The sequence below is a fragment of the Trachurus trachurus genome, assembly GCF_905171665.1.
Source record: "Trachurus trachurus genome assembly, chromosome: 1".
Lineage (NCBI taxonomy): Eukaryota > Metazoa > Chordata > Actinopteri > Carangiformes > Carangidae > Trachurus > Trachurus trachurus.
In genome coordinates this window covers 14388327-14676684 of record NC_139891.1, presented here as the reverse complement: position 1 = coordinate 14676684, position 288358 = coordinate 14388327, and the positions used below count along the sequence as shown (strand labels likewise).

The window sequence follows — 288358 nt, the reverse complement described above, 5'->3', positions numbered from 1 at the left end:
CTCACCACAAGCCAGAGGGAGGACCGCAAGAATGCTTAAATCAGCATAATTAGGCCTGTGTGTACTTTAAACACACACGTTTCCCCCGAGCCTGGACCCCTGCCACCCGTACAACACTGTGTACGCAGCCACGGCCCGTCTCTTTGAGTCAATAAACACAAACATATCAGCAGTCAGCCTCACACACGTTCACACAGTATGCACACAAATATATACATATATATATATAAATATATGCAGCACATGAGGTGAAAAATGATGCTGTATTCCTCTCTACTGGGAGCTACCTCCCTCATGCAGCTGCCACACCCCCAACCCAAACCGCCACCATCACCACACTAAACACACTTTGACCCTTTACACTGTGTAGCTGTAGGGGGAGGGAAGTAAATGAGTTTAATATGGGGCGGCTTTGTACTGAAAAGTTGCACGTTCGTTGAAAAAATTTCCATAAGCAAGCCAGTAAAAATTAAGCACGAGCATGCACTAAAACAATGGCCTGGATCTCAATTGGGTTTGTGGTTTTGTCCCACACACATCTGTATGTGTTTTAGGGTGCAGTGGTGCATTAACAAACAACTGCCTCCCAGCGAATCCAGGGTGCATATGGGGATTATCAGTAGTCATTACAGACCATTTAATAATAATCACCGCCATCAAAAACGAATCAGTCCAAGCATGTGATATTCGGATGGCCAATATCACCGGCTGAGTGGATCATTTTACCGAAGATGTGAGCCGATTAGACATTTCATTTCATTTCAGTTATCACAAAGGGATCGGCACGCTTTATGAACACAACAGCCGCTTATTATTGTCTTTATCTGCCCTTTTTTTGTGGGGCAAAGTGCTGCCCGTCATGTGTGCATCAGTGTATCTGTGTGTGAGATAAGGGCCATAACAGAAATTACACCCTTGAACTTACGGGATCACAACACTAGTTTGAAAGTCTGTGACAAAGGCCTGCTATAAAGGCGTCCAATAAAAACACAACACTCCCTCCCCCTCAGAAGCTCAAACGCTCTCAGCTCCAGAAGAAGCTTCAGGTGCAGATGGACACTATACTCTCGCACTGATGCGGCCCCCAAAAACACATCAAAACCTCGACCTCGTAAATCTGTGAAAAAGAAGAAGTGCGCTGAACATGAAAGGCCTGGTAGCTGCTCAGCCTGCAGCCTTTTACATTTATTTCCATTCTAAAGTTATGCATGAAGGACAAGTAACTCCAGCAGAGCATATGACTATGGCCACGAGCGATGGAAGTACAGTGGAGTTGCCATGGAGTTCATATGTCATTAAAGAAAAACATTGACTTAATTTGATTTCCATTTTTAACATCATCCACCTCAAAAACAGATAAATTTTCTATGGCCTCAGTTTACTCTCCCTGTGGCTTAACACTCCGGAAAGTGATCAGAACGCCACGCTCAGTCGGCGAAAAACATTTTGTCAACAGCATTTGATCAAAATGGTGTGATACTGTTTATATGAGGGTACACACTGAAAAATAGCCACAAAGAAGTCACTCTGTCTATCTGTCTGTCTGTCCATTTCTCTCTCTCTCTCTCTCTCTCTCTCACACACACACACACACACAGACACGGGAGCATGAACACACTCATTTCTCTGTTTGTGTGCTCGCACAGCTGTGGATCTTGTGCAGGGTTCAACCAAGGTAAAGATATGGTATATTACGCAATGGCTTATAGATTTTTCCACCCCTGGCGAGCTGCCAGCGCTCTCAATGGGAGAGAGAGTGAGTGAGAGAGAAAGAGATAGAAAGAGAGAGAGAGAGAGGGAGAGGGAGAGAGAGAGAGAGAGGATCAGAGAGCAGCACACTTTGTTCCATAAAGTCTGACTCACTAACTGGATTCACTGGCTGCTTTGCTGGGACTGCAGGCCTCTATGACCAGTAGTTACACTGAGGAAATAGGGCTGAACAGCAGTGTGTGTGTGTGTGTGTGTGTGTGTGTGTGTGTGTGTGTGTGTGTGTGTGTGTGTGTGTGTGTGTGTGTGTGTGTGTGTGTGTGTGTGTGTGTGTGTTTGAGAGAGTATGTGAGCCACTTAATCACAGTGGGAGTTAAGGCTGTTGGTGAGTGGTGATTGGAAGACTGTAACTGCATTTGCGTCAAGTATCAGATGTATTTGTTATTTGTTAGGTCTGGTGGATATTTCAGCTTTCGCTCCCTGAGGCAATGTGAACTGCTGCTGCTGCTGCTGCTGCTGCTCCACACTGGTCCGTCTCTGCCACACACACACACTCAAACACATGCGCACGCACACATACACACACACACGCACACACATCGTGCAGGCAATAAATAAATGACCTTAGGTAGTCATTCAACACAGCAGGGTGTCACGGCTATGCAAGTCTGACCTATGTATTTCCATCAACTACAATTCGAAGCTACAGTCAACATGTTGACACAAGTTAAGGCTTTAGATGCCGAGAAGCAATTAGTTTTTGCTTCTGCTGTTTTTACTCCAAGAGGTCAATACTTCACTTTTTTTTATGTTTTATGGTTCTGGAAGCATGCAAACTTACTTGACAAAAACAGAACAGTCATCAGACTCCAATGTTGTTCTGTGAAATTGCACAAATAAATGGCTTTGACGTGAACAACAAAAACTCTAATGTGCATGCATGACAGACATTTCGCTGAAGACTACTTCCAAAATGAGTCTTGGAAGAGTCAGCAAGAGCGGTCCAATCTGTTTTGAATCAGACGTTCGCCTGTCAGGATGATCAATCCCACTGTTTTCTTGATTTACTTACCGAGTACGTGACATGCATATGTTAATGAAACTTGCGCATTTCTCATATCAGTCTTGTCCATATTCTCCCGCCTGGATTAAGAAGGCAGACATACTGTTCACACACAAGGCAGAGAAATGCATTCACAGAGCTGATTTGGTCTAGATCTTGCGCACCGAGGTTTCCCCAACTCTTTTAATTGGGCTCTTGATGCTCGACATAGGGTGTACTTCCTCTAATTAGCTATATCTATAGCGTATGGGAGAGTGTATGAATGCATGCATGTGTAAAATCCTCTTTTGAGCAACTCCAAACTAACTAAGAGCTTTAATTTCACGCTAGGCTGCATTGTCCCATTCAGTGGGGTTACCCCCACAAAAAAAGCCCCTGAGAAAATCAAAAAGAACGAAAAACACACCAAGGGGTGACGGAGGAGGGGTGGTGGTGGAGAAAGACAGAGCGAGAGGGAGCGAGAGGGAGAGACAAACAACAACAACAACAACATACTGAAGCTCATCCTTGGAACAATGCAGATCTCTCCCTAACCGTTACTTCTCTTTTAAAGGGAGCTAATTGAGGAGGCGGTGGGGGTGGAGGAAGAGGAGCAGGATGAAGGTGAAGGGGGAGTCTGTCCCAGTGCAGCTGCCTGAAGAGAGCGGCACATCGACTCTCGTACCTTCTCGTGTCTCGATTCTCTCCGGGTTCCTCGCCGCGTTCCCGCTCTCTGATGATTTCATCACTCGGTGACAAACTAAAGCGTCTTCACTTGAAATGACTGTGAACTGCTTGTTGCACCTTTTGATTCTCGAACATGACAACAAATAATAACAGTGTTGCACAGGGAGGGGAACGTGCAATTATCAGACAATCACACATTTATGTTAAGCGTCTTATTCTTATCCCCTGCCAGAAATGAAATTATATGGAGTTTTGAGCACTGCAACTGCGAAACGCGTTGCAGGATAATTGACTGTCGTTGGTTTGGAGGTTCGTTCTTCTCTCATGAGAGCGATCTTCCCTGTATCAGCGCACTGACATGATTACGACCCCGCTGCTCCTCCTGCCACACGTCCATCTATCTGTCTACAACATACATGAGTGTGCTGTCTGATTTCAGATGTGTGTGCCTCTGTGTGGATGTGTGTTTCTATGTGTGTTTCTGTGTGTGGTTTGGTAAACACAACTATATCACAGACCAACATGAGAGCGCTATAGGGGCCGCCTGCTTCCACTGGCCACAGATCAGCCTAAACCTAATCCACACTAGGAGGCAGAAGAGGACAAGGGGGAGGCTATATGTATTCACACACACACACACACACACACACACACACACGGGCCCATCCATCCAGGGAACAGCCACCTATTACCCTGTTGTGCCAATTGCCTCAGTTAAGCATGATAAATCCATTTTCTATGGGCGGTCAGGAAGACTGCACAGATAAGGGATGAGCAGAGCAACACAGTGCAGGATTTAACCCACCTCCAAGACAGATTCACACACATCCGCACTGAAACACAAACGCACAGCCGGACTGTCCACAGCAAAGCTGCCTCTGGGTGTTGCTCAGGCCTCGCTGGCTCTTCCACATCGAGTCGGAAAACCAAACTTTTTTATCGCGTACACACCATCTTACTCACATCATAAGCCGTCATGTGTGCTTTCAAATATTTGATCTGAAGATTAAGAGTATTTTAAAAACCTTAGGTCAATACATCCCCACACACACGAATCAAGTACTTTTTTTTTCTCCTTCCATGTAATTAGAATTTATTCAGACACTGTTTAACTGACGTGGACATGTTGTGCCATTTGTCACTTCCCCGCACGCTTTCCTCCGTCCCAGCTCTCTGTCCCTGCCTACCAGCTCCCACTCTGGGCCAAGCAGTGTAAGGTGGACCTGGTCTGCCTCCAGCAGAAGGATGAATAAGTAAAAGGAACACAATGTACCCCTGGGTTCTGCCTGCAACCCACTGCCTGCCTGCCATCCTGGCACAGTTGGCAGGCCACTTTCTACCCTGCCTACCGTCCACTAGAGCAAACCTATTCTCTGCTGCCTGTGCTGTGCCTACCAACTAACTCAGTGTGAGCAGGATTAGTGTGTGTCTGTATGCGTGTGTGTATGTGCTCGGGTGCGTGTGTGTGTGTGGGGTACAAAGTGACACCAGTAAGGCTTGGTATGTTACCAGATCATGCAGGCCCACCTCGGCTTACACCTGCACCTCAGCCGTCACCGTCGGATCCCAGTGAAACCAGAACCGAGGGCTGACGTAGGAGAGCCAGTAGCCCAAAACAGGGTAGGAGAAGGAAACACACACATATGCACACAAAGCACAGCAACGATAGCCTGATGTGGACTTTGATCTTGAAAATGTAACTTATAATGAATCAATACTGGTGACTGAGTCAAAAATAAAACAGTTTGATCTAAAAAAAGAAAAAAAAAGAGGTGTTTCATTTAAAGGATATTTAAGACAATAACCTATGCGACTTGAGTGTGGCCTGCACACACTACTGCCACCGACTGTATGTGCACCTACCCCACAGTCTCTGTTATGTTTAGATGATAAGTGCTTTCATCTCCATCACTGAAGATACTGAATAAAAAAATCTCCACAGTTTGTGTCCTACTGCTGCTGTGGCTATATGGCAGGCATGGCTACAGCATGTATAGCTTTCACTCCATGCTTTCAAGTGCTTTGCCAGTCTGCACGGCCGAGTGAGTTTCAAGGACTCATTTGATCTCCAAATCTAAAAACACGTTAGAAGTGCAAATAATCGGGCGCAATGAGCGGGAATCGAGCAAAGCATATAAAACTTTTTTTTTTCTTTTTTTGCGTGTGAACTGTGCGGGAAACAGTTAAACAATCTCAAGCGCAGTGTTAAACATCTCTCTGCAGTTTGCAGCAAAGCTTGCAAGCGTTGGCACTGTTTGTGAGACGCGCTGTATAGGCTATTAGCAGCCCACATCTCATTTGGATAAGCGGGATTTAACTGGAGTCTGAAATAATTGATTTCAAAACGCAGCACATAAAAGTTTTAATTAACGACGCCTCCACGACCTTCAAAGCACATTAAAACTTTATGCAAATGCATTTCCGTCACAGGCACGTGAAACAATGCCACGTAGCCCATAAAATATATTTTTTAAAGGAAAGAAAGAAAGAAATAACATAGCACATAACGGCGCTGTTTGGCAAATGCCTGAACTCCACTCCGTCGCCCACCAGGTCATTCCAGCAAAGCTTTTATCAGCATTAATAATACATTGTAGATTGTTAACAGCAGTTTTGCGTGTTTTCTGTGATTTGTGAATTATTCAGGATCTCTAAGATCAATCCTAACGGAGTCACAGGGTGGCAATGCAGCGCAGGCCTGTGGGTTTCGAGCAGGTTTACGCACGCCTAAGTAATCCATCCATGTGTGCCTGCGTGGGCATACTACATTAAAAACAACAATAAGCAATCCCGCCTTCCACGGCGTCCAACCACAGAGCATTCAAACAATCCATTAACACAAATTAAAAAGGCGGACGTTCAAGTCGAGCTTTAATTACAGGTGCTAAACACAGAGGTGTCACTCTGACGTCCATAAGCAGGAAGCATGGGCGTTTTACAAGTTAATTTTTGACTGGTGTTATCTTAATATCCTCTAAATACAAACACACGCGTTCTCGAGGAGATATGAGAGCACAAACAAACCAGCCCTGCTTGATATCCATCAGTAGGAGCCGGGGAGACGCACGAACAGCAGCCCTAAGCAGATCAATATGTATCGCGCATATGGGGAGCACGCGTCCATGCGGCGCTCGTGTGAGAGGATCTGCTGCCAATTAATTTTAATTAATGGAAAAGAAAGAGGAAACTCGATGCGGACCTCTGCCTCATACCACCAGGCTTGGAAAATTATCTGTACTAAATATGCAGTAGGGCTGTTGGACTTATTTTACGCTGCAAATCAAATGGACTATTGATTAGAAAAATGTCTCCCTCAGTGTTTCTGCAGTCCACGGCGGCAGAGAGAGGTCAGGAGGGGGGAGGGAGAGAGAGAGAGAGAGAGAGAGAGAGAGAGAGAGAGGAGAACAGTAAGTGGTGTAGATGGTTCTGCTGCGGTCTGTTCTGCAGCCGTGTACGGCCTCTGGCTTTGCTGCTGTAGCAAGTAATACAAATGAAAAACCTGGAATATTAGTCATGATGATAATAACAATAACAATAAAGATGTGATGAAGTACAGTTTTGCCTGTGAGCAGACTGCCCCTCTGTGTGTCTAAACAGTCAGAAAAAACATAGTGAGTCTGGTCAGAAGGCCTGAAATAACACTGAGGAGGAATCCTGCATGTTTTCCACGGAGCTCGTCAAATGAAGACTGTTCTGTTTAAGGAAAGGAATGATTACAATTTCCCTGCTACATCACATGTGGTGCATGGCTCAAGTGTGATCTCAAATATAATTTTGGAAAATATATAGGCTACATATAATGGGTTATTATAAACGGCAATGCCGCCAGGAGGGCAGGATAAGGCCGTGACCTCCCTGCATCCATTGAAAATCTGAACCAGAAAGTCTAACGCAGAACAGCTGGGAGTTTATCATGAAAAGTGATTTCACATTGTAAATGAATGTGTTAAATTTATTGTCTACTGCCTGATAAGTATACATGTCATGCACGATGACTTCTGACTTACTGGAGCTCCTCGCCTCAGACAAAAATAAAGAAATAATAATCATAATAAAAATAAAAAAAATAAAAATAAAAAACTACACTGTCTATAGTGATCAATAGTCATGTTAAAAAGATCACACCCAGCACAGTTTGTAAAGAGGCAAAAATATTGACAGAGAAAAGTATCTTGGATCCCGGCGTGTGGCGGCAGAGAGAAACGCGGACACGCGGCGGCCTGAAGCTGCTGCAGCTCTCATCTGTTAACTCTGCGGTGGCTGCAGCAAATCTCTGAAGAAGCTGTCATCTCATTTAGAAAGATAACTTTATCTATATGTGTAGGTGACATATAACGATCAGAGACGAGCTGCAAACAAAAAAAAAGGTCATTTACAGTTTGACCTTTGCTGCTGTGAGCTGCTGGTTTAATCTACAGATACCTGCATATTCAACACACTAGGAAAATACACAGAGAACCCACTGAGAAGAAAAGGCATGAAAAAAGCAAAAAAAATAAAGAAAAAACAGACTGAGTGTGGGCTATATCAAAACGGCTTAACTTGGCCCATATACTCAACGTGTAGACAATCAATCAAAGATTATTTTTTAGTAGGCTACATATTTTTTGAACATATATCTAAATATAAAATAAGCATATCTAAAGTGAAGAGCACAGGTCTGTGAGCTGATAAGATATATCTCTAGACTTTTTGTTGATAGTGTCTGAGGTGCGTGTATAGCCGAGAGGTCAAAACTGAGTCTGTAACATACATTTGATGACAAAAATATGAGCTGAATATTCAGAGTGGGTTTCTAAATTATATAATATAAATTATCACTTTGGTGTCAAGACAAATAAAATGAAAACAGCACTTTCTCCAAAGCCATTACTCCAAAAAGGCCTTCAAAAGAACGGACCGGATAAAGCGAGTTTGTTTTTCTTTTCTTTTTTCTTTTTCTTTTTTTAATTAACACGCACAAGCTCTATCCTCTGCTGCATTTATTGTAATGAATATATAAAGAAGATGTGGTACACTATTCAACAGAGCTATAGTGTCACTATCGCTCTGTTGCTTCGATAAAGGTCAACTGTATTTTGTCAACTATCAAACTGAAACCACGCAGCTCGGACACTCGCTCATCATCATTACTCCACTTTCTCCTCTCGGTTGCCGGGAAAAAAATACTCCCTTTTATTTGACAATAAAGGCCGAAGTAGGAGAAAATAAGAGAGGGAGGGCTGTGAGCGTGTCCACCGTGACCCTAAAGGCCCCCGGCACCGACCGTGGCTTAAGACCGGCAGACCTCCGTAACAGCCGCAACTCAGAATCCCTCCTTCATATAACAACACAAAGTGTCCTGCAGCTCATGAAGCCGCGATACAAGTCGATATGTGGCTTTATTATATGTGGAGACAAAGCCGATTAATGCCTCGGGGTGGTTGTAATTAGTCGCCAACCGTCAGGGAACCGGGCCCTCCTTCCCCTTTCTCCAACCTCCGTTTTATATAAAATAGATTTGGGAGAAGCGCCATTTTCTCTCCAAACCATGCGCAATGAGACGCACAAGAAAGCCCGTTGGAGGAGTGCCATTAAAAAAGAAAGGGAGAGAGAGAGGGAGAGAGCGAGAAAGAGAGGGAGGTTAAGCACTATCGGGGGGAAGAGAGTAGAGCAGAAAAAAAGGTCCTTAAAACGCAACAAATGACAAGCAGCGGCGGCGGCGGCGGCGGCAGCAGCAGCGCGACACACAACACAACACTGTAACCACATACAGTAGAAACAAACCGGAGGCGCACTACACCGGAAAAATGGCAAGCGAGGCGGAACATGAAAACGGCGATATGGATAGAAAGAAATATATACACACACATAATGTTCATACCTGTGTCAAGCAGTATGGGGAGTACATGGTTGTGTCTAGAGATGAAAATTGGAGTTGTTGATAATAAAGTTGGATGGAGGTTCGCTGCGGTGCCGCATTGCAAAGCCGCTGTGGCTCAGTCCAGGCTGTAACCCCGCCTCACTCACAGTGAAAGCTCCGCACTAACTTTAGAGGAAAGTTTTTGCAGCTCTCCCTCCCTCCCTCCCTCCCACCCTCTCTCTCTCTCTCTCTCTCTCTCTCTCTCTCTCGCTCTCTCTCTCACTCACTCTCTCGCCGCTCCTCTTCCAAATCGACAAAAAACTTGACTGTGTATTAAAACAAATCTTTTTTTTTTCTTTTTACAATATTTGATATATACTTTTTTTTAAAGATTCCGTGATTCGCTAAAACCCCAAACAGGAGTCGCTTGAGCAACAGTATTTTGCAGTCACGTCATTATATTTCAAGTTATTTATTTATGACATCTGTAATTCCTGTTTCTATCTATCTATCTATCTATCTATCTATCTATCTATCTATCTATCTATCTGTCTATCTATCTATCTATCTATCTATCTATCTATCTATCTATCTATCTATCTATCTATCTATCATGACTTTATAATATTATGTTATAGCACTTGTATATACTTTTTTTTCAAAGAGACCTTGTTGTACTGTTATGTTCATGTAGAGAACCAGCATATTTTTGACTTTGTCTTATAAATATGCCTTTACGGTAATATACAAATATGGCTTTGCCACATGAATACAGAGAGAAAACAAACGATTGAGAAAAGGGGGGTTGGTGGTGGTGGGGGCAGAATTCCTCAAAATGATCTTTTCTCAACTTTCATATCCTCTGCTTTGGAGCAAAATGCAGAAGCAGTGCCTGAGCGTGACCAAAATAGAAACACAGATTTGAAATTTACAACTCCAGATTTTGCTGTGGAGTTCTGTCGGCAAAGCCGCAGGAAGGTGACACACAGCTTTCCCCACACACAGACAGTAAACTAACTCAAGTGTCTTTAAGTGGCCGAGGCCCCTGTGTCCTTAACTTGACCATTTGTTAATGTAACTCCAAAGTGCGGCCGTGAACGAGAAGTATCTGATGCAGCTGAGACTTCAGCTCAAATTTGTGTTGAATTCACTCTACAGTGTGTCGCGCCTGGATTCGAAGCTCGACTCTGTCAGTTTCACTTTGGCTGAGGACGCTCAGTGCTGTTAGTTTTGGGACAAGGAGCCCCTCATTTGAAAGTTATAACCAGTCATATAAAATATTTACAATAGAGGACAAGAGCATTCAGATATTCTGCATTTTTCTGGCGACCTCTGTCATTGCCTTCAGGGAAATAAACAAGTCCAAAGTTATTACAACAAGTTGTAAATGCACTGTGTGTCAGGCTGTAATTTATTCAGCAGCGATACCTTTTGGATTCCTGTTACTCTCCTTTTTGAGCCAAGTCCAAGTCATATTCTAGTGAACTGTACGTGTATATGGAAACAAAAGATACCTGAACTTGGGCAAAGTGGTCTAAACCAGTCTCATTGTGACTCCTATTGTATGGAAGCGATACACTCTGTTTCTAATCAGGCTTGGCTTTATCCTCGCCCGCTGCCTGCTCCTCAGCCTAATCAAACTCATATATGCAGGCAGAGTGCCTGCAATTATACATAAGCCCCTGCCTTGTGTGAGTGTGCGTCTGCAAGAGCCTTAGGAGGGGGTTTGCAAGTGTGTGTACAATCCTGTGCGTGCATATGTCTGAGAGTGTGTGTTTGAGTCTGACAAAGCGTGTGTGTGAGTGTATGTGCACATGTATATATATATATATATAAATATATATATGTGTGTGTATGTGTGTGCAAGGGTGCGGTTTTCAGGGGTTGAAGTCACCCCAGTACTTGAATGCCAAGTTTTCCAGGGGAATATGAAGCTGCGCAGCTTTACGAGACCTCAGCCTATGTAGGATACTTAGACACTCACACCACAGACACACATGCATATAATGTGCAGAATGTATACACACACACACACACACATACCCATGCATATACATACACAACCCCAAATGTCTTGTGGTCAAAGATACGCTGGCACAAGCAACTAGAAAAAGAATTAGATTGAGAGAAAGAAGGAACAGACTAAATAAAAGTGAAAGAAAAGTGAAGCATATTGAGGTGTAGTCTGTTCCTTTCCCAAAGTCTCTCCTCTTTCCAAACCACACCCCACCACGGCACAGGCCCAAACCCCAAAGCCTTTGTGTGCTCCCTCGCTTTCCCTCCTTCTCTTTTTGTCTGCCCCTTTTTTTCTATTTCTCACTGGTTCTCTTTAGTGACTTTTTTCTCTTTTTCTATCTATAATCTTCTGCTGTTCTTCCTCGCTTTCCGCTGTCTTAATCACAGACACCGTCCCTTTTTCATCTTTACTGGTTTTCTTTGTCTCTGGCTGCAGCCTGGCCTGAGACGTCCATCTCAGTATTCAACACTGACGCTTGGCTGTAACAAACAAACTATAGCAACCACGAGAGTTACAAAACACTGACGCTCAGGTTTTCTTTCCAAACTCTCTCTCCCGCCTCTCACTCTCTCTTTCTCTCTCTCTCTGTCTCTCTCCCGCTCTCTCTCTGATCAAACAGTCCAGGCTGACCATCACCTATGAAAGCCCCTCGAGCGCGCCGGGTTCTCGTGGTTTCTGAGTCTATGTTTGCCATTATGAAGCACATGAGAAAACCATATGGTGCGTCTAAAGTTAGCATGTTGTGGTCTTCCATTGACACACAGCACTACCCATATACTTGCTGTTTACCATCGCCTGTGGCTAGGCCATTAAATATTGAAAGTGATGTAGCATACTGACACTGCCATTAGCATGCTAAATGTGCGAGACAGGTGGTTGAGGCTGCCTTTTAAAAGGCTGAAAACACGTGAAGGAAAATGTGTGTGTAACTGTACCGTTTACTACACCGTACAGTGTAAATATTGTTTGAGTAAGCTGTTTATGTGTGCTCTGGGAGGGAGCACGCCAGTCAAATGCATACAGGCATATGCAGTCAGAAAGAAATGGCTGACTGGCCGTTATGGCTAACAAGCATATCATACACAGTGTGGATCCCAGAGACTCTATGGATCTGTTTGCAATCTGAGGAGTGTGCGCAGAGCAATGTGTTGCGCCTGCTGCTTTTTATGTGTTTACTGTGAGCAACGGCTCCTCGAACAGTACGTTTCCCTCCGACTGGTTTGGATTACTGCGTTTCTACCGTGTTTGTATTCACCGCGAAAGAAAACGTATAGATTTATTTTTCTCGTCTGATGTCATCGCTCCTTAATCTAAGCGTAAAATGCAGCATGTCATATCACAGCGCTCAGGCCAAAAGAGCCATTTTTACAGGCAGTCCAACAGCTATCTATAAACTCAGCCTGTAAGATAATATCTTCATGAAGATAGGAAAGTGACCGCATGCAACAACACGTCACACATAGGAAGCATCATGCCAAAAAAAGCAAAAAAAAAAACAATGATAATAATTGAAATAAAACATCAGTTTGGTAATGTTTTGTATTGTGTTGTAACTGGCTGCTAACTGGTGTGAAGAGCCAGACTTCTGACAAGCATAAATAATAACCTTGTAAAAATGCATGTCACAGAAAAGTGGAGATTATAAGGAAATGTGCAGTGTTTTCACAGGTCACTGTTGCCACACATCAGCACAGTCAGACAGAAGAAGATCAGGGCATACATGATGACATGTGGGATATTTTGTTTTTTGTATGCAGGAAATGGAAATAAAAGCATGCTAACAGCAAAGTGTCAACACTTAAAATGTGTGGATGTGTTTCCTGGACACATTAACCCCAGCACTTCCAATTCAAGATCTGAAGAATGAAGATAATATAGTGGTTAACATTCCCATGGTGAAGTGTGACCGTGTAAAAATGATTCTACAGCACGCTCTGCTGAGTCTTTTGTACTCTAAACGCCCTCCTCCTCTCAACTGCAGTAAATCTTTACAGAGGAAAAAGGAGATTATTCTTAATGAACCAGGCTTGTTTGTGTGTCCAGGAAATAAATCTTGAGACATCAATACAGTCACACAGACAGATGTAGAGAGGTTGTGTGTGTGTGTGTGTGTGTGTGTGTGTGTGTGTGTGTGTGTGTGTGTGTGTGTGTGTGTGTGTGTGTGTGTGTGTGTGTGTGTGTGTATATACCCTATATGTATCAGACACGAGGAAACACTCAGGCATCCCGGGGCCTCTAGCAGGATCGTCGTTTACCAGGTAGGTGTCAGTAGCCTAAAAAAACAGAGAAATGGTTATTTAGTTACAGTATATGTTATTCACACAGCACAGTGATTTTATCATAGTATTAGTGAATCCTTCACAGAACACATTTGGCACTAAGTCACCAGAAATCCTCACATTTCTCATTATTTAGTGGCTGCTTGAACCTGTTACTTTGTTCCAGTGAGAAGAATAGTGAATATTTTAACATTTTAATCACAGAATTTCTGTCGTTGTTTACAAAAGACAATGGTATATCTGACTGTTGCTGTTCAAACAAGAGATAAGATAATAATGCATTCATAATAAAACAAAACAATAACTTCTGTTATACACACATGTGAACATTCATGTCCTGAAATCACCCTGATCAAACAGGTTTTCTTGCTTCCTAATACCTGTGCATGGGTGAGAGTCTCATAACCCCTGTTTGTCTCATTCCTCCCCAGAAAGCAGAGCGCCTGTTAACAACTCTTACACTATACATCCACAGCCAGACTGCCTGTAAGTACCAGTGTGTATGCATGCGTGTGTGTAAGTGTGCATTCATGGAGCTTCATTTGTATTCTAAGTCAAGCAGGCAGGCAGGCAGGGTTCTGGCAGGGCCCGGAGCTGTGAAATGGGCTCTCCTTGCAGTTCTGCCGTTGATTGGATCAACCTATCCCACTCTACTTAGCCGAGGGGAGCCCAAATCCCACAGCCGCTGCGCCGTTCTGTGAAATCCTATTTCATTTCACAACTTTAACGGATAAAAAAGCATGCACACACACTTGTGCCAGCCCAAGACCCCATTCCACATTTATTTAGCTGAACAGGAGCAGAAAGAGAAAACAGTGTATCTGGTTGTGTGGAAACATTTAAATGCACACGCAGCCTCGCTCTCTTTAAAATATAATCACCTGCATGTATATACATTTTTTCCACGCCCCTGTGCTCTCTGCCTTGCACACACAAACACACAGCAACACACACCAGCGCACGCAAACACCAATGCACACGTGCATGCCACTTACGCAGACGCACAGACACAAACCCCATAATAAGAGCCAGACGTTGGCAGACCACACAGCCCTGAGTTGTGGTGAAAACAAAGGCTATTCATATCCTTCGCAATGAGAGGTCTGTACAGCTAACTCTCTTTCTCCCGCTCTCCCCCGTCTCTCCCCTCGGCTTTTTATTACAGATAATCTGCACTCGCAAACCTTCCATTTTTCTGCAATTGTGCGATTTCTAATCATCTTTATTAGTCCATAAACATGTTTTTTTATTTTTAGTCGCTTTTTATTGCCGAGGCCCTCGGCTCCTAAGAGGGCAACACAGCGCCCATTGTTGAGTCTCAAGAAGAGGATGAAGCCAGGAACGGAGTGAGAGAGGCCTGCTGATAAGACAGCAAAGCATTGTGGGAATGGGGTAGCAGAGTTCCTCAGATGCACACACACATTAGCATGCTGATGCACACACGCAGGCATAGACACACACACACAAAACAAAATGCAAACACCCAAAGTCTGCCAGGCCACATGTGTCTGATAACGAGTCGATGCATCTGATTGGCCGGCGGTCAGAATAATGGCCAGGATCCACGGCACCTGTGTGGGGATCCGCACCAGGGCGAGACTGCAGACTACCAGCAAGCAGACCACAATGCATCAGGTGTGCTGGAGTCTTTCTGATTGGCTGTCCCCAGCCAGAAACAGGGTCAGGTGCACTAGCAAGCCTCCCCTGATTGGTTGAGCCGGACCCAAAAAGCTGCGGGTGGGAAAGGGCTGTTTTCATTGGCTGCCGCTGCCTCATTCTGCTGGTGAATGGGTGTTTGGGTGGATGGCACTGGGACAACTGGTTCAACTGAGAGTGTGTAAGATAACATACTGGCTATTTGAGAAGATCTTTTACGCAAATGTAGCACTTCACATACACAGAATCTCAATGTTAATACATTTTTTTTAAACTTGACTTGTGAAGCTCTTTAATACGGCGTAAAACACGCGCACAAAAAAAAATTGTTTTCCAACAACAGACAATTTGCTCTCAACAAGCCAGCAAAGACAGATATAATGTCCTCTTTATGGTGTCAGCTACAGAAACAGGTGGTGATGAACCACAATCCCATTGTGCAACAGCGAATAACATGAACTAATGAATAGGCTAAGCTCTGTACCTGCCACTGGGGAGGCCATACTGACTCCCTTTGTAGTAATCCCCCCCCCCTCCCAAAAAAAAAAAAAAAACTCCAGGCCTCGAAACGCTCTCTCCTGCAGCAGTGTATGAATTATATATTGTACTATATATATAGAACATATGCCCAGCCCATATGGCCAGCCCTGAGCAAAAAAATCTCAAAGCCCTTCTTAATTAACATTTTAGAGGGAAGATTCGGAGGCGGGAGATTGAGTCAGTGACCTATTTGGAGTCCATCATCGCCCAATGCAAATGTGTTAATTGAGACAGATTTTCCCACTCCACAAATATGTGGAGTAGGGGATGTGATGGAGATTTTTTTTTCTCTTTTTGTCTGAGCCATCTGATCTAAGGTAAGGGTATAGGATCCTTTTAAAATCGCTTTTCCTGCTCCCTTCACTGACAAAAGAAAAGACACTTCTCTTTCACTTTCTCCCTCTCACACATTCTCTCCTTGGCTCACTCTCTATCTGTCTCTGTCTGTGTCTCTCTCTCTCACTGGGTATATGTGTTGACGACCATATGGCCAAATTCTTTGGAGGTGAGATCTCCAAAACCTGCTCACACACTTGCGTGCGCACACACACACACACACACACACACACACACACACACACACACACCTCCACAGAGCTTTGTGTATGAAAGGCCCTGATGGTGGAATTTGTTCTCAGATGGCTCCATTTTAAAGCACATGAATGGCAACATATCAATGATCCGCCTCTCTATCTTTCTGTCTCTCTGCATCTCATATTAGCAGTCGCACACAAGCGCACACACTTACACACTAACTCCCCACCTACACACAAAAACTTGCACCGCTCACACACCTGGTGGGTGCAGTGCGCTCTCTCTCACTCTCTCTCTTGTTTCCAGAAGCAGTTTATTCTGGCCGCTGCACAGCCATCAACCACATCCACCATCACCGCTGTCAGTCCATCTTCGATTGCCATAATTATTATCACGGCCATTGTGTCTTAAACGTGGTTTTATCATCACGATTTGGTGGCTGAAAATAATGTTGCCAAGTTTAAGGCACAGGATGAAAATGAGGGGGGAGGAGGAGGGGGAGAGCGAGAGAGAAAGAGAGAGTCCAGCCAACCTGCGTGAGATGGCAACCACTTCAAAGACGCCGGGCCGCACCGGCGATCTGTTCCACGGCGTGTGAGGGGTGTATGAAAGGCAGAAATGGCCGCCGTGTGAGTCCCTGCCAAAGCTACCTCGGGGAGAAATGTTGGAAAAATACGATTTTTCACACAGCCATCTCAGGGGGTGAAGGGAAAACGGGGAGAATAAGAAAGAAGATGAGAAACTGAGGGGCTGCATTAAAAAAAGAAGGATAGATGGATGGCTGAGCAGAGTGGGGCTAATTATTTCACTCCACTTGTGGGTCCTGAAGGTTTTGTTGGGTCAGAAGTACAGCCAAGATGCAGTGCTGAAGATTGCATTTGGCTAAATTGTGCAGTTGTGTTTAACACAATAGTAAACGGTGGGATTCTGGAGAAGGCATGAGGCACATGGTGTAACAGTTTCTGTTAAGCAGGCCTGACTGCAGGAGGCAGGAGTATAAAATCATTTCAGATGACTTAAGCAAAAAAACATTCCACTTTCGCCGGAAGTTAAACTAAGTGTGTTTTGTGTTTTTGGTTGTGTGTGGTTCAAATTAAAGGTGCAGTGTATGCAAATCAGCTGGAGGGTGAGGCGAAACTTCAGATCGTTTGAGATGTGAAACTCTTCGTGCCCAAACAATAGCCATCTTGATTCCATGTTTAAAAAAAACAAAAAAGAAAAAAGGAAAAGGCAAATAGAAAAAAAAGCAAAAAATAATACATCATTCATCACAACTGTTATGGTGAAACAAGTTTGAACAGAGTGCATATTGTGACACACCCCAAGATTCGCTTGGCCTGGCACGTCGCCTGTCAACTACCGATCTTGCTCGACAGGCTCGGCTATGGACTGTGGCCTTCAGATAATACAGTGCCAATTGTAACACTGAACTTTGCGGGCTGCAACATTTCACTGCCACACTGCTTGCACCACACGCAGCCACTATACACTAGGTAACCCAATGCCACTGGCACCCCTCTTCCTACATGGATCCTTACCCTTTCTCCTTTTTTTTTGTAAATGGCCAAACCACATTCAGTTAAGGCCCAGCCACACTGGCTAAGTGCATTTAACAATGAGGTTTCTGCTGGTACAATCAGCCCATTGTGTCACACAAGGACTGATCCATGGGGAGATTTTCTTGTGGTTATGGTTCTAATACGGTGGAGTTTACCACAAAGACCAGGAAGCATAGAGTTACATTACAACACACACACACACACACACACACTTAGGATGACTCAATAAGGCAGCATGTTGAGCCCATTTCAAACGTCTCACCCACTTCCAACTCAACTGAAATGATACTCTAAAAATTTATTTAATAATATGGTGAGGTTCACGCCCACTTCCCTGCTTGGCACCAATAACAGCCTTGGCTTTTATTTGACTGACAGGTTCTGTGGTTGGCAGGTTTTCTCTACAACAACCACAGTGCAACCAACTGTGAAATTATAGGCCCACTATCAAAACAAAGTGAGGATTGTAAGATCACTGCCAATGATGAAACATTATCTAATGGTGCATTTACCTTGAGAAGTATAGACTGATAATCGAGTAGCCAGCATCATAAATCACGTGTTACCTGCTGTTTGGCACCCTGAGCCATTCGAGGCCTGTCTGTGTTGTTACAGGTATGACCGTGTGTCTCATCTCGGAGGGTTTTGACTAACAACACCTCCACTGCCACCAGCAGCCTGACCCCTGACCCCCTGATAAAGTAAAACACTTCAAAATGGGTTGATGTGCGTGGACAACATGTCATTCATCTGAGGGATGGAAACAGCTGCTCCTCTAAAGTTAGTTGATGAGATTAAATGACTAATTTAACCCCTTAAAGTCTAAAAACTATCAAATAATTGAGTCTAACACTGGAGTGTTTATTGGACATTCTGACAAACAATTTGGAATAAAAAAAATAGCAATTGGCATATTTTTTTTAATTTTCATTTGTATCATATTTGATACAGCTGGCATTTTTAAATGTATTGCTCACTGTTGAAGTATTTAAATTTTATATTGTATCCAGAAGATGCTTTAAGAAAAAGTATGACACTGATGACGTAGGTCTCAAAAGGTATCAAATATGATACACTTGGAATTAAAGGGTTAAAGCTTGTCACTAATATTGCTATGATAATAAAAAAAATAATAATAATAATAATAACAATAAAGCATACAGACATTTTCTTATTGTTAGTGACTTCACTTTCCCTCCAGAATGACATCATACAACACCACTGGCAAAATGAAAATGCATCCTCTGGTCATCTTGTGTAATCATCACAATAAATAAACTACAATTTTCAATAACGTGTTTTTAATCAGCTTTTGGACATATTTTTTTGCTTTATTGCTTTGCTTTTCCTTTTTTTTATTGGGCAATGTATATTGTTTTTATTGGCAAGACAATGCCAGGGCCACACTCTGCCATTTCAAAATTACTTCCAGGTATAGTCTTTAGGTTTATATTAAATATTTCATTTAATTTTTAGGGTCCAACATGCTGTGTGGGGCTTCACCTTAGACTTGCCAGAGGGCTGTCGACATGCTCTTTTTGTGTTTATTTAAACATTATTAGTGCAATATGTGCACCATGTTGTGTTGTTAATAAAACACAGAATAATTTCTGATCTTGTGTGTAATGCATTACTTGCGTTATTGTTTCTATGTTACAACAACACTGTCTGTCTTTTGTCAAGTTCAAAATATCTAAACAGGTTTGACAAAAAACAAAACTGAGCACATCGACACTATGAGCTGTGCCACATTACAAAACACACGGACATGCACACAGCCACAGTGTGCTACATTTACTGTATAGGCCTAATCTCTTGGGTTAATAATCAAAGATCAATTATAATGTAGGTCACGATTTTAGCCCATTGAGATTTTAATTTTGGGCCACTGTAAGTCAAGGGCTTTGAAGAGGAGGGTGACTGATGTTTCAGAATTCAGCTGATACACCGAGAAAAGGCAATAAAAAGCGTTATGTTTAAGAGTTTTTAAAAAGTGGATTATAATATCTTAGAAAAAAATGAGTACAACCGAGCGCAGATTGTTCCCTCTGATATCACACATCAACATTAAATAGTGCGGAGCAGCTATTTATCCACGCTGCCGTGCGCTATAAGCACTCTCAGCATTTATTCTGGGGGCACAAAGACGGCCTGTGTGTCACATCACCTCCCCACCCCCTTGTAGTCGCTATAAAGTGTCATCAACTACGCAAATGAAGTGCCCATTGATTAAAAAAGAACACACACACAGGCGCAGAGAGAGGGAGAGAGAGGGAGAGAGAGGGAGCAGCCGCCTCAGACAGACAAGACAAGGAGCCGGTGCAAGGTGGAGAGCGGTGCAGCAGCAGCAGCAGCAGCAGCTCCGGGAGCCACGCGGACTCATGAGATGCTTACAGACTGTCATCATCATTATCACCCTAAAAATTACAATAATAAATACCGCCCACATGCGGTTTCCATATACTGGCCTTTCAGATCTCCTCCTGTGTGTTTTATTCTATTTGATCAAAGCAGCGGGAAGGTCCCTGCACTTTTGAAACGCCTCTGCAAACAATTCAGCCCGCACGTTGTTAACCCATCACAGAGGACACGGTGATTTATGTTAGGAGACATCCTTTCTCATAATAAAGCAGAGGCATGATCGTGTCTTAAAGGGGGATGTAAGGAAAAATATAATAAAAGAGAGAGAGAGAGAGAGAGAGAGAGAGAGAGAGAGAGAGAGAGAGAGAGAGAGAGAGAGAGAGAGAGAGAGAGAGAGAGAGACCCTTTTTTTCACTTTAAAAACATACAGTTTCGTAAAATATATTGTTGTAGGCTACAGCAGAAATCATGTCTATGGTAAAAATCAGCCTGTCAAATGATTTTCATAATGTGGTAAGTCAGTGAGTTTACGTTGTTCATAATTATCCAATTTGGCGGGTGAGCAAGGTGCTTACTTTACTCTCATAACACACACATACACCCTTGTCTCTCTCTCTCTCTCTCTCTCACACACACACACACACACAACACACACACTACACACACAAACAGGTGCGTTGTATCGTCATCTGTGGCCTCAGACTCCCACAGCCAAGTCTAGTTCACTTGAATAAAAACGCAGATCTTTTACAAAGAAAAACCTGAAGCTGAAAGCAGCCACGGGGATGCGGTTAAACAACATGCAGTGTTTAGTTTATTTCCAGTCCTATAGACTTTACCCTATAGACCAAACAGAGGAGAACTATTGAGTTACACAGCACGTACCATTATAGCGTGGGGAGATCTGCCAACCCTCTCAATGCCCCATTTTCCTTTAAAAGTTCGGCTTCCAAAAAAAGTGAGAGAGGGAGTGAGGGCTGAGGGAGGAAGACTTGGTCTCTTCGCTGTTGCCGGAAGCAAAAAAAAAAAAAAAAAAGGACCTTTAAACAAGTCGGCCTTAGGCCCAGATAGAAAAAACAGGCTCTTTCAAAAGTGGGTCCACTCTGCAAGAGATAGGAGGAAAAGAGGACAGCAGCTCCGACCCTCCGTCTACGGCTGTTTGGCCTCAGATGCGCCCATGTCCAGCGGCAAGAAGTCAGGGAGACGTCTGCGTCAAAGTCCCGAGGTGCGTCCTTCAGCGGCCAAACTTGTCCAGCAGATTGGGAGACGCTTTATAAAAAAAAAAATTAAAAAAAACTTCCCCCGAAAAACGATCAATAAGGCGATAAAAAATAATGGATGGGAGAGTTGACGCAAAGTAAGTTTTGTTTATTTTTAATTTTCCGTGTGCAGCCTTTGCAGTCGGGCAGCTTCTGTCTCCAAAACGTGTCCAAAAGCGGCTGTCTCCTGCGCCGCGCGTCCGATCTGTTTTACCCTTGTATCTCTCTCTCCCTCTCTCTCTCTCTCTCCTCTCTCTCCCGTTCCAAACGCGCGCGCGCACACACACACACACTGACACACGCGCGTACCCACACACACACACACACACACGGAGTTACACACACAAACGGGGGGACACCCCGGGTCCCTCGCCGCCGCCTCCTCCTCCTCAAAGCTGACGAGATGAAAGAGCAGCTTGCGTTTTCCGCTCCTTCAAACCGCTGCAGCCTCCGCCGGCAGCTGAATGCCTGCACAGCGACACGTCGCCGTCGTCAGTCGGTCGGTCGGTCGGTCCCGGTTGCTCCGCGCGGGCTCGGTGCGTAAAAATGGGTGCTCTCCAGTGCGCTCCGGCAGCGGCGACAGATAGCCTGTACACTTCACTCCCCCCAACCTCCAACCCCCCGCCAAAAAAAAAAAAAAAAAAAAAAAAAATTAGCTACCCAACAGCTCACCTCAGCAAGCAGCATGTGCCCCGTTTGCACAGACAGACACGGGGAGAAAGACGGGGGAATTGGGGCAGTTGTTTACAGTGACGGTGGCGGTGAGGGCCGGTGCTTCAGCCGGCAGCGTTGAACTGGTGAATTATTAATAACGCGAGCGGTGTGCAGTCTGTCGCGGAGAGAGCGGAGCGGCCAGGGGAGCAGCTGGGGCTTTAGGAGCATTAGGAGGACCAGGGGCTAAATCACGGATGGCGGGGATTATAGGGCTGCACTGGCTCCTACCTACCGCCTGCATGTACTGAAGGTTTCAGAGTGGCACCGCGAGTGGGCACGGCTGCACGGGCACGACCCGAGCCCCCTTGTCTCCGGTGTGTTTAATAGCTGTTAAAACAGTGCGACACAGATCAAACTTTGAGAGGGGGAAGAAACTCACTCGGTGACCCCTTCGTTGCCACCTTCGGAGTTGATCTCGTACAGTTAAAAAACATAAAAAAGTCACTGGGCATGTGGTTGAGCAGCTTCACGGGGTTTATTATGAGGCCAGGACTTCACCATTCTTTAGGTTTGATAGAGGTGTTTGACACGTGTGAGGTGAAATGTAATGTAATGGCAAACAGAGGAACTTTGCGAGCTTTAACTTGAAGGTTTCAGCCTGTTAAAAGCTTCGCTAACACAGATTTACAGTCACGGTGTTTCCCAACAGAGTGACGCAGTGAAGCAACAGGATTAAACGTGACTGAGACGCTACACAGCACTGCAGATATGTTGTAAGACTGAGATCTGACTTTGGGGAAATTTCTCCAAAGGAAGAAAAAAAAAGGAAAACAAACACAGAGAGACACACACGTTTGTCAGTGTTGTGCCCATTTGATTGAGGGAGCGGAGGCATGCAGCAGATCAGAGCGAGAGACAACAGGTGGACAAGAGTCAAACACATGTGGACATGCTCTCATTCTCAAAGGAAAATCGCCAAAGCGAAGTAAAAAATAAAAAATAAAAAAGCCAGTGGTGTTTCCCTATAATTCACATGAACATGAATGTGAGGAGTTCAAGGGCAGGGCAGGACTTAAAGGCCTACAGGAGCAGCAACCTGCAACCATCACATCATGGCACAAAGGCAACAGCCAAAGACAAAATAAAACAAAGGCCAGGTTAAAGTGGTTCATTAAACCTGAAGGAAACAATATAAAAGTTCTTTAAAACACGTTAAAATGCTCGCGCGGCTCTTGGCTCTGCTCCTAACATGACCCCTGAATGTACAAATCCACCTCTTGATCACTTTGCTTCTGATTTACAAGTTGAACTTCTACAGTTTCGACTGAGCCAACAACGTGGACAATTTCTTTGAACGCGCCACAGCTGATCGTCTCTCTGACACTCCGGAGAAACAAGCGCTCAGTTTGTTTCTGCGCCTCAAATCCGCCTCCTTTCACTGCGTGTGTCGTTATCTCTCCCTCTCTCCCTCTCATTTTTTTTAATCAGACGTCTAATGACATTCCTCCAACATGATGGCTCATTAATAATTAAATGTTGACCTCCCCACACATTTGGCTGCATCAATTATTCATCTGTAATTGAATTTGTGATTTAAGTTTTCGTTTCAGCCTAATTTGGATGATTCAGTTGAACAGGGCAGCGTGTCTGTGCTGAGACTTTAAAAAAAAAATCTTTCTTGGTGTGACAGAGGCCTAATGTCTTCTTCACTCCACAGCAGTGAGATCAGATTCATGGTTTTTCTTGGTGCCACAGTTTGGATGTTGCTTAAGACAGAAGCCAACAAAGACCCTTTTATTAGAAACTTATTCCGTTATTTAGACTGTGGCAAAAATACAAATAATATCAGCCAGCAGTTAACTAAATCAACCACCTGTCCATTCAGAGCCAGGCCTACAGGCCACTCTCTGTACTGAAGTCATGAAGACGTTTTGTCTTAGATTTCATTGTTATTAAGCTTCCATTTTATTTCTACACCAATTTCATTAATTAATTTAAGACATTGACTATGTAGAAAATTCATTTAAAAAAAATATATTCTGTATGTTTCAAACTTTGTTTATTTTTTATTTTTAACTTAATATATTATTACTGTTATATTATATCACAGTTATTATATTACAATTTTTAAAATGAACAAAGGTCGTTAGCTGAGGCATGACACTGACTATAAACTGCTGCAGTAACACCTGAACAAGTTCAGTCAGGTGTAATAAAGACCAAATACAATAGTAACAAAAAAAAATGATATATTATAATACATGGCCTCCACCGAGAAGGCTAAATGAAATGAAAATAAATATCAACTTTCCCACACAAAAATGCAACAGCAAAAGCATTGATAATAATATTCTAGCTAAAATAATAATAATAACCAAAAGATAACAACTTCCTAAACTTAATAATAATAGTAATAATAGCAAAAATACAGTATAATTTATAATTCTACTGGGTCTAATGATTATGGGCATGCCTGCCTCAAGCTGCAGCGGTGTGATTTTCATATCTTATCCCATGACCTTTTTTTATTGTGTTTTTTCCGTTTTGTTTGAATATTAATAATGGTGTTTTTTTTTTGTTTTTTTTCTATATACAGATGCTGCGGACTGGGAGATTCACACATGGCCGTCGGCCTTTTTGGAGAATGACCAGTTGATTGGAAAACCACCAGAAAAAATGCCTCTAAACCCCAAATAATCCCACGACACGATTTGTTTCTTAACCCTTAATTAATGTACAAATACGAGTCCGTGGAGGGAGAGAGAGACATACAGACAGACAGAGACAAAGAGAGAGAAAGAGGGAGAGAGAGAGGGAGGGAGATAGACAGAGAGAGAGAGAGCTTGGCCTGACCAGCTCCAGCCCGTAGCTGCAAGAGGCCACACACAAAATCCAGCGACTGTGATTCTGCAACTTTAGTCCGTGTAAACGTGAAGTCAGCGCGCGGGACAATCAGACAGGTGTTTGTCAGACAGCAGCTCGTCTCTTCACCAAACTTCCGGCTGTTACTCTGATGAGCGGTGCAAAGTTTCAAGTCCAGAACATTTTGAAAAATGGGCAAAAACATATCTTAAAAAAAAAAAAAAACACGAAAAAGGGACCACGAAGTCAAGTTATTTAAAAATACAAAAAACATTACAATTCGGCGTAGGTTAAATTAATCTTTATGACAAACTTTTAAAAAATAGCCCTTGACTGCATTTCTACATGACAATGAGCGATCAAATATTTCATATACAAAAAAAGTGCGACAGTAGTGTTAAAAAAAATTAAGTGCTACAGAAGAAAAACTGTGAAGTCGTTTAATAAAACAATCCTATAACCTGTGTAAATTGTCACTTTTAAATATGCTCATTAAAAATGTGCAATGTGATGCTTCACAGAGGCTGAACTAAAACCTCTCCTGCTGATGCACTATGTGCTTGACCTCCTTTAAAATAGGCAACAATTCTCATGTTTTTCCTAAAATAAAGTTGGTGAAAATGTGGACAGCTTGTCCAAGTCAAACCTGATTCTCCCAAAATTATTTTGTTTGTGAAACCAAAAACCATCACAACCGCAGGATTTGATGTATTTTGTGGGGAAACAACATTAAAATAACTCAAATCATTTTGTTATAAACCATTGACCTTTATTATTAAAACTAAATAAAAAGAAATGTGTGCAGACGCTGACAGAAAAACTTATGTGTTGTCTTTCTTTTCAGTGTTTCTTGGACAGAAACAGGCATTAAATCTAAAAGAAAATTAAAAAAAATAAAATACAGATAAATTCAGTCAATATGTTTCAAAAGTTGCACAACAAACTGTAGGAAATTTTCTGGCATGCGCTAGCCCTAAACATGTAAGGCAAACTATAAGCGTCAATTAGGCTGAGCTTTGGGTTAATGAAAGCCCTGAGCGGTGTGTCTCACCACAGCCCCCTTAACCAGTCATTACTGCAGACCACAATGGCTCTGATACCACGCTGTTTTAAGACCCAGCATTATGTGGGCAATAAGTTCCCTAAACCTCACTGTGAGAAGAGAAGGGCACATTGTGGCTCAGGCAGGCAGAGTTCAGACAACATGGAAGGACTTTCTCTAAAGTCCTAAATTCTTGTCTGTAAACCCCCAAAAATGAATCAGAGGAATTTTTTCACTCCAAAATTACACGTTTCAGATCACAGGCTGGAGAATAAGTGCAAACCATGATTGACACGTTGAAGCTAATGATCAGATAATAATGCTACAAATTGCTGGTCAGCGGATCGCCCTGAGGGGATCTGCTGCAGATAAATCTTCACTCTAAGATGGACTTGGCTCCCACACACGTTTTGCAAGTTTAGTGGCGCAAGAAGAAAAAGCTGCAAAGCCAGAGAGTCCTGAGACGAGGCGATCACACTCCTCAATCAACAGGTACACAATAGAAACACGCACATATACGGGTGTTCAATGAAGCCAACAATAGAGGGAAATATGTGAAGTTAGTGCGAGAGAAAAATCTGTCTGGAAAGAAATCTGTTAGAAATGAGTCGAACAGATGTGATTCACATCTGTCAAGGGAGCAGTAATACAACATAAAAGTTATCAACACTAATTTGTGTTAATCAAGTGATTCATAAAAAAGAATGAAGCACAAGTATAACCCAGTGTAAACTATAATGACAAACAGAAGAATAATAAATATCATTTAAATTGTTTTGGTGAAACGAGCAAAAAGAGAAAACCAGAGGAAAATTGAGCCAAAGAAAAAAAAAAGCAGCTCACTGCTACAACTGTAGATTTTTTTTCCATTTACATATTCACAAAGATACTCCGAGTCAAACTACGAGCTTTCAGATCACACACACACTGGCAATGAGCTAAGTCCCCCAAACAAAACAAAAAAAATCAAATGGATGTTAAGAAGTAGAGAAAGGCAAAAAAAATAGCAGAGCTACATCTCAGAAACAAGTCTGCACAGCTGCAAAGTACAGCAGACAACACAAATAAAACTCAAAGGCCTCAGTCCTGCTGCCACTCTCCCAGTAAAGCGCCTCACTCTGACTCTTGGCTGAAGCACTACACTGACTTCCATTCCCAGTCTGCTCTCCCTGGCCTTCTGCTGCAGTGTAGTCAGGGGAGAGTGAAATACTGTCTTGGCCTTATACAAAATATACTCTATGACAAGACTATATATCATTGGATCTATTTTCTTTTCCTCTCTACAATCTTCATTCCTCTTCCAGCTGAAAGAAATGGCCCGGAGAATTCTGCGTCTCCATGCGAGAAGTGCAATAAGCGGTGGAAAGGAAAGGGAAAAAACACAAGGCTCTTTTTGTCTGCGGCGGCCGAGGTTTTATCCCCGCATTGCCGAGTGTTGTCTAGCATTACAAATCTCAGCCCTGGCCTGGATGGACACAGGAGGGCTCTGCTGGCCCTGCTCGCTCTGTCTGCATCCTTTACGCTCTGCCATGCAAATAAACCCAAATGAGAGAGCAGCTGAGGGAGAGAGAGAGAGAGACAGAGAGAGAAAGCAGTGGAGATGGAGGGTTGTTGAAGGGGGAAAAATGATGGTAGGAAGGAAGGGAAATGGAGGAAGAATGAAGGACGGAATGGCTGCGAAGAGGAAATGAAGGAACGTATGCGGCAAGTATAAGGGAGGAAGGAAATAGTTGGTCTGAAGTAGCCACATGGAACAAAAAGAGTGAAGTCTGTGTGTGGTTGTGTGCAAGAAGGAAAGAGAAAAAGAGTGGGTACTAACCGGCCTTTGGAGGGGTGAGGAATGCCCGGCCCTGGCACAAGAGAATGGGATGGAGGGTGGAGTATGTTCACATTGCTGCTGCCAGCTGAGCACATTCCCTCGACAGAGTCATGGAGACTTTTTAACCTACACATTTTGAAGCAGCAGCAGTTTCCTTTAGTGGAGTTTTCCCACCGGGTCTTAAATTCTTTTTTGTTTTTTCTCTCTTGGTAGTAAGGGGCCTCTACACTGTCCCTAGGTAATACTGAAATAATCTGCTGAGGCCTACTTTTTTTTTTTTTTAATAGATTATTTTTGGGGCATTTTTGTATTTTTATTCTGTAGCTAACAGATAGCAAACGAGGGAGGCGGTGGCGAGCAACAACGCTCCGCAGGCTAAACCAGGGATCACTGTGATTATGGTCTGTGACTTTGACCACTAAGGCTGAGGGACGCCCTGAACAATATGGCTTTGATATGAGCTGTACCGTCCTCCTTCTGGAGGGGTGACAACCCCCATCACACAAACACATGTCCTGATGAGTAAGAACGCACTGGAACTCTCATTTAATTAATAATAAAAAAGGTGTATTAAATTAAAAAAAATATATATCTAGATTTATCTACTGTACTTTCAGTGGAAGGAAATTAAAATGTTAGTTTTTTTAATATTTTATCCAAAAGCACTGATTATGTGTATATGAAGAACGTTTATGTGGTTGTGTTTACTTCCAAATACTTTATTTGCCGCTCAAGGGAGGAAATTTGAATGCAAATACATGTAACCAATTCATATGCACCTTTAAAAAACCCATCTCTAAACGGATAATATGATAATTCTGACAATATTATCACAACCTCTAATGCTACAAAAGTCACATTACTTAAAAAATAAAATAAACCTATAAGCGCAACTGTTCACAAGTCTTATGGAATAAAACCAAACCTACTTTTTTGGTTGTGAATCTGAAATTGATTCCTGCTGAAAGTACTAACAGACGATGTACTGTAAGGTACTTTTCATGAAGTATATTTTTTTGCTGCTTTGCATCACTTAATGTTTTCTTGTAGCCCAATTGTTCAATCCACCCACTGCAACATTATGATGCTACTTCAACATGAATGCCTTAGTAATAATGATTGAGTAATACAATATACAATTAGGTAACAGTTATGTGTCATTAATCTGCTCGATCATTTGGACATGTCAGTTAATTTTTCTAATAGTAGGACAAGGGAGATATTAAATGACTAATATTGTCCTATCGCTTCAGTTACAGTGTGTGCGCATGTGAGGTCAGCGGCAGAGGTTGTGGTTGATCACCATCAGCAGAATGTGGTGTGGCCGTTTGTCTTTCTGAAGACACATCTCAGCTTTCCAAGAATTCTGCTGTGACGAGTGTGATGTGCGTGTGTGAGCTTCTGTGAGCCAGTGCAGTGGTTTATCAATGGCTGACACTAGTTTCAGCTTTGATAACACACACACACAGAGTGTAACTGGTAAAGTGTGAGCTCATTTGTGAATCAGATATTTTGTAAAAAAAACACAAAGCTGCAATGATCAGTTAATGAATGAATGAATGTGTAATTATTATGATTAATTGTTTCAGCAAATTTTCAAGCGGGGATGCTGAATTTTTTGCAGTTCCAGTGTCTGAGGCTGCGCTTTCTTTTTTGTCTTTTGTAACAGTAAATTGAAGGTGTTTGGATTTTGGACTATAATAAGAAAAAAACAAGAAATTTGATGACGCTAAGTAGGAATCCAAAAAAGCAGTTGTAGGTTGTAGATTTATCATATTTTTTGGACATTTGGCTAAATTAATAATTGACAAAACTGAAATAATAGTAAAATCTATAATTATTATACACCAACATTATGCGTTGTAGGCCTATTATTATTATTATGATTATTTATTATTACTTCTCTCCATAGAAAACAGCCTCCGCTGGAGGACACACTGACACACACACACACACACTGTGGTTTGTATCTGTATGAATGTGTGTTTGTGTTGCCTCTGAAGCAGGCAGATACTCCCTCACATCATTCCTCTTTGTGTCATAAACAGTTAGCAAACGTGACCTGATGTGAGGTCACCTAAACACCAGCACACACTGCCTGTCATTGTGTCTCCGTGTCTCCGCCCACTCAGCGAGCGGGGACGGCCTCAGCAGCCAGTGGATTTGTTCTGGGCTGGGCAGGTCAGCGACGGGTGCAGTGTAAAAGTTAGTTAGTTTTATGTTTGTGTGAAGAAGGGGGAGGTTGGTTGAATGGAGGTTGTGTGTGAATGTGTGTGATTGTGTGTGTGTGTGTGTGTGTGTGTGTGTGTGTGTGTGTGTGTGTGTGTGTGTGCTCCCCCAGGAGAAAAGAGGACTCCTAATCTGTTTTCCTGGCTCTTCTTTAAAGGGAGAGCAAGACACACTAGAGGCTCCCTCTGATCTGCTGCCCCATCCATCCCTCACTTTCTCTCTCTCCTCCATCTCTCCTTTCCTCGCTTCCATCATCTGTCTCTCGTTCCCTCTGCTTTTAGCCCTCGTTTTCTCGGCCCCCCGTCCCTATGCTCTCTCATCTGTTGTGTTGGCCCACTCTGGTCTTTGTATGGCGACAGCTCCCATCTCCAGATACTGCCTAAGAGCTCTGATTCCACTTAATCACTCAGTTTTTTATTAGTTTTCTCTCGCAGGGTATTTTGTGTTCTGAATTGCGTTTATCTATTATGCTGTTTCAGATTTATTGCTTTAGGAGGCAGACTGTGTGGCACACTACCCACCAGTACGGTACACGATGCTGTGATCTCTCTACGTCTGCCCCTCTTTATGCCTGTCTGCTTTCATCCCTTCAAAATTAAATGAACAAATACACACTCACACACAACTCCTCTCGTACTTTGTTGTATTCTTTTTTTCATTAGTTTTGTTTTATTGGACGTCTCAAGATACTCAAATGCATTTATTTAGAATAAAGACCACAGGGGAAGCGTGTGAGGCATCAGTTTCTCAGATGGTACTCTATCCATCTGTCCTGGCATCTTTTATACCTCATTACTTTACTTTACCCCGTTTCAAAATAAAAATGAAAGTCACAGGTATGGCTCTCTTTACACACACAGATGTCTATCTTTGAATTAATTGCTTTAGTAATTTGGAGGATATTTAGAGAAGCTTAGTAGTGACTTTGGCGCCCTTAAATCACATTGTGTTCTATAAAGGCAGAAATACAGACTGTACATTCATTCATTATTTGAGCACTAGTGGAACAATTTCGCACACCAACACGAGCGCTCAGGGTTATTTTGTTTCTGCGGCTTTGCACTAAAGTCTTATTTCTACCCAATTAGGAGACATGGCATGCATACTCAAAATATTTTGCCCCAAAATGGCGGCACACCATCGCGGCCCTCCATTTTGTTCTGTCACTGGATTGAGTCTGGATCCTGCACCTGACTTGTTGGACCAGTGTTTGCATTTGAAAATACCCTCTCTCCATGCCCCGCTGTTACTATGCGTCTCTCTCGTGGTTACTGGTCACTGCAAGTGTCGTTAACCCGCCGCACCAATCGGAGGGCGCCTACTGATTGACGTTCCCTCCTTCCTCTTTCTGCTTCCAGGGGCTTCCTGTGAACGGGAGGGAAACATGGGCGCTGGCCATCACCTCGACTGAGTCCAGAACCAAAATGAGGAGGGGGGAGGTAGGGGGGGTCACAGAGACAGACAGAGAGAGTGAGACAGACGCTGAAACAATGAGTGAGTGAGAAAGCAATAAAGAATTGTGATTACATATTGATTATCAAGACAAACCGGGAATCATGGCCGCCATAGAAACCACGGAAACTCCATTTTAGGATTAGAAAAAAAAGAAAGAAAGAAAAAAAATGAATATTCATGACCCCGTCCCTCCCATCCAAATTCAGCACCCTCCCTCCCTCCCTCCCTTCCCACCCAAATCCTCCCTCCTCCTCCTCCTCCTCCTCCTCACTTCCTCTCCCCTCCATTGGGTGGCAACACTTGGTAGGGCACATGGTGAGACAGCTGTTGCAGGGCAACATGGGCATCTGTGGTGCTACGTAGTGGAGAGGAGAGTGCGGGGGGGGTGTGGGGAGTGTTTCTAGGAGGTGCAGACGGCACCAAGAGATGGAGATGGTATCCTGCCTCTGCCCTGTGCGCATATGTGCTTGTGTTTGAGTCCAAAAGTTTCAGGCTCCAAAAGTTTCACCTTTCCCCATGAATCTGTTTCAGGGAACGGATTCATGGGGAAAAGGTGAAGACGTATTTTAGGGTTCAGACGAGGGAGGAAAAGAGAGAAGCGTGAAGAAAGACGATGAGGATGTATTGCTTTTCTTCTCCTTCTATGTAAAGCCGTGAATAAAAAGTAACACCTGTCCTCCAAGCTATGACAGAAATGACATTAGTATGAGAAGTCTAGGATGGACTGCGTTAGTCAACATCCTCTCACACACAACCACACTACACCCCACCTCCCCCCTCTGCACCTTTCTCTTCAGAGGGAATGGGCATTTTCCCAGGGTTATTATCACATGCCAGGTGCCCCCCCCCCCCCCCCCCCCCACACACACACACACACACCTCCCACCCCCTTACACACAACCTCCCCACCCCCCATTCATATATACACACTCAAAAACACACATACATCTCACCCCCTCCCCTCCCCTCCCCCCTCCTTCTCTCTCCCTCTCTCTCGCTCTCCCCCAGCACCTACCACACACTCTTGCCATTTCTCTCCCCCAACGCGCCAGCGCAGCCCCACCTCGCGGTGCCAAAGTGGGCAGCCTCTGCCTTGGCGTTGCCTGGGCCTTCTGGTGCCCTAGATAGCTGCATGAGTGTGTGTGCGTGCATGTGTGTTTGTGAGCACTGGCCCGGCTCCGTACGGACACAGCCAGCCCTTTAAACTGTGTCAGGGCTCCAGATGCTGGGAGAGACTCGGATTAACACAGGCGTTTGTATGCAGACACATACGCACAGACACACACACACACACACACAGAAAACAGTCTGTTGGCCCATATATTCCATCATACTTCAAATGCTTGGGTGTTACATGTTTTGACCAAAGGCTGAGTGTCTTTTTTAATAGTTTATTTTTCTAAGACTCAAAGGCCTCATACCTGCCTCCGTGTAAATCAAAACAAACTCACTTTTAAAGCGGCGCAGTGTCAGCTGCCCTCTGAACCTGTGAACTCTTCATGACGTTAATAAAATACTGGCTCATCACACGCTGAAATGTATGAGATGGGATACAAAGGTATCACAGATCCTATGGCGAACCAACAGAACCTGGCAGCGCTGTGAGATGATGCACCGATGCCAACGCAGCACCTCAGAGAGTGGATTTGGATTAGGCAGACAGAGAAAAGGACCTCGGAGACCTGACATACACACACACCCCAGTGTCCGTACACTAGCCCTTTAGCAGCATGCCACAACCCTGAGGGCATGAACGCACACGCACACATGCACACGAATATGCAAAGACACACACGAATACCAACCAAGTGTCCACCTACTGTTTCTTTAGTGGCGTGCCACTGCCCTTAGGGTACACAGAGCTACACAAACACACACACACACAAAATACATCCGCACAAACACACACACCACGATGCACATTCCACTGGTGATTCTGACATCATTGCAACTGAACCACAGTGAATAGGACTAAAGTGATGTGAATGATAGCGAATTACCGAGACAGTCCCCCGCAAACTAGCAAAAGCTACAGACTGCTAATTACAAGTATGCAAGCATGTGTGTCCAAGTGTGTGAAAAAGAGAGTGAGTGAGTGTTTTCTTCCAGTGTTCAGCATCTCTCTCTCTCTCTCTCTCCCTGGGTGTGTGTGTCTTGCTGAGCAGTAGTTATGGTGCCAGTTATGGAGTGTTTGCCATAGCAGGGAGCTGCCTTGGCACCGTGCCCTAATTTAGGGGAATTAAAAAGCACTAGACAGGCCCCTTTGTGGCACCGTGCGCCCGCTTTAATCTCCCCACGCCTCAGCGGGCACCCACAGCACCAGGAGTGGGCACTGTGCCCACATGACCCCAGGCAATATGGAAATCGCCACCAAAAAATCCTAACTAAGCGCTGAGCCCTGCCCCTGGTGCACAGTGTACACAGCACACACAGACATGCGCAAAGCGATGCTATCACACGCACAGAGAAACACACACACACACACACACACACACACACACACACACACACACACATACACAAGAGGGACAACACCCAGATCACAATGGTAAATTGCCCACCGTACTCACTCACACACACTTACACATGTGATTAAAAGACATGAAACAGTCCTTCCAGGCTGTTCCCATGCGCGCACAATTACACCACTGAAATACACACATGCAAAAACACATAGGTGTTTGAGAAGGTCACAGGGGCATGAAATGAAATACTCCTGCTGTTGTCCCTGTTGGCACACATGCCAGGTTGTCCACACAGACACATATGCACACTCACTTTTCCACTCATCCAAAGTTGGTGTGTGCTCTCTTTGAAGTGTAGGTGTGTGTAATGCTTGTCATGAGGTCATCCATCAGGGCTAATGAAACTGGCAGACCCTGACACTGTCTCACTGGGCAGCACCGCTGGCGCCGCGAGCTAACTCAAGGAGAAATGGACTGATTTAATTACACAGCGAGGGCACATGAGCACACACGCACATGCACACGCTCACACACCTGCACACTCGCGCACTGAGAGAAAAAGACATACATGTAGTATGCACATACACGCACTTACTTTGTATGCAGGTACACAATCATGAGGAAATATGCAATCACACACACGCACACAGCTCAAAACACTCAAAAACAATCAAATATTGCCACTTCTTGCCAACAATGTGTAATGCCAGGTAGTACGGTGGTGCGACCTTTTAAAGTAGATACATGATGGATTGTTAACCTTTTCTGATGAGCAGAACTCGGTGCAAAATCATAGCAAACAAAAAGTAAAAAGTAACTTAAGGCGGACTGGTCATCTTTACAGAACAACTCAGTGAAGGCAGCATTAGCGGGCTAGCCGCCCCCGCCTCACCGCAGGTTCACAATGTTCCCTTCCCTAAAACAAAGACCCACTTTGGCCCTGGAACAGGACGCACTTGCATCCCTCTCTCCCTCTCTCCCTCTCTCTCTTTCTCTCTCTCTTCATTTGTGCCCCTACTGGTTTCACTTAATAAGCTTCAAAGGTTTCTGGGCAACGTGGCTTTCAAAAAAAAAAAAAAAAAAAAATTACCATGGCATTTTTTTGGCACACAGCGTCCTCCCTCTTGCTGAGGATATGGGGTTGCCATGACATCAGTGGGCACCTTATAAAGCATACAATTGTGTATGTGTGTGTGTGTTCGATGGACATCTTGTGTCAATCTCGACACTGGTAGGAAACCCAGGACATGCTCTCAATTGCATCCCCAGGCAGCACACATACACACACTGCAAAGTGACTGTTTAACTGTTTTCTATTCTACTGATGATTAAGATATATAGATTGAAATGTTGTGCTTGAGAGTTTGAAAACTTTAAAACTTACTATATAAGACATGACATAAAAACATGAAATAAGATGTTTTTGGCTTTGACATATTATTAATTAATAAACTCCACAACAAAAGAACTGGCTGAGTAAACAGCATACATGCAGTCTCTGCAAGTACATTCTGTGTTTGTTTTAGTTAAACTTACCCCGGAGAGTCTCAAATCCAAGAGCTAACTTTAAAATTGGCTCTGGGTTTCCACTGATGGTTAATGTTTTCATACTGGCATCTCTCTTTGATTCTGCTAATGTTTGTGTGTACTTGTGTGTGTGTGTGTGTGTGTGTGCATTTTTCTTTTCATGCACTTCCATCCAAAATAATTAGGAGTGAGTGCAGAAGTAACCTGCAATTCTCAATCAGAAATATACACAACTGACAGTGATGAATTCAATAGAGAGAAGTACAAAAGGTCAGAGCCACAGCAACTATGATAATAGTAATCTGAGCATGTGAGCATGATTGTATGTTGTTTTGTGTGTGTGTGTGTTTGTGTGTGCAAGTAAAATACATAACTAGTTCTTTTTTGTGATAGCCAAATGGTTCCTTGACCTTGTCGTTGCATTTGCTCAAAGTGAAACTACAATTTTGTGGTCTGGCTTTTCCAGTCTCTGCACACTACAGCTGTGAGCAACTGCAGCACATCTCTAATTTTGGCCAAATCTTTTCTCACATAGAGCACGGTAGGTTTGAATTAAGGCTGATTAAAAGATTAAACAGCTCTTTCCTCCCTCAAACCTGTGACAACTATCAGTTCTCCCTGTAATTTAAGTGTTTAAAAAACAAAAAAGTGCTTTGGTCAATCCTTTCTTTGTTTCAACCTGCTAGTTCTTCGGAAAATGAAAGACTTCATCTATTTAATGCAGCATAATACTCCACATGTCCTCATACATACATCCATGCAATCCTATGGATAGGGCCTCTAGTGGCCTCTAGTGGTTTATATATGATGTTACTGTGAAGTTACATTTCATCAGTAGATTCTTGACATTGTGCACAGCTGCGTCCCAAATTCATACTCATTTTATTCATACTAATGATTATAATATATTGATTTAGTGGTTTGTACAAAAAATATCAGAAAGAATTAAAAAAAAAAAATCAAAGTGCAACTTTAGAGAGAAACTGCTCATTACACATCACAAAGCAATATCAAAATGTTGCTCCTGATATAATTTTTTTCTACAATCTATCTGGATTAATTTCACTACCATCCACAGACAATTTAACTTTTGTCTGCTGCGAGCAGCAACTCGGTTTCTCTTGCTCAACGCGCAGGGGGAAAGGGACCATCAACAGTACTTCACTTTGTCTCAGTTTTCTAAAAACTTATAAGAATTGATTGTTAAATAATGAGGTTGATGCAAGATTAGGTACACATCCCTCCTGACCTTTTAGATATGGATCTATACACTCATTTAGATGGTTTATTATATTATTTATCATAATATACACATTTTTTCTTCATATAGATGTGCTGCCCCTACATGATTTTAGTATGGACGGTAAATGCTCTTGCTACTGTGCTGAAATTGAACTTGAATTTCTCTTGAATCACATAACAACCACAGCCTTCTGAACAACTACACCTGCCGACAGAGAAATCAGAGACTCCTGGCTATTTGTGTGTTTTTAAGTTATGTTTTTAAACAAATATCATCTTAAATCCAGAAAAACAAATTCAAGCTAATGTTTTTCAGGACAAAAGCTCCAAACGCTGTATTACAGCAATTGTCATATAATGAAAATTCATATCAAGAAAAAAAAAATGATGCTCCCTGTTAACACTGAAGTGCCTACCAGGGATTTAACAAATCAGTTTTTGAAATATTAAAGAAAAAAACGCACCTTCATTAATTTTTTAGCAAATGTTCATATAATGAGTTTTCCTCAGAATTAGTGCCATCTGTCCTGTGTCCATTGAGCTTACTGTCCCTCTTGTCTGCTCTTTCAAAGCTTTGTGTGACCTTTTCTAAGCTACCAGGAATGTGGATCAACTCGGGCTTTGCCAAAGTTTGCCTCAGTTCCCAAAAAGATAAAACAAAAAACCCCACTGCTTTACATAAAGAAGCCAAGACAAAACAGTCCTATATATAATAATTACCAGACGACAGAATGCGGGTTTAATTTAAAACTTTCCCAAAATGAGACAAATTGTGTTTTCTGGGTGAGATGTGAGCATAGATCAGGCCAATGAGAGGAAGGATTGCGAGGGCTTTGGAAATAAGCCTCCGACAAGTTCTGCAGTTGCAGTGGATATGTGCAGTACTAATCTCTGTTCAGATTTGGTTCACCCCAGCATTATAAAACACCCTACAGAGCTCAGGTCATATAACTTCCCTTCTCCCTTCTACCCCATGAAAAAAATCCCTCCCCAGGCCCCAGAACACAAGTTTAATAGTTATTCTTATTAGACCATACAACTGCTGGGAGCCCGCAAAATAAAATAGCTGTTTTTCTGTTGATCTGTTTACGCTCGCCTGAGGAACTTTACCGCCGAAGGAGCCAAGACTCTAGAGCAAAAAAAAAAAAAGAGAGGGAGAAAAAGAAAAACCTTTCTCTCTCCCTCACAGCCAAAGTGGACTTATTATGTTACTGATGGCAGAATTCCCAGTGTGGAATTAGGACTTTGAGCTCCGATAACGTTCCTGAATCCCAGCACGGCGCTGCTTTTACTGGTGGTGGTCACACACTGCTTTCTGTCTTGCCCTGAGCCAAACCAGCCAAGGAATTAGTCACTAATAGGGGGACAACTTTAGGCTGCTACTGTTTCCCATACTGATGAAGAAAGAATATAATTGTGCAATGATCTTTGTGATGTTGCAGGGGGTTCAGAAGTGTTTCAACGGCAGTTGAACGTATTTTGAATTCCCAACTATACCTCTCTCTGCTCCGGTTCATTTCTGGATTCGTACATTGGCGCCCTCAGCTCTGACACACGCAGTCCAAACCTGAGATATAACCTGCTTTAGCTTTCAGAAACCTGCTCATCCATATCAAGCCTCTCTGTGTAGTGTACCTCTTGCTCCTCATCATTAGCAGTATAGCCTCTGTGCCCCTGTGTTGCCATAGTAAAACAATAGAGTGCAAATCTTCCAATCTCCTTAATGTTCACTAATCTAATGAGTGCGGCGGGGATATTAAGCAGATTGCTGAGCATTACATTTTACCATTAGAGACACAGCCACCAGCTATTTCAGCACTTCTGGGCTCTTTTCCTCGAAAGCCTCCCCCTCCCTTCCTTAAAAAAAAAAAAATCTGATTTTACCATTATTTCTCCAGTCTGATCCTATCGGCCTGCTGCGTCTTGGGTAGATTATGATTTGGCATGAGGAAGAGAAGTAATCAAATCATGCTGCTACTGCTAAGTGTGGTTACTGCTGAGTGTGGGAGAAAGTGAGTGGGAGTATGTGTGACCGCGTGTATGTGCGTGTGTGTGTGTGTGTGTGTGTGTTTGAAAGTGAGATAGAAAGAAAAAAAATGGCATGATAACAAGCCAAGTTAATAAAGGGAAACAATTAGGACATAAAAGATTGATATGGCTCACAGATTTTAATGCTCTTGTCTGTCTTAATGAAATCCCTTCGACTATATCTGCTTCACGCACACACAGAACATGTGCACAAATATAGGCATGTACACACTCATTATAGTGGTCTCATTGCTTCCCTCAGGCTCTCCTGACAGGTGTGGCTCCCACACACAGACACTCATAGATAAACATTCACAAACACATAAACGTTCTCTCACATTCACACATACGCACACGTACACACAAACACACACAGTAGGCCCTACAGGGCATTTTCCCTATCCTGGGACTGCACAATGGGCACTTTGTACACCCTCCCACCTCCCCACCCCACCCCTTACCATCAACCCCCCACCAGCTTCCAGCACATCCCTCTTTAAATGGGAGATTATGCAAATGAGTTTACACCATCGCGGCACCCCACATATAAGTGATGTGCATTCAGTGAAATCTGTAGTCTGCCTATGGGAGCATGTATGGGAGTCAGCACATGAATGTTTCTACTCACTGAGAGACGGATGTGGCCTAAATACATAGCAGACGTCCCAGGTGTTGGATCCACACACTAAAATACTTCTCCCTATCACTCACGAGCCGCAATGTTTTATTGTTGCTTTTCATGTTTGGCCTCCCCCCACCCAAAAAAAAAAAAAAAAATGATTTCACCTCAAATATGTTTTGAAATTTTTAGCTTACAGCAGCAAAAATGTTTCCTGTGCTTGCAGGCAGATCGCTGGACGGCTGAGAAAATAAAAGATTATCTGATCTGTAGCAGCTGTGATTGGACTGATGGAAGAGCACTTACAATATGGTGCTTGGAACTAATTCACTGAACAAGTACAGTCAAAAAATGTGCACCATATCAGAGGGACTATTATTTCCAGCAGGGGAAGAAGCATTCAATAGGACTCTACTTAGGTCAAAGAAGCTAAAGTGAACATATGTTGGGTGTTGGGTGACTATATGAATCTATATCACATAAAGTTACGTGATAAAGTGATTGGTGCACAGTTTGTATGTAAAATTCAAATATAACATAGCTGCATAACAGTCGCTAAAAAATATATATATATATACATATATATATATAATAATATAATTTATAAAATAAATAAGTACCCTTGGAATACTGTAGAATAGAACTATGCCATTCATCTGTTTACGACCAGGCTAGACATACCTCTTCATGACAGTAGCTGGAGCAAGGGTCTCGTGATTTCCTGCTGCCTCCTTCTGCTCCCTCTTGCTGCTCTCTGTCGAGTCGACATCTTCACCTTCTTCACTTGGGACTGCTCCTTCAAAATGACAGTGTTGTCCACTCTGGGCCTGAATCCTGTATTGTAGTTGGGAAGCACAGAGGAGATGCGGAAACTTGGCCTTGAGGAGTTGTAGCTGTTTTTATAGTTGTGGCACTGTACATTCAGAGCTATTATCTGGCTATATGATGCTGTGTTAACTAGCTAGCTAACTCTATGCTATGGTCGCTAGCTTCACGCTGTCTCCCCCTCTCTTTCTCTCTCTCTGTCGCCGGCTACGAGCACAACTTCGTCCCGACCTGTTCCGGGATGAAGCTACACTACACCTCTAACAATACCCTGTCTCAACAGTCTCAAACTTACAGCAGAGTCTGCACAAAGATGATATATCGGTGTATTGTGACCACAGTTAGTGCTGCCAGCATTACCTCTCTTGACCATGTTCGGTTTTTAAACTCGTCTGCGCGCGCATGCGTACGCAACAGGAGCGCGCCTCGTGTCACAGGAAACTGAGCCAGGTAAACGTTTTGTAGGCGTGTTCACTTTAAAAGATATATTAGCATATCTTATTATTATGCAGGAACTTTGAATGGAAAAGAGTTAAACTGATGATACAGTTACTGAAAATAGCACCAGAAGACATATACAATGTGCAGACAGTTAGGCCTAAAGCTTTTCTCTCTTTTTCCCAGTGCTGTTTTTTTTTTTTTTTTTTTTTTAAGGATGTCTGGATATTGGAAATGGATATTGGACTGGAGCGGATATTGAGGGAGAGTAAAAAGTAAACTGTGGGTGGCAGTACGGCAACATTTTGGATGCCAACTGCTGTAAAACATCAAAGCAGACAAAGACAATTAGAAGATGATGAAGTTGAAGGCTGTGGCCCAGTCCCGCTGCAGGCCCACCTGAGAACCTGGTAAGTGACTGAGTGTGAGAAGCTGCAAGATCCCACAATGGTACAAAGAGGAATGGGACAGCACTTAACACATTGCGGGTTTTGGACTTCCTCTCCAGTCTTTTAATTCCTGTCTGTACACAAAATAATAATGTGGGTCAGATATAGCCTAATGAAAGCAGATTTGGATTTAATAATTATCAATCAACAGTGAGCTCTGCATGTATGTCCTTTTTTCTTGTAATGCTATGTTAGGGTCTATATTCATGCTTATTTTTACAATTATTTTTGTATATATTTTTCATTTTTTATATATATATTTTTTTCTCCAGTTAGGTTAACTAAGTATTAAAACATGTAATTATTAGGCTGCTATTGGATCAGCATGCAGTGTTTCATGGTACAGACAGAGCTTATTTGAACTGTGCTATTGATCAGGTCATCTGAAAAGAAATGCACTATTTAGGCTATGGAAAACTAATGGGGTTTGCATATTAAATCTGCAACATTTGGAAATACAAATAAAAATGCAAAAACTTAACTAAACAAAACTCAAAACTGCACTTAAGTAATTATTTGAATAATATATTCACATTTTTTAATATTTCATGATTTTTAACATCGCAGGGAAGCATTATGAGCATCGCGTCTCTCTGGTGAAGCAAGGCCTCCAGATTGGCAGGTGATTCCAAATATGAGGACATTTCTCTAAGTAAAATACGAGATGGATGCAGTGCAACATGTAATTGTGGCTTCTCAGTACTGAGACTGCTGATGCTCCCTTCCATAGGGTGCCGATTAAGTGAGTGTAGACAGAGATGTACTAGAGATGAACATGTCCACGCAAACACACACCACAGGCTTGTTACATACAGCAGTTAGGTTCAGGGTCAGGCTGGGACACAGGTTACCACAGGGTTAAAGCCTCGTGCACATGAGAAAAACAGCAGTAACAGATTTAAGAGAGAGGTGGATGCCAAGAGTGCCATCTGTTTTAGTTACCCCCCTTTCCAGTTTCCTCTCTCTCTTCTGCTCTCCCATTCCTCCCTGGTTTTCTCTATCTTTGTCTCTCTGCACATTCCCCCATTCCCAACTCCCTCTAAAGCCACATACATATTTTGTCAACAGCTAAATATTACCATTCATTATTTGTTTTCCACACTGCTCAAGCACTGATAATAAACTAAGATGGTATAGATACAAGGACGGGTGTGGGGGTGCTGAGGGAGGGGTAAGATAAGTCCAAATCTGGCAACCGTCTCAAGTGTAATGACACCTCCATCTCTATGGAAAACCATCCCCTTTTGTCTTCACTTGCATGGGAGCTCTTTCTTTTTACTGTTTTGTTCCCAGAAAACCCATGGAACATTTGCCAACATTTTTAAGAGCTGCGAAAAGCAGGATTTTTTTTTTCTGCTGGTTTTTTAAGTCTTCCACCTCGCAGGTGTTTCTTTTTAAGGCATGCTCGACAATGCCAAGCTCGTCTTGGCTCGTCTTGAATGCCGCGGGCCTCGGGGGGGAGAGAAGGGAGAAAAAAAAGCGAGGTTGGAGAAATCTTATTGATTAGCAGTTGTCGCTTCCCTTTTCTTTATCTCACTATGGCTCTCCTTTGCTGCTTCACTCTCTCTATCTCCACTCACTTTTTAAGTGTTGATAGAGGGATGAAAAACCTTTTTAGGACAGGCCAAGAATAAAAAATAAAAAAGACACCTAAATAAATCTTAACTATAACTTAGAACCCTCTGCTCTCTCTCACAGGAAGTGACTGAACTTGAGATGTCAAAAAACAAAGCTGCAGCTTTAAGTGAGACTTTTTAAATATTGCATAAAAAGCATTCATGTATTTGAGTGTTTTTCTTTTGTGAGCGTGTGAAGTTCACATGTCAGAGACTCTCAAAAAGTCCAACCAGCTTCAGGACTTAATATGGGGCTTTTATTAAGTGGTGTCTAATTTCCCTCAGACCTTAAGGCCATACAGGCCGGCTTCATAGATGCCTTCAAAACTGATTTATGATGCACGCCCACTTGTATTACAGAAAATGAAAAAGAATAATCAATCTTATCTCATTCTGATGTGCTTGTATTTGTCTGATTAGTATTCTATGGGTAATTGACACAATTGCAGCCAAAGCTCGGTTCATTAATGTGAAGACAGATTGCTGCTCGTTAGAGCCACCATGTGGTGCAAACACAAACAGCAGCCATCTTGCAAAAAGTGGAGTTGATAACTGTGTAAGCCATGTTTAGTTTTAACAAAATGTCATGTAAAAGTAATAACTGCAATAAGTAATAATAAAACCATGTTATTGCCCTTGAGAGGCAGAAAAAAAAGATTCAAGCTTTTAAATTAGAGAGAGGGGGGAGAATAAACAGGTGGACTGCCAGTTAGGATCAGTGATACACCGGCTGGATGGAAAGAAACACAGGACGAGAGGGAGGGAGGGGGAGAGCTCAGAGAGAGGGATGAAAAGAGGGAGCCGGGAAAGAAGTACCATCTGTTTTTTAGGGACAAGGAAGATAAAAATGTGAGTAGCGCTCTGAGGCAGAATGTTAGTATAGACTGAGGGAGTACAGGGGGAGGGAACTACAAGGGGCATGGAGAGGTAAGGGAGAGAGGACAGATAAGAGGGAGGTGGACAGATGGAAGACAGGAAGATGAGAGAGGGAGAAAGAGTGAGAGAGAGTGAGGAGGAGAGGGGACCAGAGATTGGGTCTGGCAGTGGTGTGAGCGCACTGGGCACGCTCACATCAGGAGGGGACATGACTCGACATGCCGGCTCAGCCCAGCTGGGTCAACGCTCTGCACTGCCATGTTGTTTTGGCTTAGCGCTCACTTCTCCTACAAACACACACGCATACATGCTCAAGTGCACAAACCGACAAACAAATCCAGTTACCCCGAGCCCGCTCCCTCATTCTCCCTCTCCCTATTTCATATCTAGACGCACACTCACTCACAGGCAAACACACAAGCTCACACCCAAAATGCCATGGTTTTGGCTAGCACCGGCCGGGCAGGCGAGGGCCCTGGACTAATGGAAACGCCAAACTCGTTACTCTAACGCTGGGTGACAAGGGCACCTTGGGCTGCAGATGTTCCTGCTGATGACAGATGGAGCCTGGCACTGCCAGGGGACAGTGGGCCAGGCCTGCGCCAGCTCTATGCCACCTGCACCCCTCCTCTGTACCCCTCCACACAAACTCAAACACACACACACACACACTCGCTTTCTCAATTGGCCTATCTCTCTTGAACACTGGCGCGCCGCTTCCCCCCTTTTGCCCCCACCTCCTATGTGCATGTCTGTCTCTCTCTCTCAATCACTCTTCCTTTTTCTCTCTCTCTCACACACACACGTACACATTGGCATGCCACTCTTCCTCCTCTACCCACTGTGAGGATGACTGTTTGTGGACAGATATCCATGACACTGGCAGAATGAGTTGGATAAATTGCATCTGTGTTGGTATTGATCCTATTAACAGACAGAACAGAAATTAGTGTGTCACGATCATAATTCAAGAAGAGGAAATTCACAAACTGTTTTGTCATGGATTGTCAGCTACAGCATCCTGGTGAGCGGTATGACAAAATGACTTAGCAATGTTTTGTCGCACATTCATGTCAGGATTTTCTGATGACTGAGTGCAATCCACAGCCATTTCCACTTTTGAGCAGAAAGTGGATTCCAGATCAGCTAATGCATGATGGAGACTGTGTAATGATACCATTTATCTTCATGGAAGTGGTGACAGGATCCTGGAGGTGATTCGCCGGCCTGGCTCAAAGACACAGTCCACCAGGATAATTCGCTTGACGCTGTTAGTCGCCAGATTATCAAAGTGTGCTCAGCTGTAATTTTGATGATGGTAGAAATCTGCTTTCAACTCACCGTGAAAATTTGTCTTGAATGTCACCAGTGTTTTATCTTACTGTGTCACTATGTCGGGGTGGGAGGTGGGAGGAGGGTATGACAAGATCAGTGCAGCTTATGAAGGGAAAGAAGCACTGTTATGTTTTGCACACAATACATATTTCTCACTATTAACGTCTGGTCAAATTTTACAGACAAATAAAAAGGAATTGAGCGAATAGGGATAGATGTATGAGGAGAACAAGGGGAGGTGAATCCAGGGTTCAAAGTTTTTTTTTCTCACAGAAAATATGATGAGATTCTGGAAAAGTGTTTGTTCTTCAATGCCAGCTATAAATCCAGGCACATCGTCTGTCAGTCTGGGATTCCAAGTGTTGAAAGAACACCAAGACACCAGAGATTCATATGTTTGCCGTTTCATGAATTTTGATAAATCTGACCAGGCCCGGTGGCCAAAGCTGTGTCTCCAGCTTGGCCCAGTGTGGTCTTTCCCACTGTTGGAATTTGTGGGCTGTGATATTGAGCTACTCGGTGATTAATGCGTATTTTGACATTGAAATCTTCTAGAAGTCCTGCGAGTGGAAGGCAACAATGTGCACGATCGTAATCAAAGTTTCCTGAGAGCTTGTGAACATGTCAGCACAGAAAACACTTAGCAGATTCCTATGTTTCGTTTGTGGCTGCAGCTTCTCGGAGACCCCTCCTATGCTACGTGTGCTTCGTATATGAAGGCATTTTTTCTACGCCATAACGTTTTCACCACTCTTGCATCAAGTCACCCCTCCCCTTGCCCACTTCATCCAAAAACCATGTGTGGCATGTCATTTTCAACTCCCACCACGCCGAAGAAGGGCCCCTAACAAAACAAAACAATTATCTCTTCCCTCGTTAGGACCTGGCTTGCATCCCCTCTCCCTCTCTAACTCCCCTCTTTCTCCTGCTGGACCCGGCCTCCTGCTCTCCCCTTCCGTAGCTGTGTCTGTGACAGTAAGTTGGACTGAGGGTCTCTTAAGTGTTTCTTGAGTGGAGCGTTTAGCAGATTTTTAGACTTCATGTTTCTTTTAAAGGCATGAGGAGGAGCAGAGGCACAGGATGGCATAAAGAGGAGGGTGAGGTGCCCACGAGAGACAGATGAAGGGAAGGCAGGAGAGCAGAAGTAGTGCAGCAGATGATGGCATGTAGTGGTGCGAGGTGTGCGGTGATGTGTGCTGGTGAAGAGGAAGGCAAATGGATGGGTTGGCAGAGGGAGGGTGAGCAGGTTTCAGCGTGCCAGCTCTTAATTACTTTAATTGGAGTCATTAGCTAAGTGAGCATGAGAGACATCACCTGCATGGTATGCAGGACCGCACCTGCCACAGCGACATTGCTATCATCATCACACTCCAGCAGAGGGTTTTCTGACAGCTCAACACTCAGGAACACTAAAGCTGCCACACTGAGGCAACAATGAAGACAAACAAATACGTGCACACAAATATCATATACGTATGCAATCAGGATCAAGAATCAGTCAGGAAAATGTTTGTGATGGATGGAAAGAGGGAAAAAAATACACATTACACAATACTGTCATTTTTGTGGATGCATCAGGTAAAACCCTAGTTGGCACCATGCAGTTGATGCTCACATTATATGCATTTAGCGAGTGTTTGGGTTTGATTTGGCTCTCTGACAGCATTTAAATCTATTATCGAATGGATTCTCTCTTGGATTAGAAAAAAAGGTGATTTCCCTCAACACAACGCAAATAACAGTGGCACTGACCACTTACTGATCACCACATAGGGATTTTTCAGAAGTATGAAAACCTGATTGATTCATGTCTTGTCAAATCAAAGTGTGATTTAAGGCTCAGCTTGTTGTCATTTATTTCTACAAAGAGGATAAAAAACACCCTCAACTGATTTATCACCTGATTTTTGTCGCACAGAAAGTGCATGATCGCTGTGCAAGAGTATGATCCAGGAGGACATTGAGCAACATCTAGGAGCCTATAAACTTGTGGAACATCTAGCAGTAGCAGTAGCAGTAGTGGTGCGGTACCAGATACCAAAACCACAGTAGGATCTTACCCAGCGACAAACTTTCATGTTGTTTAGATCTGCAGCCTACACCTTTCTCTGTGCTTCTCAGCACCCAACAGACAGGCTGGCAGCCGGGCATGGTGGCAGTAGGCTGGCAGGCTTAGCCCGGGGCACCGTCTCCAGCAGAGCCAGCTCTGACCAGCTGGTCCAGACTAACACCATGGAGTGAGCGTGTACCACTGTATCAGTGGGGAGGTAAATGTTAGCTGTGGTCCAGATACCCTGGCACCTAGAGCCTGACACCTACAGCAGTAAGTCTGTACTGCTGGGATTTAGGTGAGAAAACTCTGTCTGGCCTTTGACTTAACAGGTCATCACGTTATTTCAGAATAGTCCTCCTGGCTCACCCTGTCACCACGCTGATTTATTTCCACAGAGTGCATGATGGACCCCTATTCTTTCTCACTTGCTGATGCCAGATTAAGGAGCCTGATCTGCAGTCCAGTCTGGTCCATTCTACCATGATGGCAGAGCCCCAAGTAGACGAGGACAGCCCTGTGGAGCTTCTCCTTCCAGCACCATTCAGCCAGATAGCGAGCACTGTTTGGTCTACCAAGCCACAGCGCGCAAGAGAGGAACACACAAGGAATACAGAGGTAAGATGCAAAGTAATGGTCCAATGTGGGGAATATTTGTTTTCTATCCAATTACCACAAGACACATAGAACCACACTAAGCACCTCACGTGGTTAATTAACTGCATCTGTTAGTCCAGGAAAACATTTTTCAAAGTAAAATGAAAAATAGGCCTCAAATTCTCCATGTATAATTTAGTTTCCCCTTGATACACCTTGATTGAACTGACATCGTTTGATTCCCCCCCCCCTCCATAACGCACACCTCCCAACCATTTCCACGTCTGACAGTTAAAAGGCCTACACACACAGAGAAAGAGCAGGCAGCTCATTGTGCGTTTTAAAGCGCTAACTAGGCCACTTAGCACCCCGTGACGCTGATCTGATCCCCGAGGCGCTGAACTTGGCAGCAGGCCCTCCTCCTTTCGCTCCTTCCTTTCCCCTCGCCATGGGAACCAGGCCATCCTTAATGACGCAGGAGTGCTCCGCCGGATCCCACAATGCAAAGGGGGCTGACATCTGTCTTGCTAAGTGGTGCACTCTCTTGTGCACCTTGTTTGTTCAATCAACAACTGCCCCCTCCTCCTCCTCCTCCTCCTCCTGTCCCTCCCCCTCCCTCCGCTATCCCCATCTTCTTCTTTTTTTATCTCTTTTTTTTTCAGAAAAAGGACAAAGGATTGGATGAAGAAGACTGGCACAGAGTTTAGAAAGAATAGACAGTGAGGTAGTGAGATCATGACTCTCCCTTCTCCACCATCACAACCACACATCAGTGCAGTGGGTATTATTACAGACAGCGTGACAGTGCACTGTTATAAAATGATGGAAATGGATGACGAAACAAGGTTTAGTTATTAATTACTCAGATCCTGGCATTTTACAGACAGCTTTCTTTGTGGGATGAGAGTTGAACAAGCAGGATATGATCACTGAGAGCGTGGTTGCATGAGCCTCCCACCCTCTCCACTATCTGCATATTTTGAAAAAAACAAGTGCCTAATTAAAAGTGGCCTATAATTCCTCATAGTTAAGACCTGGGCAAATATTTGTCCCATCAATCTTGGAAAATATAGCCATCAACCCAAGTTGTTAATCACATGCTAATGGAATCCAAGGGACTCAATGCACCCCCGTAGTGCAATGAACGCTTTCACTTTTTCCAAAAGCCCACGTGAATGCAAATGGCCATCTAAGCAGTCATTTTGACAGCATGCCAAGGCAACGTAAAGAGCCCCCTTCTTTATGTTCCTCTGGGAATGTATGTAAGGATGTGTGGGATGAGTTCACTTTACCAGGCCCAGGTGCCAGGATATAAATGAATAATAGGTTTTATGGGCCCTAACTGAAAAAAAAGCACATGCACACATAATCACACATGCCCACTCGCTCAAGTGCATCTGTAGTGAATGATGTTCAAATTCCCACAACTACTCTGAAAAGAGATTGGGCATGAGAATAGGTGGTTCCTATACATAATTCAGGGGTCCATGCTGAAACAATTATGTTTGCTTACTGCTAAGTACCCGTGCTCAATAGCTCGCTTGCTCTCTAGTTTGGTGCTTTCAGATGTAAGTGGTATGTGCTAAAAGTCGGCGGGAACACAGCTTTTTAATAAAATATAGGAACTGACACTTGAACGCTTGAATACGAGAGTGGGTGGAAAAAACAACAAATGCTCTTCATGTTTTTACTTGAGCTTTGCATGCAAAGTAAATTGCACTTGTAAATCTAACACGGTTGGCAGAAAACTAATTAGCAATGCCAGGCAAAAGGAATGTGGACAAATAGGACATTTTAATGACAATATTACACATCACAATATTTCAGTTTAGATTAATCTAAACACAGGTTTGAAGATTTACACAAAGTCCAGTGTGGACGGCTTCATCTGTTGCAACAGAAAAGTGCATGACCAGAGTACAGGTCATTTTGTCAACAATCAGCGGTGGAATAAACCACCAGAGTATTTTACTCTGAATATCACATTCAGACTCCGATACAAATAGAAATACACATTTACACAAAATGGTGACAACTAAATTATGGTTAGGCAGAATAAAGGTGTCAGTCTAAATGCAAAACTTAACTGGCTCCTATTCCTCAATTTTAACTGCAAAGGAATAATTACAGCATTAAAAAAACAAACATTGTATATTTTTTGTTAAAACAGCTGTAAAACAGTTACAACTGCATGGAAGCTGCAGTCTCGACACCCCTTTCCTCAGTGCTCGTCTCACACTTGCACTCCTCCACCATCATCACTCGTCTCTCTCGGACCTCGGCTCCACATCGCAGGGGCACAGTGACGGTGTGAGCTTTGGATGGGGCGCAGCGTGAGCAGGGGGCCCGGCGGCGGAGAGCCCACGTCCCAGTACCCAAAGCAGCAAACTCCCCTTCAGATGGTACAAACAGAGAGCTGCACTGACCGAAGCAAAGCTTGTTGTGCACTGTCACCGTTTCACATCCGTCTGCTGTCACACGCTGGGAGGAGATTACAAAGAAGGATGAGATTAGACTAAACATCACAGTGTTAATTTACCTCTTATGGTTTCAAAAACAACACTGTGTATATGTAAGTCCACACCATCACAGCTAATCCAACTCCAGAGATATAATCAGCTTTACGAGTGAACAGACACCTCTCTAATTGCCACTTACTGTAGAAATCAAATTCTTTTAACATTGCTGTTTTCTGTGTAAAGAAATCATCATCTTAATGCACTTGCTTATGGATTTTATTTTTATGAGTGCACAGGGTTAGGGTTAGAGTTAGGTAAGTCTTTACATAAAAATCTTTGCTTCTTACCTGAGTGAAAGATACAGCAGTGCAGGTCTGTTTGGTATCCTTCAGGCTGACTGGCAGGGACATGGTCTTGTCTCCTTTATTCATGGCTCTTTGCCACATCTGCAGGCCTTGTCTTTTCTTTAAGTCAATTTCAGTAGAGCTTTGAGGGTGCAGGTGGTGTAGCGGGCTTGCAGAGGCCTTGGAGGCTCGGGCCGGACCTGGACGCCCCTGAGACAAGAAGGCAGGGAAGGACAACCTGGAACTGAGGGAGGGGGCTCGTCTCTGAGTCAGTCCCCTTCGGAAGAACCCTGACTGGGCCAGGCTGTGAGGGTCCAGCTGCACCACCTTGACAATTCCTCGAGAAGGTTCATCGGGTCCACTGCCAGATGATTCAAATTCAACCCTCGACCCTTTTACAGTGTTGACAAAAGTGTTGCGAGGAAATGTAAAAGCGAGAGCTGTCCAGCTTGATAACAAGATAAGGCTGATGAGGAAGGCCATACTTTGACACAAAAAGATGCTTTTTGAGAACGACGCAAAAAAAAAACCTGACAAAAACAAAACAAAAAAGTTACAGCAACAGTTGTCTGGTAATTTGGTCCAAGGTTCCAAAAGGCAACCTTGTCGTCAGTGCTTTGTCAGTGTGTTGGAGGGAGTCTTTTATATAGGCAGTTGCCAATTCTCACCTGTTTTTCAATGCAAAGAAGGTGTCGCAATTCCCACAGCAGGCCGGACATCACACCAAGCTTAAAACTCCAGGTCGTGGATGGTTGCCAGACTGAGAGGATTTCAGTTTCAAGGTGAGCGTTAAAACTCGGTCATAAAAAAAAAAAAAAAAAAATCTGAAGGGTTCTCTCTGATCTCCGAGTCTCAAAATAATGTAATCCGAAGGTTGATGCCAGGTGAGTTTTCAGTTATTGAGATAGTGAAAAATCTAATTTGGAAACTTAATCTACAGTTAGGTGGAAAGTAAGAAGAGCAACCATAAGCCACCAGAACAGCTTCAGCGCTGTTTGACAAAGGCTTAACAAGTATGTGGACACCAGGGAAAGTGTGAAATCCATTCTTCCAAAGGAGGTTTCTTCATTTTCATGGCTGTGGTGGATAGGGTTGCCAAACACATAAAAAACCCCACAATGAACAAGCAAATATTATTTTTTATTGTTGTCATTTTTGACAAAGTTGGAATTGCTATATACCCTTATACTCAATTTGTGAACAGATTAAAAAAAACACACACAAAAAAAAAACTGTGCTTGGGAAACACACCCTGCTCACTGCTACACTGCTAGTTAAAAATGTAATCAGCAATAAAAGCCCTTGTTTTTAAGTAGGTGTTCCTGTAACCTTTGGCTATAAAGCAATAATGAGTTTATGTTCTCGGTGTAAACAAGCCGCCTCCTGGACGTTTATTCCCATGAGCAGCTTTCCAGCCTCTCCCTTGACGTCCCATCATTACACCATTAGACTTCAGTGTGCTCCGTCACCCGTGACCTGATCACACACTGGCTGTTGATGGCCTGACTTGCTGACAATGTTGTATTGGAAAAGGTGTTTGACTTTCTCATAGACACATGGGTATTAAGAGGCACTTTAACCTATTGCCCCCCTTTCCACGTCTGCTTCCCTTCCACCCATTAAACATCATGGTCCAGACAGATGCAAGAAAGGGAAGGCTAAATAACGCAGTGTTTTAATCTGAAGTCTCTCACACTGACACTAACCTGGAACGTTCACTCACTGGTTGGTTTGGTCTATGGTACCAGCTTTACTGAGCATTTACAACATTAATAGGTTGTGTAGAAGGTGTGAGGACATGTTCAGTATTGTTGTTGTAAAAATCCCACTATCCTGCAATTGCAGGATAAACTTCATCCACAAGAGGGCACCGTTTACAAAGCACTGTCTCTTCTCGCATCACTGCTGTCTCACTGTAAAAAGGCCTGTTCTCAGTGAGCGATGAACTGTGGGCAACGATTTAAAAACTGTTTTGTAGTGTACTGTTGCGCTGCCTTGTTTTTCACACTTAGCATACAGGATGGGCTCACTGTTTCTCAACAAGATGTTTTAAATAATTCATGGCACAGCCTTAGTGACAGGTTTTGATAAACTAATGGCTGCTGCAGCCTCTAACTGGGGTTAAACCGAGTTTAATGCGGCAGTTGTCGAGGCGCTGAAAATGATGATGAATCATATTTCCAGAGAGGAAAACTCAGTTTAGGAAAGCTTTAGTCATTCATGTCCTCTGTGATAAAATGAAAACACAGCAAATAGCTACTCTCCCTACTGACTTTATTTTTGCAACAACTTCCTGCCTCTTTGGCAGCCATAAAGTCCAATGTCAATAAAACCAAATAAATGCAATGTAGGTTAGTATATGAGTAACTGATCAGGAAACTGTTGCAATGAATCCTGACTCTTGGATCACCTGAAGGTAGTGAGACATAAATGTGCAACTTTCAAAAAGATCTCAACTCTGGCTGAACCCGTGCCTCTGCCCCAAAGGAGATGATCCACTCTTTCAGTCTTTTGTGTGTGTGTGTGTGTCCTATAATACTAAAAAAAAAAAAAAAAAAGCACCTGGCAACTGCTGTGCTCTGCCCTTTTCTATAAAACTGAAAAATACTCTTTGAAAACACTTTTGATAAAACGTAAATTGTTCTTCCATAACTTGGTAATAAATAAAGACTACAAGAATGAGGGAATTCTATTTTATGGTAAATTCAGTGTGTCATGATAAATGACTCACAACGAGAGCACTTTGAACATGTAGAGGACACCATGGAGAAGGGTCATCAGGTAGATTCAGCATGTGATGAGACATCCTGCATCTTTAGCGGTTAGCACACATCGTACGTCAGTAGGGTTGCAAAATTCTGGGAATTTTCGAAGTTGGAAACTTTCCATGGGAATTAACGGGAATATATGGGAATAAACAGGAATAAATCAGAAATTGGGGGGGGGGGGGGGGGGGGGGGGGGCAGTCACCAATACTCCATCAAGACACACACTGTAACATTCACTGTAACCAGTCCTGTCTGATCTAACCAATCTTGACATGTAATGTACCAGCAGCCTGTTGAACTGCCATCTACTCCCATGGATATTGTAAAGGAAATCAGCTGCAACCATAAACCACCTATCGTAAACCTTTCCATTCCCCCAAGTGATTAAATAGATGTTCATTGACAGCATTTATCACTGAGGTCCATTGCCGGCTGCAATCCACTATGCCAAAACACAGACACACACAGGCTGTTAGGGGATTTGATGGAGGTAAAATGAGGTAGAAAAATTACACCACTACACTCTGCTTGCGATGCTTATGAGAGTGTTTATATGAGAAACTGATGAACTATGTGAGGCATTTAAAACCACAAATGTGTTTTCATCCTCGTAATAAAAATCACGCCCACCCTCAACCAGTGTGGAGAAAAGTCCCTGTAATTCCTTTTTAAAAACTTGAAACTGTAGGCGAACCAAGAAAAAAACTTGAAACTTTAAAATTCACTTTCAACTTTAAATACTTATTCCCCATTTAAACCTGTATTGACTGATGTTTTGGTGCTGTGTGTTTACTTGCAAGCAGCAGATGTAACCTGTAAAAACTGAAGTGACAACCCATTAACATTTCTATTTGCATATACCACCTGAAGAATGTCTGTTCTCTGTTCACTCCCCCTTGTATCTTTGGTTGTGGTCTCACAAGATTTCTGCTTGGATATTTGTGTTCATGTAATTAATTGTCAGTACAAATAAAGAATACATTTAACAGCTCTGCAAAACAATAATCATATTTATTATAATTTTAATATGGTATTTGGCAAAGTAAAGATCTTTTTTAAATGTATTTATTTGTTCTAAATAGTTTGGGTCCCAGAGGAGAAATATATATAATTCAGTACAAAAAAATGTATAGGCCTAGCTACTTAGCCTACTTAGCAGGTGAGTTTTGAAGGCCACCTGGGTTTTGTAGTTAAATGTAGCGTGAAGGGAAAAATTTAATGTAAAACCGATATGAAAGAGTTAAAGACTTTATTTATTATTTTCCAGTGGTGTCATAACAGTTGATTGTTATCCTCAGTAATAATAGCAGCTGCTCCTGTGTGATCAGATAAAACCAGAAGCACTTATGAGAAATCCCTGACATACATGAAATTATATGTTTGTTTGTTTGTTTTTTAAAATGCCAATTCTGTTGTGTATTTACTCACTGGCACAGTTTACATTCTTGTCATTTTTGCTTAGTCTAGATTTAATTATATGTGGACGATACAAGAACTAAAAAAGAAAAGCACAGTAAATTTGGTTATAATTATAAAAGTCAAGATTGAGACATTTATTATTTATACATGATCAAACATACAAAAATAAATTTATCATATTATTGCAGTGAATGTGTCGGACAGAAACAACAGAAACAACTTATAAAGATCCTTCTCAGCATTGTGCATCATTACATATTATCACGTATCACGTATATTATCACATGTTTCAGCACAAACAATATCATCTGTCGACAGCCCTTCTTAAAACATAAATAAGTCACAGTTTAAGTGCTTTCAGATACAGAAACAAAGAACACTGCAGAGAAAATCTATGGTAGGTTCTCCATTTTGAATCAAAGAAAAAGAAAACAAACTTTACACATAGTGAAAATTTCCCGACCAATTACAATGTTGTCATATAATCTCAGATGCGATGCATCACTTAATGTCCTTGTAGAGAACCATCGAAACCACCATGGCAGCAATCTGCGGAGACAACAGGACATCACCGTTACATCTAACATGCTATAGACTGCACATTATTAAAGTATATAATAAATATGTAAAAAAGCCAAAAAATGTTTTCACAGTGACAAGTGTTGTGAATTGGCGCAAAACAAATATTACTTGACATCAGCACAGTTACAATATTGGCTCTGTTATTATGTATTGTCTCTTCTACTGTAATGCAACAGAAATACGCAAAACTGGAGGTGTACTATTAGGGCTCCCAAGGGGAAAAGGGTCCCCACTGGCCCCATTAAACCCCATATAACTGCCGTTGTGTGGCCCTTGATGTTGCGTGCCGAAGCTTTTGTCTACCAAATGCCTGCATGTTGGCATCCAGGGAACATCTGTAAATTCGACTGTCAATACTCTGCATAATTAATAAGTACATTATATGAAAATGGGGACCTTTATTTAAAGACAATGTGAGGGAGATGATAAAACAAGTGGCATTCTTAAAATATATTCCACCGGATGATTTATGTAAATAATCTGGGATGATTTCTGTACCTCAAGAGCAGCGATTCCAAGAGCCACTGCTGCAACAATCGTTGCATTGTCCTCTATCAGCTGCACGAGTGTCTCATAGCAGCCTTCAACTTTCTGGAAAAGAAACAGCAAGTTTTAGCAGAGGTAAAGTAGGGACTGACGAGTACACTTCACAGCTATCAATTGTTACATTGTAAACATATATGAAGTTAAAGTAAAGAGTTTTCTTACTGAAAGTTCTGCATTCACTGATGAACATTTATTATCAGGGATGTGGGTCGCATTACAACACTTGACTGGATAAAACCCTTTTGTTGTGTCAAAAAAGGGGGAGTCGTCGAAGTCTGTGTAGTTCTTGTATCCACAGCATTTTAACTAGGAGGAAACCACAAAATGCAATTGTGTTATATGCAGAAACAGGTGTGAGCAGCTCAATGATGGGAATGAAAAAGATATATATATTTCAAGATGAAAGAGTTGCAGTACATCCTCCATGGTGCTGTCCCAGATGTTGGTCACACCCTCAGTCTTCCCATAGTGATCTCGAATGTTTTCTCTGACTTCAGCCTCCAGTTCATTGAATAGCTTATCAACCTGAGAAGGAGGGATTGAAAACAAATCAATCTTTTTTTTCTTCTTTTTTTTCACAGCTTAATAAGGTTCAATGTTTTTTCTGCTGGTAGTTGTTGCCAGACACTGTAAGACACTTACCACACCTTTGAAGACAAACAGCACCACGGCTCCAGCAATCTCGATAATGAATATGATCAGCACAATACTGAAGAACTGAGGGGAGAGGGGATCATAAATAATGTTGCAAAACTCTCATTGCCAGATATCTGATCAGTAGCAGCATTACAGTAGGTATCAATAAAATCAGTTGGGCAAAGAGCGCTAATGCAGATGTGATGTCAGTGGAAAGACACTGCAGGGATCAAACTTACAGCTAAACAGCTTCTCCTCTGAATTTATCTAGGCTGTTTGAGGGAGCATTGACTTCTAAGGTCAATCAATAATCAAACATTTCAACATTCACCATCAGTTTACTATTTCTGCTTGGCTCAGATGTAGTTTTCTGTGCTCATGAATTAGAAATTAAAATCCAGGAGGAGATTTATGTTCCTTTGATCAGAGTCTTTAGTTGTGACCTCTACCTCTAACATCACTCACCGTCAGCAGCATGCACTTGCTCTCCTTCATCGCTCCACAGCATCCCAGGAAGCCGATAACCAGCAGCACACCACCCACCGCCATGAGAACGTAGCTGACATAAATTATCTGCGATAACTCAGATCCATTGTCCAGATTCTCCAGTATACCCAGTAGAGAGTCACTGTCCACCTTCACCCATATTCCCACACCCAGGATGGCTGCACCTGCCAACTGCATGATGGGAGTGGGGAAAGAAGAGAAAAGAGTGAAGAAAAATACATAGTATTGCGTCAATATTATATCAAGTCATCCAGACTAATCATTTTTCACATATCAAGTTCTAAACTATTTCTTGGTGAGTATTAGATGATGCCATTCATGTATAAATGGTGAATATGAGACTTCAGTCACTCAAAGTCTCATCTCTCATTTCTAAAACGGAAATGACTACACACCCTGCTTAGGAACAGAGACACGCTTCTCAACAGTATGTTGTGCGGTTATTAACTAATTTTAGACTATGAGTGTGACTTCATGACTTTAACTCCATTGCAGCTGAAAGAGATACTGTACATTTCTGTTGTGAAGTATTTGTGAAGTGTAATAACTGTGTTGATCACTGAAGAAACAAATCAACTCCTACACTGTCAGTCACTTTGATGTTAACGCTTCCAGTCCACGTTTAAGATGTTTTAATTAAATAGAGATTCCCTTTGTTTTAGATGTTTGCCGTGTTTAATGCAACCAAATTTCACCACTATCAACACACATTTGTCTTCCAAGCAAGCAAGTTGTGAGGTATTAAATGTTTGTGATTGTCCTCTTGTAGTTACATGTAGCTGCGGTTCTCTTGATTCAGTTTGTTTTCATGGTCATTTCTATCATCTTCTAACAGGCTTTTCATTCTGCAGGTTTTCCAGTGAGTCACTTCATTCAGTCAGACATTTCAGAGTCAGTGTGGAACAAATCAACATTGACATACTTTTGAATATTTCAATATTTTTTAAATCAAGTATTCCAGTACTTAAATTCATGTAAAACTTTGACTGACTAACCTTTATAACTTTTAGAAATTGAGTCATATCTGTCCAACACTGACCTGCACTTTGACTTAAGTAATGCAGCTGTGTACTTTGTCACCTCTGGTTAAATGTCACAGCCAGACAACAGGTCAGACACGTGATAATGTAATGTAATAACATGCAATAACAGCAGGACAGTGTGCTGTATGGACTTTACAACTAAGAGCTGAAAATAACTACAAATGAGTGCGTTGGTTTCATGGATACATACAGCCAAGTCATGACAATGCAGATGTTCTGGGAAATGTAGTTCTCTGCATTCTCACAATGTAATCTATTTAACAGATAACCTGGGGGTTAGGCTGGTTGCTTCCGGTCTCTACGCTAATTTAAACTAAACTAAGGTAAGTTCCTGGCTCTATGAAAGTGGTAATAAAACCTCTCGTCTGGCTTGCAGCATGAAAGTAAACAAGTGTATTTCCCAAAATGTCTACCTCTTCCTTTCTCTCCATGGCTACATTGCTCCAGATTGAGCTGTAAAACAATATTGCATGAAGCACAAGGAACTAGCTTTTGCACTGAGTTTGTTTTGTGTGAAACAGGAATTAGAGCTTGAGAGCAGAAGCTGAAGATTTTCTTTTTGAACTTACAAAGATGCCACCGTTGAAGATAAACATCATCATTTTGAGAAAGCCTTTGCAACACATCTTTGCTTTTTTTCTTCTTTCTTCTTCACACTGTTTTCAAAAAAAGAGAAGAAGACGTTTGTTAGTTTACCTGCAAACAAATCAAGTGCATACTTAGCCACATTACCCTCATTTATAGCTTAGGAGATTTGGATAGACAACTTTACATTTTACCTCTTGTAGGAAAATCAATTGTAGGGAGCTGACTTACAACACTAGCGAGCACCAACGCAGATCAAATGGCATTTGCTTTGGTTACACATTAACCACAGTAACTGGCAGGATAACAGATGGGGTCTTAATCTTCCTCACGTCAGTTTTCATACGGCCGTGTTCAGTTGAAAAGTGTAATTGTCACTTCATTTTAGATTTCACTTGCCTGCGTGTTATTAAAAGCATCAGCGGGCACACACTTGTATCACATGATGTTTGTAGGTTCCTCTTTAACCCTATACAGGCTACACGTGCAAGAGAAAGATTCACTTCTTCTCACTCTGAACTTTTGTCCCCTTCATTGTTAAAGTGTACAAACAGTTTTATCAGAGTGTGGTACCCTTTATCAGTGTCACCTGAATAACTGTAACCCATATATATGTCAGCAGAGCATAAAAGTGTCTTTCCTGCGTCATGTCATTATTTGAAGTGTGTCATTAAAGCTATGATAAACAGTAATCTAACTAACCTTAATGATGGGTTCATGATTAATGGCGAAGATATCTTATGAGCCAGCTGATTATCACCATAAAACACACACACTTGTTCCCAACCTTGCTCAACTTTGTTTCCTTCTGCTCTGTATCAGTGAGATCAGCGTTATAGCCTAGTTATTGATCTTTTTCCCCTTCCTTATTGCAGCTTTGACGCTAACAGACAGTAGGAGCCTCCTTGGCAACAGTTGCCTTGTTTCTAAAAGGCAATAAACTTTTTCCAATAACACCTAATCATATGGTTTTCATTTGAATATGCCTGATTGAGGCGGTAAAACAGGACAAATAACAGTTCTTTGATGCAACATCACGGAAGTAAGAGAAAAACTAAAGCTACCTTCATGAGCTATAAAAACTAATTATCTCTGCTGTGTATAGTTAGTTTTTTGTTTGTTTAAATACAATATATACTGTTAAAATGAACTGAAGAAGACAGAACAATACTTTGACTTCTTCAGTTCGTTAGTACCAATTTTATTGTGTTATGATCACAAGTGTGGTTCATTATGACTCACTGCTCATATTAAGATGAGCATAACCACACATTGAAAGATGCATCTTTAGATTTCAAAGAAAATATGAAAACGTAATTTGTGAAATACAAAGTAGAATTCCTCCGTTCCAGACTTTTAAAAAAAGGGGGGAAAAAGTGCATACACCACTCAGACAAGTCACAAAGGCATTAAATAATCAAAATTAAAATAGGTTTTTAAATCATATTACAGGCAGTTTAAAATGAACCATCACATATACACACTGATCAGTTACAATAAAACCTGTTCCTTGTTTTAATGTTGTGGATAAAGAGCTTTGTCTGCTACAAATATCCTGGATCATTGGTCATATTATATGTTAATTTGCTATACATCAGATTAGAATGAAAATTGTTTTTTTAGTAATTAATTATACAGTTGGATATTATAATTAAAAAGTGTGAAAAGTCATAAAGCTCGTACCTGTAATGAACTGAAGGCCGTCTGCCCGCTGAGGTCTGATCAATGAGGAGTGTGCTCAACGAGGCTTTCACATGCCCCTTTATCTTCTCACAGGTATCTCTCTCACACACACACACACACACACACACACACGGAAGAAGGGGAGTTCATAACCTACACGTCACTGACTTTGCTTTCAGTGTAGGCAAAAACATTTCCTGGTCCAAAGTCCCTTCAAAAATAGAACCATTTATCTCCTAAAATTTTACACCCAACTGGAGGTGAAAAAGTATTGATGTTCATTTGTGATATTAATGCATGGCATCATTTCAAAAGAGAACAACAAAGAGCTAATCAAAGGAATTATACAACTCATTGTGAGGTGTAAAGACAAACCTGATAAATGTTTTATTTTCTAATAAATGGAACAACACTTTGGAGTAAAATTTATGATATGATTGATCCCATTTTAAGAAGATGAATTACTGCGTGGAAACCTCTGGACTCTTCTCACACTATTCATAAGTGTTGTTTGACACACTTTAACAAGGGAAAATAAAAACCAGCAGTTATACAGTGTTGTATTAATATCCATATATTTTAATCTCAGTTTTTAGAGGGATGCATGAAACCTGGTAAATGAAACATTTGACTGACATTAACCAATAAAAGTACAAAAAAAGGAAAATATAAATTAAAAGAAAACAAGAGTATCCCTTCAAAACTCCCTAGATTACAAACGTACACCTGAAGTGACACAGCACGTTTCAGGTACTGTATGTCTGACTTTGTACTGAACAAGCGGGCCTTCATTCTTAGCAGGAGTGAACTGAATCGATACAATAAAAAGGTGTAGGTCAGTGATCACACTGATGCATTTTCACAAGACACCCACAAGGGGGCAGCATGGCACAAGTAAATCACAGTGATCCCACCTCGCCACTTGCGTCGGGCTCGATTTGGTTCATGCCTTTTGTTCACATCCTCACCTCCAACAGGTGCTGCTCAGCCATTAAACAAGGAAATAATGAAGCACAGGCATCGGGCAGAAGGCACAGCTGCTCCAGCAGCTCTTTGGCATTTCAGTGTAACAGTCCCATTCAAATTATGAAGGAAGATAACAGGAAAAACAAGGGAGCATAGCATCCATGATAGTATTGCAGTAACATATGGTAAAGTACATTCACAATGGCAGATTTTTTTTGGCAATTCAATTAATCTATTTGTGTGTGTGTGTGTGAGAGAGTGAATGTGAAACCCACACTCAGTGTATTTCAGCTATCAGCATGCACAGCCACCCTGGCTGCCGCGGGGCGTGTCCTTCAGACTATCCCCCTTGTGAGCGGCTGACGGGCTGGCATCGCCGTTGACGCTCTCGTTCATCTTCTCGCAGATGACGTCCACCAGCTTGTCAAACACCTGCTTCACATTTATGTTGTCTTTGGCACTGGCCTCGAAGAACTGGAAGCCTGGAGAGTGAGAAAGAGGAACAGAGAGAGAAAAGATAACACTATGAGTTATGATTAGTGAGGAATGTTTGGTTTGTGTGTGTCATTTTGAGTGTGTGTGTGTGTGTTTGTGCCTGCTGACCGAGCTCTGTGGATAGTCTCTGGGCATCCTCAGTGGGAACCTGCCTGTCTTCCTCCAGGTCCAGCTTGTTGCCCACCAGCACTACCTGTGCGTTGTCCCATGAGTACGTCTTGATCTGGGTTGCCCTGGGAAACACCAACACAGTATTTTCTCAACCACCTGTCCTGCAGCGACCATCTGTCCCCTCACAACACTGAGCAAGAGCCGCGATTTAATCCCTACATGCATGCATTTCTGACACTGAAAAAACACATTCACCTTCAGTACAATATTTATGTGAATTACTTGTAACAACATTTACATTTTATTCTTCATGTGAAAGGCTCAGTCATTAGTTTGAAAATTATAATTTTCCATATAAAACGTGATCAATTTACATAATGTTTTACACAGATTACACACTACCCACAGTGTAAAAAGAAGTTGAATTCTCAACACCGTGAATCTTTGAATAGTCTGATTTCCTGTTATCTATTTACTAATCCTGCTACTGCTGTTATTTTGCAGGATTTCCCATGCAGCCTCTTACTACAGTAAATACTGTCCAGTGACTGGAGTGAAACCATGAGATGTGTGTATTAAATTGTTTTTTTGTTGCCAATTTACAGCAGCAATGGGAACATTTGCCTGAGTTTCATCTTATGTATTTAACACACAACAAAATGGTTAGGATGTCTCTAAATAAAACAAAACAAAACAAACTTGAAACAACACATCCCTTTACAAATGCCTTCACACACACTGATCTCTGTAGCAGACAGAGTACTATGATGCATCATAATAGTTGTACCCACCAGTCCTGAACAGCGTAGAACGACTCCTGGCTGGTGATGTCGTACATGAGCAGGAACCCCATGGCTCCTCTGTAGTAGGCTGTGGTGATGGTGCGGTAACGCTCCTGCCCCGCTGTGTCCTGTACACACACGGTTCATCTTATCCACTTTGCCATGTTTTGGGGGATCTGATTTTTCTTACTGTTTAAAACACCACAATCTGAAGAAACTGGAAATTCACAGTAGTCACATGCTGCCTGTGTAACAAGGAAGCAAACATTACTACTGAAAACTTGACCGACATGAAATTCAAACACAAAAAACATCACCTCAACCTCATCATTAAATTAGAGACAGACTACTCACAATTAACCCTGAAATAAAAGAAAACAACTTAACTGAGAAGAAGACAAATAGTTAAACTGTCCTGAGAAGGAAAGATGAATCATTACGCAACTCAGAAGTTAATCCCTCCCGTCATGTGCTGATGTTGCCACACCCTGTAAATACACCAGGATGTGCTCTCTGCCTTTTGGCAATACCTCAAGGGACAAAAATACTGTAAGTTCTCAAGAGGTTATTTGTCTTCTTTATGAATTTGTCTGATTATGGGAAACCTGTTAAACCATTAAATTAAATTGTTGCTGTTGACACATTGCATCAATAAATAAGAGTGATTATTCTGACTGAAAGGTAATATCAAGTTTTCTAAAGATTGGGAAATTTAGGGCTCGTCAGTAAACTGTAGAATATGACAAAGGAACCACGCTGAGGCAGTCACAGTTTAAGATGTTACCACTGTCTCAAACCCTTGGATGCCCGACTTTAGTGCAGTATTACAAAATGAGTTGAGCTTGTTTTAATGCCCCCATGAAACCCATTCAAGTTGCTCAGCAGACAATAACTTTTTACTTGTACTTGGCACCTTACTTGTGTAAAATTATGCAACTGTATCATTGTTAAGCTGAGCAGAGCAGCAACGCTACTCTGAATCCATTACGCTGGAAAAAAAGAAAGAAAAGAAAAGATGTATTACTTTCATCTAACACGAGTACTGTGGGTAAGTCCTCGCCTTCCACTAACATTCAGTAATAGATCTGTCCTGGGTGTCAGTCTGCGCAGTAAGCACATTCAGCTCAGGCAGCTCCAACCCATGCATCTTTCATGAACCCTGCCGTCTGGGGACGATGTTAAACATCAACTGTCATTAACTCCAGACTGTGAGAAATTAGTTTATGCCACATCCATGACAGGCAGCGTCGTGTACGAGGGCAATCTAGGGAATGGGGTGAGGATAAACAGTCTGTGTTGTGTAACGATGCTTTCAAAAGCACCATTCACTCTGGCACTGGTCGAAGCTGCGTTTTAGATCCTCTCAAGCCCCAGGTAAATGCCTTTAATTACTTTAAGTAAATTGCAGCTCTGACATTACAGACACTGCAGCATTTTAGTCTCAGTGTTGCTGATTTGCTCTTGGACATTTCTGCTCTGTCCAGCATATTATGAATATATATCTTTTATTTATCACAGGAAAAAAAACCCTGTCAGAAATTATTAAGAGTATGTCAGACCTCAGAGATATGAGCGTCACAGCTCTCTGTAATATGACTAACTGTAAAAGCCTTAATCCTGTGAAACCATCTTAACTACCATGTTTTTGTCCAGAGGTGGCCAGCTGTTTCTTTATCTTTGTTCAACGGAACGTTATGATACATACACACGAGTGTGTTGGGTTTTTAGGGTTTGATGCCCAGCAGTCTTTCTTTGTGAAGACAGAGGGAAGAGGAACAATCTACTTGAACCTGTGAGTGTGTGTGGTTCATATAAATCTTATCTGACATAGCCGTCCGGTGCTGATCATTTGATCAATGGGGAATTTATTTTCTACCTAAACAGTTACATAAAATGTGTGGAAAAACCTGCAATTACATTATATTTATATAAATCTAATTGTTATATAATATATTTTATAAGTCTGTTTAGTTAAAAAAAAAAACAATAAACCTGCCAAATAACTCCCTTGTAAATCAGTGGGAGAGATGGCTAATTTACCAATCCACCCACATCAATTAAATTAATCTGGATGTTAAAACTGAGTTTTTATCCATCATGGTTTCTGTGTTGTTGTCAGTTCTGCAAAGAGAACTACAGAAATAGCAGGAGTCATTTGTAATAGTCAAATATACAGTAAAGGTTTACACATATCAACATCTTTGATGCAAATATGTTGGTGTTCACATCAGTCCTGTTTGCTGATACTTGGCTTTGGTCCAGCAGAACCAAGGTGAATATTTCAATTTTTTCAAGGCTGTTTGCTGTTAAGGGCGTCAGTTGAAAAACAAGGCAAGTGCCACATTAGTGGCAAAATATGACAGATGGGCTAAAACAGCTAAATTAGATTAATTAGAATAAAATCTGGTCAAACTGTAACACTGTCTGCAAGATTTTAGTTCCCAACTTCTGCACTGAACAAACATCTTTCCCTGAGTCAATGAGAGTCGTGGTGTGCTCTGACCCTTATCTGCCCGACTAGGACACTTTCTTCCTGCTGCAAAGGAGAAACTCAACTGTGTGTGTGTGTAATGGTAAACAGTTTCAGTGCCTGGAGGTGAAGGAAAACCTGAATAATGAATGAAGATGGCAAAGTTGGAGGCAACTTTTGTTCTTGGACATCTCTCTTCTTTCTTTGGGTTCCCAGTTTAGTTTGCTCCATGGACAGAAAACACAACTGGGAAATGTATGTGGCTCTATTTAACATAAGAACAGCTCATTGTCATTATGAAGAAAGACTGACAACTGCATTTAGATGTGAATTCATGTTTTGAGGGACTTGTTTGTGTCAAAACAGAATTATTGCATTTAGTCCATGTTACATCATCTACATACAGACATCAGTTGTCCTTTTTGTTTGTGTATTATTTAATGTTGCATTTTATTCTTCCAACTCACCCAGATCTGTAGTTTTACCCTCTTGTCATTCCTGTAGATGGTTTTAACTTTGAAATCAATGCCCACTGTGCTGACAAAGGCGGAGGTGAAGGAGTCGTCTGCATAGCGGAACAGGAAGGAGGTCTTCCCCACGCTGCTGTTGCCGATGATCAGCAGCTTGAACATGTAGTCAAAGTTTTGGTCGGCTGCATCCCTCTGCTCTGGGCCGTCCCCTGGATCTCTGGCCAGTGCCATCTATCAAATGAACAACAACAAGAGGACAGGAGCTTTTCAGATTCATGAAGAGACTGTGACCAAAAAGAGAAGTGTGCAAAACTACTGCAGAGCGCTGAAAGGATTAGCAGAAATTAATCCGCAGCAATTTTGATAACGTTTTTGATTAAACTGCTGAACTATTCAACTAATTCATCAGTAACAATGCAAAAGATTCTGCAGTTACAGCTTCTCCAATGTGAGGATTTACTGCTTCTCAGCTTTCCATCATTTTTAACTTCAATCTCTTCTGGTAGTGTTGGTCAGAATTTGTATTGTTTTTTAACTGACTCAACAATTAGTTGTACAATGTACAGGGACAATATAATAACCTTAAGTTCAACATGCAGTGGGGCTAACAGTCAAGTAAATGTATCCTGTTACATGGTTCTGCATGACATCCTGAATGCTAAAAAGAATGGTCATTTATTCAACCCACACGGAAAGAACCTATAGGTTTTATATACAGTATACGCATATATGCTAATGGTGCATATATATGCTGCATAAACTGCATATATGTTTCATATATATCCTCATGAGGATATATGCGCATATGAAACCTATATGCAGTATATCTGTGCATATATGCACCATGTAGTATATTAGCATATATGCGTATATATGAAAACGGCCAATTTTATGTATGTCACATATATTCAAACCTACAGTATATTAAAACCCATAGGTTCTTTCCGTGTGGCAAAACACAAAGTTAGAAATCCTTCCCTGCCACTGACAACATTTTACTGTGTGGTTCTAATGTTTTGAGGTAAATAGAAGATGCCCCCTGTTACAATAGTCCAAAATAAATTTGATTTAACAGAACATTTTGATTCAACAGAGAACATTTTCTAGGTGGGCCACAGTTCTGTTTACTAAAAATTAATCAATTATTAACAACAAAACACACTAAAATTCATGAGGGTAATCACATCACCAAGCACTTTATCAGGGCACCTGTACACCAGGTGACAGTAGTTCAGTGCATAAAATCCTGCAGAAAGGGTTCACTTAATGTTAATATGAAACATCAGACTGGAGGAAAAGAAATGATCTCAGTGATTGTGACATCGTTGTTGGTACATAATGAGATGGTTTGAGTATTTCTGAAACCGCTGATCTCCTCTCCAAGATTTACAACAGCAGCAGGAATGAGCTGAGATCTGAGGCTTCTGTGGACACACACTGCTCTGATGGTTCTGGATATTTACTGGTGTGTATCTACCTAAGCTGCCTTTTATCAAGAGTACAGGTCGGTGGTATACTGTAACAGTGTGGGAAGTGTTTTCTTGGCACAATTTTGGCCCCATTATACTAATCAATTGTGGTCTAGATGTCACTGCCTATGAGTCTTGCTGCTGACCAAGTGCAGGTCTCTTTAGCCACAATCTACCATCTCCTGATGTCTACTTCCAACATGATAATGCACCATGGCACAAAGTAAAAGTCAAACTGGCTTCAGGAACATGACAGAGACTTCAGTGAACCTCGGTGGCCTCCTCAGACACCAGAAGTGAGTCCAGTAGAACTGCCAACAGGAGACTGCAGCTGGAAAACCTGCAAACATTATGTAATGCTGTCACATCAAGATGGAGAAGAACCTCAGAGCATCATGTGGAGTCAACTTCATGAAAAACCGAGGCTGTTTGAAGAGCAAAGACAATCCTGACCAAGTGTTACTGTAACATGGAGTTCCTAGTGATGTGATCATTCAGGGCAAATGAAAGTTATAATGTTCAGTTTTAGCTGAAACTGTCATTTTGGCAGTGGCAGTCTCGAATTTTATTACATTAGTGGTAACTGAGTAAGTTATGAATGTTGATGATGAAAGAAAGAAGGATAAAAAATAAACATATAGTATACTATGTTGCTTAGACCAGTGGTCCATCTTGCAAAAGGGTCATGTCTACAGCATGGCAGTTTTTATCACAGAACTAAATATGCAACAAGTATGTCAACAATTTACACAGCTGATAAATCATATATCCTGCAAGAGCATTTAATGAAAGAGTTCAACAATTATTTGCCTAGACCCTATAGAGTTAGGGTTTTATACGAGTGATGAGAATCATTTGGCTCTATCACAAGCCTCCCTTTGCTGAGTTGGATGTCTGGGATAAGACAGTACTTTGAATTGCAGAGTGAGGAATCTCTGCTATTTGAGAATTTAGTTCAACACTCACCAGCCTGAAATTAATCCAGACTAACAGCCTAGCAAATTTTGAGGTTGGTAAATGGAAGTGCTATTATAAAAATGCTCTGTCTTCCTTTCTCATCGTTCTTAGCTCTCATCTCTGTGCCATGAATCACGGCCGGCCAGGACACTCTCCTTCCACTGTTTCTTCTCCCTCTATCAGTCATCCACTGCTCACTCTGTCCATTTGTCACATGGACTCATGTTATAAAACTTATGGGGTCAGTGGACGCTGAGCGGTGGGCGAGGGGCAATAGATTCTCACCCCCTCCCTGTATATTTAATCCATCATGCGTCTGACCATTCATCCACCCACTGACACTCCCACTTAAACACACACACAAACACACTTGCACACCCATTTATCTTCCTTTACTTTCTCCCATATTCATCCATCTCCACATCCCTCCTGTTGTCATCCATTCATATCTTCCTCTCTCCCACTCACTCCACTCTCTCTCCTTCCTCCAGCCCTCTGCATCATAAAGAAGCTGAGCCATCCATTCACCCCCCCCCCCCCCCCTTTTCAGAGAGGCTGAGCCGAGTCCTACTCCTCCCTGATTGCTGAGATCTCTCTGGAGACCAGCTCAGCATTACCACTTCCAAGACCATAAAGAGGAGCTGGCAGGCATGCCGCTGAACACGCTCAGCAAAACACCAGTAACCACGCATGCGCCCCCACATCAAGTGTGGAAACACCTTAAAACTAATGCACCTTAAAACGTTGGATGCGATGCATTTACTACAACAGAAGACAATCCATGTTTACTTTAACGAAAGTGACCACCACATGATTCAAAATGTGCCTGAAACTATAGGAGAGGTGAAACTTCAGAGAAAGCTGCTTAGCTATATGAGGACACATGGTGGTACTTGTTGACACTTTTTATACCGCAATTAATTCAATTATAAATGTGCAAATCGGCCGAATATGCAACAAGACAAAGGTAAAAGTTTATATTGTGAGCTGTGTGCTGACTGTGTAGAAACAGTTCACCTAATTTGCCTACACCGCCCCACCATACGGTAACTCACCTACGACCAGATGACAGTTTTACAACACGGCTGTGCCTTTCCAGAAAATATATTCCTCACCTTGGCTGATGTCTGTCTTCTCTGTCGGTTCCTCCCCTGGTCTTCCTCTCTCTGGAGGGCGATGGGTGTGCGGCGTGCGCTGGTGTCGCTTTCCGATCCCGGATTTCCAGACTGTGCATGTGCCTGTCACTGGGATATCCACTGTTTAACAAGAGTCAAGCAAGCCATAGGATGTACAGCACACTTCCGGTAGCAGCTTTCAAAATAAAATCTCCATCGCTCGAGAAGACTCATTTCAGATAGCTCACACATGTTCTTGTTTTTATCTCGCGCAGTTTGTTGATGTATCTAATTTACCTAAGAATCTGTATTTGTTTAATGACATTACACAAAACTGCAACATGTAATTGTTTTTTTTTTTAATTTTCAAGTAGCCTAAATAAGGTGAGTGATCTGTTTAATCGCATTCCCTTGAGCAAACAGTGTTTTACAATGGCATGTTTTGTCAGATAAAATATCCAAAGCACCACTTTTCTTTACAACACCAGAAGATGTTTAGGTCTACATGAACAAGTAGTATCAGAATAATTGAGGTCGAAGGTCTAAATAACATACAACTGCATCGCAGAATAATAAATGAATCTATACAGACATTTAAAAATATAAATAAAAAAGGTCACATTTCCGGTATTATCCTGTCCGTCGCTGGCTGCTTGACACAGTTTCAGTAGTAAACTTTAGTCGGCCCTGCTGTAGTGTGTGTTGAATGGCGCAGGCATTACGCAGTGGTTACGCATCCTAACTCATGACCTCTTAGTCAAATTGGTCACTTTGTATGCCGTGGATAAAATACAGCAGCTGATTCGCAAACTCTAAAATTCCCATTGGATACGCCTCATTTCGAGATGTGACGGCTGAAATATAACGAGTCATAAGTCAGACGGAGCAGTTCTGGGCTTCAACAACTTTCATCAACAAGCATCAGCCTGACTGTGAGCAAGGCAAGAGTCATGCAACCAGCCACATTCATCATGTCCCAACCAGGTCAACTCTTGTTGGGTTTGTAAACCACAAAAAGAGGTATTGTTGAAACACTGAGCATACCTCTGTGCTGTGAGACACCTCTGTGAATATGAAACAGAGTAAATCATGTTGCAGCAGGAGAGAGACTACAGCTGTGGGGCAATGATGCAACAGACCTGCCCAAACTGCAGCCTGAGAGGCGGTTTTTATTGGTGCTTGGCAACATATAGTCCCCGAGACCACAGAAGCACACCCTAAACAATACACTGGATTTTTTACAGCCAGTGTAATTTGGAGTTATACTGTACACAAGGTGAACTGTGCAGAGGCATTAAACTCAAGCTTCTGACGAGCCAACATACTCTCATTTGTTTGAAGAGGGAAATCACACAACAGATTATTCATCATGTAATGACCATGAAGAAACAAGATCAATTTGATCACCAGTGGAAATCCCCCCCCCCCCCCCCCCAAAAAAAAACCTACTATAATAACAACCTGTCAACTTGTGACAGTATATAAAAACACAAATTCCCGACTAACAGAAACAGAAGATTTCTCCTTTACGCCAACAAACAAAACTCTGCATATTGTAGATATTATCCTCATCTAAGAAATACAAAAATGAAACACATGAACCAGATTCATCCAGATAAATAAGTCTCTTTCAAAAGCAGAGCAGTTTTCTGATGAATATTTAAAAGAACATTCCTTATAACTTCTATCATCTTCTACATTGATATCTTAATTTTTACATGAAGAGAAAAGAAAAGATGGAGGCAGCTTCTGGTCAAGCTACTGTACCTCTACTGATTCCACACACACACCTTCTACCTCAAAGCTATCTCTGGAGCTCTGGCTGAGCAGGTATTTGAGGAGCTAAAGGGCGGTATCGAGCTGGATCGCTGAGCACCCATAACCTGTGGAACTCCTGGATGAAGGGTTGCACCAGGCGTGGCTCGTCAGTGACAAGCAGGTTCTCCATGTTGCTCTGCACTGCACCCAGCGTCCAGTTGAGGGAGCCGGTGATGAGCAGCCGACGGTCCACCACTACAAACTTGTGATGCATGTACACAGGACACACACCGTACCGCACACAGATCCCTAGGGAGCAGAGGGTTGACACAGAGGACGGTGAAGAATGAGGGGGGAATTCTTCAATGCCTCATGCAGTGTGTGTGTGTTGATCTCCTCAACTGTCTACTGTGGGTGGCGCACAAGGAATATCAATGAGTGTCTCTGCAGCTTAAACAACATGTGAGGTGCTTTGAGTTGAATGGAGTAAATTACATAAGGGAAAACAGTGGTGTCAAATTATTATCTAAGGGTGAGGGATGAATATTCCTGAGTCTCAGGACTAAATGCACTTTAAGATTTACACGAGAATTTCTTAATGGATGATATTGACACACATATGGCCTGAGGAGTTATGAAGTAGAAAGGTGATACTGGTAGAATAAATTGAAACCATTGCACTTTCACAACATACACTATTCAACATAAGTGCAACATCACTGATGTCAAAAGCTTACAACACTCAGCACTTAACATTAAAGGTCACATGAGTGTTTTCATACTCGTTATACGATCACAAGACAATTGTTTCCCATAGCCAGTCTGAACAGAGGGAATCATTTGGATGCTAAAAACTATCTATATTAATCAATCAAAAACTGTTCCTATGAATTGATTGTGTAACAAAAATAAAAGCTATAAGTCAAAGTCATTCAGCTGTTGTAGCTATTTTACAACCAAGTATAGAAATTAAAAATAATGGTACCATTACTTTCGTATTAATTACTTTTGTATTATATCTGATTTCAGTTTGCATAGATCAGTGGTTTGGACTACAGAGCAAACCAAACAGAAAGATTAGATATGCAAGTTATCTCTTAAAAGGTTAAGTGCATGCTCATTAAAGAAAAAAGTGTAAAAACAATTATGAGCTACGCATTAGATGTTCTCAGCATTTATCTTCCAAGAAACATGACCCCTAAAAAGAACTAATTGCTCTGTGTAAATGCTTTTTGGGCTATTTGGAATATTGTTATTCGGCAGCTCAAAGTGAAGACAGCCAGAAATGATGGGAAAGAATAAATACAACTGGCAATAAAACGATAAAGTCATTCCAGTTTTGACCTCAGGACACAGACTGTATGAGTCTGGTCTGTCAGAAGAAGATGTCCCTTTATGATCATTTTTAGAGCCTATGCACAAATCTGGATCCTGGACCTATGGACAACCCCCAGCAGTGTGGTTAAGTGCCAGTCACACTCAGCTATTTGATTATAAGATGTTCCTGCAGAACCGTGAGTAAATACAAAAGAGACAGGAGAGGAGCTGATTGTCCCTTGTGTCAAAGAGGCTAGTCGTCAACATGCACGCACACACGCACACGCTTAGAGAAACACTTTGCCTAATGACAGTTGTTGCCTGGTTGCCAATTTCTTACTTACTTAATTCTTACTTAACAACATACACCGAAAGTAATTTATTAAATGCAGAGAGGGCTGAGGGAGAAAGTGAGGCAGTGTGAGCCAGACACGTGACACCAAATCTTTCAGTGCTTTCAGAGCATGACTACTCTGACTCATAGGAGGGCTTGTGGTGGTAACATCCATTCACGCAGACACTTCCGATCACCACTCTATCCACTACGAAGGAACCCTCTGAGACGTAATGACAGCGACACTGGTAGTCCGAGAACACACAGTGAGCACCTTTTGTTGAGTGAGAGCCGAGTCATCCTTCCCGTATTTTAACGGATATTTGTTTATAATAATCCCTCATAGGTCGGTGTGAGGTCTTGTTTTGATAAATATCTCTATACGGGTTAACATGAAGAGATATACTTCATAAAGATTCAAAAAATAAATATATCTGTGCTGTTACTCTTACCTGATCTGCGGAGGAACCCTATCTGGGAGCCAGTGATAGCAGCGTAGTCCTTATCAGTGAGGACCTGGATGATAATGCCCTTGGTATGAAGGGCTAGTATAGCCCTGCACAGATCCATGTTTGAAAAGGCAAAAACACACAAATCCACAGAGGATGTAGCAGAGAGGAGGTGGTGGAGAAGACGTGTGAAAGAGGTCTCTACACCATGAGGCAATGGGCACAAACAGGAACTAGAAGACAAGAAGTAAGAAAGAAAACAAAATTTTGTTATCTCAAGGGTCTTAACTTAATATCCTTAATGCTGCCATTGTTGTATATTTCATCTTTTACCAAGTATCTCTAGAAAGCAACTCAAGTTGAAAAAAAAATGTTGTGTAGTACCATTCATGATTTTAATTGAATCAAGGTTTGTTTTTTAGGTTTAATTTTATCTGGAGAAATAACTTCGGAAGACTTGTACCTGCTGAGTAAGAAGCAGCGAGGATTAAGAATGGTAAGTGCACTGACTAAATCCACTTACTCAAAGTATCTAGGGGCTAAGAATTTATTTTTGCATTAGTGGCCATTATGACAAAACTGTACAGTGATACAGAGGTAATACATTCCCCTTTCTTCCCTCGACTTAATACAGTGGTTATGTTTCACCTACTTAGTTGAGGAGGGACTGAAGATGTGCTCAACACAGGCCACCTCTGAAGGGAAGAAGAGGACCTCATTCAGGGTTCTTTCACGCCTGCGGCGATGCAGAAACCGAAGAAGCAGCTCCAGACTGAGGGAGAGGGCTATCACCCCCAGGCCGACCACCTTCACTCTCCACATCACTGATGTTCCACAGAAAAAATAAAATACATTTTAAGAGCCAATTTCTTTTTTAACTTTATCTAGGATAACTAAGTGCTTTTGACAGTTTTGTCTGTGTGTATTTTACGTCTCAGGCCAAATTATGATTACACAGTTTTGTTTGTGTAATCTATGCTGCTTAAAGTAATATATTCATTTATTAGTCAAGCTTCTCAATTTTAAGAATACCCTTCTTTTCTTGCATTTTACGCTATAATGTCATGTATAGCTGTACACTGAGCACTACACCTGTATGATCCACCATTTTGCAATTCAATAATTAATTCTACTTTTTTATGTTCTTTTTTTAATAAGAAAAAAACACTGCAAATTTTGTTTAGTTCTTTTGTCCTTCTCACAATAGTAGAACCACTATAATGCAGGTCAAGTGTACCACCAGCACTGGATATGATCTCAGTGATCACAAGTTAATTGACATAACTATTAATATAAATGAATTAACTTAAAGCTCATTTTATTGGGGGACAGATTTTTGCATTACAAACAATTACCAATACTTCATCACAACTAACCCCTAACCCCATTATCAGTTCCAACACAGTTTATACATTTTGTCTTCAACATATGATTAATTTTCTGTTCCTATTAGCCAAAGGACGTCAGCACACCACAGATACAGTAACTTACATCCAGGTTAGTGTGGTGTTCACTTTGGACTTCACGGACGTAAGTTAGCTACTGGTTTAACTGTTGACTTAACCAGCTCACTTTTGTTAACCAAGTTAAGCTAGCATGAATCCTATGTGTTCTTTTGGGGGGGTGACTTGTGAGTTAAAACCAATATAAACTCATGAGAGAAGACAAACTGCAACACAAAGCCGTGTGGAAAAACACGAACCTGCCGGTCTCTGTACAGCGTTGACTCCTGAACATCTCCTGTGAGAGGAAGCGGTGGGCAAAAACAACAAACTTTGGGGTATTTTTTAGTGACACCACTCTTTATTACCTGTGATTGCTTCTGTCGCCACCACGCGGGAATATGCTGCGTCAGTCACATAGGTCAAACGCTGTATCGTCACTGCCAATCATTTTGACTGACAGGTCAGTCAGCCAATGGTGGACCAGAGCCCGAACTCTCTCGACCAATCATTTAACGAGAACAGTTGTCGGTGCCGGGACTTGAGAAACCCTTTTCCTCATTACTGCAACGTGTGTCTTCTACAACCAAAGGTAAACAAGATTAAACTTTTTGTATACGACACGCACGATGTATTTCACAATTAAAGCTAGTTGACGCAGAATCAAAGTCGCTTTTATAGCCAAGTCCATTAAAGTCAGTTTTAGCTCCGTTTCTCTCTGTTGTGTGGCGATTTAGGTCCTACTGGGGATCAACAACAAACATGCTAACATTAGCATGCTAACTAACCAACAATATGGGGCAGCAGACTAGAGTTGTTTTCTGCCAAAGTATTCACACTGATCTTCACTTTAGTGGCAGCCACCCATCGCCCTAGCTCTCCTCGATTAAGTTCCACGACTTTGTGTCTTTCATACACAGACTTTTGATTCAGTTCGTGTGCAATGGGTCGCCGCAAGTCCAAAAGAAAGCCTCCCCCTAAGAAGAAGATGACAGGGGATCTGGACAGTCAGTTCACCTGCCCGTTCTGCAACCACGAGAAGTCGTGTGATGTAAAAATGTAAGTAGCTCAATATTACACACATACAGAAACACACATATTTACATGTGTGTATATATAATTTTAAGTTTTAATAGTTGATTTCTGATATTTTTTTACCCTTTGTGTGTCTTGTGACAGGGAGAGGAGCAGAAATACTGGCATAATATCATGCACAGTCTGCTTGGAGGAGTTCCAGACCCCCATTACCTGTATCCTTATTCACGATCTTTCTCATAATGCAATAAAATATCAGCAAGAGAATGGTATAACATTTTGAACACCTTATCTCAACAAATGACTTTTATTAGGTCTGTGCACGCAAGATGATTCTTAATCTTGGAAACACGTAGTCTGACAAAATAATCTCAGCTCAAGGTCCACTCACCAGGTTTGTTTCACATGATCTCATAGATTCTATTAGTGATTAAAGGTCCTTGAGTTGTCAAGTAGGTGGGTCAGTTATTGTGTGATTTTTAAATGGCTTGGTCACATTATAAGTCTGCTACACAACCATTTCTCCCATTCACAACTCCAGAAAACTCCCCTATGTGTGTGAGATGTTCAGTGAGCTCTGGCAGATTCACAGGTCATAGTTCACCTGCATTCGGCCTTAACCAAGATGATGAACTGGAGTGCTGAATAGAATATAGGGGAGGAGTTATTTTTCTAGTGTTTATCATTATGTTCAGTGCACTGTCACACTGACAGAACAAAAATTTTTAGAATTGCTCTCAAACAGCATCCACTGTCTGTGATCGCTGAGATCAGTCTTTATTACTGGCATCAGAATTGTGAAATTGTTTCCTTTTCAGAGCTGAGTGCTGTTAAATTTTGTCAAACAGAAATGTAGTACAACCACACTTTTAGGATTTGGCGTCAGATACAGTATGAATGGCCTTTTTCAGCTCTCTCACCCCCAAATCCTTGTGACTTTTAAGTTGAAGGCGTGACTAGTTTCTGGGCTGGTGTCTTGGGGTTCACTGATTCTCTGTGTTACACTTATGATCACTATATGTTCAGCCTTGGGAGACTGTGCAGCAAAATCCAGGCAGAAGAAAGATCAAGGACGCCATTCATATTGGATACTACTAAATACCATCTTTGTTCAGAGACCAGAGTTACATACATAACATAGTATTCATATACAAACTCCATTAAGTATTGAAAGGAATGTCAGGAAAATTAGGCTTTATTTTTATCTTGTCATTTTCTAAGACCTGTTGGCAATGTCACTGTTAACAAAATAATTGTTTTGTCTTCAAATTTTATTAGTTTCAGCATTTGGAGAAAGATTAAAGAAAAATGTTTTTCAGGGCTGAGTGCAATAGAAATTAGATTTGAAAGGGAGTGCGACTGAAAATGGTAACCCCTAATTGAACTTCTGATAAATGATATTGATTCAGAGTGTCATTAGTTCTAGGGATCACTGCTCATCTTCACTGTAATAACAAACAACAGCTTTCCTAAGAAGTGGTCGCTTTTCTCTTCTGTATCAATTTTTAATCATGCATTATCTATTCTTCAGCAGGAATTTTTTTTTTATCCTTAATTCACTGCTCCTCAGATCTGTCGGAGCCAGTTGATGTGTACAGTGACTGGATAGATGCTTGTGAAGCAGCCAATCAGTAGCCCCCGTGTGCAGCTGGATGCCTCTCAGGAACAGGCTGAGGATGGGGCTGGTGGGTCTGCGGCCCGGTAGGATCAAGCTGGTCGGAGGATTTTTTCCCCAAACTTTTATTTTTCACAAGTTTCTGTATGGTCAATTGAAATTTACAGCTGTGTGGATCATCACAAACGGGCTCTGGATTGTTCCTGATGAGTTTCCCCTTTGTGAGTAAAGTTTCAGCTCACGACTGTAGTCTTTACTCTTGAGATTTATTTCAATATTTGTTACATGCAGTGTATCCTGATTTGTCCTCACACATTGAGCAGGCCTTTCTGTTTTTGATTATTTTGGATAGGTCTCAAGACCCTTTAGATCCCGTGTAGACAAGCCTTTAAATAATGTTTGATGTTGAAGATTGCAAAATAATGTGTTGTGTTTTTTTTTTATTTTGTTTTTAATTCTAGCTTGGTTATGTTGGTTTTAATCTGAACACAGTTTAGACCAACAGCAACACAGTGATAAACTTGTTTTTAGCATCTCATCTGAACATAGCATAGTTGATAGTTGAAATATGTTTAATCAACAATTTTCATCCTCAATTAGCCTAGATGTCCTGGGTCTTGTTCAGTCGTAACTATCCACACATATCCACATCCTCGTGAAGACAGTTGTGTCACAGCATTAGGTCATTCCACTGGAGAGGAGCGGGAAAGATGTATGCTTTGCTGCTAAGTTCACAAGTCATGAATTGTTCTTAATCCATTCAGTGTCTCAGGTGATAGTATCATTTTGGCGGACATGTTTGAGAAATAAAAGCAAATCACAAAGTAGAATTTTCTTTGTTATTAAGTGCATGTGTAGAAAATATTGTGTTCTCATCCTGAAATTGAGCTGTAATATGGATATTTTCCTATGCAATGGCCAAAAAGAAGAATAAAATGTTTTTTTAATACAACAATTTTGAAAAGTGTGATCTTGGAAATAAAGGAGCAATAAGACACAATACCAGTTAGTGTTGTTTTCTCCTTTTATTGTGTAATGAAGTAAATGTACTGTATTTTGATAACATAATAGAGTAGATGTCTCATTATACACAAAGACATGCAGTTGCATTGAACAAAAGATGACACACTTCAGATTTCTGTGTTCTTTGTGATCGAGCCATGGTTGTCTGTCCTTGAGTCTGTGCTGAATGTAATAGTCCTAGGTTTTTCTTCTTTTTAAAATGAGGAAACTAAAGGTAGTGATTATATCTTTACGTGACATAAATGTCCCATATAGCACTGTGCACAACCAACCGGTGACGAATGGAGAGACAACCTCAAGGTAGAGATATTACAGCTGGGATTTAGATGACCTGACAAAAAATCTTGAGGTTTAATAAAGAAAAAGGCAGAACATTCATATTCACAGATACCTTACACGTCTTAAGTTCTGGAACAGGCTTAAATTATGAACTCTGTTGAGTGTAGTATAGATTTAATAATAAAAGTTGAATGAGGTGAAAGAACAGACTCAATTTTCAAACGTGGGCTGTTATTTGACTCCATCCTAATGGCATCAACAATAAAAGCTATTGTTATTTGTACTGTTCCACTGTTCCAGTTTTGATTTATCACTATACAGAGGTATAGTCAGCGATGAACATGCTTTTTGATTAAATCCTTCTACACTGCGATACCCTCAGACAGTGAATCTATAGAAAGCCACAAAGCCACATTTATTTTTTTTAATTACAGCACTTAAACACCAAGATGTCAAAGACACTGGCACTGCCTATTAAAAAAAAAAGTCTCTGGCCACAGCTTCTGAGCTACTCTCCTGTGGCATCTGTGACCGTGACACATTTTTAGGAGTCCAGTATCCATTCATCCCCACAGAGCACAGGATGTAGCAGACCACAAATGAAAGAAGACACAGTGTAGCGAGGCTGTGCACCAGGCAGCGCTGAGTGATAATAGATGAGATGTGGAGTGCCTGCCTGGGCTCTCCACCCAGGAAGAGTGTGTCCGTGCATGCGCGCACTGCACTGTGTATTGTGTTTGATGATGGACCCCAGCTGGAGAGGTATTGACGACGCCTTATGAAACATGCTGGAGGATGATTACAATGGAGAATGATTATCACTTAGTCTCTCCTCTGTCTCTGCACGTCCCCTCCCACGCCCTCCCCCTCTCTTCTATTTCTCGCTCCTTCTTTCTCCTCTCCCATTCAGCACGCGAGGTCAAGTGTCACTCCGTCTCCGTTGTCAAGGCTGCCAATCACCCACACAGTGAGTGCAAGGCAACTGTTACCAAGGAAACAGAGCGATTCGGTTGCTAGGCACCTGGAGCTGTGCTCACAATAGTCATTTTGTTGCTTAGAAGCACACGCATGCATACACAAATACACACAAAACCACAGAAATGGCTTTGCCCAATCAACAAGTTTACACAGCGTCAGAAATAAATTCATATACATTATAATCATACACTGCTAATAAATAAGAGATTTGCTTACACAGTTGTAAGAAATCATGGAATAATAAATGATAGGAGCGTAATTCATCATGGGCACATTTGCAAACAGATGCTAATATAATGCTGAATTTGCACTGAAATGTTGATTCTCTAATTTATAATACTTAGCAATAATGCTAATGTACCAAAAATGTAATTCAGGATGTTTTATTCTAACACCTTTGCTGCCTGATTAATCAGCATGCCCTGACGTCCAAGAATTCTTCAAGCCTGCACCACAACTTGATCAATAAAAGACATAAACATCCATCATTCTGACTAAAAATAGTTACCCATAAAATCAATCAGTCCCTTAGTTCCCCACTGGCAGACGGACCCAGTGAACCTAGTTAAAATGTGGGTGTTTTATATATGGGGATCTATCTGTATGCTTGTTTTCATAAAACCCATCAATCCCTGATCCCTACTGATGTTTAGATCATTCGAACCCTCATGCAGTTTGTGTGTATGTGTGTGTGTGTGTGTGTGTGTGTGTGTGTGTGTGTGTGTGTGTGTGTGTGTGTGTGTGTGTGTGTGTGTGTGTGTGTGTGTGTGTGTGTGTTAGGTCCTGAGTCTCCATCTTGACAGCCAGTCCGCTAAGCCGAATACTGAGATCCCAGCCATGGGTGCAAGCCTTGACATGTCCTCATATGTTACTGTCTCCTGTTGCTGCTACAGGCGTCAAACTCTCACACATTTTTAGCATGAGCCAGGGAGTCAAAAATAGGAGTGCAATACTAGTTTGTAGTGCAGTGGGATGATGGTTATGCACGGTTATGATGCCTACCATGTCAAGGTATTGCAGCCGTTTACGTCTGAGGGCTTGCAAAAAGCCATTTCTGCCACCAATTTTGCCAAGATCAAATTTCTGTTCACTCTGAGGAAAATGTTGGGTGCAGAGTGTGATGGACTGGGAAAGACACTCATCAACTGATAAGATTACAGGCTCACTTGTGTGCACAACTGACTGACAAGGGTATGTAATCAAGAAGGCTTGGAATTAACGTCTGAGTCAGGAGACTTTTGTGTTAAGCTCCCTGAACTAATGCCAGGGGGGTTTAGCTTAGTGGCACGGGGCGAGTCTTCCCCACCAGCGCCTCTGCAGGGAGAGACTGAAACTGGCCAGCGACACAAACTCATTTCCTCCACAGGTGTAAAGAGTGACATGGTTGATAAACCTACGATGATAAAACCTTTTCAGTGGCTGGATTTGATTTGGGCACCTGGCTGGCCCTGATTGCGTTCTATTTTAAAACCTTTCTGATTGAACAAAATAAGCCTTTTTCCCCCCATAAAACGTCACCTCTGGGTGCTTAATTAAAATCCATCCCGTGTCTGTGTCACCACCTCAGCTTGGCGATACATAGTGTATGTGTCTGCCTGGTCTCTGCCATTGTAGTCTACTGAATAATGCTCTGCTTTTGGTCCACTGTAGATGATTAAGCTTCCACTCGACTACGCGTATTCTCAAGCAATAACATCCACATCTGTATTATCAACCCAAGAATACCCGTGGTCGAGACCGGAGCAAAGAGGCCCACCTCCTCCCCTCCATTCCCTTCTCTCGCCTCTCAGCTCTGGAGCTCATTCTCCTTTTCTGTGTGCATCCCTTCAGTTCCTGCACTCTGAATAAGATTGCAGCGTGGAAGGAGGGGGGGTCTGTGTGGAAGCAAATCTTTAAGGACAGCACCTAGGATAAGAGAGACAAAAGAGATCATATTTATCCTTGAATAACAATGCAGCAGCATTGCTCAGAGGTTATAATACACATTTCACGCACGCTTCAAGTCACATTTTGTGCACATTGTCAGACTAATAACCCGATTGTAAGCTTTACGCAATTGCCACACACCCACACGTACGCACACAGACTTGCACAAGCGGACTGCTATGCATCTTTACCTGAGCTGCACCAAGTAAACAGATTACACTGCCAACAGCTAGTCCCTTTGCTCTCCTCGGTATCAAGCAACCATTTAGCCAAGCGCTGAGGGAGAGGGCAAGCTCACCAATTATCAAATAGGTGTCAGTGTGTGTTACACTGCACTGAGGGGAGAGACTGATTACCAAACAGATGTTCAGCCCTCACCTCCATCCCCTCCTCCTCACCTCCCCCCTTCTTCCATTCCATTTTCCACTCCTTCCCCCAATCTATCTGTCCTCTCCTCTCCTCTCCTCTTGGAAGACTCCCCCCATCATCCCCTCAACACACACACATACACTCCTTCTCTTTTCCTTGGTCTGTCCCATGGAGAATAAGCCTGGCTCTTTCCTATCCACACTTGCCAATTAGAGACACAGTAGTTGTCAATCAGCGGCTGAGGAGGAGAGAAGGAGAGTCATTGGGAAAAGGGTGGTGATGGTGGGTGGGGGTTGCATCAGCACCACATACGACCCCCCCCCCCCTGGAAGATTCAGGCGAGTCTACAAACATGACTTGACTGTCTCTCTCTTTCTCTCTTTTTCTTTCTCTTCGTCTCACTTTTTCCTGTAACCTTTCCTCTCTAATCATTGTGATCCCACCCTTGTTGTCTTCCCCGCTCTCGCCCTGTGTTTAGCCTCCTACCCCCTCTCTCCTACTTTCTCATCCTCAGATCAGCTTGTTTATCCATTCAGGCACACACACTTTAAACCAGACATCGTTTTCTGTAACCATTCACCGATCAAAGCAGCCCACCATGTGAAACCTGACACTCCCGGAAAAAGTCCCCATTTGCCACTGACAGTTCTCCCTCTCGCCTCACTCACGCCCGTGCTAGTCTACTTCATCGTGAGGGAAGTGCCAAAACTAGCCGAGGCCATCATCACGCCTATGAGATCGTGGCACTCGTTTCTCTCATTATCTACACTCCTCTAGCCCTCTGTCCTCATCCCTCTCCTCCTCCTGCTTCTTGTCTCTTCCTCCTTCTACCCAACTGTCCATGTCTGATGGGGCTGCTGATGATGACAACTCAACTGGACGTGTCTTCTGTTCTCACCACGAGCTGTGAAGAGATGTACGTAGGTGTCAGAGATCTGGTGTAAAAATACACCCTGCTGCTGCCCTCTTCACTTCACAGGACTGGTCTGTGTCTGCTCGGTGTCACTGGGATGTCTCTGTCTAATTTGAAGACATGCCTCAGTGTGGTTTTGGCTGTGTACGAGGGAGCTAAGCTATGATAGCATGTCACTCACATGGGTGTGCCTGCAGCTGCAGATTTTGAATGTATGGACCAGCAGGCCTTTCTTCTTCTGTCACCTCAGTTTTACTTTTTTTTTTCATCCATGTAAACTGTCATACATCCACAGGTTTAAGATCAAAGCTTCATCCCCAATCATTTCTTTCTTTTCTTTTTTTTTGCACTGGATAAGAACTTTATTTTGTGGCGGAAGACATCTGGTTCGCATTTATAAGAAAATCCATTTCCTGAATTGAGTAGATTGAAAGTGAACTGGCTCCAGCTGGACAGCCTAATGAAAGAAAATCGGTCTGTGTTTCATATTTATGTCTGACGCATCAGACTTATCAATTCTTGAATGTACCTGGTGTGTCAGATAGGAAACAGAATTGCAAGTGGCTGTGCCAGAGGCAAAGACAAGACAGGCTTGAGATGGAGACAGAGACTGAGCGGACGCTGGGCTGCTGCTTGCACATTACTGCTTAATTGCTTGGAACTAAAGGCGCTGTTATGAGGATGTTTATGCTTATGCCTGCAACAGCAAATCTTTCCAGTCATTTTGGCTACACTGTGGAGTCTAATAGTCACTACCCAGACAAAAAATAAATGACCCAGTGATGGCTATTGCAACAAATTCAGCCTAGAGTGCAGAATAAAAATAAAGAATGTAAAAACACACACACACACACACCCTTTCTCTACCTTTGGCCAAACTTTTAGTGACAAACTTAACAGAGCCACTTTGGGTTTTCTTAATCTTACTGGGGGTTTTCAATGCATAGAGGCTCCAGGTGGCCTACTAGCCCAGATAACCAGACAACCACATACCACTGTAAAATTGCAGATAGCCAGCACCTGTCCTCTACGTGACAGGCTTGGATATTAAGCTTTCTTTGTTTGTAAATACATCCGCTTCCACTGACAAGGAGAACCCAGTTCAGAGTGGGAAGCGTGGATTGAATCCTTAACCCTTTACAGGGAGTGCGAGAGATTTAAAACATCTTTGTCTCTCTGTTTTTTTGTTTTTTGTTGTTGTTGTTGCTTTTTTTCTAACAGGCTACAAAGGAGGAAGGCACGCTGTCATGCTGCTGGTAAAATATAAGGCGACGTGCAGGTGCAGTTCTCATCAAGTAATTTGATAGGCACTTGGGAGTGATGCTGATGGGACCAACCTGTTTAGTTATCAAACCATAAAGCGTGCCAACGAGAAATTGATCGGGCGTGAATCCCGTGCCATGCAGTGCTACAAACCGACTCCTGGAGCTTCAACCCGCAAGTCTTGTTTTCTCCACTTCAGGGATTATCAACAAATATCTGGAAATATCAGGACAGTCTAAAGTGATGGGACCCGGAGCAACGCCGCGTTGTCAACTGTGTCCAATTCGTTTTTTTGTTTTTTGTTTTTCCTTCATGGTAAATAATTGCGGGGTGAAAAAAAATTCAACTTACCGCCATGTCCACCTTTTTTTGTCATCTCCCCCTGAAGAAGCCGCTCTATATGCCATTCATCGTATCCATGCTGAAGTGTGAGAATAGGCTATACTGTGCAGGGAAACGCCCCCCCACCCCAACCCTCCCTGCTATTCCTTTCTCTCCCGTGCGCTTCTCCTCCTGCTTGTGGGGAATCACATAACCACTCCTTGTTTTTTCCATTCTCTCCGAGGGAGGGATGGAGCGATGGAGCCTATGCAGCAGCAGCATCAGCATCCCATGCAACTCAGCGGCAACCTCTCACCTCTCCTCCTCCTCCCCCTCCTCCTCCTCCTGCCCTCCTCTCTTGTCCATGACTCCATCCAGGCTTGCCGCCGAGGAGCATGCCCTATAGTGCGTCGGTTCCCAACATGGGGTCCGGGGACATAAAGGGGGGCCATGATGGAGCTACAGCAGTCCTTGGCAAAATAATTTAAAAAAAATACAAAATACAAATAAAAAACCATTGGGGAATATGTATGTGTAAAAGTGAGTGACTGTTTTTGAGCCTCACTGATATCACTGCACCCTAAATGCTTTGTACTATTAAACTGTAATCTTTGAGTTTACAGGAAAAATGTTGTCAGTTGGGGGCCTTGAGATAATCTTGAGTTTTTAACAGAGTCTATCATGGGATGGTTTGTGAATTATAGTGTGCTTGTGTTCCTAATTGGACCTTTTTATTTTCTGATGTGCCATAACATTGGAAAATATTCAGATATTGTGCTTTAGATCACATCTTACTGTATAATGAGACTCCTTCAGTCTCTCTCTTCTTCATAATGGGGGTGGACAGACCTGTACAATATAATGCAATCTTGTGCAATGGCCATGCAATAAATAACCAATCCCTGTTTTCTTTGCATGGCTCACAGTGTCATATGGTCATTTTAGGGATTCTTAGGTTGTGTTGCGGTTGAATTGTCATTTGCACCACAGTGTCTCTGGACAAAACAGGTATGGTGTATCGCAATACAATACAACTCAACATTATAGCTAGTTGTTGTGTGACAATGATGCTTCTTTTATTTGGTTCAAGAGCTGGTAACAACAATAGGAGTACAATATGGCAGACTGCAGTTTAGATTTTTTAACACAATTAAGTTGTAAATAATAACATACATGACTTATATTAATAACTATCTGTTACAGCTTTAAGGATTTATTGCCGGGCTGTTGTATTAGAATTCACAGAATTTTACAGGGAATAATGTTCTGTGGGTATTTATATATTAATATAGGTTTGAAATCAATGGGAGGGGATGTTGTGGCAGAAATAGATTAACGTCATTTTAGATGAAGCCACTGCTCAGTCAGTCATTACTGCTGAAATCATAATAGACTGAAGTAGGACTCAGCCTGTGTGTTTTGAATGGTGTTCCCTGCAGGGTTTCAACAGAGGTTTCAACAAGGTCTGTGGTGAGTGGGTGTGCGATCGTGTGTATGTGTGTGTGTGCATGTGTCTGTGTGTTCCAACTCCTAATCCAGTCTCCTGGGACCTCTGTATCCAGTTGATGGTCTTCCTTAGCAGACATGCTGGATGGGATTGGTGGTAAGGCCTTTTATAATCCTCTCCTCATCTGGTGGCCTGTAAAGGAGCTGCCCACTCTAAACCCGAAACGTGTGTGTGTGTGTGTGTGTGTGTTATTTTGTGTAACATCCTCTGTAATGATACACACAAGCGCCACATAAGAGCTAAACAGGCTTTTGTCAACATTCTTTGTAATACAGTTACTCATCTTCATTTTTCCCTCATTTAGTCTCTTCCCCCTGTCTTTGCTGTCTTTATTTTGGCCAGAGACATCAGAGACAGAAGAGCAGACACACAGCAAACATGTAAATTTGATGTTTGAGAGCCCACAAGGCTGACGCTGTGAGGCACTGGAGCCTTCAAGGCCATAAAAAACCGATAACATATTTCCTCAAATAAGCAGCCATAGAGTCTCTCTCTGTCTCTCTCGCTCACACACACACACACACACACACACACACACACACACACACACACACACACACACACACGCACACACATACACAGTGTTAATGGCTTCATAATTGTCAGAGGCAGACCATTGAGCATAATCAGGAGACTGCAGCAAGGCGAAGACCAATATTTGTAATTTACTATGACAGATAGTACATTTTTATTACCCAGGGGCTGCTGGTTTGTTTTGAGATGCGATAAACCACACTCATCCTCATACTTTTTTATCTCTTTCAGTTCACACACTCACTTACACTCAGTCCTTTTCTTTCTTTCTTTCTTTCTTTCTTTCTTTCTTTCTTTCTTTCTTTCTTTCTTTCTTTCTTTCTTTCTTTTCACACATATCCAGACAGGGTGTGACCTCTGTGTCAGGAGCATTACGCCAAACAGACAGTCACTGAGTCAGGGAGCAAAGTTCAACTCATCACAGGACGTTACACACAGACACACACACACACACACACACACACACACACACACACACACACACACACACACACACACACACACACACACACACACACACACACACACACACACACACACACACACACATTGCGTCTTGTACATCACTGTAACACAAATTGTCAGTCAAGGGTTTTGGAGTGAGATCCAGACATGTTCTTTCTTTCTTTCTTTCTTTCTTTCTTTCTTTCTTTCTTTCTTTCTTTCTTTCTTTCTTTCTTTCTTTCTTTCTTTCTTTCTTTCTTTCTCTTTCCCTTGTTGAAATGCAAGCAACATTTCTTCTTACAGTATATAGTCTAATACTTTGAATACTGTAATACTCCCTGATTTTGCTAATTACTCTTACAACATTGTCAGACTTGGGATGGGCAGCAAAAAATGCACCACAACCAGACAGAGCGTTTTTATTCCACCAATTTTTCATTCTTGTGAAAACATGGTGCCTGCATCATCCTACGATGCAGTGCCTTCAGGCAGAGACTTGAATGCCCATAAAGGCGAGTATCAAGTAGAGATAATAAAAAAAGTCTCCAAATCGAAATCCCCAAGATTTTTCTTTTCAAACATGAAGTCTTCAGACCCCCAACTTCACTTGAGGTCATTCATCAGAATTCATGCAGCTTCCTCTGGAACCAAAAACTCTTTGCACAACTTTTTTTTGTATATGAAATAGGACCGACCAAGACCTGTAAACAGAAATTGATGTTACGTAAAATCATGTGGTTTCATATTTTCTTCAACACGTGTTGTCGCTCTACAATAGCACATGTTTATACTTTGGACATTATGTCATATCACTCATATTCATTTGGGTCTTGCAGCATCTAAAGTAACTGGTGTGAATGTGGTGAAGACCAGACCTTATACAAATCACATCCCTCTCAGGGTAACAGTTTTCAATATCAAATGTCAAAAACACTGCATCTTTATAAGTGAGAGCAGGATTCATAATTAAAAGCTCATTTGTGCATTATGCTCAAATTTAGCCAAACTCTGCATGAATCATCAAAATGAGTTCCTCATTTGCCTTTGATCGAATGAACCCAGCCTGTTCTAGTGACACGTCATATTAAAAAATATCTTGTTTTCCCAGCATGTAGCTTTGAAAGAGAATTACTCATGTCCAAAACACTGATTTAACAGTCACAAGCCATCAGAATAACACACATAAATTATTAAATTGAGTGGTTTTTCACTCTGAGGCAGAACTTTAAAATGTCAGTGATTCATACTCTAATTGGAGTGGAAGGATGCGTTTGCTGCTCTGTAGTTAGTTTGTAGAATTGAGAACGAGGAAGCTGGCAATCAGGGTGGAGAAACTGTGTGTGTGTGTGTGTGTGTCAGTGTTAACAAGAGAGACAAATAGGACACACAAATAGGAACAGAGAGAGAGAGAGAGAGAGAGAGAGAGAGAGAGAGAGAGAGAGAGAGAGAGAGAGAGAGAGAGAGAGAGAGAGAGAGAGAGAGAGAGAGAGAAGCAGGTGCATCACTAATGGCTTTTTAAAAAGGTTACAGCGTAGAGCTCTTCTTTTCTAATGGGGCTCCGGCTGTGCTTGAGAAGCAATTTCCGGAAAAGATAATGTTGTCGAGAGTGCAGAGAGTTCTGTGTCTCTGTGTGTGTGTGTGTGGCCGTTGTCGTTAACAAGACTGACAAACACAAACTCAAAGGAACACAAAAATGGGATGGGAAGACATTTGGGAAATCGAGAGGAAGAAATAAATAAAATTGTCTGTCTACATTTCAAAGTAATTGTGTCAGTGCATTACATTTATTAGCTTGATGACTAATGCCTAATGTGGGCCAGCACTTTTTTTTTTCTCTAGTGAAAAACATTATAAAATGCTCTTTTCTGTTTTAGCATATTTTCAAATTCCTAATGTGCCACTGGATTCCACAAATATGAAATCTGGTGAATTGTAAAAGCCTCTCTGTTGGCGCCTCATCTCCTCAGAGAAGCATGGTGAACACTGCCACCCTGTGATCACTGCTGCCTACTGCAACTCTTTGAGCTGAATTGGTGGAAGTGGTGAGGGTTCCAAGAAATAAACCCACAATCAATCAAATAGTATTTGTTTTTATCACAGATCTTTCTATTTATTTATTTATTTAATTTATTGCAAATGTGCTTTCTGTGACACACTGAGTCAGCAAAATTTAGACCCAGGCTGTTATTGAACATACGTAGTTGCCACATTTCTACTAACTGTACACTCCCGTTGTCATCATCCAGCTAACCACTGAGAGGCAGTACTCTACCATTAGTGCAGAAGGTGGTGAAAAAAAAGAATTTTGTTCTCTGTGAAGTTTGGTTCATCCAAGGTGGCTGCTCCTCTATCACCTCCTGTGAGTACTAAATATTAAGGTGCATAAAGTCTCCAGGGAACAAAATACTATAAAAAATTTGTATGTCAGTCTGTTGCCTTCAAGACTGATGCACACACACACACACACACACACACACACACACACACACACACACACACACACACACACACACACACACACACACACACACACACACACACACACACACTAAAGACTGACAAATCACCATGTGCAATAATTGAACTCCCCAGCTGTGCAACATCACCTCTTTGCTTCTATTACTGTATGTTTGATTACATTTAATGTGCAATTGTACATACTATTACAGCTTTTCTTCTGAATGCTCTCACTTTGCCACAATAATACTTAAAATCTTATCTTATCTGAAATATTGTATACAATGTATATGTAATGTGAAACTCCAATGACAAAATTCCAATGTTGTAGTACTCACAAACACAGACATATAACCGAATTGCCCCTTGGGGATAAATAAAGTTGTCTGAACTGAACTGAACTGAACTGATATCAGCCCATTAGAGTGAAACGTACACAGGTCATTTCATGTTAAACTAATTTCAAAAGTGAAATAAAAAGTCGGTCTTCATAGGAAGGAAGGAAGGAGACAGTATAATGACAGTCTGTCATGGAGGACATTCATAGTGTTCTGCTTGTTTGTTCAAAACTGAAAATAAGGTTGAAACCCTGGCCCCTCTCTAACCCCTGCAAAACTGGCAGATCACATAAAAAAAGCAAATGAAAAATGTAATTCAGACAGAAAAGTGTGGTAATTGCAATTTATTTTGGTAAATAAATACAAAACAGAGACATTTTAACATGAAAATAACATTATTTGGACAGTTATGATGTTCTATATCTCTTCAGTTGTTTACAAAAAAAGAAAAGAAAGTCTGACTGAGAAGTTTTCTGTAGGTAGGCTAATCTCAAAGCTATAATGAGCACCTACTTTTATAACAGGCATTGTTAGGACGCCTCAGCAGGAGTCCTTTGAAGGCCTGCACTTACACACAAGCTCAAGTGTGTAATTATAGCAGCTACCTTCGACAGTTTCACTTAAGAAAACAGATTGCCAAATTAACAGTTATGCTGCCATACTATGTGCTCATTATTAACATACACACAAATCCCAGAAAGCACACACACACACACGCACACACGCTTAATAAAACCTTAGCAATGTCTTCTTTATATATAACCCAATGTGTAATCTCTTACTAGTACAACCTGTCTGTGGTGTCCTTGTGAACTGAGCAGGACCAAAGCAGGTTGTGAGCCAAACACGCCAACTGCATGCTGTTAAGATTTCACACACTTCTCCATCGCGCTACATACCCGCTTCAGATCAGGCTACTACTCATGTTCCTAAAGACTGCTTCAGGTAGCTTCACATTGTTCACACAATTTAAACATAATGATTATGTTGTATAATACTGCATGAATAAACCTATTTACTGTACAAAACTATACAAAACTCAGAGATTTTACATCTGTGTCATACACTGGTCTATGCCATTGGCTTTATGAAGACAGTGTGAGGAAATTATGGTTGACTGAAGAAGGGAAAACAAAGACAAACAGATTTTTATCACTCTTATAACACATTCATTATGGAAACAAAATCTGGGTGTGATCTGGATGTATGACAAATCACATTGGTGTCCTGGGTTTCCATATACTGTAGGTAATTTAAAAGAAAAAAAGACGCGTGGCATGCTGAAAGGGAAAAAGGAGAAGGTGAACTGTATGGAAACTAACACTGACAAACAACTGCACCTGAGAAAAGGCAGTTTAAGTCAACTAATACAACTTTCCAAATATTTGACAGTAGGGACAGAGAACCTACAGACAATCACAACACACACACCTGAATAGTAAGTAGCTAAAAGATGTCTGTCTGATGAAGGTTGCTGGAAATCCAGTTCAGTCCACTACAAAGATGAATTAACCGATGCCCCAAAACAAATGTGGTATCACTAGCCCAGCTCTGGTGTGTGTAAAATCTCCCTTCTATCACTTCACGCAATATACAGCAAGAGATCGAACCAATATATCCCCCCGAAACTAATAAGATACAACACAGTTTCCTGAACACTAAATTGGTTCATCCGTGCTATCAAATACGAAAGTGCTTTCCTTTTGACAGTGTCTCTTGTTAGTTTTTTAGGACAGGAAAAAATCTGTACCATAATACTTGATGGTACCTGCATTTTGATCACCTAAAGGTCTTTGTTTTTAACCTTGTCCTGTGTTCTTTTTGTCCTGAGTGTTAGAAAATGGTCTTTTGAGGATGATCCACTTGTGACTGGGATTTCCTTCCATCCCCAAACTCTCAGCTCTGCTGAGTTTTTTTCCTTTGTTTTGATTGATTGTTTTATTAAGTCTTCACAAGCCAACAGTCTTTTAGGTCACCGTTGCGGAAAGAGGACAGGGGAGAAGAACACAGTATTGCTTAAACAGCTCTGGCTTTGGCAAGTCTGTCACTGGGTCTTTAAACCCAAAAGAAAAGGGAGGCCATCTTGGATGACAAACAGGACAGAACAGGACAGAGGGACTGGTCTCCATCTCCTATTGGTCCTCAGCGGATGATAGAGATCAGCCGGGGTTGCCATGTGCATGTGTCGCTGTCCCGTTTCCTGTTTCTTTTTGGACCTTTACACCTGGGTTGACTTGACTCGTCGTAGAGGATGTCGTCCATTGGGGTGGGCGGGGCAGGGTGGGGGGCATTCGGAGGGCAGGTCTAAACTGCGCTGGTGAGGCAACGCCGTGAGGGGAGGAGAACATCGGGAGGGGCGGGGGACGGGATTGGCTGATGGTCATGTGATCTCAGAATACGGTAGCCCTGGAGCCTAACAGGGGCGTAAAGGAAAGAACGAATTTTAGGAGAGAGAGAAGGAGGGAAGGAAAGAATAGAAAACATTTGAAAAACATTTGGGAGTTTAAAACCTGATGGAATAGAGAAGAGAAACTCGACTTGACTGAAACAGTAAGAGACAAGACTGCAGAATGACGATGTCTAGATGAAAGAAAGGGTGCACATAACAGTCAGACAGAAAGAGGCACATAGGAAACATTCAGAAACCCTCTCATTTAAAACAAATACATGTACATATCCTATTCATCATTTTGATTATTTTAACAATGTCCCCCACTCCCTTACCTGGAGGCCACTTAACTTTTCGAGTGGACTCTCCACACGGGGCAGACTGAGCAGAGGGAGCCCGATGGACGGGTCCGGGCGTTGTGGGGGTGGAGGGGTCGGCACTGCTATCTGGGTTGGCTGGAAATTGTTGATCACGCACGACACCTGATGGAGAGCACAGAACAGAGGTAAAATAGGACGGAGTGGAGAGGGATTCGCTCCACTGCACCACAGAGATGGATGATTTTCTGGTGTGTGAACTGCTCCGGGTGTGCATGGAAACAGATACTGAGGAGGACACTTACAGCGTGAGGGAGAGGGAGAGACAGAGATAAAAGAAAGCGGGAGGAAGAATGAATTGTGGGAGGAGGCACTAAAAGGACGCAATAGTCTTGAGGATGAACCACAGGCAGCACTTTGATGTGTAAAGTTAACAATGTTCCTCGAAGTTTTTCTGGAAAATAGACTTAGGCCAAAAGGTCCAAGACTAAATGAGACTATTTGAATTCCTCCTCAGTTCAATCTATTCACACTCATAGGTGTAACAGCTTGTGTGTGTGTGTGAATCCTCCGTCACACAGACTGAGGCTATTTCGTCTCCAGTTTGCCTTAATCATCAGTCCATCCTCCCACCATCTCTCCTGCTCCCCACATTAGGCCAACGCTGCTCTCTCTTTGCATTTTTCTCCCTTCATCACACTAATCATCCTCTGTAGTGTTTCCCTCCCGTCTTTTTCCCCTTTTACACCCATCTACCATGATCTCCTCTTCCTCCCAATTCCTTCCTCCTGCCTCTTTTTAGATCCCTGACATTTCTTCCATCCCTCCCTCCTCTCCTTCTCACCAGGAAGGCAGCGATGGCCCCGCCAGTGACAAACCCAGCCAGGACGTCGTTCCAGTGGTTTCTGTGTTCGGTCACCCTCACCACTCCCACCAGCACGGCTAGAGACAGCAGCACCAGGCACAGGGTGGGCTTGGTCAGACGAGTCCCTTTGGTTCTGAACACCAGGGTCACATACATCTGGAGGACGGAGACAAACTTGAAATGTGATATACATATCGTCAGGTCACCGGTCAGCCGGCTGAGACCATTCAAACCGTGCAACAGCTTCAACAGCCTAAGCAAGTGAACAGCTTGAATTTAGCCACAAGAGGCCGCACTTTGCAGTGAATTTCAGAGCAGCGTGTGAGAGTGGTCTGATGAGGCACAGACAACGTCGCCAAAACACACAGCTATAATTCTTTTACTGCCTCTAAAAAATGGCAGAAACATGGCACTGCAATTAAAAAGAGAACAAAGGTTTTATATATAATATATAGGCTATATTTTTTTTATTCATGTACTTAAATCATGGCTCCAGTAAATGTTGAAACCAGAAAAGATAAAAGATGATTTCATTATTGCCAGAAAAAAAATTGAGATTGAAATCAGTCAGTATGTGTGTAACATCTTAAAATGTGTTTCTGTATGTGGAGAAAATATATAATTATTGAATATATAAAGTGTCATTTTTCATGTCTATATTGATCAAACTCTCATTCACACCTACATTGTATGAGCACTTTCAATGAGTCTAATATAGCATGTTGGAGGAAGTCGGAGAACCGAGAGGGAACAATTCACCTTATCAATAATCTACATTATAGAAGTTTAAAGTTCAATACTATATTGTTCTTCAGAATGTATGACATCACATTCATTGCAGGTTATGTATTTATAAACTTCCAAAATGATATGACCTAACCAGAACGTCATAAAATCAGCTAGGCACCTTCACCCACTGCCCCATAATAGCCTCCTACCACTGTGTAAATGGCTGAATAAAAGCTGAGAGCTGCATCTTTGGAGGGGAAGGATTTTCGGGCCGATGCCACCAGGTAGGGGTTTCCTGTGCAGGCTCGGCGCTCTGTGATGTAATGCAGCGGAGACTGGCAGCCCAGAGCTGTGTAGTTTGGCTTGCAGGCAGACAGGAAATGAGGTGTCTGGTTTCCTGTCACCACTTGACCAGCATTGGCAAAGATGGTGGTGGTGAAGAGGCCGAAGGAGTAGACACCTGAGTGACGAAGAGAAGATGTGAGAGAGAGGGAGAATGAGTGTGTGCATACAGTATGTAAACTCAAGAAGAATCAATGAAAGTGGTGAGAGTCAGAGACAAGCACTCAGATGGGAATTAAATGGGTACACTGTTGCTGCCTGTGTGGGAGAGAAAGGCCAGACAGACATAGCCTTTGCTTTTATGCTTCTTAAGTTCAGTCCGTCATTTTTAAAGATTCATAACTAGGATAAATAGAGGCTACAGAGATGATGAAAAAGATCACAGAACATCGACAGAACAGGACACAAAGAGAAAAGCAGAGGAAATGAGTCCATGGTTCCCAAACTTAAGAGAATAACTCTTCTGAGGCATGCTGGTGCAAGTCTTGCAGTTTTTCTCAAATACTGGTACTTGAGACACAATGACCACGACTCATGCACCAACCCCCTGAACCAATTCTGCTAAACTACCTGCTTTACACTCAAATTGCAGTTCTAAAACACACTTTTTTCAAAACACTACACACAAGTCTGTGCATTTTAATGCAAGTTAATTGCCCTGCTATGCACACTGACTCATCACATGGGCAAACACCTGTCACACAGTTTTACAATTAGCAATCAGAGCTTTAGCATAAAAGGGCAACATGATAATGTGATGTGGATGAGGTGCTGTGGCCAGACCAAAACAGAAGAGAGGATGCAGCATAGTTGAAAACCTAAGCGCTTTACAGAAACCATTATTCATTCATACCACATAGCCTACACACCGGTGGTGGTAAGCTGCATGTGTAGCCACAGCTGCCCTGGGGCAGACTGACAGAAGCGTGGCTGCCAATGTGCGCCAAAAACAGCCCCTCCGACCACCATCATGATCATTCATATGCATTCACTCGAGGCAAGGTGGGTAAGGTGTCTTGCCCAAGGACACTACGACAGCGACCGGGACAGAGCGGGATTTAAACCGCCAAACCCTCTGTTTACTGGACGACCCGCTCTAGCGCTTGAGCCACTGCCGCCCCAATGAGCCCTGGCCCCAGAGTAGCTACAGAGGCTCCATTAGTCAAAGCAAGAGAACCTCTGATCTTTAGGACATTGACTGACCCAGAAATCGTACGATCCTGCGGAGGAGAGGGTTGAAATAGCAGCAGTCAGCGGTCACTATGGTCTTCTCCTGAGCTCCCTCTGTCTTCACAAAGAAACTGGTCACTTCCCCGATCAGAATCTGGGACACAGAAAGAAAGAGGGACAGAAGCACAAAGCAACAACTGTAAGGATTGAGCAGATCAAAATCACGTTGAATACGATGCTTTGCAAAAATATTCATGAGCGTTCCTCCCTCATCTTTGTGACAGTGACATTTTTCTTTGGCCAACGTGCTTAAATTTTGCCTCACTACTGGGATGATTATGCTGCATTAGTAAACCCCAACATTAACACCTCCCACTCACTCTAAGCAGTGGGAGTTTTTCTGCCTCAAACCTTCATTTATAGGTCCTTGAACTCTCTTTCTTGTTTTTCTGTGCAACTTTTACTAAAGCTTTATAAAAACCATAACTATACTTTAATGAATAATATTATGCAGGTTAACAACCTAGAAAGTGAACGGTGGCTTTGCCAGATAACATAAATTGAACACATCTTCCATGAAATACTTTAAATGTATTAGCTAATGTTTTACCCCATCTGCTCAGACCTGAATAAAACCTCCATTAAAGTTTTACTATTACACCCGTGACACATTTTAAACACTAGTTTGAGGAGCACACACCCCCAAAGCTTCTGGCAGCCATTTTAGAGGCAGTTTTGTAAATGTAAAAACCCAATTCAAATGAACAGGACCTTGATCCCATCTGACAGCGCAACAGATTGACTAAACACCACAAAACACCTTCCTGGACTCTATTAAACCTTAAACCCTGTGTACTATACCTTTGTGATCAGAGCACCCCTGCTGACAGAAGCATGGATTGATGTAGGTTACGTGCTCATACAATATACATAGCCCAGAGTCAGGAGCGTGGGACGATGCTAATGCACCAAAGCTCTCTGTGCTCAGTGTGACAGATGAAGGCCGAGGTTTACGCTATAGTATTGAAGTTATGGATTCACAACCGCCAATGGGAGCTTCAGTGGGAATACTGGAGCTGCATAAATAATGTCGTAAGTGTTGCAAGGCTAAACAGCAGTCAGGTCATGTTTGTAAAGAAGAAGTAAGAATAAGACATTTTAAATATCTCAGAGAAAACACAATTGCATGACCTTATCGACCAATGACAGGCGGCCATTTTCGTTGTGCAAACATATCACATTAGATCGGCCGCTCGGCTCAGCAGCCATTCCAAAGAAATCGAAATGTCTTGCTGAACTTCAGGTTCTTAGGAAAATGTCACGTAAGGCGAGTCTTTGAGCTGCCTTGACATCATTTTACCATGCACTCACAAATTTGACGATGATTTATTTATTTCTGCAGGGAGGTTTGTGCAGGGGGTCAGTCATAAATCATTATCCCCAGAGCTGGAGGAGGTTTGGTACTTTGCTGCAGGCACTTTGGCAGAGCTGGTGGGAACCAGAGATTAGACAGCCAGATTATATGTAGCTCCTTTTTATTTATTTATTTCTTACTGCTGGGCTGCTTCAGAATTATGTCTGTGATTAAAATGACTCCATATACTCCAATCAAAGCTGAAAGGCAGCCTTACAGTAGATGCCAGCAGCTGTGTTCATAATCCTATAGCTATAGTTACGCTCTGGAATAGCACTGTGGTACTTACGCTAAAATGAGTACACAGCAGCTGAAAATGTTAAATATTCTCACATGTAATGTAATGGCTAGACAGTGGACAGTTAGTCTGCAGTACAATACAACAGCACAAATAACAGGCCGAGGCCACAAAATCATACAACCTCGCTCAAACTGTCTTTTTTATCAATATTATTCTTTTCCGATGACACCCATTTCCACAGTGCAGGTACAGGGTATCTGCTCTTGCTACAGAGACAGAGATGCTAACTTACTCCATGATATAGGCTATAATGCTATGGAAACTGGTCCTAGCTGGCCCACTCAGTATCTGTATTTCAGTTTGATGCTCAAACCTGTTGAGCTTTGACTATGCAATGACAGAACCAGGCTCACAGTGAAATCCACCGAGCAGGAAAGACTACAAAAGGCTGCATTTTTTTCTCTTCCTTTTTTTTGAGCTTACCTTGAAACACACGGTTACCACAGCGCTCTGATTTTCATAGAGGCTGTTACAAAGATTTGTGCTACGGGAAATGAAAGCAGTATTCCCTCCTTTTCTTTGAACTGGATTCATTGTGGTATAAAAATGAATCTGAGCATCTGTGGGTTGTCGCAGAAACATGTGTAGTGAGATGATTACACTCTCGCTCAGCAGAAGACTATAAAAGAGGTCTAACAATCTAGCTACAAGTGTTCATACAAAAGAAAACTATTTAGGTAAACTGTGATTTAAGGTTTGGTCTAGCTCATGTTAAAACTCTGAATACACTGATGTTTATTTGGGGTTTAATTGTACAGCATGAATGTGAAGGAGAGTAAAAGTGGACAGGAGGTAACCAAGAGGGCAGATGAGAGACTTGTTAAAGATGTTTTGTCAATTAATCAAGCTGATTACAAATTAAAGAAAAAAGATTGTGGAAAACAAAAACTATTAACTGCCACATTGCACAAAGGGTGTGTGATGTGGCCATTTCTTTTTAAAAGCAATCTAAGGAAGTTAATCAATTGAAACGGAGCATGCACTGAAAAATCTATGACAAAAATTATAGCCTCAAAAAAAGAGAGAAGAAGACGAAAGTACCTGCAGGGCAGCAGGATGTGTAACCATTATAGCTGCTTGAACCACAAGACATTAAATGCATCCATATGAAGTACAGTTACACACATACAAACAATGGGCAGCAGGATGCTGAAATGAAAAGTAGCATCAGCTAACCAACACCCAGACCAGAGAGCTGCATCCTGATTTCTCCTACCAAATCCACCATTTCTTACAATGAATTGTAGAGGTAGGTTTAATGTTTAATTAATTATAATTAAAGTGAAGTCTAATTCAAATCTATTTGTAGTTGTAACTGTAACACCTATTGTTAATTATTACATTTATTTAATTATTGTCCATAGTGGATGATGTTGCCATTGTTTCAGGAAATGCACAGAATATAATTGTTCAGGCAACATTTTTAAAAGGTCTTTTGCATTCTGACACTTACATTACTGTATCACCATTTTGCATTTTCTTTTTCAAGAATGAGCCATTTGATTTCTTGAAGAAAACATTAAACCACAGGAATCAAGCTGAGGGAGACTGACGGGCATGTGTGAACAGAGAGGGAGAAACATTTCTGATATCTACACATTTCTTTAGTGATACAGAATCTCCTGATGGTGTAGATTACTTTAGAAACATACATTTGAGGGTTCACATTTGGGTGAATTATTTATCTCCAGTGCGACAGCAGCACTCCTCATCATCACTGTACCGCTTGTGTTGAATTGTGTATAACGCAGCAGCTGCAGATAATAACATCAGACAATGGACAGTCTTGCTGCTTTTCCTCTCTCCCTGCTTCACGCTGTGTTGGAGAATGAAGTCTACGTCCCCATTAGTGAAGCGGTTGCCATGTCCACCCCTTTATCATTCGCTCAATTACTTTTTTCAGCTACTCCCAAAGCTAATGTGTCCACATCGATATTCAGTGGTGATGGGCTCCCACTGAGTTGGTACATTCTACATTTCACCAACAGCCATGTATTAAAAAGTGTCGATACTAATCCTTTTTTGTAGCGATTCTCAACAAAAGGTTTCTTCCTGCTGCTTCACTGAACATCCACTTTAATCACAATAAAAAGTCTGTAATAGAAAAATATAAAAACATTGATAGGACAGCAGGGCCAAGAGTGTAACCTTGGTTCTCTCCAGCAGTCTTTGTATCCTAATCAATATTAATAAATTGAATATAAATGCAATCTCTCGATCTTTTACTAGTGCACAGCTTGCAGATGTTTAACGGGAGTTTTTTTTTTATGGAGGCTCTGTGGTTAATTTGATACTAAAATAGCAGGTGACAGAAAAAATCAATGCAGGACTGAAAGCTCACAAGTTCTGATGCCCTGAAAACTGACCTGGATTTATATTGTTCATGCACATTTTTACATGTCGTCTGGATCATTTTGGTAAAGTTAACAGGCAATGAATAACACTGAATAACACAAATCACAAGTGTCACTCGCTGCAAGCCTTGGGTTCAGAGATACACAGCTGACGAATGCAGTCACAGAACGCACGTCTCTATAGCATGACACGAACACATTCAAAAACGTATCAGACTCAGTAAATAAATCTGCACTGATCAGTATTCCTAACAATGGATCAAATGAGTCTTTGTGAACCCACAAAGACTTGTCATGTGACTCTGTAATCAGAGCATTTCTTAGCTAAAATTAGTGTAAATTACTGCTGAGTGCTTGTTATTTCCCTGGGGATTTAATGGAAACCAAAAACGCCAACCCTATAGGCAACTACATGATAACGCCTTCTTCAAAACAACCATACTCCAGTGTTGTGTTCACAGCTTGATATGCTCCCCCACAAGAGGCCAAAAGCAGACTTGAATGCATTTGTTAAAATTTGGTTGTGACCTTTTGTGACAGGCTCTAAAGTAAGATTTAGATACTCAGGATTACTGATGTTATCAATTAGCTAAAATAAAGAAGTTAAAGCAGAAGTGAGTGATATATTTGTGTTAATATAAGTCTTAAATAGTTATATCTTCTGACAGCAATCACTTACATAGAGTGTTTGGACTGAAACACGGGTCTCTCAGTCCCTCTGCTCTGCTCTGAGCCGAAGAGAAAACATTTATCGTATCCTACAGTTTTTATCCAATGAGGAGAGAGAATGGCATGCAGGGCTGTGTGTGCAGCCAAGGAACGCTGTGAATGTGGTGACGTAGCGACGAGGACTGTTATGGTGCGTTCAAGGAAACTCGTATTTTTCCGACCGTGAAGTGGTACCAGTTCGATCTGGTACGAGTTCACCGGTCGGAAGTTACGAGTGGCCGTTATAGTGACTTTCACCGGTAAAACAGGTCGGAAAAACACGAGTGGGTTGCCTGGAACGCTACAAAGTCGTAAGTTGTGACTTGAAGCTGTAATTTACGATTTCAAAAGCCTGCCTGGAACGCAGCATTAGCGAAAACGACCGGATCACTCACTTCTGCTTTAATTGATTAATCAATTCCAAAAAGTCTATTCATATCTTTCATTCTTGTAACAGCATTGTTTGAAATGTCTGACTGAGTTTAGCTCACTTATCCTATAGATGGCACCTTATCAGTTTCCACAGATACCCCAGTGTGTACGTGGCACCTGTGGAACATCTTCAGCTTCATGTTTCATCCTGGCACACACGTTAGGAGGAGACTCAGTCTCTCACCTCGCCTGACGTCTATCATGTGTCATGTAGTCTCGCTCACCAGACCCTCCTCCAGAGAAGAAGTGTCATGTAATCAAGAGATGCAGCAACGGACCTATTTTTTTGTATTTGCTGCCAGCAATACACAGAGACAAGACCTGTTGATGTCCTATTCACATCATAACAGCAACATTACATAAAACTGAAACACTGTATGCCCATGCTGAATATCAATAGGGATTTTTTAACCATTTTACCAGCTGCATGTGGAGACACTGACATTTTAACCAAATCAAATCCTGAGGTTTTCTTATTCATGCACCCCTACACCACACAATCAAATATATATGTGCTATAAATAAAACGTAATTTCTGACAGTTTGTGGCACTGAAACACGTGATGAGAGTAAAAAGTCAGTTTAAAAACAAACATGATCTTGCTTCAAATGTAGCAACGTGGCCCTATTACAGCTGTTACACAGAGGCCACAGCTTCATTTTAGCAGAAATCACACACAGGCACATCAACAGAAAATGCCGTTTGACATTTACAATACAGCACCTGCAATCCATGTCATTACCTTTTAGACAACAGGGAGTATAAAAGCACAAGCCCACGCATACTGGCATGTCACCAAACAAGAAGAGAAATTACACAAATTCAAAACAGCTATCACACCTGGCAGCAGGAAATTGAGTAAGAAAAACGTCTGGTAGGTCGACAAACAAAGGGTCATATTCCCTAATAAAACAGTAATGAGAAAAGGTTGAAGGAGAAAATGAACAAATAACTTGTGTATGAGTTTGTGTGTGTGAAAGAAAAATTAAGAGGCAAAGAAATCTGAAGAAAAGTAGCACAGAACTAGCCTGACTCTCGCCAGACCCTTGTAGTTCCGCAAAGCTACGCTGAGCTCCACACAAGGGTCTGGGACTGCTCCATAGGCGATTCATTTCAGAAGGCGGGGCCTTGTAAAAAAATCTTGTATGTGATTGGATAAACCACTTGTCCGTTATCTTGAATGACGTGCTACTTCAGCCACTCACTGCGAGCCGCCATTGTTGTTTGACTCAAAAGGCTCGTTCGAGATGAGCCAGGCGTGCGCAGAATCGATCGCCGGTGACCAGCGCACAATGCAGCCGGTTAGATTTGTGTCCGACTTGATCCCGACTTGCTCTGACGTCATGCACGCGCCTGCAACGATAACCTCACGAGATCAAGGCGGCCGCAGCTTTTAGAGCCAGGCGCCGCAGTTGCTCTCCACCGACTGCAACCGCCTGCACGCCTCAGGACATGATGGGAAACGCGCCGGATCATGAGCTGATTGGCTCTTAGTTAGGACTGCAAACACTACGTGTTGTTGTATAATGCTAGATTATATGAATCTCATGTTGTAGGCCTACTGCTTAAAAAAATATTCACACTGAGTCAAACTTATGTCCTGAGAAATATATTGGTTATTTATTGGACAATTGCAGTACAGCATAAGAAATATAAACTTTGGTGACTTCCTGTTTGTATTGACGGCGGCTGGAAACTGTCCGACTTGACTGCAGCTTTCTGTCACCGCCCCCTGCTGCTGCCGCCTGCTCTCGCCGACCTTCCAGACGAGGCGCAGTTCATCTCGAACGAGCCTAATCAGTCGCTTCAGCGCTACGTCACACCTCAGAAAGTCCCGCCCGGCGATCCTGATTGGTTCATTATTTTTTGCTCCGGGGAAGAAGTTTGCATTGGCCTCGAGTCCAGACCCTTGTGTGAAGCTGAGCGTAGCGCCTCTGGTGGAGCTTTGCGGAACTACAAGGGTCTGGCGAGAGCCAGGCTAGCACAGAACTGGAAAACAAGACACAACTGTGAGTAAGAAGGTGAGATCCACTGACATCCAGGGAACCTGAAACACAACAGATATATCAGGCTGCATCTAATGGAGGAAATGGAGAGAAGGGTGGTGGGGTCATTACAGAGTGTTTCTGAGGTTCAGTGTGTGCCTGTTCATACTGAGGTGACTGCTGCCTGCCCTTCCTCTGTGTGTCATTATATAATGTCATGTCAGGAGGAGCAGTGTGGTCAGGATTGAGGGTTGATAAAAAAGGATGTGTTTGATGCCTTAAAACAGAGCATGGACTCATTTCTTGTTACATATATTCTCTTTCTTTTGCTGTCGGTGTAAAGTCATAAAAGCAGGGCTGTCAGGGTCGGAGGTGAATTTTATCCTGCCAGTGTTTCTCCACCCTCACATAAACTCACTTCTTTGAACTATCTTGTTCGTTTGTATCTCAAGAACATGGAATTAAATCAACAACTATGAATAGTGCCGCAGACCTCAAGCCTCTTAATCCAAACCAGAGCTTTTTAGAAAACAGGCACAAACTCAGAACTGGGTCATGATCTCAGACCCGTTTGAATAAAAGAACGACAAAAAATGTGAGTCACTAGACTGTGAACTGAGACACTGAGAAGTCGATGTTGACAGATCTTAGTTGAAATGAGGACACTTCGCTACAAGTGTCCTAATTTCAACTACGAAAGTAGTAATACCTTAGAATTCATCTTGAAGAAGATGTTGCTTTTCGGTTCAGGAATTAAAATGCATCCAGTTCAAAGATGTTTCATTTCAGATTATGAAATATTAGCATGCAAGAGAAGGTGCCGGGATAGTATGAAGAGGGCTGATCCCAGGCAAATATCTTAGAGTTAGCTTTCAAATTTTGATTTCCAAAGTCTTAGTGAAAGATAAACGAAATCCACAGAGCAAGGGTGGAAGTAATACTTAATTGCCAATTAGATTTCAGAAGATTCAGATTACAGCAGCAATATTACTTGAAACTGACACCTTCCGCTATAGGTGTCTATACCCAGGGTGAATATGGATGGGTCAGACATGGAGAAAGTAAAAATGTCCTAATTTTTCAACCAATTTTTGCAACTGCATGTAAAGACAGTGGCACTTTACTGATGTTTTCTGTCAGAAATAATTATTAATTAAGAAAATGTGATAACTCTATAGAGACAGTGTTAAGACAACTGAGCCCTGGCAAATGGTTCACTGTTAACTTTCAAATTGCAATTTCCAAAGTCTTACTGAAAGATAACCTCTTGTACTCTACTGGAAATCCAGTAGAACAAGGTGATTGCCAATTAGGTTTCAGCAGATATTGACTGTGTTCTCTAGGCAATTGCTTTGTTTTTTAGGCTGTATTACTTTTATCCTGCAATAGTCAGAGGGATAAAGAGAGATCCCACCTATAGTCACAGGAGATGGTGAGATACAGACAGACACGTGTAAGTAAACAGTTACTGCAGGAATTGCTAGTGAGAGTTTCCCATCAGTGGTGGTGGATGTGGAAGGGAGGTGCTTTGGAGGGATGAGCAGACAAATAGGACCGTGATAGGAGAAAATCCTGGAGTTTGAGTGACTCTTAATTGGTTTTATGTGAGTTTCTACCTATTGTGACATGGTGACAGTGGATTGTTGGGTGTTGGGAGTTTCTGACAAAAGCTGACAACGAGAATCAAAAGAGGTAAAATGTGAAGAAAGAAAAAGATGAGAAAGTGATCATAGCATACAAGAGCATGTCAGAGGAAAAACATTTGGTTGAAGACCTAATTGTAGTGAGAAAATAGAGCAGTCAGCAGGCATCTAATCATAAGTTCTGACTGCACAGAGACGAACTGTAAACTGCATCCTCGATGTTCAGTCAACCATCACTTTCAATTTTACAGTTTCTCCTAAAAGAAAAACAGAAGCGTCTTCAAGAGATGACATCAAATGGAAAAATATTCAAATTCAGCACATGTGCAGGGACACCCCAGTAGGGAGAGACATCAACACTCTCACAGCATAACATATACACCATGTCCTATGAGTAATAAAACAGCAATCAGAGCAGGAACAAGTGATGCAGCATTAAATGCCTGTTTGACGTCAAAACATATAAAAAGCAACTAAAGCTTAAGGGGGGAGCATGGAAATTTACGCTCACCGTGAATTTTATTTTTGAATTTTATTTTACAGATGTGTTTGTAATTTTCTCTTCTTCATTAACACCCTGGGGACATTGTGTGGTAAGGCTAAATTTAGCTACGCATTTAGACCATGAACTGGTGCACACATATGAATCATATCTGGTTTGGTGTTAAACGGCTCTGTGCGTTTATATATTTATTATGTGTGTTTCAGTTGATTTCCTCCACACTTGCCCACCTTCTAAAAATGATGTAATGCCGACTGAAAGCGGCTCTTTACTGGCTATTGTGAGAAGAAACACAAAAACCTTCACAAGGATTACGCAGAGTCTACATAAAGCTTCTCCAAATATCACATGACATCTGTTGACACTGCAAGCTCAGTGCTCTACTTTAAACACACACACACACACACACACATGCAGGCAGGCAGCCCTCTCACACACCAGCTATGGTAACCATGACAATTTAGCTGCTTCAGCTTCATCATCACCCACACTCTCTCCATCCATCTCCTTCTCTCTGTCTCTCTCTGCTTTTACACTGTTTCATTTGTAGTCGGGCAGCTTTCCCAGGTCTTTGTGGAGGAGAGACAAGCGACTAGAAACATCTCTCTGTTTTTCTGTGTTTATTTCTATATATATTCTTCTCTGACACAAATACAATTTGTCCTTTCGCTCTCTCTCTCTCTTTCTCCCCCACCACCGCCTGAAATCCTGTTTATACACAGTAGGGTTTTTAACCACAGTTTGAGATGTGACCCCATTCTTCCGCTCTTCACCTAACTTTATTTTCTTTTTTCTTTCCTTATCCTACTTACTCCACATCTCCATCTGCACCTCCTTATATTCTCCTTGTCTCCCTATAAAAGTTACGTTCCTTCAATCTGCTTCCTTTTAAGTAGAAACAGAGTGATCATTGGATGAGTGTGGGAAGAGACCTTGCAGCTAATCTGCCAGAGTGAGGGTGTGAGCGTATGGCTGGATTAGGGTTCTCATCTATGGGACAGAGCGTGTCTTACAGGCTATCACAGTGGGAACGCCAAGCTGGTCAGGCGTATCGACATGGGGCTACATGGCCTGCTGTCTTCATCCCACTGTGATTGGCAGTGACAGGATAAAGCCATGATTATCCCTTATTATCCCTGCCCTTTTTTCAACGCTCCGTAGGAACGACTGCTGACACGCTGATCCGTCTATCTGTCGTTTCCCCTGTCTCTCAGTCCCTGTCTCTCTTTTCAGCATATAAACACACAGATGAAGATGTGGACATAGGTACTGTAGGTGTTGATATTAACTGAATCTATAGATACAATCAAATATGGCATTTTTTGTGAAAATGGATATTAAAGGTCCAGTGTGTAAAATGGAGGGAAAACTGTGATATCTAGCATTCAAATTCTAGATTGCAGCGCTCGCTCACTCGCTCACACTCACCGTGACGGTGGCCTTCAAGGGCAAAAACACTTGTTTACCACGACTGGGATGACTGGGAGTATTTTAGGAGCATGGAGCGATGAGGTGAAGGTCTAAACAATTTTACGATATGTCTGCTGTTTCCTCCTCCTTCTTCTTTACTTCCGTCTTCTTCTTCATTAGTTTATTTATGAACGTGAAACGTGCTCTCTGGCTGGCTGGATTTTCCATTCAGTGCTGCCATACAGTACAAACATGGCAGCGCAAGATTGTGACACTCTCTAAAGCAACACCCTTGCTATATGTATATACTGTATAAAAGAATAATTAGGCTACGAAAACCAAACAAATTTTATTTTATAGCGATTATACACTTAGACAAATATATTCATGGGTTGTCAGATTTTGCCAATAAACCATGCCAATTATTATTACACACTGGACCTGAACTTGCAATAATAACAATGCACTTATATCAGTAATAGTTAAACAATTTAAGTCTCTTGCAAGAAAATACATTTATTTAGTTTCATTGTTTTTGCTCCTTCCCTGTCACCGTCCTCCACTGCAGTTCATGTATTTGCATATCATAATTACTGTTTAAGGCCTAACTGAATCCTTGTTTAATTGGATATCATTGCAGCATGTTTATTGTTGCATGATTTATTGTTAAATGACTACTGTGATGATTGTGTCTGTCTTCTTCAGTTGCACTCCTTACTATTTTTTTTCCTCTTGTTGTTTGTTTTATGTATATACCTCAGCATTTTAGACATGTGTTTTAGGTAGTATTGAATAAATTGTATTGTAATACCAGTGTGTTGTTTTTATAGGCTGGCAATTAACATCGTGCCCAGGGACTGCAGTTGAAAATTAGCCACTTGGCTAACACTGGCACATTTAGAGTAATGTCGATTAATGTGCACTGTCCCTGTAAAATAAAAAAAATAAACTCACCACTCCTAATGGTTTTAATTCACACTGTCCATGTCAGCAATACCTCTTGAATGGAACTTAAACACACCACTTTTAACCTTAAAGGTAGGGTTGGAGATCCTATTCTGGAGCATTTTTTACAGAATTGTTTGAAATCCTCTTCACACTCCGATTGCAACGCAACGTTAAAGTCAATTGGATCATGATGTGTCAATCAAGCTGCCGTTTCTCTCCCTCCTCTGCACGTTCCGCTCAACTGCACTAATCGTGTGGGTGATCAGAGTCTTCAACGAGTTACGACCAAGGAAAAGACAATAACCGCAAGCGCGACACCTTCGCGGCTTTACCCTGATATGAACCTAACACTGAACAAGCGTTGTGTGTTCCTGCACTCTGGAGGCGTGGCTTCACAGAAAGACAAAGTCTGAGTAAAGGGGCTTGGATTTTTGACTTGTGTATTTTCAAAATGTGGCCTGCTCAAACTGTTTTTCAACCCTACCTTTAATTACCTGCTTTCGTTCGCAAACATGTGCTGGCTATTCTGCAAACTCTTGCAGAATAGTGCATTTCATTCTTCCTAAGAGCGATCTCTGTTCCTGGCCATCATACAATTTAATGGGTGACACAGTATGCTGTCAGGTGCTGTCTTAGCCTTGATACAAATGTAAACAGTGCCACATTCACCAGGAATATGCTGAAAGGCATGCTGTCAAGTTGACTGACCCCTACATTTCACATCACCACCAGAATCACTTCAACTAAAACTTTTTCCTCTCACCTACAGTACATTCCTCCTAAAGAGGAGATCCCCAAACAGTCCACTGTCTAGGACAACAATGCAAAAAAGTTTCAATGTGACGCCCAAATCTTTTCTCCTGCTCGATGGTTCCTCCCAATCCTCTTGTGCATGTCATATGTTTCTCCATTATTCATGAAGGATTGTCCTCAGGCTTAAACAGTATGCAAACTTCTGGGTCTTTTGCATACGGGTATTGGACTGATGAGTGCGTACATGGATCTGATGACAACTGCAATCAACTCTTAACTGTCAGATGAAAAAGGCTAAATGTGTGAATGAATTCCATGAGTTGTTCTTTTTCTTCTCTCAAGTAAAGATGCTTATTTCAGCATCATTTCAACAATGTGTGTGTGTGTGTGTGTGTGTGTGTGTGTGTGTGTGTGTGTGTGTGTGTGTGTGTGTGTGTGTGTGTGTGTGTGTGTGTGTGTGTGTGTGTGTGTGTGTGTGTGTGTGTGTGTGTGTGTGTGTGTGTGTGTGTGTGTGTGCAGATTTCCTCAGGCTGCTTGTCAAAGATGACAATTCTGATTACAATAACAAAAGAAGGTAAATAAAACAGGGAAAGTCTGTATATTCTGAACAACATAATTAGCTAAAATCTGCATAACAATGAAGCAGGCAGGGTGCATTATGGGAGCCACCGCAAGACAGAGGAACTATGCTGTAGCAGGGCTCACCTACAGCCTCCCACCATGTGAATCCCCTAATGAAAAAAGGAAACCAGTTTCCATTTCAAGTTTTTATGACAGGGAGGGGAGGGGGTTGGGGGGGACGTGTTGCTGGCTACAGTTAGATTTGACATTTCCATCTTATTTCAGAGACCTAATCAAGAAGATTGGATTTTGTCATACTGCTGCATGTTATCACAGTAGGAGGGAAAGCCATAGATGAGGTGCCTCGCTATAGGCAAAATCCAAAGTGACAACATATTTATAACAGCAACATAAATTAATTTGAATGAAATTGTCTACTTCAGGGAAATGGAGGAAGGAGGGGGAGTTCAGCTTGACATGTGAATTTACCTTTAACCTTTAACAACAGCATGTGAAGGAACACAGCAAATTGTACGGTCCATGGTGGAGGTGGCTATGATATTAGTTGTCATTTTGTTTCATATAGTCCTGCTCTGAAGAATTAGGAGCAGTAGTGTTCCACCTATTGTCCATTTTTAACCAAGACCCTTTGCAAAACCCACATTACCTCACCAAGCTTGGCACCGTCTATTTCATTAGCAAACACAAACCATTTTTCCTGAATAAATTTGCTGTAACCTGGCATTTTCCCCTACAATGCTTTTTAGCATCCCTCAAGACACGTTGCATGTGAGTCAAATACAGGACACTGTATGAGAGCTAAAGCAGCTAACAGTTGTGGTACTGAATACATTTCACTGAAGTTGTGTTGTGTTTCTGTCTCTTCTAATGGATTTCTGTATGTGATTGTGTTAAATTGGCAAAAAGCAGCTCCTGCATTATCAAAAACATTCCCTTTACCTTTGTGTCTGAGATATCAGTTTCCTGTCATCTGTTTGTATATTTCTGTGTAGAGAAAATCATAAATCAGGACAGAAAACAAACAACATCCGTTTCCTACCCTTCCAGCTTTAGGCATACCGCTCTGGGTCATCCTGACCTTTGACCTCTGCCAGCCGAAAAGACTACACTGACTTCAGCATCCTGCATTTATTCATATCTGCATCTGCTTTAACTCTGCCATTGTCCCTCTCCATCTCTTCACACGGAGGGCTGGACTGCATAAGCTATTAAAGTGTCCAAACACAAAGTGGCTTTGACTACATCCACCATCTGTTTCTCAAGATATGACGGCAACAACAGCACAGTGCAGTGTATCGTGCATCAAGAGCTCTCTCTTAATAAACTCTGGCATGACTGGATGATATGGTCTGTCTCCATGATTTACCCCAGTCCCCATCTTTCTGTCACACGGAGCTGCATTATGCATGAAGGCTCTTCCCAAGGTTTAACAGACAGCATCAAACAAACTTGGAACAGTGAGCAGTAGCACTGGACAGACTCTGTTCTTCCCCTTTTCCTCTCCTCCTCTATAGATTCATCCTTTAGCGGCTCCATGCCTTGTTTTGGGGGTTTTGTTTTGTCTTGTTTTCTCTCTGGTATCTCCGTCTCCCTCTTTCTCTCATTGTGTTGCGTGCTTGTTGTGGTTTGAACTCTCATAGTCTGTCCTCTCAAAGAGTGCCTTCACTTTGCCTTGCCGTACTGTTTGAGAGGCTTATATTTAGCAGCATTAGAACAAAGCTCTCCAGGGCAAAAGTATTCGGTATTGTGCATCTGACCCACATAAAAAAGGTGGAGAATACATCCAAAACTTCATTCATTCACAACCTCATATCCTCTTGCTTTCGCTCACAAGCATATCGCTGAGCCTGCGTATAGTGTGAAGGCTCACACTGTGACACATGCATTCTAAGCCTACAATTACACTTGATCCTGTCATTGGTCACACGTATTGACTGCTAGCAGGGTCCATGGTGGACGGCAAAGACAAGACACACACGCTTGCATACAAGCACACACATAAATAACTTGCAAATGCTTCAAATAGCGCTTATTCTTTCAGCTTGGCATGATAATTAGCATGAGTGCTGAAATGTCACCTGCACTGTGGCTGCCTGGTGCATGCACATACAGTAGACTATGTATTGTGTATTTGTGTAGTGTGTGTGTGTGTGCGTGCGTGCGTGCGTGCGTGCGTGCGTGCGTGCGTGCGTGCGTGGATGCATGCACATGTGTAATCTGTTGTAAAGAGTAATAGACATTGCCTGTAGCCACTCTGACTAGTCCTCAGATACTGGCACTAGTCACACACACACACACACATCCACCCACATACTTACCTTCACTGATGCACTGAAACTTAGAGCATTTTTGCCAAGCACCACAGAAGAGCCTCTATTTCACTGAACCTCTCACTTCCGTTCGCTTTTCCTCCGCACACACACACACACACACACACACACAGCATTGTGCTGCTCTAATTCTCATGTAGTTACCACATCAATACTCAGCTGGGGCATGAGTTGTTAAAACCCTGCAGGTTCATTTCATCATGAAAGCGATCACTGACGCTTTTCCATGTTGACAGTTTCAACAAAGAGACATGAGTGAGCTCTGTTTTACTGTAATGAATCTAAGCCCAATTACATTAAAATCCAAACTTTCTGGCCTTTTTCTGGGGTCTTTAAAAGTCATCAACTGTAGTATCTTTTACTTTAAAGCATTTTCATACACTTAACAAACTGTCATAACTGCTCCACCTAAAATAAAAGACACATTTAGTTATTGCTGGAGCTTTTTGACTGTGCTCCCTGCCTTCCTTGGAGAATGAATTTGGTGTTGCAAGACTCCTGTGTGGAGTCTGCATTCTCTAGCGTCGTCCCACAGTCCAAAGTCAAGTACATTGGATTAATCTGAATCTAAAATGGATGTGTGAGAACTCTTTATGTCAGCCTTGTGTTAGACTTGTATCCAGAGCTCACCCACTGTCAGCTGTGATTGGCTCCAGCCCCCCTGTGTGGATATACAGTAATAGTATAGCTAATGGATGGATGGATAACCTGAATAAATCTGCTGAAAAATAGCATTCATATCTTAAATTCTACATAGTTTACATTTGTGTTTTCTAGCTACCGGCCCTCTTCTTTCCTGTCTTCCTGTCTAGTTCTGTGAAATACACTGTAGACTGAAACCATCAGCAGAAACGTGTATCATGTCATCCACATGAATGAGACAAACAGCTCTCAGGAGTCAACAGCTCTCAATGGCACAGGAACAATTCTCTACCCCTGTGTAATGTGTGCTTTATGCAGCAAACCTAACGAATAAGCAGTGGCACCTACATCAGCATTTGTCATGAGTGGCAGGTGGGAGCAGGGTAGCAGTTTCATGAACTTTACAGTCGCGTCATTCTCTACAAAGAGATCCACTTTAAGATGGTTAAAACTGAGGCCAATACACTCCATAGGTTAAGTGTGTGTCAAGTAGGAGAAAACAACCATGCTGATGTCATTTCAGTTGTCTCTGATTAGAATAAGGAAAAACTCTGTGCACGACAAACTCTGTGGTGGAATTAGGACATAGGACATGTCTCTTGAGGCTTGACCCACACTGGGGACTCAGTGTTTTTTGCAATTACTGTATGTGGACCGTTGTTTTTGCCACTGAATGGAAGTACAAATCCTAAACATGTTTTCCATACTGTATGTTTAGGACCCTTGAAATAACTGTTTTAAGGAACTAACAGTTAGATAGCCTAGTTGTCTGCCTGCACATCATTATACAAGGAGACAGCAGCAAAAAGAGAGAGCAGTTCAGGGGAAATAAGAGAAACCTGCAGAATTTCTGGTAAGTTAAAAAATCAGTTTCAGTTGTCACATACAGTACACACCCACCCACACACACGCACACACACACAGATAGGCCTACAATCCTAACAGACATACACAGAGGCGATATATGCTGTGACAGCAAACGTCTGTGGTGTTGTGTTGTTTGATTTCTGTTTGTGGCTAAAAGTCTGAGGCAAATTTGAGAGAGAAGTGAGATGAATATCTGAGCCTTTATTATATCTGAACAGAGGCTCGTGGGATGGAGCGATATTCTTGGAGCGAGAGAAAACACAGATGCTCTGACTTTCAAAAAAGCCGCTTCACACTCCAGGCAAAAATCACGCCACTCCGCTCCCACTCTGCACAGATCAACATACTCTGGTGCCTGCAGCCCCCTGTCCATTCTACTGCATGTTAGCCTCCAAACAAGCAAACACAAATACATAAATAAACACACACAAAGTGCATCTGTCATATGTGATTTAGAAAAAAAAACATTGCTGTGTGAAACTTTAAAGCACGAACTGTTGTTCACCATGTCCAAAACTCACCTGCTTTGACAGACACATCTCAAAATAACTATTTTTATAGGGTAACAAATGAAGGGGAATTAGATAGTTTCATTTATACAGCAGCAAATGACCTAGGACTTTGTGTAACTAAGTGTATGTGTGTGCGCATGTGTATGTGTGTATGTATGTGTGTGTGTGTGTGCACAATAACACCGCCCTAATATGTGGCTCAGAGGCAGTCATGTTGTAACGCCACTTAACTACGGGACATCAAAGGGACAAGCCCTGTGGGACAAGACAGACAGTCATGGAGACAGAGCTTTGATGAGGATGTGAAGCTATCTTTCATTATTAATAATGTCCCACTGTACTGGCAAGAAAGCATGGCCGCCATAATATATTTCAGTATATTCCAGGCTAATAACAACAATTACTGTCATTACAATATTCATTTAAAGCTAATTTAGTGCTGGTGTAATAAACTTGGGTTACTACAATGAATGGGCAAAATAAAGTAGTTAAATATTGATGTCTGATTAGCTGCATTGATGTACATTCTGCCTTGAATTCATGACCTACAAATTATAATTCTCTATTGATGTTTAATAATTAAAGATGCTTCCATATGCATCCTGAAGTCTTTGATGAAGACTGACGGTGGAAATAATGAAACTGTGCCTCATCTTGTGAAAAAATACATGGAAGCCATTCAGAGCTGATGCTTTACTCTGTTTTAATGCCATGCAGTCTTGAAATAAGGACAGGCTCTTTCTACACTGTAGCTATCTCTGACTGCTCTATGGAGGACAAATATAGTGCCCGTTGCCATGGTTATGCCAGAGAACGCATCCACACAAACAGAGCAGCGAGACCACGAGGATGCACACCTACACACCTCTCTCCCCTCTTTCGATCCACAAACACCACGTGTTGATGAGGAGAAACTCCCCGTGTGTCACATGTTTTGGGTCGATCGTGTGCACATGTAGGTGATTGTGATGTCTGTTCGTGTGTGTGCGTGCGTGGATGTGATGAGCACCTGTGGAGGTATATTTATTTATTTATTTTTAGAAGTTGAAGATATAGACTCACCGTCACAGTGGGGATGGCGGTGACGAGGGAGTAGACGAGGACGGGCGGCGCCTTGCTGTTGTCCTCTGGTCCTGGGTACGGCTTTGAGTAGGCTTTGTCGAAACAGAAAAAGCCCTGGACGTGCACGGGGAACGTGTCCGTGTACTCAAAGTAATACGCCAACAGAACGGTCCCTGCCATGATGACCAGCTGGAAATAAAACATATTGGTTCCAGCTTTAGGATTGGATCCACAGAAGAGTGTAGAGGTTGAGAGAGAAAAAAGGCAGACACATAAAAAAAGAAGTGGAAAATGTTGTCATGGGCAAAAAAAAAAAAAAAAAAAAAAAAAAAGAAGGAAAGAGAGAGATTTTTCCTTCACAGCGCAAAATGATGGATGCTTCCGTAATGTGTAAAATGAATCAAGTGTGCGTGGAGAGATAGTGAGAAGAGGATGAGAGAGAGGGAGGGAGGGAGGGAGGGGGAAGGGAGGGAGGGAGGGAGACAGAGAAGGAGGGAGGGAGGGAGGGAGGTAAAGATAGAGACCAAGGGAGACAAATAAGGAGAAAGACTGATAGAGAGGGGGGAAAGAGAGAGCAATGACAGAGATACGGAGCGAGAGAAAGAACCCTTAAGCAGTGTCAGTATGCAGAGTGGGAGGGTAAAGAAAAAAAAACGATCAGACAAAATAAGGCTGTGTGGAGGAAAAGAAGACGAAGAAGAAGTGAACAAGGATGGGAAAAAGAGAGGGTTAGGGGGGTCTGGTTTTGGAAGAATATGGGTTGATAAAGAGCAGTGGAGAACACAAAAAGTGGCAAGACCGATAGAAAAGAAAGTATCACTTATATGAGTAAAAGGCAGATACAGTATAGGAGAATTGTGTGTGTGTCTGTGTTTGTGTGTGTGTGACTCTGAATAACTTAAGTTAGTACCGATTGAATCACCAGCTGTATGCAAAGCACAAGCCATGAAGCATAAAATATGACCTTCATAGGCGTTTAAAAATTAAATAATATACTTGAATTAGGAATTCATAACAGATTGTGTGTGTGTGTGTGTGTGTGTGTGTGTGTGTGTGTGTGTCAGAGAGAGAGAGAGAGAGAGAGAGAGATGGGGAGGGAAAAGGAGTGATAAACATAGAAAACATCAAAGAAAGCATGTTATTCTACAGATGAGACAGATGCACGGGTACTAATTACGAGTTACTAATTAATTACTCATTTATACTCCAATAAACAGCACACTCTTTGCCCAGTTCTCTAAACAAAAAAATATTTACAGTAGGTTTCCATAAATCTTTACCTGTATCTGTATCAGTTTTTATTTTTTTGTTGATTACACAACACAAACTAATGAGAATCATGAAGTTCTTCATGATGTTACTTCATTCAGTGTCATTTTGTTACTATTTTCCCCAGTATTGTTCTGTATTTCCAAAGGTGAGAATTTGTAGACTCCACAATCAGTTTGTTGATAATAATCATCATTAACAAACAAACAAGTGTTAGGAAGCAGAAATATGGGACAGAGAGACCCATCTATTCTCTTCTCTCTGCAGCAGAGAGAGGAGAGGAATTAATACTGTGTGTTTAAAGATGATGGAGGGCTGTGTACATCACTTTCAAATACCATTAAGCAGGATCACATTTCAAACTGTTGTGAGAGAAGCTTTAAACCAGTGGTTTGATGTTTTAGGAAATGAATGATTCACTTTCTTGCCAAATGTTAGAGAAGAAGCTTCAAGTACATGAAGCCAGAAGAAGACCTGCAAAAAGGGGTACATGATTTTGTAAGTCTGTCCAAAAAAAAAGTAGTAGCAGTAGTTGTTAATTTCAGACACATTGTATAGATATCCAGGTCTGTTTAAGGGGTGTTACATGCTCAGACCACAAAGCTGTGGCCTTTCATTATCTCATCTCTCCAATTGAGAACTTATGCTCTGTGACACCAGCTGTGCAACGTTTAGCTCCTACAGTAATGCTTGGACACCTTGACAACACATTAACTATATTCACTAAAACCTGAGATATGAAGACCTTGTCGGTTCTCAGTTGGTGTTGTTTGCTGCCATTACCAGACTATGTTAAACCATTTGGAGCAAAAGATGGCTGCATTTCTTGGCTGTAGGAGTCACCGAAATGGGCCAGCCTACTCACTGTGACGCAACACCAATAGGACGCGACCCCTGAATTAGGACGCAGCTTATATCTTGGCTGTGACTTCCTACAGTAGTCTGGTCAATACATTATTACTACACAACTAAGCCTGAAGCAAATAAGCTTGTTTCCAAAAATGTTGACCTGTTTCTTTAATTTTTAGTTTTCAAACTGCAACTTCAGCAACAACCAAAGCTAAAGTTGTTTTAGTGTTGTGCTTTATTTCCAAAGAATCTCTTAATGAGGTTCTGGGCAAAATATAGAGTAATAAGTTGATACATATCCAGTTATTTCTTAATTCTAAGCTAGCATCACCTCTGTTTTTTATTTAGAAGATAGCAGGTGAGTTACACGTAAAAATGTTTTTTGCCAAGTCAATGTAATCCAGCAGGCTTCCAAGGAGTAAGTGGTTGAGAGTGAATATTCAATGGAAGAATTTCTGTGATGAAATGCATCTGGAATAATCACGAAAATAAAGTCAACACTACAAACTGAAATGTTTCTTCACTTTCCTTTTAGGACCCAACAACAGCAAGCATTCATGTGATTATAGAAAGTATGGACCTGTGATACAAAGCATTACTGTCGTCATCGAGTAACGTCATGTTCACAGTTAAAATTAACAACAAGCTATCTGTGTTTGTTCTGATTTTATTTTTCATTAAGGCAAAATTGGATTTGATGTTAAATCCTCTTTGTGCTTTACAGCTCTGAATGAGAAAAGAATCACGGAGACAAATGGCTGAACGAGGAACAAACCAGTGAGAAGACCTCCTCCAACATCTTTATATCCTTCTACAAAATGACAGAGTACCCACTTGGTCAAATGCTAAAGGGAGGAGAGAGGGAGACTTGTTAGATGTAACACTACTCAGCTTTATTACACATTGAAGAGTGACAATGAACATGGCAGAGAGAGAGAGAGAGAGAGAGAGAGAGAGAGAGAGAGAGAGAGAGGGAGTGACCTAATTCAAGCTCATTACATTACATGCTCTGCTCTACTGTCAGATCTGCTATTCTGTAAGTTTCCTTTTCCGGTTTCCTTCACAGTTGTTCAAATTCTGTGGATGATTCTCTAAATGCAAAATCAAATAATTGATCTGTATGTTTCCATGGCAATGCACAAGACTTATCTGCCTAAATTTGTCTATGTGAGACATCTTAGTCTTTGCGCTGAGAGTCCCCAGTGATGAGAGCATCGTAGGGGGGAGTTGTATTCAGTGACAACACACACGCCCTGAGGCCCTTAAAAGCAAAATCATAAGGGACACAAAACACACACACACACACACACATTCAGTACACGCGCACACATATCCACACACACTGGCAAATCACACAAACACCTCCAGCCTGTAGTTTATATATAGTCTACGGATATCAAGCAACTCGCTCCTCAGTGTTTTTCCATGTTTGTTTCCATCTTCATGAGCTTTGTGTGTTGTGAGCGAGTGGGTGTGCAAAGTTTGTTTGAGTATGTGGTTGCCTTCCCATGTCTGAGGAGGAACTCTGACACAGGCACGCCACGGTGAGCATTTCTCTCCATCGCCGGCTCCTCTCTTCTCGCTGAGCTACAGAAGGCTTGAGGGAGGGAGCGAGGGAGGGAGGTGTAGAGAGGTGGGAGGACGAGAGCGAGGGAGGTCCACAAACACCCATCAAAGTTTAAACAAACAGTTGAAGACAACTGCAGAAGAATCTCCCTGAGAGATTACGCGTGTCATCTCGCATCGACTTTTACACTACATGAGCATTAAAATTGGCTGCGCTTATTGATTGTACTGTCAGTCTGAGAGCTCAAACAACCATGTCTGCAGAATAATACATGAGAAGACAGGAGTCGTGGTCGATGACAAAATCAACTAACGGTTCATAGCTCATACGTGACATCTCCCACATGAACAAATAACCAACTTCCTGTGCACTTGCCAACTGCAGTTTGTCTAAATATTCATAAAGGTCAAAGCAACTTCAGGTTGATGGTTCCTAATTAACTCACAGACACATCCTGCACAAGTCACCTTGGAATATTAATTTGCATAAAAAGTATTTCTAAAGTGTTGCGAGCGTGTATGGTACGAAACGACTGACAAACATAAGCTGCAGGACTCGGGTCATGGAGGGTCCCGACAGGTCAATATCATTCTGTCACAGGGGTGCATACGTTGTTTATGTGTGGTCATCACATGCCAGCCTCTTTAATGTGTCTGTGACTAAAGTGCACACGTTTTGAATTTTGCACAACTATTTCTGAAAGTTTAGAAGCCTTCGTTCTTGAACCTGATGTTATAGTGTCAGTCTGACGACCATTCACCTAATTCGTCCACAAATTCATTGCATGACTCTTTTTTTCAGCCTTTCACTTGCAGAGTGGCTTGAAAATGGCTAGGCAAAAAAAACATTCATATTGCTATTTTTGAGGATGGACTTGCAGGAGAAATATATCAAAGCTTTTATTTCTTATAGGCCAGAGTTTTCTGATGTGACCATGTTCCGGGTAGAGAAAGATTGTGGTTTGGTTTTGAATGACTTCATCATTAAAGCAGAAGTAAGCGGAATGTTTGTGTAAATATAAGTCTTAAATAGTTATATCTTCCGACAGCAATCACTTACATAGAGTGTTTGGTCTGAAACACGGGTCTGTCAGTCACTCTGCTCTGCTGTAAGCCGAGGAGAAAACTTTCCTTGTATCCTACAACCTTTATCCAATGAGGAGAGAGAACGGCATGAAGGGGCGGTCCTCTCTGTGTTTGCAGCCAAGGGATGCCCATGAATGTGGTGACGTAGGGACGAGGACCAATAGATCCATGACGAGGGCGGGGACTGCTAATTCCATCGGCTGACAAGAAGTTAGCCAAAACGACCGGATCGCTTACTTCTGCTTTAAGTGGACCTTTGTTGTCACAGCTACGGAAATGAGCGCATGAGGTGGTGATGCTTTTAAAAAGCAGGAGAAAAAACACAGTGTTTTGGCTGACTCATCCAACCACACCGACGTTGTCCCTGTGCAAATTCTGTCACAACATGTGATTTCCTTCTCTGCAAGAGGGCTTAATCTTAATTTTGGAGCATCTTCTGAAACTAATAAAGCTGTCTTTCCATTGTTTCAGTCTCCAGTGAGGGGACATAATAATAGATCTAATGCTACAGCTCTATGAAACAGCAGCTTTTGATTTATTAGAATGACTAATGTGATTGATTCCTGAACTCTCCAGTCTGATGCTGGGTGTAACTTCTGACCACTGTCCACATATTGTTTTCATACTCAAGTCTATATAAATGAGAAGCTCTGCCACTCACAGTCATCAATATAAAACCACAGACAGCTGCTGCAGGCAGTCAAGCCCACACTAGCCCGAGCTTCACCGAACTGATGATCATGTGATGTGACTGTGATAAGTCTCTCTTGCACATGCTGTTTCATTTATTTGTGTGCTCGTACAAGAGATAGGAATGTGACAAGTAAAAACAGACATTTTATTTTGACTTGTCCGAAAGTAAGGACAACAAAATTGTCAAATTTGAGAACAATTAATCTATAATTAAAACCCTGTCTTTATTTATTGCATACATTTATTTCCTTGCAAGTTAATGTTGAATGTCGTAACACGCTGCTCCAGTTGAATGTCTATTTGCATGCTGGCATACAGACCAATTCTCATTTTCTAGCTCAAACAGCATTGTCATTCCCACTTTACATATTGTTGGTTTACAACATGTGGGTATCAGTGTGGGAAGAGAGGTTAACAGGTATATTACTAAAAATATTAATGAATTATAGTCAAGCTGACCAATACTTGTGGTGCCAGCTGGCGAGGGTAAAAACATTTAATTGTTTAGACGACTAATCGCAGTCGCACACATTTCTAATTTAGAGTAGATGTGTGAGGTGCTCCTAGGAAATCTTGCATATTGTATGTAATCTATAAACTAAAGCTCTCTGCAAGGATTTGGGGTTAATCTCTCATCCAAGAAGCTTCTTCAGTTCTGACTGACAACTGGGCAAAACCAGGTATTTACTGTAGCCTTTGTAAGGTCGTTAAGGTCACACAGGGCCAAGTGTGGATGGTTGTTTAGTCTCCTGGGAATGGATCAAAGTGTAACATTGTAGATGGAGGATAAGTTGTGTCTGCGGCCTACTCCTCTGTCAGATGGTTTCTCTACTTTGACATAGATAACCTCTTCTCCTACTAGACAAAAGATGTTCACAGCAAACAAGATGAAGACTCCACTGGAGGGCTCATGTCACCCTGTGTCTGCTGCATGTGCAAGTAGTTCACAGTTTAAACAAGTAGGAATACAACATGTTTGTTGTTGTTTCTATCTCCGAATTTTAAGTGTTGTAAGCAATAAATCTGGTTTATCTGATGCAGAAATATCATATGAGATTTTGCCCTTCAGCTGTCTCTCATTGTTTGATCTGAAGAGATTTGTCAGTTTGAGGATAAACTCAGTTTAGCAGATACGAACCCTGCCAATCTCTACATCCCTTAGTGGATCAGACACTTGTATATTTTCCTTTTTTTTGATACATCAGTCCACCGATATCAAAGAAAATTGCTTCTGCCCACATACAGTATTTGTTTGAGTAATTGCATCTTCAGACGAATACTATTCAAGAATGCAGTAAATGAAAGCACAATATGGTTTAAAAGGATCCTGGGTCACATACTCCCACTCCCCCCAAAAAACAAAACAACAACAACTGCAATTTTAGGAATAAGACACTAATATTACTGTATAGTCACATATTTTCTTCTAATAAAACGTGTGTTACATTGGTTTTAATAATGAAATGTATTTGTCCCTTGAGGTTTTAAGCCAGTAGTAACAGTAAACATTGCAGTATGTCAAGGAATATGTAGCTTTTTTCTGCACCAAACAATTTTGGCATTGCCAGCTCACTGCTTTACGTAATATCTGAGGCTGATTTCACTGAGAGGAATGACAAATGAGGGTTGAATCCCTATTTGATTTAGCTACTTAATTCTATCAGTATAAATTTAGCCACAGGATGAAAGCAGAGTTTATAAAATAAAGCAGATTTATGATGATGATGATGACCCCTTTCTGGTTGCCCCAGTAAACTAACAAGACTTATCAAGCCATGTAATTAAGGCTTAATGCCCATACCTCTGCACTTCAAAGAGAGTAAAAGCGAGAAAATCAAAGAGACTAATATGGCACTGATGTGACAGAAACAGAGGGAAATCTCCTGCCCTTAAAAGTCTTTTAACCAAAAATGAGGAAAATAAAATGTGACAATAATAATGTGTCGTGGGGTTGGAAAAGCAGTGTTGAAAATAGATGTGGGCATTGCTAATGTCTCTTGGGGGTCAAAACCATAAGTGGTGCACGTCTCCCCTTGGTCTGTGTGTGGAGTGTCCAGATGGCACAAAAGTCAACTGATAAAGTCAAACATGTTTACAGAGGGCGAGAATGTCTGGATGGAGGCTGGTGTTGAGATGACAGCACCCTGCTGGGAAAGGACGAATGTCACACTGCTCAGGATGAACTGGAAACATGCCGCTTCGCTTCGCTCTCAAAATGTCTGATATGTTTGTGAATGAGCACCATAGCATGACAAGTATGAATGTGGTAAAAATGAGTCCCACTGAGGAGGAAGCTCATAGTTCTACATGAGCACATTTGAGAATGGATTGTTTTCTATCCTTTGCTGGGTGCTGGGTGTCTTCTCCCTGAGCATTAAAGATACATTACAAACCACTGTCAAACAAAAGAATGTAGCAAAAAATGTAACACATGCTGCTGACGTTTTTTTCTTTTCTTTCAAAAAAGCAACAATTATAGCAACATTTTTGGACACTTCACTTCACAGAAGAAAGTATTATCACTACATGAGCATCAGGCCTGACCTTCCTACAGGCTTTCTATGCGTCTCAATGAACTGGCAGGCTGGCAGCTGACGTGAGTCAAGTTCTAACTTTTCTCTGATATCATTGTCATTGTCAGCCATTGTCTTTGTCATCTTATTTTGTTAGATGATGTTGTGGGAATAAAATATGGATTTTAGCAGAGTAGAGCGCAGCAGCTTGGAAACAGCTTGGAAGTGACCAGGCGCAGGCTGCGCCGCGACAACGGGGTGTGTCCAGGCGCATTGAGCAAATAAAAAAAAAAAAACACACCCCGGCCCCTTTTCCACTAATAAAGACACTCACATTTAGTACCCTATATTTAAACCCAGTGTAACAAAAATCAGGTAGTGTGCACAGATCACAACATAAACAAATATCATGCATAATGGGGGTGAAATTATGCTGTTTTATGTTGGTGAACACTTTTACTTTGGTGATTTCCGTATCCGCTAGAAGACCGGAACCAGAATGCAGACGAAATTCGGAGTTAACAGTAACCAGGCTCGTCTCCTCTCTGAAGAGCCTGGTGACGCGAGGCTACCCACTACCTGATGCCGAGGCTGTTTGTGGTTGGCTGAGAGAGATGATAGTTTGTTTGTTTTTAGTTTTTCGTTAGTTTGCATCACAGTTATAGCTGTGTTAATTCAGTCAGGTCGAGTTTCCATTACACATGACAAAAGCCTTTATAAATTCATGTGCTGACTCAGATAGTTACATTGAATAGTGGTTGTTGTGATTATTTATTGCATTGAAATGTGCCTGACATTCTGGTAACCTGTCTGTGAGGTTTTGGTGACGTGTGCGCACTGCGTGCCAGTCAGCCAAATTACCATTAGACCGGCTGTGCTTCGCCTATAGCACCGAGAGTAGACCAGGTTGGAGCTGGCGAGCTTTCAGCGCACATTCGGCGCAGCCTTTTGGCATGAAATTGTCACAGTGCCAAGCTGAATCTGTCGACACCTTCCACTGCTGTGTCGCCACACCCATCTCGGCGCACCTCGGTCTACCGAATTGCCAAATTCTCTGCGCACTGTGTTGCGCTGGACGAAATTACCATTGCGCGGGCTACGCCACACTGCGCTGCACCATGAAATTAAAGGGATAGTTCAACATTTTTGAAAATTGGCCCATCGCCATGATCCCCCTAGTAATAGCAGTAGGTTCGTTACCTTTAATTGTTGGTCCAAGCTGCTTTTAGATCGGGGGAGAAGAATACCGAGCGGCGCAGCTACACTACGGAGGCTAATGGAATTTCTTGGTTTTGCTCATCAAACTCAGCAAATACACAACCAAAAAACTCAAAAACGCTGTGGTGGACAAGTTGTGACCTGCACATTCAACACGCTATGAGATAATAGCGGAAAGTTGCGAGATGGAGTTGTTTTAGAGGCAAAGTCGGACTTTACACTCTAGATGGCTGCTCGGTGGAGTGATTTCAAAAGCGCCTGTTTACTGCAGATACGTCCGTATACTACGGCACTGGCTGAGGTGCGCACACTGTGTCCCTCCGACCAGTGGTTCACTGAAGAAAGTAGTTCCGAGTATTTGCTTCACTTCTCTTAACTTTCCGCTATTATCTCATAGCGTGGTAAATGTGCAGGTCACAACTTGTCCACCACAGCGTTTTTGAGTTTTTTGGTTGTGTATTTGCTGAGTTTGATGAGCAAAACCAAGAAATTCCATTAGCCTCCGTAGTGTAGCTGCGCCGCTCGGTATTCTTCTCCCCCGATCTAAAAGCAGCTTGGACCAACAATTAAAGGTAACGAACCTACTGCTATTACTAGGGGGATCATGGCGATGGGCCAATTTTCAAAAATGTTGAACTATCCCTTTAAAGCCCATTGTTTTCATGGGCTGAGTTTCAGACAGCATTTTATATTTGTTGCATTTTGATAATTTGACAATATTTTCAGATTTCCATTTGCAATTGTTCATATATATAAAATGCATATGTATTTTATAACTATGAGCACAGATAGTAGGGGAGAAGCAAACTGATAAATCACTGAAACCATGCAGTTCAACACAGTGGAGCCAAGATTTTGTCTTGTTTCTCATCTCCTAGCTTTCTCCCAGTAAACGATTAATTTTCATACATCAACAGAAGATTAAGTCTCTGTTCATCATGCATAAGGATGTGTTTATACTTTGAGGCACATACTGTAAATACTACAGTTAGGATCACCTCCTAATATAGCCTAAATCATCTCATCCAAGTGATCATCTTTACAAAGCTCATTGTTGTATTGGATTGGAAATAGACTAAACAGGTGTCTCGAATTAAGTGACCACAGAGTGTATAACATAATTCTGTCTGTCATATTTTACTTAATAGCACAGTATGTTTGTAAAGAGTGCCATTAAGCACCTCAAATTAATAAGACACATTTAAAACATATTCTTACAGCAGAACGCCAAAATAAACACCTCGAAGCAAAAACCTGGCATCATCAAAGCATTGCTTTTTACATATGTGTGACATTAATTCCAGGAGACTTCACAGAGTTACTATGCTCACAGTTTTCAGCCCCAAATTAGCATGAGATGAGGCTGGTACACCATTCCTCCTTTTTGGTCTCCTGAAGAGCTCACATAATCACTGGGTGATTATAGATGATTAAGAAAAGTCAAGGTCCAATTTTAGATCACATAAACATACACGCACATATACACACACATGCACAAACAGTGACACAACCCTTGCATGTGTAAGACAAGAAAAAAAGCTCCTCTCACACAGGCTCATCTACATAAATTACATGTAAATGTTTGAGGGGGAAAAAGCCTAAAATATTCATTGAGGCGTATCATAGAATCAACATGGATAATAAGATGACAACGGATGGGCTTGACTGCCGCCTGCTGCCACCAGATTGTATTACAACCCAATGAGCATGACGAGTGCAAGACAGATGAGCCGACTGGTAGAAAACGGTGGACAAGCCAGAGGGGTGCAGCCTTAAAGAGAGGTCTGGGAGAAGCAGCGGAGGGAAAGTGGAAGAAGATAAACAGACAGATAAACCGCTAATGAGACTTTAGTATATCACAGAATCCGGCACAGCAAAGCCGAGGGTGCCACTGGGAAATAAAACTGAGAGGCAGCGGAGAGAGGAGAAAACAACAGGGGAGAGGAGGTGAAAGAGAGTAAATGAGGATCTGTGAGAGACTGAAGAGGGTGAAGTGGAGAGGTAAAACACAAAGAGGGAACAAGGGAAAGGAAGAGAATCAAAGCAGGCATTCATCTTTTGGGCACCCACATGTAACCCCCTCCCCACCTCCCCTCTCTCTCCCCCCTCTCTCTCTCTCCATCTCCCAGCTCTTTTGTTTGTCTGATTACTGTGTGTATTCTATCACCATGCCTTGTTTATCTGAAATTCATCAGTTCTTTTTTTCCTGTCAGAAAACATCTTTCCTCAGTCATTTTCAAACCCACGCTCCCCGTGTCTCCCCTCTTTTCGGGCTGCATTTCCCCCCATGTCTCTCAATCATCATCACTGTCACTTACAATACCGTATATCTGCTTCAATTACGCACACACTGTATCTACAGTATCGACTTCACCCTCTGTCCTCCTTCACTCGTCTTTCCTTCCTTTCACTTCACCTTTCTCCTCCTCCTCTCCTCTTTAAAGCAGACAGCCTCCATGCAGCGCCAGTGGACTACAGACCCATGAACAGCACATTTAAATGTTCGCTGCAACACGCCGAAGAACAATCACATAATTCTACAATATCCCCAGTCCTACAGCACACAACATGCCCCCGCATCCTACAAACAGCGAAGAATAAAAGCGGATACAGGCTCACACACACAAACATGTTTCCCCACGGTGCAATTAAAGGTTTTTTTTCCAAAGCTCTCAAATGATCAAGTATTAGCATATATATATATATATATATATATATATATATATATATATATATAAATATATAAAACAGTTGTCTGATATAGATTACAAATTACATTTTTCTTTCCACAAAGAGGATTGAATCTTGAAATGTTTTCCCATCAATAATTTTACCAACAAATTTGACCTGGATGTAATCTTTCCAGTATTAGAGGCTGACATCTTTCACAACAACATACAGCATGGCTAGCAGAAAAAAACTGTCTGCATTTCTGAATCCTATTATCGCACATAGCTCAGAAGGAGGCACAAGCAAGAGGCAAGATTATATCTTACATAAGCAATTGTATTTTAGAGACTTAGTCCATCATGGATTTTCCTATTTTAGATAAAGTAATGTGTCCTCAGCACTGCAGCCTAGATAGGCTATTCAATATTTGCAGATGATATGACACTACTGTGATATACACGGTCTCTCATCTATCCCTCCCTCCACAAAGTGATAACAGGTCGGAAGCAGCCAGCTAACAAGTGTTTCAAACATCTACCTAGTGCTGAGAAATCCCAGCGCAGCAGACAGCCGGGCAGGTGCTATTCATGGAATCTGAGAGATAATGAGGGGGAAAGTAAGGAGAGAATAATATCAGCGAAATCTGTAATCTGTGTGGTGTGTGTGTGTGTGTGTGTGTGTGTGCGTGCTTGCGTGCGTGTGAGTGTGCGTGCGTGTGTGCTGAAAATGAGCATGACAACTAACAGCAGAGAATGAATATATTCCACTATAAGATAATATGTTCATGCTCAAATACTTTTTTCTCATGTGGTAATAACCATGGTGATGGTGCATAAATTGCCCATAAGGAGAAGTTAAAGGAGGTTAAAAATAATCATTAGTTGTATATTAGGAACTAGCTTAAAGTGCTTCTACGATGTACTTCTACATCACGACTCTTACAGGATAATTTACCTGAAAAGTAATTCTGGAGCTGTTTTGAAGAGGAGCACTCACAGAGAAGTTCTGAGTACAGGTTGGTTGTTGGGTCTTGGACTTGGCACGAGTAAAAAATTGTTTGGAACAAAAGATTCTGAAGAAAAGAGTAAACACACACAACAAATGTGTTGCCTGGAGGAAGAAGATGTACTCAGGCTGTGTCAAACCCAGCAGGGAATAAGGATGAAGTAAGCACATGCTGAGAGGAGGACGTTTTGTTGTGGGCAACTGTGGATCTGTTGCATTCTTGATGCTGTTCATAATTGGAGGAACTTATGCTGCTCTGCTGTTTTCACACCAAAACTAAAACCAGAGAAAGATGCCACAGGCCTTGCACACACACAAACACACACACGTGCACGCACGCACACACACACACACACATACATAAACACACATACGGTACACATATATCCTGTCAACAAGCGGGGTAATTGTTTCCTCAAGTCAATTCACTTGGCAGCAAAATGAAGGACTTAAAAGACCTATGATCAGCAAAAAGACAGATGAAACAAAACTGAAGTTTGGTTTGTTACCATAAAGAACAACCCTGCTGCCTAGAATTTAGGTTTTCCCTGATACTTTCACCATATACTTGATGTTGGAGCATGTTCAGTATGAAGGTATTATACTTTATTATTTGCAAATGTGTAACTCATTCTGTGTGTGTGTGTGTGTGTGTGTGTGTGTGTGTGTGTGTGTGTGTGTGTGTGTGTGTGTGTGTGTGTGTGTGTGTGTGTGTGTGTGTGTGTGTGTGTGTGTGTGTGTGTGTGTGTGTGTGTGTGTGTGTGATCAGATTTGTAAATGTGTACTGACATTTGTGTGTATGTACATAAATCTGCAAATGTGTATTCAGAATATGTGTGTGTAATCAGATTTGTAAATGTGTACAACAAATCCTTGTCTGTATTCAGATTTGCAAGTGAAGACAAATCTGCAAATGCGTGCAAAGATCTGTAAGCGTACGTAAATCTGAAAATGTGTATGTAGATCTGTAAATGTGTATGTAAATCTGTAAATGTGTATGTAAATCTGTAAAGGTGCAAACAGACTGTAAATGTAGACAGACCTGTAAGTGTCAGTCATCAGCTACAACCCAGGTGGGGTTGGCTGTCTTCTTACACACACATTTTGGTACACTCTGGATGTGTGTGAGCCTTTTTCTTTGTTCAAATAATAAAGTAACAATAATACCTCCATATTGTAGGTTCAGCACCAACCTTTTGAGAAACTATGTGAAAATGCAGGATTTCGACACTGGAGTCTGGGGTCACATTCAAGCTGTTCTCATTTACATGTTTTCTTTTTTGTTTCTTTGTTTCAGAAACAGAAAACAAAACGTGCAGTCAATTACTGCACATGTCATATCTGAGTTGCTGCTCTACACTGCTGAAAACCAGATTTTGTGACCACAACATCTTCTGACAAAATCCCCATAAAAGTTAAAGACAATGGCTGTGCAGTGACTTCAGCTCAATTTACTGTTAACATATAAATTAGCAGCTCATTTACATCAGTGGCTGCTTGGCAAACAGTGGTGTGTCTGCACAGGGAAAACCCAAACTTACACCTAACTAGAAATACAGCAACTACAGCGAAGTCAGTAAATCCTGTCACAAAGGCGCTAAGTTGGCAACACTGTTAGTTTGTGCCAAATCATTTTGAAGAAGAGCAACAACCAGTGGTGAAACTCCAGCACTCAAGGATGATGAGCTGCTCCCTACTGCCCCCTAAAGAAAGTCCAGTTTTTTCCATCTTCAGCCGGACCTGACACTGACTCAACACTTGACAATAAAATCAAGTGCTATAACAATCATAAAATTGCTAGGTTGTGTTTTACTGTAGTTGCAACATTTGCAAAATTGGTTTTGTGGTTACATTAAAGGTAGGGTTGGAGATCTTATTCGGGAGCATTTTTTACTAAATTGCTTGAAATCCTCTTCACACTCTGATTGCAACCAATTAATTGAATGCTTTTTCACAAAAATGAAAAAAGTCAGTCACCCGTGGGACAGACAATCCTGTAAAAACAGTATCCAATCATCTTCGACACCATGTTCAAGTCAATTGGATCGTGATGTGTCAATCAAGCTGCCATCTCTGCCCCTCCCTTCTCTGCGTGTGCCGTTTTATCGTGCACAAATCACGTACGCGATCAGAGTCTTCAACGAGTTACGACGCGGAAAAGACAACGCCAGTGATCCAATATGTCAAAAAAAAGGAGTTAAATTAATAACAACAGCATGGGGTCTGAAACAAGATCTAATGGATGGCAGTAAGTTATTCCAATCAGAGGGAGCTTTGTGTTTGAAAGCATGTCTACCAATTTCCTTTGTTCTTGGGACAGAAAAAAACAGTTGAAGTGAATGTCTAACGATGGTCAGTAGGGGACTACGTATTGTTTTAAGTAGAGGGGGTAGTTAAAGTGAACACATTTATAAATAAGCTGGAACCAATGGAAGCGTTGCCTGAGGCAGCCAATCAAGATTCTGATGCATCATACAGTGATGGGTTCTGTATGGACATCTTAAAAAAATCTGCAGATACTGTTAAAAGCAAATCAAGGGAGGCATTTCTCTGATGTGTTTTGGTATATGGTATCGGCATAGTCAGTAACTGGTATTAGAAGTTGGGAGGAAGATTATTTTCCTTACTTGAAGAGTGAAACAAATTATGGAGCAATAAAGTATGCTGAGATAATGGTTTATTCTATTTACATCGGATTCAATGTGTGGCTTAATGAAGTGTCGATCCAAAGACCCACATATTTGAATGTGTCCACTTTTTCAAGGGGGGGTCCATCATTAAAGCAGAGAGACAGTTCAGCAGAATGATGTGATAATTTGTGACTGATTTCTTTTTGTTCAATAATAGTCTGTTATGGCTAAGCCAGTCCTGGCCATTATTAAATTCAGATTGCAAGAGTGTTTACATTTCTATTCTAATATATTGGTGCTCGATGTATCATCAGCCTACAATTGGGTATGACAGCCAGAGGAGGATAGAGGAAGGTTGTTAATAAATATGGAGAACAGAAGTGGCCCCAAAGATGACCCTTGTGGAACAATTAAATAATCAGACTGACTGATTAAATAATCAGACTGACAACGCAGCTTACACATTGACGTCTATTATGTTATTGTTAACAGGAGTTGAACCATAATAAGGCATGACGAGACAGTCCAATTGCGTGTAGTTTGTCTGGGTGCAGGTAACAATTGACGGTGTGAAAAGCTTTGCTCAGATCTAAAAAGATTGCACCTGTGTATTTATCATTGTCTGACACTGATAACACATCACTAGTGAATTTAAGAAAAGCAGTGGTTGCAGAGTAATTGGGTCTAAAACCAGACTGGCATGGAGACAAGATGTTGTAGTCAGAGATGTAGTGAGATAGTTGATTAAATATACGTTTTTCAAAAATCTTAACAACAGAACTAATAATACTAATTGGGCGATAGTTGTTAAGATCTAATGAACCACACTGAAGTCTGGTAGGTGGCAATGTAGCTCTTAGCTTGATGCTGGGTGGTGTATTATGATGTTACGCGTTTTCGTTTATGTGAATGAGCCATGAGAAAAAACTGGAGGAAAGTTAGCGATGCTGTGCAGTGTGCAGTGACATGCGACAGTATCGCGGAAAGCTGCGTTGCTCACATTGGGATTACATCATTCATTACATTGCGAGGGCGATACAGTACCTAAGCGGCTTCACCTTGATGTGAATCCAAAGCTGAACAAGCATTGCGTGTTCCTGTGCTCTGGAGGTGTGGTTTTGGAGAGAAGTCAGAGGAAAGGGGCTGGATTTTTGACTGTATTTTCAAAATGTGGCCTGCTTAAACAGTTTTTTCCAGGATCTCCAACCCTACCTTTATACTGTATATTAGTGAATGTTTTGAAGATAAACTCAATATGAACACTTTGGTACCTGCCAGATCTGCTGACTTCAGGATTGCTGACCAAAGTGTCAGGTAAGTACTGACTGATAGAACACTTAGTTGGGGCTGAATTTGACTCCATTCAAAGCTTATCTAAGTTGCAAATTAGCCAGAAACCCGAGTATCAGCTTTTATATGAATCAAAAAAAAAGTTTAGATACAGAAATTACTGATTAGGCTGAAACTGGGGCATCCAGGGAGGCAAGGAAAATGAGGGATGCAAGCAGCCACGAACCAACACCTTAGAGTATCATCAGAGACAGCACAGGCCGTAGACCTGAAATATTACGTGGTCTGATGCTCAGCAGTCTGTTTACTTTACGGAACTCGCTGTGCCATGGGAGGATGCAGCCAACGAGGCATGAGGAAGGAACAGAGACGAGGAAGCTGCTCTGAGCTGGCAATCGGGGCTGAACAGCAAAGCTGGAAAGCCTGGGTACACACTGCAAAGGGCTGGGTGCCATGAATTAGTAGCTACAGTGCATCCACCAAGAGTTAACAGTAATTATTATCACATCTTCAGCTGAGCCCACACTACTATTAATGCAAGTTGTACACGCTGAGATTTTCACTCAAGGAGTCCTCTTGGAGTATTTTGTAGCTCAGCTTCGTTACAGATTTTCACAGTAGGCCCGCCTGCCCTAGATCACACCAACTCACAACCCTTCTCCCACCCACCCGTGTCTTAAGCTAGTCAGGAATCTGTTGTATCAAAATGACTTTTTAAAGAGGGGCCTTTGAAGCAGTGTCTCTGTTAGGCCCCAGACTAGTCTCTTGTGTGGCTTCACAGCATGACGGCAGCCACAGCAGTGGGGAGTGAAAACAAGAGAGAGAGAGGGGTGAAAGATGCAGAGCTAAAGAGAGGAGAGAAAGAAAGACTTATCTGCTTTCCATTATGATGTTTTCATCCCGTGCTGCTAAAAGTGAAATCGTGTGAAATCATTCTCACTTCTTAATCTGGCATAAGAATAAAACGCTGACTACAATAGACAGAGGGAAGAAACTTGGAAAGTGTGAACAGAGGGAGAGACAGATCCAGTAATCAAAGTTAGAGATGGTAGAAAAGTCTTGACATGAAACGGAGCAGTGAACTGACAATGGGACTGGGGAGTAGGCCATTGTCATACAGATAAAGGAAGAAGAGGCAGAGAGAGCAACGGAGAGTGGGAGACAGAGATTTAGATTGTGAAGAAAAAGGGAAAGAGAGAGGGAATCGGAAACAAGATCACAAGAGAGGAAGAGGAATAAGACTGGGCGTTTCAATTGAAAAGAAATGGCTAATGAGATGCTAATGTAACAACAAAGGAGTGAGTGCCCTCCGGGGGGAGCTATGCTACTGCAAGCTACCTCAGTGTATGAACATAGAAGAAGGAGGATAGAATTAAAAAATGCCCTTTATTAAACTACTGCAAAGCACACAGATTCATTCAGGTGCATATTTAGTGATTCCAAAATTCCCATCACCCCACCTCTAGGTTGTGTTTTAGCAAATAAAAATAACAGGCACAGCCCTGGAGGAAGAGTTGATTAAGGTGACAAAACGGGAAGAAACGCCTTCCCCAGGCCTAGAGATGTTCATGTTACCCTCCAGGCTGCTATGTGGGGTGTGCATGAGGAGGAGGTCTACTAAGGACAAGGTCTTTCTGCCTTGAGAAGGAAATAAAAGGTGGAGGAGGTTAACGGAAACAGGAAGAGATGTGAGAAAAAATGTTGGAGGCCCAAGAGAAAAACATGAAGATGGGGAGAAGTGTTGAGGAGAAATGAGAAGTGTGGAGGTCCACTCTGACGATGACTTGAAGCTTCACAAGTAAAGGGGAATAATGGAGAGATCTGTGGTGCAAAAGATGTAATTACTCAAGAGAATCAGTGCTGGAGAGGAGTGATGTGGACTGGGCAGTACTCAAGAGACAGTCAAAGAGAATACTGGAAGAGGGGAGGAGCACCTCTGACAGATAGGAGCCTAGAGATATTAAAGACGCACTATGAAAAAAATTAGAAAGCTGGAAAATCATTATAACAAGTCCTCAAGAGGATGCTGAGAATGAGCCAATACCAAAGCACAATGAAAGGAAATAAAGGCAAGCTTAAAACCGTGCGTAAATCTGCAGGGATTGTGGGATATTTGTGCTATAAAGAGATGCAGCGGTAATAGCAATGTGTTGAAGAATATTGTTGTGTGCAAAGAGTGTAGGATTCATGTGTTGGATGTGGCGCAAAGCGAGGATGAAAAACCTATTGTATGATCTCAAGAGGAGGTTGTGAGATTGAGTGAGTGAATGAAAATGAAGAAGGAGAAGAAGAACCAGTAATGAGGCTGTTTTTCCATACTCCAAATTTCTAGGCCACTCAGTTTACTTGTATTGACTTGTTGTGAAAGCCCAGGGTACTCATGCTCTGGCAAGAAAAGCTAAACGGGGGTTCATATGCCATTATCCCAGCAGGTGATCCATTTTCACTTCCGACTCTGGTCCAGTGACTTGGTGATCTTCTAGACAAGTCAAATCAGTCACATCTACCATGGTTAAAAACGTATGACCAAAACTATGCTGACTTCTCAGCATGGTTTTGGATCTTTTATGGCCCTGCAGCAAAATAAACTGTCATGAATAAATTGTGATCTACAGTTGTAGAAAAAGAAATGCACTATGGAAAAATCCACAATTTAACATACTCATTGACTATATTAATCTAAATATTATGTCTTAACACCATATTTAATGAATAATAGGATATCTTAAACTGGCTCTTATAATATGGTTGAATAAAATCCTTGAGGAGATTCATCTGAGGACGTTGGGCGTGCAGCTGTGCTAAAGAAAGATGTAGTTTGCAAAAGACACTTTACCCAAGTCTTGTTTTGAATAACACCAGCCTTTCACAGGATCAGTGCTTGCCTCGGGAGAAAAATGTCCATATTCATCTTCAGTTCTCTTGTTTGTCTGTTGGCTATATCTGTTGGCGAAACCTAACTCATCCAGTCAACTTTCTATGCCACCATTTAACCGTTTCTGCCAACCTTAAACATATACAAAAGCAACGTCATAATTTTAGGCTGAATTCAAAAGGAAAGAGTCTCATTTAATGTATAAAAAACAGCTCATTCAGCTCATTCAGCTATCGTTGTTATAGCGCTGATGACCTGCAGGCTTGGAGTGTGTTAGCTGTGGCACGGGCTAATTGGGTTTCCGTTCTTAATTAGGCCTATTAATTAGGAAATATAGCTGAGGCCATGAGCACTCCACGAGGTCATTTAGGGATTACAGGGAAGAGAGGAGTCGTGGGAAGAGTAGAGGAGAAGAGAGGAGATGAATCCAGGAAGTCATGAGTAAAAAGTTCAGTGAAGAAGCCCCTTGATGCTATACCTTAGCAATGGTTCCCTTCACCCTCCTGCTGAATGTTATCACTAAGTGAGTCATGGACTGAAGGTAATTACCCCATTGTGATAATTTAATCAAATCAATCGCTTCTTTTGGGAGTCAGTGAATTGAAAACAGAGCCTGCTAATTGATGCAGTTTCCCAACCGACAGCCATTGTTGTTAATCCCCAGTTAGAAACATGGGAAATGTTGGAAGAAAGAGATGTAGGAGAAACGTAGGAAAAGTGGTGGGAGAGCATTCACTGGCTGAAGACTTTGAAATGTGCCTGCATTTGTCCATCTATTTCCTCTGTGTGACTCCAGCCTCCCAGTGATTTCACCCGCAGAGCAAACACTTCAGGGCTCCATTTCTGCCCACTTCCGTATGAAACCATGGCATTTAGACAGCATACACCTTAGTCCACAATATGAGCACACAAAAGCCTGAGTGTAAAGCCGTGTAAAATTGAGCCAAATATAACAAATGTTGCCTTGAGGTCATAGCCCAAAAAAAAAAACAGCCGAAAACACTTTCGTTGTTCAGGTCAGATCAGGCGGAAATTCACAGTTGTGAGTCGACTCCATAAAGCTGTGTATTTCTCCCTACTGAACAATATACTGAATGTCCGAACACTCACCTCCACAAGCAGGAAGCAGGGTACGATGTAGGTGCTGGTCTTCTGTTGGCTTTGGTCTCCAAGGTTTCTCAACGCCCTCTGTGCTGCCAGCCGACTGTCCATCATCTGTGGGTAGAAAAGTCAATGTAAATCTTCCATCTTCTACATTTGATGTGTTATGTTTGGCGTAGAGCTGCCTTTGCTGACACATTGAGAGCAGTCTAGGTGATGTTGAGTTGTACTAAAGACTAGGAAGTAAAGCTGGGCACTACAATTCAGGGGAGTTAGATAATAATAATACTTACACTAAGATAAACTTCAAGCTCATCCATAGATAACAATTGCTTTGACTTATTTACAAAGAAAAAGACCTGACTGCCACCTTATTGACTAAAATGAGTCACAGTCGTCTGAGTTCCAGTTGATACGACAGTGTAAATAGTGTTTATTTATATTCAGCGCCTGGCTCAGAGTAGACCTTTGAGACATTTTAATAGTCTGAGGAGTCACAGCAAACGAAAGTTGAGGATATGTGTTTTGTTAATTTGGAATATAATGCAGGTGAATTGTTGTACTTAGTTATACTTATTGTTCTTACTGACAGTTACTAGTGATAGATTATATTATTTTGTGTTAGCACAAAGTATTACAAATGAACGTATAATAGGGTACAGTAACGTTGACTGATGATAAACTTGCCCAGCAATATATCATGTAGGCCTTCATCTACAATAGTACAATTTAATTTCTACTTCTCTAAAGTGCCTCAGAATTGAACAGATCTACCACTGTTATCAGAGATGTATTCCACACTGTTTTATTTGCATAACCGTGATCATAATTGAGCTATGGGGTAGTTGCCATAGAAATGAATAAAATTAACATGTTAGCATTGAACATTTAAAATCATAAACTAACCAACGTTTTTCAGAAACGTCCATCCTGTCTGAGTTGAGTGTCTGTGTGAGAGAGAAGATAAAGACTCACTAACATTCAGCAGATCAGATAAATGATGGGTTTCTCAGAGATTCATCAATGGCTCCACTCATGTGAGCTTAGACCTTCACAGTGAACAATACTGTGTGAAGATTTGCAATCATAGTGATTCTTTACACCGTAAGTTCATAATATACTAGACATCCACTAATAAACCTCAACCGACCATGGCACCAAAAACCCTCATGCATCAGGGTGTCAATTTGAACAGTAATAATTTGGAACAGCGGAAAATGAGCTCCAGTTCAAGAAAATACTTAAAGAACAATGAGAACTTATGACACAAGTAACTAGTAATTCACACACTATCTTTGTTATTAGTACAGTAGGGAGGTTAAGCGACTTTTGACTTCAAGTCATGATGCAAAGGTCCCCTTTGGCATGGAAGTACCTTAGGGTCATACAAATAAATCTATCCAAATTCACAAGTGAGATCACACTTTGTATCCAAAATAAACATGTTTTATAATGCCTTTTTTTAATTGAGAAAACGCATGCTAAAAGCACATTCCATGTAGAATGTCCATATAAATTACAATGTTTTCAGCTCCTGGATGTTATCTACAGCTTATTTGTAACATGATTGCAATATTTCAGGATTGTTTCTCAGTTGAATGATGAACAGGGATCTAATGTCTTTCAATCTGTAGGGCGGACTGACATAGGAAGCATAAAGTCCAGTCATGACATTCCATTATGGCTAATTTGAAGTAAGAAATAAAGATACTGTATCATCATGAGATTGATAAGATGAGCATTAACAAGCATTCACAAAAGTAAAAATCTACCAAAATAATGAAGCTTACCAGTTTCTTAGCATTACTCTAAGAGAGGATCTTAGCCAGCTATACTGTGCAGTTGAAAGAAGGCAGTCCTAATCATATGCCATATGTGAGAGCTGTGAACCTAAACTTCCCTATATGTACATAAAAGCTGAACTTTGCTTATTAAGGGCGCTCTACACTAAAATGTGTTAGTTTACTTTAGGAGCACAATGTAAAATGATTTCAGTATCAGGTTATATAAGCCTTAAATAATGTAGAGGGTCCAATGTGACCCATTTTTACATTTGAGAACAGTAAAAACTTTTTTCCTTTGACTTTAAGTTGACTCCTAATATGACCCAGAATGGGTCATACATGTAAATTCAACTTTTTTAAATCAACATACACAAGCAGTAACTAGTTATGGGTAGGCCTATATTTTGACCAACACAATATTTTGCTAATTGGTCTTTCCTGACACTACTGTGATATGAATTACATCTTATTATTTAACTACTTGTAGGCTATATTTGTTGCACTCCGTCTGATATTCAACAAATCATTATCAGTAAAGTTTTATTAATGTTTTTACATTAATAAAACCCAATATGCTGTCACACAAGCAGCTCCATGTTGTCATAGAAGCTGTAGATCTCATCCAGGAGCTGAAGGCATCAGGGGATCTGCATGAGTTTATATGGACATTCTAAATGGAATGTGCCTTTAACATGCGTTTTCTCAATTAAAAAAAGGCATTTTAAAAACGTGTTTATTTTGGATACAAAGTGTGATCTCACTTGTGTCTTTGGATAGATTTATTTGTATCACCCTAAGGTACTTCCATGCCAAAGGGGACCTTTGCATCATGACTTGAAGTCAAAGGCCTATTTTTTGGGCTTAACCTCCCTACTATATTGCAAAAGTGAGATTTTGTTTGTTTGTTATGTTATCTGTTAGATTGTTTCCCATAGTGCCAATGTTAGACTGTTTGCTCAGTGACTGTGACAGATTATCTTCGGTACAATTCTGTATTGAGCAAGGGCAACATAAGATTTATCTTCTCCATGCCCCTTTCCGACCATGGAATATGAAATCATTGTGTATTATTATTGTATATTACCTTGGTTGGAACAAATAAAGACATTTATTATCATTATTATTATTATTATAATGAACACCTACATTAGATTGGACTTATCCACACAAACTCACTCACCCATGCAGAGCTGCCCACAAAGACTTTCTTTATGAGGCATCAAAAATGCACATACACAGGTACACATGCATGTACACACACGCACATACACACATAAATCTTAAATTGAGGGGGGGGGGGGTTAGGTTGAAAGGAGGAGAAGTAGAGTGGAAACAGAGGAGCGATGATCAAAAACAAAAGCCTGACAGAAAGAGATAAGAGAGAGGCAAAGTCATGATGCAGACGTTTGGAGACTCTTCAGAAGTAAACAGGGTGGGGTGAAAGCCAGCAGACTCAGCAATGGAAAATAATAGTGATTGGGGGGAATAGCAGGTAGAGAAGGGAAAACAGCTCCAGTCCCAAAAGTGAGAGCAGAAGGAAACAGGGGGGGGGGGGTTAGAGCAGGAAGGCCAGCTTATGAGATGTTCAGGGATTTATGACATGCAAATGACTGCGCTCATGCTCAATAAAGTCAGCGTCTGGCTTTTTAAGTTTTGGGGTGCCTCAAAAAGTTATCCAAGTACAGATCCTCTTTGAATCAAACAGCAAATGCAAACTTTGAAATCACGATGTTATCAATCGTCAAGCGTCAAGCAAAAGTCCTTTGCAATCTTCAATATAATTTTATTCACTCAAACAGCAATTGGTTTTTCCTCTCAGATATCAAGTCTCCTCGACAACAATTATCTTGCTGACTTAATGGCTGAGGGCAAATCCCTGCTGCCTTGTCAGCCCTTTGCTCGATCAATGGCCGTTAAGGATGAGAGGGGAGGAAGCCACTTCACAAGGTTGGAATGCGTCCATGCCTTCACAATCACCTGAATACCTATCAGCAATTTACATTATACAATACTTCATTTAAAAGACGAAGCAATGACATGAACCGACGTGTCATTAACTAAGTTCACAATAAAACACATTGAAGGATAAAGAAGAAAAGAGTATGGAAATGTTACATAATTCAAACCTGTTTATGCAAACATATAAAATCATTGTGTGTATTTCCATGTAAGGAGAGCAGGGAAAGATTTCTATTAAAAAATATTGGAAATGTTTTATGGACCACCACAGTATGTGCATTAATAACTCAAGCATTAAAGATGTAATACCCCCAGAAATTTGAATTCACTGATCTTCTCTCGTCTGGTACAGTTTAATCTAAGAGGGAATTTTAGCTCACACATGCATGTTATCGAAGACAGCCAGACTTCTGAACCAGCAACAAGCTGAGACTCGAGAAATTGTGTTCAAATCCTTTTAAAATGTGTGTACAATTTTTAAAGCAGCCTACACACCAGGGATGCAACTGTCTGCATTGCATAGCTAGAATAATGGTCCTTTCAATCCAGGATTTGGAGATTAGGAATTATCATCTCTATAAAATCACCCCAGGTGCTGTCACAGTCTCAATAATAGTGAACTTCAATTATCTGGCAATGGCGTCCCTCTTGGCAGTTTCTGTTCCGTGTCACAGATTTTTCATCACGGGTGTGCAGCTTTGCATGTGGCTTGTTTATGGCCACAAATGGTCAAAAATGGATTTCCTTTAGAAGTCTTGTCACAATGTCCATTTGCACGAGTGTGTATTTTTATGTGTGCACTGTTTGAATGTTAGAACGAATGACATACACACACACGGAGCAGTACAGACTACATTCAGTGTGTTTAAGTGTGTTAATTATTCATAACATGGTTCACATTCTTGTTTTTACCCCTCTTTCTCCACTACCGCCAGTCTGCCTCATGGGAAACACTACCCTACCAGCATCATCCCACCATATCAGTGTAAATATAAGCTTCTACTATAGGCGAGCCTCAGCAGCGGCTTTGAAGGGTTTTGTCTCGTGTAAGAGCATTCATTGAACGTAAGCATAGAGAGAGCAGAGGTTGTACAAGTTGCAGCAGAAGATAAACAGATTGTCTTCATAGAAACACACACACAGCTGTATTTACAGTATTTGGGTCTTCTTTTATGCACCATCTTCCAAAGCAGAGAGAGGCAATCAGCCATGAGGCTGGCGTGACTGATTGTCTCTTATGTTGCTGTCCATGTCGCTCACTATGATGTGCATTCTTAAGACTCGCACTGGCACCCGCTATAACAAAAGACCCACTCACTATCTTGTTGGCGTGCGTGCACAGTACACACACACGCACATATTTGAAGAGACTGTTGCTGATATTTGCACACCTGTATGCACAGGCTCATTTACACACACACACACACACACACATACAAGTGACCATTAATGCGGTAGTCATTACATGTCACCTTGAATATCAGACCAACAAGTGATGCCACACAGCTGATGCCTGAGTGTGTTTGTGTAGCATATGTGTGTGACACACACACACACACACACACACACACACACACACACACACACACACACACACACACACACACACACACACACACACACACACACACACACACACACACACACACACACACACACACACACAGTGAGTGTGAGAGCGAGAGAGAGAGAGAACATCCTGCACAGAATTCCTGCTGTGCACCTCAGGTTCAACAATGTGGGTCATAGAGATGCACAATAGAGATGAACAATCACTCTCTCCCTCTTTTCCTCTCTCACACACACAAGTTCAAGAACAATCTGTTTCCAAAAAGAACCCGAGGAAAAATCAGGCTAGTAACAGGCTTGAAAAACTCTTACCTTGATTCTCTGTATGTTGCACGCTGTGCTGCTGCACGGTGACCACTGCCTCCTCCGAGCCCTCCTTCTCTAGGAGGATTTGCTCCTGCAGCGGACTCCCATTCTGTGGTTTTGTTGTGGTCTTAGCTCCGCTTCTTTCTCTTTCCCACTTATCGTCTCTTTCAAAGCAAAACCACCTCTCACTTCTGCCGCTCCGCCACTGAGAAGCCGGCGGCACTGAGTGTGAATAGAGAGAGATAGAGAGCTCAGCTTGCCCGCTGCCAGGCACCCAGCCTCCAGCCAGCCCAGTCTATATCTGTCTGCACCCTGCCGCTAGGTCGCTAAGCTAAATATGATGATCTTCAACAGCACTTCAAGGCTAATTAGTCAAGTGAAGGGATCCACTGGCTTGGAGAGCGAGGCTGCTCAGCACAGTTGCCGGTGGATACAAGGAGAGGAAGAGAGAGAGGAGAGGGGGAGTGTGTGTGTGTGTGTATGCGTGTGTGCGTGTGTGTGTCTATGTGTGAGAGAAAAAAGAAAGAAAAGGCAAAGAGGAGGAGGAAAAAACAGAGATTAGGAAGGGGGAATCAGAGAATGAAAAGGAGCGGAGACTAGAAGCAGAAAGGAGCCAGCATGTGTATGAGAGAGAGAGAGACAGAGAGAGATAGGGTGTATAGAGAGAGATGTACAGAGAGTAAAAGAGAGAGAGGAGGGACTATATGTGTGTCAGAGGCTGAGGCATCACTGTGGCTAAAATGGTAGACACTGTGCACTTTAGTACCCCAGGAAACCACTTTGATACGGGCAAACACCATGGGCTCAGTGAGCGCGAATGCACAGGTCTGTGTGTTTCTGTGTGTGAGTGTGAATGTGTGGATTTAATTATGGGAAAATGGAAAAAATCGGAATGCGAGAGAAAAAGCCCACAGTGATCTGAAGGCATAGTGTTTTGTCTCTGTGTGGGTGTCAAAGATTTGTGTTTCTGTACTCAACTTGAAAGACGATGGGAGCTCAGGTGAGCAGGGATTGTAACTTCGGGCAGTTGGGTTAATGATGCACCGTCAAGTGGAAAAGTGGGACGCATCCCGCACGTGGTCCTATATGGGTCAGGGGCCCTCAGGTGCAAGCTCACCATCAGCTTTTGGCTCATAGTGAACTTGCTTACAGTATATAGGTGTGTGTGTGCATGGGTATACGCTTGCATATCGCAGGGTTATCAAATTCTCTGTCTCATTCAGGACTAAAATAGGGACAGTGTGTTGTTCTGCATTACTGGTATGTACACTGAAGTGTGGTGGTGCCTGTTTAGACAAGCTCCAGTCGACTGCTGGACACTGGGAAATACCCCAAAGGCACAGCTGCACAGGTTTGTATTTCATGTGGACCCCAGCCCAGAGTTCTTACTCTCTGCTCTTGCACGGCTGCTCGAGAGAATGTTATTCAAAAACAAACTAAAAAAGAAAATCTAAAATATGCTTATCCATCTTGTTTGTCAAAACTTAGATGAAAGGATCCAAACCACTTTCATGTCAGTAAACATGAAGCTACAGCCAAAACCAGTTGCTTCCTTAGCTTAGCACAAAACCAGGAAGCAGAGGGACACACCAAGCTGAGCTCTGTCCAAAGATAACAAAATCCACCAAGCTACACCTCTAAAGTTCACTCATTCCCATGATCAGTGCATCTCGCTTATGCTTCTCTAGTTCTTACTACCTGCAGTCTCAACTTTTCAAGAGGGATAATCCCTCCATAAATCCTCAATAAAACTGGCATTTTCTATTTATTTGACTTGGTTGGATTTGGACAGAGACAACTATTTCCCCTTTTTCTGAGGCTTCAAATTTCAAACACAAGAGTTGTATGCTCTCATCAAACTTTTGGCAATAAAACTAAGAAGTGTATTTCACTAAATTCCAAATTATTCCCTTAAAGGGATAGTTCAACATTTTGGCAAATTGGCCCATTGCCATAATCCCTATAGTCATAGCAGTAGGTTCATTACCTTTAATTGTCGGTGCAAGCTATTTTTAGAACGGCGGAGCAGAGCCGCGAGCTGCTCAGAGCTACGCTACGGAGGCTAATGGGATTTCTTGGGTGCCCTCATCAAACTCATCAAATACACAATACAACAACTCCAAAACGCTCTGGTGGTCAAGTTGTGACCTGCACATTCACCACGCTATGAGATAATGATGGAACATTATGAGACAGAGTTGTTTTTGAGGCAAATGTAGAGACTGCTTGCCGAAAAACTGCCCCTGAAGGAAACATGCATCAGCGGTTTTGCATGAATTTACCTCGAAAACAACTCTGTCTCGTAACGTTCTGTTAAGGTCACAACTTGTCCACGAGAGCATTTTGGAGTTGTTGGATTGTGTATTTGATGAGTTTGATGAGGGAAACCAAGAAATCCCATGAGCCTCTATAGCGTACAGTACAGTAGTTCTAAGCAGCTCGCTGCTCTGCTCAGCCGTTCTAAAAATAGCTCGCACCGACAAATAAAGCTAACAAATCTATGATTATAGGGATTATGGCAATGGGCCAATTTGCCAAAATGTTGAACTATCCCTTTAACATAATAGGGATGAAAAATTAGGGTCATGATATCTCTTTACCTTAAAATCCAGTATAGGGGTCCAGTATTGTCTGAGTATGCCTCAGAGAAATTAAATCAAAGAAGAAGAAAGAGGACAAGGAGTGGAGCAGCCTGCAATTTCGCCCTTTGCCAATACAACTCTCCAAATACATCCTTTAAGCCAAATGTATAAGAAACAGCATTGTAAAAGCTGTCCACTCTCTTGCTGCACTCAAACAAATTACTCACAGCTAGAGAGGGACTATGGACCTCTCACGGTAGAGGTATTTTATTCTGAGATAGATGGATAAAATCACATGGTGTCACAGATGTCATAGTTCCCATGGTAACTCTCTGCAATCATAGAGTAAAATGAGTGAGGAAATGTGCATAAACAGAAATACTCTCTCTCTCTCTCTCTCTCTCTCTCTCTCTCTCTCTTACACGTTTAAAAGCACATACACAATATTAATGAAACAAGTGCCACTTAAAAAAGGCCTTGCTCACACACCACCATTCAATTCTCATGCCTGAATGAAACCCCCTCACAAGCTGGGACAAATAAGCACGCACTGATGCAACTAGACCGCCAATACTCTCTGAGATATCAAGAAGTTTGCGTTTTGTGGATGAGAAAACAAGCTCAGAAAAAAAAAAAAAACTTATCAGAAATCAGGCAATATGTCAGCGCATTTACTTCCTCTAGAACTTTTCTTTGCATCATTATTACAGCTACCACTTAAACACATCCATAAAATCCATGTATGGCTATTGCAATTATTTCACAGAATTCGTAGAAAACCATTGTCTTAAAACCTCCTGGACAGTTTTTACACATAGAGGCTTTTATGTAAAAATGTTTTAATGCCACAGGAGTACCTGCTTGCTGCAAGGACAAGGAAACCACTTTACTATACTTCAGTGACTATATTAATATCTGTCTTTTACAGTCTCCCAAAGGACATCTTTATTATCCGCACCATCACTTTAACTCATGCTCTGCTGGTGTGCACACTTCTATAGCATTTCCTGCATGACAGTTGATGCCTTTAGATACACACTGACTAGAGTGAAATCAAGGGCACTACAGGGACACAGGAGACAGATAAAACATAGGAGTCTTAAGTAGAGCAAGCAAGTACAGGGCTGAGTGTGTATAGCCAACAAACAGATAAGATAAGATAAGATAAGATAAGATATACCCATACCCATACCGAAGTACAAATTATCCCCTAATCTGAAGGGATTTTGGAGCGTCTTTCATCATTGTTTTGGATTTTTGGCCCATTAATCTATTGTTCTTTTAACCAAAAATATAGAAAACCCCTCTGTTTTACCTGCTCAAAGGTTGAATATAATGCTTATTAAAAGCTATATTTTTTCAAAAATAATACATCCACTAGGCCTTTAGAGGGGTGCAGAGTACAAATATTGCTTTTCCATAAAATATCTCTGCCTTCAGAGTTCACAAAAATCTCTGGCCAATAGTTGTGGCAGGCTGATGACAACCATACATTCACAAAATAGTCAAATTATCGGACATTTGGTTCTTTTTGGGATTATTGATCGTACATCGTACAGAGGGCAAAATTGCATACAAGTACGGTAATTATCGTACACCTGGCAACACTGCTGGAATTATTTTTCTGTTCTGTTCTGTTGCAATTCCTATTTTGATCAATAGATGGTGGCATTCTGCTAATTCTCCACTTACTAAATTCAACCTTTACCGGGCAAATTTAGCAACAACTTTACGATAACTAGCACTGTGCCTGCGCAGTGCATCATGTGCTGTGTTCACTGCTTGTTTCTTCTGCCCCCAAGTGGCCATAAAATCAGTACCCTAATCACAATGTTATAGCTACTATAGCTGCAATATGCACATATTAGAGAGTACCGAAATATTGGCAGTGGGTATAAATAAAAAAACACACACAAAAAACCATAGACATTTATCGCAACCTGGGGCTTTGTAGAATCCCTCAATGTTGACATTCTCGTCGAGTACTAAGGACAAACCTGTCCCTTATGTACACAACCATACAGGCAAAGTATTTTCACACTTTGTTATATGTGACCAGCCTGCCCTTCAGATGGTGAACACAATCTTTTTGGTTGACAAGCATCTGCACAGTTAATAGTTTGTTGACTATTTCAAAATGAAATACCGCAAAACACAATACAAACCAACCTCATTCCCTTTCCACATGCGTATTGTATGCAATGGGGAGCAAATGCATAGAGACAAATGCTCTTTCTACAGTATGCTACACAAGCACATACAAGCACACGCACAACCGAACAAAGAGCAGTGTTAAGAAGGTGCTGGCACTCATATGCATGAGCACACAGGTACAAAAGCACATGCACTCAGTATTGTTAAAGAAATGTTGCTACGCTAACAAAACCTCACCTCAAAATACACTCACAAAAAAAACAGACTGACTATTTTCCATGCTGCAAAGGGAAAGCTAGCAATATGAGCCTCTGTGCTCCTACTATCTGGCTGCTCATGTGAAGACTCGCTCTTGTCTTTGGGAATAAGAAGTAGGCCGAGTCAGTGGATGTGCTCATTTCATACACTATCACTGTGGATCAGAGCCAAGGACTTTCTTTTGCTTCAAATTGCCATGCTAGGGAATTTCAGCTATAAAGAATTAATCAGATTTTTACTAAAATGGGATTATAAAAAAGATACAGCACAGGTCAGCTAAACTGTAATTTATGAGGCTAAAATACTGACCATCTCTAAAGATGCCGTTACGCTATGACTTCAGGCGTTAATACCCTAAATTTGGTCAAACTTAAAAAAAGAGCAATTAATCTGAAAACTAGCCTGGAGTATATTGTAGTATAAATGAAATATGAGTAAGCTATAATGAAATATACATAAAAATAACTTGGCCTAGTTTTATTTCACGGACCTATAGAGTGGTTGAATTGTGTCTTTGGTCTGCCCTGGCTGTCACTCATGAACAAAACTTTCTATCTTTCCCACAGTCACCTTGGGAAATATGAAACATGAGGTAATATGGTCAATTCAAGGAGAATTAGTTTTTTCTAATACTATCAAAGATAATTTCAGAGAGTATGGACTCTGCTACAGGCCATAGATCATTTAGTCCATCTGAATGAAAACACAAACTGTTTATGGACCAAGAAAATGTTTACAATAAAAGCAGGAAATAAAACAAAAGTAAGCCAAGCCTATAGCCTACTGAAAAAAACAGCTGGAGATCCCAGTTGTTTCATGTGTTTTAAAGACGAAGATTTTCCAAAGTCACAATTTTCCAAAGTCACAGTTGCCTATCACAAACAAAGTGATAGGCAACATAAACATGAACAGGAATAAAGTTGGCTGTTGAACAGTATTCAACTCTACTCTTGGCATCTGCATTATTGAGGGTGATGTTGGCAATGTAGCAACAGCAGAATGTATGACTAATGACTCCTTTAAATTCAACTAATCCTTCCATATTAAGAATACAGTATGGCACACTTACCTTCCCATTATGAAAGATGGCAGTGAGAAGTTGTAGTTTGCTCCTTTACAAAAGCAGCAGCAGCCAAGAAGGTTTACTGTGGATTTACTCAGTCATCCTGTTTTACATGGGAAAAAAACACAAAAGAATGGAATTAACAGACAGAGCAAAGGAAATCTTCCAACCAACCCATCCACTTCTCAAATGCCCATGTCCTCTGAATTTTCCATTCACTCATATTTTCATTGAAAACTACAGAAAGATATTCAGATTTTAATTCACAAGTTACATTTGACATGCACACAGCGCTAAAAGCTGCTTAATCCAGCACAAATGAGTCACAATCAACAACAAATGTCACTAAAAGTCTAATTTTATTGTCTCCTCGAGTCTTAGTCATTATTTATCAGACTTCGTACTATTTAAATCCCTTCTTTTCTAAGAAATAAATAGTGCTTAATGCTGTCACATAAACTTGTGGAATCCACCCTTAAATACCTAGAACAGAGCAATCCCAAAAAGGACAATAGCCTAGAAATGTAAGACTATAGGCTATTCCCTGAATGCTAAAAGGCAGTAATCCATATCCTACTTGAGCTAAAAGAAAGGCTGCACTTTTGAGGCACCACTTTCATCCAGAAAAATCTTTTTCACAATAATTATAGGCCTACCCATAACCTACAGTATAGTTCCTGTTTCTATTCAACACATTTTTGCATGTCTCGGAACTGAGAGTTTAGAATGATTTCATGATTTTAAGTAATTAAATCAGTTGTTAAAACTTAATGACAATCTTGAAGCATCTGTAGGCTAGCACATTAGACTGCCACTTAAATGAAGAGTAAACGGCAAATACACTGCTGACTTGGATCTTTTAGCCTTATAAAACCCCTCTTTATAACACTATTTTTAATCAAATGAGAGAAGAGAGCATCTCAACCTGTTGCTGCTGATGGCAGCTGCATGTTTCTCTGCTCTGCACTCAGGGCGACAACAGGAAACATGAGGCTGCTGCTGCTGCTGCTGCTGCTGCTGTGAGGAGGGCTGGCCTCACCGTAATGACTGGAGTCAGGTAACCACCGGACACACCGACTCTTTCCCCCCTCACTGACGGGCTCAGACACGAAAGGGAGGCGCTGAGAGCGGCTTTCTGAGGACGGCTTCACCTCGACTTTTTTCTTCTTCTCCTCTCTCCTTGTGAAACTACATAAAGTCCTGTAAAAAAAAGGCTTGGCAAACTTTTACGACGTGTCGACCGGCGTTTGTGTGACGGAGCTCGGTGTTTTTTCGGAGCCCGCTCGGCGCAGAAGCTACTCAGGTGTTCAGCTGCACGAGGAGGAAGTTTGGTGTCGTGTGTAACTCATCTGGTCTCGTAAAGTCCCAGAAGCTGCTAACGGGATTGCCGCCTCGTTTTTGCCTTTTTCTGCCGTGTGTCCTCTAGCCTCTTATTTTCCTGTTTGGTTTCGTTTTCTTTCTTCAGTTTATTGGACTAAAAAAAAAAGTTCAAGTGGCCAAATCTGAACAGGTAAGTGCACTTTCGTTTATTTCGAACAACATCAGACTCTAGCCTAATGTACTTGAATTTTGGTCAAGAAGTTTGCTTGAATACGTGCCTGGTTGACACCTTTTGAATGTGGGCCAAGTGGTGGAAGTGAGCCCTGCCAGAGCTGGACAGCCCCGGCAGCTGTTGACTTGTCTGACCTCTGTTAAACACTGTGAACAAAAGAGTTATAGATTAAAAACCCTATCAATTATTATTTGGCTGTTCAAAAGTCACTATTACTTTCTAACACTCTTTGACCCCCTAAATCCAAACTGAACCAAACTAGAAATCACTTTTACACTTGGACACAGACATGTTAAATTGTGCACGTTGGCAGCTGAATACCTTATCTAAATGGTAGTTTTTTTTATTATCTTAGAAGATAGGCTACTTTATTCCATAATGTGTGTATAGTAACCGGTTGGTCTGTATACTTCAAAGGTTTTATAGGGAGTAATTAAACAAAAGCCTCATGTCTGCAAGGTACTTTCATGACTTTTATGATGCGGTGGTTAAGATAGTGAAGCTATCTTCTGACACTTTCCTTGCTGCTGTTGCAGCTGCATCCCACCACACCCCCTACAGTAAACACACACAATGCAGCCAAGATCTAAAGTTCTTTATTTCTTTATCAATTTTACATTTATTTCCTGATTCTCTTATTAATCGTATGGCATAATGCACTGCTGCTTCATCACTTTTAACCCCAGCTTGATATTAAGAGCCAGTTTCTAATTTGGAAGACATCAAACAAACTCTGCTTAGTGTGCAGCTGAGCATACGGCTTTACAAGCAGAGATCCCAGCAGGAGCTCCTGACATGGCTCTTCTTCTGTCAGGCTGAGGAACTGGGGAGGGGGGTGGAGGGGCTTGGGGCCATATCCAGGGGGTGTGACTCACCTCTGACTTAATTTACCTCTCAGGAGTAACTTCCTTGAACGTCTGTTTCAACATGTAGGCATACGCCTTTGGGTTTCAAAGAAGAGTTGCATGTAAATGATTACTCCAAAGGATACATGGGAATTTAAGTGACACAGCAGCCAAGAGGCTATAGCTGATCACAGATCAGCACCACTCCTGATTTAGACCGTCCGGGGGAAATTGTGAAATTAGCTAAGCTGTCGTCACCGCCACGGAGGCCCCCTGTCCTTTGGCAGTGGTGTGTACTGTTTGTGTGAAGAACCTACCTTGAATGCAGTGACACTCGGAGCATGTTGAAGTTATAGCTCTGTTGTGCAAGAATCAAACTAGATGTTCCATGTGTAACTAAAATGCTTTGTGTGCAGGGAATAAAGGCAGATTCTAGGTAACAGAAAAGTAGTTCATCCGTCTTATCTGCTGGCCTGTTTGTTGCCAGGCATGCAGTTGAGAAGTTTAGCTTTGATGCATATGAAACACAGCAGGTGGATCTGCTACTCACTTGCAAAGCAGTTTGATTTTGATATGAATCTGCAGATATCTTCTCAAATGTACAAAGTGGAAGTGAGAGGAGTAGAGTGAGTGTGAGAGCTGTTAAAAGACCTGGAGAAACTGTGTGGTCGTCAGCACCACCAATCAGCAAGAGTTTTATCTTTTCATTGAGGAGAGGAGGATAGAGTCAGACTCTGACAAGCCAGAGAGAGAGATTAAAAAAGCAAAAGATAAAGGGGAGGAGACAAAAGAGTAGCTGCGAGTGATGAAATCCTGCTCTTCTTTGCTTGGCAAAATGGGTGATGGATGAATTTTCAGCAAGAGGGAAATTCCTCACTGCCATATCGCCCACAGCATATCTCTCTCTGTCCCGTGCATACTCTAGCACTGTCATCAGAAACTAACTCCTCTGTGATTGTTAGTTTCACTCCCTCTCTCTTGATGCTATGATGCCACTGCTCTGCCTGGTTGTGTACACATTGCACAAACATGCCATGCTTCTATTATGGGTGAGCAGAAGATAAGACTCAGGAAGCAGAGCATGCACAAAGATGTTGCAGTTGCAAACAAGAGATCACTAAGACCATGGCCATGCAACAAGTTTTTTTGTTTTTTTTCACTGATGGAAAGGTCTCATGATTGAAGTGAAGAAACAATGGAAATTGTTCAGTGAATAATAGTTTTTGTTCCCAGCGGAACAGCTTTGGCACAAAGTGCTTAGGGAACTCCGGCCATCACAGTTTGATGTCCATATGTAACATGGATTTCTCTCTTAAGTAAGTTAAGTATTTTGCTTCTGTAAACTTGAGAAACATTGAAAAGATTGAAAAAACAGAAACTGATGGTCCATGTCCATGATATCTCATATTTTAGTTTAATTTGTTTAACTTTTACCAGTCCATTCCTGCTTCCTGCTTGGTACGTAACACCCACTGTATGTACTGCAGGCTTTCTGTTAAACATCTCCAAGCTCAAGCTGATGTAACCCTACATCGACGTCATCAGGGTTATTTTCTCGTGTAATCAAAAAACCATTGAGTATTTAATTGTTTTCTCTACCCATGATGAGTATTTTTGTGTAAAATGAGGGCCCTATTAAGTATCACAAACCATGTTAGCATAATGTGTGAGTGTGATGATTTCATTTCTTAGTACAGTATTGACATTCTGGAGACATACTATACTATACTGTACTATATGCTAAATCACTCCCACAGTGAGCTCACCTGACCTACAGCATGTTTCTGCATTATGTCACCATGTTGGTTCTAACATAGCTGAGATACCAGCCACGCTCTAACATCTATGTGTGAGCTGCAGTCTAAATTGCATATAGGCTTGTCCTATTGTCTGTCTTCTTTTCCTTGTTTTGTGCTGAGGCAAAAAAGGCAGCATTCAAACGGTGCTCTTTAAATCATTCTGTTTGTCTAGCTGTGTGTGGCATTCCTTTCATTTGCAATGAGCTGCTGACATAAAACCTCAAAAATCCCGTCTGACAGTTCGTGAGAGAGGGAGGGAGCAGGACAGAAGAACGTTTAACATCTTCAGTTTACCCTGTCTGGGCTGTGCACAATGCACATGCCCTTCTGTTGACACCAACAACAATGTATCAAGCAGACAAGGATTGGCCAGAAAAGTAATGTTTGTCAAAGTAATGGTCTGAGGAAATAACTTTAAAAAGACGAGAGACGTCTTTTACAGGATAATTTGTTAGCATTTTAGCTTCCCAGAATTAATCAGTGTCCTTCTCTGAATTTATCTTTTAACTATAGTCTACTAGTGACTTCAGAATAAAAACAAATCTTAAAAGCTGTAGAAATGGAGCATGATACATCACCTTCAAGAATGTATTGCTTGACTGCATTAGTTTTAGCTGGGTGTGATATACAGATAGTACATGCACAAACATATCTTCATCATATAATCTTAAACCATTGTTAATATTCCGAATCGGCATTGTGACTGATCACATTAATAGTTTTTCAAGCTCCTCTCACCGGTGGGACTGCCATTGTCAGCTTCCTTAGTTACCATATGAAAAAAAACAACAAAAACGATCATGATGGTGTAAATTATAGGCTACAGAGCAATTAATCTCATGCAGTGCTTTTGTCCCGGATTGAATGTGTGAGTTTGGGCAGAATTTTGATATCAAAGTATGCTGAGGGTATGATTTGTTGCTTGCAATTACGCAAAAAAAAGCTGGTGGAGCCTGTTAATTCAGTTGTGCATGAACTTGTGTCTAACAGCAGCACCCTACTCCCCCAACTCATAAGAGATATTGGTAATTTAGTATGACAATAGGACAGTCTGATAGATAGGATTGTGCAACTATAATGTATTCACAGCAAACCACATTTTCCTATAATGAACAAATTAAAGCAAGAATAAACATGATGCATAAATAACTCCACCATAGTACGTCACACAAAGACAAATATATTGTATGGCTGTAGTTATTCAGTCATAATGTGTGTTTAGTCATCAAGTGCAGCACGTAGGAAACAGGAGAATTACCTGAATGATATTTGTTCACTGAAGTGCTGGTATGCATTTTAAGTTCTGGCAGAGCATGAGTGCGCATTAGTAATGGGTATGTTTTATTGAATATCATGAAATTATTTAAATGCATTAAACCATTGATGAATGGCATAACTTTTTAGTATTATTTGTGTGTGGGGAAAAAACCGAAGCACTGTCACAATTCAGCTCTGCCAGCAAGCTGGCCAGTGTTGTTGTTGTTGCTGTTGTCTCGTTAATTAGCCTACATGGTTAAAAAAAAGTCTTAATACTGCCAATTCACAACTAATTTGTAAGAAATTCACCTGTTGCTGAATAGTGCAAAATGCCAACAACAGATCTACATCCCACTGTTGAAATGAGCTGATTTAAGCCCATTCTGTTTGTGTGGTTTTGTTCTGAGCTGCAGCGGAAATGCTATACCGCACATACACTAAAAACATCCTTTTCAGTCATCACGGCTTAGAATTTTGTAACAATGCCTTTTGATGCTTACAGCCATGCTTTTTGTCTCAAATTCATTTAAACAACATATTCCAACTGCTTAACATAACGGCAAACCTCTATCAGCAGAAGCTGCAATTTTCTTAAACTTGACAATCTAATTGTTGAGTTTGTCAGTCACAGCAGGGAGGGCGGAGCATGAAGACTTCCCACATATCAGTGTGGCCTTGTTGGACTTGCTTTGCACTAGTTATGGAACAGTACAGTATGATGTTTGGAGCTACTATAACACATCTCACTGTGTATAATATAATTATAGACGTAGGCTATTGCCTTTTAACTGGGCTGTTGTGGATTACTTGTTTGCCTGCCCAGGTCAGGGGAGACTACCCTGACTGTCTTAAGTGTGCCTATAACCTTGATGGGACACACTAGTTGCCATGGAAAACAGGAAATATTCCCCAGTACCAGCCTGGTGACTTGGTTTTAGTGGTATGAAATGCTGCTCACCCATGGTGTTGGGTCCTGGGAACCATCCAAGACCTTTGACCCTGGTACAAATGGCTGTGGAACCAGACTTGGATGAAAAATGAATGTCAGAAGACACAAGATGCTTCACATGGTGTATTTTAACCTTTAAAGCGTCCCAGACACTGACATTTGGGATCAGATATAAACAAAATAATAAAAGCCTGGGTTTACTACCTAACGGAGAGACACCTCCTCCCCACTGACATTGAACTAAATATGGAGGTGAAGTCAAGTCACTGCACAGCTACAGTAGGATGGGACCTGATAGGATCATGGTTATTAAATCAATACTCCTCAATTCCATGAGTGCTGCAATCAACATTTCTTACATTTATATTTCATGAATGAGTCATTTAATGTGAACTCCACCTTCATTTTCTCCACAGCTACAATCACAGATCATGAGAGGCTGGGGATTGAAGGATCAGCAGCATCGTCTGTAATTTCTTTAATGCAGGGCTGAAATTCAGTTTGTTTGTCCACAGTGATAATGAGAAAGGAGGGAAGTTAAACATTATGTTGCCTGACTAGACATTTACAAGGTGACTCAACGCCCTTGCAGAATATATTTATGCAAACTCTATGACTTGACATTGAAAAATGTCTTATCAGCTGGTAGTGAATGTGCTGTATCTCAAAGTTATTTCAGAGCAAGAACTTTTTGGATAAATCATCTCTGTTTTCACGACGTGGTTTACTGTACCTACAGCTGTATTTGTAATTGTCTTTGTAATGTTGCACTGTGTTGTGCTGATGTGGATTTGACGGCAGTGTGTTCTGTGAGACGATGAATGTAATCGTGACTGAGCTGCGAGGCCCCATGGCACACAGAGCTACAGGCTTTTGACTCTATGACAATAGCAAAAATGAACCGAGACTGGATTACACCAGTCCTGCATTCCTCTCCAAACCTGTTTCTCTCTCTCTCTCTCTCTCTCTCTCTCTCTCTCTCTCGCTCTCTCTCACTCACTCACACACACACACACACACACACACACACACACACACACACACACACACTAATCCTGCACACATAGACAGATCACTGAAGCAAGCCAATACATGTCTTACACATCGTTGAACGAACACACCAACATAAATACTGTCTACATGTGTACATGGTGAGAAAACTCATTAGTAGAAAGAAAAAAAAACAGGAAAAATTATTGAAACATATAACCATGGCGACATGTTCCTGTGGTTTTTTCAGTGCTCCTCCAGCACTATTGTGTTGCTAACTGAAAGTCCTGAGCCTGCCTGCATTGACAGCATCGCCGAATAATGCATTTTAAAATTGACTGGTATTCAAGCCAGACACAGTTTATACCCTTTTGTTTATTGTAATCCATTGCCCTGTGGGAATGCCACCTGTCAGAACCTGCTTTCCATTAACACGGATGAACCCTTCCCTAATGCGCAGCATGGTTAGTGATTAAGCCACAAAGCAGCAAAAACGAATAACCTGCAGCCAACAGTTTTAATAAAGATCCACCCTGACAGCATGTGTCAGTGAGCAGGAGAGGCAGAGCCTGTTTGGCTTTAAAAAGAAAAAAAAAAGGTCACGTTGACCTTATTTCACTGGCATTTTGTGGGTCCATTAGGCCTATAGAAGTGCTACTTTTGGTTGAAAACTATTTGAACTTCAATGTTTTTTTTCATGACCAGTCTGCATCTGCCATCATCCTCTGTCATTTTATCAAAGCTTTTCAAATAGCTCCATGCTGAGTGCACAAACATATACAACATTATTGTCATTATCAGATAATCTGAGTTATTTTTATAATCAATGGTTGAATTGTTGTATTAATACATCAGTGAAAAATTGTCTGTTTCCATGGATGCGTTTACAAAGTGACTTGTTATGTCAAAACAGTTTTACAGAAATTACTTTAATTATTAACTAATCAGCACAATTACAAACACTTAATTCTGTTGAAGTGGATTCATTTTTTACACAATATTAACGCCTATACTTATTCTGACTATTTGGTCAACCAGCATATCCAAATGTAGGCTTGTAATTTTACAGATTTCCAAGCTACCTCTATTTTAAGATACTGGTGCACAGTGCAGCCATTATATAGTTCAGCCATCACTGTATTTGACAGAGATGAGGCATCAGCAGATATTCAATAATTAATGATTGTGAAATGGCACTGACAAGGTTGTAACTGTAGGCGCACCATTGTGGTTTAAATTATTCTGTCACAGTGGGATTCTTGTGAAACCATGCATGCATGTGTCTGCATGTGATGATGATACAAATAAAAATGGAGATTGGCATCTTACATCAGCTTTCTCAGTGTGAACATATATGTCGTTGAGCTGGAGATACTGACATATTGTTTATGTTATGTAACAGCTTCAAGTGTCTTGTCACGACTTGTCAGAACAGGTGTCTCAAACTCTGATCCCCCCCCCCCTCTTAACATTGCTGCCTCAAGTTCACATTCTGTCATCCGTTTTAACCTCTCATGATGTCTCTGTGTCTTGTCTGTCTCCTGTTCTCTTTCTTCTCTCTCTTCTTACATTTTCTTACTCTTCATGTCTCGTCAGCTGTGAGGAAGGTGAGGCAGGTCATGAGGACATAAACTAGTCTTAGTCCAGATTCTTGCACTCAAACATTTGTTTGAACAGAGACATGCATGACATCCACAGAATAGACCTTTTGCTTCCTTAATCTTTTTTGTCCGTCTCCCAATTCCATTGATGCTACTTGACTTATTTCAAACTTTTTTTTTAATCACAGATACATGTTCTGTCAGTTAGTGGCTCTGTGCAATTTTGCCCTTAGGTACGCTGCCTCACGTTCCCATGAAGCCTTAGCTCGCCTGTTATCTTCACTCGTCTATGCAAAGCGTAATCTCAGACACACACGCTGCATTCCACAAAGGGTCAAAAACCAGTGTTTTCCCTCTCACCGTGAACACTAATACTCCTCAACTGTCTGTGCATGGTGTCTGAGGAGATAGAGCTGTAGATAGAAGAAGTAATGAATGCCAAAACATTGAGACAACAGTGATTAAGTCAGTCTGTCTTAAAGCACAAGGGCGGCAGTTGATAACCGACTGTCTCCTGCTTTGAAGTCGTAGAAGGTCATGACTTCGTCGAGTATCTGCACACGAACAGCTAGGCAGTAAACCAGCGATTTGTCAGTGCTGTCATGTTCGTAACTGCACAAAAAATGTTCCAGGTGCTTTGAGTAGGTTTCCCTTAGGCCAGTGTAATGACGTTAATTAACAGAGAAAACTCTAAATGTTCAAAGCAGCGTTATGTTGTAGGCTAACCTTTCGAGAAAGACTCTACGATTGGCTTAATTTGGCCACACCTGTAGTTACTATGGTAATGAATGTAGTTAAATTGTTCCCAGAATTGCAGGGCCATAAAACACTTCTTGATGAACTTGCAGCTAAGAAACTTAATTCAAGTAATTTTCCACACAACAGAATTAGTTTGTTGAAGTGTTAGTTTTAAGCTTTTGTAAAAATGTAACATGTAAGATTAATTTATTGGTGTGGTGGTCTTTACAATCTATACAGCATATAAAACCATCTGTCCTTTATTTAAGATCTACACTACATTAAATGTGAAAAACCATTTGTAAGGGAGCGTACAAACAAACATTTTGTTAACATGTTAACATATTTTGTATGAATATGCAAGCAGCCTAAATAACAGATACTAAAACATATTACTTCACAAGTCAAATAAGAGCCAACTGTTTTTTTTTTTTTGTTGTTTTTTACATTAATCTTCATATGCATGAGAAAGTCCTTATCTCTTGTGTTTAGCTTCAATTTAGTTTGGTTGTTGTTTAAAACATTCAGAACAGAAAAGTTTAATTTGTGTCAGCACAGAGATTCTGATAACCCTGTACGGAGGTATACCGCATGTAGAAATGACTGGGGCAACAGACTGACACTTTCAAAACTGAGCCACTCCAGAAATTGCATATAGTCACACAAATGCATCTGTGATTTCCTCACAGTCAGATTATATAGATAATCCTCCATGTTAATCATACTGAGTGAGCCAGGATGACTCATCCACGCTGCATAGCGCATTATTCCTCATCTTCAACATGCATATGTATGTTCCAGATGACCGTGTTAATCTTTGCGGTCTCTCTGCTGATGTGATGAGTGGATGACAAGGTTTTCACAAAGGCGTCACCATGCTGTTTCATTAGATCTGCTGCTTAGCGTAATTTTTTTTTCTTCTTTGATTTTTCTCACCCAGTATGCAGCCATTTCCAAAAGTTAGGTTCACGTCTGTGTGTTTGCTTGGCTGAAGAGATGTTGGCGTCACAAAGTGTGTTCTGACAGCATTGACTAGGTCAGTAAGCACAATAGGACCAACCTGGCGGGTAAATGTACTCACACCTGCAGCACTTTCACACCTAACATGTCCAGTGTGAATCAGACAAACTTTGTCCGTTCGCCTCTGTTCTTGTGAGACCACGTGATAAGATTAATCTGTTACGGATTTCCTTTAAGAGGTGTCTTTTCTTTCACCATGGATTCGTGTTTCCAAATTATTATGACTACAAATATTTATAATCTTGGTGAACTTCAGTGTGGTGCATGGTATCACTGGCATTGTCTTTTCCGTGGTTGTAACTCGTCGCAGACTGTGATCGAGCATTTTTCTGACACGATTTAGGGCGCTTTCACACTTACCCTGTTTGGTCCGGACTTTTGGACTTTCCAGTTAGTTCGGACCAAAGTGACAGATGTGAAAGCTCCCCCGGACCATGATCCGGACTAAAGACCGAGTCTTTGGTCCGGCCTCGGGAGGTGGTCTCGGTCCGGACTGTCCTGGACCAAGGTCCGCTGCTGCGTAATGTGAAAGCATGTTTTTGGAAGGTTCGAACTATCGGACCAAATACAATATATATACAATATCGTTCACGTATGCCGAAAAAAGTAAATAAACAGAAAAAAAGGAAAGATGAGCCGTGGTAACACTGGGGGAGAGGAGGAGATCAAATATTTTATCCAGATTTGGTCAGAAGTAGGGGTGTGTCAGTGTACACGTGTAAACGTTTACACGGAATTAAACAGTAAACCTTTAATATAAATCCCTAAACGATACATACGGTATATATTTTTATACATTGACCCGAATATAAGACGAAGCTCTTTTGTGTTTAGTTGACTTATTATGTTTGGAGTATATGAATATTTTCTTATTTATCTAAAGTCATATCGTGATATTGAACAGCGCCATCGCACATCAGACATTTTGCTGATATCGTGCAGGCCTAGTAAACATTTTTTCCTTGGTCTGAACAACAGCACCCAGGCTAAAGGTGTGAAAGTCACTTTATGTGGAGCTAAATGAACAAAGAAACATCTATGACCCATTTCTTTTGAGATCTGCCCAAACAGACATCAGATGCCGCAGGTGTGTCTCGGGTGTGTAAGTTTTCCTTTACTGCATGAGGACCCTGTGGGCAGAGCCAGGCGAAGGCGAAGTCCAGCCTACCTCCCAATAAACAGAGACTCTATTGTGTGTGTGTGTGTGTGTGTGTGTGTGTGTGTGTGTGTGTGTGTGTGTGTGTGTGTGTGTGTGTGTGTGTGTGTGTGTGTGTGTGTGTGTGTGTGTGTGTGTGTGTGTGTGTGTGTGTGTGTGTGTGTGTGTGTGTGTGTGTGTGTGTGTGTGTGTGTGTGTGTGTGTGTGTGGTACCTTACAGAACACCATTGATCCCCCTCAATCCTTTTTTATGCCCGTATAATGCGGAGACAAAACGAGAGAAACGAGAGCAAAGGAATTTGCTCCTTTGAGGTGCTATTGTTTCATCATCATCCTCTATTCTCTCAACACGATTTAGTCAAATTGTCAGCGCATTAAACTTGCTTTAGTCTTACCACTGAACAGCACAACCTGTAGGAGGATTTCTTTTGATATTCCCTCACAGTGATGCCTTTGATGCTCTCAAGTGCACATATTCCGTAGTGATCATTTGTGCAAGCTTACTGTACGTATTTGCAAAGTTAATATGCTGGTGAAAAAAAATCGGATTGGTGGGTTGATTACATCTTTGATGCTTTTGAAATTCACATATTATCTGCGTTACTTGAGAAGTAAGGCAGCAGTAGGACTGTCACACCTGTGAAGTGCAGCTGTGATAAATGACTTGGAGTAAACTTGTGATGTATGTTGTTGTCTTTGATAATCCCCAGCACGTGCCAAAGTCTGTTTGACTGTTAGCACACACACACACATGTATTGCACAGCATCCACTACTGATGCAGACACACACACACACACTTACACACACAGCACTGGAATGCAGTGTTTTCATTCCCCCAACCTGGACTGTCAATCAGAGGAACTTGGCTGTGTGCTCTTGCAGCAGCACCATCCAAGCTACACAAATTCCAACCAAACTGTACCACACACACACACATAACACACATGTGCATGTACATTATAAATGCACACATAAAATACACACACACACATACCCTCCCACTGTGTCAGATTTATTTCTATCTAGATAAGCAGGATATCCATTTCCAATAATGTAATTTCTGCTGCCGTCTGAGTCTGAAAAGCCACTGAAAATCAATATCTGATGAAAAAGCACTTTACAGCAATTCGCTCTGTCCGTACCTCAAGCTAGAGAGTGATTGCCTCTGTGATTGTCCCATCTCCAATTGAAGTTCTATCTAGGAATTGTTTTACCGTTAGTCGGCTGTCTGTTTAAGTCAGGCCCTTCCTGAGCGATGGCCACTGACGACAGTTAGAGGATGCACACGGTCAGAGATCAGGGTCGTTGTAATTGCATATTCTGTCTCTAATCTCCTGGAGGACAAGTGATGTTTGTGCTCTTCCTGTTCCCAAACACATGGAAGGATGTTTTCAACTTAGTCTGACCTTGGAATACTGTGTCTATGTCTGTTTCACATGCCTTAAAATGTTGATCTTTCAAAAATCTTCAATTGAAAACCTTTTATTGGCAGTATAAATAGCATCACCTTTTCAGCTTCTCTATTCTTATCTGCTCCGTTTCCACTCTTTTCTTTTCTTCTGGAGTTGACATGCTACAGTCTAGTGCTGTACAACATTCTCAAAAAAGTGTTGAAAATCCAGCAATGGGAAGAGAGGCAGGATAATGAGAGCAGTGCTGAAAACGAGCCTGAAGCCACCCCAAAGGAAAGATGATTCCAGCACAGAGCCACTTACACAGGTATTAGACATTCATAAAACGGTTAATGTTAGGACTTGAATGTGTTTACAGTTTGTAATTGAGGGCACACAATCTCACACCCCACTCGTGCCTCTGCTCTCTCCCTCTCTCCCTGTCTTTGCTATAATAATCCCCGACTATCCTCCCACCCCCCATCTCTCCAAGAAATGGAGCAGAAACTTCAAAGTGGAGAGAAGCAGGGGGGGCCAGCGGACTAACAGCAGCATAATTGCATCATCACACAAAAACAAAATGTCACTGGGTGGCCTTATAATGACTCCCCCCGCCCTCATGGACTTGAAGCTATTTTAGCAACTGGGTGTATGTTGTGTGTTCAGTGGTTGGTATTTACAAAATCAGCAAATTCAGTGTTGCTCTTTGATCTCTCTACATGCCTTCCTTATGTAAAGAACATCTTCATTTTTAACCAAAGTGATGCTACATGGTACATCTTTACAGTATACTCACTGTTTTCTGTCAATAATTCATCTGAGTGTAGAGAAGCCTGATCGGTGCCCTGTTCGCTGCAGTCCTGTTAGAGTCTCATGACCGAAAGTTCACAGTTTTCCTGTCTGTCCCTATGAGGTCAAAGTCAACAGCCATGCACTCTTACCTCTCTGGTATATTTTGCTCTTGTATCCTTGTTGGAGTGGTGTATTGCATACAGTACTCATTCCTGGCTCCATACTGGGAGATACTGTATCCTAAAAAAAAAAAAAAAAACATACTTCGAACCTGTATTTTTGCATAGACATCTTTTGGTGCTACTGTGCACCACCCGTGGAGACACATTTTCTATGGGCCAGTAAGACAGGGCAACAGGAGGCAGTGCATGTATGTAAGTGTGACTTAAAATCAACTATCACAGAGATCCTCTTGAGCCCTCTGAAAAATGAAAAGCCTTGATTTTTGTTGTATTTGCTCAGTTTCGATGAGCCTTTTCTGTGCTCTAAGTTTAGCTGAATATCAACATGGTATGTGAAAAACTTCTGGGGTTTTGTTAATGATATTTTTTCTCTTTTAATCTACAGCCTCTTTACTTGTAACACTACGACACTTGCTTCAGTTCGCCATTCTCCCCATTTCAATCTGATATACACTCACTCAGCTGCTGACTGTGTGTCACCAGCACTGAGCTGTGATATTAAATGATTCTTAAAGTTTTTCATTCCAGACACCCTAATGTTCTTCCATCTGTTCCCACAGAGCTAATGTCACTACACACAGCATATAGACTTCATGGCACCCCGCTAGGCAAATATACATTGCTAAATAAACATGCACACGTACACTGAAGGCAAATATACATTCTTTTGCAGGGGGGCAGAGGAATGTTTGCAAAGGAACCATGCAGACAGTTTCAAGTGAGACTGAATGACTGAGGCAGCAGTATTTCGAAGAGAGTCTCTCTACCTTCTCTCACACACATGATAAAGCTCTCGATTTACAACTAGAATGCAAGTAACAACTGCTTTCTGATCATCTATCCAGTTAGTCTACATCTGTAGTCCTATCACTTTCACTTTTGTTTTGTAGTGTTTGTCAGCTGGATATTTTTTGTCCTTGTTCTGGCACAATAGAATAATTAAGAGCGATCGAAATGATAAGTCAGTTACAGAAACAAAGCTCTAAATGAATTACTTATTTAAAGGTACATTGTGTATCTAGGGTTGCGGTTGTATAGAGAGCCTAAGCAGAAGCAGGAAGTAACGTCGCCATGGGACCTCAACTCGGAAAAAGTCTCCATGTAAGTGAACAGGAGTCAAAGTTTTATTTCGTGATCCGATTGAATTGTGCCATGAGAAAAAAATATGACCTCTACCTGTCAGGTTTCATGCCGAGAAATCAGCAGTTTATCGTAAAACGGCAACGGAAGAATGTATTTTGTGTGAAGACCGCTATACGGACTACAGATCCCGTATTCCTAAAGATTCTAAGAATCCTCTCAGAGAGCTCCTAACTTAACCTAAAAATTCCTAGCAAGGAGTCTTAGCTTAGGAGTGATTCCAGAACACTGTCAGAGAACTCTGAGCAAGAAGTGGACAGAAACTCCTATCTTAGTGAGGAGGTGTGGTTGACCCCCGTTGCTAGGTATGAGTCATCATTTCAAACGCTGTGATTGGTTGATCCATAAAGTTAGATAAAGGGGCGGTGTTTAGCTCAGTTGGTAGAGCAGCCGCCCCATGTGTTGAGGCTATAGTCCTCGCTGCAGGTGACCCGGTTTGAATCCTGTGTCGAGCAGTCCTATCATGTCATTCCCTCTCTTTCTGCTTCCTCTCTCTCTCTCAATTGTTCTGTCAATTAAAGACCAAAAAGCCCAAAAAACCTACTTAAAAAAAAGCTAGATTAAAAAATATACTTTTGGTGATAATGTGCAAAGGATGGACCCTCAAATCGATAAATTTAACCATAGAATCCAATGTTATGAAGACTGTGTAATTGTACACATAAAACAAAATATCTGTTAAATGAATTGTAAGCTATACTTTAAAATTATCCTTCAAAATGTGTGAAAACTTGCACAGTATTGACATAGTGAAATTTATATTTATTTGCTTATATTAATTACCATGCTAGTAATTTTTGCACTTTCAACTTTCAACATTTCAACTCAATTTGGTATTAACGAGGGTGAAATGGCTCAGCTTTCATCAGTGTCTGTGATTGCTGACCGGCCTATAAGAAGCAGTGTTGGTTGGCTTTGAAATCTACCACAAACCAGTGAACAGCAATGGAGAAGAAAAGAACAAGGAAACCCAACTGGACAGAGGAACAGGGACAATCTGTAGCGTTTCATTAATTCACTGTCATCCAGTGTTTGGAGAATATCTCTCCTGCCTGTTCTGTCCACCATTTTGTCCTCTGCTTAGGGAACTCCTAAGCCACTTAAAAGTCCTCTTCCCTACTCTTAACAGATCCCACCTTAGGAGCTCTCTTAAGAGCTAGGATTCTTTAGGAATAGGCTTTTATCTTTACTAGGATCTACTCTTAACTTTTAGGAGAAATTCTAAGAAAACATCATGATTCTAAGAATTTTCTTAGAATTTGGCCACTAGGAGCAACTCTTTGCACTAAGAATCTTTAGGAATACGGCCCAATGTCCCACAAAAAATACGTCACCAACTGACACGGGAAAGGGCGGCATTTGGTGTGTGACATCACCTACCTTGTAGTCTTTCTGGTTACGGATTCTTCAGAACAGAACATGGCAGCCAGCACCGAGCTTACCCGCTCCATATATGAATGATATGAATGGCAAATTCAGCGCTTACCAGAACACTTCAGTTTGTTGATGGGGGGGATTACTGATTAATGAAAAACATACTTTTGAACGAAACCATCGATTTTCGTGAATAGATAACAGGAGAAGTTACACAATGTCCCTTTAATGGCAATCTTGTCTGAAAATGATAAACTCCTCACGATTTCCTGCAGCCTGCAAGTTATGTCTTGTTTTTTCCTGCTTTAACAGGAATATTTGGCCCCCAAAAAAGGACAAAAACAATGATCATCAGCATTGTAATCTCAATATTTTGAGGATGTAATTAATAAAATGAATGACGGCTGAACTGATTTTATGTACCTCAGTGTCATGCTGCTGGTGTTGTGGATGCTGCTTCAACATCACACTGTTCTTGAATTGAACAAAGACCTGTGGTTATCAACAGGAGTCAACATGTCTTGACCACTAAACACTTAATCTTTGCAGATCTTATGTACAATTTCCCATCTCCCTAACCCAGTGTTTTTCAACCTGAAATGTCCAGTAATCGATAAAAAAAAAAAAATACTAAAAAAATACTGATAAAAATACTTAGAATTATGATTTTAAAACACCACACACAATCGTAAACGAATGTATTCTACACTTTCACTTTCTCAAATATAAATCAAGTTCAAATAAAATGCAGCATATAAAAATATTTAAGCTGATGCATCTTGATTGACGGCCGCCAGAAGAGAGGGTCGCCAGAAATTTGTGATGTCAAAATGAGGTTATGAGCCAAAAAAGGTTGCGATCCACTGCCCTAACCCCATGCAGCCCTTCTACTCTTTTGTCTTCTATAGCTGCTACTGTTCTTTGTATGGCTACAGTAAGTGTGCGTGGGATGCAACCGTGCAGGGATGGAGAGAGACTGGAAGAGGTAAACAAGGAGAGACTTGGTGTGGGAGGCCATACCAATGAGGTCAAACAGCCTACAGCTTGCTTAGCTACATAGCATTCATTTGAGCAGGAGACCAGTGAATGCATTAGGACCAAAGAACCTGTCTTTTTAAATGGAACCGAGGCTTTAGTCATTTTAGTCATTTGCATTGGCATGTGACAAGTGCTACTACAGGTGAACCAGAGGCTGTAATTAAATACCAACACGGCCACTTTGTTGATGGCCATGGGCCACATAGGTGTTGTACTAACTGCAGATGAGTTGTAAGATGCATAAGAAGGAGTGTGAATGAATATAGGCAAGGGTGCTATTAACAAGTTTTTGTTTTGTCCCAGAGCACATTCGTGGGCTGCCTTACTTTGTGAATACCGCAAGAGGATTGTGGGAGTTGTGTGAAAATTCACAGTTGAGGTGCAAAGATTTCTTGCTTAAAGCCCAAAACTTCAAAGAGAAAGAACAGACATGATCTTTTACAAAACTCACATGACATCATTAAAGACAAGGGCTGCCGTATGCTGTTCAGATTGGAAAGTAAATTTGCATTTTCTCTATTATCAATAAAACTTTCTTGACAAATTAATTTTTAATGGCTATCAACAGGTAGTGTCCTGTCCAGGGTTTATCCTGCCCTTGACTGGTGTCAGCTGGGACTGGCTCCAGCCTGACACTGACCTTAAATGGATAAACGCCACAGCTAATGGACTGATGGACGGCTATAAACCAGTGGTTCTGAACCTGGGGATCATGACCCTCAGTTCTGAGATAGATCTGAGAGGTCACACAAACACTGAAGGAATAAGAAATTTAAGAACAACATTCATATAATGACATTTATTTCTCTGACATTTTTAGTTTTTCCAAGGATCCCTCTGCATACCTCTAACCCTCAGGGCCACTGATGGCCCTTTTAGAATAAAACAATCCAAGAATCCAGTTGAACTGGGACAGACCTGAGGGTGCTTGATAATGATCAAGATCTTATAGGAAACTGAGCAGGTTTAATCTGTAGTTTCTCTGTTCTTCCAGTTCTTGAACAATCTTTTGTCTCCCCTGCAAAAGATTTTTTTTTTCTTGATTCTATGCCATGGGCCGTTCCTTTTTGTGAATCTGAATCCCAAAGCAGCTGCGTACCCTGTCACCTTTTTCTCCCCCGTGTCTCTGCCGCTCTCTTTTTTCCCAGCCATCTTGACTTTCTCAGCCTCTTAACTTTTTGACTTTGTCAGCCTTCCCTTCTCTACCCTCCTGTATTATGTCTAATTATCGAAGTCAGTGTGTGTCTACGGGGAGCTCTTCAATACCTCCTCATCAAAGCCTCTGTTTGTGTTTGCTTGTTTATCTCTGGCTGCTATTCTAGGCGCTCTCCTGGAGCCCTGATGAGACACAAGCCTCCACTCCCTACGGAGGCTTATACTGTAAGCTGTCACTGCACCTCCAGTCATTCAAAACACTGCCAAAATGAGAATGTGTCTTTTTCTACCTCTGCCGCTCTTGAAGGTTGCATTGTCTCGTGTCTTTCGATCTCTCTCTATATAGTATATTGCAAATATGTATTCTCACGTCACTCTCTCTCACTGTCTTTCTTGCCACCTCAGTTCTGGACAGAACTCCAGAGTAATGAAAGACATGCCAGAGGTTGTTTCCCCATCAAAATTTCCACCCTGCCCTCTTCTTGTTTCATCTTCCTGTTTTCCCTTACATACACAGTATACCTACATTTCCAGACTCTTTTATGTGGGCTCTTTTCCCCCGTGAGCCCACCCCACACCTGCAGGGTGCCAAAGGAATCCTTCTGGTGTTGGAAGGGAGCGGTTCTCACTATGATAACTAACACCCCCTTAAGCTGAAATTACTATATCGGAGGAGCAGCAGCAATAGCATCAGCTCTACTGAGTTGCCTTCTGGGTAAAAATGAGAAACCGCATTGGATTTGAGCATTGGATGAGGAAGGAGGGGGAGTTCGGGAGAAACAAGTTATGTGGCTTATTTTTGTAGTGAGCGGAAGAAAAATCCTGTTTTCTTTTCTCTTTAAGACAACTCAGCCCTGCGCTTTTGTATATTGAAAACTAAGGTTGCTGTTTGACTGAGATAGTTCCACTGTGTCTCAGAAATGAGCTCGTCAATGAGGTTTTGCAGGTTGTGCATCTGGAAAGTGTTTTGTGTGTGTGTGTGTGCAATGCGTTGGTAAGCACATATTTTCTGCTTCAAAGCGCTGTGATGGCGATTAGCGACACAAGTTGTGACAGACTGGCATTTGTTACAGGAATGGGGCCCTGTATTACTCAGATCTTCCCCAGTGTGAGATCGCGGGTGCTGTGATGGCTAAATGTGTTTTTTGGGTGTAGGACAGAACTCTTTACAAAGCACACGCGATTGTCTGTGACTGGAAAACTGTTGCTGTCATTGTGTAAAATCTTTGGGCTGAAAAAAATGTAATTGTGATGTTTTTCTTTTTAACAGATATCGTGGGTGTGAGTGGAAATAGTAATTTTCACATAATGTTTTCTCTAAAATAAATAGTGAAAATATTGTTTTTTACCTGCTGAGGTCTCTTTCAAACAGGAATGATGTGAAGGGCAGGGAACCTCTGTAACACCAAAATGCTTAATTTATAATGACACGCTGCAACACATTTTATTTAAAACACAAATAATTTTATTTCAAATATAAACTGCAGCTTGTGCACTGTGATGGCTGCATTTGGCCATAATGAAATTTCAATAATGTTTACTCAGCTCTTGGGGTAAAAAAAAAAAAAATACGCCAATTTCCAATCACACTTTAACTGTAATTATTTTCATCATACTGTATAAAGTTTTTAATGGAACCACTGCAGAACAACATGTAGGGCAAAATAACTGTTGTTTCTCCCCTGAGAATTGAAAAAAAACAAGGAGGTTTTCCTCTAATAGCAGAGTTATGGCTTGTGATGGCAGGAACTCATTAATGACTGTGCTGCCGGATGCTATGTACAACTCCAGTCTATGCAGTCTCATGTACCTCTGAGTTTTGGGGAGCTCAAATATTGTCCCACTTAGTGTCAGCTGCAGGGGAAAACAAGTATTGCCTATGCTCATTTTCTTCGAGGTTCCTGAGACTGTGTCATGACAGAAACACAAGGCTTAATAGGGGCGTGGGAGTGCGGGAATGGCAGGGAGGATTATGGGTCATGATGGCAGACAACGCCGGTGTCTACTTCTAAAGTTGTGCAATTACATGCTTCACAAATGGCAAAGGGTGAAATCCTGTCTCTGCTCTTGTGTTGCCACCTATCAGCTGCCTCTATACCCTCTAATGGAGCAAGGGTGGGACTGAACAGGTGACAAACACAGACAGGCAGTTTGATTCTCTTCTTTACATACTGTTTAGACCACAGTTTTCCATTTGCAAAGACTGAAAACACAGATGCCAGAGCACAGAAGATGGACATTTAACATGAATGGAAGAATACTGAGGAGAATCACAGAGTGAACACAGTAAACTCTGCGAGTAAAAGGATCCTCTTGACTTGTCTCACATTAGTTTAACCTCTGATCTCTGACCCTCACCTCTGTGTGGTTGTGTCACAGGTGCCAGGATGGATGAGACGGAGAAGTACAAGCAGCGACTGGAGGCTATTGCTGTGAGTCCTTGCACAAACACATGTACATGTATTTGTTTATAGATGAATCCAGCCACTGATTTATGTGTTGCACTCTGACGCATCCCCGCCATCACAGCAGTGGAAGAGTTGAGCTGATCCCATTTGTACTGACAGTAAAAGCAGAGAGAGTTTGGGTTGTTTCACGGTCAGCAGCCACCCACTCTGACAGATGACAGTTGTCTGTCTCAATGTGGAAATAATTCTGTCGCAAAGTACTGCTCTGAAAAAATAACATTAATGTTCTGTTTGTGTCAGACCTCCACAGTGATGGGTTTAGTAAGTAATCAAGCTCAGCAGGAATTACGGATTACTTATTAGCTCAACATTTAAATCATCAAATTCGAAGTTACTTTGCTTTGTATTCAAGAGAAATTCATCATTAAAAAGGGAAAGAATTAAGATATCAGTAATAAAACATACAATTGTACCAAGTCTCTTTAGAGAATCTGAACGATACTTTGTTGAGAAGCTGCTTAACATTAGGATTTCGTGGCAGTTTTTGGAAGTGAAATTAATTCCATGGGGGCAGATGCTCCTGGCTTTTACATGGTCTTTTCACCACATTGGAGCAGCTGATCAGACACTGCAGGAAAGACACCTCGATGTCATCATTGAAAAGATTCATATTTGTGGATTATATAACATTCATAGTAGTGCCCTTATTGTGGCTATATGTTACTGTAAACCAGTTCCACAGGATCTCATGGACACTCAAAATCAAAAAATGTAATTCTCTTTGTACATCAGTGCGATAGGCAGATTTACAAATAAGGTGTCACCACAGTAATGGCGACTTGTCTACTTCCGCCCACAGCCCAGACAGAGACAACCCTGTCTGGAGAAAGAAAGGGTAATGGGACTAAGCTGTGCTCTCTGAGCTGTCTCTAACTCCTGAATAATTTATTGAGTGTGCAATGTGGTGAGCCAGGGTGTCCCTCATCCCGCGAAACCAACCTGGTGTTGGTTTCGCAGCTGTTGCCATGGAGACAGCTGCTCTGAGTATTATGGGCTATAGAGTATACCTGATGTCCATGGTGACAGTGTCCTTGTGACAGATGGTGACCAGGTGTCCCCTTTTCACTCTTTCCCACTGATGTTTTTGTCACTGTCTTCCCTGTATTTGTTCCCGTTTACTCATTTAGCTCGTTCATGTGTCTTACTGCTGATGCAAGTGTCTCGGCCCATCTTTCTTTTTACTTGAATAAAGAATAAAGTCACACTCCCCTGCTTGTTCTTAAACTCTCAGGATGTCTACATTCAATTAATGGTCTTTGCAATTTCTCTCCTTCCCTCCCACTTATCTTCTTGCAGGAGAAGCGCCGGCAGCAGGATGAGCAGGACAGAGCCAGGAGAGAGATGGAGGACGAGAAGATCAGACTACAGCAGCTCAAGGTGTGACACACACACTGAGGATGATCTGACCCATCTCATTCATGCACTCATACTCTCACACAGCGTTCATTTCACTCAGCTAAAACCCTCTGCAGACTCATTCCAGCTTGTTAGCAAGCAGATTACCTCCAAATTTATTTCCTTTTCACACGCAAACACACTCTCACACACATGCACATGTTCACACACACACAAAAACACACTCACAGATGAACTGTGCAACCTTCCGTGCTTCCTGGTTCTGCAAGGTTAGAGGCAAGCCTTCCTTTGCTGAAATCGTTTTTTTATGCGAGTGTTTACACACTCACAGTCACAGAGCTGCTCTATTGTTTCCACACCATTTCCAGACTGGCCTTCCCACTTCCTACTTCACTATGTTACACTGCCCCTGGGGCACATTCCTCAAATTGTGTGAATTTTGTGCAGCTTGTGTTTGTGTGCACGCAGGTATGCATGTGTGTACTGGTGCGGTCATGCAAGAGAATGTTTTGCATAATGCGTGTGTATACGCATGTGAGTTTGTGCACAACAAAATTATTCATGCATTGTATCTATTGGATCAAAATTCAAGTTGCAACAGGCTTCAAAAATTAATTTTAAGATGATTATCCTGCCCCCCCTCTCACAGGAGGTGATATCATCATAGCTTTTTCATACATTCATTAGCTTTGACATTGACTTTATGCCCTTGGTAGATGTAAGGAGGTGATAGGAGAGAGTAGCAGCTTATGCATAACTTTTGACCTGCAGTAAAGTTTAAGGAATACTGTGTCCAGCTCGCCAAAGGCGCAGGGAGGGGAACAGAGCAGGGCTTGTTCTGTGCTGCATTAGAAAAAAACAGAGATGGTTTTGTGACGTTTATATCTAAGTGAGTAGCTACTGGCTAACAGCTACCAGATTTTGAATACATGGGGGCCATGGGCTGGAGGGGAGTATGGGCTTTCAGATGCTTTCACCTCAGCAGTAAATGAAACTCCTGGAAGCATCACCTGGTCTTACAAAGCAGGAAAAGTGTAGCCGTGGTGAGTTCTTTGTGTTAGTGCTGAACTACTAATTGAAATATTTTTCAAATATCAATGTCAGGGCTGCAGACTGTTACCGAAATGGCTGCATATGCAACTATCTTTTGAGAGTGTGCAAGTTAAAATTACACTTGCTCTCATTCATGAGAGTGCTTGATCATTATTCATTGTGCTGTTTGCTGCCCCACGTGTATTGCATCGCAGTTTAAACTAGGGGTGTGAACGTGTACGAAAGTACACGTGTAGGGGAGAGTGGGGTCAAGTGTAACACTTTTGACTATTTTCTGAATTTCTCTGGGACTGATTCAACTAGATATGTCATTTTTTGCTATGTTGTAGTTACACAAGTCTACTACTGTCTCATAAATTTATTCAGCCCCATATATTACACAAAGAGTACAATGTTGATTTATTTCAGAGAAGTCAAATGTTACTTTTGAGCCGCAGGGTGGGGTCAAGTGTAACGCCATGGAGGGTCATGTGTAACACACTACAAAACAACCACAAATAAGAAAATAACTAAAGTTTTATTACAGAAAGTATTAATTCAAAACATTTTCTTATCTTAAGTAATCATATTAGCTCATTTAAATTTGATAATATAACGGTGTAATGAATTCTAGCTAGTGAGTTCGAAAGCTAGCAATGAATTCTAGCCAACGTTAGCAGTGAAGCCCACTGTTGTTGTCTCTGAGGTAGCCTAAACCTCTGCTAGCTACTCCATAGATGATCTAAGTATGAACTAAAACATTGAGTAGGTTTGCTTCATTAAAAACAAGTAAAAACTGCATTGTGATGCAAATTGCCATTGCTGAAAACAGGGTTGTCAAGGTGTTACACTTGACCCCACCCTTGTCAGATAGCATAAACCCCAATGTGCTAGCTAGTAGAAGGCAATGAATCAGATGGCACTCATTTAGGCTGTTAGCTAAGACATCAGGCATCAAAATGATATAACTTGAGGTTCATTGCCTCAAGAACTCAGGAAACCAGTTAAAATATACAGCGATTTTGAAAAATTACTTTCATACCCCAAAAACAGTGTTTTCCTGATAAAACCTGATGGAAACCAGAAAATGGGCTGATTTGTTCCAGGTAGGCAGAGGACCATAGTAAGCATGTGCAGAGTGAATATCATGACTCTAGCTTGTTTCTGACTGGGTGAAAGTGAGGTGTTACACTTGACCCTCCGTTACACTTGACCCCACTCTCCCCTACACTGTGCATTTTTTTTCGTGTACACGTGTACACGCTTCAGGACTGCTATAGGTTGCTATAGCCTTATTTTTGTTTAGTCTGATATGCGCAGCCGGTGACACTGCAGCCGCCGTGCCGGTGTTACACCGGAGCGGAGGAGACCCGACGGCGGATTCGTCCCGCCCCCCTCCCCCCCGACACGCACCGCACCGCACCGTAACTGGAGAGATCTGCCCGGTGAGCGTTCAGAGTCAACCACCGTAAACCCCCCCCCCCCGGTCTCGCTGACCTCCACCCTTCCTGATCCGCTGCAAGTTGCCAGAGCCCCGCGGAGCCCAGTCTCTCCCCTCCTCTCCCACACTTCAGCACCTGTCCTGGGCTACAGCTTGGCTCGCTCCACCGTCCTTTATTTTTGAAGTATAACTAATAATAATGCACCGTACTGCCTAACTATACACACGTATGAGTGATCAGAACAGTAAATTGTTTACGCTACTTTTAAAAGGAGTAAGTCATTTAAAACGAGGAGCGAGCCGAGCCGACACGGTGCAGTCTATGGGTGCAGCCCAGGACAGGTGCTGAAGTGCAGATGAGAGGAGTGGACAGACCGGGCAGGAGCAACCAGCCCAGATGCGTCTCAGTCCTCGGCCGTCTTCAATGTCTCGAGACCCTTTCAATTCTTTTAAGGTTATTTGTTTGTGTTTAGGGAGGCTATATTTGCATAGAATATTTTTTGGCAACCAGAAAAGCAATGTCTGACCCGGCGTTTATTTCGGATGGGTGTTTACTCGGTGGCGGCGTCATCACACTCGCTCGCAAAAAAAAAAAAAAGAAAGGAAAAAAAAACTCACTCACGCACATTTTGTCTGGAGGAGGAAAGCGCATCACAGCATCATTTTTATTAAATCATAGTTTTCTCTAAATTAAGACAGTGTGAGGGACTATTTTTCACCCAGCCCCCCAAAATGTAGGCTATGTAAAAAAAAAAAAAAAAAAATTGCGTGTATCGTTTAGGGATTTTTTACTAAACGTTTACAGTTTCATTCCGTGTAAACGTTTACACGTGTACACAGTCACACCCCTAGTTTAAACTAGTTTTTTTTTTCCCCCTTCACTGGCTCAGTTTGTCTACCTACTTGCACTCTCTGTGCCTACACTTTCATAGACACACAGCAGCACACTAATGAAATGTGCGAAACCGCCAGGTGTGAGTTAGTTAGTGTGGTTACGGCAACGCTGTGTCTCTGTTGCTTTAGAAAAAAAAAGGTTTTATTTCGATTGTAGTTTAGTATTATGCCCAAAAATAATGATTGCAATTGTACTTTAATTCTGAAATCTAGGGATGTCAGTTTGCATTTTTAAACGAACAGGAAGGTTCAGATCCTCTTTAATGAAGAAACATTTAATTCATGACAGCGGTGGTGAGGCAAGATCTCCACAAGAAAATTTCACTGATAACGGAAGATTGGTCATATTTATACTGTACCATGTTACAGCAAAAAATGAGGATTTGACTAAATCATGTGTTGGTGTGACCAGCTAAGAAAGTTGGTAGCAGCTGTGCAACCAGTGACATAGTTAGTCTGGAGCCCTGCAATATGGTCAAGTGCAATATCCAAATTGCAGGAGGCAAATTGTGTCACATTATACCATGATAGATCAAGCGCTGAGCCAATGTGGTGATGCAAAGATCCCCCTGGCCTAGAAATCATATTCCCCAGACCTAAGGGAATGTGCTTATTTGGTACAGACATCATATCACATCACCATCATTAATAGTGGAATTTCAGTGGAAATGAAGAGGAAAAACAAAAAACGTGGCTCATATCACAATCATAATATCTGGAAAAATAATTTCCGTATTCAAAGATTTATTTCCACATATGTTTGAATATAGTTTCCTCTGCTTTCCAGGGACACCTACACACCAGCATACCCAGAGCTGGCAAGAGTTCACCATGTGGCTCAAGGGCACTTTAGCACCACACATGCTTACTGAAACAAGTTTGATCTAAGGTCAACTGGTTGTGACACAGCTGTCAAACCAAATCACCCTGCAGCCTCTGTTATTAGTACTGACATCCAAGGGAACACAAGTGGTTTATAATGTGTTTTCATGAAAACTATCTCTTCCTCTAGTAAGCAGGAAACACTAAGCAGTTTCCTGCTTACAACTATCTAGTGGTGAGTTTCTACATTGCATAACCATTTGACAGTCTACATTTCTGATAGTGTATTCTATTTCTGTGTCAATGTTAAATAGGTGAAAATAATTTATTTCTTTTAAAATTCTTAAGAACTAGATGAATTTAGATGAATTTATATATGAAACAGTTTTGCAATATATTGAAATGGAAATATATTTTTGAAGTGAATTAAATTCAGGCTTGTTTTGATGAGCCTGACTGATAGCAGTTTAACCACTTACTAACTTAACCACTTAATCATATTTGATTGTGTGTATTGCCAAGTTTGTTTGGCCAATTATTACAACTTTTTCTTTAGATGACACATACAGTACAATATCCTAAAACGAAAAAGTCTGATTGTGCTAAACTCATGGGTCTCATTCATGAAACGTGAGCAGCACGGATTTGCGTGTAAACCCTGAGCAGCGCAAATTTACGTGGATTTCCGCATTCATCAATCTTTTAGTAGTGCTGATTTTTTCGTAGCTACTCACAAAATCTACACCTGCTCCGGACTGTGTGTAGCGCTTGTGTAAATGTAGGAATGCAAATAAATACTGCTTGTCACTGTTGAAAATTAAAATTTTAATCCGTATTACTCTCTCTCATGTTCAAAATACGCCGATGCCTTTGAAACACGTAATTTAAACATGACAAACAATTAGAAATATTTGGAGAGAGAGACGTTTTAGGGATCGGACACGCACAAACACGTCAAGGCTCCATCTTATGATGATGATAATATGATATAAAACCGGAAAAAACGTATTTGTGTTGCTACAGTACACGCTCGGTGGGCGCACACTTCACCCTGCGCAGCAGCGCAGTCGGCACCGGTTTGGATGGAGCTGTGACAGACGGCTGGTGCTTCTAAGAATATAACCTGCCCATATAACTTCATGTGCTGATACAACCATGCTCCTCTACAGCTGAGGCTGTGAAGAACCTCCTCCTCCCGTCACTGCTGTAGCTCTGTAGTTGTGTTTTTTTTTTTTAAGTTTCATATCTAACTATTCTGGCTTTACTTCTTAAACGGTTCTTTAATCAACCAAGGATAGGCCTACTTAATTCACTAAATCTGTTACTTCCCTCCAGCCTTTGACCTGTCCCAGTCAGTCACACCACTACTAACAGAAAAGAATTAAATATTTTTTCTGGACTCCACTTCACCCAAAATGACTTCGATCCGTGATCTCTCTTTTTTTCTCTCTCTCCCTCTTTCCTCGTTTGCGTCATGGCCACAGGTGAGCGGGATGCACCTACCTCCTAATAAGGTGGTCAGGATCTCCTTATATGGCTATTCATGTATGGAGATCTATGCTAATTGCTGATCACCGGGGGCGTGTTGTTAGGTTACGATGGGTTGGCATTCATGAAGTTACACACGTGTTTACGATCAAATCTGAGTTTCCCGCACCGTTCATGAATCCGGAGTAGAGTTTTAGTAGAGTGAGCTTTTATGTGCAAATCTACACACAGATTTACTCACGTTTCATGAATGAGACCCACTGTGCGTATTTGTGTAGCCCAGAACTCATCAGACTAAAGGTGAAGACTAAAGCTGACGGAAAGATTAAAAGTTAATAAAAGATTCTGCATTTTCAAATAGGTAATTTCCCCACCTTGGATAGTTAAAAATCAATCCCTATGAAAGCACTATAGCGCTGGTGAAATGAAATGTAAAATATACCAACCATAATGAAATATGTTGTATTTGTGGTGTATTTTATGATGGACTTTAAGGTTTGCAATGGAAGTTTAGACGTCTGACTGCCATTGCCACATATTAAATAGGCTACTAGACATGCAGTTTTCAAAGGGCTTTTCTTGAAATCCATGCAGGGATCTGGGGGACTGATAAGGGTCTATATGAATGCAAGAAAGGTAGAAAATAACAAAGCTGTAAATAAAATTTAAATCATTAGGCCTATTAGACTTGTAAACTGCAGTCTTGTGGTGTTTTGTGTCTGTTTAGAGGACAATGGAGAGTCAGTTCTCACACTACAGAGAATTGCACTCTTACTCTAGTAAAATGTAGAAGCACTCGGTTTGATGTTCTGTCAGGAGGGAATGATAGGCAGCCTCAGGCAGCTTTTATTCACTGGGTCATGTCTATTTCCTGGAGAGATGTGTAGAGATGAGACGAGAACAGAAAGTGCCCACACATGCTGTAAATTCATGCCAATGTTCTCTCGGTTGGATCGCTCAAATTAAGACAGCTGACGTGGACACTGGTGTTTCTCTTTGTCTCACCTTTTCTTTGGCCTTCCCCTTTTCAGTTTCTCTTTCTGTCTGTCTCTGCTCAACATGCCTTTCTCCAGTCCTCCCCGTTGCTGTTTCCAACATCCACCCTGTTCACCCATGCTTTAATCTCTGCCTAACAATGTCTACGGTAGCTAGTTTATTCTTTGAGAACACCACATTGAGACCAATAAGTGTTTAAGGAGCTAAAAGTAAGGTGAGCATGCTTTCCAACATGGATAGTTCTGGTTAATCAGTAAACATAAAAAAAATCAAGTGAGTAGCATGAGTATTCTCCTTCGCACAATTTCTCAGACTGACTACATGGTGTTATGATCAGGATTCTGTGGGGTCAGACAATCTGTTGCAGGACTCATTATCATGTTACTTTGTTTCTTAATGCATGGCCTAGGATCCTGCGCAGCCTAGGATCCTGCCAGGGTGCAGTCAGAAGAGTAGCCTACTTTTCAAAGGAAATTGACGACCTGTTACATGACACGTTGTGGTCCGGTGGCAGTGAAAAGACTCCAGCAACACCTCAAATGATAAATTGTATCTGTTAATAATTTTAAACATTCATAGCAGGCACCTCATACCCTGTGGCCCCTTGCTGTGTGTCATTCCCCCTCTCTGTCTTTCCCCATTCCCTGTCTCTTTCCAGCTGTCCTGTCAAAATAAAGCCAGAAAAAAAACAAATAAATACTATAAAAATATTTCTTATGTAATTGGCAAGGGTATCAAAGTTGTGGTTTTCATTACAGTGATTTGTCGCTCTGCTCTGCCACCAGCAGCTAGTTTCAGTTGAACATTCTGTTGCCAGTAGCAACTGTTATTAGCAACACCAAGCTAGAGTCAAACTGACATTGTTAGCTTCATAGACAGTAAACAAGTAAATACCAACAGGCATCCTGTAGGCTATCTGCTCTCATAATACCCTTCTTGGACCACGGCATGAAGGTACTCTGTACTAGGCACAAATTACAGCAGTTGTGATCTTTTCTCTTTCCTTTTTTTCCCCCCCTTTTTTGCTGTTTAGCCAATTTGTATGATGAGCTAATTGCTAACCAAGTTAGCCATAGGCTACTACCTGTTAGCTGTTCTCTGTTCACACATTGTTGGTTACTGATCATTTTCTGTTGGGCTGCTGTTGATTTGTTTGCATTTTATTTATCTTGTGAACTTATTCTGGCATGTTTAAGACATTCTTAAACTTACTTGGCTACATATTAAGTATTTTAATCTCTTTGGTCTTATTTTAGCTTATTGTATTATGTTTTTCTGATTTTGCACCAGTGTCTGACCCATAAGTCAGCAAGCTGGTGTAACAGATCACAGGTACTGTCATCCTACATACTGAATATATTTATGTCATCACTGACTCGCCAGAAAATTCATGTGATCTAGTGGCGTACCGGTATATTATCATAATCATTGTTGTACCACAAATCAAAGTTGAGTCACTCTCTTCTTCTTTCTAATTCCAGAGGAAGTCACTAAGGGACCAGTGGTTGATGGAAGGGCCTCCCTTGTCCCCAGTCTCCCCGGACCCCCACAGCCCTCGCTCCCCTCTGTGGGGCTCACAGGCCCAGGAGATGGAAAAGGACATTGACAAGTACAGCAAGAGTGTGTGAGGTTGTGTGTGCCTGTGTATGCGCATGCGCAATTGTGCATGTGCATGCGTGCGTGTGTGAATACAAATTAGAGTTAAAAGACTGTCTCCTGTCAGACAGTTTGTGACTGTCTGAAACAGTTAGCAAAAGTACAAGAGAACTGTCACATTTTTTGTTACATTTGTTTCGTTGAAGTTTCATGTATAATTGATATCTGTGTCATTCTCCTTTTCTATTTTTGTTATCTTGTCATTTCGTTGTCATCGTTCATTATGTATGCTTTGGCAAAGTTCCGAGTTTTAATTTTGCCACTACTGAATTTGGAAGCAGGGGGTGAGAGGGTGATCTACCCTGCACACTTGCCAGACAGGATTAGATGTTCCTTTATTGCAGCGAACAATGTTGTCAAGTCCCTGTAGGGCACACTTCCAGATCCCAGTCTTATTATTGGTCCACACCACAGTTCCACTGCCTCAGTTTCAAGCCAGACTCCTTATGCTCACTGTACATGGCCTCTGGGGAAACTTCAATGTACTGTTTTAGAAAAATCAATTGCTTAGAGTAGTATCACTGAGATTATTATTGAGATAATGAAATAAGGCTAAAATAATGTTAAGCATCAAATGTGGACAATTTAAAGGAAAAGTGTACTGTATGTTAGTATAGATTCGGTCTGTTTTGATTTGTCTCCATGAATGTGTCCATCTCAGGTTGCAGTCAGAAAGCCAGTGTCTAGCAGAGGAGAAAGAGAAGGAACAGATGGAGGATGGCCAAACGGTAAGGACCTTTTGCACACACACATACACCCACTCTCTCTGTGGACACAAGGAGGGCTAGAATATGTGTTAAACAAGCTTGCTCCATCATCTTCCATTAGCCAGTCAATTTCCCACAACTTCTGTCTGTGGCTTTTTTTCATGAATAATGCATTTCTTCTCTTAATGTACCTTTGATGTAGCACCTCTTGTTCAAACACAGGAACTGCATGAATGTAAGCAGCCCTGTTACATAAACAATTGGGCGCTGATCCTCTCAGGAATTATTGTTTTACCTCAAGTCAAGTATGTTTACCTCATCTCGCTGAAGGCCTTTATAATGAAACAAAAGAATTGTCCCTCCTGTTCTGTGTGTGTGCCCCAGGGTGTTTTAGTACGTTTTTTTATTATTATAAATTATCATGTATTCATCTTTAACCTTAACCTTTAACCTTTTTTTTAAGTATATTTTGGGGCCTTTTGCCTTTACTGTATTTGATAGTGCAGTCGAGAGAGACAGGAAACGGGAAGGCAGAGAGAGTGGGAATGACACGCAGCAAAGGGCTGCCTGAGTTGGGATTCGATACGGGGCTGGCTGCAGCGAGGACTATAGCCTCTGTATACAGTATGGGGCACCTGCTCTACCAACTGAGCTAAACTACGCCCCTACCTTGGCTTTTGAAGTTCCACTGGAGACATAGATTTTAAGATTTTAAGTTTTATGGCTATTGCAGGTGATTAACCATGCTGGCTGTGATGTATGATCTCATCCTGTATATGAAAATACAGCACTGCAAGCAAATCTTTTTAAGTGAGGGGATTGAAAGCGAGTGAGAGCCAAAATCATCCAAATCAAACATGCACATGAAGATTTTTTCAAATGACTTTTTAAGTAATGCTCTCTGATGAAGGAGTGTGATGATACTGTATGTTGGTATTCTGGGAAAGTCAGCATTCAGTTTTAATAACTGCACAAACAGTGCCTACTTGCTGTAGGCTACATCATGTTTATCAGGTCAGCTCTGGTGCAGTTAAGTACATTTAACTGTGTTTGTCCTAAAAGGGGTCAAAATAGGGCTGTCCGGCTCAATAACTCCCCCTTGTGACCAGGCAAAAACCACTGACCCTCTCTCTGCCAAAATCAGCATAATCGTCCTTCAGTGGATACATTAATCTGTGCTTTTCTGAGCTGTTGAGATATTATATTAAAAAAACAAACATATTTTTGGATTGTGTCTGTTCCCTCAAAGTCTTTGTAAAGCCCCAGTGTTTGTACTTTATATGTTGTCCTCTGTATTTACAGTTAGGCAACACAAATGTTAATTTTTCTCTTCTTTTCCTTTTACCCAGCAGGAAGCAGTAAAAGTGGCAGAGGCTGGAGCAGGTAAGTGGAGTCAGATAAATCATTTGGTACAAATATTTGAAAAAAAATAAATAGTTGTGGGCATTTTAGAACACTCTATTTCACACTCGCTTTTTACCAGAGAAAGTGATAAAGGAATGCAAATGTTACACTGTAGACTCAGAGGATTGCTGTGAGTTAACCTGAGTGTTTTCAGGAAATTCAATTAGCTCAATCCATAACTGAGTGCAGAGAAAAGCCTTTCAACCTTTTAACCAGTGTATCATGTTCAAAGTGCACAGTGCAGACACATGTCTTAGATGGTTGCCACTACCTGTTAGTCAACAGCCCTTCTGATACTACTCGTATTTAATTTCAGTACATATTTTTTAGATATCATTTATTTAACACATTGACTCCTTCCCATTTACACTTACCAGTTTCAGTGAAACAAGCTAGTAAATAGTCATAAATGTCCTCAGAAAAATAAAACACCTATTATTTAGCATTTTGTTCAAAAATACCCTCCAAAATTGCACAGGTGTGATGATTAAACTCCAGTGTTTTTTGGTATTGATAACAATTATAACAATGCATGCCTGCTGTTACTGAAAATACAGTATGTGTGTTATCTGCAAATGTTGCTATAAGTGTTAATTGCTTCTTCCTCAGAAATGGGCCAAGATGTTGTTGTGCACAACGGAGAAAATAATACATCAGCATCAGGTGGGTTTGCAGCTCTTAAAACACACTCAGCCCCTATAGGTTTATTTGTCTTTTTTCATCATACATACTGATGTTGTGCAATTTGCATGGTAAAGGAAGGAGTGGCAAGGGCATGCCTATACTTCACAAAAAGTTCATACATGCTGTGATGAATATTTAGGCATGTTGAATAAGGTTTTGCATATATATTTATGCTAATCACCACTGCAAGTGCACAACTTGCATTTTTAGAGGGCAGCAGGTTCATGGGTGTCAGTGAGGATGCTCCTCAGGCTGCTGGAGGAAGTGAAAATGAAGTTGAACCTTTATTTGAGTTTAAATCATTCAGGTTACAGTAGGTGACTTTCTTATCCAGATCACAGAATCTGAATCAATTTAATTATTGTAATAATTGTCTTTTACTGTTTCACCAACTTCCCATTCATGAGACTTAGTTCTAAACTTGTTAGACTGTTTTTACATATCCCTGTCTTACTTTTGTGCTTCACTGCTTGTCTTTCTCATGGGTATTCCTCACAGTGTATGGCCTGTGGATAAAATAGTGTTATACTTTATTATCTTCTGCCTTATATCAGGGCACTGAGATTCATTGATGGCAGAACCTTTTTGTCACAGCATTACAATACATTAATTAGCTGTGTTGAGTTCTGACAAATTGGTGGCAAAGCAACCTCTGATCAAGTAAATGTGAAAGCTGAAATGAAATCTTAGAATCAGGGTTAATGAGAGTGTGGTCCACTGATTGCAAATTTACTTCATGTTTAAATGTATGATTATTTCTATCTATTCTTATTCAGTTGTACAGATATTCCCTCTTGTATCGTACTCAGTAATATTTTTTCTATATACTTTTTTTTTCAGGAATACATGAAGATGAGGTGAAGACAAACAAAAGGCCACAGCAGGAACAAAGTGAGGTTGTCTTAACCAATGGTGGTGGAGCCTTAGAAGCCAATCATGAGGTTTCAGAGCAGGATATTCAGCCCAACACCAACGGGCCCATCTGTGCAACTGAGGGTGTTTTTAGCATGAAGTCAGGACCTGAGTTGAGCTTTGGTGTTCCTGAGGCAGAGCCTGGTCATGTTCCAGATGTCAACACTAATAAGGAGGAGGAGGAGGAGGAGGAGGGGGAGGGAAGTCTGGTGATGAGAGCGGAACGTGTGATCATCACAGATGAAGGCGATGATGCACCTGAGGACCTTACACCCCGGGATGATCAGCCGCAGACCGTGTCAGGGGAAGCCCCTCTGCCAAATCAAGAAGCGGGCAGAGGGGGAGGGGAGGCTGAGAAGGAGGTGATAACAACGGAGGCAGCTTCAGAAACTATCACACAACCAGAGGAGACTGAGGCGACTGCTGAGGCACAAGCAGCAACTGGAGATGGAAACCTGGAGGGTGACATTAAGTCAAACAAAAATGAAGGTGGAGAGACGAAAGCTGAAGGACAGGACATGCAATTGGAAGATCCTGCATCTGCGCTACTGCAGTCCCCGTCCACTGCTCTAGAGGGCACTGCAGTGGCTTCAGTGCCAGTCTACTCTGAGGCACAACCCCCTGCTCTCGTCCCCAAGGCTGAGGGCGAGGCTGCAACGTCACCAGAGGGAGCTGAGGAAGCGTTAAAAACCCAGGATCCTGCCACTGCCCCAGGCCAGTTTCAGGAGGTGCCCCTGGCTGACTCGCAGCAGAACCAGAGGACAGAGGCAGGGCCTGGGGAGCAGGAGCCTCTTCTGTCACAGGCCAAAGCCCCCAACACTGAAGCAGAGCCAGCAGCAGCTAAAAACCCAGCCAACACAGAGACACACAGTCCAACCAGGGATAACGGGGGAGCGAGCCCACCGCCTGACTCAGCCAAGTGCAAGTGCTGCTCTGTCATGTAAATGCCCTCTCTGTACATTCATTCCCTCCCTCCCTCCCTCCTTCCCTCTTCAGTCTGGCTGTATCCCTCAGTCTGTGTCTCTGGTGTTCAATTCATAACACACTCCTTCCCCAGTCTCTTTGTTTTATGCATCCATCCCTGTTTGTATCAACATGTCCAAAACCGGCTTCCCTTCCCTCCACTGTACCACCTCCTACATTCCACACATTTCACTTGAAATGTCCTTATCTCACTCTTGAGCCTTCGGAGGAAGTTCACTCTCTCCAATATGAAGAGTGGGGAGGTATGGTCTGTGCTTGTCTGCGTTTAAGTGCCTTGAGGACCCAGGACTATGCTTTTAAATTCACTTCTTACTGCTTTTGAGTTTTATTTAATCCTTTTGGTTGGGCAGACGAGACAGCCATAGAATGCACAATTTAGATGCAGTTGAGCAAAAAGGAAAAAAAAAACAGACTTAAAGTATATTATTTTGAAATGTTGTATCTTCATGTATAATTCATCTGGTATTACTCATATGGAGGTGTTGAGATAAGATATTGTTCTAATTTAAGGACTTTTAAATCTGAGTTATTTCATTGATTGTGATCTTTTATTAGATATATTTTAATCCAAGTATAGGGCCCGAACATTTTTATTCACTTTGTGATACAAGTTCTGACAATATACAGACTTGATGTTATGAAATGGTCAAATTTATAAGCAACAGCATGTAACACTGAACATTGTGTGAGCCACTGTCGGTTTTAAGAGATATTATCTTAAAAAAAACCCTGAAAGTATGATTTTTTTTTTTACCAGAAGCTTTTGGGTGTCCAGAGCTGCCACAGCTCTGTGCATGGTTGTATATACTGTATACAGAGAGCATGTGGAATTGAGAGTGCCTGAGATGTCAGTTGTGAATTGATTGATGGTTTAATGGTTTAGTTAATGGTTTAATGATTAAACTGATATTTGTCATACAAAGCTTTACTTGATGTTTATCTAGCATTTCTGTTTATCAAACAAGTGTATAGCATAAAAAACACACTGGATAATGTCTAACCATCAGTGTCCTAATGCCGTTTCTTTCTTAGTTCAGGGTGATGATTCACAGAAGATCTATTTCAAGTTTACTTTACAATAGGACTGCCCTCATAAAGGATCTGTAAATTTATTTTATTTATTTATTTTTTATTTAAACCTTTATTTTAACTCGTTGGTCACTGAGGTTTCCCTCATTTACAGGGACAACGAGTTTACAAGCAGCAGCAGAACACAACAATAACAGTTAATAACAACAGTTAATAGTTAATAACAGTTGCAAGATGATTTACAAAGGTCAGACACCATATGTTTAAAATCAGCAAGAGTACGAATAATCTCCAGCCCCAAAGTATGTTGGAGAATATTCCATGAGTTGGGAGCATCAAAGGAAAAGGCAGATTTACCAAACTCTGAGTGTACAAAAGGGACTTTAAGAAATAATAAACCACTAGAGCGAGTAGAATAAGATCCAGAGCGCCATTCTAATAAAGATGAGATGTATGGGGGCTGTTTACCAGTAAGGGCCTTAAAGATAAACATATACCAGTGCTTCATGCGTCTGTCAGAAAGGGAAGACCAACCAACAAATGGTTTATAATTTACTCATTAATGCTGCTGTTAACACTCATAAAATCATAATAATTCATTGACACAACATTGACAAAGACTCCATCTTTGGCAAGATCAAGTTAATGCTTAGTCTGACTTTTAAGCATTTATAACTGGCAAAAGCCTTGAGTAACTAATTCATTTATGATGATGATTATGAGGGTGATGTGCTACTTTACAATAAAGCTCCCACTGACCAGTCAACAGTGGTACATCAGAGGAATAATAAGCATTCTTGATTCTACTTGATCGTAGGTTTCCAGTGAATGAAGCCTTAAAGCAGAAGTAAGTGATATATTTGTGTTAATATAAGTCTTAAATAGTTATATCTTCCGACAGCAATCACTTACATAGAGTGTTTGGACCGAAACACGGGTCTGTCAGTCACTCTGCTCTGCTCTGAGCCGAGGAGAAAACATTTATCGTATCCTACAGTTTTTATCCAATGAGGAGAGAGAACGGCATGAAGGGCTGTGTGTGCAGCCAAGGGACGCCGTGAATGTGGCGACGTAGGGACGAGGACTGTTATGGTGCGTTCAAGGTAGACTCGTGTTTTTCCGTCCTGTGAAGTTGTATCAGTTTGATCTGGTAGGAGTTCACGGGTCGGAAGTTACGAGTGGCCGTTATAGTGACTTTCACAGGTAAAACAGGTCGGAAAAACACGAGTGGGTTGCCTGGAACGCTACAAAGTCGTAAGTTGTGACTTGAAGCTGTAATTTACGATTTCAAAAGCCTGCCTGGAACGCAGCATTAGCGAAAACGACCGGATCACTCACTTCTGCTTTAACTTGATGCTCCAATCAGTCATGACATATTAATTATTGTACAAAAACATAAACACACTTTTTTTTTTAAATCCACAGAAATTCTCTGTATAGTTTACATAAACACTGGCAAATAATCAATTTTCTGGATTTGTTTGCCGTTATTATTCACAGAGGCGGGACAGGTCAAAAAACTATGTGGCTCCACACTGTGCTTGCCTGACTGACCTGATATCCCCCACACCACGCCCTGGCCTTCACAGAAACACCGAGGTAATTCAGGTTCACAATAACAAAAACAAAAATGACTAGAAATTGTTCAGCTGTCAATTAGTGTATAAATTATCCTAAATTATATTTATTTGCTACTGTCTATTACTGTTATTCCACATAATCAAACAAATTTGTTAAATAGCCTATCAATTACACTTCTACAATGATCTTGCCAAATAATGACCCAGCATCAATGTATAAAGAGTTTGCTAAAACTTATTAATAATTGTTGTGTGGTTTACAAGTTGTTAGAAACGGTAGTCATAAACAATTTATGAATCCCTACATAAGAGAAGTCTTAGTCTAAAGTGGTACCAAATTTCAGGTTTATTGAATACAAATTGAAATCCTACTTGTTGCATTTGAAGCACCTTCTCAAACTTTGACTGGTTAAAATGTTCTCAGAGTAGAATCGAGCTGAGGACCAAAGATTGTCACAGGTTATTATCTACACAGAGCATGTGAGACACCACAAGGAGACAGAACAGTACAAGGTAAAGATTCAGTGAATGCAATAATTAGCATGAGTGCACAAAAAACTGCTCAGAAAAAGCTGTAGCAACGTGAAACAAGTGGATGTAGCAACATTTGTGTAGATTTATGGACATCGCTTTTAATAAGGTACATTTTCACCTGGGAGAAAGAGGGGGGGTAATAAGGATAATGAGATTCAGACAGAGCGGCATCCTTCACTCATGCCAGTTATACTGAGCTTGTCAAAGCTGCCTGAGGTCCCAGTGCAGTGCTCTCACCATCCTTGGGGAAAAGGATGCAGCAGTGTGTCCTGTAACTGTGAAAATAAGTCCTTCTGGGCTGAGATTCCCTCAGTGCCATGTCCAGAATCATCATATGCAAAGCCAGCACGTCTCTTAAAAAGTGGGGGTGGACAGTCTCTCACTCACTCACTGCTCTAGAAAAAAAAAGATCTGTGCAATTTATTTTAAATTATCCACTTGATTACTGTAGATATAAGACATATGTGCGGGTATACAGGTAATCTTCATACATGAGAAAACTGTCATGAGCAGGTTTTGAGAAAAACTGATACTTTCCTTGGTGCTGTTTCACCATACATCAATGATCCACTTAAGTATTTAAATTATTCATTATATATTTTCTATCAAACTATATGAAAACGCAAGACCTAGATTTGACAGCTTTTAGATTGCTTTATGTTTCAACTATCAGTAACTGACGCCTTCCCAAAACAGCTGTGTTCATATCAGCTGAATATAATATTTCTGTTTCATGGGGAAGTTGCAAAAAGCTGCAAGTAACAATCACGAAAACCATTCCTATTCCTTTTGTTTTTCTATGATCAGCTAACTTAAAATGCTAATCATATACTGAATGTCAGTTTATCTATTATGTATCTAAAATGTGTCTAATTCCAAGCACAGATCAAAACATTTAAAAGTAGCAGATAGTGTGCACTACTGATGTTTTGCCTGTTGGCCTGTTGGCAAAAGCTGGAGATAAACATTAGTTTAATTCTGAAATCCATCTGTTATTCTGCTTAAACCTACCCATTCCCAGAAATGATCCTCTGCTGTTTCAGTATTGGAGAAAAAAATACACAAAAAACTGTGTGGTGTGTTGCAACACAGTAGAACTTTGCAATCAAAATGACATGTAAAATCAATACAGAGAATTCTGCTGACTCACTGTTGACATGTGGCCTTCTCAGATGAAACTATAAAGCCAGAAGACTCTCCACAGCGGCACCACTTTCAGAATCATATGGTGTCAACATACAGCAAGATGTTTGTCGTGTGTGCCATCACTCTCCTCTGCTTGGTGTCTGTGAGCCAGTCGGGTCCTCTGGCCTGCACGGACGTGGTCAAGCCTTTGGAAACTCTCGATCCTCACCATTTAGAGGGAACATGGTCTTTAGTTGCAGGCAGTTTGAAAGTCATTGAAGCTGCAAACGGTGTTATAATGAGTGACAGCACAACACTTCATTACCACGACTCAACATTTGTCTTAGCAAATGTTTTTAATGGTCGGTGCGAATATGTGTCCTCAACGGTTGTATTTGAGGGCCACAACTATCAAGCTAAGGTTGGACAGCACATTTCCATGAATGGGACCTTCTATGCAACATCCTGTGGAGACTGTATGGTGATGAGCTACAATTTGAACACACCAACTTTCAAGACAACTGATTTTTACCTCTTCAGCAAAAGGAGGCAAGTGGACCAGAAGGAGCTGGCTGAGTTCGCCTCACAGGTGCAGTGTCTGAACATGCCTGAACATAGAGTGGAGGATCCTACCAGGGAGCCTTGTCCAATCCCAGTGTCAGCTGGAGAAGAAAACAATGGATAAGACTGTGGGATATGCGTTGATACAGAAACATGAGATGTTTTGAGTTTTGTCTTTCCTGGTGGTTGCTGGTGTTAAAACAACCTAATAAAATAATGAAACAGAGAGTTATAAGCAGTTTGAAGTTTATTTAAATTCATTTTGATCCTGCTTTTTTCTTTCTTTCTTTTTAAGCATCAACGCACAATGGAAAATATATTTGGCTCCACTGTGTCCCTCAACGCAATTCTTTCTGTGAAGCCAGTGCGCAAAGGGGAAGTGATGGGGTGATCAGATGTCCTCTCAAATATAAGTTTGACTCATTGAAAATGTACATAATGTGACCATCAGTTGCTAGAGGAATGATAGGGATGAAAAGATAAAGTCACCTTACCTTAACAAGAGATTATTATGTGTAAAAAAAAAAAAAAAAAAGGTTTTAACATTCACGTATTACAGACCAGTTACTGACACAATCTGGCCTCGCATCAGAACATCAATCAAAGGTTGTGTGTTTGTTTTGACCGTTGACAACATCTGAGTAACCATCATTATCAAAGGCTAAAGAGCATCAGTGTTAACATGAAGTAACCCGTTCCTACAAATGTTCTTTGGTTACATAATCACAAAATCCACAGTTGATAGGACACAGTCTGCTGTTGTGTTTGCAATATTGCGAAAGTGAAGGTTTCTGAAGCAACTATAAAATCACAAACACTGTCAGAGTGATGCCACCGTGCAACTGAGAGGGTACGCAAATATTGCAACAAAAAGAAAGACATTCAGAGACATGTTTGCTGTATTTGCCACGGTTCTCTGCCTGGTGTCTGTGAGTCAGTCAGCCCCTCTGGTCTGTGAAAACTTGGTCCGGCATTTGGAGCAACTGGATCCTCTTTATTTTGAGGGAAGATGGGTTTTAGTTGCAGGCAGTCTGAATAATTCTGCAGATGCAGAGATCCTAAAAGGAAGAGACAGTATAACAATTGATTACAACAACTCCACATGCACTCAGATCAACAGACTTGGTGACCAATGCGAGTATTATCCGCTCAATGTCACAGTGGAAGGCCACACTTTGAAACTGCACTCGAGGAGCTTTAACTTCACTGTGACCTTCTTTCATACGTCCTGTCCAGACTGTATGGTGATAAGACTGGACCTGGCGTCATCACATAATAAGTCGGTGGACTTCTACTTGTTCAGCAGGAGGAGGGAGGTGGAGCAGAAGGAGATGGAGGAGTTCAGAGCTCAGGTGGAGTGTCTGAACATGCCTGCACCTGTTGTGATGGATCCCACCAAGGAGCTTTGCCCAGGACAGCATGAAACAGGAGAGAGGACGGCTTGAGAGACTTTGGTGCATGACATCTGTTGACATCAAATTGTTTCAATAAATATTGACCCACAACAGTCTGCTATTTTATTTCACCATAAACACATGATAATTTTATATATAACATGGTTTAAGCGTATAATAATAATAATAATAATAATAATAATAATAATAATAATAATAATAATAATAATAATAATAATAATAATAATAATAATACAAATCACATAGTTTGGTAATACCAGGAAGTATTTGCTTTAGAAGTAGTAATTATGAGTATTGTGTTTGCAACTTTGATTTGACATTACTGTTAATAATAACCTCTCTTTATTCAGTTAATGGTTTTCCACCACAGCTATTAACTCGCACCAGATCAAACTGGTACGACTTCACAGGTCGGAAAAACACGAGTTACGGGCTGCCCTGAACGCACCATAACTTCTTGTCAGCCGATGGAGTTAGCAGCCCCCGCCCTCGTCATGGATCTATCGGTCCTCGTCCCTACGTCACCACATTCACGCGCATCCCTTGGCTGTACACACAGCCCTTCATGCCGTTCTCTCTCCTCATTGAATAAAAATTGTTGGGTACGAGAAAAGTTTTCTCCTTGGCTCAGAGCAGAGCAGAGGGACTGACAGACCCGTGTTTCGGTCCAAACACTCTATGTAAGTGATTGCTGTCGGAAGATATAACTATTTAAGACTTATATTAACACAAAAATATCGCTTACTTCTGCTTTAACTTAACTTATTTTTTTCATTTCACAATCATGGAATCCACAGGTGACGAGGGGACCCTGCTCTCTCTGGTATTTTCTGTCTTGTGAAATTAGAGCTGTATGGAACAACTATAAAACCAGCCAGACCTTGTCAATGGTCACATTCTCCCTGACTTCAAAAAATACGAAATGTTCTCTGCTCTAGTCATCGCTCTCCTCTGCCTGGTGTGTACGAGTCACTCAGCTCCTCTTACCTGTGAGGAACTGGTCCGGCCTTTGGAGCAAATGACCTTTTCTCATTTGGAGGGAAGATGGACTTTAATTGCCGGCAGTTTGAAAGATCCTGCAACTGTGGACCTCCTTAAAGGAAGAGACTCTGTAACCATTGACTTGACCAACTCCACATACACCCAGATCAACCGTGTTGGTGACAAATGTGAACATTACTCCCACAACACATCTTTGGAAGGCCACACTCTAACTTTAAAGGTGGCGTCCTTTAACTTTACGGCGACCTTTTTCCACACGTCCTGTCCAGACTGTGTAGTTTTGACCTGGGATGTGGAGTCGCCACATTACAAGTCGGTGGAGTTTTACCTGCTCAGCAGGAGGAGGGAGGTGGAGCAGAAGGAGATGGAGGAGTTCAGAGCTCAGGTGGAGTGTCTGAACATGCCTGCACCTGTTGTGATGGATCCTACCAAGGAGCTTTGTCCAGAACAGCCTGAAACAGGAGAAAAGACGGCTTGAGAGACTTTGGTGCATGACATCTGTTTGTGTGTAAATACAATTTTATTGGGATAGTTTCTTTCTGATTTGATTTCACTAGAAAAAAATATTTATTTTCTAGAACATGAATTGAGTGTTATTTTGTTGAAATTAACATTGAAACAATATAAACATTAACAAACATTTAAAAACGATTAAATAAATATTATTTAATTTATGAGCAGTGAGTAGGTGGGATCGCATGTTAAATTTCAGTTGTCTGAGAGTTATTAGCAACTCCAACAAAGGAGACATTTCCATTCTGGTTTAATGTTCTGTGCACAAAAAGGTCAAATTATCGGATATTAAAGATCAGAGTGAAAATTAATGCAATTTTTTAAAGAACATTGCTTATTTCTTTTCCTCTCTGATTAATGATCTAACAACCCCTCAGTTTTATCATGTAACCTGAAGGGAGCCCACCCCTGATTTAGGTACAACTGGACTGAACTTTGAAAATTAGGTTAAAAAAAAAACAACTGAAGAGGAGTTTGAATGAAAGACATTTTCCTAGAAAAGGATTGTTTTTTAAATTCTCGTTTTCTGCATGATGTGCAGTTTGCTGTTGGCAGACACAACCCTCATATGTCCAAAGGGCATTGGTGACATTCGTGGTTGGATTATGATCAATTCAGAACAAAGGCCAGGAAGAAAACTGATGGTCAATAATTGTTAAAATATTATAAAATATAATAAAGATTTCTGTAACTTTGATTGATTGTTGTTACTATCCGCTGTTTATTCAGTTAATGATTATCACAAATCACAAACATTAACTTTATACCACTTCAGTGTTCAAAATGTTATTTTATTTCACAACCAAACTGTAAACAACTGTTTTCACAGTCTGTACTTGAAACATTATTTCATGGAATCCACAGGAGACAAGGGAACCTGCTGTCTCTGGTATTTTCTGTATTGTGAAACTGGAGGTGTACTGTAGGAACAACTATAAAACCAGCCTCCTCAGCAACTGGCTGGAAACGATACAAAATGTTCCCTGCTGTGTGTGTCATCGCTCTCCTCTGCCTGGTGTCTGAGAGCCAGTCAGCTCCTCTGAGCTGTGACGAACTGGTCCGGCCTTTGGAGCAGCTGGACGTTCATCATTTGGAGGGAAGTTGGGCGTTAGTCGCAGGCAGTCTGAGCTTCCTGCCGAACCTGGACCAGTTCAAACAGAGAGACAGTGCTACTGTCAGCTTCCTCAGCAACACCAATGAAACCACCATATCCTACACTCGCAGTCTCCGGTTAAATAACACATGCATGTATACCACCTACAACATCTCTCTGGAAGGCAGCAGCTTCATATATGAAGGGATGCCTCAAAGCAACTTATCTATGATTCTCGTCCATACGTCTTGTCATGACTGCATGCTGATAAGAATGGACGCGCAGTCGGGGAAGCGGCAGCATTTTTACCTGTTCAGCAGGAGAAGACAGCTGGAGCAGCAGGAGATGGATGAGTTCAGAGCTCAGGTGGAGTGTCTGAACATGCCTCCACCTGTTGTGATGGATCCCACCAAGGAGCTTTGCCCAGAGGAGGCCACCACCAGTGATCCAGCAGCTCAAACTCAGGAGAAAACAGAGGAAAAGAAAGACTAAAATAAAATTATAGCTGCTGCGCAGCGATGGGTCGGGTCCGGGCTACTTTTGGGCAAATTTAGGCAATTCTGAGCAACAAACAGGAGAATAGGAAGACAAGACAGTTGACCTTCTAATGTTCAATTTGCACCAGTTGAGGATTGAACCGACAACCTTGGGAACCAAAGACCAGTGTCTATCGCACTGAGCTAATTGACAAGTGGCAGTTTAACAGTGGCTTCACAAATTGAGTAAGCCATTCACTGTCGTGTAGGCAGATTTGAAACCACAGTAAAAAGAAAAATCAGTTTTTGAGGTAAAATAATGATATGTATTTGTCAAACATCTACTATGAGTCTAAGATGTTAGGAGCCTTCGCGCATGGACCAGTCCCAGCTATTTGTTTTTGTTTTTTTAATTTAGAGGCTTGCTGTGATGCCACCATTAGGACAATTGTATTGTGTTTCATATTGAGGTCAACTGACATTTTGATCTATCATCATCATCATCACCCTTGCTGGGTCTCGAACTCACAACCTCTGACACCAAGAAGCAGCTCCTAACTCGCTGAGCTAATTGGCTGGTAGTGAGACCTGCTGTGTAGCTTCATTTATCCACTCAGGGAGTCAGTGCCCGGGCAGCTGTTATCAAGGCAGATTTCAGAAAGTCAGAAATTCTATTATCTAAACAAAAATCTGTTAATACATAAATTGCATTTAGACAGCAAAACAGCTTAAGGACATGTGACATTTTGATCCGTCACCATCATCATCATCATTACCCTTGCTGGGTCTCGAACTCACAATCTCTGACACCAAGAACCAGCTCCTAACTCGCTGAGCTAATTGGCTGGTAGTGAGACCTGCTGTGTAGCTTCATTTATCCACTCAGGTGAGCCAGTGCCCGGGCAGCTGTTGTGATGAAATGGTCAAAATGTCAATAATTCAGTCATCTAAACAAAAATCTGATAATACATAAATTGCATCTTGACAGCATGGAAATGTTGGTGATTTGTTTTTAATGATAAGTGTTTTGCTTCATAAGAGAAAATCTGATGTTTATAAATTCCACTCTCACATTGACTGCAGTTGTTCCCATGAGAGCAGAATTCAAAATGTTCTCAAAAATTCAGTTTTTGAGTTAAAATTCTGATATTTGCCAAACTTAATCAACCATGACTCCAGAATATTGTCATTTTTTTTCAGGAAGATTGAAAATGTATTTATCAAGAATTTGATGGTATATGTTTACAGTACTGTTTACAGTCAAACGTTTTCATGCACTGTAGGCTCAATTTTTGCTTAATCAAAAATCCGAGAAACAAGTTTTGTGGAGGACAGTCTGGAGATGCTCTGTAGCAAGTTTGGTGTCAATTGAGCAAAAATTGTGGGAGGAGATACATTTTAAAAGTTTTACAGTTATTGAAAAAAACAGAGTGATGGACTTCATAATTTGTAATAAGTTTAAGTGGACAAAAGTTTCAGCAGTATTGAGGCTACATTGTGGTGAAGTTTCAACACTGTAGCATCTACCGTTGGTTTGGTAGGAATTTTTAAAGTTTTTTAATTTAAACGCTTATTGTGCCCCCCCTAGGAGGGGGGGGGCACATGTCCTTGGAGTTGAGTGAATCTGGCATGGGGTTGGATGTTTCTGTGAAGTTTGGTGAGTTTTCACCCATGGGAAGTATGACTTCCTTGGAAGAAGAAAGAAAGAAAGAAGAAGAAGAAGATTATAGCTGCTGCGCAGCAATGGGTCGGGTCCGGGCTACTTTTGGGCAAATTTAGGTAATTCTGAGCAACAAACAGGAGAATAGGAAGACAAGACAGTTGACCTTATAATGTTCAATTTGTTTCAGTTGAGGATTGAACCCACAACCTTGGGAACCAAAGACTGTTGTCTATCGCACTGAGCTAATTGACAAGTGGCTGTTCAACAGTGGCTTCACAAATTGACTAAGCCATTCACTGTCGTGTAGGCAGATTTGAAACCACAGTAAAAAGAAAAATCAGTTTTTGAGGTAAAATAATGATATGTATTAGTCAAACATCAACTATGAGTCTAAGATGTTAGGAGCCTTCACACATGGTCCAGTCCAAGCTATTTGGATTTTTAAATTTAGAGGCTTGCTGTGATGCCACCATTAGGACAATTGTCTTGTGTTTCGTGTTAAGGACAACTGACATTTTGACCTGTCATCATCATCATCATCATCATCATCATCACCCTGGCTGGGTCTCGAACTCACAACCTCTGACACCAAGAACCAGCTCCTAACTCGCTGAGCTAATTGGCTGGTAGTGAGACCTGCTGTGTAGCTTCATTTATCCACTCAGGTGAGTCAGTGCCCGGGCAGCTGTTGTCAAGGCAGATTTCAGAAAGTCAGAAATTCTATTATCTAAATAAAAATCTGTTAATACATAAATTGCATTTAGACAGCAAAATAGCTTGAGAACATCTCACATTTTGATATGTCATCATCATCAAAATCATCATCACCCTTGCTGGGTGTCGAACTCACGATCTCTGACACCAAGAACCAGCTCCTAACTCGCTGAGCTAATTGGCTGGTAGTGAGACCTGCTGTGTAGCTTCATTTATCGACTCAGGTGAGTCAGTGCCCGGGCAGCTGTTGTGATGAAATGGTCAAAATGTCAATAATTCAGTCATCTAAACAAAAATCTGATAATACATAAATTGCATCTTGACAGCATGGAAATGTTGGTGATTTGTTTTTAATGATAAGTGTTTTGCTTCATAAGAGAAAATATGATGTTTATAAATTCCACTCTCACATTGACTGCAGTTGTTCCCATGAGAGCAGAATTCAAAATGTTCTCAAAAATTCAGTTTTTGAGATAAAATTCTGATATTTGCCAAACTTCATCAACCATGACTCCAGAATATTGTCATTTTTTTTCAGGAAGATTGAAAATGTATTTATCAAGAGTTTGATGGTATACATTTACAGTACTGTTTACAGTCAAACGTTTTCATGCACTGCAGGCTCAATTTTTGCTTAATCAAAAATCCAAGAAACAAGTTTTGTGGAGGACGGTCTGGAGATGCTCTGTAGCAAGTCTGGTGTCAATTGAGCAAAAATTGTGGGAGGAGATACATTTTAAAAGTTTTACAGTTATTGAAAAAAACAGAGTGATGGACTTCATAATTTGTAATGAGTTTAAGTGGACAAACGTTTCAGCAGTATTGAGGCTACATTGTGGTGAAGTTTCAACACTGTAGCATCTACCGTTGGTTTGGTAGGAATTTTTAAAGTTTTTAAATTTAAACGCTTATTGTGCCCCCCCTAGGAGGGGGGGGCACATGTCCTTGGAGTTGAGTGAATCTGGCATGGGACTGAACCTTTGTGCAAAGTTTGGTGAGTTTTCGCCCATGGGAAGTATGACTTCCTTGGAAGAAGAAAGAAAGAAAGAAAGAAAGAAAGAAAGAAGAAGAAGAAGAATTCCTAGGAATACAATAGTGTCCTGGCAGCTGCGCTGCCCGGACCCTAAAGAAGAAGAAGAATTCCTAGGAATACAATAGTGTCCTGTCAGCTGCGCTGCCCGGACCCTAATAAATTGATATGATTATGAAATGATTGCACCTGAAGTGAGATCAGATCCCCTTTTATTATGGGTTAAATTCAAACTAAATTGCTTTTTAGGAGGTTAAAATGTGGGGTCAGTTGCAGGGCACACGCCAACTTTTGAAGGCCTGCTGTTCAGGGTAGGTTTAGTGAACCATCTATTGGCTGCTACCAGTGAACAGGCTTCATTTAGCCAATCAGACAAAAGTGTGTGGCAGCCGACCCTGTCCTCGATAAACACACCTTATCTTCTTGACTCTACAAATAACTTCAAAATATAATTTCTCTATGTATTAAATAATTTCACCCTTGCTGTTCAATAATCCATATAGTTTGTGTGAGTATTTTGGTTTTTATTTGTCACTAGACTGAACTAAAATTAATATCAGGACTTCACAGATTGCACTCTTTATTCTTCTTTTCTTTTTCAATATGTTATTCATAAATGACACTTAAATCAAGCGCTGATCTATGAAATCAGCCAAAGTTACAGTTAGTCGGCATCTTAGCAGACTAATTAACTTTAACTACAGCACTGTTGGCTGATTTTTATAGAGCTGCATTTATTCAAAGATGTATTTAAGTACCAGTATTCCAGTCCAAATATTAATATTTTCAGGACTGCAGTCCAACTCAGAGAAGTAAAATCCACAGTAACCTCAGGTATAAGAGCCAACAAGTGAACCTACAGAGTAAATAATGAGAGGTCCCATTACTCAAAACACATTAATTTCGCAATCACAAAAACCACAGGCGGGAAAAACAGGGACTCTGCCCTCTGGTAAATCCAGTATTGTGAAGCCGAAGGATTCTGAAACAACTACTTGTATATAAACCTCCAAAATCAGCCACATAATGCCACTACAAGACAGCAACAGCCAGAAAACAATACAATACACAACTGGTTATGATTTTATCATACAGAGTCATGTTTTCTGTGTGGGTCATCGCTCTCCTCTGCTTGGTGTCGTTGAGCCAATCGGCTCCTCTAGCCTGTGAAGATCTGCTCCGGCCCTTGGATCAACTGGACCTTAATGGTTTGGAGGGTAGACGGGTTTTAATTGGAGGAAGTCTGAGTGACCCAACTCTCATTGATCGTTTTAGACAAAGAGACAGTGCCACCGCTAGTTTCTCCAACACCAATACAACCAACATCTCCTTCAGACGCAGCCTGCATTCAGACAGCAATTGCCACTATACATCTTACAACATCTCCCTGGAAGGCAGCAGCTTCACCTTCGACAACGGCAGAGTCAACACAACCTTCATCCACACGTTCTGCCATGACTGCATACTGTTGAGCTTTGATGTTGAATCAGGGAAGCGGCAGCATTTTTACCTGTTCAGCAGGAGAAGACAGCTGGAGCAGCAGGAGATGGATGAGTTCAGAGCTCAGGTGGAGTGTCTGAACATGCCTGCACCTGTTGTGATGGATCCCACCAAGGAGCTTTGCCCAGAGGAGGCCACCACCAGTGATCCAGCCGCTCTTAAGCGCTGATCTATGAAATCAGCCAAAGTTACAGTTAGTCGGCATCTTAGCAGACTAATTAACTTTGACTACAGCACTGTTGGCTGATTTTTATAGATCAGAGCTGCAGTTATTTAGATGTATTTACGTATCAGTATTCCAGTCCAAATATTAATATTTTCAGGACCGCAGTCCAACTCAGAGAAGTAAAATCCACAGTAACCTCAGGTATAAGAGCCAACAAGTGAACCTACAGAGTAAATAATGAGAGGTCCCATTACTCAGAACACACATTAATTTCGCAATCACAAAAACCACAGGCGGGAAAAACAGGGACTCTGCCCTCTGGTAAATCCAGTATTGTGAAGCCGAAGGATGCTGAAGCATCTATATAAACCTCCAAAATCAGCCACATAATGCCACTACAAGACAGCAACAGCCAGAAAACAATACAATACACAACTGGTTATGAGTCATGTTTTCTGTGTGGGTCATCGCTCTCCTCTGTTTGGTGGCGTTGAGCCAATCAGTTCCTCTGGCCTGTGAAGACCTGCTCCGGCCCTTGGATCAACTGGACCTTAATGGTTTGGAGGGTAGACGAGTTTTAATTGGAAGAAATCACAATGATCGTTTTGGACGAAGCGATGGTGCCACCGCTAGTTTCTCCAGCAGTAACAGTACAACCAACATCTCCTTCAGACTCGGCCTGTATTCAAGGAACGAATGCCACTATTTATCTTACAACATCTCCCTGGAAGGCAGCAGCTTCACCTTCGACAACGGCATAGTCAACGCAACTTTCATCCACACGTCCTGCCATGACTGCATACTGTTGCGCTTTGAACTTGAATCAGGGAAGCGGCAGAATTTTTTCCTGTTCAGCAGGAGAAGACAGCTGGAGCAGCAGGAGATGGATGAGTTCAGAGCTCAGATGGAGTGTCTGAACATGCCTCCACCTGCTGTGTTGGATCCCACCAATGAGCTTTGTCCAGAGGAGGCCACCAGTGATCCAGCAGCTCAAACTCAGGAGGAAACAGAGGAAAAGAAAGACTAAAATAAACAGAGAATCATTTTAATAAATTGTGCTTTATGAAAGCGGTTATGATTTTGAAATTATTACACCTGCAAGGTTTGAATAGAACTGAGTTTATTTTTACAAGACCGCCTTTAAGATGGGGTTCAAATTTCACTGGATACAGCACTGGACCTACAGTATACAGCGAATGCAACGAAATGAATGATGAGACTTTTTTTAACATGTTTGTGTAGACATAACTTCCAAGGCCTTGAAATAAATTTGTCCATGTCAGCTTGTGATGTTGCAATATAAAAGCTTCTACACGGACACAAAATTGCCAAAGTTTAAATAGTTGATAAGTTTCAGGATACATACAGTAGATTCACTCTGAAGCAACTTTATACATTTCTCTTATATATATATGATCTGACACATAATAAATTGCTACTACTACCACATCAGTTTTATATCCATATTGTGTGTTGACACATCACTGTAATGTTACAAGATATGTAAGAGTAACTGATGTCTAAAAATGTGTGGGTCTGACTTTGACTCCATGGCAACTGATTAAAAGTGCTTTGTTTTAGTCTGTCATTCTCAGCCCTGGGTAAATCTGGGTAATGGTTTAGCTAAAGAGAGAGTTAAACAGTGCTAATATTAACCATCCACAGCACTCATTTCACAATCACTAAATCCACATGTGGAAGATGGGACTATGCTCTTTGGCACTGACGGTATTATGAAACTGGAGGGTTCCTAAAACAACTATAAAATCAGACAGGCTTCTTTACGAGTCTAACTTCAGCCAGACACTACCTCATGACTGAGAGTTTATATAAATATTACTTGTAGGCAACCGATAGCATTTTATGAGACATGTTTGCTGCGTGTGCCATCGCTCTCCTCTGTTGGGTGTCTGTGAGCCATTCAGCTCCTCTGGCCTGTGAAGATGTGGCTCGGCCCCTGGATCAACTGGATCCTCGTCATTTGGCAGGAAGCTGGGCGTTAGTTGCAGGTGCTATGAGAGAACAGGCACATGAGGAGAAATTCAAGACTAGAGAGAGTGCCAGCGTTCACTTTGCCAGTGAAACCCCTATAACCTCCTTCAGACGCAGCTTCAACATTAACGACAGCTGTCAGCATCTGCAATCCAACATCACACTAGAAGGCAGCGGCTTCAGCTTTGATCAGCTGATCAACATCACCGTGACCTTCCTCCAAACATCCTGCCCAGACTGTATGGTGATGCGCTTCGATGACGGTTCAAAGGAGACACTGCGTATGTACCTGTTCAGCAGGAGGAGGGAGGTGGAGGAGAAGGAGATGGAGGAGTTCACTGCTCAGGCAAAGTGTATGAACATGCTTCCACCTGTTGTGATGGATCCCAAGAAGGAACTTTGTCCAGAAAAGGCCGTCAGAGGGGAGGAGGAAACAACGGGTCAAGAAGCTTAGGACACTCTGATGACATAAGAGCACTGTCAATGAGTGCTTTGTGCCAATGCTGAATTGTGCTGTTCCCTAATATTGTTCATCTGATTGGAACCCAATAAAAAAAATTATCATCTGAAGAAACATATTGTGGTGTCAGATTTGTGTGTGTGTGTGTGTGTGTGTGTTTGTGTGTGTGTATGTGTGTGTGTGTGTGTGTGTGTGTGTGTGTGTGTGTGTGTGTGTGTGTGTGTGTGTGTGTGTGTGTGTGTGTGTGTGTGTGTGTGTGTGTGTGTGTGTGTGTGTGTGTGTGTGTGTGTGTGTGTGTGTGTGTGTGTGTGAATAAAGATTTATGCTGGCCCAGACCACAAGTTTGAACCTGGTTTGCTGCAACAGTTTAATACATCATGAACCTTTTTTTGACAAGTTTTGATTTTGAAATCACAGAAATCCCTTAAAGTGTGCCATATCTTTGAATTAATACAAAATTAGCACATGTTTGATTGGGTGTGGAAATATTTTAATATATTTTAAATAGATTTTTTTTTTTTACGGTAATGACTTGTATTTCTATTTCTACCAAACCTACAGTATCAACTCAATAACATTGTTATGCAGCTTTTATCAAGGAAAACAGAGCAATATTCACAATTTCTGCAAAAATTTCGCAAAAGGCTTTCAAGAGTGTATCCTGACATAATACAAGTTTGATTACAACACAGTGATGAGATACGGTTGTCAGACTCAAGGCTTAGAATCATGCATGTTTTTTACTTGAGCAGCTAAAGAAATATTTAATGAACTGATGATGCAGCTTTGACAGAGTGATGCTGATTTGTTGCCTTTTTATAAAGTTGGCTCTTTGAACAATAACAAATTTTTATTGGCTTTCATGTTTCACCTACAAAAGGAAAATCACCAAAATAGTTCATGGAATTTCTTCATGCAATGTGAAGTTATGTAACAAAAACAAATAAACATCCAAGCAAACATGAGTCAAAGTGCTTATTTCAAAATCACAGAATCCACAGGTGGAAAAGTGACACTGCTCTCTGGTGGTGTCAGTATTCTGTGAATATATATAAAAAAGAAATAATAACTATAAACCCCTGACAAGAATCTTAAGCAGTAACTTTTATTTTGTAAATCAAAATGATAAGCCATGGCAATATTTGATTCCCATATAAATAATATAATACAATATCATAAATGTTGGAGCCTATTCATTCTTTGTATTATTTATTTGGAAATGCTAAGGATAATGATAACTATTTAGGATATATAGACTGTAGATTAATTATATAATTTATATTTTTTGCTCCTCAGGTCCCTCCTCCTGGTCAGGCCATCGTCCTCCGGTGATTAGGGAGTGAGGACAGCTGTCTTCTTTAGGTCTGTTTTTTGTGTTGAAGGAGTGAGGCAAGTGAGGGGTTTACTGTATCTACCGCTAAATTACGTTTTTTATTTGTTTGAAGTCAACCCGGAGAATATTTTTGTTTATGTAAATGAATTCAAACCTTTTGGTTGAAACTAAAACATCTCCACAAGTGCTCCTCACAAACTACTCTGATGTTGTTTGACCTTTTTTGAATGCTAGAGTAGCCATAACAATAAAATAAAATAATATTTGTAATAAAAAATAAGGCTAAGGGCTAGAATGTGTAGAACATGTGTAATTTATATATATACCTAAGTTATATTGGGAAAACATTTTATTGCAGTTCCTCTCAAAACATTTCTCTCAAAAACAGGACTGTTTTGACTCCCACACTCACCCAACGATGTAATATTGCTTGCAACAATTATTAAACAAGCTATATAAAATCTCTTCCACCATAATTACACATGTAGGCTACATAATTACCAAAGAATGTTAAAATATGTAATCAAAAATAAACAATTGTGTATTTTATCTTACAAAGTACAACATGACAGCATGCAGATATATAGGTCATGTAGATCTCCCTCTGGCACAGTCTTTTATTTGCAGTAAATGTTTACACAAAAGTGTTTACACATTCACGCTCATCAATATTTTTTCAGTTCTTAATAAAGTGTTTTAAATGTTTATGCACAGATCTTTAATGAATGTGTCCCCAAAGTCTTCATCCATGCTTATATTCTGTTTTCTTTAACACAAGGAAGAAGAAACTATCCTTGAATGCTTTAAAAGGGAACCCTGTTCAGTGAGTGACATGTGCAGTCTAAAGATGGCTCTGAGCATGTTCAGTGTAAAATGAAATAATGCATCCTGCATCAGTATGCCGAATATAAATTAAAAAATAATAATTAACCAAGATTTTATATAGGTTTGAATTTAGAAAGAATTCTGCTGGCATTGCCAGACTATAGTTCCCAATCATTACGGGTTCAAAAGTAGTGTGACAGATCCATACTGTATGAAGTCAAACAAAACCATCTGATTTAACATTAAGTGGAAAGTCCTTTGAAGTCAATGGCTGCCATGTGTCTTTGACCTACACATCAGAGACCTTTCTGCAGATATTATACTTAGTGGGAATTTGTACCTTATACAATCCCACCTCAAAAAACTGAACTATCCCTTAAAATATCTATAAGCCTTTAAGCCAAGTTGTAACCAGGTTGTAAGTTACCATTTTGATATCATTCAATTAAGACACTGTTCCTTTAAATATCTAAGTAAATAACCCACAAAAACAACTGAGGAAGGAAAGAACTCCCAAATAACCAAACTTTCCTTCATTGCACAACATTGAAAATTGCAGTGAGATAAGCAATCATGGACCTGTTCTGTGTTGCAATAGTGGACTTTCTTCATGTTAGTTATCCTATAAAACCAGACAGTTGAACCTATCCACACTGGTGGAAGAGTAAAGACACAACATTAACACAGAAAACCTCAACATACAGAGACATGTTTGCTGTATTTATTGCCACTCTCATGTGCTTAATGTCTGCAAGTCATTCAGTTCCTTTGGTCTGTGAAGAACTGGTCCATCCATTGAAAGATCCTCCTCAAATTGAAGGTAAATGGGCGTTAGTTGCAGGAAGTCTTAACAACCTGCAATCTATGGACGCCCTACGACTAAGAGACAGCATCACTATGTACATGACCAACTCGAGTGGAGACTCCACCATCTCTTATACGCAAGTCAACCGCTTTGGTGATCAGTGCCAGCACCTGCATTACAACATTTCAGTGCTACATAGCAATTTCACCTTTGATGTGGGGAATCGCTTTGAGCTCAAAGGGTCTTTCCTCTACACATCCTGCCCAGACTGTGTGGTTATGCTCTGGGATGTGAAGTCAAAGAGAAGGCAATCTACGGACATGTACCTGCTGAGCAGAAGAAGGGAGGTGGAGCAGAGAGAGATGGAGGAGTTTAAGGCTCAGCTCAAGTGTAATCAGCTGCCTGAACCTGCTGTGATGGATCCCACTAAGGAGCTTTGTCCAGAACAGCCGGACGTCCAACCAGCGCCAGCAGCAGCAGGTGGCGCTCAGGACACAGCCACAGGACAAAAGGCATGAGAGACTTTGACTCATGATATTTAGTCACAGTTGTTACGATAAATATCACACTCTATATTAATTATACTGTCAGGTATATTCCAGCCCCTGTACATTAATCTGAACATCTTTGAACTATTGGATAATAAAGTGGAAATGCAGCATTTTTTTTTATTTTTTTTTAGAATGTAAGATTTGTGTCTGTGTTCGCACGTATATATCCCCGATGCAATAATACGCAATAAACAATATGTGCAAAAACTGAATTTCTAGAGAACAAAATGTACCTTTGTGCCGTTCAGGGATTTTGTTACTTCTGGTGACTGATGTTCGTAGACAACAACATATAAATATATGACAACAATTAGTCAGCTTGTTGACATAATGACTGCTCTAAATGAGCTGCTGTCACACTTTTGACAGAAACCTCTTGATGCCAGTGTTTGGTGAAAGACTCACATTAAAGGCAGTTTGTGAATTGTAATTTTGGCCAGTATGAAAAAATAATTTTAATTTAGTTCTTCAAATAATATGTAGATAGGTGTATCTCTCGTAATGTTAAAAAAAAAAAAGGTAAATATTCTTTGATCACACAATAGTTTGTTGCACACTGTTAATGTAAGAAAGTGTTAAAGTTTGTAATGTCAGATAGAAATGGACAAAATGAAAGTGTGTGGCGATATAATCACATCATCCCTCTCATCCTACATTCTTTCATTCACTTGCACGGTGTAATAATTAACGTGCTGCTCACTAATTGGATTAGTACTATACATTTTCAAATCCACAACAATAGGGTAAGCCTCAAGCACAAGACTTTGTGCACGCACACACGCTCATTCTTGTGTATGTATTAGTGAATGCTTGCTCGTTTTGAGCATGGCATGCAAATGTGGGCGTGCACAAATGATGTACGGAGGGTGTTAGTGTGGACCAGGGGGGAGATACACGCAGCAAGGCACGAGAGCTGTGAGGGGAAAAGAGCCTCCTTTTGTGTTGATGAAACAATGAAAGGTGTGTATTTTCAGAAATGTGTCTGTCATTCGGAGAGCAACTTCAAAGCATTCTGTTAACAGGTATGTGCAATTGTGTATTCAACTACTCTATTCATTGTTCTACTTTGGTTGAACTTGAAATTCTTGTACACATGTGTGAAGCCAATTTGGTAAATGACAAGAACAATAGCAAACAACAATGTTTCAGAAATAATTCATCCAAGCCTGAAGAGACCAGCTTTTACTTTCATTACTTTCTCGTCACATTGTCTAAAGCATATCGAAGTAAGTGACTGTAAAATGTGCTAAGAACTATGTCAGCAACCATTAGATCGCAGCAGAGGTAATTTTAATTAGAGATGAAGTTGGCTGCATTTATTTCAATTCATTAGCATTTTTGTCAAATGCCCTTAGATCTCAAACTACCTCAGGACAGTGCTGACCCCAAAAAGGGGGGCAAGTTTATTTGTAAGGCCCGCCGCAGATGTATTTTTAATGATGATCATGATTTTGCTGTTCTTTTGATAAAGTGAGCCCCTTTGTAGATAATGAGCAAAACACAAGCCTGTTATGTAATAGAGTTTTAATCCGCAATCTCTTGCAACCTTTCTTAACCAACTGAGAGAGCTGGACAGAATCTCTGGTTAAACTTGCTCTGTGCATCTTAGAAAATAAAGAAAACTGCTTGTCATATTAGATATATAATATGTTTAGTTTGTTAAAGCAAATGTGCACAAGGGAAATACCTCATTAGGACATGCCAGAGTTTACACTCAAAGTATATTACATTACCATTGCCTCAGTATAAATGAGGGCTTTGTTTCACTGCTGCAGCATTGCATGATCATTGTATTAATTGATTTAAGCTTGTTTGTTTTCAGCAGGATTTTCTGCAGAATTAGCAGGTGTGGAAGAATGAAACTATTTAAGCAGAGATTTGCACTAGATTGCTCACTGGGAAATGCTCCATTTTTCATGATTTATTTCACAATGAAACTTCAAGTTGTGAACTTGAGGTTTGAGCGACATATTATGATACATTTATTAACTGTATGAGAATGACGCTGTCAACGTGTGGTCAGGTCTGTGCTACCGTACAACAAGACTGGAAGTAGTTCACCCAGATAATACCTGTGTTCTCCAGTTGTTTGTTTGCTATTGCTCTGTGTTTAAAATATATAAAGCTCAGTTAATGAGTTGAAGCTTTGTCTCTCTCAGACACAGCAATAACGTTGAGGGAATGCCAACTAACCAAACCTTCTCTCTTACTCCTGCCACACAAGAAAACAATCAGTCTGACAGCAGCCAGGCTACACTTCATAAATAAATAAAGCCAGGGGCACAGTCCACTCTGATAATATATTATACAAAATAGACATATTCTTATATATTCATTTTGCTAAATTCAATAACTATATGCAGCTGATGAGTGGTCCCCCAGACCAACCATTGTTGGCGCTATGACAAACAGTGTCTGTCATAGCGCTCATTACTCACTGTTCCCTAACTGTTCTTATCCTAATTTGCTCTCACTGGGCTGCATTGTTCTGCCACAGTATTTACATGCTCTCTTATTATCTTAGTGCTCCCCATTCTTCCTGCCATGTCATGCTGTCAGTCCCTATTATCTTTACATCAAGTGGTAGATGTGCTGTAACTAGCTATTTATCTATATGCCTGTCCATCCCAGTTTATCAGGGACTAGTCATGCCCGCTGATGTGATGTACATTTCCGGGGAAATAAGATTTTGTCCCAGGGTTTCCCGTTTGACAAAATTTTTTCGTCTGAAAATGGGTTGGGACCATTGCTGAAAATAGTCGTACACTCTGTCATTGTGTTATTTATGGATGGAATTATAGTGAAAAAAATATACTACCATTTTTATACCCCGCTTTGAGAAACACTGCCTTAATGAAGAGTCACAATGTTGGAGTGCAGCCTGGAGTAGCTTGGCGAGGATGAAAGCATGGGAATGGGAGTTTGTCAGAATGCAAGCTGTGTGTGTGTGTGTGTGTGTGTGTGTGTGTGTGTGTGTGTGTGTGTGTGTGTGTGTGTGTGTGTGTGTGTGTGTGTGTGTGTGTGTGTGTGTGTGTGTGTGTGTGTGTGTGGTATATGAAGGGGCAACATTATAGATAATGGGTGTATTTGAAATAGAAAAGTGTGTGTGTGTGTTTAAGGAAAAGATATATTGGAGGACTTGGACTTCCCTTTAGTCAGGATACCCTGCAGCCAATCCCATTGTTACCTCAGATTATATGTGTGTGTGTGTGTGTGTGTGTGTGTGTGTGTGTGTGTGTGTGTGTGTGTGTGTGTGTGTGTGTGTGTGTGTGTGTGTGTGTGTGTGTGTGTGTGTGTGTGTGTGGCACTGAGCTACTCCCCTGCCTGTAAGCTGATTAAAGGAAGGTGTGTTCAGCAGAAAACTTCATCGGTTGCCGAGTGGAGTACCTTGCAGCCAAAGCCAAGCACAGCGTTATAAACAGACTGTCATACAATAACTGGAGCATTCAGTATGCCATTAAAAGGATGAATGCACTACACCCCAATCGAATCTTTGTTGCTCTAATCCTGCACAAGCTAACATACACAATTTCTCTGCACAACCACACAAATGGGTGACAAATTAAATGAAACAACAACATATACAGTGTCATAGTAATCCTCCAGAACAGCTTCAGTGTTCGTTGGCACGGATTCACCGAGTCTCTTCTGGGGTATTAACCAGGCTTCTGAAACATAGTCTCTCATTTGGTGTTTCGCTCATGGTGGTGCACAGCCCTAGTCTCATTCTAAAATCCTACAAATTTTGTTAATCTAGTTGAGATGTAAGCATTGTGAAAGCAATAGTGTAATCCATACTGATGTATATTATATTTGACTTCATGTGTCCTGTATGTTTGTATATGTTCTGTTTGTCCATGAATCAGATCATCCATTCTCCATGTCTTGCCGTTTATACTTGAATGATTCAATCAGCTCTCAGTTCTCACAGTTGTTATCAGATGAACAAAAGTTAAGACCATGACTCCTAAACCAGACAAAAAAGCCATGCTATGTGAATGTGGTGAATTTGAAAAAAGAGTTCATGTTTCTATTTAATTCGTCTTTTCATAACAATTTCCTCTTAAAATGCACATTCCTCCCTCCCTCCTAGCTCTAATGAATCACTGCTGAAATAATGCGATATAAAATGGGTGGCCATGTTTGTTGCTGAGCCACCGATAATCACTCTGTTGTTCCCCTCTCCCCTCTGTGTTTCTCTACTCTCACTCAGACTGACTGGCTGGAGGCCAAACATCCTGACTGCTCCAAACGGTTTTACATTAGAAGACGTGTCACCATGGCAACAAAGCCAGTGGCCCAGCAGAAACAGGGACCTGTCGGCTCACGAGACAAGAGGGTCAGTGAGTCCCGGGCACGGGGTGAGGCAGACTCATCCATAGGCCACAGCTCCTGCATGCGAGACAAACAGGCTCCCAGGGCAGAACCCGAGGAGGACATAGATGTCCTCGAGCCTGGAGCTCTAGATGAAACTCTGCACAGGAACCAAACACCCTCAAGGACCAAAATACCTGATGCAACCAAATGGAGAAAGAATCAAACATCAACAAGCCTCAGGGCGAGACAAGAAGTTGTGACAGTAGTTCCCAAAAAACTAGCGGAAATATTACAGGCTCTGGAGGCATCTGAAAAACCTGCTGATGGATGCGAGGATGCTTTCCCACCACCATCTCCTCCACTCAGTGCCTTATCAACAGAAGAATGCCTTGAGAAAGAGGTGGCCGACTGTATCAGCGATGTTGAAATCTCAGACCCTGCAGAAGACCCTCTGTCTCCTGATAAGGACTGGGCACAGACAACTCAGCTCACTGAACTGGTCGATCAAGAGGTAGATTCAACATCTGAGGATAATGGGAGAGCGGATGAGATGGACACACAGCTGCGCTTCTTAGCAGATGCTTTAGATAACAACGAATGTGGGAATAACACATTCAGGGCCGCTCACCATTCTCCCTTTGACATCAACAACTCAGACGATGCATATACTCTGTGTTCACCTCCCTTTGCTGATGAAACTGAGGAAGATGAGGAAATGAACATGGATGTGACCTCTTACCTAAGCAAGCCTTTTCAATCTGCCGGTGTCTCATTTTCCACTGCCTCAGCCCTGCCTGTGATTCCCTCAGCCAGACAGCAGGGTGAGCTGTTGCCCCAAAGCCAATGTGCACTTACCCCCAAGGGAACAAACCAGGAAGCTGCACAACAGGTGCGGGGCCAGGGCTCTCCACCTTTGTCCACCGTTGCCATGGAGCTGTCCAATCAGGGCGGAACATCTTCCCAAGGCTTTGGTTGTGTCGTAGCTGTGAGAGAAAGCCACAGAAGGGTGGGTGAAAGGACAGAGGGAGAAAGCGAGCAAACAGGTGGAAGTGAACGGCAGAAAGAGAGAGGAGTTGAAAGAAGCAAGGAGGTGGGACAGCACCATGGCAGAGGACTGTTGAGATATTCAAAAACAGTTCAGGTACAAGAGCGTAAGACAGAAATACATAGCTGTGTGTCTATTAAACAGAGAAAACACGCCAGAATGGAGAGCGACTCGTGTGATGACAGCCAGAGTGACAGTGGAGTATCAGCAGACTTCTCTCCAAGCAGCACTTTGGAGGGCAACACCACCGTCTCTACAGGCAGTCCAGCAAATGCACCCAAAGAGACTCCCATCGAGAGGGAGATCCGACGGGCTATAGAGCGTGAACACAGCTTGAGAAGGTCCAGAGGGCTTCCGAATCTACCCACTGCCCCCGAGTATGTCGAGATTCCTTTAAGAAAAACTGTACTCTGCCAGTCGCTCACCACTGAGAAGTCTCAAGGCAAAGACAGGCAGTTTGCAGGCAAGAAAATGCAGCACGAGATCCACGCAGAGGTCCAGAGGGAGCAGGACCTGGTCAAGCTTGGGAAAGTTCCAGGTTTCTACGACAAAGGCAGCGTTCGTCAACTCAAGGAGAAGAAGCAGCTTTTTGAGGCCTTTCAGAAACCCAGTGACTCAACTTTGCCTGTCTCACCCAGGGGTAAAACAACATCCTGCTCTTCAGTCAGTGACATTTCTACCCTGCAGAACCAGGAGGATATTTTATCACCGACATCCACTGCAGGGGGCTCATATGTAAAGAGGAGACGAAGCACAGACATGCTGAGTCCAACAGAGACTCCCAGCTCAGCCAAAGGAGGAGGGTCCACCAGCTCAACTCCCAGAGGACCAGGCTTCCCTGAGGCGACTAGTCGCCAAGTCAACATCCTAGAGAATAACCTGAGTGTCCCGGCACAGAAGCGCTACCATGCCAAACGAGAGGAAGAGTCTGTCACCACAGTTGACTCTGGAAGTCCAAGCATTTCATCTTTCAGGACAGGAGGATATGGAGGGATTAATGAAAGAAAGCAGGAAAAGGAGGAGGAAGAAGAGGAGGAGGAGGTGGTGGTAACACCGAGGGAGAACCCCTTTTTCAAGCTGCGCACCTCAACTAATTTAGTTAGAGTGGAGCAGGATATCCGGGAGGCTCGAGAGAGGGAGAGGGAGCTTCGCAAGCAGAGGCTCAGTCTCTATGGGGGAACAGGAGGTCCAAATGAAGGAGAAGGAGAAGGAGGAGGAGGAGGGAAAGGGTCTATAAGTACTGAAGTAAAGAGTCCCACATTGTCTTCCTCCTCACTGAATGGACTGGCTGTTCCTGACTTACCTGTCACATCGCCCAGGTGGGGAACTGGACCCTCAGCAGGTTAGTGTTGGTTTAGGGGTCAAAGTGAGAGTGGGAAACAGAATTTATATGTCCACAAGCTCAAAGAGAGAGAGAGAGTGTGTGTGTGTGTGTGTGTGTGTGTGTGTGTGTGTGTGTGTGTGCGTGCGTGCGTGCGTGCGTGCGTGCGTGCGTATAATCTTTATATCTGTGGTGGGGTGATGAAAACCTCCTGAAAAAGCCCAGTGAGCACATTTTCTTCATGGTCAGGAAAACCTCTAAACAACTTTCAAAACCAATGTAAGCTCTTACGAACAATAATTTTCCACCGCCGACCATAAAGTGGCCGACAAGAAACAAAAAACTCTCTAACTCCACAATAAATGTAGCATCTAGTCTGTCATATTAATTGTAGCTGAGGTGAGAAAAAGTCCTGAGTCATATCTTGACACTGTTGTGTCAGCAAGAAGGGAGCACAGTGGAAGGGTCCAATTTTGGGGTGAAGTCTAAATTCAGCATTGAGAAAGCACATACAACTTGCTTTCTGCTCTCATGGTTATATATAGTTTGTGTAGAGCCTTTTGGATAACAACAGTAAATGTCATATACAAAGCCGCCTACAGAGCCCACTGAGGGGAAAGGACATTTAGATGTATCACTGTGCCATTTCACCTTTGCTGCCACTGTGTGCATGTCTTGTGCAGCAATGACTCACTACCTAGGGGTGGCCTACTTGTACCCCAAGGGATAATTATCCTGTTGCCAGGGGTTGAATGTGAAATGTCTGTGAAGTCAATTTGAAGCAAATCATATAAACTGTGATGTGATAAATTCTATCCAAGACATTTGAGTCAGCTTTAACACCCAGACGCTACACGTTCCAACTGAGAGCTTGAAATTATCAAGTCTACACAGTTGGCCAGAAGTAATGTATTAACAGTTCAACCAGCCAGCTAAAACTGACGAGTAAATGATTGAAATAGCCAAAGGAAAAGGATACATTTGGAAAATGCTGCAGAAACACATCAGACAAACAGCTGAAATATTGAGCCACAAGTATTGGATAAATGGAGGCAGAGAAACACCTAAGAGGAACTGATTAGGAGTCGAGATGGTTTGCTACAGATGAACAGTTGAAATAGAAAGAACTAAACAAAGTCTTTATAGTTTTCTACCTCAAGTGAGGGGCAAACCAATATAAACAGCTAATCCTTAGACCCTCACATCGACTGAGGAAAAACTCCCAAGAAAACCCTAACAGGGAAAAATTGGAGAAACCTCAGGGTGAGCAACATAGGGATCCCTCACCCAGGACGGGCAGACGTGCAATAGATGTTGTATACAGACAAGAAAACAGCTTACAGCACAGAATATGGGAAAACTTGGAAATGGAATTGGTCATTAAATAGGGTGGTTACTAATAAGTTTGTGACTGTATGTTTTGTCATCATCACAGTTTAACAACAGATTGAGAAACTGACCAAGGTGTGCCACTATGACCATGAGTCAGTGCTGGGAAATGAATAATCCTGTATTGTTAGATACAATGAGTTAATTTTTTACCCTCCTTTATACTGGTGCTTACTTTCTGTTCCTATTTCACCATGTTCATGTTCAATAAAACAGTTTTCTCTCTTAATTCCCTCTGTATTCATGCCTAGTTCCTTTCATTTCACTCTGCTCCTTACCCCCATGTTCACTTATAATTTGATTCAAAGAGGCTTTTATTGCACTCAGTGTGCAGTGCAAACAAAATCATAGGAACACCTTTGCCTTGCTCTTCATGCCCTCACCCACTACTTATACTCTCTCTCTCTCTTCCAGCACCCCAGTCTGTCGGCAAGTTTGCTGTGTGGCCGCCGCCCCAGGCTGAAGAAGGGAGGACAGAGGTGCGTCAGCAAAGCCATTCTTCTTGTTTCAATGATATTTAGTCAGTTCACTTTCTTTTATGCTGCTATTTGCTCTAAGACTACGCAATTTGACCTTGTGGAAAAACACCAGGCTTCACAATGACATCTGTTCAGTATTTCTTGCTCTCTAGATAAAAGCATCAACCCTACCTATCTCAAACACTTGGTATAGGACATGGAAATGTAGGCAAATCACCTTCCTGAGTCTCCCTAGAATTAAGCTAAGGAGATATCAGGTTCCACAATCAGGAAGCATCTTTAACTACAAGTTCAGACGGTTTATGAACCGCAGTGTAGCTTTGGGGGTTGAAGCAGTCTCTCATCAGCTATAGTGGTCCAATTACAATCGGCTCTTAGGAGGATGTCAGCATCTCTTTTGCACCAAATATGGGCCACAAACATCTGATAACACGCGGAACACACAGTAAAGAGCTTATCTTCATAGATAAGACAAGAAGGCAAACAGCCCTGAGACTGAGAGAGGGAGAGGAAGCCAGAATCGGCAGTGTCTCTCTCTCTGTGTGTGTGTGTGTGTGTGTGTGTGTGTGTGTGTGTGTGTGTGTGTGTGTGTGTGTGTGTGTGTGTGTGTGTGTGTGTGTGTGTGTGTGTGTGTGTGTGTGTGTGTCAATAGCAGTGAAAGAGGAAAGTCAATTGACAATCCCAATGATTTGTGTTACCTTGCCTTGTGGGTCCCGCATCTCTTTGAAAGTGTGATTAGAGTCGAGTGCTGCTCTTTGGTTTTAGCTTTTTAATTCCGTTTTGATACCAGCTTTGATATGCCGTGTTTCAGCTGCACGTTTCGGTTTAACATTGGCATCAGCAACATTTTTTCCCTTACTGTCACATGCACCCCCCCCCCCCCCCTTCTCTCTCCACCTCTCTTTTTCTCTCCCTCGGCTGGTTGGTTTTCTGCTTTAGGCATGGACCTGATTCCTTATTATAGTTGAGGAACAAACGGAAGATTGCAGGAGAAATTGGCCTAAGTTGTTGACTTAGTCATAGTGAACATGGCCTTGGATCACAGTCACATTAACCTCCCTTTGACTTACAGGGCTAATGATGCTCATCCAAAGGGATGTCCTCTAGAGGAAATAAATTCATCCCTCTCTTTTTATCTTTTTTGCTCTTTTTTCCCCTGTGTTGGATTATTGGTCTCATCTCCTTCTCCCACACATCTGATGTTTCTACTCTTCAATTCTCTTTCTTTTCCTATACTCCCACGATCACATGCAACTTTCTGCCTACCAACATTTTTTACCTTTGAGTCACGACTCACTCCTGCTGTCCTCTGTTCCTTTTACAACCAGGTCCTGACGAGTCCGCGGACCCCCAGGCACAAGAACCCCCTGGTGCTGCGCTGGGAGTCAGGGCTCCTCAATGGACACAACGAGGATGACAACTGAGGTGACACCTACAGTGAAACCGGAAGGCAGGAGCAAGATTTACAGGGAGCAGTAGTTTTTGAAGCAGAGGGCTGAAAGACTGTGAGATAAAAGAGGAAACCTGTGTACTGAAAGTGGGAACAGAGAAGTGGAAGGAGGAGTGATGAAAAGGAGGAAAGAGAGAATGTGAAGTGAGAAAGAGGTCAGGGATTTAGGCTAGAAAGGGGGTCAGGAGGATTGGGAGCAAGGAAAAGGATTGGTGGTAGACTGAAAAACCCTGAAGAGTTCTTCATTGAGGAGGAGAGAAAAAAGAGGAGGAGGGCCACCTATTAGTGGATAAGCACTGTCTGGCCTGTTTCTGCTGCTGGAAACTGAGACTAATGAACGTAAACTGGCAAATAATAACAATAATACTTCACTGGAGAAAAGAAAAAAAAATATTTAGTCAGAGCGGGATTTTAAAACCTTAATGAATTTCTTTACCACCAGATATTTATGAATAATAATAATGAGTTATTATTTGTTGATGATACAGAATAGCACAGTATCTGATACTGAAGAAAGCTTGAATCATCACCAGTTTTATAATTAAGCCATGTCTTACACTAATTAACCAGTTTATTACACCTGTATAAAGTAATACCATGCAATAAATTCCAACTAGACTGTTCATTTCTTTATCACCACTGTCAGAGTTGTTGATTCAACTTTGTGATCATTATCGGGGCAGTTGGTGTAGTTGCTGGGGTTATATTTGACTGCTTTAATTACATCTACTGTATTTTCAAGTATATTTATATCCATGAGGCAAAGCATCGTAACTCTCGAAAATGTAGATCAGTGCAACTTCAACACCAACTACGACCCTGAAAATGCTTCTTTTTTTTTTCAATTTGATCACAGTGTTTTCATCATAGGCCATATGAGTAAGTGCACAGGCCACAAATAAGTACACTAAGAACCACTTATTTTGTTATTTTCATGCATCACTATACTGAAAGCTGTATTATGGTGCAATAAGGCACCTAATTAATGAATTTCAGACTGACTTTACATAAGACAAATTTAGCGCTTAAATAATAGCTGCTCTGCTATTATATCACAATGCTATAAATGATGTACTTTGGAAGGAAGTAAAAAGAGATTTAATCTGAAAATGAGTCAGAGTAGCAGAGGCTCATGAGGCAATCATTTTTATACAGTATATTATGTACTTTTTACTCTTTGACAGTGGCTCTACTTCATCAGTGTTTGGGATCCGACACATGCTAAAAAAATTGTTTTTTCTTTAATTACACCATTTCAGATTCAGAAAAACTGAAGTGGTAACCTTTGCCTTTGCACAAACTGACCTTGCACATTGAGAACAGTGACAAAAAAGAAACCTGTTTTATCATAAATCATTGTGATTACCAACTAAGAAATAGTTACTGTTAACTAATACTTAATGTTCTATGGGCTGTTCATGAACAAAAGAAACAAACACGCACGCTCCTTTTGATTGTCTAAAAGTAACTCATACTGTATATGCAAAGAAATGTATATTATTTTATCTTATCTACATAGTGAACATTTTCTGTTGTAAAATTAAAAATGAAAAGAAAAAAAACTGTTGTGGGAGTCTGTTTACAAGGTATAGACTGCCAACTCAAGCATATTCAATCATAATCAAATACAGGTAAAATGCTATATAAAAACATGTCATCAGTTCAAATTCATGTTTAGAAGCAATTCTCACTCAATCAGGACATGAAATTCCAAGATGAGAAAACATTAATCATGTTGTTTGAGCCTCTAGAGAGGGTTCAGGGTCTGTTGGACAGAACATGAGAGTTAGAGAGCACCTATTTATCTGTCTGACCCGACAGGAACAGCAGTATGTATGTTTTCACCACAACATAAATGCCACAGATCCAGTTATCTGCTGTATGTGCTGTCTTTATCTGGGTCCCCCACTCTGTCAGTGGTCAAAGACAAATGTGTCACCATGGATACAGCTTTGGAAGATGGTCTTTGCTTAAATGCCCCACTGTGTATGTGTGTGTGTGTGTGTGTGTGTGTGTGTGTGTGTGTGTGTGTGTGTGTGTGTGTGTGTGTGTGTGTGTGAGAGAGAGAGAGAGGGGGGGGGGGGGGAGAGAGAGAGAGAAAGAGAGAGAGAGAGAGAGAGAGATCACGCTTTAGTGACCTCCCAATCTCCTGTGAATAATTCATCACCTCATTCTGACTGGACGCAGCCCAGTGACATTGCCAGAACATTACTAGGGTGTAGCTGCATCAACTTCAAAATTATTAATAAACTTCATTCCTCACTAGGAAACTTCGCTCATGTTGCCACGTTACCAGGCTTGATGGCACATCATCAGCTTGGCATTACAGTAAACTGATAAATGAAAGTGAAATGTAGCAAATCATAAACACTCCCTTCAAGACCAAAGTTTGTCACTGAGAGGTCATACATGGACTGTAAAACACACTTGTTTCTTTTTTGCAAGCTAAGGTTAAAGCAGATATCAGTGGAATGTTTTTGTTAATATAAGTCCTAAATAGTCCTATTTTCCGTCAGCAATCACTTACATGAAGTATTTCAGCCTAAACACGAGTCTCTCCGTCACTCTGCTCTGCTGTAACCCGAGGAGAAAATTTTCCTTGTGGGATACAAGTGTTATCCAATGAGGAGAGAGAACGGCATGAAGGGCTGTGTGTGCAGCCAAGGGATGCGCGTGAATGTGGTGACGTAGCACGAGGACCAATTGATGCCTGACAAGGGCGGGGGCTGCTAACTCATGGTGCGTTCAAAGAAACTCGTACTTTGTGTTTTTCCTTCCTGTGAAGTCATACCAGTTCGATCTGGTACGAGTTCACGGGTCGGAAGTTACGAGTGGCCGTTATAGGGAACTTTCACAGACAACAGGATGGTAAAAACACGAGCTACGGGTTACCTGGAACGCTACCAAGTCGTAGTTGTGACTTGAAGCTGTAACTTACGGTTTCAAAAGCCTGCCTTGAACGCAGCATTAGCCGAAACGGCCGTGAAGCTGATATCTGCTTTAAGATCAAATATTAATTTTTTTATGCTCATGCTATCAAACATATAACCTAACCAAGCAAGCAAAGTGCACCTCCCAGATCATCGCTCACTCTGATATCTAATCTGGCCTCCACTCAGATGTGGTGGTGACCCAATGATATATGGCTGCACCTGCATATCACCTGCTCAGTTTCAGACTCATTTCCATGATATGTCGTCATCATCATCATCATCATCATCATCATCATCATCATCATCATCATCATCATCATCATCATCATCATCATCATCATCATCACTGTCTTCAAAAGTCCTGCTGGCCAAAGTCATCGAGGCAGCACTGTGAGAGACAGCTGGTATTTAGAGGATTAACCGCTGCTCCTCCAACGCCTCTTTGTCAGGAAAACAAAAGTCTGAGCAGAAGTGCTGGGAACTGTGTGTGTGTGTGTGTGTGTGTGTGTGTGTGTGTGTGTGTGTGTGTGTGTGTGTGTGTGTGTGTGTGTGTGTGTGTGTGTGTGTGTGTGTGTGTGTGTGTGTGTGTGTGTGTGTGTGGTTTTTAAATTTGACATGTGAGAGCAAGAATGACTTCAAATGACTTGTGTTTGTCTTTGTGTTTGAGTATAAATAAACTCTTGTCGTGTGTTACTAGATATATTCCCTCAAGTACCTTAATTACATATAATTCTAAGGCACTTGTACATACTGTATGTATCTGAACGCTGCCACTTTTTGCTACTTCTACTTGACTACATTTCATAGAAAATGATAGGTACGCTTTTATATGCAGCCCCTTAATCCTCGGGTTTGATGGAAGGAACTATATTTTGGTGCTAATTATTGGGGAAAATATAACTTTACTTGACAGAAACGCTCAGGTTTAACACTTTAAAAAAAATATTCAGCCTATTAAAAACTTACTTTGCATAGCCTACAGTGTTGACAAATGTCTCATCTTTCTATTTACTGTTAATCAGCTGTGTATTAACTAGAAGACTCATTAGGAATTAATTTGAAATAATTAATTGGGCAAATAATTTACTACTACTCCACTACATTGATTTGACAGCTGATTCTTTTCATTATGTTTTAAACATGTTATATGAAAAAGAAATAAGATGACAAAGTTGATATTAATTGAAGAGTCCAAGCAGCTGTAGATGCGTGTTCAAATTAACTCCAAACTAATAAAGTAACATTGTAAAAGCAGGACCTTTACTTGTAAATTAGTTTTTATTTATTTATATCTATGTACCACTGTGGTGATATTTCCATATCATTGCAGCCATGAAAAACATTTCCTCATGCATGAGCCAATAGGCCAATTTCATTTGTCCACTCAGTCACAGCTCATGAAGCCACTACATGTTTGAAGTTGTACACACAGCCCCCAATCTGTCTCCAATCAGTGTGCCATACAGAATGTGTGTTTGTGTGTTTGCTCTGTCAACAGAAAATAAAAGAGATTCTGAGATTAGGCTTTTGGTTTCCTCACATATGTGCCTTTTGCACATCATAATGTTCGGTGTGGGGGTGTGTTCTGTTACTTTGATGTTGGAGAGAGAAGGGGGAATAAAATGGCAAAGCTGAGTCAGAGGGAATTGAACATAATGACAGGAAATGTCATGCAGTCTGTGTTTTATTGTACCTGTACTGTATGTTATTTTTCTGCAAATGCATATCTCCATCTTTGTCTGTAATAATTTTGTCATCATTCATTTAGTCTTCTGACATAAGCTCGGGTGCAGAGGACATCTGTTCCAAGTGACCGTTTTCTGGAAATCACTGAAAGCTTGAATTAAGAACATTTTAAAAATCACACCCCATTCCGTAAATTGACTGAGGAAACTGGTTTGTTTTGCTAAAAGGCAAAAAAAAAATCTCACCACCATCATTCACCATTGTTTTGGTTGTTCAAACAAAATCCTTTTAAAAACCAAGATTCATTTTCCATTTGACTGCCCACAACGACAAAAACAACTACTTAAAATAGAGATTGTGGCAATATCAGACTATTTCCCTGTGCAGCAGTAAGGAGGTGTCTGACCAGTACAGCTCATCCCAGATTGTCAGTGATGAGGCACATCCAGGCTGTCATTATTTAACCAGGTTGCTGAAACTGATACTGTCAGAGCACCCGTAATTCCAGTTTTGGTGAATGTCATGTTGAAAATTAAACTGAATAATACATGGTCTCTGGTTGGGAAATCTCCACCAGCCCTCTGTTTATCTGCCTATTTAAAAAAAACACAATGACTGGAGACTCTGATCAAAACAAGGCTGTTTTCACCCTGATATGTGGGCTTTGTTTTGAGCTGTCACCACTGTGTTTTGCCATACACAGTGTACTGTATTGTTCTGCAATCAGTAGGTGAAGAGTGCAAAAAGGTTGAAAGCACTTTAAAGTTCTGTGCTCATTTTTCATGCTTTGTATATTTGCCTGAAAAATATAACATTCAATAATTCACATTTGCTCTTGCTCTTGAAATATTAATTATTTCATGAGACTGTCTGAGGTTGGAGTTTGAGATGAAGCCACTGACAGGGAGCCGTGAACTGCTGGCCCTAAGCTAATATCACTTAAATGTTCAAAAATATGAACAAAGTAACAACACTATTCTCTGGCACAGTCTATTCAAGATAATCACGTGAAATGTATTGCTTGCCAAATCCTTGCTTTAGTCCTAACTGGGTAAATTAATGAGGTTCATTGCATCAGATTAAATTAAGTTATGAAGACAAATCAGCTGTCAAATCTCTCAGGGTGTATATGAACTAGTCACACCTGCCACAGCCTTTGATTTCAGCACACACCCTCATGTTCAGCCTCTGCATACATTCCTTTAGTTAATACATTGGAGACATAGCACCGGGGTGGCATAAAAAAGGCAATTACCTTGAGTTTCAAGCTGGCATTTGATATCAACCTGACTCATGATTTAGTGTCACATGTGCACACACAGAAACACGCAGGGCAAGTTACAAGCTGACGTCCTGCGGGTGAAAATGATCCCACTTATGTTCATCAGCATGTTGAGCTCACATCACTGAAGGCTCTTATCATTATTATGCCTCTTATTCACACAGATCTGCCTAATGCTATTATCTGGGGCTGAATATCTTCACTGGACATGCACGTGCTTGTGTGTGTGACCACACAGAGAGTAAACTATGACTCATATGAATAGAAGCAGACTTTGCAACCCGCATATTCATTGAAGTCTGTCCTCGCATCTCATCTGTCTTTTCTTTTTTACTCTTTGAATGAACAAGAAAGTCACTGCCACTGATAGAGAGCTCTGTGCTGCTCCTGTAGAGGCCAGTAAAATGTTATAAAACCTTGTACTAAATACAGAGTTAGCTTTCCGCCACTTCCTGGAGTACAAAGACAACCCTTCTGTACTGTGTTATTGTCCATCATAAAAATAAAAAAAAACACATGAACAGGTGATAGGTGTAGCTCCCTCATGGGGCCATATACTCTCTTACTTTCACACAGTACTGAAGTCTCAGTGCAATTACTTTCAGTAATAAAGGAAGTGGAAAAAATAACACGAATGGAGATATGAGGGCTCAAACACAATGTCCTCAGGGTTCATGCTTGTCCCAGTATCACTTAGCTGCAGTTCTGCTGTTGTATTGCTGTGAAGACACTTCACTGAGTCACCTTGTTCCACTGAACATAGCACCTGTTTTATCATCATGCAGATGGACCAGTTTGAAAAAACAAATCACACTCTTGGTGCTGTTCTGTACTGCAGGTGTGTTTGACTTTCAAATTATACATAAACGGTGCCCTCTGCAGAATATTTAGCAAAACTGCAACAGTCCATTGTCAGTAAGTGTTGCTGCTTTCTCCCTCACAGTCACTAGCTACAGTGTGTTGTATGTATTTGTGCAGTGACCATACCAAGATTTGTGAAACTAAATACACTGCATGCAACCCGAGGTTCAGACAGGGACCGGTTGTGAGTGTTAGTGCAGAAAGTGAAGAAGAACAGAAACTTTGTGGTCAGAAAATTGCAGTTCCTGTCTGATTCACAAAATTATCAATTTCCCATCAGAAGGTTATTTATAAGCTTGTTTTGAAAAAGAAGGAACAAAGTTGAGTATTTCAAGGAATAAGGTTTTAAATTAAGGGTTCGAGTTCATCATTCATTCAGTTCTATTAAATTATTCTGAGTTAGTTTATTAATTCGTTTTTTGTGTCATTTACTTTGTCTTATCCATACGCAGTCAGTCCAAGAACATTGCTTCTCAATGAGACTTTACTCAAGTATGTTTCATCAGAAGGGTGCAGGAAGTGTCTAAAGTACCTGTCGTCAGCATGGTTTGCATCACTTTGACTTTGACCATCTGAGAAATCAGTATAGAAAGCTCCATTACAGCTTCCATCATGTAACTTTTTTGATCCAGTGAATGCTGGGAGTGAATAAGATAACTGAACTAAATTTTGTATGACTAACACTGATGAGTAGAGTAAATTATCTTTCAGACATTCAGTTAGTCTTTTCTTAAGCTCTGAAAGCAATAATTAAACAACTTTAACTTGAGACTGACACATTTTATTTAAAATAGTTTATTTATTATAAATTACAGTGATATTTAACAGTGCAAATGATAATGTAGACCGAGTGAAAAATAGTTTCCTACATATCCAACAAAAGCAAACAAGAAAACTTAACATAATTACAAATCACAATCTCATATAATTACAGTAAGATCATAAATGGTAATTTTCCTTGAAACAAGATACTTAATGTTCTTTGGCACAATTTAGACATTTACTTTAAATGTTGACAATCAAAGTTTAAGGCAACGACCTGTAATTGTCATTTAGTAATTACTTTGCATTAGGAGTGTATGAAGGTTTATATGTGCTATATGCAACAGATTTGTAACATGTATGTGTACCAATGTAACTTCTATGTTTCACTCTTTGGATGTTTTTACATATAGGTATTTCACTGTGTATGCGCTTGTTTTTTATTCATATTTTCCTCTGATTTGGACGCAGTAAGTGCTTAATAAACATATTTTACTAATGACTGCAAGAAAAGAGAAAATACATTTCAGGGGTACAGGAAATATAATGTAATATTAGTTTAGCCAAAGGAGTTGATTATTTGATGTCACATTTCACAGTTTATTTGGTGGCTAATGTTAAATTAAAGATTGATAAATTAAGGAATATCACACTCCATTTGCTGATGAAGATCCAGTGTGTTTTGTCACCTGCTTTTTCCAAGGTCAAGAGTAATTAACTCTTAAGACAATAGTCATCGTATGAAAAAACTGTTTTCAAACTCACTCACATGTAAGATCAAACATCAAACATCCTGCCAGATTGTACAATTTTACTGCTACACATGAAATAGGGACTTAGGAAACAGCTCTTCCTCTCCCGCTGTGTAACTCCAACTAATGTAACCCTGATAAGCTCTGATAAAGTATGAACACAGAGAGAGAGAGAGAGAGAGAGAGAGAGAGAGAGAGAGAGAGAGAGAGCAAAATAACAAATATTTCTAATGAATGGGGGTTGTGAATGTGGAAAGAGACTTCCATAATGGAGATCTGGAGGCTGTCTCAGTGTCTCCACTCGCCCAGTCCTGTACACAAATAAACACACACACCTATTAAAGACCTCAGCTTCTTCCTGTGGTATGGTCCACATACAACATCTGCTTTCACTGTTAAATGTTTTCCTGTCACCCAGTATCTAAATTCAGCACAAGAGTTTCCAACACGATTGCTTTGTAGATTAAAATCTCTCAGTTTTCAGAGTAATAAAGAATCTATTAACTCTTATTCAAATTAATCTGTGAAAAAGTTGAGTAAGGAAGATCTTTGATCTTACATTCTGCCCTAATTCCTCTATATGGGTGAATTTCTGCTTTTGCCGTTGTTCTGTTGTCACTTCTGCTTTCCCACAATGTGAGGGTTTCTTCTGCTTATGTCCCCACCAGCTAAGAAGTCCAGATGTGTTTGGCTATATGTGTGACTTCATCATTATGTATCTCTTGTCAATGATTCACATTGCTGAGTCTAATCACAAAAGCCTCTATGTGTAGCTCACCTTTAAAAAAAAAAAAGTATGCAGTAAGGATTAGAGGCAGTTCTTGATGAAACGACTCATCATTAAGGAAAAAATATGAGCCTCTTACTGCTGAGAACGATGCGTCTTACATCAAATATTCATTCTCTGTTGTGGCTGTTTGATAAGACTTTGTGTCAGTTGGTGATGATGGTGTCCTGCCCTGTCCTCTATGGTGGCTGTTCAGTAAATGTTCAGTAAGAGTGCACGGAGAGAAGCAGGGAGCCTGCGGAGAGCCTTTAGTCTAATGAGAGCCCTTCATCAGCCTAATTAATGAAAGTGATTACAGCTAATGAGAGGCAAACCCAAACCCTGCACAACAGCACTAATGAGGAATATGTGTGGGTTTGAGTTGACAGTCTGTTTGGAGATTGGCAGTGAGTATGAGTACTGTGTGTGTGTGTGTGTGTGTGTGTGTGTGTGTGTGTGTGTGTGTGTGTGTGTGTGTGTGTGTGTGTGTGTGTGTGTGTGTGTGTGTGTGTGTGTGTGTGTGTGTGTGTGTTTACAACAAGGGGATCTGAGACGTTTACAGCTGTTTGTGACAGTGAATCTGCAGCAGAAACATAGAAGCCACTGAAATACCAGAGATACCAAGAGAGAGAGGTGGACTAAATGTAATTGAGCTGAGAACTGAATCAAGTCTCTGATGAAGTCTGCTATACCATAAAGCTTCAGATGTAAATCTCACAATAGTAATGGAAGTTAAATGTGAAGGAAAAGGAAGCAATTCAAACCCTACTCATAACCCCTTACCTGAGACGTAAAGCTTGAACGCCTGAGTGTAAGGTCTGTAAAAACATGTAGACAGAAACAATCAGTTATTTGTATCGCTGTGTCTTATTTCTTTCATCTATTAAAAGTTGAATTTAAAAAAAAGAAAATAAAATTGCTACAAATCTAAAGGAAGAAGTGTGCTTTTGAAGAGAGAAACTCACCAACAACATGGTCCTTTGCATGGACTTGAGTCCAGAACTGGGCTTCTTGTCTAAGACAATTCAACAGAGCAGACACACAGCAGTTAGTTAACCTATGCTGTACTGAAGTAATGTATTTCATGTACAATGTTATAAGGAAGTCAGCTTGAAGACTCCAAACTGGAGAAATGTAAAGGCAAGCATCTAATGTATTTATATTGCTTATATTGGAACAGTGAAATTACTGAAGAGATATGAATCCTTTCTAGGAGACTTACACTAACATGTTTGATGCTCTACAGTGATTAATTAGAGCCTATAAATGCTTGTGCATCATAGCCTGGTCTAGTAAATCAAACTCATTTTCCTTGAGAGAAAAAGTTATTCTGTATACATAAATATCATCTGAGGGTTCAAACTCTTTTTGTTAGGCCTAATGAGCAGTAAAGAGACCATACCTTTTCTTCTTTTTCTCAGCTGCTGCTTTAACTGTTTAAAGGAGAGAGAAGCAAAGAAAGAAATAAGTTATAAGACAGTGGTAATAGAATAAATGCATTGGTGAAAATGCAGAGATATGTGTCTGAAATACCTTTCCTGTGTGCCAGCACAACTATGACTACCGCTGAACAAAGGAACAATACCACAGCAGAGAAAGAGCCCAACACAAGAGGCCAGTCCACACCTGTATCTGACATGACAGGCATTATTGCAATTTTTAGAGAGAAAAAGGTTTGTGAGGTATAACAAAAACATTTTTTATAGGACTACTAGTAAAGATTCATTTCTTTCCATCTCTAACTGTTGTGAATTATTTACAGAGGTCTGAGTATTTATTTGGTGTTTATTTCCTGCAACTCAAAATTCATATGAAAGAAAACCTCAAGTGAAATAATGACATGCTAATGTAGCCTACACCTACCTGATGATGAAGGAGGGGAAACTCCTGAGAGACAAGAAAAGAAGCAATTAGCCACACATATTTTGCAAAACTTTGCACTCTGACCACACTTAACTGTGCAAGATGAGATCCGTACCTTTGGTTACAAGCAGAGCGATACTGTGCTCAGAATTGCTCCATTTATTTTCCAGAAAGACACTGTAGTGGCACTGGTATGAAACCACAAGAGTTTCCTGGACAGGCACTGGGAAAGTGGCCTGATGCTGGATGACTTTGGCATGGTGAGTGGCAATGGGAAGTTCATTATCTGCCTGGTAGAGCGAGAACACAGCACCAGGGTATGCAGGAGACCCTGTGCAGAGCAAATGCCACACGTCCGTCTGCTGCTGGAGAACAAGAGTGGGCCTTGGGAGAACTGGCAACAGATAATAAATGGTCACTTACTGTAAATAAAAAGTACTGCCATGAAAAAAAAACGTCCTTGTTAACTTTAATAAGTTGATTCAACTAGACCTGAAACAACCGGTGAATGATTCATTGATGGGTGGAAAAAAACAAGCAATAATCATAATTGATCATTACAGTCATTTTTAAAGTAAAAATACATATTTGATAGTTAAATCTTTGCAACTCTGGCTTTGTGAAACACCATTTTATTTTGGAAATAATCAATTGTAATCAAATTATGATGACAAATCAACAATCACCTTTGTGTGTGTGTGTGTGTGTGTGTGTGTGTGTGTGTGTGTGTGTGTGTGTGTGTGTGTGTGTGTGTGTGTGTGTGTGTGTGTGTGTGTGTGTGTGTGTGTGTGTGTGTGTGTGTGTGTGTGTGTGTGTGTGTGCAAATTTTCTGTGCATATTGTGACTCACTCTAGTGGCTGGATATTTTTTTCAGTCAGTATCGTAACAACAAACATAACCTTAAAGCAAGACAATGTTATTTTAACCAAAGTGGAATATAAGCGTTAAGTTGGGTAATGGGAATATTTTGCTATTGCAGGTCCTGATAGAGAAAAGTTACATCTTCACCTGTGACTGTGACCTGGACCATGTTGCTGATAGTTGAATTCACCAGTCGCCTTTTTTTGGTGATCTGATAGATGCAGGTGTACTTTCCCTCCTCTCCTCCCCTCACTGGCCCCAAAGTAAAGACTCCTGGCTGAGGTTCAGGGCTCGATACCTGGATACTGGCCCGAGGCTGGTGTATGACAGATGTGGTCCCTGTTTGCTCAGCAGTCCTCAGTAAAAGAAAGGTCACTGGTTTGTTGTGGCCAGACTGGGACTGAGACAGAGGTGGAAGAGCAGGGACTGAGCAGCTGAAGGACAGCATGTCCCCAGGTTTTACAACACCAGTAGACGGCTCCACAGACAAGACTGGAGGAGGGAAAGAGGGTACGGAGCGGGGGCCAGCTTCTGCTGAGATGGGAGAGGAGAACAAGACAGCTATCTGCAATTTTTTCTCATGACTTTGACAGACCATCCGTTAGTATACTACTACATAAATGACATGAAACCTACAATAAGGCTGTGAACTTTGGTTTGCCTCTGTTGGTAGCCAGATTTCCCTCAGTAACCGTCAACACTGCACTTCATTTCACACTGTGTTTGATGTTGTGTCTGTTTGTGTGGTTTCTATATGAAGTGCAGGATGTAACTACCGCTACACACCCACAGAGCAAAAGACAATAAGAAACCACAGAGAGCACCTGCATGCAGCGGTGTGCTTTGGGGGTTAGAGAGAAGCGGATGTGAGTGTTTATTTAATCAGCATCGGGTTCAGATTGAACAGATCAACTCAAACTTAAATGTCTTTGTTCCTTGTTTATGTGTAAAGATAGATCCCTGATCTGGTCATGTTTCCGTTTTGTCCTCAATACTGGACCAATGTAATGCTTCTTTCTATTTATCACAATGATGATTTGTTGTGTAAAGTAATATGATAAATCACCAATCAAATCTTCATCAAGTTACGCATCTCTGGAAAAAACAAACCTTGTTGGTCCTCAAGCTGCAAATAGGGACTGAATGCACTGTAGAGGTTTTCCTCGTCCTTGTACAGGCAGCAGAACAGTGCTCCTGAATTCCCTTCCTGTGTGCTGATGGTGAACTGTACTTCCTCAGCACCAGACTGCAACTCTTTAGAGTCCACCTACAGAAGTGAAAAAAAAATACTGTAAAAATAAATTCATGGGGAGCCTGATGGTAGCCCAGGAAACTGCAAAAATAATACACACATTCACAAAAAATAAGAAAACTAACCTTTTCTCTGAGCCTGTACAACATGAAGGCAAGCCCACGATGGCCCTTTGGGACCTTACACAGCAGGGTCACAGAGTCCTTTGACCCCACATAGATGCTGAGGGTAGGTGCCGGAAGAGTGGGACGGGAAGTGGAAGCAGAAAGTCTTCCTGGACGTGAGAGAGAAAGGTGTGACATCCAGCTTAAAATCAGTTCAGTTTCACAAACGTCTTTTGAGATGAAAAACAGTTGAACATATGTGTAAAAACATTACTTCAGTTTGTCACTACAGTTCAGTTCAGTTAGTGACTGAAACTGCTGAGGAAATCAACAATTGTGATATAGCCAGATTTAGTCTGTAAGTTAGATATTAAGCTTTACTCAGACACAGTTACTGGATTATACATTTGATGCAAATTCCACTATTGTTAACCTCTTTTATATGCCAGAGAAAAATATATAATTAAAGAAAAATAATCAAATTCATATGTGTTGTTGTTGTTTTTTTTACTTTTTAGACATAACAAAAGGACTAATGGTGACAAGACTGTACTTAGAAAACATGATACTCACCCCAAAGCTGTAGAGAAGTAAATATCAGAGTGTATATCCAAAGCGATCGTTTACCACTAACAACCTGCATCTTAGACACAAGAAGACTGGCTGAAGTCTGAAAGCACCTACAACCACAGACTGCTCTCCCTCTCTCTCTCTCTCTCTCTCGCTCTCTGTTTTCTTAATACGTATGACATCCTCTTAAAGACAGAACGATGGGGGAAGTCAAACCTGTAAACACACTTCCTTTTTTGGAGCTGGTCGGATGTGAATGGTATGATGAGAATAAATAGCAGGCCTGTGTCTCACTAACCCACATACAGTATAAAAATGTTACAGTGTCAGCACTATAAAAAACAGTATTGTCCACCACGTCATCTGCTGCCATTAGGGCGTAATATGAGTAAAATGAGTATAAATAGTTTTGAAAGTTTTCTGCATATGTCATCAGCTGTCATCTTCTTTAAAGTTATGCTGTAATTTATTGTGAAAAAGTTGTCACACATTCATGTAATGTTGTTCAGTTCTAGGATTTCATTCCCTGATATGATATAATATAATATAATCATAGCTGTTTTGAGTCAGGAATGTCACTGTAAACAATTTATCACATAGTTTCAGTTAGATTATCATCCATGATTCTACAAATACTGCAATACTGGAAAATTGGTTTAATTGTTACTTGTACAAGTAAAAACTAAATACTAGATGCTGAGTACAAGAAGTTCAAATAACTACTCTGCTGCTGATCTCATTTTGTATTTATAGAGATGGCCTGCATGTCCTCAGAACACAATACATGGAAAGATTAGATCAAGTCTGAGCAAAAAACTAATTTTCCTTAAGCAAAAAATGTAAAAGTAAAAATGAATGAAGTTTATAGAAGACACATATGGAGATGATGACAAAAAAGAGAACTTTGATAATGGTGCCCAAGAATTAGGTCATTGTTAGATGGAACAAGATGTTTATCAACTATATCAACAACTCTAAACCCCAAACTCGATTGAAGCAGAAGAAGTGTTTACAGCTGAGGGACTGGAACTCAAGTCCAAAGGACTTACAGTATGTTGCACAATATACCTTTAATTTTAATTCAGTCTAAAAGTGGTTAACCCTCCTCAGGACAACAGGGATTTAAGGTTCATATTTTATTACATTCTATTTATCTAAAGGAATATTAGGTCAAAGCCAGTCATAGAGTGGTAGTGAGTCTACTGATAAAAAAAAAAACCTTCTCAAGTGTAAGAGCCAAACCAGATCAAACTCAACAACAACTCAGCAGCAACATTTTAAAATCTTTAAAAAAAAAAAAACTTAATAGGTATAGCATTTCAGAAGTGTATCACAACTCTGATGAGAGTAGTTAAAGGCTTCTGGTGAAAACAATGGTATATTTTGGAGAAAGAGGAAGTTAGGCTACAGCCTTTGAGTCATTTTCTTAATAAAACACAAAACTCCCCCATTTTTAACCATCAATATTTCCAGGAGGGTGTAAATGAAGTGATGACTTTCTCTTCCTCCTGCACTGTGTACCCTTCATGTGATCTAGAAATGTGTGGTTTCTATTCCACCAGCTAATTAGCAGCATTCACCTTCCATCCAGGGTGTTAAAGTGTCTCTGATAAGATGCTAAAATTAAAGTGTCATGGGTCCAGATTGAGAAATACTGTCACGCATGTGCCATCAGAAAGAGAAGGAAAAACGGAAGGAAACTGTAACCTTAGTTTTGTAAAACACATGCATGTCCTCTTTTGTTTTCTCTAGAAATGGTCAGTGGTTTATACACATGACCACTAGCCACATGCAGCTGTTGTTTTTCTTTCTTGCATTGAGCAAGTTCAACTGAACAAACAGTTCAAACACATATGACAAGACCAATTGTCTCAAACTGGTGTTACGTAAGAGCAGTAGGAGGACTACGAGGAGGAGGGGTCTTTATAACTGCCTATTGAGAGGTGGGAGCCGATTTGCCAACCTGCAGCAGAACCCTGGATTCTCTCCTGGCCACAGTTTTTGTCTGAGAACTAAAGTGAGTTGCTTCAAATCTTGTAGTATTTTGCCTGAGATGTTACGTTGATTTGAAAAAAGTTTCGACCAGCGTGATTGCCTATAAACCACAACTGGATAGTGTTCAATATGTGACCTGAAACCAGTCTGGTGTCAAATTAATTTTACACAAACCATTATCAAAACCCAAGAGTGAGTTTCTTTAGTACAAAGTGAAAACATTCTGACCTAATAAGAGGCATATCAACACCAACATAGACCTCAGTCAAAAACACATCGCTGTCACTTTTTTTTAAGTGTTGGAGTGGGTTCAGGGTGGTAATTCACTAGTGATTTCTCTCTATTCTATCCACTTAGTCCTAAATCAGCACAAAGCAGTAACGCTGAAGGAAACAGCAGTGGAAAGGGGTAAAGGGGGGGGAAACAATGCATTTACATTTTGAGTTGTAATTAAAATAAAATAATTACATACTGTAACTAAACATAAAATTTGTCACTTTGACTCAACTAAACAAATGTTAATCCAATGTGTAACTGGTGCATTAGTGTTGATAAGTGCAAATAGTAAACAAGCATAAACAACTTGGAAAGGAGTAGTAAAGTTTATTCCACAAGATAATCATAGCACAGGTGTTTTCTCAAGAGTCACAAATCACATCCTCTATCAAGCCTCCATGGAAATGCATGGTGGTCTGGCAAGCAGACAACTACAATACATCATGCACCGTTCATGTGTCTTTCAGCTCCAGTGCAGTCGGCTACAATGTAAGGTTGGTTTTGTTTCTCTGTGGAAGCCCAGATGGAAACATCAGTGCATGTGCTGCATGACAAACATGCGCTCCAGCTTCTTTTTCGTGCTTGTTCACCTCCTCAAAACACGCAACAATGCAACAAAATGTGTGGCTCTAATTTCTGACTTTTCCACCCTAAACCATGGATGTATTATATTAGTACACTGGTTGCTATGGCAGCACTACAAACACTTTACTGATGCTGAAAAAGGTGATGACAAACTGAGCAGGGGGTGAAGGAAAAGGTGGTCGCGATGTAAGGCTTTTTTTCTTTTTCTTTTTCTTTTTTAAGTTTCGGCTCTGGATTTGTCTTCTGTCAACCAGCATCACTTGTACTCACGCGCGCAGCAGCAGCATCCATGAGCTCGCGCGTCACGTGCGCACACTGAGCGGTTTCCAGACAACATGGTGCTACCGTGGGTCAGGTCGGGGTAACACAACCTGAAATAAAAATATAAAGAGATGGATAAGGACTTTGTTCCGGAGCCGGAGTATCTGCTGACATTCATTAGGAGACTGAAAGAAGTGTTTGACGTCTGTGACGACGACTCGGATGGTTTTATTTGCCCTGAACACTTGGTGCAGCTGGGGTCTCAATTTGGGCAAAGAGAGCAGGTGAGGAAGCACAAACTTGGACTTTTCAGAGAGTGTACAAGTTTATGGCTCGTCTGACTTTTTCTATAACTATTCCGTCTCCCTTTTAGTGAATTAAGGTGCCATAGGCAACTGAGTAAGACTGGAGAACTCCACTTGCACGCGCCCTCATTATTTTCTCAGACTTAGCTTAATAGGCTCCTATACTGTATCTCGCCTCGTGAAAAGATATAATTACAGGCTTTCACTTTGTTATGCGATGAAAAAAACCGTACGAGAAGTTCCACTTTTATTTTTGACACACGACAGGCTAATTGGGTAGAGCTCATCTGGTCCATACTGTTGCAGTGGAAGCTCCTAATTAAAATTTTCCAGCTTAAGTAGAAAGAAGTATTTTTGCTCCCAACCAGCTGTGGGGACACTGGGAATATGACAGTCCAGCAAAAACAGTCTTACCTCTGACGAGGACTTGTGATGTGGAATGAACATTTTATTTTATAGAGCTGTGCATAAATGTGATGCTGACTGGACTTTGTCTCCTGCAAAAATTCACTTTGATACATATTGTTTCCCAAGCATTTTAATTGCAAATGTTGAATACCAGAATGATGTAACTGACCTGATGTAACTCAGTTTAAAACTTTATTGTCTATTGAATTTAATAGAATCCTGGTTTATACTTATTGTTATAAGTAACAATAAACTGCAGTGATGACATGCTGCTGTGATACTGAAGAAATTAAATGTCATCCATTGTAAAAAAAAAAAAAAAAAAAAAAAAAAAAAAGTTTCAGAGCCTCCTCTCCTCTGATTCATTCACCAGAGACTACTCATATTTTTATTTTGTTTCAGTTGTTGAATGAACCCTGGTCTTAATTCTATGATGCAATTTAAAACATGACTTAAATTTGTATTATGTATTTACACTAAAACTTGCCACCAGCTAATATAACACCTAGCATTTGAATGCTGTCATTATTAGTAACCACATGAACATTAGTTACCATAAGAGACATTTTGGGACACAGTCGCATTTAAGTTTTAAGAATTGGTTTGATTGTGAATTTTAGCTTCTTCATAAAAGATAAAACCAAGTATAGTAAGGGCATTTTAGCAGATATTTGACCAATCTGGGAACTAAATCCTTACCAAGAAATTTCTTCACAGTTGTCTTTAGGAACATGCGTAGTATGACGTCTTAAAATGTTGAAATTCAACTCCCGTGGGAAACCCCCTAAAAAACGACTCAAAGTTGGGGTACCCGTAACTGGATTTTTGAACATTCCGAAATGTTAAATTTGGCCTTGAGTAACTTGTGAGGGGTCAAACTAGGGGTTTTTCATGATTCTGAGTTGATTGCAAACATTAGTTTTACACCCAAAACACTCCTTGGTGGAGAAAAAAACAGCCACACCCACTTTTCTTGTTCATCGGAACCCCCATCACCACCACCAATAGAATGTATTGCAGAGAAGCCATTCCTTATCATTGCAGAGGTTGTGTTACATAATACTACTAAATACTCAATATAACTTTCTACCCTTTTTTCTATTTTTTTTTCTATTATATTTCTACAGACCCTGCAGGATTTTGTGGTGTCGCTAAATTTATTAAAAAAGTTATTATAGATGTAATTTATTATGCAGATCGGTAGCAAGCAGCGAGAGAGAAAAGACAGTGGACATGCACCAGATTTCACATACCAGCAACAACTGAAACAAGTTTGTTCGAAATGAAGATGGGAAAAGTACAAAAAATACACAGTGGTGCTACATTGATTGCAAACATGGTAATGTTAATCTGCACACTCACTGAGCATCAATCTCCATCGAGCATCCAGGCTCTAAGAGGTCGTTTTTGAAGAATGGAAAAAGATGTTGCAGTGTGTCACAAACTTGTTCATTCCAGCTTGGGCCTATTGCTTGGTCATGGCCGTGGTAGCTGTTGTAGTGTATTATGGGATTTGTAATGTGAGTAATGTGAATGCTATATTGGTGGGCCATTATTAACATAATAGGGCCATATAAAAGTGTCGCAGGACAGATCTGGCCCCCAGGTTTTTGACATGACATTGACGTGTGTGCTAGATTAATGTCCAACAATGTAAAAAGGTAGAATATAAGTTATATTAAATATTCAGTAGTAATAGTAGAAGTTTTTTTGTGACATTAAAGAAAACCTCTGTCATACACAGGAATAGCTGATCTCTAATGTATTCTATTGAGTATAGTAGATCACCTTTATTATAATAGCCTAAACCGTTCTGCAAAAATCCTTGCGATGACAATAGGCCTACGCCATGTTTTCCTAGCTTGATAGCTAATGGGGCAGTCAGCCAGCATTTAGGAAAATAAAATGGTCAGAGATGGTCATCAGATTCAGTCGCACATAGGAGTTGGCTAACTAACCATATTATTTACTGTTATTTACCAACTAACAGCCATTTTGGTAAGACTTTGACGCCTATCTCTATAATAACCATACTTATAATGAGTTATAATGTGGTTATAGCATTGTATAACTATAATTATAAACATTAATAAATTATCATAAGGCTTTATAACAATAATCATAACACACTATAAAACATTTTATGATGACTTAAGGTCAGGTATAATTATACGTTATAATTGTTAGTAACTGGCTGACAATGCTCACGTCGATAATACATCGTAAATATAGTTATAATGTGTTATAATTGGCTTATAAAATGGTAAATGGTAAATGGACTTGCACTTATATAGCGCTTTTCTAGTCACTCGGACCACTCAAAGCGCTTTACACTGTAATGGTCGCATTCACCCTTTCACACACATTCATACAGCACTGCTCGCAGACAGGCTTTGGAAGATAATCATTCACACACATTCACACAGGGCAGGTGTGGGTTCAGTGTCTTGCCCAAGGACACTTCGACATGCAGACAGGGGGAGCCGGGAATCGAACCGCTGACCTTCCGGTTAGTGAACGACCCGCTCTACCGCCTGAGCCACAGCCGCCCGCAAAAAGTGTAAAAGTGTATAACCATCATTATAAATACTCATAAATGATCATAAGGCTTTATAACATTTAGCATAACACATCATAAGCCATTTTATAATGGCTTAAGGTCAAGTATTACAATAGAGTTATAATGGTCTATAATATGTTATGCTTATTGTTATAAAGCCTTATGGTAATTTATGAGTGTTTATTATGATAGTTATACACAACTATAAGCCAATTGTAACACATTATAACTATATTTTAATGCATTATCAATGTGGGCATTGTCAGTGAGTTCCTAATAGTTATAATATATTAATACCTGACCTTATAAGACAAGATAAAATGCTTTATAGTGTGTTATGATTATTGTTATAAAGCATTATAATCATTTATGAGTGTTTATAACCATAGTTATACAGTGCTATAACTGCATTATAACTTTTATTATTATAACCCATTATAAATATGACAATAATGCATTATAGAGATAGGCATCAAATAAAGTGTTACCACAATTTTTAAGTTTCTTATGCATGTTATCAACGTAATGACATGACATATTTCAAGTTCTTATGCTCTCACATAAGGTGTAAAAAGTGTCTGTCAATGATCTAAGGTTGTATATGGCTTCAACATGTCTAGCACTAGCTAACTCCAAAATTCCTCACTTTTAATGCTAACCAACTACAACTACCACTAAACAATACTTAGGCCGATTTACCATGGCAATAAATAAAAAGTAGAAGAAAGCAACCTTTTATGTACATGTACCCAATAGTGAGAAGTGTGTGTCTGTGTGTAGGCTATGTGTATGTTTCCGTTTTTACTGGTATGTGAAATCTGGTGTGCACCTCATGTCTTTCCTTCTCTCTCGCTCCCGATCCGCATACAACTTAATGTTATATGAAAACAATAACTAGTAATAAAAACACAGACATGCAAAAAAACGTAATGGAAACACTGTGGCCACAGCTGACCACAGCTAGTAGCCACAGCGGTCTATGATAGCGAATTTGCAGAAAAGTTGCAGTGGTAAGGCAAAAGAATTCATGATTGAATTTGCATTAAAGTAACATTGCAGAGTTTTTCGGCCTTAAAATAATGTTTCCAGACTCATTGCAATGGTAGAAAAATGGTTAATAGGATGAATGGTGCTGCCGCTGCAGCCTGAGCCGGGTCGCGTCGGCTGAAACTGCACTATGGAACTTCCCTGCACCAACATTCTATTGGTGGTGGTGATGGGGGTTCCGATGAACAAGAAAAGTGGGTGTGGCTGTTTTTTTCTCCACCAAGGAGTGTTTTGGGTGTAAAACTAATGTTTGCAATCAACTCAGAATCATGAAAAACCCCTAGTTTGACCCCTCACAAGTTACTCAAGGCCAAATTTAACATTTCGGAATGTTCAAAAATCCAGTTACCGGGTACCCCAACTTTGAGTCGTTTTTTAGGGGGTTTCCCACGGGAGTTGAATTTCAACATTTTAAGACGTCATACTACGCATGTTCCTAAAGACAACTGTGAAGAAATTTCTTGGTAAGGATTTAGTTCCCAGATTTTCATATGTTGCCCTTACTAGTAGAAAATACTGTGGAATAGTTCGTAAACTAGATATCACTCAAAGAGAATAAGTGAGATTATTGGTTGGGTTTGAGGTGTTTTCTTCCATCATGTCACGCTGGACTTCTGCGTTGCGCTGCATGTCAGGCTAGTTGTCATTGATTGGCTCCCCATGGTGTGTTGCTCATCAACGGGAACATTGTGGAAGCACTGATTAGTTCCTGTGGGAAACTTCTCATTGACCTGGGAAATTGGCTCGTTGGATGAAATGGGTGTGATTTATAACTCAGTGACTTTCATGTTAGTAGATCCTACGGTACAATGACATATTTTACACTTCACAGTTCAGTACATTACCAGCTTTGTATGTTTTTTATGCATTGTAAGTACTTTCACCATGAAATAAGGTTATTTTCTGCAACTGAGTCCGTTCTACTCTTTGTAATTCTGAATTTATCCCCTGAAAAATATAAGAATGTCTATTTTAGCATCACATGACCCAAATAAGATTGTATAAAGAAGATTAAACACATGTTGCATATTCTCTGTTAGGTTCATATTTTCCAATTAAACAGCACTGCATATGTTGCCCTTTCATGTCATTGTCCCGTATGAGTAAATCCCACTGGCTTCTTACTGACAACCTGACCTACTAATGTACACAATGGGCGTGACTCTCCCAACTGTAGTCACATGCAAACGTGCACACACTCCCATAATCCTACTGTGTTGACCTCTTTCTTTCTCCTTCACTCTGCCCTTGAAAATACGAGGACAAGATGGAAGCAATTATCTAGGCTGTCAGCAGCCTTGAACTGGACTATCTGAATTACACAAATCTTTTGAAATTTGGTTAAATCCAAATAGATTACCTTGACCAGTGACCTAATTGGAAAACACCTTAAAAGTACTTCCATGCATGTAATTTTAAAACAAGAGTGTTTACAAAAAAAAAAAAACTTTTCTCTTTCATCTTATCACATTTGTTTTACTAGCTCGACATCACAATTTGTTGTTGGGTTCTCATATTGCCTGTGTAGCTGTATAATTTGGGCAGACCATCTCCTATGGTTTTATGACACTTGTTTGTGATTTGTCCCCTTTGGTTTCTATGTTTTCTCAAGCACTTTGTAAACGTGTGCTTTTAAAGGTGCTACATAAATAAGGTTATTATTTTTTATCTTTATTTTTTATTACCTCCCATTCACAGTTGAAACATCAGGATCTGACCTAAGTTGCCCTTTTGAACCTGGGAAAACAGACGTTTTCATTTCAGTCTCAGACATCTGCTAAAATTAGTGCTGTTAAAATTGAAACAGCTGTGAGTAACTTGCAAAGAGTATAATGCATTATTCAGCTATATGCAGAGTCCAGCCCCCTTCAGTGATGTTAATGTAAAGGGATAATGAGGATTTAATTTTACAAAAGTGTAATATCCACCTGCCCTCAGTCTTTGTTCAAATAAATAAAATATAAATAAAAACATGCACTAAAAAAAACTCACACAGAGGCATTTCCAAGGCTAAACTGACAGTGCAAGAATTATGTAATATTGATGTAAACAAAGCAAACTCGCCTAACATTTAGACACCGCTAACAAGTAGGCTATCCAACTTCATAACTTATCAAGTCAAGAGGCATTCAATAAAAGTTACATTGTAGCTACCATGTAATATTGCAATTTCAAATGGCACCATCAACTTTATCTTGTTTTTAAGATGATGTAGGGATTTCAGATTTAAAAGAGAATTCCGGTCATTTTTGACCCCTAAATCGTTGTCCTGATGGTCACCCAGTGTTGGGGGGAGCAAAAAACGCGACTAAAATTGATGCAGGCAAACCGGTAGCGATAGCCACAACGCTAACCTATGGGGGCAATTCTTTCAACAAACACTCAAAAAACAATCAAATATCTATGGTACATGACTCGAATCCATACGAGACACCACTGAACTCATATAGTGTACACAGTATAAACAGTAGCCTATAAACGTTGTGTTTTTGCATATCACTCACCTCCTCAGGAGTCAGGCAGCCGAACTCTGAAACGTCCTGGGAAGACATTACTATTCGATCGCAGAGCGCCTTCTCCCCGCCACAGAAACAAACACTTTTTCCTTGTGATGATTTCTTTACAAAAAATAAACGGTCGAGCAGTGCAGTGGTAATGTCCAAAATATCTCCGACCGTTTATTTTTGTATAGAAATCATCAACGAGGAAAAAGTGTTTGTTTCTGTGGCGGGGAGAGCAGGCGCTCTGTGATCGGATATTAATGTCTTTCCAGGAAGGTTCAGAGTTCGGCTGTCTGATGTGAGTGATAACATGCAAAAACACAAAGTTTATACTGTTTATACCAGTTTATACTGTACACTATATGAGTTCAGTTCCAGTCATGTACCATGATAGATATTTGATTGTTTTTTGAGTGTATGTTGTGGTTGAAAATATTCCCCCCATAGGTTAGCGTTGTCGCTATCACTAGCGCCGTCTAGCCATGGTGTAACTCCGGTTTGCCTGCATCAATTTTAGTCGCGTATTTTGCTCCCCAAAACACTGGGTGACCAGGTGACCATCAGGACCAGGACAACGACCCCTTTTGCGTGACACCATCATTGCAACAAAAGTAATTTTCCTCTAGGCCTACTTACATATCCAGCTCTGTTATAGTGTTTGATGACTAATAATAAGAGAGGATAGATGCAGCATGATGGATGATACTTGCATGTGGTGGGGAGATGAAAGAATTTACAGCACTCTCTGTAGATGAAAACCCTTGGTGCATTGTGAATGAGTCATGTGCTGATAAATGGTTTGTACCTATCTATCCGCCACCTCTCTGTCTGGGAAACCAAATGGTGCAACGTTTGGCAGTGGGAGGTGCAGATCTCCCTTAAAATTCACACATAAACATATCCAAATGTTAAAATGGCAGTCATTATGAATATACAGCATATCACAGGTTATGCAGCCAACTGCTAACAGCAGTTAGATAGGCTACTTGGGTTTTATTCATTATCGCTGCATAATGAAACGTGTTTGGTGTTCTCTGATAGCCTTCATGTTTTCTTCCTACTTTTCCAAAGGTGAAGAGATTGGCCAAATGTCTGGACCCCGACTCTCATGGGAGGATCAACTTCAAAGACTTCTGTCGTGGGGTGCTCACCATGAAAGGTTAGAATAAGCTCAAATATAACATTGGCTGGACTAAACCTTTTCAGTGTTTGTGGTTGGACTTTGAATATGTATGCATATAACATGCTATTATGAATAGCCTACTAGTATTTTACACTGGAAAACAAGAGTCATGTGTAGAATAAATATTTTAAACATGTCTTAGTTCCTATTCATGCTGCATTTCTTAACATTGCGCCAGTGCATTTCAGCACTAGAGTCTTTCTCTACTGTTTGAATAATGTTTGAATAGTGAACCTTTAGGTAAAAGGGGGTTTACTGTTGAGTCACATCTGTCTTTGATTTGCTATGCAGCTAAACTGTTCACATGATTGATGGCTGTATCAATGTTGGGATGGTATTTAAATTGAACCAAACTCTTTCACAGTATGGCTTTCTTTGTATTCTGCACAGACTGAGAGTCTGTGCACATTTAGGTCATTACAGCCCAGAACAGTGGGCCAAGGCCAAACAGGACAAAGGGAGGGACATAGCCTGAGCAGTTACTATACTGTAGGTTAGAGTAGAACAAACTGGGTTTCTAGTCTGGGTTGTTGGATGGTATTTAGTCACAGGGCATTAATGAGATGTCCTTTTAATACTGTGCAAATAGAATGACTCTGAATGAATGATAATGTAGCTCTGTATAATTGCTAGATGTGTAAAAGTTCACTACATGCTGAAAATGTAGTGATGATATGTCAGTGTTGTGTTCACAATTCATTCCCTCTCGTGGCTAAAGAAAGCACTGCTAGCTAGCCTGAGGGAAAGTTTTCATTTACATATCAGTTTGATATATTTTGTAGGAGAAAGTCCTGCATCTTTTACTTCGTATCAACTCTGTATTCCCACTGCTGAAAAACTTAACAGTTTTCCAGGGTTTCTCTCAACAGATCTGACTTATCTTTAATAATAGAAAGGCTTTATAAATTACACAAGTTATCCCACTCTCTACTGCATTTTTTATCAAAGACTGTTTGTGTTTTTGGCCTGATATGGTCCCAATGTTTTTGAAGTGTTCAGAGAAGCTAATTGTCTACTTCTGTAAATCACACAGCAGACATCTTTGAATGGTTTGCTGAATGTAGTAGATGATCAGACCTAACCTAATTTCAGTAGCCTCTGCCAGTATGGACTCATTGGCACATGTAAGAATGTTGTTAAATGTAGGCTAAGGTTGTGATGCATTACCTATAACCAACACAAATATACATATACAGTAATAATGTATTCAGCATTGTGTACAGGAAAACTCTTGCATAAATCAATCAATCAATCAATTTATTATTTAAAGTGCAAAATCACCATGGTACATGGTCTCAATACACTTTCCAATAAAAACAAGTACAATAATAACAACAGATAAGTAAAAAAACATTCGAAGAAACACCAGAGGAAAAGGATAAAACAGTTAAAAGTTTGTTTACAATAATGACAGTCAATAAAACAATAGTAAAACACCAGAGGAAAATGCTAAAATAAGTTAGTTTTAATCAAAGTATTGGGTAAAAAGGTACGTTTTAAGACGGGATTTAAAAATTGCGATGGATGTGGCGTTTCTAATATCTTGTGGGAGGCCGTTCCATAAAAAAGGAGCACGGTAGGAGAAGGCCCTGCCACCAGCTGTTTTTTTATTGATGGATGGAATGACCAGGAGGTTTGAACCAAGGGAACGAAGAGGACGTGACAGAGTGTAGGGAGTGAGCAGTTAAGACAGGTACAGAGGTACAAGACCATTCAAGGCTTTATAAGTTTAAAGAAGAACTTTAAAATCCGCTCTAGCCTGAATAGGCAGCCAATGTAGTGATGCTAGGACAGGTGTTATGTGATAAAATTTACTTGTTTTCGTTAGAAGTCTAGCAGCTGAATTCTGGACAAGCTGAAGGCTCCTGGTGGTAGAGATGGGAAGGCCGGAAAAAAGGACATTACAGTAATCAAGTTGGGAGGACACAAGGGCATGGAGAACTACCTCAGCGCTATACGCAGGGACAGAGAAGGGCGGATTTTGGCAATGTTCCGCAGGTGAAAGAAAGCTGTCTTAGTGATATCCTTTATATGGGACTGGAAAGTCAAGGTCGGGTCAAAAGTAACACCATGGTTTCTAATGAGAGTACTTTCAGAAATAAAACAACCATATATATTCAGACCAAGACCCTCAGATAAATATTTCTAATTAGTAGGCTTGATCACCAGCAGATCAGTCTTAGCAGTATTAAGCATGAGGAAATTGTGACTCATCCAGCTCTTGATTCGGTTTACACGTTTCAAGATTTTGAATTTGAGAGGGGTCATTAGGCTGCAGTGGAATGTATAGTTGTGTATCGTCAGCATAGAAATGGAACTGAATACCGTATTCAGCAATTATCCTACCCAGAGGAAGCATTTAAATACAAAACAGCAAAGGGCCCAGGACAGACCCCTGGGGCACACCAGAGACAACTGCAGAACATTTAGACAAAGAGTTATTAAAACTAACACATTGGGTTCTGCTAGATAAGTAGGACTGGAACCATGAGAGCGCCAGCCCATGAACACCAACACAATGCTCCAGTCGGTGTAGAAGCACACAGTGATCTACAGTATCGAAAGCCGAACTTAAATCAAGAAGCAATAGTAGAGAAGCTGATCCGGAGTCAGCAGTAACAAGTAGGTCATTAACTACTCTAGTTAGGGCAGTCTCAGTAGAGTGACAGGAAGGGAAACCAGATTGAAAGTTGTCCAAGAGATTGTTGACAGAAAGGTGGGCAGTCAGTTGATTAGCAACAATTCTCTCGAGTATTTTAGAGAAAAAGGGGAGAGTGGAGACAGGTCGATAATTAGCAAGAACCAGTGGATCGCTATTGGGTTTCTTGAGGAGTGGTTTAATGATAGCAGATTTATAGGATAGGGGGACACACCCCTCAGCGAAGGAAGTGTTAAAGATGGAAAGTAGAGGGCCACTAAGACAAGGAAAAAGTTCCTTACAGAGGTCAGAAGGGATGGGATCAAGTGAACAGGTTGTGGACTTAGAGGCGGCAACCAATGAGGCCAAGGCTTCAGCCGAAATAGGTTTAAACTGTGAGAGTGAACATGTGGCAGAGCACTGGTCAGTCATGTTACTAGAGGACTGCTGACTAATGATATTGCTCCTAATCAAGGAGACCTTATCAGTAAAAAAACTCTAGGAAATCATTAGCTGTAATAGCAGAGCTCAAAGTAGGTGAGGACTGTGTAAGCCTGGCCACAGTATTAAACAGGACCCGATGATTGTTCTGATTTTTTTCAATCAAGTTGGAGAAGTAAGAAGACCTGGCAGCAGAAAGTGCATGTTTATAGCGTTTAAAGCTAAGGGTCCAGGCGTGGCGGGAGGACTCGGATTTACTGGTGCGCCATCTGTCTTCGAGTCTGCGGCAGGCCCGTTTTAATGAACGAGTGAGGTCGGAAAACCAAGGGACAGATTTGGATCGAGTGCCTCTACTAGTTCTAAGAGGAGCAAGTGCGTGAAGTGATTCTAACAGTGTAGTGTTAAAGGTGTACAGAAAAGAAAATTGAATTTGAGCCCACTTTGGGTCATAAAATTAATGTGATAACTCATCTTTCAGACGTTGTAGGCCAAACTTTGTGCAAAATTCTATTTTTGAGTAAATCCGGGATGAAAGTGTGTATTTTTTTTTTCGCATTGGATAATGCAGGCGCACGGATTATACGTCAGCCTGTACACGATTCACCAGCCACTGATATTGGATCCGTCATCCGTCATTCAAACGTCTGAGACAACACACACACACGGAGCTCGGGCTCGCCCCAGGCATTGAATATCCCGCCCGCTCGATAACGACCAATCAAATTCGTTTTCCTCACTCGGGTAAACTCGTGTTGCAGCTCGTGACAACTCGGCGCGACTAACAGGACAAACGGCCATTTCTGTACACCTTTAAGGCTATCTGTAAGGTCATTGACAGACATAGCCGTGTTGGAGAATGACTCAAGTTTATCAGGCAAAAGATCAGCTAAAACGGACTTAACATGGTTGTTAATGACATGAAAAGAGTGGGGGTTGGGTTCAGAGCGAGTAGTCTGTGCATTCGAGGGGAGGTTAAAAAAGACACAAGAGTGGTCTGAGACCGGAACCTGAAGAATAGAAGGGAGACCAGCAGTAATATATAATAAAGACTGAGATGACTCATGGATGTTTTGCTCTTTACAGGTTGTGTTGGGATCCTTAAAAAGAAAAGTGGGGTGCAGTTTGTCACAGGGCCACATGACACTGCTAAGAACTGCTATCAGGTCAGTTTTTTAACTGAGTATTGTATACTAGTGTAAATGTGTATCCTTCATTATAATTTCACTGGCTTACTAAAATTCCTCATCCTGAACCATTGTTTTTCACTTACATGACCCCCAAACCTCTATCCTAAATTAAGATCATAATCAAGAATTGTTACATCTCTGCTGGATAAATCTAGATTAATATCAGATCTCCATTACATGAGGTGAGCTGCAGATTAACTGCTGAGCATCCAGAAACTACAGAGCGTTCAATTGAAAAAATATGTAGCATGTGCTACACAAGTCTGTCCACTGGGTGGTAGTATTTAGCTGTAAATGTTCACTGTCAGCAGCACCATGGAGAACATATAATTGGATATCACTAGAAATACAATATACCTGGCACCTGAGCTCAAGGTTTACATACTGTTTGCTTTGTGCTACTAAACTTTTCTTAAATGCACTGCAGACTGTGAACATTTCACAAGAATTACATTGATTCCAAAATGAATAGTTAAGATAATCAGAGACATGATTTGTTTTTATCCATGTGGTCTTTCAGTTTTATCGTCTCTCGGTCGTGTTATGTCTTTTGGTTGACTCGCTGTCCGTCCAACGTCTGGTTACATTGAGGTAATTGATCTGTTAAATGACTGAGGAAAGGTCACGAGATGTTACAACACATTTCATACATTCCTGGTGTCTCTTGGGAAATTTGATACATTGTTACTATGCAAGGTATCCATTGTTGAGGGAGTCACATTGCACAAAGTCACACAAATGCCCGTTCATCTTCTGTACAGCAGTTTGCATCAGTATTTTTGCGTACAAAGTTTTTTCTATGGTTTATTTCAAGTCCAGCTTAATACTATTTGTCTGTTAACCTGATGCCACAGGTTAAGAGAAGTTCTAAGTCTTTTTCACTGACATTGGTCCATAGCATTTCATTGTACCAATGGAGAAGTGGTCTTGAAATATTTACAGAGTGTGAAATGCAATACAGTTGCTGCTTACTGAGTCTTTCATGCCCAGTGTGCAACACTTCTCTTTTCTGAAAATGCTGTTTGATTAGCACACAACTGTGTGTAACAGAGGGGATACATAATTTTATGGTAGCAGTCACATCATCTCATATTCCACAAAGAAGATTGCTTTTGACTGCATATCATCTTATCCACGCAGTGACAGGCAGGTGTGATTTATAGTTTCAGGTAAGAGTGTAGTTTTCTGTCTGAATAATAATTCATTGTGTTTTGACCTTTCGAAATGTCTCTGCAGTGAGTGGGATTGAAAACAACTCCAAGATGAAAATATGCATGTTTCTGTACTTTTGCCATGTGGAGACAGACTATGGATGAATAATGCAGAGTGTTTTTGCTGAAGGTGTTTTTCAGCTGTTGATGATGATACTTTGAGAAACTATTGAAAATACTGCATTTTAGCCAAAGCTTAGTTTTTATTGGACTTTACATTGTATCTTCTTCAGACACAAACTGGTGGCAGACCTTAATGACCCAAGGGGATATGAAGCGATAATTATAAATATATTATTATTTAAAAAATAATAATTTTAACTTAATTTATTTTAGTATTTTGATTTGATGACAATTGAACAGACCAAAAAGAGACTAATCTGTCTGATTATTCACCTATAACCAATTTTACCTGAATTGTTTTATATTTACTTATAAGATTATATTTATTACATTTATCACAGTTTGAATTTACAGATGGATAAAGGACTGTCCATATTCAGTAGCTGATGGTGGTGAAGATGATCAGATCTGTGGTTTCTGTTTGGAGTGAAGCCGCTGACACTAATAATGTTCTATGCATCTTTTCAAAAGGCTAAAGATAAAAAGATTAGATATAAGTGAGGTGAATATCTTATACACTGCAGCACAGTGACACTTTCAGTACTCTTATACTTGCCGTTGTGTCGTTTGAAGTGATGGCAGCTCTGCTTACAGTTGTTGGTATGAGAACCACTTGTCCAGTCTGCATACATAATTGATCTGTTTTATGGTGAAGCTGATCCTGCTGAGCAAGGACTCTGCTGCTGAAGCTGTGTTCTACGTAATAGATACAGTAGCTTCTTTTCACTGTACTTCTATGTTTTATTGAATTTTTAGAGAAGAGAATTCTCTCTGGCACTAGAAAGCATTCTGTGCATTTAGACTGATTTGAAACTGCAGGTTGTCGATACTACGGTGTCGATTTCCAGCACAGGAATTCAGAGTGTAATCTGCAGGTACTCCCCCTGTTCCCTATATTGGTCTTCGACTATGTAGAGCTTATCTCATTTTCCCTTAGGATGGTGTTTTCCTCTTGTGCTGGATAGAGATAAAGTGAAACTAATAACTGCTATTTAACCTTCTCACTGATAACAACCACTTTATGAACATCTCTTGAGTCTACTGGAGGTCCTTTGTAAACATATCCTTATCTCACTTTTACATTAGAGAGGCTACACTCTCCTTTTGATATGTTGCATATCTTTTCAAATCATATTTATGATCCACAGAAGCCTCGGTACTTGAGGGTACTTTAGTGTGTCCAATTGTGGGAAAGGAGTAAAGTTGTGTTGCCATAGCAAAGAAAGGGAGGAATCCCAGAGCACTACAGGGTAGCTTTAAAGAGGTGTGTGTGTGAGGGGGGGGGGGGGGGGGAGAGAAAGAGAGAGCGAGAGAGAGAGGAGGGAGGATAGAGGTGTCAAGTGTCTAATTATTTCAGGACGCGTTGTAGTTCAGGATTTATTAGCATGCTCTCTCCTGCTGTTTGGGTTCACACAGTAGACTATGTACACACACACACACACACGCACAGACACCAGTGAATGCAGGGGTACGACTCAGCATGGCCAGAGCAGGTGCTAAAATGAATTTCTGGCACATAGAGAAGACGGATTAAACTGGTGCACCGAGCACCTGGGAGGATACATACGTGGTGAATGGCTTGGCCTAGATGCTCTCCCCTATAGGAAAGACATGGAATAAATATGAGAAAGAGTGAGGGTGAAGGAAGTTATATTCTATGGAAAACACGGAAGATTATGATTATCATTCCAGAAGATCTTAAACTTAAACATACTGTATAACTGAAATAATACATCTTTGGTGGTTACTTTACTATAACATGCCCTCTGTGTTGACTCTTAACCACTTGGGGGCAGTGCAACAAGATGCAAACACATAATGGCAACATTACTGTAACATCTTACACAGCTGGAGTAATGAACATGTTTGCAAACAGTTGCCTGTGTGCTCACCCCAGCAGATATTGAGCAAGATTATTATTCTGTTTAACTGGAGCTACCTATTGGTTGTGATTGATCTCCTTTTAGCCCTGCTTTGATTGCCACCAACTCTCCAAGGAAATAACTGGCTCATTAGCATCTAACTAGCCCACTGTGATCACCGACTGATCTCTAACTTCTCTCTGTTTGTGAGCTACTTGTTCAAGGAACAACAGTGTCTTTATCAGAAGTTTTTTTTTTTTTTTTTTTTGATGAAAACATCCGCTCAGCTGAGGGGAACTGCATTTGTTTGATGCTTATTTATGCACTCATTATCACAACATACAGATAGCTGTTTTGGCCATTTGATAATTCAAAATATTGATGAATGCAGATTTAGGTAACCCAGCCAGTTTAATGTCATGTTTGTGTCACCTAATGGCCTGAAAACAACCGCCTTGTCAGAGACTCATCACTATTTAAAAGTAATTACTGATTTAATCTGCAGTAATGGTGCTAGTTGAATATTTTTCTGCTCTTATACTAACCTCTATAATGTATTCAAGTCAATTAAACTTAATTTATTTAAAGACAAAGTTATTGTGACTTTTACAGAGAAGGAGCACAGGGTTTAAACCCAGTGGAAAACTAAAATTGTGACACCGAGATGAAACTATAAGAAATTACATGAGATAATTAGCTACTAATATCTTTGTAAATACTGAACAGTGCAGAACAGAGTGGTACAACATTAGTCTTAATTATTTTGTCTAATATCTCCCACATTAGGCTACTGTAAGTGGGTGTATGTAATTGCAACATGCACATCATCTAACCAGCAAACAAACCTCATAGAACCTGATCCTGAAAACATGTGGAGTCTGTGTGGTGGCCCAGATATACTCTGCCACTGCAGAAAAATAATCAATAATTTACACCTCATTTGTCCACACATGGAGGGTTGTTAAATTATTCTCCTCAGGGTTTCCAGCAGGTCAGAGGAATAATCTGAGCTCTCTGCCTCTAATCTGCTTTCCTGTCAAAGCTTGTCTGCTCTTTCTCTGTGTGTTTTCTTCGTCTCCTGCTCATTTCGTTTGATCTCTGTGCTCTCGGTGAACATATACCTCCTCCTTGGGTTATCATCAGACAGACATTTGCTTATGTGTGTGTATGTGTATGTGTTACGGCTGCAGTAGTGAAGGTTTGCTGGTAGGACATGAGCACAAAAACTTTGTGTGACTTTATCTTTACCCTGCATTTCTATTTTCTTGATTTCTCCTCAATTTTTTCCATAATCCTGTGTTACATAATGCTCTTGTTGAAGCACACATCCTGCTTTTATGTATTATCCATGGCTCCCCTGTGCGCTGTGCACCCCTTCATGTTTACTATGTTGGCCTCAATCCACTCGTTTCTCCTCACGCTTGTCTACATCTTGCTCTCCATATCTTTGATTTCCCTATCATTTCCGTCTCCTATCATCCTGTTCCTCCTCTCTTCTCCTCCTTCCTCCGTCAACATTAGCACTTCAGATGAACAGTGAGGAGGAGATCGCTCTGCCAGCCTCTGCAGTCATTTCATGGTCTGATTAAAGAACAGAGACGTGGGGAAAGAGTGAGGCTGAGAGGCAAGGACTGAGTGTACTAACATCAAAAGTGGAAGTAAAGAAAAACAAAGTGGATGAAAAGGGGAACCAGACTGCATCAGAAACCAGTTGTGCGCAATAGGGAAGATCAGCTATAGCCGAGCCACGCAGCAGCCATGTCACTGTCTGCGCCACAAGCACTTCCGCTTGATAACTATCAACAAGCCGTCCTGAGAACTGTGTATCAACGACGTGGCTCTTTTTACAGCATCAGTTTGTTTAAAGGTCTTTTTGCTTGTATTCATGTTATTGTCCATGCAGCGTGCATTAGTGTCATCCATCACAATCAAAACTAACACTGATGGCTTATGGTTTATGCGCGTACTAAATAATTAATAGTTCTATCTGCATCCTTCTAGTAGTAGCATATTGATACACTGTCTGCAAGTATAAGGCAAAGTAGAATGTTGTCATAGCAACTCGAAACCACTTAGGATGGAGGTCATCATTGGTGTTAGTTTGGGTGTGTCAGGTGTTAGTTTGTCCAGAGGCTTCTTGCATCCTGTTTCTTACCAGCAGTCATATCAACCAAAACCACAGCCGTTACAGTAATCAGCCAAGAGTTTATTTTTATATCCGCAAAATGCTTTTGGAAGAGCACTGTCTCCTGCTGACTACTTAATGAGAAACCGCTTTTTTATTGTTATGGTTGTAGGATTGGTTACTTTTGCTTTGCAAATATCGTTGACTTTAGAGGGGGTCAAAACGTTACTCATGTCAGATGTCCACTCTGTCTTAGCAAATAGTACTGTGTGTAATACAGTAGATGAGTGCTCAGGCTGGAGTTTTAAGTTTGTTTCCAGGTCAAACTGGGGCAGATTTGCAACATGCTAGAGTGACTACATCTCTCTTGCCCTGAGCAACTATGGATCTAAAATCAAGCTAAAGATAACAAACAAATTAATGTTTCTAAAAGTTTCCTCAGCAGTATGTAAAGCAACAGCATTGATCTGGTTGCATCAGCTCTTTCATTTGAGGTAGTTTATATGTTATCTGAAAGCAGAACCAAAAGAGGAATAGCACTATAATCAAACCCTTGTGTCAAAGCTTTATTTATGTTTCAGTTCTGTGATTACGTGTGGATTTTTTACGCTGCATTTGAGTGTCCTCAGTTCGCCCACAGACAGGCACATGATGTTTGGACTCTCTGAAACTGGCATGGTGAACTTTCTGGCCACATTTAAAGTCACAGAGTTGACTGGTGGCCCCACTGACAGCCATGGAAACCCTATGATATGATATGTCGCATTGCAAACCATCTCGTGTGATGTGACGTGATGATGAAGTGTGTGACGTGACAATATGACAAGCTGTCTTTTAGATTTCCCATTTTTCTTGTGATCAGAGTTGTCACTGTGTGTCTTTTCTGTAATGCCTTCTAATGACCCAGACCTTTCCCAGTTGCTGTGGTTAATGCTATTTTGAAATTTAATCTAAGACAGTTGCCAACATGTCACACAGAACTGTAGAGTGTGAACTCTTTCGTTGTTGGACTTTCGATATTATAATGGTTGCATTCAGATGCAAAACGCACCATGTCTGTGCCTCATCACTGTGCCATGTTCCACTGTGTCTCATTTGACTTGATCTTAGGCCAGATATTTGGTGTCAAACTGTACAGTATACTTGAAAACAGTACATATTTATTTATCTATGCATTAATTAGATCATTTTCAATTCAAGGGATGTTATGTTCCACAAATGGCTGGTGCACTGCAGTGACATTCACAACAACAAGACATGGAGACAGTATGACAGCAAAGAGATACATAAAATCTAAGGACCTGGTTATTGCAGTGTACAAAGATACACCACTATACAGTGGAACGATTACAGGACTGGAGCATTGATGTGGAGGAGAAGCATAGTTCATGGATTCACCTGCTGTAGCACATCAAGCCTATGGCAAAAAATCTATTGGCATTCATTGCATTTGTTTGTTGTATTGATAGCATGAGGGAGTGTGTATGTGAATACTGACTATGTGAGCTTTTTCTACCAAAGAGGACAAAAAGATGCAGTGGAGATGAGAGCCGGAAACAAAGGATGACAGAGGGAAAAAATGAGGGAGAGAAGTCAAAGCAGTTGGAGGAAAGAAATATAATGATGAAGAGAAAGATAGATGAGTGGTGGGTTGGGTGTGAATGTGAATTGATGGATGTGAGGGAATGAGCGTTTGGAAGGAGATAAGAGCAGCAGATGGAATACAGACAAAGACAGAAAGTGTGAAGAAAGACGAAAGGAAAGGGGAGCAGAACAAACAGGAGACAGAGCAAATATAAGAGGCGGGCAAAGAGAAAGAGGAGAAGAACAACAGAGTCAGATAAACTAAGCAGCAGCTTTTTATCTCATTTATTTTACCAGTGGTTGTGAGTGACAGAGCGCATTAGTATAAATGACAGTCATCAGGCTTCACCAGCGCATCAGTCACTGGCCTGTCTCTCACCAGAGGGAAACAGGAACGAATGATATGGTCAGGCCAAGCTGATGTGAGTGTGCGGTCTGTGCTGTGGCTGTTGTGCTCGAAAATACAAACTTGGTGTGCAATGGTTTTGAAGTAGTGGCAACTCATATGAACTGATAAATACAGTTAAAATTGTACTTGGGTCGTCGTTACACATAAAGATTTTTACTGTCTCGGTTTTTTGTTACACTTTACAGTGTCAGGTTGCATGCTCTATATTCTCTTAAGTTGTTTTCATGTTGGTTGGTTGATTATACGATGATGCCACAGTTGTTCTGGTTGTTAATTGACATGAAACAGTGGGAAGTTTTAAATTGACACTTGTGGCCATCCTGTGAACTCTGTAGCCTGATTATCAGTTTTTGTATTTTGTTCTGCCGTTATCTAAATCTCTCAGTTATATCAGTGCTCCTACAGCAACACAGTGGCACATGTGTATTTATAAAATTTCAAAAAACTTTCGCAGTCACGTAAAGAAAACCTATATCCAGGTCTGTGGAGAAAATGCTCTATTGATCACAGTGCTGCAGAAGTTCAGATAATACCCTTGAGGAAAGCAGCCAGTCAACCCAGTAATGTGCAACTGCAAAAATCATTCTAGTCTTCTCGAATGCAGATCGATTAGTGGATGGTATCAGCAAAAAAAAATGCTGCAGAGGATCTGGAGCAAGGTGCATGTTGCTGCAGCACAGAATCTGGCTTTACCGTTGCCAGAGGCGGTCCTGGCTAGTTTTACGCCCTGGGCGAAACCATCCCTTGGTGCCCCCCCCCCCCCCCCCCCCCCCCCCCCCCCAAAAAAAAAAAAAAAAAAAAAAAAACCCACCAACGAACAAACACAAGAATATATCATAATCAGTGTTGGGGGGGTTTCTTTTAAAATGTATTCCCCTACAGATTACTGATTACATGTCCCAAAATCTGTAATCTGTAATGCATTTTGATTACTCAAGTAAAGTAATACTAATAGTACTTTCTGGATTACTTTTAGCGTATTTCAAAATCACCTGCCTGAGTGCCTTTAACACTGTATTTGATCTTACACATGATCTTATAGGCTACCGTGGTTCCTTTAAATTAAATCATCAATAAATGTGTTGTCAAACCACAGTTTAATTTGTTATTGATCATCCAGCCTCATTTAAATGATTATTAAAAATAGCCAATCACATAAAATTATAGGCTTAGGCTATATTAAAACTGAGCAGCTTGACTACAGCCTCTGAACCTCTAAAAAAAATACACAATTTAAAATAGTTTTTGTTTGTGAGTGTAGGGCCAGCAACATGATGATATTTTAAATATAAAGTAATGACAGGAACCACTGTTCCATCTGTAGGCTAAACTAAAAATGTGCTTAAACTCACTTCTCTGCTGAAGTCGGTGTGGTTTTGGAAACAGCGTGATGTTGCTCATTATAAACATCATGTCAGTCCAGGATCCGTTTAATAACGTGATCCTGTCGCAGTTCATTCATGTTGTTTACCAGAGACCGGACATTGAAGAGGAAGAAGAGGAATATTGCTGGGCATCCCATAGCAACATTACCAAAATGAAGCCAACTTCAGGGCGAGGAGTTTAGCGCTTAACCCTCCTTTCTTTCCCCGCATGAGAGCCCTCTGGGCCGGCGGAGCATCCGACGTGAGACCTCAGCAGTCACAAGTTGATCCCCCACTCCCCCTTGCCTCCTCTGACACACACACAACCTGTAGTAGGCTACATGACTCTCAGCAGCAAGTTGAGGTGACATAGGGGCGCCCCAGCGACCACTCCACTAACTTGACGGCGAGTTTTTTTTTTTTTTTGGAGAGCGCTCCTGCGCCCTCACAAAGATTGCGCCCTGGGCGGTCGCCCACATTGCCCATAGCTCAAACCGGCCCTGACCGTTGCTGTGTTGTTTCCTTACGCTTGTTTTCTTGGCACTGCACACCATCAATTAATGGTTAAATGCCATCATCAAGAAATAGTGAATGCAGAACGAATGGCATTCTGCTGCTGTCGCTATTGTGTCAGCTATACATCAGATTTTCAGAGGATTGGAAATGCTCACACAATAGAGACTGATGGGACGGGAAGGGAATTATATTTTGTTGATTTGGAAGAGCTTGAGCATTAGTGCCTCACAGATTGTGGCACCAATGTGTATGGCTTAGTTGGTTAATTAAAGTTTTGAAAGACATAAAAATACAGACACACAGACACGCACACACATGCACAGTCTGGAATAGAGACAAGCCCAGCAGGGTCCCACCAATGACAGTCAAGGACACTGCCACCAAGCCGACATGATTATCCTGTAACCATCCAGCTATAAGGGAGGGGACTGCTAATGAACAGCAACATCACTTGTTCACTCCAAGACCCTCCCTTCCTCTCTTTCTCTCTCTCTCTCTCTCTCTCTCTCTCTCTCTCTCTCTCTCTCTCTCTCTCTCTCTCTCATACACACACATGCACATACACAATTGCCTTCTCTCCCATGATCTCACTGACTAGCAATGGCTATAAATCATATGCTCAACTGGCTCTCACTCAATTCAGTTGTGCTGTCCTATTCCCCAGTTTAATGTGTATGCATATACTGTACAAACACTTTAACATAGAAATCTTAAACTTTATTATTTAAAGTGCGCCTCTCAGTTGCTCATCACCTGATCTTTCCTTTTTTTTCACTCTTTCTCTGCCTCCAGCTTCAACATCTCTGGCACCAGTCTGCAAAACGTCGTCACACAGAAACACATGCAGCTAATTCTCTTTCAGCTTTCTGATAAATGATGCTTTTGATTGGTGTTTGATTGCTTCAGCCAATTAAAACTGTTTCTTCTATATTATGCAAAACAGAGCTGCAAAATTTAAGAATTTACAAACTCCACTAAAGGTAGTTGAAACATTTTTATAGCAAGATTCGTATTGCTGAGATGAGAATATTACATTATGTTACATTTCAAGCTTGAGGCAGAGTTGGGCGACGAATTAGCATTTGGCAGAGAACTGCAACAAATGTGACGAGCAAGGCTGGAGTCGAGAGAGGATGCTGAAGAACGTGGTTCCTCCTTTGTTAGTTACTGGAAGTTTATTTGACCTTATTCCAACTTTGAGCAGGCTTTGAGTTTCTCTTTTTATCCATGTGTGTGCATGTCAGTGTGTGAGTGTGAGTTGCCGTCTGTTCATGTGCAGAGGTCACCTCCTGCCAGGAGCATCTGGCTAGATAGCATGAAGCATGGGTGTTTAGACTCACACATACACACAGCTAGGAGATGAGCATAATGCATGCATACCTGCTTTTGTTTCACCGTGCTCGTGTTCTGGGAAGTTAATTAGTCCTAAACTGTAAGTATGTGATTGGCACAGGTAGTCAGAAGATACTTAATTAACCTTTGATTTGTCTTCATGCAAACATGCTCCCCTTCACTTGCTCTTGCTTTTTCTACACATTTCCCTGCACAGTGCACTCTATCGCATCTCTCCAGATGGTGAGCATGGAGTTCTTACAGTACAACACAACTGTGCCTTCTGTGGTAAGGCTTGATGCCAGAGCAGTATCCTACAATAAGTAGAGCAAGGTTGCCTTTGTTAAGTGCCACTATCAACTGAAATGTGTTTAATAAAACATTCACACCAGGCACTATGCTTCCCTTTTTGTCAGGTGATTTTCACACCTCTGAGTATGTGGTAGTAGAGACTGTTAAGCCATCTTAATTTTGAACAACAAAACAATTTCAGCTCAACTAGAAAGACCAGCTGAAACAAAGTTCTGCTCAATGCTTTACAGCCTTCCACACTTCAACACTACTCAGTGCTTGATTCAAAGTCCCACCATTGAGGCAATCCAACCCTAGATGGTGGAGTGTGTTTGGGTGATCTCCTTATGGCGTGATCTCCATTTTGTATGCCACCCCTTTAAGACTTAACTTCCCTTTCTGTCTGGGTGCTTCGTCCGTTCAGTGCAGAACAGATAACATGTGGACCTGCACAGCTGTTCCTCCGCCGAATGTAGAAGACTCTAGACTCTATGTGGGAAAAATCAGTGCCATTTAAATCGCAAAAATCGAATCAAAAATGACCCTAAATAACCCTCTCAGTCGCAACAGTTACACTGACTGTGTTATGTGCACAGGCTGCACTGTGCCTAAGTCTGAATGATGCTTTACATGAAAGTGTCAGATAGCCGAATCAGTGTGACCAACTGGATTTATTCTCCGTCATTTACTTTTGGCTTCATTCGGCTGCAGAGTCTTTTTTTTCCCCCCGTCTTTTACTTGACTAGCTTTCTTCACTGTTTTTTCCCAGTTTGTTGCGCTCTCCTGCTGGCTTTGTAGAGGCTTTAGACAGGAAATTGGACTGCTACTGGGTGGGCAAAAACATTACCCCTGTGCCATGAATGTGCCCTGACTCATTTGAAATAAATTTGTTATCTCTCTTTCTCTTACTCTCCAGCCCCCTCCCCTCCTCTCTCCTTAATTTGCTGCCCCCCACTGTTATCTCAGTTGACCAGTGGTAGAGGTCTGGGCAAAGCTCTGCTGTCCATCTGTCCGTATTGTTACCCATAATTATAGTCCAGACCCTTTCCTAGCTTTTTCTTTTCAAAGTGGATAAACTAAATTGCTTGCAACGGCACTGTTGCCCCCAGACTCCCCCTCTCCACCCCCAAATCTGAGCCAGCAATTTTTTTTTGTTGATCAAGGCCATTGTGTAAATTGCAGTACGCCTCTTAAATACCCCTGTTACCGACCCTCTTTGCATTTTCTTACTTTACTTTCTTTACTTTCTTTCTAGTCTGCAGCTCATGTTTAATTTCGGCCTTGTATGATTTAATCATTGATTATCTTCACCAACTCTGGTTCCCTCTCTCTCTCTCTTTCTCTCCCTCTCTTGTAGTTTTTTGTTTCTCTGATCCACATTTTCTCTTTTGTTTTTCTCGCTTGCTTTCAGTGAGTCCACCCTCATCATCTTCATTTCTTTTTCATTCTCTTTTCTTTCTCTCTCTGTCCCTCATTTTCTCTCTGTTTGTTTAATTAGGTCGCTGATTGTCCTGTGATGTGTGGACTGCATAGAAAAAGCTGTCACAGGAGCTCAGTTCTGGATCACTGCCTCCTCCTTCTCCCCCATTCTACCACTCTTTCTCCCCCTTTCATAAACAGCACAGTTCACTTACTCACTCATACTCCCACTCACTGTGGGAGTTACAGCATTGCATTACACTTGGGTTGATTCACCAAAAAACTGTCTGGAAATTATCACAAGGGGACACAAACTGCTAAGGGACTGCACTGTTTTGAAGTTTTGTGAGATATGTCACTAGTATATTCGTCAACATCATGTAAATGAGAACAGTTATATTCCCTTGGAATTATGAATGACCAGTCCTCAAACTTAGGAAAGGAGGCTCTGTGAGAGGAAAGTAAATCATTGTTTTAGTTGTTGTCATTTCAACTAAAAAATCAATGATTCATTTGAAAATACTTGGAATCATTCATGTTGATACTGCGGTGTAACGTTGTACCTACAGGAAATGTATCTTTATGCTTTTGTATTGCAAAAGGTTTTGTATCGCAATATTTTGTTACACAACTACTGATGATGAAAATGATTCAGCGTTGTTTTAGTTCTGACGTTAGCCACTCCAACTGTGGAGAAAGTACAGAGAAATAGGCTTAGGTTGATAAATCATCCGTTTCTTCTGTTGCTTGTAAGTTATAGTACGGCCTTGAGGAAGATGATACTTACACAAACTGTTTCAACAGGTGTTTCAGCAATATTGTATCCCCCGCAGTGTCATAACAGGATGATATACAAAGACGCACAACAACCACAGCTGGCTCGTAACCTTTTCTCCATGTAAACGAGAACTGTGAGTGAATAAAGGAATCCTCTTACTGTAAACTCAGTAAACTTCCTGCGTTCACACTCAGGTGTTTTTATACCACACCACTGCTGCGCTGATTTCTCTGTGCATATTTGTGTGTGTGTGTGTGTGTGTGTGTGTGTGTGTGTGTGTGTGTGTGTGTGTGTGTGTGTGTGTGTGTGTGTGTGTGTGTAAAAGAGTGTTTGTGAGTATTTGTTGTATTGTTTATCTCTTTGGAAAGTCCATTTATATTCCATGGCCTTGGCCAATGAGTTCTTTCATGGTTCAGTGTTTTCTCTTCTGTCTGTCAGGCTAATTACCATCCATTGTCTAGTTGCATTGTTTCAGTCCACCTCACACCAACTACCCTCCTTACCCACTGTAACCTTTTATTAGAGGAAGTGAAGCTCTTCCTCTGAAGTGTCACCTGGCACCAAAGGTTTGTTATAATGGTTAATATTTTGTTTGGTTAATGTTGCAACTTCTTTGATTCTGACCATCCTCTTCTCTACAGTAAGTCCTTCTGTTCTCTCTCTCTCTCTCTCTCTCTCTCTCTCTCTCTCTCTCTCTCTCTCTCTCTCTCTCTCTCATCCATGTTTTTAATCAGAGCCAGACTTGTCGTTATTTTCCTCTTCCTCACTTCCTCATTGATTCACAGTCACCTGCTGTCCCAGTGGGCTGGTAGCGGTTTGATAGATGGATGGTCTTGTCATGTATTGATCATCAGGCTTTGATCTCTTGTCGATCAGATGTTGGCTGGGCCTGCTCAGCATACTGACACAAGACTCTGTGTTGTTGTTCTGTCTCTTTGTGTCAATGTTCAAAAGGAAGAAAGCCTGAATGTGGTTGCAGAGTTATCGTCAGAAAGCTGAACTGTTTAAGCCAATTATGTTTGTCAGTGCTGCAAAATGGAAAACATCAGGTCATCACAACACTACACCGGCTAATGTTTTATACATGATCCATACACAATGCAGTAGGCCTGCTTGGATGAAATGAATTTGATATAATGAGCAGCTGGGGCTGCTACAATCAGGACAAAGCCTTAAAGGTGTTCAGAAATGTCCGTTTGTCCTGTTTGTCACACTGAGTTTCCAAGAGTTTTCACATGTGTTTACCCGAGTAAGGAAAACAAATTTGATTGGTCGTTATCGAGTGGGTGGGATATTCAATGTTTGGGGCGAGACCGAGCTCGGTGTGTGTGTGTGTGTGTGTGTGTGTGTGTGTGTGTGTCTCAGACATTTGATTGATGGAGGATGACAGATCCAATATCAGTGGCTGATGAATCGTGAGCAATGTGACGCATAATTTGTGCGCCTGCATTATCCAATGTGAAAAAAACTACCCCACTTTCATCCCAGATTTACTCGAAAATAGAATTTTGCACAAAGTTTGGCCTACATCGTCTGATAGATGAGTTATTACACTAATGTTAGGACCCACAGTGGGCTCAAATTCAATGTTCTTTTCTGTATACAGCTTTAAGGCACACCCTAACCCTAACCCTGGGGCATCCAGATTGTGTGATGTTGAAACTGAACATAGACATAGACACATCCATCTTTGAAATTGGATTTGAAGAATGAGAATTTTTGTGTTATGAAGATGGCATTGGCATGAGACAGATGTTGGAATGACTACAGCAGCTGTTCTTGGTTTTGTACATTAAGAAATAGTCCTGAAAATAAATAAACAAAAGCGCTTTCCAGCTTCTTCTGGACTGGCGGCTTAGTTTGTACACAGTTGCACCTCAATGCCATTGAAGTTATGTTACTGAAAGCACTTTAAACTGCTATAGAATCAGCTTTCACATTTATGAACACCACCAGGACCCACCCTATACTTTGCCTATCAAAAATGAGAAGTCCTTGTTCCTCATGGCCTTTTTATTTGTTCATAGGGAAATGGGTTTTGTGTTTGCTTTGACTTGGAAAATACAAATATACAAGCTTCCACTTCTCACCACTTTATAAACATTTGACACCTGCCTTTTATTCATAACTATGACAGTAGAGTAGATTGTGTCCTTCCATAAACAGATGCAATCCAATCATGTGAGCAGTAATCAATACCTACACAACTATGTGAGAGTTTTCCCTGCAGGCACTACTAACCCAGTGGCCTGTTTTCAATTGTGTTTGAGCCATATTGTCACCAACATATTGATTTCTCATGCTGTTGGAAGTGGCTCATCCTCCAAATGTTTGAGCTGCAGGATTCCTTCAAAATATTGTGTATTACAGGCAGGATAAATTACTACATCAATGGAAACAAAGAGTTCAGTATTTATTAATGCTTAATGTTTAATAGTGTGTAGGCCTACTTATTATAAAGTGTTACCGCCTATGTGTACCAGAGACGTTATATAAGGACTTTGTGTGTACTTGAGTGTTGTGCTACTACGGTGTCGCTATTGTCACTTCCGTGTTTGTCTAGACAGGAAAAGTGTTCAGTGTGTATGTGCATTGCCTCCCGATGAAGTATAGTGACATAGTAAAGCAAACCTGAAATGTTTTTTGTTCAGATGGATTTCTCTGCTCTGTTTTGCCTTTCTGCCTTCGCTTCATGTTTCTCGTGCGAAATTCATCTTCGACTTATTTCAATTCTAGCACTGAGACTCAGTGATTCATGGTCTGACTTTTTTTATCCAGACCGTCAAAGTTGAGATAGAATATTGCATCAGCAGTTTTCATCCCCACTCGCTCTCTCCCTGACGTGCTCATTCACACTCAGTCTGACCCTTCTCCTCTCACCACCTACACTGCCTACGCTGTCATTAGAGTGAATCACATTTCATGTTTATATGTTGTCAGATCTTAGACTCTCTAACAGATGCCAATCTAAATGTACAGTAGGCTATAGGTCTGCATAATAATAGAGGGTATGGTATGGTATGGTATGGTATGGTATGGTATGGTATGGTAGGGTAGGGTAGGGTAGGGTAGGGTAGGGTAGGGTATGGTATGGTAAATCTAACATATAAATGGTTAACATATAACAGTTATTTGTGACATATTATGTGTAGTTAGTGGTTATGCAAGAAATTACATACCTAATGCAGCACAGTGAGTCGATGCAATAATTCAGACTGGAGTTATGGAAATTCTAGGGCGAGGAGCACCAAAAGAATTCAGTAGGCTGGAAAATCAAGTGCAGTACAGAGGGTTAAATACCCAAGGCTGGTTGAACTGCACAGTTAAGGACACACTGAAGAACTGCTGCCCTTACAGTCTGGATGTACTCGTGAATAACAACATTATCACAGAAAACAAGAGAAGTACACGGCGGCAGTGCATGAAAGCATGTTAACCACACGTGAATCTGTGCGTGCATGTGCGTGTCCTCTCATATGCCCACTCCTCTGTGTATCTAGAAGAAGTCGCAGCACTGGAGTTATTGGCTTTCACACAGCTCAGCTCCAACGAGCAGCCTACCAAGCCACTGCCCCCTGAAGAGCATCCCTGCCTCGTTTATTTCTTGAATGCTTCCTCTGCTCTCTTTTTCCCTCTCTTATTCTGTGGGGCCTCTCCCTCTCATGCTCGATCCATCTCTCCCCCCACCCTCTTCACTCACTATCATTCGTCTTGCTGCATTGCGAACCCCAGCAGCTGGTTGAATCCCCACAGACCTGCCTCGGCTGAACTCTGCTACACACACATTTGTTAGATTTGTTTTTTGGGGTTTGTTTGTGTGTGCTTAGGTTTGTATATGTGTGAAGGTATGTTTGGGTTGACTTTAGCCCCCTGTCTGATTCAATGAGAGGAGTAGAATACAAATCTTTAAACCAGCATTTCCTCTTTGCCACCCACGGTCATCTTCTCTAGTGTCATCTTCTCTTTGAATAGGGTTAACAGAACTGTGATAAGACTTTGTGTAGCATGTCATGAAACCCAGGCCCTTGGCTCATAACTATGTGTTGCCATCTGAATGAGGCAGGTAGACATGAATAGAATTGTAAATGGCTTCTGTGAAAAGGGGGAAAGGGGCCAACCCTCTAACAAATTGCACATAAACAAATAGCCACAGGCCATTGGTTGAGCCACTGCCAACATCTTTGAGAAGTGAAGGAGAGCAAAAGCAAGAGGGAGAGAGAAAGGAGATTGTAGGAAGGGTGCATTCCTTTCCACATAATTAGGTTTCATTTGGCTCCCAAGGCTCGTGGATCATATCTTTCCTCCTCTTCATCACCTCACCACCTCTCTCACTCTTTCTCATCAATTCATGATGCTACTTGAAACAACTACTGGGAGCACATGGGCTCTCTGAAATTAAGAGAAAACCAAACATATAAGAGAGAGTGGGTTGGTGAGAGTAATAAGGTCACTGACATTTCCTTGTAATTTTACTGGGATTAAGTTTTGGCTCAGCTGCATCAGCTCTTGCCAGATGCAGCTGACTCATGCTGCTGTAACACAACGGGAAGTGTGGAAACTTGAACTAACACCATACAAACACAGAAACCGATATTCACACATATGCCCAGAATATGCAAAAATGTTGTCATCAGGGTGAATTGCATAACCAAAATAGTTCTAATGTTTGACTGAAACCTCCTGCTCAAGAAAAATGGGGATGCAAAAAAAAGAGACAAACAAACAAAAGCAGCGCTAAAAAAAAAAGAAGGAAAATAAACTATAGACACCATCAACTGTCTCTTTTTATTTCAAGTTTCAAAGAAACCGGAGGGGATTTGCTGTGGCAGTGGAGTGTAATGTGATTTATGTTTCCACAGCATGGGAAACAGATCCATCAAATGTAAGTAGGACAGCCGTATTATGGGAAGTAGCAACACTGACTGAGAGCTTATTGGGGAGGCTTGTTCAATCGGTCAAACGATGCAGGCATACAGCAAACATGACTTTGAAAATATTTGCTGTCACCCATAAAAATCTGATTTTATCAAGCAGTTAATGACCATTTATTAGAAGCAAAGTATTGCAACAGTAATTCTGAACAGCTGTTGGTGTATTAAAAAAAACTTGATCCACTACCTCAAGTAAAAGAAGGTAATCTCATCATTATCTTTACAGAAAATGTGTAGCTTCACACAAGTGTACATATTGATTTTAACCTGCTGAGAGTTTATGCATATTCCTCTAATTATAACCCTGACTGGGAACAAAGTGGAAAGGTGTTGATGCATGAGTTTACATTAGGCTAACAAAATACTACATAACTCAATTTTAACATAAGACTACTCCTAAGTATTGGCACCATAGGGAAGGACACTTCAAAACAAGACTATAGCACACATGATAGAGCTGGACAATGATAAGTCCTGGATCCTCTGTGCTGACTCCAAGTTGTTGTCTGTATCCCAGACTGTGATAAGAGCCTGTTGAGCATTCAACAAGAGCAGGAACAATTTTAGGGATTTTTAAGTACCAGCAAGAAGTGAAGATGGATTGGCAGCAGAAAGAGTGAACGAATGCCCTGCAGAGCTGAGATAAGAGTTTAAAAAGAAAAATGGTAAATATTAAACCCACACAGAGAATATTTCTTTCCAATTACTCATGGCTTCTGAAGAGTCTTTGAGAAATAACTTGTATAAGACATCAGGCAGTACCAGGAAAAACAGCTTTACATGTGTAGATTGAAATCCATGCATTTTTTAAAGGATTTCATAGGAGATTTGAGGATTTTCCTACTTCAAATCATGTGATTTTACAAATGAAATAGGAAACATGGAGAAAGTGTCTTGCATTGTGCAAAGTTTCACCCAACTGCACCAATATGTCCACTGTTTTAGGAGTGAGAAGAAATTGGGATGTAAAGACTTTATGTAAAAGCGCAGGGATAGTTTATATAATGATATTAGCTTGGTTTGTGTTTGCGGCTAAAGATTATTTTCTATTTCGAAATTAATTGCCAGTGTTTGTTATGTTTTGTGATACATCCTAATTTCCTTCTTTTCTTCTAGGACACAGCAGGGATTTTATTTTTAAACTGACAGTTTTACTGGAGTGAAATGAACAGCAAATGCCTTCAGCTGATGTGGCAACACCCTGTTGCTTCTTCCCTCTTTTCCACTCTGGTTAATTGTGACTAACAAATACGTGTCTTCTTTTGGACCGAATCTGCTGCATCACGTAAGACAAACTGTTTCAGTTTTAGTGTCAGTCACCTCCCTCCCCCCTCTTTACAGCCCACATCCACCGGCCTCCACAGCAGAGACAGACACAGGCAGGCAGGGCTTCATATGCAAATACATATAGCCTGAGTAGGTGGCAGCCGAAAGCAGAGTGTGCAGCAATGTGAGGACTCTAGCAAGCCCCACCCACAGAAGCCAGTTGCTAAGCAACCACCCGCAAGGGGGAGGTAGGGAGGGGGAGGCGGGGCCATGAATTCAACAACTGTTGCCTGATCTGAGCTCTCACACTGTGTGAATGTGAGGCAGCCGGCAAACCAGCCAGCCAGAGAGGGACAGTGTGTGAGTGTTAGGGTGTGAGGTGCAGAGTCTGTGCTTGTGTTTGTGTGTGTGTGACTGTGTGTGTATGTATGTGTGTGTGTGTGTGTGACAGAGAGGGAGAGAGAGAGAGAGGCAGTGTAGGGAAAGCCAGGCAGCCGGTGCAGTGTTTTAAAGTGAACGATACACTGCGCTCCGCTCCTCTGCCTCTCTTTGGACTATACCACTATCAGGGACTCACCCTTTGGACTATCCCGACTACATTTGAAGGGAACACCTGTGTGTGTTTGGTGTGTGTGTGTGAGTGTGAGTGTGTGTGAGTGAGTGTGTCAGCTGAGACAACAGACTGAGCCCTGGTGAACAGGGCAAGTGGATGACTTCGGTGGATGAGGGTTTGGCTGGTGGAAAGAGGGGGATTGCTGACCATGGACTCCCCTCACTAGTAAACGGGGTAAGCAACCAGACTGCACCCATGCTGAAATGTGGGGGTGATGAAAGAGTACTTGACAGAATGAGAACAGAAACAGAGAAAGGACTCAACAGAGACATGAGAATTCAGTGGATGAAAAGGAAGAAAAAAAACACACACAGATAGTTTATGTGTCAGAGGGAAGACTGGTTAGTTAAAGGGGGGTAGTTCAGCTGCAGTGCAGAGTCCATTGTCCCCCAGTATGCGTTTGAAAATGTGGGTGTTGTTGCATGTAGTTGACCCTGCCTCACAGCTTGCATGTCTGTCTTGCTCAGCTGTTCGTGTCTGTGTCATCACACGGCGCTGTCCTGTCTCTTCTGTTCACTCTCTTTTCATCCCTGTTTGCTTTGCAGTGTCCCCTTCTATCATCTCTCTCTCCATCTCTTCCGTTCACTTTGTGTTTAGTTCGCTCTGTTGCGGTTCAACGTCTCCCTGAAGGTAATGGGATTAATTGGAAACCAGGGTGGCTGAAAGGAGAGAGAATGACAGAGAGGGGGCGAGGGAGTGATCAAAAGAAGTGTGCAGGGTAGATATTGATTGACCATGCAGGTGTAAGATGGATTGAAAACAAAGGAAAATTGAGGAATTGCGCAAATGCAATGAAAGGTTTGCTGTATCACATGTGGATAACATAATTGAAGTTATTTTCATTTATTTTGGCCATGGGTTAGGAATTCAATATGTCGCTGGACAAAGAATATTATTTTGAGACATTTTCAGATGTTCTAAATCATATTACGGTTAAATCGTAATGGACACTGGCCACAATCTGGTCAATAAGAGGTTTTTAATCTTTTTAAATTTTTTTATTAGGCTTAACAATATTTCAGAATACAGCGATGATCAGAAAAAGCATAATACTTGTTGGCAGTAACCTTGTGACTGTTTTGACTGTACCAAGTTAAGTTTTGTCAACAGTATTATCCTGTTAACAAAACAAGTCTGATGTCTGTTGCACTTTGTACCGTCTAATATTCATTCAGTCCAAAAATAGAAAGGCAAGGTGAGTTTCATTTGTGTTGTGGTGATCCCAGTAGCAACATGTGACGTCAGACTCTAGTCTTTTGAATGCTCCAGGTCTGTGACTGGACATTACATAATGAGATTTACTCGTCCTCGGCCCAGCAGCATGACATTCTCTTCTGGTTGTTCCAGGCCTGAAATGTTCCTAGAAGACTTTTCTTTTCCACTGAAATTATGTTGATTATTACATAGATTGTTATGATTGCATGGAGCAGCTACAGGGCACAAGTGCAGACACAACGGTATGTGGTTGTATTATACGTTAATTTTGATATTGATGTTGTTAAAAAAAATGGCCTTCAGCCATGTGTCTTTGACAGAGCACAGTGTGTACACCAAGACTAGAATAACTAGATTAGCATACAGGACTTAGCTGTGCTGGATGAATGGGAGCTAATCTGCAGTAGTTAGAGCAGTCACTCCTTACATTGTTACAGAGTTACAGACATAGAAACAAAAACTACATTTACATCCGCTCAGTCATTTAATGTATTGTAGTTTTGAAAGAATAACATTAAACCTTGAGTCTGTGCCAAATATTTACAGATGTCGGTTATGGCTCTCATTTTTTTTAATGATTTTTTTTGCGAGCACAGAATACAAAAACTGGAGTAACGGCTTACAAGGGGCAGTGGCTTGACCACCTGCTGAGGGTCTGCCACCAATGACACACTGAAATGCTCCCATTCAATAGTCAGCAGCGAGAGGGCTTACAAACAGTCGCTTTGAGAAGCACAATGCACTTTGTTAAGGAAAGACAGCAAGGTGCTTTCTTTTCTTTTCTCTGGACATCAGCTTGTTGACACAGAAAGGACGAGCAGTGCGCGCTAGACACAACACACTTTGCCTGTGAGATGCTTGAACAATGCACAAGGCAGCGTTGTTAAGTGTTTGTGCTCCTACAAATGAGTCAGGGTGCCAACGAGTCTTAACTACTCATCTTGCAACTCCTAATTCAGGGGAAACATGACTGAGCCATTACAAATATTGAATCAGTGGACTGCGGGGATACAACAAAATGTTCAGGTTTTTCATCACCTAAATGTGAACAGTTACTGCTTTTATAACTTGTCAACTTGGCCTCTGGAGAATTGTCACAGACATTTAGGAATCAACAATTTATTAGATAATAGGAAAAAAAATCAAATTATAGATTGATTAACACAGAAAGTGATCATCATTTGCCACCCAACAGTGAGCTGTATCACACCCCGTAGTAGGACTGCTAACAGAATACGCTTTTGACTTTGGTTTGACTTTGTGTTGATGTCAACTTCCTGGCTTGGAAACACGCGGTTGAGCAACTCCTGTAGTGTCAACAACTTGAGAGTTCAGAGCAGGTGGTTGACACCTTGTGGTAAAATGGGCGATATAACCTACACACCTTCCTACTTTGTGTGAGAGCTTTTCATAATTACTTTTTAATATGACACTAATACTCTTTAACTTGGATTTTTGTGACACGTGCACTCTCATACGTTTGGCCTCAATTTTTACTTTGAAGTTTCTCTCTCTCTCTCCAGGAATGGTAACATATTATGCACACAGAGATAAGAAAACACCACACAACACTGGACTGTACCTTTTTTTTTTTTTTTTTTTTGGACATTGCACATTTACATACTGGCAAAGAAACTGCACATGTAGAGCATTGACTGGATGTTGTGCACCAGCAGCAGTCAGCAGGATACAAATTGCTGTGCATGCAGCTTTGTAATCTGCAACTAGAAAAAGCATTTCCAAGAATGGAAATGGTGTGACTGCTGATAGCAACTGAACGCTGTTGCAGAATTAGCAAATAGTGCAAGCAGTGATCACCATACAAATGTTTGACCAAGGTTGGAATGGAACCCACAACCTCATTGTCATTAGACTTCCACTCTGCCTCTAGGCCACAGTGCACACACAGTTGCAGAGACTGTTGTCTGTTAATGATCTGCACACTGTCAACATCAAGAAAGCTTGAGAGTCAAGCTTGAATGACTTAGAATGAAAATTTCTGTGAATTTCAGGCTGAGAGCAGCAGTTTCAACATGAAGCAGGTTATCAGAAGTCAACAGATGACGACTGGGAAAATAATTCACTATAATTGTTGTTGAGGCAAGATTTGAACCAGCAACCTTCAGGTCTCCAGACCAGCAAGCTAACCACTAGGCTACAGACAGAGACAGTATGTGAGGGGTAAAGAAAACCTTTGATACAATGAGCTTTATACTATGAGGAATCAAAGACTGTCCAATGACAGCTGAATAATTGGAATCAAAAGTCAAGCAATGATGTGAAATGACTAAGGCAGGAATCGAACCCATGACCATATGATCACTAAACCTTTACTCTGCCACTCGGCTACAGAGAGCACACTGCTTTCAAGACTGTTGTCATTCATTGTAATGTGATGATGTGCTGCAAACTGGTATGAGTAATCAAGGAGATAACAAACACCTGTGACCAATTGAAGGCGGGGGAGGAGAGCAGAATTCAACATAACATAACAAGAGTTCTTCCCTTGGATTCGAACCAGTGACCTTAGGGTTGGGAAGCTGCCACCCTAACCCCTACACTACAGTGGAGTTGTCAAGAAGACTGTTGTCTGTTAATGATCTGCACACTGTCAACATCTAAAAAGTTAAATATTTGAAAAAGTATAAATAGTTAAAAAGAGAAAAGTAATGCCAATAAAGTTCAAAAAAAGCTGCACGTTTTGATATATGAATTGTTGAAATAGCACAAAGTATGAAGGACTAGAAGAAGACCGTAAAAAGGCGGAAGAAAATGGCCAAACAGAAGAACAATAGTGTGACTGCTTCAGCAGTCACACTAATTAATAGAGCTAACGTGTCCTGTCATGTTCTTTGGGACTGGGTCTATGTAATTATGCAGTTCACTCATTAATTTACACACATAAACACACAAATAAAAACAACAGAAAAAAAGACTGTCTGAATCAAGGGATGTATTTCAAGTTCGCCTTGTTTAACGGACCCTTGGTACACAGTACACACACCCTCACACACAGGTTGAAACAGAGGACGAGGAACAAGCAGCACCTGTGCCTCAACTGTAATCTTTAACTGTCACTACAACTTGGTGTCGCCCCATTACACTACATGTAATCTGTATGTTTACCATCACTCTAGAAACCATATGCTTAAAATTCTCCTGATGAAGTCAGGACTAGTTTAAAAAAAATCAACGTACTCATTTACCTTGTCTTGTGATATTTTTATTTTTTAAGTAAGTCATTCTGTGGATTCAGAAATACAACAGTAAACACAAGCATACACTCAGTTTCACAGCTTGAGGTTTCCTGTGCGTGTGCGTGTGTAAGCTGGGTTTCATTTAAAATACCTCTACACAGTCTCCTTGGTGCTGCTGCTGTCCCTCCCCATATTGTCCTTTGTCCAGTGCAACATTCCTGGTAATCCAAGCAGCTACCTGTTTCCCTTGAGGCCCAGGTGGAAACAAATATCTGTATGTTTGTGATTAAACCCTCTGCAGACAGAGCGCCAGTGTTTTGGGAGACGTGACGCGGCTCTGAAAGCCCCAGTTTTGAGTAGGGAGTACGAGAGAGGCTATATTTAAGAGTTCACACAATGGGGAGTCTCGGGTGTTTTGGACTATTTCAGTTGGGAGTGTGTGTGTGTGTTTCTGTCTCATTTACTGAAACCTGAAGTTTCACACAGTGTTGACTTAAATAGTGGTGAAATGTGAGTCATTACTTCCCCTTGTGTAATGTGTGAGTGTGTGCATGCGTAGGAAGAGTATTGCTTAGTATAGAAGGTGAATAATACATGCAGATACATGCACACAAAATTGTGTGCTCATTCTCCACACTCTTGCACAAGTGGTATCGATACAGTCCAACTGATCACTACTCATCAGTGAAGATTTAAGAAGTAAGGCGATGTCAATTACAATTAATTTATAGATGATCGAAATTATTGTTTTATTTTGTCAATGAAATATCAGGGAATAATGAAATACTGTATGTCCCAGAAGTAGAACCCAAAGATGTAGTTCAGAAATAAAAACAGTCAATCATTTTAGTACACTGAAAAATGTTTGGAGTCATTTATTTGAGTAACTCTGATGATTGAGCGATCAGTCAACTGACTGATCATTTCAGCTTTTACGTTGTTCTGTGATTTTTAAAGTCCTTGCACACTTCTTTAAACCTCTTAGGCTCTCCTGTCTCAGAGCTGCGTGTTACCCTGTGGTGAGATCTGAGGCTGGTAACAGAGTCAAAATGCTGAATATCAAAGCAAAAGCATTAAACGATTCACTTTATAGGTGAATGTTTTTGTTGTGGCAGCGCTTGAGGAGCTCAGTGCTTTGCAGGATCGAGAGAGAGCAAGAAAGAGAGAGTGAGGGGAAGGCAGGACGGAATGAACAAAGACAGGGAGATGCAGAAAAGAAAAAAAAAACCTCTGCAGAGAAACGCCTCTTATCACTGGAGCTCAGTCTGATAAACACAACCAGCGAGCGGAGACTCTGCTGCTCTCTGTCTGTCTGTTCCCTTCTCTCCCTTGCTCTCCTGCCTCAATCCCTCTTTCTTTCTTTCCCTCTTTGAATCTGTTTCTCATTCCTCTGCTCATCCTCTAGTCCCTTTCCTGCTGACTCACACTAAATCAAAGCTTCATGAGTGTTGATCGATCCAGTCGATGTCTGTTCATGCCTCATCCAGTCCCACCCCTCACTGCTGTAGCGTTCCATCCTTATTTTGTCTTCTCTGTCTTTAGCACTTGCTCCGCTATATTGTTTCACAACAAGATGGCTACTGCCTGACTACTTACACAACACATGTGCAGCCAGAACAACACATTTTAAAGCCTTATAAACTGCTTAATTCCTCTGCTGAAATGACATACCACAAAAACATTTGCTCAGATATTCTCAGAGGACACTCCCAACATCGGAGCTTCAAACAGCTTGCACCAATATTCACCTGAACATGTGTGTCTTTGTATAATATTTACAGTGCGCAATCTACTCTTTCTTCATTTGATTATAGAGATCCTCTAATAGGAAGTTCTGTAAAAGCTGGAAACCGGTTAAACAAATCTAATGAAAATAGATGAGACACACACAAGAATCTCTGTGTGGAAAATGAGATATTCTTATTATTCCAAGTTGTACATAGTCATGGTCTGTCAAGTTCAAACCCATCTAGTCCGTCTTTTCACATATAGATCAATAAAGCCTTGAAATGCATGGTCATTCACATAATTCTCTGCTGTGCCAGAGGGGCAGATTAATGATTTGTTCAGCACTAAAATGTTATTGACCCTCAGCACTCAGCAAAGACTAAAAGGGTGTGAGGGGAGGTGGATTGAGAGTCTATCTTTTTAATGACACCCGCTACAATGTTGTTCCTGGTAGGACTGCATATGAGAGTAAGTGACTGAGTGGTGAAACAATGTAATTGGTCTGCCAAGTTTCAGACTTATCCTATTGGGCATCTCTCTTTTAAAATTATTTAGTACAAGCGCTTTCAATCGTTGGCCACTTATTCACAGTGTGACTCTTATTTTTAGTCACAATACCAAAACCTTTGCAGGTCTGTGCCAATTACTATGAAATTCCAGTTCTCAATACCAAGTATGATACCAGACCAAAGACAGAAAACAGATTGTCGGTGAGGAAACGGTGTGAAACTTTTGAAACTTTTAATTTAAAAAGTCACAAGAAGAATCTGTATATGGCTGTAGCCTACAGATGTTGTGAGCACTAAGGTCATGTTAAGAGCTGTTGCTATGTTAGGCCAGACAACACACTAACATTAGACTTGCAGAGTGTGTCAGTGTGTGTGTGTAGAGTGTAGCTCATCTGTTTTAATTCACAAACAATAGCATCATACGGCATGTTGCTTCAATAAAGTTAACAACTGAAACTGGCCTTACTCACCCTGAGTTTTGAGCTGTCTTGGAGCTTAATATAAATGTGAGGTTTTTTCCTCTTTTCTATGACATGCTGGCTATTGGTTGTCTATAACTTGTCCCTGCTGATCTATGCCTAACACAAAATATCTCCAAACATCACTTTTGATGTGATTTTTTTGTCCATAAGTCATGATGGACCTGTTGCTCCCATGTCACCTGGTGTTGTCGTTGTTATTGTTTACTTGGGCTGCCTTCTTCTCCTCGTCAAGACTAAAGGTTATTATACTACCCTCCAGTTCAGAAAAAATCAACATCTGCAACAGTTTTCAAACATGTTCTCAATTTCATACATTGACCATCCAATCAAAAACCTTAGGTTTTAGTCTTGTTGTTCCACTTGATACAGAGTTTGGGCCTTTGATGACTGAGAGAGGGATTGACCTCAGAATAATTACCCAATTCCTTACAGCAAGTCATTAGTTCACGTCACTTCCCTGTAAGTCTGTGTGTGTGTCTGTGTATTGTACGTGTGTGCATGTAAGCTTCCAGTGTAACAAGACTAGTATGCTTGATTAAACCAACAGTGATCCAGTGTTTTGTTGACCCATCCTCCTCCATGACAACTTTATCACTGTCCCCTTACTTCCTGCTTTGTTCCCAGCATAATTCATGAATGAACTCAAGGGCTTTGTTCTTGGAAATAAACATGGAAGCTTTTGCTGAATTTTCCTTCTTTCTGGGAGGACAGACTCACCTTGGTAAATCATAGGTCTAACTGGTAATTATGACTCAATTTTGCTTGAATGTGCCAGGTCGGTTGTCTACATTTCCTCTTTAGTTTCCTTTCAAAACTAGCTGTCCATGACAAATTTGCATCATTGATCCAGGATAACAGTTGGGTTATTAAAGTGACTAGAGGTCCCATCAGAGGAAGTAAACTTGCAAATGATTATGGGAAGGAGAAATACATACAATACATTTTATCTCCCTCTGTGCATGTTTGCCTCCCTCTCACCTGTTTTGTACAATGTCTTTACTTTGATTATTGTATAATGGGCTCCCTGGTAACCAGTATTGTACCAGTAACTGAAAAGCAATGACATCATTTGCATCTCACTATTTCTACACTGTCGTCTCCCACAGTGTTACTCAACAACTGTAGCATGTTTCAGGACTCACCATTGGTAGTCATCATTCACATTACATAAACGTCCATGTTCCATTGCCATTCAGCTGAGGTTAATTACTCATTCAGTTACTTCAAAAAGATTTCTAAAGTTGAAGTGTTTCTGTTGCCCCTGTTTTTAGTAGCAACTTTAGTTTGCCACTGGTCTTTCCTCTGCTCTACCACCTGTCTCCCTTTCTTTTCATCTCTCTCTCTCTCCACTTGATGTGTAATTGTCTCTCTAACTCACTTCAGCTGTCCAGAGAGAAGTAAAAAGTGTCCTCCTCTGCTCTTGATGTTCTGTCCCTTTATCTCTTTTCTTCTCACTTCTTATACGTTTCGATTGCGGCATGGATTAAATAATACATTGTTCCCGGAGAGCCTGGCTGTGTTTGTGTATCTCATACATAACTATTCATGCTGCACAATCTTTATCTGAATAATGTGCGTTGACAATCTTTGTGTTTGACCTCAGGTGTGTGACTTTTCCAGAGAGTGTTTTCAGAAAAAAACATGCTTATTCAAATACACATACATAAATTAAATTACATAAATTACATACTAAATTTGTGACGTGGGTGATTCAGCAATGATTGAACAGTGCAGCACTTGCACAAGGAAAGCATTCACACATATACACACACTCATGGCTATACAGCACATGCTGTCCACACACTCACATTGCCATACTAAAATAACACACAACCAGACTACAAACACGGAGCAAAAGTCTGTTCACTCAGCTTGAATCTCAGTAAAGGAGACTGAATTTTCCTCTTTGTCTCCATCTCTATATATTTTCCTTCTCTGACACTGGTCTCACCTGGGAGAGCAGGAGAAAGAACAGAGAAGGAATGATCGGATGTCTGCATTTTAACTAGGTCAGACCCTGCAGCAACAGACTCACAGAGAGATCTCAAAATTATTCTCTATCCTATTTTATCTAAACTTAAATATGAAAAGATATGTACGACGTATGCTGTGCAGACAGAGTAATGATATAAAGCTGTTTGTATCTTTTACATCTGAAAAAGGCAACGTGTTCATATGAAGCACAAATTATTGCAGATGAGAAAAAATAAAATTTGGTATAAATTACTACTATAGGGCGCCAAAAGCATTGAATTAGATTCATTAATTTGTAGTACTTGAGATGAGCACATTTTCATTGTATCTAGTGTTGATTTTTTTATTTTAAAATTTGAGCCCACAAAGAAAGCGCTCAAATACACACTGATTTGTCTAAAGCAAACATTTAACGGCGATAGAAATCCTCCTTTGGCCAAAGTGGATTTGGAGGCCCTTCAGGCTACAGGCAGCACCACTGTAGTTAAAAGCACAGCAGATCTCAGCGTCCTCAGTTCAAAGCCACTGGCTGGTTGGACGCTGTTTGGCAGGCTAGTTGTGTTTGTGCTCGGGGGAATCAGGCAACTCCAAACACTCTGTAGGCTCTGGCAGTTAGAGCCCCCAGGCTGTGCTGGAGCCGGCATCACAGAGTAGAGGCATACTGTAAACACACACACACACATACTTGTACCTCTGTCTTTGTGAGGACTCTCATTGCCATAATGCATTCCCTACCCCCTTACCCTAACCTCAGCCTGAAGCCAAGTCTTAACCCTTCAACGACCCTTTGAATTTGTGATAATTGGTCAGAATGTCCTCATTCCCAAGCTGTAAAACTCAAACTTGACCTCACAAAAATAGAAGTACAACAAGCACACACACATAGACACTCACATACACACATGCTGTAGGATGTTACTGTCCATCAGTGTCTTTGCCCGAAACAAGGGAAGCTTTAATTGGCAGCTTAAATAATGGCACATGTGCTTCTGTTCTCCTGAAACTGGTACTTGACTAGTCAGTTTGTATCATCTCTTTTCCTCTCCGAGGGTAGGCTACTTGATTCTGGCAAACGTTCACCTGAAAAAGAGACAATGAAACTTTTCAAATACCTTTTAAAAGAGCAGCCAGGTTGTAATTATATACAGCATTTGGTTTGTATATTGTATCAGTGAGGCACAAGCACAATGAAGTTTTTAAAAATGAAAGTATGATCTACAGAGTTTGACTTTAACATGACTGTATGGTAGCATTATAACAGCTTGAAATCAGCATTTCCATTTCATGTTTCAGTCTAACATAGTCACAATGTTTGGGCATCCTTCGCAGGTTCAACCTATATTAGTGTACTGAATTTTGATTTTTCTTCTAATATTGTTTCTTTATACTCGCATATCATGTGAGCTATAGCACTGCTTATGAAAAACCTCCTCTCATTCTAACAATAAGCTCAACAGGTGACAGGCTACCCACTGCCTCGGCTTGTTCAAGTTTCTGTATTGTTGTGGTAGCTTCCACAGTCTCTGTGACTTACCACACACTGTGTTTCTTTTTCTGCTGCAGGGAAATAAAAGGGGCTGGTCGAAAGAATGCTATGAGACCTTTATCCTCCTGTGTTACTTCAGACCCCATGTTGGCTATTTGTAAAAGTGCAGATCCCCAGTCAAAACGTTGACTGGCTACTTTTTGACTTGATTGTATGTAAGCATGAAGTTTGGTGTGTGGGTGATGTGTGCTTGTGGTTGGTTGGTTGGTTATGGGATTACAAATATAATATACAGGATTTCTGTCAATGGCTTTATAGTTTCAGTCATTTTAGTTGCTGAAATCTCTCATGCCTGTAATGTTGTCCAATAATTACCTGACCGTCCTCTAGCTGTGTTGCTGTCTCTCTGCCTCACCTACATCTTTATTTTTCACCTCTCTCTCTCCTCTATAATCTCACTTTACTGCTAATTCATAGTCATCTTTTTTTGGCTCTGTTCCTGCTTTCATCTCCGCACTTGTTTCCTGTTTGTTTTTTTTCTTTTTCACACTTTTCAGACACTTTGATACGTTTCTATTTCTCTCCATCTCTGTTATTCACTGTTACTGTTACTGTCTCTCTTGTCTCTCTCACCTGCCCCCCTCCTTCACTGTGCTCTATTGTTCAGTTGTGCAGTCATGCTGAGATAAGTCCTTGTTCTCTGTTGCATCAGACTAGAGTTCAGCCGCTATAGAGTGAAGCTAGATGGAGCAGGACCTGTGACCTATAACCTATGACCCTTTCACCCCTCTATAGCGCTCCAGACCCCCACTGGGAACTTAATCTACAAGTGTTAACCACATTACCTGGAGCAACCAAACCTAACCAGTCAACAATCTCTGAAGAAACACTGTATAATATTTGCTTTAACACAGCTGTTCCCAAGCTCTTAAATGTCTCTGTTGTTATAGTCAGTTTTTATAAATGTATTTCTTTCTACTCATCATAAACTCTGTGTCTCCTTCAACCCCCTCTCTCCCGTGGTCTTTCTCCAGAGTGGTGAGGAGGAGCGGCTTTGTCCGGTCATCATGTGCACGCGGGCCTTTCCTGACCCCGTCCCTGAGTGCCAGCTGTTCCCGGGAGAGGTGGAGGAGCCTGAGGAGGAGGTGGCAGACGAGGGCAGGGAGAGGGAATCCGACAGAGACAGTGCTGTGGAAAGCACCCAAGGCTCAGACACCTCCGACGGGCCGATCAGACCAGGCGACAAGGAAGACGCACTGGGAGATCTGTTTTTCCCTGGGGAGAAGTAAGCACTGCTCCACATTTTCCTCTCTTGTCTCTAAATCAGAAGTTGCTCTTTGTTGCAGAGCTCCTTTGTGCCGAGCTATTAGATGTGTCTACAAGATATTCTCTTCTGAAATCAAATAGAAATGTGTGATGATAAGATAACAAGTTGTGTCATCATTAATTTCAGAAGAAAATCATTTGTAGTACAAAGGCACTCAAGCGGTGCCTTCTGTTTTGATTTGACCCCTAAAATTAAGATAATGAATACAAAGTGAGTGATACCAACCTCCACCTCTTTTTGCTTAGGTGTGGTCACACTAGCATCTCAGTGACCTCTGACCTATCAACACGTTCCTCAGCCTCTCTGAACGAGGAGCAGTTTGAGGACTACGGGGAGGGGGACGAACCAGACTACACTCTCAGCAGCCCCTGTCCAGACGACGAGACTCGTACCAACGGATACTCTGACCTTGGCTCATCTGTCCCCTCGAGGTACGAGAGAAAATGTTTGAATACTTGGTCACATATTAATATGGTACTGGACTAATAAAAACTGCTGGCACTTCCTGGTTTATGAAGACAATATAAGTCACTGATATGAAAGCTTCTGCCCCACCTCCTCCAGAGTTGTCAGACTCTTTCTCCTACTCTGCATGTGCTGAATAGCAAAGTGAATAATGACAGTTTTGACAACCTTATACACTGACTATCTTTGTTCAAAGGTATATAAAATGTGAATGTATGTAAATGTTTATAATTACTGCGCAGCCTTCATCTGTCTTCTTTCAGAGTGACATTTTCTCGTAGCCCAATGAGCCCAATGAGCTTGGAACCACTGTGCAGGCTTGTTCGCTTTTTCGTCATGATAAGGCAAAATGTAAAATACTGACCAGTTTCAACTTTGTTAAATATAATTTACTTGAGCCTCTGCAGAATCATTACCTGACTCATATTATTCTGGGTCTTGACTGTAGTGTGTCTTAGGAGTTCTTGCCCTTAAGGCCACATTAATATTCATCAAAGGCCTGTATTTAATGGGATTAAGTCTCCCGGCTGATAGACTGGCAATACAGCTCCATGTTCCTTCCACGCATACCAAGCAGACAAAACTCTCCAAATGGAGTTGGCATGGAGATTTAAATTCAAAATGAGGCCCAGATTTACAAGAAGTATTAGACTACTCAGCATGAGAAAGAAGTGAAGTTATCGTACAAAGTGGGTTAAAGGTAGCTACACTTGCTGGTTTTGACGTAGTGCCCCTAAACCAAAGAAAAAATCCTCCCAAGTCATCAGTTTAAAAGTTGAGATTCTTGAACTCGGCTGTGAGCTGTTTTGACTTCAGCATAAACAGGGCTCTTGGAGGAAATGAAGGGATTTGTGAGAGTTACTGGAAACTGTAACAAAATCAGGGAGTGCTTGTAAAACCGCGATAGGTACAGTATAATGCATTATGGCTATTGTTTATTTTGGCAACAGATCTGTAAATGAGGTCATCATTTTTATGCCCTGATTTGGACATAAAAGTTGACAACCCATTATAATACATTAAACTTCATACTGTTGTATTTCTAGAGTCAAATATTCATTTTGTATCAATACTGAGGACCTTTGTAGTAAAGGAATCATTTTTGACATCTTTTTTTTTTCTGTTTAGGTTTAATTTTTATTGCTGTTAATTTCATGTTGCCTGATCAGATTTCAAGGTGTCTTGGCACAGACTACATGGTCTCATGCTCTCATGTGATCAAAGCCAGTTCAATTTGAAATTACTCAAAATAAATTCCTCCAATTGTTTTCATCTACAGATAAAAAAAAAAACAACAACTATGTGTCTGTGTGTGTTTACAGTGCAGGCCAAACTCCTCGTAAGGTGCGTCAGCATTACACCGGTGAACTGATGGATGTCTACTGTTCTCAGTGCAGCAAAAAGGTCAACCTGCTGAATGACCTGGAGGCCCGCCTCAAAAATCTGAAGGCCAACAGGTAGGACATAATCACAAAGCCAAACACAAATTACACAAATTACACAATATTACACAAACCCCACACAGCCAGGGAGGAATGTTTGTGCAGCCTTTAGCCTTTAGCTCTCCTCAAACCTTTCCCGCTGACCAATGTGCATTGGCTGTTATCCCGTCAAATCAAATCACTAGCATATATTTGCTGACTGCAGTTCTCCCCTCCAGTTTTATTTCAACTGAATCCAATAGTCTTTCCACATGGTGCATTTAACTGGAGCAGCTTCACTTCCCCAAAGCAAAAGCTTCAATTTGGAAAAAAAAACAAAAAAAAAAGGTAGGGTGACATACTTCTGTGGAGAATTAGCATTCATTTTGTGAGTCATTTTAGCCATGATACATGAAAGGCAGTAATTTAAATTGTTTAATAGAAATAGAAACAGACAGTACAGAGGTGTTTAAAGTGGTTCTCTTGTTTCATGCACAAACAAACATCATCATCGTCTCTGATGTGCACACACACACACACACAAGCTCACGCAAAGACTAATTGATTGTTATATAAGACTGTCGCTCCCATGCTTACCTCACACCGCTGTAATAGGGAGACTATTATTAGAGACATAATCCCAGGTAACCATTAATAGCTGCACGGTCTACCTGCAAGCTCAAGTGCACACACTCACACACACAGACACAGGCTCATTTGACAACAATACATTTAGTATAATAATGTTTTTGAATACAGCAAGTACTGCAAAGTCACCATTTCTCTTTATTACCCTCTGCTGACTCTGCAGGATTTCCCCCCAGAGAGACTGTTTCATAATCCAGCATGGGTCTCCTTGTTAGACCTATGCTTTCCCATTATGAATAATGAAGAAGAGATAGGCAGAAAGAAAGAGTTAGAGTGGAAAGAGCAATAATGAGAGTGTAAGTGGGGTGTAAATGAAAGTATATCGATCACAAAAAGTTCTTTCTGAGCACAGAGTAAGTGAATCAAATGGTGCCGGGAATCGATTTTGAAAAGGGAGGTTAATTTTATGAAACACGTTGTAGGTCCTGTGAACAGATGTGAAAGTGCCTGACAAACAAAACGGGGCACCCGTGAGATCAATCCAGAGGGTGATGGATTTCAGGCAAGGCTAAAGGGATTCAGAATGGACAGATGAAGGAGCACTGCCACTAAGCAGCGTGGAGTATTTAATGGATCATTGCCAAACTTATTTATCCCATTTTGTTTAATTAAATTGCCCTCATTGGAGCATGAGTAATAGCCATGGGGAATTAGTCTGCTTTAGACCACATAGGAGAATATTACATACCCATTCATGTTAAGTATCCTAAGTGTTGTATATCTCACTTAGTGTTGACTTTTGGGAGCTGCTGCATGTGTGTTTACATGTAACTTCTGAGCTGTAGTACTGTCACCGGGGATGTTAAACATTTTGTAGCACAGCTTGAAAAGATCTTCAATTAACTGATTTTGTACACAAGAGTATGGGTCAAGGATACATGTACAGAAATGTTTAATAATAAATGTGGCAGTTTTGAGCTTTTGAGTTCAGAGACTGAAAATAAATTCTACTGTATTGTAATTCTACTTCACAGTCTGGCCTCACATCTTCACATAGTTTTGTCCCTTTTACACATCTCAACTCTCTTATCCATTAAAGGCAAAAAAGCCCCCAAAAATATACTTAAAAACAAACAAACAAACAAAAAAAAAACCTCTTGATATTGTTTCACCCTGAGTCTTACAGTTGTGTTTCTACAGTTGCCCTCTGCACTGCCTAGAATACATCTCCTTCACAGTTTGGTTAACGAAGTAGGTTTGAACTGAATGTGTGAATGTGAGAAAATCTATGTATGAGGGTTTTGCTGTTTATGCCTCCATGGATTATGTTTTCAGGTTGTCCATCCGTCAGTCACATTCTCATAAACGCAGTATTTTAGTAACGTCTTGAGGAAATTTCACCAAATTTGGCTTAAACACTCACCAGTGCTCAAGGATGAACTGGTCAGAATTTGGTCAGCTCAAAGGTCATTGTGACATTTCTAAACATTTATTTGGCCATCACTCAAGAAGTCATAGGCTAATCATGACACAATTTAACACAAATGTCTTACAGGATAAAATGATGAAGTGATGACATCCAAAAGGTTAAAGGTCAGCTTCACTGTAACATCAAAACACCTCTGGGCATTATTCAGAGCTGCAACTCAGGAGCAGAAGGGGAGATTGTCATCATATTTCCTGCAACGTGACTGGACGGCAGAGACGTACGACTGCTAGGCAGTAATTCTAATTAGCAAGATAAGAACATGACATGATCAACCACCGACATCATAATCATTACGGACTAACAAACTTGGATTGACACAACACAGGCAGAGACATGCACAAAGCTATTTCACATGAATGTGACTAGGATCTTTGTTGTATTTGTGCACATTGGACTGACATATTTTGAACAACTTTGCCAGCTTATCAAGCCCCTCCCTTTTGTGCATAGGGTTAATGATGATATCAGTTTTCTGTCTACACCATCTGATATTTTGTATGACCCAGCAGTGTGTTTGCTAAATCTGTTAACCCAAAGGAAAACTCTCTGACTGAGAGAGATCTTGAGTTTTTATTCCCTCTGAGACAGTTGCTGAACAAACACAACCCCCTGCTCACTGAACCTGGAGTGAAATTGTATTAACATTGACGTGTCCTTCAGTGTTTCTTTTCTCTATCTGTCTCCAATGTATCGTACTGTCAAACAGAATAGCCAGAATCTTAATTGCCATCAGCAGTTATTTCCAGTGTATTGTTGAGCTGTGAGTCTAGACATATCAGTAGCAATTCACTGTAAAATAATGTCTCCATTTTTTCCCCCTCTGTAGCCCCAACAGGAAAATCTCCAGCACTGCTTTTGGAAGGTAGGTCACTTACCTGTGACTGTGTGTGTGTGTGTAGGTCACTCATTTGTGTGTTTATGCATTATACAACCTGTGCTGCACGTGTTTGCTCTATTTGTTGACAGAGACACACACATACGAGATTAGCAGCCACTGCTTTCTTATCACTCTGCTGGCCGACCATTGTGCTCTAACAGCCGGGTTAATTACTAACGAGTTTTGTCAGAGAAAACACAGGATGTCTCGATGAAATTAATCTGGTCTGTAACCAAGCATGCTGTAGAATCTTTTGTTTTTGTGCTGGAGCTGAGGAAAAGAGTCTGGATGTCAGCTTTTCATGGGGCAGACACTCCTTGGCCTGGCTGAGATGTTTTGTATCTAGGCTTTTGTCCTATTTCCACCCACAGTAACTGAGTTATAGTGACAGAGTGAAAATGGCCTGTCAGTCCTGATCTATGTATTCAATATACGGTTTGGCTCTCGCCCTCTTCCTTCTACTGTCCTCTCTGCCTGCTTTGATTATGTCGTTCACTTTATTGCTCTCTTTATCTATACTTTCTGTTATTTCTACTTTGTGTTACCTCCTCTCCTCTCCTCTCCTCTCCTCTCCTCTCCTCTCCTCTCCTCTCCTCTCCATATTGTTAATCTCAGTAATGGAGTTCTCAAATAATTCCATCAGTGAGAAAGGAGGCAGCTGTAGTTGGCAGCATGGATGTCACACTTGACACAGTCAAATATACACACACACACCAGTGTGGGTGTCTTTCTTATGCTTCTAAACAAAATGTGTGTGCCTCTGCGTGTACCAATTTTAATTCTGTTTGCCGGCTTCCCCTCTCGGCTCTGTCCTATATCATCCATCTTGCAGTAAAATTTCTGCAGGGCAAAGGAGACTTACTTTCAGTCTCTCGCTCGCTCACTCTCTCTCACACACACACGCACCTGGAGCTAGCTGGTTCTCACCTGGATCTATTTATTATTGTTCTTCCTCTAAAGATTGTGTATCCCTGTGTGTCTGAGCAGGCAGCTGCTCCACAACAGCAACTTGAGCAGCAGTAATGGCAGTACGGAGGATCTTTTCCGAGACAGCATTGATTCCTGTGACATCGACATCAATGAAAAGGTATGAATACGTCTGTGTCCGTGTGTGTGTGTGTGTGTGCAGCCATATGTTGAGCTTTGTCAATAGACTTCTATTTAGCTAAATTCTTCCACAAAATAATTGAAGTTCTAGCACTTGCTATTTGCACGTGATCACTGAAAACCCATAAAAGAATAAATATCTCTCCCTCAGCTTTACACAGTTGGCACTAAAATCACAGAGGGTGAGGACATGTTCCTGGTGGATGCACAGCCTCAGTTGAAAATGCTAATTTGCATGATCCCTGTCAGGATTCCTCTTACGTCTGCAGAATAAAGGAATATATGAATGTTGTTTACAATTTTCAAACACTCAAAACCTTAAAAAAAATGCACAGTTGGTAAAATGATGTTGTTTTGTGCTAAGACATAGGTATATTGAGTTTCACATTATTTTAAAGGAATATTTCAACATTTTGGCAAATTCGCCTATCTCTATAGTCTTAGGAGTAGGTTCATTACCTTTAATTGTCGGTGCAAGCTGTTTTTAGATCGGTGGGGGAGAGATGTGAGCTGCACAGTATTTCCACGTTTCCCTCATCAAACTAAATACACAATCAGAAAAACTCTCGTGGACAAGTTGTGATCTGCACATTCACCGGGGAAATAATAATGGAACGTTAGGAGACGCAGTTATTTTCGAGGCAAATGCGTAACCGAAGCTATCTTTCAGACATAGCTGCTGGCCGGAGTTAGCCTCGTAAACCAGCCTCTCGCGGAAATGCATTTCATTTCATTTCTCGGGAGAGTCTGGCCTCATCCCCCCTGCAAGCGTTTGGGGTGGGCGGGAGCTGGGCGGGAGTAGTAGCAAAGACGGTTTAATATCTTTGGTAGTAGCGTTGACAGACAACCCCATTCAGCCAATAAGCAAGTTGGTGTAGTGACGGGGCTTTGCACCAGTCGGTCCCTGATTGGCCAACGTGCTGTGTCAATCAGTGCGGGCGACGCTGATTGGCTCGGCCTTCTGAGGGTTTCAGTCCAAACGCTTAGACTCTCCCTCGGAATGAAATGAAATGCACTTCCGCGAGAGGCTGGTTTACGAGGCTAGGCCGGAGTGATTTCAAAAGCAAGAGTATTTGCTTCAAGTGTCGTAATGTTATATATTATACATTAGGCAAAGCAAGGCAATTTTATTTGTATAGCCCGTGTTTACAAACAGTTTGTCTCAAAGGGCTTTACATGGCATCATAACAACATCCTCTGCCCTTATTTCATAGCGTAGCGAATGTGCAGGTCACAACTTGTTCGACAATTAAAGGTAATGAACCTACTCTTAAAACTATAGGGGTTATGGCAATAGGCGAATTTGCCAAAATGTTGAAATATCCCTTTAAATGATTTCTGGCTTTATTGGACACAATAAGCAGAATGACAAGTGGATCATTTGGCGTTATAAATATCGGAATATAATTATCAAACTTGATTATGTTAATAGTGTAAATCCAACTTTCAGAGATTTGTGTCTGTTTCCATCAGGTGAGTTTTCTGGAGAAGAAGGTGGCAGAACTGGAGAATGAAATTCTGACGAGCAGTGAAGTCAAGTCCAAGCTGAAGCAGGACAACACACAACTAGTACACAGGTACAGTCTAAAAGCTGGGTTTCAGAAATACATTAGATTTATTTTAGAATAAAAGTTTGTATCCCTGAACTGCACCAACAGATCATTCTTAAATCAAATCAAATTCTTTTTTTAGCCTAATTATGACGGTGTATTAATTACATTTTTTCTGGCATATTCATCATCTCAGGGTTCATGAGCTGGAAGAGCAGCTGAAGGACCAGGAGACACGAGCAGAACAAAATCTGCAGGAGGAGCTAAGACGACATCGAGAGGCGTACAGCAAGATGGAGAGAGACATGAGCACACAGACAGAGCTGCTGACTAACCGGTGAGAAACATAACGTACACAAACACATTAACATACTCTTCAATGTCAATGTAGTTTACATAGGTTTTGATTGTTTCTAAATGCATCAGTGTTGTATCAATGAAGCTGATATACATTTCAGATAAAAGAGCACTTCTTAATATGTTGGAATCAGACCAAGCAGATTTAAGATAAATATAAGATAAAATAAATCCCCTTGGTTGTTGAAAATACAGATTAAATATCTGTATGCTAAACAGAGCACAGGGATTTCTCCTGGGGTTTGAAGCTGCCTCTGGATGTGCTGTGGTTGTTTGCATAAAACAGTGCCCTAGCCGCCTGTGAGACACACTTATGCTATGTATATAAAAGTACACTGACAGACTGGAATTTGTGTTTTTTAGAGTTAAGCAATTGGAGGAGGAGAACAATGAAATATCTTTTAACATGAACCGATTCAAGTCGCAGACAGAGAAACTGGATGAGGTAAGCCATACTTACTTTTCTTAGCGTTTTCTTTCTTTTATCATGTATTTTCTCTATTCAATCTTAACTTTAGCATTTATATTAGAGTTAATATCAGGTATGACTGCTTGTTTCTCTTTCTGACATTCAAGATCTTTGCGATTTTCACATTTTGCTAATTTTCCAAAATGTCAGGTTTGTTACATAGTAGGCCTAGTCAAATATTGCTGAGTATGTGCACAAACATACTGCCACAGATTATGAGGAACTGTATTTACAGGATGAGATGATAAACACAGTTGCTGGGTGTCGAGCCACACCTCCATTTTAAGATGGCAAATGTAAATGACTCCAAACTTGAAAGTCGTGAAGTGCATGTTGTTAAATCAAAGGTGTCACAGAAAACGTATGCAGATTTTTTTTTTTTTTTGACAGAATGCTAAATCTCTCACAGTGTGATTGATTAACATTTTGTCCAAAGTGCTTCTGCGTACTTATTATATTCACCCAGTTGTTCACACAGTCATGCATCATGCCCATACACACACTCGTACACATATGGAACAGCTATCCGGGGCACTTACAGGTTCAGTGTCTTGCCCAAGGACATACGGACTGGAGGTCAAATCATCAATCTGATTTATTTGATGACCTGATTTACCTGAGCCACCACCGCTGCCCCAGATATATCTAAAAGAGTCTGTAAATAGAATAGAAATAACTGAAACACGGTAGAACATTACAAACTTAAACCATAACTGTGCCTGTGCGTCTGTGTTGCTATGCACAGGAGAAGCAAAGAATGACTGACAAGTTAGAGGACACCAGTCTGCGCCTGAAGGACGAGATGGACCTCTACAGGAAAATGATGGACAAACTGAGGCAGAATAGACTCCAGTTTCAGAAAGAAAAGGAAGCGATGCAGGAGGTGGGTGGCATTGTTTTATGCAATCATACATACACACACACACACACACACACACACACACACACACACACACACACACACACACACACACGCAGAGGCAAGGTTGTTTGTTTGACTGCTCATTTTATTTCCTGTCTCTCACACTTCTCTGTCTCACAGCAGTTATGTCACCTCAGACACCTACAAATAACTGCATTGACATTATATAACATTTTTCATCCATCCTTTATCTCTTACATAGCTGATAGAGGACCTGCGCCGAGAGCTGGAACATTTGCAGGTATTCAAGCTGGAGGCAGAAAGGCCTGGCCGCAGCCGCACCTCCTCCTCAAGCCTGGTGGATTTCAACAGCAGGACCAGGGAGGTGGAGCTAGAGCATGAGGTCAAGAGACTCAAGCAGGTACTGATGAAAGGCTCTTTTCAAGTACTTTGTTGTGCATGATCAGTAAGTAACTACAGTAGGTAGTGTTTGTGAGGGGTGTCTGTGTACTGAGTGTGCTTTGAGATGCTGAGATGATTGTAAGAGGCTCTCACATAGATTCAGGATTGGATCCTATTTAAAGATAGTGTTATTTAAGTGTTTTGGGTGACCGTTTTTGTTTTTTACTCAAAACATAGAAGAAATTATTTCTGCTCACTGTTATACTCTTTTTTTTTCAAAATGTGTCTCAGTCTTAGCATTATGCTACATACTGTACTCTGTAGTGCTTCTCTGACTCTCACTGCAATTTTGTAATCTGACTCTCACTGCAATTTTGTAATCACACTAAAAAATGTAATTCAGCTAATCCCTGTATTATTTCTACAAAGAAGTCTTTCAGGCACAACAACCAAATTTCAGTTGAGCTTTGCATTTTTGGCTATCCATCTTTTTTTTTTCCATAAAAGGCACAATTGCAGCACTGAAACAATATATTGCACTTACATTACAACACATTCTGAAGCTCCCACAGGATAAACCTGCACAATGATTCAGATGATACAGTTCATAGATCCATACCTGTGTTATATTTATCCCTGCAGAACTCGGTGCACTTAACCTTGCTCTTACAGGGAGTGGTTCCCATTACCACAATAAATTGCTTTTCCCTGCCAGAAGAAACCAAAGTGTGGTACATTTAGAAAATAAAGCCCAATTTTGGTGTTGTTGTGTGTGGACCAGGGATACACACTCTGATCATTTCTACCTAAATTTAGGAAGTACATGATCAGTGGGGTAAGGGGCTGGTAGAGATCACAGCCAATCTTGTTGGGTCTTCCCATTACTGTAAACCTTATAAAAGTAGCACTGTCCTCGAAATGATGTACTGTTGGTAATGTAATGGAGAATCAAGTCAAGCTGAACTTAATCAAAAATTATTATAACAAAAAGAATGTCAGCCATAGCGGGCACAGAATATCTTTTATATGTCTTCCCGCCTCTTTACTTTCAATGTTCCTAGAAACAGGCATCTACCATAGTTAGCCATAGTTAGAAATACCAATGTCACAGTAGTCTCTGCTCAGTGTATAGACCTAGTGCAAAGTAAACATGGGAGATAAGGAAGTACAGACAAGTGTTTTTCAGATGTCCTCTGTGATAAGACTAGTGAAAGCAAAGCCGATATTAACCCTCTTTGAAGCTGTGTCTAACTCACATGTGATGGAATGAATTAGAAATTATGCTTCCAAGTTCCTGGGCCAAAAGAGAGGAGGCTATAAAGAAGAAAAGTTACCACGGCATCAGGCCTTGAGGTAACTGTAAGTGATACATACCCAGTCAGTGAGAATTGCTGATTTGCACAGTGTGTGCATTTTATCAGGGACTTGAGATGATAAGGTCCATGGCCCCCATAGCCTTGAGCCAAACTTGTCACACTAAGTGCAGGCAAGCAAGAAGGGGGCAGATAATAATAGTTTCATACCATCTTCAATCTGCAGATACTTTTTTATGTCTTTCTTTCTATCAGCTCCAGCAGTTTTAGTTGTACAACAATTCAATGTGAATGTCCGTGGCTGGACAAATTATGAAGCTGTGTATACAGCCGCTGCCCTGTAACATCCGCAAGAAGGATAAACTCATTATCTCATACTTGCCTGTGCGCCTCTGTAAATGTCTGTATGTGTGTGTCCAGCGATTTGTGTCCCAGGACTTTCTTCCCCCTGAATTCCAGCACCTGGTGTTGTCCGGGGCTTGGCTCCGTCCTGGTCTGATGGTAAAATTGTTTCTGTGACCTTTGACCTCCCAATTAACAACTAATCACAATGGAGTAGAGTGAACTTGCCAAGGCTGAATTGGGGTCAGTGCTGCAGCCCCCCCTACTAATGGTTTAGGGTAAACAAGGGTGAAGCAAACTGACCTCTTGTCAGCACTCGAAGGCAACTTAATCATGGAGCTTTCATAACACACCCGACAAAGCAGGGGAACAGTTTGTTCTATAACACACATAACCCATGTTATGTCCTGTAGGTGTTGCCAAAATAGATGTCCATTGCTGTGTTGGCTGCTGGATGAGGTACCAAGTGCAGTGTTTTGGTGTATGGGTTGAGTGCGGCTTGAGTAGTGGCCATTAAAAAAAACACACAAACACACACACATTATCATCCCCTGTGTGGTCCAGATACCCATCTCTCATTCTCTTCCTATCTTTCTCCTATCTCCCCTGCCTCTCCCACCCTGATTCTGTATTTTTAGGAGAACCAGAAGCTGAGGGAGCAAAACGAGGAGCTCAATGGTCAGATTCTCAGCCTCAGCCTATATGAAGCAAAGAACCTGTTTGCCACACAGACCAAGGCCCAGTCTCTGGCTGCAGAGATAGATAATGCCTCCAGAGACCAGGTGAAAACCATTCAAATATATACACTACACTGTACATACTATATCCAGTGCAGTTACATTACTCTTATATGACACAGAAAATGGTAATTTTACTGTTAAACAATGCTGCAGCTGCAAAGGTCGACTGTTCTGCAACCACTTAGTTTCTTCAGTGGAGCTGGTTTATGGGATCTTTATGTGCAGTACTTGGAGCATAAGTATATTTCAGGACATATCTCAGCGTGAGTGTTCTAGATACAGTATTACACTATTGTTGATTTGAATCCATTGTGCCTATCATACACAGGCTACATGCTGGACACTGCCATGGAAATAACTTTCCATGCATAAAAATGAATTATTTGCAAGTATATAATTTATACACAGTAGAATTTATATACAGTCCTCATACAGTACGATCATTTTTGTGTTGTCAATATTTAACAGTATATTACTGCATGTATTAGGTCCACACCCTCTTGGGATTCAATAATGAGCTCTTGTGTGGCAATACAATTAGTAGGACTATACTGAATTGAAAATGTGTTTGACATACTTTTTTCACAGTTAATGGAGGCCCTGAAGGAGCAGGAAGAAATCAACTTACGTCTGCGACAGTACATGGACAAAATCATCCTGTCCATCCTGGACCATAACCCCTCCATCCTTGAAATCAAAAACTAGCAGTGACTCAACTGGAATGAGACTCATTTCTTGGACTCGGAGAATGAGGATCATTCCAGTTGCTTGGTCAGAAGCTGCAACTCGAGTCGGGAGTCTGTGCAGGAAAGCAGAGAGAGACAGAGCTTGCCTTGGGAACAGGGACGTATAAATAGACATGCATCGCCCCCTGCTGTTTGTGGCAGGAAGGAAACTTCTTGTGATCCTACACAGAACTAAAGGACCAGTGATCGCTGGCAGACTTCAGGTCATACTACTGTGACTCTTCAACTCGATCTACCCTGTTTTGTTTTTATTCTGTCTATGCTGTGAACTTTAGTTACTGTTACAATTTTGATCTCATGCAGACAAAACTGGTGATTTCTTTCCAGGAATATCCTGCGTTCAACACGCTTGATGTAGTAGGCTACACTGGACATAATGTAGTTGGGCATCAAAACTGGAACAATGTCAGAAGTCTGATGTGGATTCTACTGTATCTTGGTGTCATAGTCACCAACAGCTTGGTACGACATAGAGAGAAACACCTGGCAAGCAGACAGACAACCTGAATGAGACAGACATGAAGGCAGGTCAGTCCACTGTTGCCTGATCTGTAAACTGCCAGTCTCTTCTCCCCAATCATGTAGGTGTGTTCTCCGAAAGCATGTGACATACTTGAACAAGCAGGTGTTAAAAGGAGAAGTGAGAGGCAGAAGTGGTTTGAGAAAGAAAAGGAGAATGCCTTGATTATAAGCTGAAAACAATGAATTAAGCAACAGTGTTGTTTTGTTTTTTTAAAGAGATGGGGAGTCAGATGACAAACCGTGGATGCTTGTAAAAGAAAGTTTTAGTGAAGTCTTTGAGGGTTTATAGGAGGTAAGGATTAATGTTTTTTGTTTATTCTTGAGAACATGTCTTCCAGGATCTTTGAAATAGCACTTGCAGTGTCAATCAGTCCAATGGTGAATATTGTCACCGAGAAGTGGCCCTTAAGTTGGTTGGGATGAGTCGCAGATGAGTGTCACTTTACGGCGCAAAAGCTGCAACCAAGGAGTGTCTTTAAACTGTAACTTCCATGGCTGCTACTTGCTAGCAAAGCAGGGACTTCAAAAGATGCTCTTTTGCTAGCAATAGACCCAATGATGTTGCACAGAAATGTAAAGATATGAATGTACAGGATGTATGGTGGATTTCCATCAGAGTGACTGGTAGCCATTGTAACATGGTTTTACTGAATAACCTGTCTTTATGTGCTCAGATAGTGGATGTGAGCGTCCATCACATTTGGTGCAAACGACTGGATCATCTCATTAAAGCCTGCAGATCACAGATTGTAGTTCATGCCCCGATGGTTCTGTGAAACTCTCTGTAAATACCATGAATGTACAACTTGATATTACACTTTGTGTGTGGCCAAAAAGGCTTTTTGAATTCAAAATCTGTACTTGATTAAGTTGTAACATGTGTACAGTATTCTGTACTGTAATGAGGGGGTCATTGTTTTAGAGGGGAAACTTTACAATCTGCTGTGTTAATGTAATTACTCTAAACTTGAGTTTTGCTTCCTTGCACAAAAAAACTTATTGTTTCTTTTTGCATGGTTCACCTTTTCTTCTGTCTGTGCCTTTTTGAGGACATTTTTCAAGACGATGTTGCTATATAGATAGTTTTTGGAGGTACACTGTATGTCTGTGTCTCACATATTTTCTTGACTTGTAAATGTTGTAATTATATAGTGATAATTTGTATTCATGTGCCACTCACCACTCTTTTTCAGATTGATACTATTTTATACAGTTTTATCACAGAGGAACTTGTGATTGCTTAGATGTCCTATTAGAAAAGCAGTATAGCACAATGCTCTGTAAGGTACGCAAGCCAGGCTAGTAATTTGGGAATATTTTGTCATTGTAATAATTTTTTATGCAGTGGGAGATGTTTAGTTGCATTTCTCAGCTTTTTGTTAGAAGGTCTCATTCTGGCTATTAGGTTTGCTTTAAACTGGCTTTTTATATGGTCGTAAACTGTCTTCCTAACAATAATTAAATGGTGAGCATTATGAGCTATATTGACTTATTTACCAGTACAGTACCTGCTGACTTGTGTCCTGTTTTGCCTCATGAACCCTTTCACTCTATAGTTGCTTGTGCCATCCTAGATTTAAAAAAATGAAACAGTACATTGAGCTATCACGAACTCATTATTTGTAGCTTAAATTTTAAATCATTAGGGCTATCCAATGCAATGTAGAAATGGCAATAAAAAATACTTTGGCTGTGATACTGTCTCATGAAATTTCATCATTTTACTGTTTTCTTTTTTTTTTTGCCCATGCCCATTTATAAAATAAACTGTCATTTCTAAATCATGTAAACATTTATTTTGTTCTTTTTGAACTGAATAGACTACAAGTTATTCCAAATTCTCAATAACAGTTTTATTATTGTGTCTGCTTTCTTTCAGTGATTAGGCTACACACATTTCAGGGGCACTCAGTGAGTCAAGTGTGTAGACAACACATTTATATTATGTCTTTAATAAATGCTTCTTTTTTTTTGGTCAATCACGTTGAGAGATGGCAAGTGACATGATTCCTAAAATTGAAAAACTAATGAGTGAAAGCAAGAGCTGGATCTACTGTAGGGCCTACATCCCCGTGAA

At 41.1% G+C, this 288358-nt stretch overlaps 9 protein-coding genes, 6 long non-coding RNA genes and 1 pseudogene across 32 annotated transcripts in view; 5 read left to right on the top strand and 11 right to left on the bottom strand.

Moving 5' to 3' along the window:
• nfixa (nuclear factor I/Xa) overlaps positions 1–21710 on the bottom strand; it is a gene marked incomplete at its 3' end in the record, with an annotated part of 112498 nt that extends 90788 nt beyond the window's left edge. Inside the window, exons 1-2 of one of the 8 annotated variants that reach the window (XM_083973490.1) lie at positions 21110–21710; positions 13485–13568 (exon numbers count right to left, since the gene is read on the bottom strand). In XM_083973490.1, coding sequence (XP_083829616.1) covers positions 13485–13568; positions 21110–21112 — 87 coding nt within the window. In that variant the 5' untranslated portion in view covers positions 21113–21710. Of the gene's footprint in view, positions 1–9299; positions 9455–13484; positions 13569–21109 lie in introns of those variants that run through there. The other 7 variants (XM_083973493.1, XM_083973494.1, XM_083973486.1 and 4 more) reach the window with 7 other exon arrangements.
• Positions 21711–49792: 28082 nt separating this feature from the next.
• Positions 49793–50897, bottom strand: dand5 (DAN domain family, member 5; the record flags this gene model as incomplete). The annotated part of the gene is made up of 2 exons (XM_083983238.1): positions 49793–50092; positions 50418–50897. The coding sequence occupies 2 exons, from the start codon at positions 50895–50897 to the stop codon at positions 49793–49795; spliced, it is 780 nt and encodes a 259-aa protein (XP_083839364.1).
• Positions 50898–54420: 3523 nt separating this feature from the next.
• tspan34a (tetraspanin 34a) lies at positions 54421–60301 on the bottom strand. 3 transcript variants are annotated; one of them, XM_083972725.1, is made up of 8 exons: positions 60184–60301; positions 58485–58571; positions 56831–57043; positions 56372–56446; positions 56147–56254; positions 55892–56035; positions 55682–55774; positions 54421–55150 (listed from the first exon to the last, which is right to left on the bottom strand). In XM_083972725.1, the coding sequence occupies exons 2-8, from the start codon at positions 58539–58541 to the stop codon at positions 55103–55105; spliced, it is 738 nt and encodes a 245-aa protein (XP_083828851.1). In that variant the 5' UTR covers positions 58542–58571; positions 60184–60301; the 3' UTR covers positions 54421–55102. The 3 variants fall into 3 exon arrangements, with proteins under 3 accessions (XP_083828851.1, XP_083828853.1, XP_083828852.1); XM_083972727.1 differs by lacking the exon at positions 60184–60301 and adding an exon at positions 58695–59071; XM_083972726.1 differs by lacking the exon at positions 60184–60301 and adding an exon at positions 58732–59070.
• Positions 60302–60747: 446 nt separating this feature from the next.
• Positions 60748–69157, bottom strand: rab3da (RAB3D, member RAS oncogene family, a). Its single transcript, XM_083984229.1, has 5 exons — positions 69019–69157; positions 65475–65708; positions 62547–62665; positions 61753–61877; positions 60748–61631 (listed from the first exon to the last, which is right to left on the bottom strand). Exons 2-5 carry the CDS (start codon positions 65706–65708, stop codon positions 61444–61446), a joined length of 666 nt encoding a protein of 221 aa, XP_083840355.1. The 5' UTR covers positions 69019–69157; the 3' UTR covers positions 60748–61443.
• Positions 69158–70822: 1665 nt separating this feature from the next.
• pld6 (phospholipase D family, member 6) lies at positions 70823–74716 on the bottom strand (the record flags this gene model as incomplete). The annotated part of the gene is made up of 4 exons (XM_083983227.1): positions 74687–74716; positions 73529–73700; positions 72880–73109; positions 70823–71085 (listed from the first exon to the last, which is right to left on the bottom strand). The coding sequence occupies exons 2-4, from the start codon at positions 73696–73698 to the stop codon at positions 70823–70825; spliced, it is 663 nt and encodes a 220-aa protein (XP_083839353.1). The 5' UTR covers positions 73699–73700; positions 74687–74716.
• Positions 74717–74850: 134 nt separating this feature from the next.
• On the top strand, positions 74851–77964 carry LOC310992897 (transcription elongation factor 1 homolog). The gene is made up of 4 exons (XM_083981128.1): positions 74851–74910; positions 75239–75377; positions 75498–75568; positions 76924–77964. Exons 2-4 carry the CDS (start codon positions 75262–75264, stop codon positions 76986–76988), a joined length of 252 nt encoding a protein of 83 aa, XP_083837254.1. The 5' UTR covers positions 74851–74910; positions 75239–75261; the 3' UTR covers positions 76989–77964.
• Positions 77965–89656: 11692 nt separating this feature from the next.
• Positions 89657–141929, bottom strand: LOC310991562 (phospholipid phosphatase-related protein type 5-like; annotated as a pseudogene). The gene is made up of 8 exons (XR_014596477.1): positions 139968–141929; positions 134353–134457; positions 113579–113767; positions 95166–95286; positions 93830–94080; positions 92871–93047; positions 92045–92191; positions 89657–91733 (listed from the first exon to the last, which is right to left on the bottom strand). The product of XR_014596477.1 is annotated as a phospholipid phosphatase-related protein type 5-like (transcript).
• Positions 141930–143788: 1859 nt separating this feature from the next.
• LOC310991571 lies at positions 143789–160175 on the bottom strand. Its single transcript, XR_014595637.1, has 3 exons — positions 160114–160175; positions 147058–147716; positions 143789–146121 (listed from the first exon to the last, which is right to left on the bottom strand). It is a non-coding gene; the product is annotated as an uncharacterized lncRNA (long non-coding RNA).
• On the top strand, positions 147383–186899 carry palm3 (paralemmin 3). Of its 7 annotated transcripts, XM_083979258.1 has the most exons (11): positions 147465–147528; positions 165166–165223; positions 167378–167430; positions 168763–168843; positions 176977–177104; positions 177813–177879; positions 179208–179241; positions 179872–179925; positions 180787–181798; positions 184372–184470; positions 186158–186899. In XM_083979258.1, the coding sequence occupies exons 3-10, from the start codon at positions 167386–167388 to the stop codon at positions 184418–184420; spliced, it is 1470 nt and encodes a 489-aa protein (XP_083835384.1). In that variant the 5' UTR covers positions 147465–147528; positions 165166–165223; positions 167378–167385; the 3' UTR covers positions 184421–184470; positions 186158–186899. The 7 variants fall into 7 exon arrangements, with proteins under 7 accessions (XP_083835385.1, XP_083835381.1, XP_083835387.1 ...); XM_083979259.1 differs by lacking the exon at positions 165166–165223 and having other exon boundaries at positions 147383–147528; positions 179211–179241; XM_083979255.1 differs by lacking the exon at positions 165166–165223 and having other exon boundaries at positions 147383–147528.
• Positions 181842–186259, bottom strand: LOC310991579. The gene is made up of 3 exons (XR_014595638.1): positions 186136–186259; positions 184370–185380; positions 181842–182913 (listed from the first exon to the last, which is right to left on the bottom strand). It is a non-coding gene; the product is annotated as an uncharacterized lncRNA (long non-coding RNA).
• Positions 186900–198724: 11825 nt separating the features above from the next.
• Positions 198725–199660, top strand: LOC310991514. The gene is made up of 2 exons (XR_014595632.1): positions 198725–198839; positions 199014–199660. It is a non-coding gene; the product is annotated as an uncharacterized lncRNA (long non-coding RNA).
• Positions 199661–208733: 9073 nt separating this feature from the next.
• LOC310998278 lies at positions 208734–212182 on the top strand. The gene is made up of 3 exons (XR_014595987.1): positions 208734–208913; positions 210696–210760; positions 212089–212182. It is a non-coding gene; the product is annotated as an uncharacterized lncRNA (long non-coding RNA).
• A 7844-nt stretch (positions 212183–220026) lies between these two features.
• Positions 220027–222852, bottom strand: LOC310984248. The gene is made up of 4 exons (XR_014595294.1): positions 222655–222852; positions 222218–222267; positions 222036–222070; positions 220027–220797 (listed from the first exon to the last, which is right to left on the bottom strand). It is a non-coding gene; the product is annotated as an uncharacterized lncRNA (long non-coding RNA).
• Positions 222853–223116: 264 nt separating this feature from the next.
• On the bottom strand, positions 223117–224280 carry LOC310984256. The gene is made up of 3 exons (XR_014595295.1): positions 224124–224280; positions 223231–223509; positions 223117–223139 (listed from the first exon to the last, which is right to left on the bottom strand). It is a non-coding gene; the product is annotated as an uncharacterized lncRNA (long non-coding RNA).
• A 43-nt stretch (positions 224281–224323) lies between these two features.
• Positions 224324–226000, bottom strand: LOC310994502 (uncharacterized protein; the record flags this gene model as incomplete). Its single annotated transcript, XM_083983214.1, has 5 exons — positions 225906–226000; positions 225354–225502; positions 225087–225243; positions 224384–224507; positions 224324–224351 (listed from the first exon to the last, which is right to left on the bottom strand). Exons 1-5 carry the CDS (start codon positions 225973–225975, stop codon positions 224324–224326), a joined length of 528 nt encoding a protein of 175 aa, XP_083839340.1. The 5' UTR covers positions 225976–226000.
• A 34817-nt stretch (positions 226001–260817) lies between these two features.
• Positions 260818–288065, top strand: rab11fip4b (RAB11 family interacting protein 4 (class II) b). 2 transcript variants are annotated; one of them, XM_083977123.1, is made up of 14 exons: positions 260818–261287; positions 272739–272989; positions 273277–273462; positions 274819–274953; positions 277821–277856; positions 278859–278958; positions 280452–280555; positions 280725–280865; positions 281249–281330; positions 282100–282237; positions 282479–282637; positions 284352–284432; positions 284912–285055; positions 285602–288065. In XM_083977123.1, the coding sequence occupies exons 1-14, from the start codon at positions 261210–261212 to the stop codon at positions 285716–285718; spliced, it is 1752 nt and encodes a 583-aa protein (XP_083833249.1). In that variant the 5' UTR covers positions 260818–261209; the 3' UTR covers positions 285719–288065. The 2 variants fall into 2 exon arrangements, with proteins under 2 accessions (XP_083833249.1, XP_083833250.1); XM_083977124.1 differs by lacking the exon at positions 284352–284432.
• Positions 288066–288358: the final 293 nt, after the last annotated feature.

Bases quoted from the DNA above. Each gene is read 5' to 3' on its own strand.
- tspan34a (XM_083972725.1), bottom strand. From the start codon at position 58,541: ATGTGTTGCAAAGGCTTTCTCAAAATGATGATGTTTATCTTCAACGGT. The intron at 56,447-56,830 runs GTGAGTGATGTT...CTCTCCCCTCAG, and splicing joins GCAAGTGCATGCTGCTGACG to TTCTTCAGTATTGTGCTGAT. The intron at 56,036-56,146 runs GTACTGCAACTC...GTTTCCTCCTAG, and splicing joins GGGACAGCACCATGGAGGAT to TTAAAATGCTGTGGATACAA.
- rab3da (XM_083984229.1), bottom strand. From the start codon at position 65,708: ATGGCACTGGCCAGAGATCCAGGGGACGGCCCAGAGCAGAGGGATGCA. The intron at 62,666-65,474 runs GTGAGTTGGAAG...GTGTGTGTACAG, and splicing joins GGGTAAAACTACAGATCTGG to GACACAGCGGGGCAGGAGCG. The intron at 61,878-62,546 runs GTGGGTACAACT...GGTGTTTCCCAG, and splicing joins TTCTACGCTGTTCAGGACTG to GGCAACCCAGATCAAGACGT.
- LOC310992897 (XM_083981128.1), top strand. From the start codon at position 75,262: ATGGGTCGCCGCAAGTCCAAAAGAAAGCCTCCCCCTAAGAAGAAGATG. The intron at 75,378-75,497 runs GTAAGTAGCTCA...GTCTTGTGACAG, and splicing joins AAGTCGTGTGATGTAAAAAT to GGAGAGGAGCAGAAATACTG. The intron at 75,569-76,923 runs GTATCCTTATTC...ACTGCTCCTCAG, and splicing joins GTTCCAGACCCCCATTACCT to ATCTGTCGGAGCCAGTTGAT.
- palm3 (XM_083979255.1), top strand. From the start codon at position 167,386: ATGGATGAGACGGAGAAGTACAAGCAGCGACTGGAGGCTATTGCT. The intron at 179,242-179,871 runs GTAAGTGGAGTC...CTTCTTCCTCAG, and splicing joins AGTGGCAGAGGCTGGAGCAG to AAATGGGCCAAGATGTTGTT. The intron at 179,926-180,786 runs GTGGGTTTGCAG...TTTTTTTTTCAG, and splicing joins AAATAATACATCAGCATCAG to GAATACATGAAGATGAGGTG.
- rab11fip4b (XM_083977123.1), top strand. From the start codon at position 261,210: ATGACTTCGGTGGATGAGGGTTTGGCTGGTGGAAAGAGGGGGATTGCT. The intron at 261,288-272,738 runs GTAAGCAACCAG...GTCTTTCTCCAG, and splicing joins TCCCCTCACTAGTAAACGGG to AGTGGTGAGGAGGAGCGGCT. The intron at 282,638-284,351 runs GTACTGATGAAA...GTGTGTGTCCAG, and splicing joins AGGTCAAGAGACTCAAGCAG to CGATTTGTGTCCCAGGACTT.